Here is a 284,322-nt window from a genome sequence, read left to right as displayed (position 1 = left end):
CATTTTTCTAAAACATTGAATTTTATTATAGTAAACAAGTGCTTTTCTGCAAACTAAGGAGATTATTCAGTGTTGGTCGCAGATTTTGCGATTTTAGTAACATCTGCGACCACCAAAATCGCACGCTGGGGGCCGCCCAGAACAGGGCAAGGCCAAACAGAGGTTGACCCCTGCCTATGCAACATAGCTGCATAAGCAGGGGCACCGCCGCCATGTTTCCAATCGCAGAAAACGCAGACAGCATCATTGGCCGGCCCCGAAAACGGCTATGACATGCCTGCGTTTCCCGTGACACCACCCTGCCTCATCCCCAATGCCGCAACGCTGCCCCTGACACCCATCGCCTGTCAATTATGATGCAAATTTATCCTTCCGGGATGTGATTGCTTCATGATAGCATGCGCAGATGGCTGAAAACCAGTTGTTTGCGATTATTTTCACCCGTCTGTGTCAGGGTCTGAATAAGACCCGTGTAATGTAAATATGCAGTTCTGCACCAACTACTCATATGTACACAAAATGAAGATAATCAGAAAACCAATATAAATACTGCTGTTAGCTCAGTCTACAGCAGTTGCTTATTGGTGGTGCTCCCCATTAGTTTTAGTAGGTCAAGCTACAATGAAAATTAGAAAAAAGACAAAAAAAAAAAGTTTTTTGGAAGCACTCTTCAAAAATAATTTACAACAAAATTAATGAATCAAAATAAAGATGTGCTGGTGAATAACCTAAACCTTAGCGTTTATTTTGTTTACAGAGTTAAAATAATGACCAGTGGTCTGTGTGTAAAAATCTTGATTCACCCGGTAATTAATAAGGGTCAAGATAGTGAATGGTGAAAATTTGATTCAGGATACTTTATCCAGATTGAGTTTTGTATTTTTATAGTTAGTCTCTATATCGATTTCAAAAACAAATAGTCAATATTTAGTTGTTTTTACATGATGTTGTAAACATACATCACAAATATGAATGCAAAAAGGGATTTTAAGAAGTCAAATACATAGGGGAACTACATTTCCCAGAAGACAGACGGTATCCAACTGTTAATATGGTAACCAACCAACTTGCACATAGAGAAATTCCATGTACTTAATTTATGCAAATGCATAACAATAAGGTCTCACTCTAGTTTGAATCGTATCTATCCATCAGAGATGAGTTCTCAAATATTCCACGTCAAATGTGTGCTGTAATAACAAGTTAGGCACACAATATACCCTATGTATTGTAATTCGGGATGCTTAGTCAAAATTGAGCTCTAAATATTGGTATAGAGTGTACAATAACTGAAGTTATCATCCAGTAGTGAATAACTGCCCACGGTGCCAAATATTCCAGGGTGGTTTCCTATCCAAATATTCAACAGGCCTATCCTGTTTAATGTCAGATATTAATAAGGATTGGGCATGTAAAAAATTGTAGTATGACCGCGGGCAGTCGCACTCGGATGAAAGAAGAAAGAAGAGTACCCACTTCTGCTGTCTGTACTAAGCCTGGATCCAGAGCATAAATACGCTGGTTCCAGAACCGTTCCAGATGTGAGAGTGTTGGAAATACAGGGGTAAATTACCCACAGAGGTTCAAAGATATCAATTAGAGCTCTGGTGGTTCAATCTTATCCCCCAGGCCTGAAGAAAGAAAAGACACTTCTGCTGTCTGTTGTGACTGCAAATTGTACACTGAAAAGAGCAAAGCTCAGGTCAGTACTGCTGCCAGCCAGATGTGAGAGTGAGACAAATACTGGGTTGATTTAGATACAAATAATAGATGTCCAACTGTTCTTATAGGATATTAAATATGCATCACAAAATTGAGCTCAGAAGATGAAGAAATGTCTTTTTATATAAATATATATATATATATATATATATATATATATATATATATATATATAAAAGCAAGGATGATGTCCGGCACTCCGATATACTAGAAATCAGCTCGTCTGGGTGCCCTTCCTGAGATCATGTAGAACGGGGAGAGATGGATGGCACTCCAGCATGTAAATAAATAATCAGAAAACCAAATAGGTAGCCTATTTGGTTTTCTGATTATTTATTTACATGCTGGAGTGCCATCCATCTCTCCCCGGTCTACATATATGTATATATATATATATATATATATATATATATATATATATAGCCCAAATGTTGGGAAAGCAAAATTTTTCAAGAGGTATATGTGTCCAATATACAGAATCAGACCATTACTATGATTATAGACAAAAGCAGTAAAGTACTGTATCTCACAGTTTGTTCGCAGCGCAACGATCAGGCTAAAAAATGGCAGTTTTGCATATGCGGCACAATGCGCACGCGCGAGGCACAACGAATGATGTCGTTTTGCACAGGGTCTAGCGATGCATTTCAGTCGCACTGGTTGCCGCAGAGTGATAGAAATGAAGTGGGCGTTTCTGGGTGGCAACTGACCGTTTTCGGGGAGTGTAGGGAAAAACGCAGGCGTGCCAGGGAAAACGCAGGCGTGGCTGGGCAAAAGCTGGGCGGGTGTGTGACATCAAATCTGGAACTGAATAGTCTGAAGTGATCGCAAGCGCTGAGTAGGTTTTGAGCTACTCTGAAACTACACAAAAAAAAATTGCATGCGCCCTGCGATACAACCGTTTGCACTTCTGCTAAGCTAAAATACACTCCAAGTGGGCGGCGGCATGGCGTTTGCACGGCTGTTAAAAACTGCTAGCGAGCAATCAACTCGGAATGACCCCCATAGAGAATTAGATTACAAATGTGTGTACTTTAAAGATTTTTTTATGTGCAAGTGCATTAGATCACATATAATGTAATATCTCATAGGTTCACAAGAATATGTGCTGCAAGTAAATGTATAAAAATACAGAGAAGATATCACATGTTCTATAACACAATACCACATGTATTGGTTGTTAATCCACTCAATCCAATCAGGTCCACACTTATATCGAAATTATACTGTAGGGAATACATATTCCAATCATATACAAGTGTCCACCAGAGTGGTTGGAGTAGCAGTTGGATTATCTGTTGAAAACAAACAAAAATTACACAATAATATCTAAAATATCATATTGTCTCTGTATAGCTAGATCACTTAATTAGAGTATCTATGCATCCTGATATAAATGTATCAGCTGAGTTCAAGAGAGACATTGGTGGTCATTTCGAGTTGTTCGCTCCCTGCCGATTTTTGCAGTGCAGCGATCAAGTGAAAAAAATGGCAAAAATGCGCATGCGCATGGTTTGCAGCGTGCATGCGCTAAGTACTTTCACACAAAACTTTGTAGATTTACACAAGCTCGAGCGACGTTTTTTCATCGCTCGAGTGATCGTAGTGTGATTGACAGGAAGTGGGTGTTTCTGGGCGGAAACTGGCCGTTTTCATGGAGTGTGCTAAAAAACGCAGGCGTTCCAGGTAAAAACGCAGGAGTGGCTGGAGAAATGGGGGGAGTGGCTGGCCGAACGCAGGGCGTGTTTGTGACGTCAAACCAGGAACTAAACGGACTGAGGTGATCGCAATCTGTGAGTGGGTCTGGAGCAACTCAGAAACTGCAAGGAATTATTTAGTAGCAGTTCTGCTAATCTTTCGTTCGCTATTCTGCTAAGATACACTCCCAGAGGGCGGCGGCCTAGCGTTTGCAATGCTGCTAAAAGCAGCTAGCGAGTGAACAACTCGGAATGAGGGCCATTGTCTCAGAGTCATAACAAAGTTGCAAGTTCATGCATCTTAAAGATTTAGGGGGTCATTCCGAATTGATCGCACGTAGCAACTTTTTGCTGCTCGTGCGATCAACCTGACGCCGCCTATGTGGGAGTGTATTTTGGCATAGCAGGGCTGCGAACACTTGTGCAGCCCTGCTATGCTAAAAAAGTTTCAAGTAAAACAAGACCAGGGCTGCAGTTACTCACCCAGTGCAACGGATCCAGCGATGAAGGTCCTGACGTCAGACATCCGCCCTCCAAACGCCTCGTCATGCCTGCGTTGGACTCACCACGCCTGGAAACCGGTGAGTATCCGCCCCGGAACACCTCCCGCCTGTCCGTCTTATTGCAATCGCCGCTGCGATCACATTTCTCGCTGGCGGCATTGTTGCCCAACGACGATCGCCGCTAGGAAACGTCGCATGTGCGCAATGCATCTGCCGTGCATGCACATTTCCGGCCTGTTCGCACCGCAGCAAAGAACCGCTGCGTGCAAACGGGTCGGAATGACCCCCAAAGTGTATAAACATGGACAGAAGAACTGCAACTTAATCCTCTATTGCTACACCTCGGTTCCCAGCTGAGGCATATAGGAAGAGGAAGGAGAGAAAACTGTTAATAGGAGAGGGGATAAGTAGGTAGAAAGCGCTCATCGCCTGGGTGCAGCCGCACAAGACACAGGGGGTAGATTTATTAAGCCTGGTGAAGTGATAAAGTGGAAGGTGATAAAGCACCAGCCAATCACCTCCTGTCATTTTTCAAACCCAGCCTGTAACATGGAAGTTAGGAGCTCATTGGTTGGTACTTTATCACCTTCCACTTTATCACTTCTCCAGGCTTAATAAATCTGCCCCTGGCTGCTCTAACCGTGCCCATTATGTCTACCACAGACTGGATGGGATGTAGTTAACCCGGCTGTTCAGGATCCTGATGCCGAAATCCTGACAGACAGGAATGCCAACAGCGCTCGTCACAGGTTTTCCCACTCGTGGGTGTCCACAACACCCATAGAGTGGGAATAAAACCTGTGGTGAGCCACTGTGCCTACAGCGTGGTGAGCGCTGCATGCAGACTTTTTGCGCTCGCCCCGCTGCCGGTATTCTGGCGGCTGGGATGCAGCTGTTGGTATATTGACAGCCGGCATCCTGTCCGCCGGGATATCATTACCATCCCGACTGGAGAACCAGATACCAGAAGAAAAAGTTAAAGAAATTAAAAGCTAACTGAAAGCTATCACTTGACTTCAAGTTCCAGAACTTGTTTTCAGTCCATCCAGCAGCACCTGAGATTACACTGAGTAGTTGCCAGATATAGCACTAATAATTATATGTATTTTAATTAGAAAAACTAAAAACTTAAGTTGGGCTTTTTGAGGGACTTTTTAGGAATGGTTTGGGCTTGTTTTGGGCTTATTTTTTAGTCATCAGTTGCTTGTTTTTTATTTCATAGTTGGCAACACTGGTTACTGCGTTCACTTATTATAGCTACATGTGTTGTTTTATTATATGTAGACATTTACACATAACTAATAATATTTTGTAATTATGATAGTATCAGAATGGGTTGCTCCCTCTGGAACTCCTCTAGAGGGTGCATAAAAAAAGTCGGCAGATACGATTTAGAAATCGTGTGTATGATGTGCATAATATAGATCAATATATAATTCATATTAAGTAGTAGGCATTAATATATCTTTCTAATACAGCAAAAACAACTATCTATCCTGTGCACGAAAATTGCTAAAACATGCCCATGAAAGCATAATATATGCCCAAGAAATCAGTAGTTCATTCACAATTAGCTACAGTAATTAGCTAATGCTGGGGGCTGCCATCATCACCATGATCAGTACATGTGCATCTTCCACTGACACAATAATAGGCTTAAGGTGTGTACACACGGTGAGATATTTTCTTTCGATTTTGACTATATACTAAAAATTTCAAGAAAAGTTAGTGCAGATCGCAAGGTGAAAGTCACCTTGCGATCCCGATTCGTTCCCGATGCGCGGTCCCACCAGGTCGGCATCGCAAGAAAAGATAGACTGTGCAGGCAAGTCAATCCTTGCTAGATCGGTGTACTATCTAGTTCATCTCACATGTCAATTACATCGCACATAAGCCAAAATCTCACATAAGCCAAAATCTTAAGCACACATAGACCCTCATTCCGAGTTGTTCGCTCGCTAGCTGCTTTTAGCAGCCTTACAAACGCTAGGCCGCCGCCCTCTGGGAGTGTATCTTAGCTTAGCAGAATAGCGAACGAAAGATTAGCAGTTCTGCTACTAAATAATTCCTTGCAGTTTCTGAGTAGCTCCAGACCTACTCCTAGATTGCGATCACCTCGGTCTGTTTAGTTCCTGGTTTGACGTCACAAACACGCCCTACGTTCGGCCAGCCACTCCCCTGTTTCTCCAGCCACTCCTGCGTTTTTAACTGGCACGCCTGCGTTTTTTAGCACACTCCCTGAAAACGCCAAGTTGCCACCCAGAAACACCCACTTCCTGTCAATCACACTACGATCACTCGAGCGTTGAAGAAACGTCGCTCGAGCTTGTGTAAATCTCCAAAGTTTTGTGTTAAATTACTAAGCGCATGCACGCTGCGTACCATGCGCATGCGCATTTTCCACCTAATCGCTGCGTTGTGAAAAACGGCAACGAGCGAACAACTCGGAATGACCACCATAATCCATATTTCAAGAAAAGTTAGTCAAAATCGGTGGTGCTGGGCTCCGGGGAGTTCAAGGGAAATAGCATAGTCAAAATCGGCCATAGCAAGGATCTCACCGTGTGTACACACCTTTACTCAGATGTGTATGTGCTGCTTTGCATACCTCCCAATCGTCCATATTGGGAGAAGCAAAGCAACAGGTGAACTAGTGATGTCCAGAACCATCCCCAGGAACAGTAGATGCGTTGTAGGAACCAGCTGCGACTGAATCAGTGGTCTCTGTTTGAGAAAAACTGTTTGAGAAAAATGGAACCTTCTTAAGAGTTACTAATGTTTTTTAAACAAATGCTATACTTGAATGGTTGCTGGGGCTCTCTCAGTGTTGCCCCCTGCCAAAAAAGTGTTCGGCGCCCCTTCCTATTGCCATATGAAAAGTAAAGAATTAGCACGCAGTGTAGGCGCGCTTGCTCCAAAGAGGGTGTGTGATCTCACTGCAAGGGGCGTGGCATTGCAGGAAAAGACTACCTTACACCCCAGTTTTGCAACCGGCACGCCCAGACATGAAAAAAAATCCTGATTCATGCCCCTTACATTATTTATAATTTCTCTGACGTCCTAGTGGATGCTGGGAACTCCGTAAGGACCATGGGGAATAGCGGCTCCGCAGGAGACTGGGCACAACTAAAGAAAGCTTTAGGACTACCTGGTGTGCACTGGCTCCTCCCTCTATGACCCTACTCCAGACCTCAGTTAGAATTTTGTGCCCGGCTGAGCTGGATGCACACTAGGGGCTCTCCTGAGCTCTTAGAAAAAGAAAGTTTATTTTAGGTTTTTTATTTTCAGTGAGATCTGCTGGCAACAGACTCACTGCTACGAGGGACTAAAGGGAGAGAAGCGAACCTACCTGCTTGCAGCTAGCTTGGGCTTCTAGGCTACTGGACACCAGTAGCTCCAGAGGGATCGAACACAGGCCCAGCCTCGGTCGTCCGGTCCCGGAGCCGCGCCGCCGTCCCCCTTACAGAGCCAGAAGCAAGAAGAGGGTCCTGGAAATCGGCGGCAGAAGACTTCGGTCTTCATCAAGGTAGCGCACAGCACTGCAGCTGTGCGCCATTGCTTCCCATGCACACCTCACACTCCGGTCACTGATGGGTGCAGGGCGCTGGGGGGGGGGGCGCCCTGGGCTGCAATATTGAGTACCTTGGCTGGCAAATAACACATAATATAGTCATAGAGACTATATATGTGTAAAATACCCCTGCCAGATATACATAGAAAAAAGCGGGAGAAGTCCGCCGAAAAAGGGGCGGGGCTATCTCCCTCAGCACACTGGCGCCATTTTCCCTCACAGCTCCGCTGGAAGGATCGCTCCCAGGCTCTCCCCTGCAGTTTCCAGACTACATAGGGTAAAAAAGAGAGGGGGGGCACTAAATTTAGGCGCAATATTGTGTATACAAGCAGCTATTGGGAAAAATCACTCAGTTATAGTGTTAATCCCTGTGTTATATAGCGCTGTTGGTGTGTGCTGGCATACTCTCTCTCTGTCTCCCCAAAGGGCTTTGTGGGGTCCTGTCCTCAGTCAGAGCATTCCCTGTGTGTGTGCGGTGTGTCGGTACGGCTGTGTCGACATGTTTGATGAGGAGGCTTATGTGGAGGCGGAGCAGGTGCCGATAAATGTGATGTCACCCCCTGCGGGGTCGACACCTGAGTGGATGGTTATGTGGAAGGAATTACGCGACAGTGTCGACTCCTTACATAAAAGGTTTGACGACATAGCAGATGTGGGACAGCCGGCTTCTCAGCCTGTGCCTGCCCAGATGTCTCTAAAGCCATCGGGGGCTCTAAAACGCCCGCTACCTCAGATGGCAGACACAGATGTCGACACGGATACTGACTCCAGTGTCAACGATGATGAGACTAGTGTACATTCCAATAGAGCCACCTGTTACATGATTACGGCAATGAAAAATGTGTTGCATATTTCTGATATTACCCCAGGTACCACAAAAAAGGGTATTATGTTTGGGGAGAAAAAACTACCAGTGGTTTTTCCCCCATCTGATGAATTAAATGAAGTGTGTGAAGAAGCGTGGGCTTCCCCCGATAAGAAACTGGTAATTTCTAAAAGGTTACTAATGGCGTACCCTTTCCCGCCAGAGGACAGGTCACGTTGGGAGACATCCCCTAGGGTGGATAAAGCGCTCACACGTCTGTCAAAAAAGGTGGCACTACCGTCTCCGGACACGGCCGCCCTAAAGGAGCCTGCAGATAGAAAGCAGGAGGCTATCCTGAAGTCTGTAAATACACACTCAGGTATTATACTGAGACCGGCTATTGCTTCAGCATGGATGTGCAGTGCTGCAGCTGCGTGGTCAGATTCCCTGTCGGAAAACATTGATACCCTAGACAGGGACACTATATTGCTAACCGAAGAGCATATTAAAGACGCTGTCTTGTACATGAGAGATGCACAGAGGGATATTTGCCGGCTGGCATCTAAAATAAACGCAATGTCCATTTCTGCCAGGAGAGGATTGTGGACTCGGCAGTGGACAGGAGATGCAGATTCTAAAAGGCACATGGAAGTATTGCCTTACAAGGGTGAGGAGTTGTTTGGGGATGGTCTCTCGGACCTCGTTTCCACAGCGACAGCTGGGAAGTCAGCATTTTTACCCCATGTTCCCTCACAGCCAAAGAAAGCACCGTATTATCAGGTACAGTCCTTTCTGCCCAGAGGCAGAGGTAGAGGGAAAAAGCTGCAACATACAGCCAGTTCCCAGGAACAAAAGTCCTCCCCCGCTTCCTTTAAGTCCACCGCATGACGCTGGGGCTCCACAGGCGGAGCCAGGTACGGTGGGGGCCCGTCTCAAGAACTTCAGCGACCAGTGGGCTCGCTCACGGGTGGATCCCTGGATTCTACAAGTAGTATCTCAGGGGTACAAGCTGGAATTCGAGACGTCTCCCCCTCGCCGTTTTCCTCAAATCTGCCTTGCCGACAGCTCCCCCGGACAGGCAGGCAGTGCTGGAGGCGATTCACAAGCTGTATTCTCAGCAGGTGATAATCAAGGTACCCCTCCTTCAACAAGGACGGGGTTACTATTCCACACGGTTTGTGGTACCGAAACCGGACGGTTCGGTGAGACCCATTTTAAATTTAAAATCCTTGAACACTTATATAAGAAGGTTCAAGTTCAAGATGGAATCGCTCAGGGCGGTGATTGCAAGCCTGGATGAGGGGGATTCCATGGTATCACTGGACAACAAGGATGCTTACCTGTATGTCCCCATTTACCCTCCTCACCAGGAGTACCTCAGATTTGTGGTACAGGACTGTCATTACCAATTCCAGACGTTGCCGTTTGGTCTGTCCACGGCACCGAGGGTATTTACCATGGTAATGGCCGAAATGATGATACTCCTTCGGAGAAAGGGAGTTTTAATTATCCCGTACTTGGACGATCTCCTTATAAAGGCGAGGTCCAGGGAACAGTTGTTGATCGGTGTAGCACTAGCTCGGGAAGTGCTACAACAGCATGGCTGGATCCTGAATATTCCAAAGTCGCAGCTGGTTCCTACAATGCGTCTACTGTTCCTGGGGATGGTTCTGGACACAGAACAGAAAAAAGTATTTCTCCCGGAGGAGAAGGCCAAGGAGTTGTCATCTCTAGTCAGAGACCTCCTAAAACCAAAACAGGTGTCGGTGCACCACTGCACGCGAGTCCTGGGAAAGATGGTGGCTTCTTACGAAGCAATTCCATTCGTAAGGTTCCATGCAAGGATCTTTCAGTGGGATCTGTTGGACAAGTGGTCCGGATCGCATCTTCAGATGCATCGGCTGATAACCCTGTCTCCAAGGACCAGGGTGTCGCTGTTGTGGTGGCTGCAGAGTGCTCATCTTCTAGAGGGACGCAGATTCGGCATACAGGACTGGGTCCTGGTGACCACGGATGCCAGCCTTCGAGGTTGGGGGGCAGTCACACAGGGAAGAAACTTCCAGGGACTATGGACAAGTCAGGAGACTTCCCTACACATAAATATTCTGGAACTAAGGGCCATTTACAATGCCCTAAGTCAGGCAAGACCCCTGCTTCAACACCAGCCGGTGCTGATCCAGTCAGACAACATCACGGCGGTCGCCCATGTAAACCGACAGGGCGGCACAAGAAGCAGGATGGCAATGGCAGAAGCCACAAGGATTCTCCGATGGGCGGAAAATCATGTGTTAGCACTGTCAGCAGTGTTCATTCCCGGGGTGGACAACTGGGAAGCAGACTTTCTCAGCAGACACGACCTCCACCCGGGAGAGTGGGGACTTCATCCAGAAGTCTTCCAAATGATTGTACACCGGTGGGAAAGGCCACAGGTGGACATGATGGCGTCCCGCCTCAACAAAAAGCTAAAAAGATATTGCGCCAGGTCAAGGGACCCTCAGGCGATAGCTGTGGACGCTCTGGTAACACAGTGGGTGTACCGGTCGGTGTATGTGTTCCCTCCTCTGCCTCTCATACCCAAGGTACTGAGACTAAGAAGGAGAGGAGTAAGAACTATACTCATTGTTCCGGATTGGCCAAGAAGAGCTTGGTACCCAGAACTTCAAGAAATGATCTCAGAGGACCCATGGCCTCTGCCGCTCAGACAGGACCTGCTGCAGCAGGGGGCCTGTCTGTTCCAAGACTTACCGCGGCTGCGTTTGACGGCATGGCGGTTGAACGCCGGATCCTGAAGGAATAGGGCATTCCGGAGGAAGTTATCCCTACGCTTATTAAAGCTAGGAAATAAGTGACCGCAAACCATTATAACCGCATATGGCGGAAATATGTTGCGTGGTGTGAGGCCAGGAAGGCACCAACGGAGGAATTTCAGCTAGGTCGATTTCTGCACTTCCTACAATCAGGGGTGACTATGGGCCTAAAATTGGGTTCCATTAAGGTCCAGATTTCGGCTCTATCGATTTTCTTCCAAAAAGAACTGGCTTCACTACCTGAAGTTCAGACATTTGTTAAGGGAGTGCTGCATATTCAGCCCCCTTTTGTGCCCCCAGTGGCACCTTGGGATCTCAACGTGGTGTTGGATTTCCTAAACCACTTAAAACCGTAGAACTAAAATATCTCACGTGGAAAGTGGTCATGCTGTTGGCCTTGGCTTCGGCCAGGCGTGTGTCAGAATTGGCGGCTTTGTCTTGTAAAAGCCCTTATCTGATTTTCCATATGGATAGGGCGGAATTGAGGACTCGTCCCCAATTTCTCCCAAAGGTGGTTTCAGCGTTTCATTTGAACCAGCCTATTGTGGTGCCTGCGGCTACTCGTGACTTGGAGGACTCCAAGTTGCTGGACGTAGTCCGGGCCATAAAAATCTATGTTTCCAGGACAGCTGGAGTCAGAAAGACTGACTCGCTATTTATCCTGCATGCGCCCAACAAGTTGGGTGCGCCTGCTTCAAAGCAGACTATTGCTCGCTGGATCTGTAGCACGATTCAACTTGCACATTCTGCGGCTGGACTGCCGCATCCTAAATCTGTAAAAGCCCATTCCACGAGGAAGGTGGGCTCTTCTTGGGCGGCTGCCCGAGGGGTCTCGGCTTTACAACTTTGCCGAGCAGCTACTTGGTCGGGGTAAAGAACACATTTGCTAAATTCTACAAGTTTGATACCCTGGCTGAGGAGGACCTAGAGTTTGCTCATTCGGTGCTGCAGAGTCATCCGCACTCTCCCGCCCGTTTGGGAGCTTTAGTATAATCCCCATGGTCCTTACGGAGTTCCCAGCATCCACTAGGACGTCAGAGAAAATAAGATTTTACTCACCGGTAAATCTATTTCTCGTAGTCCGTAGTGGATGCTGGGCGCCCGTCCCAAGTGCGGATTGTCTGCAATACTTGTATATAGTTATTGTTTAACTAAAGGGTTATTGTTGAGCCATCTGTTGAGAGGCTCAGTTATATTTCATACTGTTAACTGGGTATAGTATCACGAGTTATACGGTGTGATTGGTGTGGCTGGTATGAGTCTTACCCGGGATTCAAAATCCTTTCCTTATTGTGTCAGCTCTTCCGGGCACAGTATCCTAACTGAGGTCTGGAGGAGGGTCATAGAGGGAGGAGCCAGTGCACACCAGGTAGTCCTAAAGCTTTCTTTAGTTGTGCCCAGTCTCCTGCGGAGCTGCTATTCCCCATGGTCCTTACGGAGTTCCCAGCATCCACTACGGACTACGAGAAATAGATTTACCGGTGAGTAAAATCTTATTTTTTCCTCCTCATAGCAATGCCCCTCACACGTTATGCCACACACTGCAATGCCCCTCACAATATGCTACACAACGTAATGCCTGTTAGACATTATGCCACACACTGCAATGCCCCTAACACATTATGCCACACACTGTTATGCCCATGACACATTATTCCATACATCGTAATGCTTGTGACATATTATGCCACCTACTGTACTGCAATAGCCGTGATACATTATGCCACCTACTGCAATGCCAGTTATACATTATGCCACACACCGCAATGCCCGTGATTCATTATGCCACTCAACGTAATGCCTGTGCTACATTATGCCACACACTGTAATTGCACTTTATGCCCCACTTCTAATTACTTTTAAATTACCTGCTCATTGTCTGGGGTGTCATGCTCATTGTCAGGGGTTTCATGCTCGTTTCCAGGTGTTCCACGGTCATTGCCAGTTGTTTAATGCCCTGGATTCCATGCTTATTGCCAGGGATTTCATGCTCTGGGTGTCGTGCTTGTTGCCAGGGGTGTAATTCTTGTTTCCAGGGGTGTAACTTTCGTTGCCAGGGGTTTCATGCTGTGGGTGTCATGTTCATTGCCAGGGGTGTAAAGCTCTGGATGTTATGTTCATTGCCAAGAGTGTAATGCTCTGGGTGTCATGCTCATTGCCAGGGGTGTAATACTTGTTGCCAGGGGTGTAATGCTCTCAGTGTCATTGAAGAAGATGCAGCTTTGTAGAAAGCTGCATCCTCTCTGGTTGGCGCCAGTGCTGAGCAACAATCCCGGCTCTTCCGAGTAGCTATAGCTCTGTGCTGCCTGTCAGATGCTAGAGGTGAAGTATGACCTCTAGTCTCTGTCTTCTTCGGGGCAGAGGAGGACCTGCGGGGGGGGGGGAGTCAGTTGCAGACTTTCCCCCCGAAGTTGGGCAGTGGCCCGCATTGCACCTGCGAGCTACCATTCACTCACGAGCGATGGGTTGGTGGCCGCTGACCTAAATAGTGCAGGGAGTAGGCCTGTGGCAGCCCAGTTGCTTGGGGAGTGTTGGGCACACTCCTATAGTGGGACCATCCCTATGGATGAAGAATTAGGGAGATTTATGTTCTTACCTGTTAAATCCATTTCTTCTAAAACCATAGTAAACACAGGGATAACACTGTTGTGAGCTGGAGTCTGGGCACCAAATGGTTAAGTTTTCTTTTCCAGTGGCTCAGACTTCCTCTCTCCTATACCATGCACCCAGCCACAGGCATCCAGATAAGTCAACAAGCCCAACAAGAGTAGGAAGATCGGCATGCAAGCAGATTAAAACACACAGTGGAAGTGAAAAGGGGAACTGGTAACAGTGTAATACCCCTGCAAGACAGGTGTATCAGGATGGGTGCCCTGTGTTCTCTGTGGATTAGAAGAAAAGGATTTAACAGGTAAGAACATAAACCTCCTTTTATTCTTCAATTATAAGGAACACAAAGATAACATTGTGATGTCCCAAAGCTGTGCCCCCCCAGAGGCGCCACATCTAGCTGCCCAAGAAGTTCCCACTGACTTGGTGGAATAAGCCATCACCACGACAGGAGTTGTATGGTCCACAGCAGAAAAGCTTGGCAGATAGTCAGATGGAGCCATCTGGCCAAGTCCGCTTAGTATAACAATTGAGACAAAAGAAAACTCTCTTTTATGGGGCACTCTTATACACTATTGATTAAAAAAATGATTAGTATCCAGCCAGCCCCGCTTGAGAAAGTCATACATGACAAAAAGAGAATACTTGTCCTGTCTACATAAATCCAGGCAGGCTTCCAATGAAGAATCTTGGAAGGATGTGACCACAATCTTGTGGTTAATGCGAAATCTGGAAACTACCTCAGGGAGATAGCCCAGTTGTGTCTGAAGAACAGTCTGGTACGAACAAAAAATAAGAAAAGGTAAACAAATATTAGATCTAATTCTTACAAATGGTAATAGGATATCTGATATATATGTGGGTGAGCACCTGGGATCCAGTGATCATCAAGCAGTATGGTTTAGTATAAAGACAGGATCCAACTCCTGTCACACAAAAACAAAGGTGTTGGATTTTAGAAATGCTGACTTTGCAAAAATGGGGAGATGTTTAAGTGATTCATTGGCAGACTGGAGGAACTTGGAAGGAGTGCAGGAGAGGTGGAAAAAACTGAAAAGTGCAATACTAAGTGCAACAGACCTTTGTATCAAAATGGTTAGGAAAAGCACCAGGAAAATGAAGCCAGTGTGGTTCACAAAAGAAGTATCAACTAGTGTGAAAGCAAAAAAGATGGCTTTTAGGAAATACAAACAGACTCAAAATAATAACGACAAAGAGGTGTATCTGGACAGACGGAAGGATGCTAAGAAAGTGATCAGACGTGCAAAGGCAGAAGCTGAGGAGAAAATGGCCCAGTCAGTAGATAAAGGGGGCAAAACTTTTTTTAAGTATATAAGTGAAAGAAGAAAATCAAATGGAGGAATAATAAGACAGAGAGTGAGCATTTGGTGGAGCATTTGGTGGAGGGAGACAAGGCAATAGCAGATCACCTAAATAATTATTTTTGCTCAGTATTTACTACAGAAGAAGGGATGGGGCCACAGCTAAGTTGCAAGGACATTCATAAAAATAAGGTAGATGAAAATACATTTACAGAGGAGAAGGTCCTAACAGAACTTTCAAAACTAAAAGTGGATAAATCAATGGGACCAGATGGGATACACCCAAGGATACTCAAAGAGCTAAAAGATGTGCTGGTTACACCTTTGACAGAATTATTTAACCAGTCGCTAAATACAGGTGCTATTCCAGAGGACTGGAAAAGAGCAAATGTAGTTCCACTGCACAAAAGTGGAAGCAAGGAAGAAGCAAGTAACTACAAACCAGTAAGCCTTACATCAGTAGTAGGGAAAGTAATGGAAAAACTATTAAAAGAAAGAGTAGTGGAATATCTTAAATCAAACAACTTACAGGATCCAAAACAGCATGGATTTACTGGTGGGAGATCATGCCAAACAAATCTTATTGACTTTTTTGACTCTGTGATGAAAATAATAGATCAAGGGGGAGCTGTAGATGTAGCATATCTAGACTTTAGTAAGGCATTTGACACTGTCCCACATCGCAGACTGCTAAATAAACTTGAAAGCCTGGGGATGGATTATAAATCAGTTAAATGGATAAGAACCTGGTTGCAGGATAGGAAACAGACAGTCGTAGTTAATGGAGTGCAATCTATGGAGGGAAATGTTACCAGTGGAGTACCCCAGGGATCTGTACTTGGTCCAGTTCTCTTTAATATCTTTGTTGGTGACATTGCAGATGGTATTGAAGGGAAGATATGCCTTTTTGCAGATGATACAAAGATATGCAAGAGGGTAGACACACCGGGAGGGGTAAAACAAATGATTAATGACCTAGGTAGGCTTGAGAAATGGTCAAGAACGTGGCAACTACAGTTTAATGCTAAAAAATGCAAAATCATGCACTTGGGTCTCAAAAACCCAAAGGCTAAATATAGTATCAAGGGTACTATAATGGAAACTACTGAGGAGGAAAGAGATTTAGGAGTCACTATTTCAAGTGACTTGAAGGCAGGAAAGCAATGCAACAAAGCAATGAGAAAGGCAAGTCAGATGCTTGGTTGCATAGGGAGAGGAATCAGTAGCAGGAAAAAAGAAGTGATAATGCCACTGTATAGGTCATTGGTACGGCCCCATCTGGAATACTGTGTCCAGTTCTGGAGACCCTATCTCCAGAAGGATATAAATACATTAGAGAGTGTACAAAGAAGGGCAACTAAAATGGTGCATGGCCTACATCACAAAACTTACCCGGAAAGGCTAAAAGATCTTAACATGTATAGTTTGGAGGAGAGAAGGGAAAGGGGGGACATGATAGAAACTTTCAAATATATCAAGGGTCTTAACAAAGTTCAGGAGGGAAACATTCTTCAAAGGAAAAGAAGTATTAGAACTCGAGGGCATACATTGAGACTGGAGGGGGGGAGGTTCAGGGGAAATTTAAGGAAAAATTACTTCACAGAAAGGGTAGTGGATAAGTGGAATAGCCTCCCATCAGAGGTGGTAGAGGCTAAGACTGTAGGGCAATTTAAACATGCTTGGGACAGGCATATGAATATGCTTACAAAGAATTAAGGTTAAAAAAGGGTTGAGATTGCCTAAAGGATAAAATAAAAAAGGGGCAGACTAGATGGGCCAAGTGGTTCTTATCTGACGTCAAATTCTATGTTTCTATGTAACAAGTCAGACACTCTGTGGACTGATTCAATGAGTAGGAATAATATTATTTTCCACCAGATGTCTACTACGTCCAAAACTCAAAAAAGAATTACCAAAGAGCCTTAAGAACCAAAGATAAGTTCCACAGAGCCACCGGGGAACAAACGGTGGATATTCATGGAGGACACCCTGCAAAAAAGTGTGTATATCAGGCAATTTTGCAATCTATCATGGAATAGGACAGAAATGGGCTGAAACCTGTACTTGTAATGAGGAAAGGCGGAGGCCCAAATCCAGACTGACTTGCAAGAAAGGCAGTACTTGTGAGAGCCGGAACAATAAGAGGTTGAATGCTTCGAGCAAAACACCAGCTAAAGTAGGTCCTCCAAATCCAGCAATAAATCCTGGCTGAAGATGACTTCCTGTCATTAAGCATGGTACAAATAATCGATCATGAGAACCCTTTAGTTCTCAGGATGGATGTCTCGAGCCATCCCATCAAAGTGAGATGGGCCATATCCGGAAGGAAGCACGGGACCTGAGATAGAAGATCAGGTAGTAGAGGAAGATGCAGTGGAACATCGATGAAGAGGCCAAGAAGATCTGCGTACCAAGCCCATCGCGGCCAATCTGGAGCCACTAGGATCACTGTGCCACCCTCAAACTTCAACTTGTGGATGACCCTTGGAATCAGTGAGAGTGGAGGGAAGATGTACATAAGAGGGAAAGTCTACCAAATGGTTAGAGCATCCACCAGGAGTACTTTGGGATCCCTAGTACAAGAGCAGCACCATGGCAGCATGTGGTTGTGCCATGACACCATCATGTTGATGCCCGGCAAACCGCAACAGAGGAGCAAAAAGACGTCCAGGTATAGGGCCTACATGCCCAAGTGAACATACTGCAACTTATACAGAGTGGCTATCCTAGTAGCGGGATCCAGGTATGTTTGGACAGTTCCACATGCTGAGAACCCGCCACAGCATACCAGATTTATATGACCAGTTAACATCAAAGCCATCTTTATTCAAATGACGATATTGGCTGCCAGGAGATATGGCGACTGTGAGTATGATATTGTGACACATATTGAGGAACAATAAGTATGGACATAGACTCTACCACACAGTTCCCAGTCACTCCCTGGAACATGTGTATGTCGGTGTGTGACAATAACAGCCCCCCACAGCATATTATTACATATGACATTAGAAGCCACCTCACAGGGAACCTCAGGAGATCCCTACAGTGCACAGCACATGATACACACACATACACAGACAAACATAATACATACACAGTACATGAATCATATACATCACACACAGAACATGATACATACAACATACATGACACATACATTACATTCATGAGGCACACACATGTGACGGACCTGGCTGGTGATGTGGCCACTGGCCTCCAGGAAGTGCCTCAGGGGCCATCTGCAGAAGTCGGAAGCAACTACCCCCAGCTTGGCTAGCCTGAACCAGGCCTCCTAGAAGGGGTATTCCCCAGCAGCAGGGCCACTGTGTACCCGGGGCTGAAGCTGGCTGGGAAGAGCACTGCTGCAGCCTGGGAACTCATCACGTCCAGCAGGTGGCAGCCTGAAAGTCTAGGAGGCTGCGGAGCTGCAGCTGTAAGTGAGCTGGGAGGGAGAACGCACCCTGCCCCATTCAGTACTGGCACTGCACACTCCATTCAGTGGGGACTCGAGATACCCACACCCTGCACATCAATCAGCAGCAACCGCAGGGGTGCCTGTGACCTTAGCAGGAACAGAGTGATGGCCCCACAGCATCATCTCTGTGCCTGGGCAACTATGTCAGTCCAGCTGAAGTATGACGCAGTGACTGTTTGGGGGCGGGATCCTCCAGTGGCGGGTATAAAATGAAAAACGCTTCAGTGTAATTTGCTGTCTTAAGGGTGCCCCCATTCTGCCCGGGTCTGCTATGGTGCCCAGGGCACGTGCCCTGCACGCACCCCCTAGTTACGCCACTGGTGGATATATTGATTTCATTGTCAATTCCTATTTTATTAGCTTCCATTACCACTACCTGCTCCTTTCCCTAACAAAATAACTCACTAGACTTTCCTGTGCCACAATTTATCATCTACAGTAGATCCAAAATGTGTAACCCTTTCTGTCAGCAATCTTCTGGCTACCAGTATACCAATATTTCTTCCCCCCCTGCATCTATCCCCCCCCCCCCTTCCTCCCCCGCATCATCTTCTTACACCACTGATTTAAGTTGGCTACACCATGGTTGAAACTATGATTTTTGTCACCCTGGGCAAGGTAGTAATTTGGAGGTAGGGGCATGCATGCTCCACATTACATTCCCTCGCTGATCGGGTTAATGCTCCCAATCGGCAGAGCAGTGTGTCCCCAGCTTGACCTGCTGCTGACACCCATACAAACCTACAATATAGACGTGAATTGTATATGTGTGTATAGGATTCAATGGGATCAGGGGGTCGTTCACTCTCCCAATTTCAGGAGAATGGGCCGACGATTGTATTGGTGTGCACCCGATTTCAGGAGAATGGGCAGACGATTGGATTGGTGTACACCTACTTGCCTGGCATGATCGCATCAGATATGAATACATTGGCAAGTGCCTTATCTGATCTTGTTGCACAGGATGCACATATATATATATTTACTAGCTGAATACCCATGCTTCGCTACAGGATGAGGATGGTAAATTAGAATTATAGTTCGTTAATTTACGTTGGTTGGAGATCTAGTATATAGGCATATCTTGCTTCCCTGACCCACTTTGTGTAGTGGCCAACCCCCTTTTTGCTCTACCCAAGGGACCCTGCTCTTCCCACTATGCAACTCTCAGTCTGTGGCTTTCTGCTGCCTCCATTCCCCTCCTCACATCATGTCAGTGGCCCTGTGAAATTATCAATTTATTTACAGTTTCTGATGTAGCGCAGCACATTATGCATCTCCTGATATACTCTGTGCTGCTGGTGGACACTGCTACTTCCACTATATAACTCTCAGTGTGTGGGTTCATGCTACAGTGAGGCAAAAAAGTATTTGGACAGCCACCGATTGTGCAAGTTGGCCCACTTAAAAAGATGAGAGAGGTCTGTAATTTCCATCATAGGTACACTTCAACTGTGAGAGACAGAATCTGAAAAAAAAACAACAACCAGGAAATCACATTGTATGATTTTTAAACAATTTACTTGTATATTCTTGTGGAAAATAAATATTTGGACACCTACCAAGCAGCAAGATTTCTGGCTCTCACAGACCTGTTACTTCTTCTTTAAGCAGCTCTTCTATCCTCCACTCGTTACCTGTATTAATGGCACCTGTATGAACTGGTTATCTGTATAAAAGACACCTGTCCACACCCTCAAACAGACAGACTGCTACCTCTCCACCATGGCCAAGACCAGAGAGCTGTCTAAGGACACCAGGGACAAAATTGTAGAGCTGCACAAGGCTGGGATGAGCTACTCGACAATAGGCAAGCAGCTTGGTGAGAAGAGATCAACTGTTGGCACAATTATTAAAAAATGGAAGAAATACAAGATCACTGACAATCTCCCTCAACCTGGGGCTCCATGCAAGATCTCACCTCTTAGGGTATCATTGATCTTGAGAACGGTGAGGAATCAGCCCAGAACTACACGGGGGGACCTGGTCAATGACCTCAAGAGAGCTGGGACCACAGTCACAAAGGTTACCATTAGTAACACACTACGTCGTCATGGATTGAAATCCTGCAGCACCCGAAAAGTCCCCCTGCTTTAGCCAGCACATATCCAGGCCCGTCTAAAGTTTGCCAGTGACCATCTGGATGATCCAGAGGAGGATTGGGAGACTGTAATGTGGTCAGATGAGCGCAAAATCGAACTTTTTGGTATAAACTCCACTCGCCGTGTTTGGAGGGAGAAGAATGATGAATGGCATCCCAAGAACACCATACCCACTGTGAAGCATGGGGGAGGAAACATCATGCTTTGGGGCTGTTTTTCTGCAAAGGGGACAGGACGACTGATCCGTATTAAGGAGAGGATGAATGGGGCCATGTATCGTGAGATTTGGGGCAAAAACCTCCTTCCCTCAGTAAGAGCATGGAACGTGACAGCATGACAATGACCCCAAACACACCGCCCGGGCAACTAAGGAGTGGCTCCGTAAGAAGCATTTCAAGGTCCTAGCCAGTCTCCAGACCTCAACCCAATAGAAAATCTGTGGAGGGAGTTGAAAGTTCGTGTTGCCCGGCGACAGCCCCAAAACATGACAGATCTAGAGAAGATCTGCATGGAAGAGTGGGCCAAAATACCTGCTACAGTGTGTGCAAAACTACAAACCTGGTCAAGAGCTACAGGAAACGTTTGACCTCTGTAATTGCCAACCGAGGTTATATTACAAAGTATTGAGTTAAACTTTTTGAATGTCCAAATATTTATTTTCCGCAAGAATATACAAATAAATTGTTTAAAAATCATACAATGTGATTTCCTGTTTTTTTTTTTCAGATTCTGTCTCTCACAGTTGAGGTGTACCTATGATGGAAATTACAGACCTCTCTCATCTTTTTAAGTGGGTCAACTTGGTGGCTGTCCAAATACTTTTTTGCCCCACTGTACCTCCATTCCCCTCCTCACATCATGTCACTGCCCCTGTCACATACAGCCTCGTCCTGCCTGACATATTATGCATCTCCTAATGTACTGTGTGCTGCTGGGGACCCTGCTCCTCCCACTATATAACTCTCAGTGGGGTATATGCAATTAGCGGCGAATTGCGGCAATTTTTCGGCCGTTTTTTAATTCGACACAATTTGACCATCGAATTCCGGCAAGTGGGTGCCGAAATTCAACATATTCAATAAAAAACGGATTCGACAGTCCCGCTGTCGAAAAACGGCCGATTTGATGGATTTTGATCCGATTTTTAAAAAACGGGAAAAAACGGGAAAAAAACCCGGGAAAAAAATGGCGTGGGGTCCCCCCTCCAAAGCATAACCAGCCTCGGGCTCTTCGAGACGGTCCTGGTTCTAAAAACCCGGGGAAAAAACTGACAGGGGATCCCCCGTATTTTTAAAACCAGCACCGGGCTCTGCGCCTGGTGCTGGTGCAAAAAATACGGGGGACAAAAAGAGTAGGGGTCCCCCGTATTTTTTACACCAGCATCGGGCTCCACTAGCCGGACAGATAATGCCACAGCCGGGGGTCACTTTTATACAGCGCCCTGCGGCCGTGGCATTAAATATCCAACTAGTCACCCCTGGCCGGGGTACCCTGGGGGAGTGGGGACCCCTTCAATCAAGGGCCCCCCCCCAGCCACCCAAGGGCCAGGGGTGAAGCCCAAGGCTGTCCCCCCCCCATCCAAGGGCTGCGGATGGGGGGCTGATAGCCTTGAGAAAAGTGTAAGAATATTGTTTTTTTTCCGTAGTACTACAAGTCCCAGCATGCCTCCCCCGCAAGCTGGTACTTGGAGAACCACAAGTACCAGCATGCGGGAGATAAACGGGCCCGCTGGTACCTGTACCCAAATACCCAAATAAAAACAGGACACGCACACCGTGATAGTAAAACTTTATTACACACGTCGACACACACATACTTACCTATGTTTACACGCCGACCTCTGTCCACTTGTCCAAGTAGAATCCACGTGTACCTGTGAATAAAATTATACTCACCTCAATCCAGTGTCCAGATTATAATCCACGTACTTGGCAAAAAAAAAAAAATGAACACCCGAACCACACGGACTGAAAGGGGTCCCATGTTTACACATGGGACCCCTTTCCACGAATGCCGGGACCCCACGTGACTGCTGTCAAATTTATTTTTGGGGCGAAAAAGTCCTGTTTTTCGACAATTTTGGGAATTCGACCGCAATTGCATATACCCCAGTGTGTGACTTCCTACTACCTTCATTCCCCTCCTCACATCATGTCACTACCACTGTCACATGCAGTCATTAGTGACATATCATGCATGTCCTGATACAGTCTGTGCTACTGGTCCACCCCTAGGGTAGCTAGAGGTATGTTACCCCAACAGTGTTTGTTCCCAGATTGTAAATCATATGTGTAGCAAGTTTGCTGTAAATTGGTCCAGGCATTCCGGAGTTATGCTGTGTCCTGATATACTCTGTGCTGCTGTCCCACCCCTAGGGGTGAAAGGGGGAAACCTTAGCAAGCACCTGGGACCTAAGGAGAAGCTACCTGCCAAGTTTCAAGATTGTAGGCCTTGTGGTTTAAGAGATTTTGTGATGAGTCAATCAGTGAGTCAATCTCCTCTTTTGCCTTTTATATACAGTACATATATATAGATTATCCTGGCACTCAGCAAAAATGATAAATTGGCCTCAGTGTTCTATATAATTCCTAAAATGCCAGCTAGCATGCATACAGTACATAGGAAGAAAGAATGGTCATCCCTCAAGGTTGAAAGTGAAAGTATATTGTGAACAAAGGGGCTAATTTAGGGCCTAGTTCAGATCTGATCGCAGCAGCAAATTTGTTAGCTAATGGGCCAAACCATGGGGGTAATTCAGACCTGATCGCTGGGCAGTGATTTTTGGAGCCCTGCGATCAGATAGTCGCCGCCTACAGGGTGAGTGTATTTTACCTGTGCAAGTGTGCATGTGTAGCAGAGCTGCACAAACTGATTTTTCTGCAGTCTCTGCGCAGCCCAGGACTTACTCAGCCGCTGCGATCACATCAGACTGTTCAGGACCGGATTTGCCGTCAGACACGCTCCCTGCAAACGCTTGGACACGACCAAGTTTTTCCAAACACTCCTTGAAAACAGTCAGTTGCCACCCACAAACGCCCTCTTCCTGTCAATGCCCGTGCAAATGGATCCTTCGCACAGTCCCGTCGCTGACCGGCGATCCCCGTTGCTGCAGTCCGTCACGTCTGCACATTGCGGCTCAGACGCATGCGCAGTTCAGATCTGATTACATGCTGTGTGAAAATGCACAGCAGCGATCAGGTCTGAATTACCCCCCATATGCACTGCAGGTGGGGCAGATATAAAATGTGCAGAGAGTTAGATTTGGGTGGGTTATTTTGTTTCTGTGCAGGGTAAATACTGGCTGCTTTATTTTTACACTGCAATTTAGATTTCAGTTTGATCACACCCCACCCAAATCTAACTCTCTCTGCACATGTTATATTTGCCCCCGCCCCCCGCAGTGCACATGGTTTTACCCCAGTGGTTTCCAAACTTTTTTGAATCATGGCGCCCTAGAATATCAGAATTTTTTTCATGGCACCTCTAGGCCAAAAATTTCTTATTGAGACATTTAGAAAGAAAAATGACATTAAGTAGATCGCGTTTATATGTCATCCTTAGGGTCAGTTGTGTGGTGAGGGACAAGATTTGCTTCTGTTTGGCCACATATTTTATGACTGGCAACCACCAGCACTGGTTTTGCCTATTATATTGTCCATGAATAGTTTGAATTGGTCCTGGACCACCAACCCAGGGCACCCCTGCAAGTGTCCCGAGGCACCCCAGGGAGCCACGGCACACAGTTTGGGAACCTCTGTTTTACCCATTAGCTAACAAATTTGCTGCTGCGATCAGATCTGAATCAGGCCCTTACTGCATTACCCTGATGTTTGAGTCCTGTGTACGCATACAGGATTTGTTCTGCGCATGTGCAGAACAGGTCCTGTGAACGCCTCTGCCTTATTGACAGGCACCTTAGTAAATTAGGCCCAAAGTCACAAGATTTTTTTTACTTTAAATTAGTGATGAGCGGGTTCGGTTCCTCGGAAACCGAACCCCCCCGAACTTCACCCATTTTACACGGGTCCGAGGCATACTCGGATTCTCCCGTATGGCTCGGTTAACCCGAGCGTGCCCGAACGTCATCATCCCGCTGTCGGATTCTCGCGAGATTCGGATTCTATATAAGCAGCCGCGCGTCGCCGCCATTTTCACTCGTGCATTGGAAATGTTAGGGAGAGGACGTGGCTGGCGTTCTCTCCGTTTATTAATCTTGAATTCTTGATGCAAAAATATTTGTGCTTATTGCTTAATTGTGGGGACTGGGGAGCAGCTGTATTATATAGGAGGAGTACAGTGCAGAGTTTTGCTGACAGTGACCACCAGTATACGTTGTCTGCCTGAAAAACACTCCATATCTGTGCTCAGTGTGCTGCATCTATCTGTGCTCACACTGCTTAATTGTGGGGACTGGGGAGCAGCTGTATTATATAGGAGGAGTACAGTGCAGAGTTTTGCTGACAGTGACCACCAGTGTACGTTGTCTGCCTGAAAAACACTCCATATCTGTGCTCAGTGTGCTGCATCTATCTGTGCTCACACTGCTTAATTGTGGGGACTGGGGAGCAGCTGTATTATATAGGAGGAGTACAGTGCAGAGTTTTGCTGACAGTGACCACCAGTGTACGTTGTCTGCCTGAAAAACACTCCATATCTGTGCTCAGTGTGCTGCATATATCTGTGCTCACACTGCTTTATTGTGGGGACTGGGGACCACCAGTATATTATATAGGAGGAGTACAGTGCAGAGTTTTGCTGACAGTGACCACCAGTATACGTTGACTGCCTGAAAAACACTCCATATCTGTGCTCAGTGTGCTGCATATATCTGTGCTCACACTGCTTTATTGTGGGGACTGGGGACCAGCAGTATTATATAGGAGGAGTACAGTGCAGAGTTTTGCTGACAGGGACCACCAGTATATATAGCAGTACGGTACGGAAGGCCACTGCTCTACCTACCTCTGTGTCGTCAAGTATACTATCCATCTAGATTCTATACCTGTGGTGCATTTTAGTTTTGCAGTTTGCTGACAGTGACCACCAGTATATATAGCAGTACGGTACGGAAGGCCACTGCTCTACCTACCTCTGTGTCGTCAAGTATACTATCCATCTAGATTCTATACCTGTGGTGCATTTTAGTTTTGCAGTTTGCTGACAGTGACCACCAGTATATATAGCAGTACGGTACGGAAGGCCACTGCTCTACCTACCTCTGTGTCGTCAAGTATACTATCCATCCATACCTGTGGTGCATTTCAGTTGTGCGCAGTATATATAGTAGTAGGCCATTGCTGTTGATACTGGCATATAATTCCACACATTAAAAAATGGAGAACAAAAATGTAAAGGTTAAAATAGGGAAAGATCAAGATCCACTTCCACCTCGTGCTGAAGCTGCTGCCACTAGTCATGGCCGAGACGATGAAATGCCATCAACGTTGTATGCCAAGGCCGATGCCCAATGTCATAGTAGAGAGCATGTAAAATCCAAAAAACAAAAGTTCAGTAAAATGACCCAAAAATCAAAATTGAAAGCGTCTGAGGAGAAGCGTAAACTTGCCAATATGCCATTTACGACACGGAGTGGCAAGGAACGGCTGAGGCCCTGGCTTATGTTCATGGCTACTGGTTCAGATTCACATGAGGATGGAAGCACTCATCCTCTCGCTAGAAAAATGAAAAGACTTAAGCTGGCAAAAGCACAGCAAAGAACTGTGCGTTCTTCTAAATCACAAATCCCCAAGGAGAGTCCAATTGTGTCAGTTGCGATGCCTGACCTTCCCAACACTGGATGGGAAGAGCTTGCGCCTTCCACCATTTGCACGCCCCCTGCAAGTGCTGGAAGGAGCACCCGCAGTCCAGTTCCTGATAGTCAAATTGAAGATGTCACTGTTGAAGTACACCAGGATGAGGATATGGGTGTTGCTGACACTGGGGAGGAAATTGACAAGGAGGATTCTGATGGTGAGGTGGTTTGTTTAAGTCAGGCACCCGGGGAGACACCTGTTGTCCGTGGGACGAATATGGCCATTGACATGCCTGGTCAAAATACAAAAAAAATCACCTCTTCGGTGTGGAATTATTTTAACACAAATGCGGACAACAGGTGTCAAGCCGTGTGTTGCCTTTGTCAAGCTGTAATAAGTAGGGGTAAGGACGTTAACCACTTAGGAACATCCTCCCTTATATGTCACCTGGTCCGCATTCATCAGAAGTGAGTGAGAAGTTCAAAAACTTTGGATGACAGCGGAAGCAGTCCACTGACCACTAAATCCCTTCCTCTTGTAACCAAGCTCCTGCAAACCACACCACCAACTCCCTCAGTGTCAATTTCCACCTTACACAGGAAAGCCAATAGTCCTGCAGGCCATGTCACTGGCAAGTCTGACGAGTCCTCTCCTGCCTGGGATTCCTCCGATGCATCCTTGAGTGTAACGCCTACTGCTGCTGGCGCTGCTGTTGTTGCTGCTGGGAGTCGATCGGCATCCCAGAGGGGAAGTCGGAAGACCACTTGTACTACTTCCAGTAAGCAATTGACTGTCCAACAGTCCTTTGCGAGGAAGATGAAATATCACAGCAGTCATCCTGCTGCAAAGCGGATTACTCAGGTCTTGTCAGCCTGGGTGGTGAGAAACGTGGTTTGGGTATCCACCGTTAATTCACAGGCAACTAGAGACTTTTTTCAGGTACTGTGTCCCCGGTACCAAATACCATCTAGGTTCCATTTCTCTAGGCAGGCGATACCGAAAATGTACACAGACATCAGAAAAAGAGTCACCAGTGTCCTAAAAAATGCAGTTGTACCCAATGTCCACTTAACCACGGACATGTGGACAAGTGGAGCAGGGCAGACTCAGGACTATATGACTGTGACAGCCCACTGGGTAGATGTATTGCCTCCCGCAGCAAGAACAGCAGCGGCGGCACCAGTAGCAGCATCTCGCAAACGCCAACTCGTTCCTAGGCAGGCTGCGCTTTGTATCACCGCTTTCCATAAGAGGCACACAGCTGACAACCTCTTACGGAAACTGAGGAACATCATCGCAGAATGGCTTACCCCAATTGGACTCTCCTGGGGATTTGTGACATCGGACAACGCCACCAATATTGTGCGTGCATTACATCTGGGCAAATTCCAGCACGTCCCATGTTTTGCACATACATTGAATTTGGTGGTGCAGAATTATTTAAAAAACTACAGGGGCGTGCAAGAGATGCTGTCGGTGGCCCGAAGAATTGCGGGCCACTTTCGGCAATCAGCCACCGCGTGCCGAAGACTGGAGCACCAGCAAACAGTCCTGAACCTGCCCTGCCATCATCTGAAGCAAGAGGTGGTAACGAGGTGGAATTCAACCCTCTATATGCTTCAGAGGATGGAGGAGCAGCAAAAGGCCATTCAAGCCTATACATCTGCCCACGATATAGGCAAAGGAGGGGGAATGCACCTGACTCAAGCGCAGTGGAGAATGATTTCAACGTTGTGCAAGGTTCTGCAACCCTTTGAACTTGCCACACGTGAAGTCAGTTCAGACACTGCCAGCCTGAGTCAGGTCATTCCCCTCATCAGGCTTTTGCAGAAGAAGCTGGAGACATTGAAGGAGGAGCAAAAACAGAGCGATTCCGCTAGGCATGTGGGACTTGTGGATGGAGCCCTTAATTCGCTTAACCAGGATTCACGGGTGGTCTATCTGTTGAAATCAGAGCACTACATTTTGGCCACCGTGCTCGATCCTAGATTTAAAACCTACGTTGTATCTCTCTTTCCGACAGACACAAGTCTGCAGAGGTTCAAAGACCTGCTGGTGAGAAAATTGTCAAGTCAAGCGGAACGTGACCCGTCAACAGCTCCTCCTTCACATTCTCCCGCAACTTGGGGTGCGAGGAAAAGGCTAAGAATTCCGAGCCCACCCGCTGGCGGTGATGCAGGGCAGTCTGGAGCGAGTGCTGACATCTGGTCCGGACTGAAGGACCTGCCAACGATTACTGACATGTTGTCTACTGTCACTGCATATGATTCTGTCACCATTGAAAGAATGGTGGAGGATTATATGAGTGACCGCATCCAAGTAGGCACGTCAGACAGTCCGTACGTATACTGGCAGGAAAAAGAGGCAATTTGGAGGCCCTTGCACAAACTGGCTTTATTCTACCTAAGTTGCCCTCCCTCCAGCGTGTACTCCGAAAGAGTGTTTAGTGCAGCCGCTCACCTTGTCAGCAATCGGCATACGAGGTTACTTCCAGAAAATGTGGAGAAGATGATGTTCATCAAAATGAATTATAATCAATTCCTCCATGGAGACATTCACCAGCAATTGCCTCCAGAAAGTACACAGGGACCTGAGATGGTGGATTCCAGTGGGGACGAATTAATAATCTGTGAGGAGGGGGATGTACACAGTGAAAGGGGTGAGGAATCGGAGGATGATGATGAGGTGGACATCTTGCCTCTGTAGAGCCAGTTTGTGCAAGGAGAGATTGATTGCTTCTTTTTTGGTGGGGGCCCAAACCAACCAGTCATTTCAGTCACAGTCGTGTGGCAGACCCTGTCGCTGAAATGATGGGTTTGTTAAAGTGTGCATGTCCTGTTTATACAACATAAGGGTGGGTGGGAGGGCCCAAGGACAATTCCATCTTGCACCTCTTTTTTCTTTCATTTTTCTTTGCATCATGTGCTGTTTGGGGACAATTTTTTTGAAGTGCCATCCTGCCTGACACTGCAGTGCCACTCCTAGATGGGCCAGGTGTTTGTGTCAGCCACTTGTGTCGCTTAGCTTAGTCACACAGCGACCTTGGTGCGCCTCTTTTTTTCTTTGCATCATGTACTGTTTGGGGACTATTTTTTTGAAGTGCCATCCTGTCTGACACTGCAGTGCCACTCCTAGATGGGCCAGGTGTTTGTGTCGGCCACTTGTGTCGCTTAGCTTAGTCACACAGCGACCTTGGTGCGCCTCTTTTTTTCTTTGCATCATGTGCTGTTTGGGGACAATTTTTTTGAAGTGCCATCCTGCCTGACACTGCAGTGCCACTCCTAGATGGGCCAGGTGTTGGTGTCGGCCGCTTGTGTCGCTTAGCTTAGCCATCCAGCGACCTCGGTGCAAATTTTAGGACTAAAAATAATATTGTGAGGTGTTCAGAATAGACTGAAAATGAGTGGAAATTATGGTTATTGAGGTTAATAATACTATGGGATCAAAATTACCCCCAAATTCTATGATTTAAGCTGTTTTTGAGGTTTTTTTGTAAAAAACACCCGAATCCAAAACACACCCGAATCCGACAAAAATTTTTCAGGGAGGTTTTGCCAAAACGCGTCCGAATCCAAAACACGGCTGCGGAACCGAATCCAAAACCCAAACACAAAACCCGAAAAATGTCCGGTGCACATCACTACTTTAAATGCCCTTGAGTGTTGTCCCTTTTCTCTGTATACATAAGTACAATGATGCAATTCTCCCCAGCCCACCTTGTGGCCATCTGCATCTCCTCTTCAAGCGGTTGTGGTGGTGGAGTTTGCAGGTTAGGGAGCGCTAGGCTGAAACTTTGCCTAGGGTTCAGAGAGACCTTGCACCAGCCCTGAACTTGTGTGAAGTGTATAGATGTTTGTACATATCTTTCTAAGCTAAATACAGATTTTATTATAAAAAAGGGAGAGAAGAATAACTTGCGCCTTAGTTGCAGCCCTGGACTAAACTCACAAGAGCACCACTCCTTGATAACCATACATATACACAAAAAATTTAGAGTAGTCCACAGGCGCCACTAAATATAGGACAATCCAGATGTGCAATCTTCCCAAGTACAGACTCTGGTTGGAAATTTATCAGCCAATCAAGATTCCTCCTTTATAGGTGGATTCGCACCTCAAAACTGACCTCCACACCGTACGGGATGTACATCAAAAGGTTTCTTTATGTCACCCTTGGCCTCACTTCTTATAATTTCAATTGGTAATCGTCCTAGCCCATATAGGAGACACTCACCTCCAGTCTGGGCCCTATGTTCCTTGAAAGGTTTCTTTTATTCTGCGTCGCCGCTTCAAGCTCTGTTGTGATTCCTTATGTCATCCACCATCGACACTAGGCAGGATGGGCGCAGACAGGCCAACACCAAATGTATAGTATAAAAGGAATTATACGTATGTCCAAAAAAAGGAATTTATTCCAAACAACAATATAAAACAGATAAAAACAGAAAATACAATAAAAAAGAGTGAATTGATCCTCTGGTCTAAAGTTTGTTCCGACACATGCCCCCCAAAAAATAGCAAAGGAGTAACTTCATAAATCTCCAAATGGGGATGAATACAGCAAAAGGAACAACTTACAGACCTGGGTCTATTTCACAAAAGCAGGTACCAACGCGTTTCGGATCTATCATCCTTCCTCAGGGTATATCCCAGAACATAACCTGTCCAGCCTTTTATACCCACTGTCCATTTCTTAGGACAGTAGCAGCCAATCAGGTTCTTTAGGTATCTAATCCACCTCTATATTATGTTTATAACTTTTCCTCTTTACTCACATTATTCTTGATGTTAATATATCATTAAAATAGCCATTATCCATCCATAAAAACATTTTAAACTTTACAAAACACATAAATAAAACATAATTAGTAAACACAAATTCCAGTACTGGATTCCTGGAATCTGATAATGTCCATAGAGTGATATTGTATGGTGATAATCCCAATCCGGATCATTTTGCCGCTTATTATGGAGTTTCACTGTAGTATCAAAGTCCCTCCTTTCCATTTCCCCCGGAAGTGACATCCTTTGGTGTGTCTGGCCAACATGTCCTCTCAGGTATATTTCCCTGATTCTTTAGTTCCTGATGTGAAGAAAGCCGCGTCGTTGATCCGTCCGCTCGCCCGCGACCGGAAGTGCTTGAACCGAACTTCCGGTTGGTGGAACGCAGGTCTCGGAGGGTGTTGAAACGCACGGCCATCTTCAGCATACAGATTCGCATTCCGGGGAGATAGACAATAAATACAGAAGATTATTCTCTACATCATATCCAATAGACGTGGCCTTATCCACATTCTTCTATTTTTTATGTTATAATCATAAAACATATAAATGTTTAAATATAAAAATACATGTTCCTAAATAAAAAAAGGGAAAAAACTGTTTCTTCAATAATTCCATTAATTACCATCTATTGGCACCACGTATTGACCAGATCGGTTTCATGCCATAAAAGAGTTTACCCTTTATCCCAGGTGATTGTATTCAAATTATAAAATTATAAAAACCACTTCATTTCAAAATCGACATTAAGTCCCTTGGGATCGAGGGTACGAAGTTCATAGATTGTTCTCATTTCTAGCTTGGCAAGCCTTATCTCCTCATCACTATTTCTCCAATTGGGTTAAATGTTTTTATTCCACAAAAGCTTACCAAGTGGTCTATATTACATTTATGTGTTTTACTGAAATGAAGAGACACATTGTGGGTCTCCAAACCCTTTTTTATATTACGGGTGTGTTCAGCCATACGGGTCTTCAACATGCGAGTTGTCCGTCCTACGTATTGAAAACCGCAGGCACATTCAAGCAAATACACACAATTTTTAGTGTTGCATGTAATAAAGTCCCTTATTTTATAAATTTTATTTGTTTGTGTGGACCTATATTGGGTAATCTTGTTTTCTTTACTTCTACATGCCCGGCACATAATGCAAGACCCACACCTATAGAAGCCTCTGGATTTATTTCTAGTAAGCATTCTTGGTGCCGTGGTTACACTCTTCACTATGCTTTCTTTTAGGTTCTTAGCTCTTCTATACACAAATCTTGGAGCCTCTGATATATATTCCCTTAGTTTGGGATCCCGTGTCAGTATGGACCAGTGGCGCCTGATGATACGTTCCACCTGTCTATATTGACTATTAAAACCCATAATAATGGGGATGTCTGCTGGATTATTATTCTTAGATCTATCTATTTTCATAAGCATACTTTTCTGATCAACATTGCCTATTTTTTCTTTGGCTGCTTGTACTACAAGTGGATCGTATCCCTTTTCCTGAAATTGTTCCTGCAGAACTTGTGCCTGTTCCCAATATACCTCTGTGTCAGTACAGTTACGTCTGACCCTTTGGAATTGGCAAATCGGAATGCTTTTTAACCAATTGTAGTGGTGGTTGCTTTTATAATCTATAAATGAATTGCAATCCGTCTGTTTAGTGAAATTACAAGTTTTGATATTACCATCCTCTATATATATCCGTAAGTCTAGAAAATTGACCTCTGTGTCACTAATATTAAAGGATAGATGTATGTTGTTTTGATTATTATTTAGATGTTCACAAAACATGTTCAGGGAGGCACGTCCTCCTCTCCATATGAACAATATATCGTCAATATAACGATTCCATGACACCAGACTGGCACCCCACTCATGGCCATTCCATACTTGTTGTTCTTCCCAGAGCGCCATGAAAAGGTTAGCGTAACTTGGTGCCAGTCTGGTGCCCATGGCTGTTCCCGTCAATTGGAGATAAAAGGAATTATCAAACCAAAAGAAATTATTATGTAGAATAAGGGATGTTCCTTCCAACACAAAGGCACTTTTTTCCCTAGAAATTTTATTCTTCTCCATAAAGAATGACATAGCATCTAGACCTTGTTGGTGATTAATCACCGTGTATAAGGATGTAACATCCGCAGTAACTAATAAAAAATCAGGTTCCCATTCTACTTGCATAAGTTTATTAATGGTTTCTATGGTGTCCTTCAGGTACGATCTGGTATTTTTACCCATTGGTTGCAATATATGATCTATAAAGTAGGATAAATTGGATAAACTGGAATTAGTCCCTGCCACAATAGGGCGACCTGGGGGTAACTCTTTATGTTTATGAATCTTAGGAAGAATATATAGGACAGGTATAGATTGTCACAACTGAGGGCCTGAGCTGACGGGAGGCAGCCTCAGTTGTAGGGGCTGAGATGTACCGGAACCTGGGAGGTTGTATCAGACCCCTGGACATGTAAGTAACATGAAGAAGAACCGCCCGAAGGCGTGACCACGACAACTTGAATAAAAGTCAATGATGTTTATTTATGACAAACTCCATGCATCACAGTAGCAGTAAAAGAAACATAAAATCAGCAGAGAAATAATACAGTTCCTGGGTACTACAGGGGCAGGGGCCACAGAGCTCTGGTAGTGTGAGATAGTTCTTATTATCTGCGAGTTGGAAAGTCCTTACCAGGCCTGACTGTAGCAATGAAGAAAGCCCAGGATCGTATCAGCTGGTGTTCCAGGGAAAGCTGGACTGCTGTAAATAAAATAGCTGCTGTGGGTTCTGGTTGGAACCAGACAGATGTTGGCACGGAGTGGATACTGGCTGGAACCAGTTAAATAATAAATGAAGCTTGAGAGCGATGCAATATGAATGAAATGTAGAGTTTGAGAGCGGAGAAATAATAATACCGGTGGAGAGTGGTAAACTGTAGAAAGGACACCGGCCCTTTAAGAGAAGCTGTACTCTGCTGGAAGCAGGTAATGTTGTAGCTGGAAACAGATGAATCCACAATGGATCGGAGAGTCAGGCTACACCGCAGGTGGAATGCTGGTGCGGGTCTCTATGGTGGAAGTCTTGAGACAGGAGCTGGAACCTGGAAGACAATCACAGGAGAGAGACAAACAGGAACTAGGTTTGACAACCAAAGCACTGACGCCTTCCTTGCTCAGGCACAGTGTATTTATACCTGCAGCAAGGAAGGGATTGGCTAGGCAATTATGCAGATTATCAATACTGAGAACAGATTGGTGGAAATGATCAGCTGACAGAATCCAAGATGGCTGCGCCCATGCAGACACTTGGAGGGAAGTTTGGTTTGTAATCCATGTGGTAATGAAAACAGTAATGGCGGCGCCGGCCACCGGAGACAGGAGGCGCCAAGCTGACAGGTGCACATCCAACCACGCGGACACAGCGGAGGCCGCGGCTGACGTAATCGCCACTCAGACACTCTGCATGCAGAAGCTCAGGGACGGCGGCGGAGGCCGCGGGAGACGCCATGCCAGGTGTAATATGGCGTTTACTGTGACAGCATCTCAGAGTGACAGGAGAGGATACAGGAATGTAAACATCAGGATAACAGATGGGATCCGGTCCTGGAGCGCTGAGCCAGCCTTAGGAGGCATCTGATGGGTAAGAAATGGCGTCCAGATACCCGGATCGTGACAGCACCCCCCCCTTTAGGAGTGGCCCCAGGACACTTCTTTGGCTTTTGAGGAAACTTGGAATGGAATCTCCGGACCAAGGCAGGAGCATGGACATCAGAAGCATTGGTCCATGAACGTTCCTCAGGGCCATAACCCTTCCAGTCAATAAGATATTGTAGTTGACCGTAACGGTGGCGTGAGTCCAGGATCTTGGCTACTTCATACTCAACGCCTCGTTGAGTTTGGACTTTCGGAGTTGGAGGAAGTGAGGAATGAAACCGATTCAAGATCAGCGGTTTCAACAGGGAAACATGGAATGTCCTGGGTATTTTTAAGAAGGGAGGCAACTGAAGTCTGTAAGCAACAGGATTGATGACTTGTTCAATCTTGAAAGGACCGATATAGCGAGGTGCAAACTTCATACTGGGAACTCTTAACCTCAAATTCTTCGTGGATAACCATACCCGATCACCCACCTTGAGAGCAGGAACTGCTCGACGCTTCTTATCCGCAAACTTCTTGTACCTGAACGATGCCTTGAGCAGAGCTGATCGTACGCTCTTCCAGATATTGGCAAACTGATGCAAGGTGATATCCACTGCGGGAACAGAAGTTGCTGGAAGCGGTTGGAACTCAGGGACTTTAGGGTGGAATCCAAAGTTAGTGAAGAATGGTGTTGAAGCAGATGAAGAATGATACTGGTTGTTATGACAGAACTCGGCCCAGGGAAGTAATTGAACCCAGTCATCTTGAGAGGAGGACACATAGATGCGGAGGAAGGCCTCCAAGTCCTGATTCACCCTCTCGGTTTGACCATTGGTCTGAGGATGGTAAGCCGTAGAAAACTTTAGCTTGACTTGGAGGACTTGACATAAACTTCGCCAGAATTTGGCTGTGAATTGAACTCCTCGATCTGAGATAATTTCTTCAGGAAGACCGTGGAGTCGGAAGATCTCTTGTATGAATACTTGAGCCAACTTGGAAGCTGACGGAAGACCGGTGAGAGGAATGAAGTGTGCCATCTTGGTGAACCGGTCAACTACCACCCAGATGGTATTGAACTTGTTGCACATGGGTAAATCTGTAATAAAATCCATCGACAAATGGGTCCAAGGTCGATGGGGAACAGATAGTGGAACCAGTTGCCCCGCAGGCGACTGGCGGGATACCTTATGTTGAGCACACTTTGGGCAAGATGCAATAAACTCCAAGACGTCCTTTTTCAGAGTTGGCCACCAATAGGACCTAGAGATAAACTCCAGGGTTTTTTGGATACCTGTATGTCCGGCAAAACGGGAAGCATGGGCCCAATGCATGAGCTTCTTCCTTAGCATCGGTTTCACAAAACTTTTCCCTGATGGGGGCGTAGAGTCCATCCCTACCGTGGAGAATGCCAACGGATTTATAATAGGATGCTTGTCTGAAGACTCTGACTCATTTTCTTGCTCCCATGAGCGGGAAAGGGCATAGGCCTTGCGATTCTGAGAGCCCGGACAGAACTGGAGTTTAAAGTCGAACCTGGAAAAGAAAAGTGCCCATCTGGCCTGACGAGGGTTGAGACATTGTGCGCCTTTCAGATATAAAAGGTTCTTGTGGTCTGTAAGTATGGTGATTGAATGAGAAGCTCCCTCCAACAGATACCTCCACTCTTCTAGAGCGAGCTTGATGGCTAGCAACTCCTGGTCGCCAATGGCATAGTTGCGCTCAGCTGGGGAGAACTTCCGGGAGAAGAAACTGCAAGGGTGTAAATGGCCATCTTTAGCCCTCTGAGATAACACCGCTCCTACTCCAACGGAGGAGGCATCCACCTCTAAGATGAAAGGAGAGTCGATGTCAGGCTGTTTCAGAACAGGCGCAGAGATGAACCTTTGTTTTAAAAGATGAAATGCTTGCATGGCTTCTTCAGACCACTTGGACGGGTTAGCACCCTTCTTAGTGAAAGCAGTAATAGGCGCCACAATGGTGGAAAAGTCTCGTATAAACTTTCGGTAATAGTTGGCGAACCCCAAGAACCTCTGGACCCCTTTGAGGGTTAAGGGTATCGGCCAATTTTGGATTGCTTGTAGTTTCTCAGGATCCATCTCTAGTCCGGAACCGGACACAATGTACCCTAGAAACGGAATGGACTTGACTTCAAAGACGCATTTCTCTAATTTGCAATAGAGATGATTGACACGGAGACGGGACAGAACCTCTTTAACCCAAAAACGATGTTCCTCTAAATCGTTGGCAAAAATGAGGATATCATCTAGATAGACCACGACATGACGGTATAGAATGTCTCTGAAGATCTCATTGACAAAATGCTGGAAGACAGCTGGAGCATTGCTCAATCCGAAGGGCATGACGAGGTACTCATAATGTCCATCACGGGTGTTAAAGGCGGTCTTCCACTCGTCACCCTCACGGATCCGGATGAGATTGTATGCACCTCTCAAGTCCAGCTTTGTAAAGATGGTAGCTCCGCTAACTCTGTCAAAGAGCTCAGTAATCAGGGGTAAAGGATAACGGTTCTTGATGGTAATGTCGTTCAAACCTCTGTAGTCGATGCACGGCCGCAGACCACCATCTTTCTTTTTTACAAAAAAGAAGCCTGCGCCGGCTGGGGAAGAAGAAGGTCGAATGCACCCCTTTGCTAGGTTCTCTTTAATGTATTCCTCCATAGAATGCGTCTCAGGCAGAGACAACGGATAAGTTCGGCCTCGAGGTGGAACCTTCCCTGGAACGAGATCAATCGGGCAGTCCCATTCTCTATGAGGAGGAAGGATATCAGCAGAAGCTTTACTGAACACATCCGTGAAATCTTGATATGGAGGAGGTGGAACATCAGACGACCTGGGGGAGGAAGAACAGACAGGCAATACTTTAAACAAACATGTCTCAGCACAGGAGGAACCCCATGCCAGGATTTGCGTAGTCGTCCAATCAATTGTAGGATTGTGAAGACGGAGCCATGGAAGGCCCAGGACCACAGGATGTGTGGCTCTTGGAATCACTAAAAAAGAAATAAGTTCGGAACGAAGAACTCCCACTCTCAGACGAACTGGTAGAGTCCTTAAAGAAATAACTGCATCAAAAATTTTGCTGCCATCCACGGCAGTTAAAGAAATGGACGAAGGAAGTCTCTCGGTGGGTAGGGACCACCGTTTAACATAGGCTTCGGTAATAAAGTTCCCAGCTGCTCCGGAATCAAGGAGGGCAATGACGTTCCGATAACGTTGAGCAACTTGAAGCGAGACTGGGAGATTACAATCTTGAGGAGATGGAGAGGAGATCATTACTCCTAGCCGGCCCTCTCCTTGGCGAGCTAGGATTTGGAGTTTCCCGGACGTTTGGGACAGGCATTAATGGTGTGAGACGGAGCTGCACAATAAAGACAGAGAGACTCGGAGAGACGTCTTCGGCGCTCAGCAGGAGTTAAACGGGAACGGCCAATTTGCATGGGCTCATCTTTAGTTGGTGATAGTTGGCGAGGAGGAGGAGCAGAAGATTTTGGAGCAGATGATCTTCCACGCTCAGTTGCTCTCTCTCTGAAACGTAAATCAACTTTCGTGCAGAGTGAGATTAGCTCATCTAACTTAGAGGGTAAGTCTCTGGTAGCTAACTCATCTTTAATACGCTCAGATAAGCCATGCCAGAATGCAGCATACAGGGCCTCGTCGTTCCATGCCAGTTCGGATGCCAGGATCTGGAACTGTATCAGATATTGTCCTACAGTACGTGACCCCTGGCGTAAACGGAGAATCTCGGATGAAGCTGAGGTTACCCGGCCTGGCTCGTCGAAGATGCGCCTGAATGTTGACACGAAGGCAGTGTAGGAAGATAGCAGGGTGTCGGACCTCTCCCATAACGGTGATGCCCAATCAAGGGCTGAGCCACTGAGAAGAGAAATAATGTAGGCAATTTTTGTACGGTCACTGGGAAAATTGCCAGGTTGTAGCTCAAACTGAATCTCACACTGGTTGAGAAATCCCCTGCAGAATCTTGGAGATCCGTCAAATTTTGCTGGCGTTGGAAGATGAAGACGTGGAGCAGAAATGGGTAAGGTGGGTGGGGTTATAGCTGGAGTCACTGTGGTTGACGCACCAGACGCGCCTGATCCACGGAGAGTTGTCTGAATCCCATCCAGCCGAGTAGAGAAATCCTGGAGACAGCGGATGATGTGGCCCTGTGCAGCCTCCTGATGTTCTAGTCGGGCTGCCAGTTCTTGCATCGGCCTGGCCGCTTGATCCTGGTCTCTGGCTGGATTCATTAGGTCAGTGCTTACTGTCACAACTGAGGGCCTGAGCTGACGGGAGGCAGCCTCAGTTGTAGGGGCTGAGATGTACCGGAACCTGGGAGGTTGTATCAGACCCCTGGACATGTAAGTAACATGAAGAAGAACCGCCCGAAGGCATGACCACGACAACTTGAATAAAAGTCAATGATGTTTATTTATGACAAACTCCATGCATCACAGTAGCAGTAAAAGAAACATAAAATCAGCAGAGAAATAATACAGTTCCTGGGTACTACAGGGGCAGGGGCCACAGAGCTCTGGTAGTGTGAGATAGTTCTTATTATCTGCGAGTTGGAAAGTCCTTACCAGGCCTGACTGTAGCTATGAAGAAAGCCCAGGATCGTATCAGCTGGTGTTCCAGGGAAAGCTGGACTGCTGTAAATAAAATAGCTGCTGTGGGTTCTGGTTGGAACCAGACAGATGTTGGCACGGAGTGGATACTGGCTGGAACCAGTTAAATAATAAATGAAGCTTGAGAGCGATGCAATATGAATGAAATGTAGAGTTTGAGAGCGGAGAAATAATAATACCGGTGGAGAGTGGTAAACTGTAGAAAGGACACCGGCCCTTTAAGAGAAGCTGTACTCTGCTGGAAGCTGGGCTGGAAGCAGGTAATGTTGTAGCTGGAAACAGATGAATCCACAATGGATCGGAGAGTCAGGCTACACCGCAGGTGGAATGCTGGTGCGGGTCTCTATGGTGGAAGTCTTGAGACAGGAGCTGGAACCTGGAAGACAATCACAGGAGAGAGACAAACAGGAACTAGGTTTGACAACCAAAGCACTGACGCCTTCCTTGCTCAGGCACAGTGTATTTATACCTGCAGCAAGGAAGGGATTGGCTAGGCAATTATGCAGATTATCAATACTGAGAACAGATTGGTGGAAATGATCAGCTGACAGAATCCGAGATGGCTGCGCCCATGCAGACACTTGGAGGGAAGTTTGGTTTGTAATCCATGTGGTAATGAAAACAGTAATGGCGGCGCCGGCCACCGGAGACAGGAGGCGCCAAGCTGACAGGTGCACATCCAACCACGCGGACACAGCGGAGGCCGCGGCTGACGTAATCGCCACTCAGACACTCTGCATGCAGAAGCTCAGGGACGGCGGCGGAGGCCGCGGGAGACGCCATGCCAGGTGTAATATGGAGTTTACTGTGACAGCATCTCAGAGTGACAGGAGAGGATACAGGAATGTAAACATCAGGATAACAGATGGGATCCGGTCCTGGAGCGCTGAGCCAGCCTTAGGAGGCATCTGATGGGTAAGAAATGGCGTCCAGATACCCGGATCGTGACATAGATGGATTGTCTATCACCAGAAATCTATATTCTTCCTCCGTAATAACCCCTTTGGTAAGATACATGGCTGTTCCCGTCAATTGGAGATAAAAGGAATTATCAAACCAAAAGAAATTATTATGTAGAATAAGGGATGTTCCTTCCAACACAAAGGCACTTTTTTCCCTAGAAATTTTATTCTTCTCCATAAAGAATGACATAGCATCTAGACCTTGTTGGTGATTAATCACCGTCTATAAGGATGTAACATCCGCAGTAACTAATAAAAAATCAGGTTCCCATTCTACTTGCATAAGTTTATTAATTGTTTCTATGGTGTCCTTCAGGTACGATCTGGTATTTTTACCCATTGGTTGCAATATATGATCTATAAAGTAGGATAAATTGGATAAACTGGAATTATTCCCTGCCACAATAGGGCGACCTGGGGGTAACTCTTTATGTTTATGAATCTTAGGAAGAATATATAGGACAGGTATAGATGGATTGTCTATCACCAGAAATCTATATTCTTCCTCCGTAATAACCCCTTTGGTAAGATACATAGCCAGAAAAACCTCAAATTTCTTACTGACATTATCACTGGGGTTTCCTCTTAGTTTTTGATATGTGGATGTATCCATTAGTTGGCGCATCACTTCCTTGTTGTAATCCTCTACATTCATAATAATGATGCTTCCCCCCTTATCGGCAGGTTTGATTACCACTTCCTTATTTTCACGTAAGGTTTTAATTGCCTTCCGTTCTTCTTTAGATAGGTTTACCTTTCTATTGAGTTTAAACTCAATACTCTCTAAATCGGCTTTCACTACTCTCTCAAAGGACTCGATGAAACTACCTTTTTTGTGTTTGGGGTAAAACTTGGATTTCTTTTTAAATTTAGGTCCAACATTAATCTCTTCCTCTTTATTACCCTCAGGTGTTTCATCAAAGAACCTTTTTAATGTAAGCCTCCTGATGAATTTCTCCACATCGACATACGTATCAAACTTGTCACACCTATTTGCCGGGGCAAATTTTAAACCTTTTTCCAGGACGGATTTTTCATATGTATTTAATTCATATTTGCTTAAATTGTAAATTTTAGTGACTTCTTTCTCATTTTCTACGGCTGTTTCTCTATTAATGGTATTATCATTAACTGCATTTCCCTCAATGTTTAAGCTCAGCTGAGTCTTCCTTTTTCTTCTATTTTTATTTAGGGTTTTTTTCTTTCCCCCTCTTTTCCCTCTCTTTCTTTTTTTATATGTATTCCTTATCTCCATCTCGATGGTTTGCGAGTGCCTCTCTCTAAAAAATGCTCTCGTCTTTTTGTGGAGTCTGCATGATCCCAATTATTGGTATCGTGTCCTCTTTCCCCATATGTGTTACAGGATCTATCCTCCTCTCCTGTTCTTACATTTCTCCATGAGTTAATTCTTTCTCTCTGATTGAACCTCATCTCATACTCCCCTCTTTCCTCCCCTACATTCCTTCTTTCCTTATCATATTTTATCACCTCCCTAAAGTTGTTTCTTGATGGCAATTCTTTATGTCTGTTAGTATAGTTTTTCCGGTAATTAAAACTCTTTTCTCTTACATCATTCCTCCTTTCTTCATACTGAGCCCCCCTGTCTCGCCTATTTTCCCTTCTCCTATAGGGTGTGCGTGGGGGTCTTTGTGGAAGTCCCTCCTGATAAATGTTTTTATCTTCATGGGTTGAGGGGGTAGTGGCTAGCTCGTGCTTATCTTTTTTGTCTCTATTATACTTTTTTTGTTTTTTGTTTCTAACCTCTCTTTCATTTTTCATAACTCTATTTGTAATAACCTCCTCCATTTTTTTATATTCAGTTGAGCTAGCATATGGTTCTACTAGTGATTTAAAGAAATCACTGTGATTTAAAGAAAAAAAGAAAGAGAGGGAAAAGAGGGGGAAAGAAAAAAAACCTAAATAAAAATAGAAGAAAAAGGAAGACTCAGCTGAGCTTAAACATTGAGGGAAATGCAGTTAATGATAATACCATTAATAGAGAAACAGCCATAGAGAATGAGAAAGAAGTCACTAAAATTTACAATTTAAGCAAATATGAATTAAATACATATGAAAAATCGGTCCTGGAAAAAGGTTTAAAATTTGCCCCGGCAAATAGGTGTGACAAGTTTGATACGTATGTTGATGTGGAGAAATTCATCAGGAGGCTTACATTAAAAAGGTTCTTTGATGAAACACCTAAGGGTAATAAAGAGGAAGAGATTAATGTTGGACCTAAATTTAAAAAGAAATCCAAGTTTTACCCCAAACTCAAAAAAGGTAGTTTCATCGAGTCCTTTGAGAGAGTAGTGAAAGCCGATTTAGAGAGTATTGAGTTTAAACCCAATAGAAAGGTAAACCTATCTAAAGAAGAACGGAAGGCAATTAAAACCTTACGTGAAAATAAGGAAGTGGTAATCAAACCTGCCGATAAGGGGGGAAGCATCATTATTATGAATGTAGAGGATTACAACAAGGAAGTGATGCGCCAACTAATGGATACATCCACATATCAAAAACTAAGAGGAAACCCCAGTGATAATGTCAGTAAGAAATTTGAGGTTTTTCTGGCTATGTATCTTACCAAAGGGGTTATTACGGAGGAAGAATATAGATTTCTGGTGATAGACAATCCATCTATACCTGTCCTATATATTCTTCCTAAGATTCATAAACATAAAGAGTTACCCCCAGGTCGCCCTATTGTGGCAGGGAATAATTCCAGTTTATCCAATTTATCCTACTTTATAGATCATATATTGCAACCAATGGGTAAAAATACCAGATCGTACCTGAAGGACACCATAGAAACAATTAATAAACTTATGCAAGTAGAATGGGAACCTGATTTTTTATTAGTTACTGCGGATGTTACATCCTTATAGACGGTGATTAATCACCAACAAGGTCTAGATGCTATGTCATTCTTTATGGAGAAGAATAAAATTTCTAGGGAAAAAAGTGCCTTTGTGTTGGAAGGAACATCCCTTATTCTACATAATAATTTCTTTTGGTTTGATAATTCCTTTTATCTCCAATTGACGGGAACAGCCATGGGCACCAGACTGGCACCAAGTTACGCTAACCTTTTCATGGCGCTCTGGGATGAACAACAAGTATGGAATGGCCATGAGTGGGGTGCCAGTCTGGTGTCATGGAATCGTTATATTGACGATATATTGTTCATATGGAGAGGAGGACGTGCCTCCCTGAACATGTTTTGTGAACATCTAAATAATAATCAAAACAACATACATCTATCCTTTAATATTAGTGACACAGAGGTCAATTTTCTAGACTTACGGATATATATAGAGGATGGTAATATCAAAACTTGTAATTTCACTAAACAGACGGATTGCAATTCATTTATAGATTATAAAAGCAACCACCACTATAATTGGTTAAAAAGCATTCTGATTAGCCAATTCCAAAGGGTCAGACGTAACTGTACTGACACAGAGGTATATTGGGAACAGGCACAAGTTCTGCAGGAACAATTTCAGGAAAAGGGATACGATCCACTTGTACTACAAGCAGCCAAAGAAAAAATAGGCAATGTTGATCAGAAAAGTATGCTTATGAAAATAGATAGATCTAAGAATAATAATCCAGCAGACATCCCCATTATTATGGGTTTTAATAGTCAATATAGACAGGTGGAACGTATCATCAGGCGCCACTGGTCCATACTGACACGGGATCCCAAACTAAGGGAATATATATCAGAGGCTCCAAGATTTGTGTATAGAAGAGCTAAGAACCTAAAAGAAAACATAGTGAAGAGTGTAACCACGGCACCAAGAATGCTTACTAGAAATAAATCCAGAGGCTTCTATAGGTGTGGGTCTTGCATTATGTGCCGGGCATGTAGAAGTAAAGAAAACAAGATTACCCAATATAGGTCCACACAAACAAATAAAATGTATAAAATAAGGGACTTTATTACATGCAACACTAAAAATTGTGTGTATTTGCTTGAATGTGCCTGCGGTTTTCAATACGTAGGACGGACAACTCGCATGTTGAAGACCCGTATGGCTGAACACACCCGTAATATAAAAAAGGGTTTGGAGACCCACAATGTGTCTCTTCATTTCAGTAAAACACATAAATGTAATATAGACCACTTGGTAAGCTTTTGTGGAATAAAAACAATTACCCCCAATTGGAGAAATAGTGATGAGGAGATAAGGCTTGCCAAGCTAGAAATGAGAACAATCTATGAACTTCGTACCCTCGATCCCAAGGGACTTAATGTCGATTTTGAAATGAAGTGGTTTTTATAATTTTATAATTTGAATACAATCACCTGGGATAAAGGGTAAACTCTTTTATGGCATGAAACCGATCTGGTCAATACGTGGTGCCAATAGATGGTAATTAATGGAATTATTGAAGAAACATTTTTTTCCCTTTTTTTATTTAGGAACATGTATTTTTATATTTAAACATTTATATGTTTTATGATTATAACATAAAAAATAGAAGAATGTGGATAAGGCCAAGTCTATTGGATATGATGTAGAGAATAATCTTCTGTATTTATTGTCTATCTCCCCGGAATGCGAATCTGTATGCTGAAGATGGCCGTGCGTTTCAACACCCTCCGAGACCTGCGTTCCACCAACCGGAAGTTCGGTTCAAGCACTTCCGGTCGCGGGCGAGCGAACGGATCAACGACGCGGCTTTCTTCACATCAGGAACTAAAGAATCAGGGAAATATACCTGAGAGGACATGTTGGCCAGACACACCAAAGGATGTCACTTCCGGGGGAAATGGAAAGGAGGTACTTTGATACTACAGTGAAACTCCATAATAAGCGGCAAAATGATCCGGATTGGGATTATCACCATACAATATCACTCTATGGACATTATCAGATTCCAGGAATCCAGTACTGGAATTTGTGTTTACTAATTATGTTTTATTTATGTGTTTTGTAAAGTTTAAAATGTTTTTATGGATGGATAATGGCTATTTTAATGATATATTAACATCAAGAATAATGTCAGTAAAGAGGAAAAGTTATAAACATAATATAGAGGTGGATTAGATACCTAAAGAACCTGATTGGCTGCTACTGTCCTAAGAAATGGACAGTGGGTATAAAAGGCTGGACAGGTTATGTTCTGGGATATACCCTGAGGAAGGATGATAGATCCGAAACGCGTTGGTACCTGCTTTTGTGAAATAGACCCAGGTCTGTAAGTTGTTCCTTTTGCTGTATTCATCCCCATTTGGAGATTTATGAAGTTACTTCTTTGCTATTTTTTGGGGGGCATGTGTCGGAACAAACTTTAGACCAGAGGATCAATTCACTCTTTTTTATTGTATTTTCTGTTTTTATCTGTTTTATATTGTTGTTTGGAATAAATTCCTTTTTTTGGACATACGTATAATTCCTTTTATACTATACATTTGGTGTTGGCCTGTCTGCGCCCATCCTGCCTAGTGTCGATGGTGGATGACATAAGGAATCACAACAGAGCTTGAAGCGGCGACGCAGAATAAAAGAAACCTTTCAAGGAACATAGGGCCCAGACTGGAGGTGAGTGTCTCCTATATGGGCTAGGACGATTACCAATTGAAATTATAAGAAGTGAGGCCAAGGGTGACATAAAGAAACCTTTTTATGTACATCCCATACGGTGTGGAGGTCAGTTTTGAGGTGCGAATCCACCTATAAAGGAGGAATCTTGATTGGCTGAGAAATTTCCAACCAGAGTCTGTACTTGGGAAGATTGCACATCTGGATTGTCCTATATTTAGTGGCGCCTGTGGACTACTCTAAATTTTTTGTGTATAAATACAGATTTTGATTAATATTTATTTTTAATAATATTTTCATCCAAATTAGATAGTCCACATTAATCCCTCCTCCCTCCAAATAGCAGAATCTCAAGGTATACAAAACCCATGTCATTGGGGTATAGTCAAAGCCTCCATAACTTGAGCACCTCTGTAAGGACTTTACTCCTGCTGTTCCTGACAGGAGAATTCCAAGGCTAAGTGACCCATCTGTACTTATCTGGGTATCTGGAGCGGTATCCGTTCACATGGTCGACCATGTTATGGTCGACAGTCATTAGGTCGACCACTATTGGTCGACATTGACATGGTCGACATGGACACATGGTCGACACATGAAAATGGTCGACACGTGAAAGGTCGACATATGAAAAGGTCGACATGAGTTTTTTACTTTTTTTTCTTTTGGGGAACTTTTCCATACTTTACGATCCACATGGACTACGATTGGAACGGTAAAGTGTGCCGAGCGAAGCGGTAGTGGAGCGAAGGCACCATGCCCGAAGCATGGCGAGCGAAGCGAGCCATGCGAGTGGACGCGGTGCACTAATTGGGGTTCCCAGTCACTTTCCGCAAAAAACGACACCAAAAAAAGTAAAAAACTCATGTCGACATTTTCATATGTCGACCTTTCATGTCGACCATTTTCATGTGTCGACCATGTGTCCATGTCGACATGTCAATGTCGACCAATAGTGGTCGACCTAATGACTGTCGACCATAACATGGTCGACCATTCATACCGGAACCATCTGGAGCTCTGACTGGGAAGCAGCAGCATCCATCCAAACAGTGCTTTCAAATAATAACAAAACCTAAGGTGTCCGAAGTATTGAAGTAACAAATTCTACTGTCTGCAAAAAAACGGTGGATGAGTTGCAACAGGGGTGCCAGGAGTTTGGAAGAGAAGTTGCCCATAGCAAACAATCAGTTTTGAGGTAGCATTTATCAAGTGCATTCTATAAAATGGTAGGTAGAAGTTTTTTGGTTGGTATGAGCAACTTCTCCACTGGCTCTATGCTATACTATTTTCACTGCTTGATACATTAACCCCATTATCACAAGAGGCATGATTACCAGACACGGCAGCCCTGCTAGGCTATGTTGGAGAGTGGGTGATCATTAAATATAATATACAAAACAGGTTTTATTTAAACTATAGGTTATGTTGTTAACAATCTTTAATATTTAATAAATTGTAAATTTAGCATTACTTAGACTGAGTAGAAGCACAGTCATCAACCAATGTCAGCATCATATGAATGATATATAGTCCTGCTTTTAGATATCCATGTACATACTAAATTATACTGCACAGCTTACATCTTTCCTCCCTTAAAACATTAGGTTTATAGAACTGCATTTTTGACCTCTTTAACATTTGAGGCGTTAATTCATAAAAAAGAAATATATTACTCTTTACATGTTTCACCCATACTTTGTAGCAAAGTGACAAAATGTTCTTGGCAAGTAGGCAGATGTGAATACTGGAACTATGAGAGGCACATACTTGGCTTGTGTCTCTCCCCTCCCCCGCCCCTCTTTCCCACATTTGGGCATTAAGAACAATATTGGGTTAAAGCTCACATATCATAACTTTAATACATGTCCCCTCATGTGAATGTGTTTTACATTCAGTACTGTCTCCCTCTGTACATTGTGATACATATTTTTGGAACTAGCATACTGAAATGTAAACGGTTTTAGACACACCATTTAAGATAAGCCTCTTGGTTTTATAGGGATCTGGAAATGTTGTCCAGATCTATTTATACTGGCTATATGTGTCAGAAAACAAAGCCATTGTAAATCACACCAGACCCAAGATTCATACAAGTGACTGACAGTTGGCAGGTTTGCATCCATCATTGATTTTAAAATAAGATAACGATGAGTGTTAGTGAGATCAATGCTAGGCTTTATTAATTACTATGGTAACATTGATGCTTGACAGATAGCATGAAAATGACAGGATCTTGGCAGGTGTTTTGATACCTTTTCAATGTACTTTCTTGAACTTTAATAATATATAGAATACCATGTTCTAAACTAGGAATCAATATCCAGATGAATGTGCAGTCGTCTGTAGGGTGGACCAAATACAGTAAAAAGAAGTATGTGTCCTCATTCATACCTAAATAATAATTAGAGATGATTGGGTTTGGTTCTCAGAGAACCGAACCATACTGAACTTCACGCTCTGAACCCAGTTCCGAGCCCAGCTCGGGTTTTCCACCTGACTCGAAACCCGAACGAGGCAAAACGTCATCATCTCGCTGTCGGATTCTCGTGGGATTTGGATTCCATATAAGGAACCGCGCGTCCCCGCCATTTTCAATCCGGCATTGGAGAGTGTACAGAGAGGACGTGTCAACGTTCTCTCAGTGTCCTCAGTGTCCGTGGCTTGTGCTGAATCTGTCCAGTCACAGTGCTTGTGTCCTCTGCTGCCATATGTCCAGTGCTGCTGTATAGGGTGCTCTCTTGTGCTGCATCAGTTCAGGGTGGTATATTGTGCTGCATCAGTCCAGTCACAGTGGTTGTGTCCTCTGCTGCCATATGTCCAGTGCTGCAGTATAGGGTGCTCTCTTGTGCTGCATCAGTTCAGGGTGGTATATTGTGCTGCATCAGTCCAGTCACAGTACTTGTGTCCTCTGCTGCCATATGTCCAGTGCTGCCGTATAGGGTGCTCTGTTGTGCTGCATCAGTTCAGGGTGGTGTATTGTGCTGCATCAGTCCAGTCACAGTGGTGGTGTCCTCTGCTTCCATATGTCCAGTGCTGCTGTTTAATAAGTCCCTTACAGTGTTGTTGTGTTGTCCTGCAACAGACCAGTGGTAGTGTCCTGGGCATCAGTCAGTCCAATGACCATTCATCAGTGGTGGTGTCATCTGCTGCCATATGCCCAGTGCCGCTGTATAATTGTCTGTGTTGTCCTGCATCAGACCAGTGCTAGTGTCCTGTGCATCAGTCAGTCCAGTGACCATTCACAGTGGTGGTGTCCTCTGCTGCCATATGTCCACTGCTGCTGTATAATAAGTCCCTCACAGTGTTGCTGTGTTGTCCTGCATCAGACCAGTGGTAGTGTCCTGGCCATCAGTCATTCCAGTGACCAGGCAGTCACAGTGGTATACGCCATACCTTCCAACATGACCCTCTCCAGGAGGGACAGAATGCTCTGCTCCTGGACTTTCCTCTTAATTTTATGATTGCCATCACCTGTGCTGAAACACCTTTCTTATCCATTACCCTGTTCAACACAGGTGCCGGCAATCATAAATTATGAGAAAAGTCCAGAAGCAGAGCATTTTGTCCCTCCTGGAGAGGGTCATGTTGGGAGGTATGGTATACGCTGCTGCTATATGTCCACTGCTACAGTATTATTATAATAATAATAATAACAACCACAGGTCCCTCACAGTGTTGCTGTGTTGTGCTGCATCATACCAGTGGTAGTGTCCTGGCCATCAGTCATTCTAGTGACCAGGCAGTCACAGTGGTATACGCTGCTGCTATATGTCCACTGCTGATGTATAATAATAATAACAACAACAACAAGTCCCTCAAGGTGTTGGTGTGTTGTGCTGCATCAGACCAGGTAGTGTCCTGGCCATCAGCCATCTGTCATTCCTGTGCCGCATATTGTGTTATTTAACTCCAGAAACATAATGGAGAACAAAACTTTGGAGGATAAAATACGGAAAGATCAAGAACCACTTCCTCCTAGTGCTGAAGCTGCTGCACTAGCCATGACATAGACAATTATTATTATTATCCTTTATTTATATGGCGCCACAAGGGTTCCGCAGCGCCCAATTACAGAGTACATAAACAAATAATCAAGCAGGAAAACAGCAACTTACAGTTGACAATATAGGACAAGTACAGGGTAAATAAACATAGCTACATCAGCAGATGACACTGGAATAAGTATCAGGTGGCAGAAGACTGCTGGATTTGGTGCAGTTGAAGATTATTAAAGTAAGAAAAGGATAAGCACATGAGGGAAGAGAGCCCTGCTCGTGAGAGCTTACATTCTGAAGGGGAGGGTAGACAGACAGGGGTGACACAGATGGGGTACATAGAGAGCGTGGAACAGAGGTTTAGGATGAGATTTGGCTGGGTTTGGTAAAGAAGTGGGTCTTGAGAGCCCGTTTGAAGTTTTGTAGAGAATGAAATACCATGAACGTCGTCTGCCAAGGCCGATGCCCAATGTGATAGTAGAGGGCATGTAAAATCCAAAAAAAGCCAAAGTTCAGTAAAAAGACCCAAAAAAAGAAATTTAAATGGTCTAAGGAGAAACGTAAACTTGCCAATATGCCATTTACGACACGGAGTGGCAAGGAACGGCTGACGCCCTCGCCTATGTTCATGACTAGTGGTTCAGCTTCACATGACGATGGAAGCCCTCATACCTGAGGCCTTTGACACTTATGTTGGTTTTAGACATGCATCCGGTATCCGCCATTAGTGCAGTGGAATTTAGACAATTGATGGAGGTATTGTGTCCCCTGTACCAAATCCCATCTAGATTCCACTTCACTAGGCAGGCGATAGCGAGATTTTCCATTTAATTCCAGTGATTTGGACGTATAATTATTAATTACAGTGATCTTGCCAATTAATTCCAGTGATTTGAATGTATAATTCCAGTGATTTGGACGTATAATTATTAATTACAGTGATCTTGCCAATTAATTCCAGTGACTTGGACATGTAATTACAGTGCTCTTTCCAATTAATTCCAGTGATTTGGACACATAATTCCAGTGATTTGGACGTATAATTATTAATTACAGTGATCTTCCCAATTAATTCCAGTGATTTGGATGTAAATTACAGTGATTTTGACAATTAATTCCAGTGATTTGGACGTATAATTATTAATTACAGTGATCTTGACAATTAATTCCAGTGATTTGGAGGTATAGTTCCAGTGATTTGGACGTATAATTCCAGTGGGAATTGTTTGTGTCGCTTGGCTTAGTCATACAGCTATCTCATTGCACCTCTTCGACATCTTTGCATGAGGTGCTGTTTGGGGCCTAGTTTTTGAAAAGTGCCATCCTGTGTGACACTGCCGTATGAGTCCAGGGGTACTGCTGTATTAGTCCTGAGGTACTGCCGTATAAATCCACCAATTGCAGATTTTTTTCAAAGTGACTGGAGCGTGCTGGAGAGATGCTGTCAGTGCGGCCCACTCTCGATATTCAGCCACTGCGTGACACTACTAGATAGTAGAGATGAGCGCCTGAAATTTTTCGGGTTTTGTGTTTTGGTTTTGGGTTCGGTTCCGCGGCCGTGTTTTGGGTTCGACCGCGTTTTGGCAAAACCTCACCGAATTTTTTTTGTCGGATTCGGGTGTGTTTTGGATTCGGGTGTTTTTTTCAAAAAACCCTAAAAAACAGCTTAAATCATAGAATTTGGGGGTCATTTTGATCCCATATTATTATTAACCTCAAAAACCATAATTTCCACTCATTTTCAGTCTATTCTGAATACCTCACACCTCACAATATTATTTTTAGTCCTAAAATTTGCACCGAGGTCGCTGGATGACTAAGCTAAGCGACCCTAGTGGCCGACACAAACACCTGGCCCATTTAGGAGTGGCACTGCAGTGTCACGCAGGATGTCCCTTCCAAAAAACCCTCCCCAAACAGCACATGACGCAAAGAAAAAAAGAGGCGCAATGAGGTAGCTGACTGTGTGAGTAAGATAAGCGACCCTAGTGGCCGACACAAACACCGGGCCCATTTAGGAGTGGCACTGCAGTGTCACGCAGGATGTCCCTTCCAAAAAACCCTCCCCAAACAGCACATGACGCAAAGAAAAATAAAAGAAAAAAGAGGTGCAAGATGGAATTGTCCTTGGGCCCTCCCACCCACCCTTATGTTGTATAAACAAAACAGGACATGCACACTTTAACCAACCCATCATTTCAGTGACAGGGTCTGCCACACGACTGTGACTGATATGACGGGTTGGTTTGGACCCCCCCCAAAAAAGAAGCAATTAATCTCTCCTTGCACAAACTGGCTCTACAGAGGCAAGATGTCCACCTCATCATCATCCTCCGATATATCACCGTGTACATCCCCCTCCTCACAGATTATCAATTCGTCCCCACTGGAATCCACCATCTCAGCTCCCTGTGTACTTTGTGGAGGCAATTGCTGCTGGTCAATGTCTCCGCGGAGGAATTGATTATAATTCATTTTAATGAACATCATCTTCTCCACATTTTCTGGATGTAACCTCGTACGCCGATTGCTGACAAGGTGAGCGGCGGCACTAAACACTCTTTCGGAGTACACACTTGTGGGAGGGCAACTTAGGTAGAATAAAGCCAGTTTGTGCAAGGGCCTCCAAATTGCCTCTTTTTCCTGCCAGTATAAGTACGGACTGTGTGACGTGCCTACTTGGATGCGGTCACTCATATAATCCTCCACCATTCTTTCAATGTTGAGAAAATCATATGCAGTGACACAGTGGCGGAACAAGCAAGCGGTGGGCCCAGGTGCGACAAAATGCTTTGGGCCCCCCCCCCCCCATCCAAGTCCACCCCAGGGGCAGTGCGCGCCGTAGGCGCGCGCAAAAATACATAGTGGCGTGGCTTCGTGGGGAAGGGGTGTGGCCACAAAATAATACCAACACAGTAGTCTCCATTATTCAAATTACGCCGCACAGTAGCACCACTACACCAGGTAGAGACCCTTTTACACCTTACAGCGAACAGATTCCTCTTTTTACACATTACAGCAGACAGCGTGCCCTTTTTACACATAACGGCAGACCGCGTGCCCTTGTTACACATTACGGCAGACAGCGTGCCCTTTTTACACATTACAGCAGACAGCGTGCCCTTGTTACACATAGCGGCAGACAGCGTGCCCTTTTTACACATTACGGCAGACAGCGTGCCCTTGTTACACATTACGGCAGACCGCGTGCCCTTGTTACACATTACGGCAGACAGCGTGCCCTTGTTACACATTACGGCAGACAGCGTCCCCATTTTTACACATTACGGCAGGCAGATTCCCCATTTTTACACATAGCAGCAGGCAGATTCCCCATTTTTACACATAGCGTCAGGCAGTCCCCCTGTTTTACACATAGCGTCAGGCAGTCCCCCTTTTTTACACATTACGGCAGGCAGATTCCCCTTTTTACACATTGCGTCGGGCAGATTACCCCTTTTTACACATAGCGGCAGGCAGTCCCCCATTTTTACACATTGCAGCAGGCTGATTCCCCCTTTTTACACATTGCGGCAGGCAGTCCCCCCTTTTTACACATTGCGGCAGGCAGTCCCCCCTTTTTACACATTGCGGCAGGCAATCCCCCCTTTTTACACATTGCTGCAGGCAGTCCCCCCTTTTTACACATTGCTGCAGGCAGTCTCCCCTTTTTACACATTGCGGCAGGTATGCCCCCCTTTTTACACATTGCGGCAGGTAGTCCCCCCTTTTTACACAGTGCAGCAGGTAGTCCCCCATTTTTACACAGTGCGGCAGGTAGTCCCCCATTTTTACACATTGCGGCAGGTAGTCCCCCCTTTTTACACAGTGCAGCAGGTAGTCCCCCATTTTTACACAGTGCGGCAGGTAGTCCCCCATTTTTACACATTGCGGCAGGCAGGCACAAGAAAGAAGGAAAGAAGGAAAGAAAGAAGGAAAGAAGGAAAGAAAGAAAGAAAGAAAGAAAGAAAGAAAGAAAGAAAGAAAGAAAGAAAGAAAGAAAGAAAGAAAGAAAGAAAGAAAGAAAGAAAGAAGAATTATACTTACCCTCTCCGCTGGCTCAGGCTCCTCGGTGCAGCGTCAGAGACGATTCCCGGGCTGGAGAGAAGGAGGAGGAGGGAGGCTGAGAAGGGAGCCGCAGCAGCGCTGTGTTACTGGTGGAGGCGCTGCTGCTGCTGCCCCTCTGCTTCCCTATAGGCTGTTCTCGGAAGACAGCCTATAGGGAAGCAGAGGGGCAGCAGCGCCTCCACCAGTAACAAAGCGCTGCTGCGGCTCCCTTCTCAGCCTCCCTCCTCCTCCTTCCCCCGTCTGTAGTACCGCTGCTCCTCTCCTCTCCTCTCTTCGCCGGGCGGCTGTGCGCTGCGGGCAGCGGTTGCCCGCAGCGCACAGCGGCATGTAATGAGTCAGTTTGACTCATTACATGCTTGGGCCCCTGGACAGAGGCGGGCCCCAGTGCAGTGCACTGCCTGCACTGCCGGTAGTTCCGCCTCTGCAGTGACAGTAGACGACATGTCCGTAATCGTTGTCAGGTCCTTCAGTCCGGACCAGATGTCAGCATCAGCAGTCGCTCCAGACTGCCCTGCATCACCGCCAGCGGGTGGGCTCGGAATTCTGAGCCTTTTCCTCGCACCCCCAGTTGCGGGAGAATGTGAAGGAGGAGATGTTGACAGGTCGCGTTCCGCTTGACTTGACAATTTTCTCACCAGCAGGTCTTTCAACCCCAGCAGACTTGTGTCTGCCGGAAAGAGAGATCCAAGGTAGGTTTTAAATCTAGGATCGAGCACGGTGGCCAAAATGTAGTGCTCTGATTTCAACAGATTGACCACCCGTGAATCCTTGTTAAGCGAATTAAGGGCTCCATCCACAAGTCCCACATGCCTAGCGGAATCGCTCCGTGTTAGCTCCTCCTTCAATGTCTCCAGCTTCTTCTGCAAAAGCCTGATGAGGGGAATGACCTGACTCAGGCTGGCAGTGTCTGAACTGACTTCACGTGTGGCAAGTTCAAAGGGCATCAGAACCTTGCACAACGTTGAAATCATTCTCCACTGCACTTGAGACAGGTGCATTCCACCTCCTATATCGTGCTCAATTGTATAGGCTTGAATGGCCTTTTGCTGCTCCTCCAACCTCTGAAGCATATAGAGGGTTGAATTCCACCTCGTTACCACTTCTTGCTTCAGATGATGGCAGGGCAGGTTCAGTAGTTTTTGGTGGTGCTCCAGTCTTCTGTACGTGGTGCCTGTACGCCGAAAGTGTCCCGCAATTCTTCTGGCCACCGACAGCATCTCTTGCACGCCCCTGTCGTTTTTTAAAAAATTCTGCACCACCAAATTCAAGGTATGTGCAAAACATGGGACGTGCTGGAATTTGCCCATATTTAATGCACACACAATATTGCTGGCGTTGTCCGATGCCACAAATCCACAGGAGAGTCCAATTGGGGTAAGCCATTCTGCGATGATCTTCCTCAGTTGCCGTAAGAGGTTTTCAGCTGTGTGCGTATTCTGGAAAGCGGTGATACAAAGCGTAGCCTGCCTAGGAAAGAGTTGGCGTTTGCGAGATGCTGCTACTGGTGCCGCCGCTGCTGTTCTTGCGGCGGGAGTCCATACATCTACCCAGTGGGCTGTCACAGTCATATAGTCCTGACCCTGCCCTGCTCCACTTGTCCACATGTCCGTGGTTAAGTGGACATTGGGTACAACTGCATTTTTTAGGACACTGGTGAGTCTTTTTCTGACGTCCGTGTACATTCTCGGTATCGCCTGCCTACAGAAGTGGAACCTAGATGGTATTTGGTAACGGGGGCACACTGCCTCAATAAATTGTCTAGTTCCCTGTGAACTAACGGCGGATACCGGACGCACGTCTAACACCAACATAGTTGTCAAGGACTCAGTTATCCGCTTTGCAACAGGATGACTGCTGTGATATTTCATCTTCCTCGCAAAGGACTGTTGGACAGTCAATTGCTTACTGGAAGTAGTACAAGTGGGCTTACGACTTCCCCTCTGGGATGACCATCGACTCCCAGCAGCAACAACAGCAGCGCCAGCAGCAGTAGGCGTTACACGCAAGGATGCATCGGAGGAATCCCAGGCAGGAGAGGACTCGTCAGAATTGCCAGTGACATGGCCTGCAGGACTATTGGCATTCCTGGGGAAGGAGGAAATTGACACTGAGGGAGTTGGTGGGGTGGTTTGCGTGAGCTTGGTTACAAGAGGAAGGGATTTACTGGTCAGTGGACTGCTTCCGCTGTCGGCCCAAGTTTTTGAACTTGTCACTGACTTATTATGAATGCGCTGCAGGTGACGTATAAGGGAGGATGTTCCGAGGTGGTTAACGTCCTTACCCCTACTTATTACAGCTTGACAAAGGGAACACACGGCTTGACACCTGTTGTCCGCATTTCTGGTGAAATACTTCCACACCGAAGAGCTGATTTTTTTGGTATTTTCACCAGGCATGTCAACGGCCCTATTCCTCCCACGGACAACAGGTGTCTCCCCGGGTGCCTGACTTAAACAAACCACCTCACCATCAGAATCCTCCTGGTCAATTTCCTCCCCAGCGCCAGCAACACCCATATCCTCCTCATCCTGGTGTACTTCAACACTGACATCTTCAATCTGACTATCAGGAACTGGACTGCGGGTGCTCCTTCCAGCACTTGCAGGGGGCGTGCAAATGGTGGAAGGCGCATGCTCTTCACGTCCAGTGTTGGGAAGGTCAGGCATCGCAACCGACACAATTGGACTCTCCTTGTGGATTTGGGATTTCGAAGAACGCACAGTTCTTTGCGGTGCTACTGCTTTTGCCAGCTTGAGTCTTTTCATTTTTCTAGCGAGAGGCTGAGTGCCTCCATCCTCATGTGAAGCTGAACCACTAGCCATGAACATAGGCCAGGGCCTCAGCCGTTCCTTGCCACTCCGTGTGGTAAATGGCATATTGGCAAGTTTACGCTTCTCCTCCGACAATTTTATTTTAGGTTTTGGAGTCCTTTTTTTACTGATATTTGGTGTTTTGGATTTGACATGCTCTGTACTATGACATTGGGCATCGGCCTTGGCAGACGACGTTGCTGGCATTTCATCGTCTCGGCCATGACTAGTGGCAGCAGCTTCAGCACGAGGTGGAAGTGGATCTTGATCTTTCCCTAATTTTGGAACCTCAACATTTTTGTTCTCCATATTTTAATAGGCACAACTAAAAGGCACCTCAGGTAAACAATGGAGATGGATGGATACTAGTATACAATTATGGATGGACTGCTGAGTGCCGACACAGAGGTAGCTACAGCCGTGGACTACCGTACTGTACTGTGTCTGCTGCTAATATAGACTGGTTGATAAAGAGATGTAGTAGTAGTAGTATGTATGTATAAAGAAGAAAGAAAAAAAAACCACGGGTAGGTGGTATACAATTATGGACGGACTGCCCAGTGCCGACACAGAGGTAGCTACAGCCGTGGACTACCGTACTGTACTGTGTCTGCTGCTAATATAGACTGGTTGATAAAGAGATGTAGTAGTAGTATGTATGTATAAAGAAGAAAGAAAAAAAAACCACGGGTAGGTGGTATACAATTATGGACGGACTGCCCAGTGCCGACACAGAGGTAGCTACAGCCGTGGACTACCGTACTGTACTGTGTCTGCTGCTAATATAGACTGGTTGATAAAGAGATGTAGTAGTAGTAGTATGTATGTATAAAGAAGAAAGAAAAAAAAACCACGGGTAGGTGGTATACAATTATGGACGGACTGCCCAGTGCCGACACAGAGGTAGCTACAGCCGTGGACTACCGTACTGTACTGTGTCTGCTGCTAATATAGACTGGTTGATAAAGAGATGTAGTAGTAGTAGTATGTATGTATAAAGAAGAAAGAAAAAAAAACCACGGGTAGGTGGTATACAATTATGGACGGACTGCCCAGTGCCGACACAGAGGTAGCTACAGCCGTGGACTACCGTACTGTACTGTGTCTGCTGCTAATATAGACTGGTTGATAAAGAGATGTAGTAGTAGTAGTATGTATGTATAAAGAAGAAAGAAAAAAAAACCACGGGTAGGTGGTATACAATTATGGACGGACTGCCGAGTGCCGACACAGAGGTAGCTACAGCCGTGGACTACCGTACTGTACTGTGTCTGCTGCTAATATAGACTGGTTGATAAAGAGATGTAGTAGTAGTATGTATGTATAAAGAAGAAAGAAAAAAAAACCACGGGTAGGTGGTATACAATTATGGACGGACTGCCGAGTGCCGACACAGAGGTAGCTACAGCCGTGAACTACCGTACTGTGTCTGCTGCGACTGGATGATAAATAATGATATAAAAAATATATATATATCACTACTGCAGCCGGACAGGTATATATTATATAATGACGGACCTGCTGGACACTGTCTGTCAGCAGAATGAGTTTTTTATAGAATAAAAAAAAAAAACACCACACAAGTGAAGTCACACGACGAGTGTTTAACTTTTTCAGGCAATCACAATATAGTATACTATACTACTAACTATACTGGTGGTTAGTGTGGTCAGGTCACTGGTCAGTCACACTGGCAGTGGCACTCCTGCAGCAAAAGTGTGCACTGTTTAATTTTAATAATAATATGTACTCCTGGCTCCTGCTATAACCTATAACTGGCACTGCAGTGCTCCCCAGTCTCCCCCACAATTATAAGATGTGTGAGCTGAGCACAGTCAGATACGAGTGTTTAACTTTTTCAGGCAATCACAATATAGTATACTATACTACTAACTATACTGGTGGTCAGTGTGGTCAGGTCACTGGTCAGTCACACTGGCAGTGGCACTCCTGCAGCAAAAGTGTGCACTGTTTAATTTTAATAATAATATGTACTCCTGGCTCCTGCTATAACCTATAACTGGCACTGCAGTGCTCCCCAGTCTCCCCCACAATTATAAGATGTGTGAGCTGAGCACAGTCAGATATATACATAGATGATGCAGCACACTGGGCTGAGCAGTGCACACAGATATGGTATGTGACTGAGTCACTGTGTATCGTTTTTTTCAGGCAGAGAACGGATATATTAAATAAAACTGCACTGTCTGGTGGTCACTGTGGTCAGTCACTAGTAAACTCTGCACTCTCTACAGTTCTACAGTACTCCTAATCTCCAGTAAATCAGGTCAATCTCTCTCTCTCTCTCTTCTAATCTAAATGGAGAGGACGCCAGCCACGTCCTCTCCCTATCAATCTCAATGCACGTGTGAAAATGGCGGCGACGCGCGGCTCCTTATATAGAATCCGAGTCTCGCGAGAATCCGACAGCGTCATGATGACGTTCGGGCGCGCTCGGGTTAACCGAGCAAGGCGGGAAGATCCGAGTCGCTCGGACCCGTGAAAAAAAACATGAAGTTCGTGCGGGTTCGGATTCAGAGAAACCGAACCCGCTCATCTCTACTAGATAGGTCAATTGTTTGTGTCGCTTGGCTTAGTCATACAACTACCTCATTGCAATTCTTTTTCTTCTTTGCATGATGTGCTGTTTGGGGCCTTTTTTTATATCTGCCCTCCTGTCTGCCACTGCAGTGCCACGCCTAGATGGGCCAATTGTTTGTGTAGCTTGGCTTAGTCATACAACTACCTCATGGCAATTGTTTTTCTTCTTTGCATGATGTGATGTTTGGGGCCTTTTTTTAATATCTGCCCTCCTGTCTGACACTGCAGTGCCACTCCTAGGGGTAAATTTACTAAGATGGGAGTTCTATTTAAGATGGGAAGTTGCCCATAGCAACCAATCAGATTCCAGATATTATCTTCTAGAAGGGTCTAGATAAATGAGACGTAGAATCTGATTGGTTGCTATGGGCAACATCCCATCTTAAATAGAACTCCCATCTTAGTAAATGTACCCCCTAGATGGGCCAGGTGTTTGTGTTGTCCACTTGTGTCGCTTAGCTGAGTCATCCAGCAACCTCGGTGCAACCTTTTGGCTTAAAAACAATATTGTGAGGTGTGAGGTGTTCAGAATAGACTGGAAATGAGTGGAAATGATTGTTATTGAGGTTAATAATACCATAGGAGCAAATTTACCGCCAAATTCTGTGATTTTAGCTGTTTTTATGTTTTTTTCAAAAATCATCCAGATCCAAAACCAAAATACGGAAAGGGTGGTTTTGGCAAAACCAAGCCAAAACCAAAACACGAAAGTGGAATTAGAACCAAAACCAAAACACGAAAAGTGCCAGCCGCACATCTCTAATAATAATGCTTGATCATATTTCCATTTCTGAAGTGAGAGTGTTGTGCACTCTAATGTCTACCTCCTGCTCCTACAGTATGTTGAAGTCAGGAAGCCACCTTTACCAAGATGGCCACCAGGAACCCGTACTGCACAAGTGTGACCCCGCTACATCTAAGTCTGTATGTGTGCGGTATACTGCATGGAAGTGCAGCACATGTTCCTCAGGGAAGTGGGTGCCACAGATAGCTTCTGCTTGCTCTGGTGACATTACCACTTACGCCGTATTACTCTGTAACCGATGACTAGCGTTATTATCCTAAATAAACCTCCAAACTTTCTTATGGATAAATTGTCTCACCTAAACTACATTTCACGTTCTGCTGGTGCCTATTGTTCTACACTAAAAGGGCATAGCAAAATGAGATAATAGCAACAACGCCCATAGGTTTCTATGGAGCTGCAAAGCTGTCAGATTTACTAAACTCTGGAATGGAGAGCCGGCAGCTTTGGCTTTGTGCCACTGTAACCTATGTGCCTATGGGCTACAGATTGCAGCAAACACCACTGCACATGCCAGGTCAGTAGATCGCAGATGGTCTGAACAGCCCACTTTTTTACACATTGCAGAGATGGGCTCCTTTCTGAGTCCCTTTTCCTGCATGTGATTTTTAGTACATTTGTGGGATAGTTTATTTCTTATTGCCGAGAATAGCGGTGATAAGAAATTATAATTAGACACACTCTGTGTGTTTGCCAATATGGGTGTGTGTGTGTGTGTGTGTGTGTGTGTGTGTGTGTGTGTGTGTGTGTGTGTGTGTGTGTGTGTGTGTGTGTGTGTGTGTGTGTGTGTGTGTGTGTGTGAGAGAGAGCATATGTGGCATATGTTTTCCTGTGTGGTCACACTCTTTGCAGTGAGGCCGTGTCCCTTTTTTGCACAAGCACCTTAGGCACGTGCAAATGTTTCTCGGTATGCTACATTTTTTTAAATATCCAGGGGTAGGGGCGCATTTTTACTGTTCACACTGGGAGCCATAATGTTTAGAAATGGCCTTTTATACAAATGAGCAAAATAAACGTAGCAATGAGAGTCAGACAGCAGCATGGTAAATTCCATAACAAATGTCTGATTAGTGAGAAAGCTAAGGGACACATTTGAATTACACAGGTTCTGCGGCTGATTAACACCAGATGTTAGGAGCTGCTGCAATGGCTTACAGGTCCGACGGGCATTGGTTGCTGCTAGGTGACCAGATCACTGCATCACACCAGGCAGGCAACCGGAACTCTCTGTGTCCGCACTGCCTATTGGTCCTGGCTGTTACTAGCAACCGGGAGGCATTCTCTGTATGTGCAGCTACTCAGCCGCAGTCTAATGAATGGCAAAGGGCCTGTCTCTGTTCTGTGGTTCTTACTAGCTCCCTGAACAGTTAAAGCACAGTCAGGGCTTTGGTGCATTGGCGGTTACAGCTTCTGCATGCCAGTGGATACCTGCGCTGCCCTCTCTTTGTTCAGTGTCTTTTGCTGTGGATATTCTGCTGGATTCTTGCTAGCCATTTGTCCAGCACCTTGTTCACTTGATCATTTCTGCCTGGGCCAAGCCCTTGCCCAAACCTGTGCCTGTTTAGTTCCTGGTGTTTCTTATTTAGTTCCTGGTGTTTCTTGTTTGTTTGTCTCCTGTCTTTGTTTTCTCTGCACCCACCTCAGCCCATTCTTGGTGCTCACTAGTCTCCACACTCTCCTTGTCACTGCATTATGTCCTGCTGGCATCACCCAGGAAAGGCATCTGTTATAGGTGAAATCCATCATAGCCTCTCAGGAGCAGTGTGGGAACTACGTGTACATAATGACAATACCTACACCAAGATCCCGCACACTCAATAGCCTGCCAGTTGGCATGCCGACCAACAGGGACTATTCCCACTAATGGGTGTCACGATACCCATAGAGTGGGAATAGAACCTGTGACGAGCACAGCGAGTCCCCAAGGGGCTTTGTTGCGCTCGTCTACCCCCTACCGTCAGCCATCTCAAAGCCAGGATCCTGGCATCGGTAAGGTGACCGGCGGTCTCCTGACCACGGGTCAAACAAACCCAACCCGTGCATAACACCAGGTGAACTGGAGACTTGAAGTAGGGCAGCCACCTAATGAATCTTATTCATGTGTCCCTTACAGGAATGATCTGGCAACCCTACGTCTCATACACAATTTGTACAGATGACAAAAGGATCAGACAGAAGCATGGTCAATTATCCTAGCAGGATCTGGTATACAGGACACAGGAATCAGAGCAAGAAGAAGTCCAGGAAGTCAAACAGATATCCAGGAGATCAGGGACAACTAGAGTACAGTGCAAGTGCAATAATCAGGCACTGGTCATATCGTTTTCCAGAGCAAGCAAATCCAGTATACAGTAGTACATGATATTTAAGGCTACTCAGAACAGGTGCCTAGCAAACAGTACTGTTGTGGCTTTCTTTGCAGAAGCACTGCTTTCAAATCTACAATAACTAAGATCAAATCCCAAGAAGTCCAAGGGGCATATTCATTATCCTTTAAGTGTCACAATTTCTATACTCCCTAGGGTTTGAACATGAAACTGTTCGCCAGAGATGGCGAACAGCCCTCGAATCTCAACACAGGGGTAGGGGGGAGGAGGAAGGCCGCGGCTGCAGAGCAACCTGTCAGCCCCAGCAATAAAGAGTCGGCGCGGGAGAGGGGGAGACGCAGCTGAGCATTCCCCTTGCAGTGCAGAACGGCAGACACAATCCCGGCAGGGGGGTGAGAGCACCGCTTCAGCCATCCTCTGCTGCCAGTAGGGGGGGACTGCCACAGCCTGAAGACACATGCGCGACAGGGGGGTGGGGCAGATGTGGGCAGGAGACACAAATAATGTGTCGGCAGGGGGGGTGTCAGAGCAGCCGAGAGACACAAATAAGGTGCCAACGAGGGGGGGGGAGACGCGGTTTGTTGACATAGAACGAACAAGGTGCAGAGGGGGCAGAGTTGGTACTGCAGCTGGATGGCACGGGAGGGGGGATGGTGTATTGCGGGGAAAGTTTTCAGTTTCCATAAAAAAGGCCAGTTTTTCGGAAGTGATATTATTCTGCTGGGGGCATAATGAATGGTCTAAAGTCCTGCTTTGGACATCGAAACTACTGTTTGGATGCCCAAAGTGCTGAATTTGCACACATTTTTTTTTCCACATCTCAGGAAGCTGCAAGAAAACATGTGTTCTCCATAACTGCTAGACTCCTGAAAGGCAGAACAACTGATTTGCAGCCTTTGGGCGCCATCTAGTGGTGGCTGGGGAAAAAAATAAATGAATTCTCCCCAATAAATCCAGATGCCCAATAGCCATCTATGGGCCTAATTCAGACCTGATAGATCGCTAGGGTTTTTTTGTACTGCTGCGAACAGATAGTCGCCGCCCATAGGGGAGTGTATTTTCACTTTGCAAGTGTGCGAATGCATGTGTAGCTGAGCTGTACGAACAGATCTTGTGCAGTCTCTGCACAGCCCAGGACTTACTCAGCCGCTGCGAACACTTCAGCCTGTCCGGAACTTGACGTCAGGAACCCTCCCTGCAAACACATGGACATGCCTGCATTTTTCTAAACACTCCCAGAAAATGGTCAGTTACCACCCACAAACGGCTTCTTACTGTTAATCTCGTTGCGATCGCCAGTGCGAATGGATTCTTCGCACAAACCCATCGCTGAGCGGCAATCCACTTTGTACCTGTGCGTCACACCTGCGCATTGCAGTGCATACGCATGCGCAGTTCTGACCTGATCGCAACGCTGCAAAAAACGCTAGCGCGCGATTAGGTCTGATTTACCCCCTATGTCTGCATGCTCCCTCTTTGCAGTTGGTTCTCAAAAACAATAGGCTTACATGTACTACTCACCTCACTAGTAAATACCACAAATTCTTACATACACAGTGTTTATTGTATCTTTCCACTCAGGTTCAACAATAGGGATCTGAGACAAAGCATTACAACCCTGTGTAAATGGAATGAATCCCTCCTGAGAGGAAACATCTTCTACAGCATATGATACAGATTCCCTAGACATGGCTATGTGAGATATTAAACACCCACACACACACACATACACAGGGAAATGTCAGACAGAGGGGTAAATTTACTAAGATTCGTATTTTCCCGTTTCAGGTCAAAGTTCAATCACGAATGACATCGAAAGTGTAAAACTGCAACTTTTTGAATTGATTACGACTAATTTACTAAGCTGTCGTATTCGGGTTTTTCTTTTGTTCCGATGTCGATGTCATTCGTGGTTTTTTTTCTATTTTTACGGCAGTGATTAGCAAAACACTGCCGACTTTTTTTACAATCAATCTCGGCCGGATCTGTGTGATCCGTGCTGGGGTTTTTTTTTTTTTTAATTAAACACTGTAAAATAATATAAAAAAATGCGTGGGGTCCCCCCTCCTAAGCATAACCAGCCTCGGGCTCTTTGAGCCGATCCTGGTTGCAAAAATATGGGGGGAAAAATGACAGGGGTTCCCCCATATTTAAGCAACCAGCATCGGGCTCTGCGCCTGGTCCTGGTCCCAAAAATACGGGGGACAAAAAGAGTAGGGGTCTACCGTATTTTTAAAACCAGCACCGGGCTCCACTAGCTGGACAGATAATGCCACAGCCGGGGGTCACTTTTATATAGTGCCCTGCGGCCGTGGCATCAAAAATCCAACTAGTCACTCCTGGCCGGGGTACCCTGGGGGAGTGGGGACCCCTTCAATCAAGGGGTCCCCCCCCCAGCCACCCAAGGGCCAGGGGTGAAGCCCGAGGCTGTCCCCCCCCATCCAATGGGCTGCGGATGGGGAGGCTGATAGCCTTTGTTGTAAAAGAAAAGATATTGTTTTTAGTAGCAGTACTACAAGGCCCAGCAAGCCTCCCCCGCATGCTGGTACTTGGAGAACCACAAGTACCAGCATGCGGCGGAAAAACTGGCCCGCTGGTACCTGTAGTACTACTACTAAAAAAATACCCAAAAAAAGACAAGACACACACACCGTGAAAGTATAATTTTATTACATACATACACACATACATACATACTTACCTTAAGTTCCCACGCAGGTCGGTCCTCTTCTCCAGTAGAATCCAAGGGGTACCTGTTGAAGAAATTATACTCACGAGATCCAGGGGTCCAGGCTCCTCGGGAAATCCAGGGGTAATCCACGTACTTGAAAAAGTAACCAATGATGGGAACTTTCTGCTCAGCGGTGACGTCACTTTAGGTCAACCGCAGGGCAGAAAGTTCCCATCATTGGTTACAATGTAGCGCATAGGCGCTACATTGTAACACTGCCGTGTGCTGCCTGTCAGTGAGGACAGGACCACACAGCTGATCAGGAGAGTGCTACAACGTGGCGCTCCCTGATTGGCTGAAGAAACCCACTTAGACAGAAGTCAAAGTGGGTTTCTGGCATTCGTGGAAAGGTGACCCATGTGCAAACATGGGTCCCCTTTCAGTTCGTGGTCGGGACACCGTTTTTTGTTTTTTTCAAGTACGTGGATTACCCCTGGATTTCCCGAGGAGCCTGGACCCCTGGATCTCGTGAGTATAATTTCTTCAACAGGTACCCCTTGGATTCTACTGGAGAAGAGGACCGACCTGCGTGGGAACTTAAGGTAAGTATGTATGTATGTGTGTATGTATGTAATAAAATTATACTTTCACGGTGTGTGTGTCTTGTCTTTTTTTGGGTATTTTTTTAGTAGTAGTACTACAGGTACCAGCGGGCCAGTTTTTCCGCCGCATGCTGGTACTTGTGGTTCTCCAAGTACCAGCATGCGGGGGAGGCTTGCTGGGCCTTGTAGTACTGCTACTAAAAACAATATCTTTTCTTTTACAACAAAGGCTTTCAGCCTCCCCATCCGCAGCCCATTGGATGGGGGGGGACAGCCTCGGGCTTCACCCCTGGCCCTTGGGTGGCTGGGGGGGGGGACCCCTTGATTGAAGGGGTCCCCACTCCCCCAGGGTACCCCGGCCAGGGGTGACTAGTTGGATTTTTGATGCCACAGCCGCAGGGCACTATATCAAAGTGACCCCCGGCTGTGGCATTATCTGTCCAGCTAGTGGAGCCCGGTGCTGGTTTTAAAAATACGGGGGACCCCTACTCTTTTTGTCCCCCGTATTTTTGGAACCAGGACCAGGCGCAGAGCCCGATGCTGGTTGCTTAAATATGGGGGAACCCCTGTCAATTTTTTCCCCATATTTCTGCAACCAGGATCGGCTCAAAGAGCCCGAGGCTGGTTATGCTTAGGAGGGGGGACCCCACGCAATTTTTTTTAATAAAATAACAACTTTCCCACCCCTTCCCACTGATATACATGCACGGATCTCATGGATCCCTGCATGCCTATCCAATCACGGAAAAAAAAAGTAGGTCTGTTTTTTTTTAGCACTTTTTTACGAGTTGTAATTTTTCACGGCAGTGTTTGTTTGTTTTTTGCTTTGCACTTCTTAGTAAATGACCGAGATTCATACTTAAACAGCCGCGTTTTGACCGATGGTGTATTCATTCGTAATTTTTTACTTGGACTTGCAAAAAATTACGAATGCCCTCATCTCTGCCGTGATTAGTTTTTAGTAAATTACCGAGATGACACTTTGATGAAAAAACGGCATCTCGGTCAAAATCGGGAGCTTAGTAAATTTACCCCACAGTTTCCCCCCAAGTATGCCACAGAAAGACACAGAGATTGGAGCCAACCCACACCCAGTGCTTTTTGAGGTAGAACTAATGAAACTACAAGCACTGTCTGTGTACCTTAATAGACTACACAGACTTTACACAGCCTCCCCCCCCCCCCCCACCCCCACCCCTTTCTACAACCGCCTGGTACTGCACAGGATAGCTGGAGTTGCTTGGAGAGACAGCTCTCCCTGTCAGTGTCTGTTGTACAGGAACTGCAGGCAGGAAAATGGCGCTGAACGCTGCTGGGTCCGTTCTGAGGAAAAGCTCCGTCCCCCAAACATGGCGCTGCTTCCCGCTCTTCATTATATTATACTGGCCTGAGGATTTCTGCTGGCAGCGATCCGGAGACCCTGACAGACTTGCTGACCAGTGTAGGGTATAGACACTGGCTCAGGGCGCCCGTCACAGCGCGGCACTATGTACCGCTGAGCCCCGGAGCGCACTTAGTACAGCGCTCCCTACCCTGTTGCCGCCATCTTCACACCGGCTCCCCACTTGCCAGGGGGGCCGGTGACTCACTCGCCACCGAAGTCTTCTGGCTCTGTAAGGGGGTGGCAGTGTGCTGCGGGAGTGAGCGGTCGCCTGGAGCGGCTAACGATCAGCACCCTCAGGAGCACAGTGTCCTGTCAGCGGAGATAGTGGCTCAGACCCCGCAGGGCGGACACTATTTCCCCCCTTAGTCTCATAAAGCAGGGAGGCTGTTGCCAGCAGCCTGCCTGTAAAATAATAAACTCTAAAAAAAACTTTTACTAGATAAACTCTGGAGAGCACCCCTAGCTGTGACCGGCTCCTCTGGGCACAGTTTCTAGACTGAGTCTGCTAGGAGGGGCATGGAGGGAGGAGCCAGCCCACACTCTCAAACTCTTAAAGTGCAAGTGGCTCCTAGTGGACCCGTCTATACTCCATGGTACTAATGTGGACCCCAGCATCCTCTATGGACTACGAGAAAATGATTTACCGGTAGGTAATTAAAATCCCAGGGCAGGATAAAGACTGTCGTCCCCCCCCCCAAAAAAAAACAACATAAAATCAAGAAGGGGCATGGCTTCTGAAAATGGGCCATGCCAACATGACTGTCACCTACCCTCTGTCGCCTGTCAGCACACTATCACCTTTCCCTTGTGTCGTCTCTCGGCACACCGTCATTCAATTTTTGCACATTATGCAATAGAGTTCCCTATTTACACAGTACGCAGGTAGAGTCCCATTTTTATACAGTATGCAGGAAAAGTCCCCTTTTTACACAGTACACACAGTGCCAGATACACATTGCCCCACAGTGCCAGATACATATTACCCCACAGTGCCAGATACATATTACCCCACAGTGCCAGATACACATTGCCCCACAGTGCCAGATACACATTGACCCCACAGTGCCAGATACACAATGCCCCACAGTGCCAGATACACATTGCTCCACAGTGCCAGGTACATATTATCCCACAGTGTCAGATACATGTTATCATGATTGGACACCATTCTGATGCCAGAATGTGCATAACTGCAAATAATATTGTATTGATCAATCTCTGCAAATCCCTTTGTGTGGTTATGTATAAATCCTGTGTGAAAAGGTAATTCTAACAGCCCCTTCACAGCAGGAACTCTGCTATGTGTCAAGGTTGCAAGCCCGGGGATAAGTCAGACAGAGAAGGCTTCAGGTAAGCATATGGTATCTCCTTCCTCTCTGCATCCATAAAAACTATATTAAGTAGTACTGTTTTTGATCTATTGTATTGTGTTGTAAATGTCTTCTCAGGACAAATAGAAGAATAGTACTGGCCTGACGTGCCACTTCTCCCATGCTGATCTTAAAGGGGGAGGTGTCATGATCCAGACTATTTCAAGTAGAAATAGGCCTGTTAAAATCAATGTATGTTACATCAATATTCTGATCTCTGTACCAATGTACCACTGTGTGATAACTGTCTTTGCATGTCAAATGGTTGAAGCTTGATTGATCTGCTGGCATTTCATTATAGCCACAGAACTCGGAGACACACTGGCTACGCAGGTGTGAAATTCCTTCTGACAAGAGCTAGTTTAATTACCCCAGAATCAGAACTGAGGTTTTAAAGTAAACGCAGGTCAGGCCTGAAATGTGTTTTCTCAACTGACTTGTGTATCTCCCAACAGGTTGTTTCCTGACCCCAGGGGGGTCACCAGAGAGTCCAGAAAGACATGCTGGCTAGGGAAGGTGATAAAAACTTTATTTAGCTAGCTATAAAAGTGTCTTAGTATGTTTGATAAATCTGATTGCCCAGCTTCAAAAGGAATGGGAAAAGTAATTAGCTAGCCCCTGTGTATATGACCAAGAGACCCCATGTCACAGTTGTGTTTACATAAGAACCATGACCAGAGCATCAAAGGCTATTAGAAGATAAGGCCATTCGCCCCTGAGTGAGTGGCTGGGAAGCCCAGTATGAGCTGACACTCAATACCTTCTCTGACTTTGGAAGGCAGTGGCGTCACAAGGCGGGTGCGGGGGGTGCGGCCCGCACCCGGGTGTGACACCTGGAGGGGGTGACACCAAATGTCAGCTCCTCCGCAGTGACAGGAGCCAGGTGCTGCAGTGTGAAATTCCGCTACAGCACCCGGCTCCTGTCATAGCAGAGGAGCCGACAGCACACTGAGACCGTCTCTGGGGGAAGCCCAGCATCTCCGGAGATGCTGGGCACGCCCCCAGAGTGACTATACCAGTATCCCCGCGAAGCCACGCCCCCTAGCGGTAAGGCCACGCCCCCTTTTTGTCGCGATCGCGGCAGTACATCAGGGGTGCGCACCGGGTGTCACCACACCTGGTGACGCCTCTGTTGGAAGGGTTAAAAACAAACTCTCCAGAGGGAGGGGGGCTGAACGGGCTGCCTGAGTTTTAAATAGGAGAAACACAGACTGCAATGTGTGCATTATCAAAGAAGCGAGTCAGGAGAAGCATCCTGGCTCTGTAATGTCCCGAATATCTGAAGAGGCTTCACCTCATCCCATCGTTCCACTCTGCAAGTGCTAGGATTGGTGGGTTTTATCTCCCTATTTTTATTTTTCTTGAAATGGTTTTTGCTCATGTGACTTTGACTTTTTAACATTATATCTTGTAACTTTCTTTTCTGTAACATAAGCTTTGAAGTGTTTCACTTAAATTAAATAATCAATTTTAGCTCTGGTTTCTGTTGTGTATCCAACCCAACTATCTGAAAGAGGCGTTACCAAAATATTAATAATTCTGGGTGCAGGCAAAATCCATAAGTTTGCCTTGGGTCATACCCTAAATGTTTGTACTTTGGCTGGTGTCAGTGACCGTGTTGAAATTAATGCACGCACTCAGGTATCCAGTAATGGTGTCACGAGGCAGGGATTTGCAGATTGACATATCTGGGATATCGCTGTGCCTAGGATCATGACACATATTACCCCACAGTGCCAGATACACATTGCCCCATAGTGTTAGATACATATTGCCCAACACAGTGACAGATACACATTGCCCCACACAGTTACAGATACAAATTGACCCACACAGTGACAGATACACATTGCCCAACACAGTGACAATCAGATACACATTGCCCCACACAGTGAGATACACATTACCCCACACAGAGACAGATACACATAACCCCAATATATACATTACCACCACCACCACCCCTGCCCTGACTCACCGTTGCCTCTGCTATGTGAGGGGAGGAGAGCGCAGCACCTCTCCTGCCCCTCAATGCTGCTCCATGAAGTCCAATCTAGAGCAGAGGGGTATCTTGGCGCTGGTTCGTTAGCCAATCAGAGCTCGTGGACCGGCAGCCAATCAGGAGCTGGTCCGCGAGCACTGATTGGCTAACAAACCAAATGGAGAGCAGATGCAGCACATTGAGGGGCAGGAGAGGCACTGCGCTCTTCTTCCCTCACATAGCAGCAGGATGGGGGACAGCTCTGGGGGAATGCAGAGCATTAGCGGAGGCGAGTGGGCATGATGCCCTGGCCACCAGCGGCATCCCCCTCTGCTGGGCGTGCCAAGGTGCCCAGGGATATGCCCTGCTTAACCCCCCTTAGCTATGCCTCTGCTAGCGAGAGGGACTGGGGACAGCCCAGCAGCTCTGGAAGTGTGTGCATGCCCCCAGCATCACAAAAAATGGGTGCATAACATGGCAATGCCCTGTACCCTGAGACCAGCGACGGAAAGGGGGCACACATGTACTAGCAATGGGGTGTGCCGTGAGTCAAGGGGGGCATGGACTTGTTGCACGCCTCCATTCCCATGGAGACGGGCAGGGGGCCGGGGAACTTCTACAACAGAGAGCCGGATGTGCGAGCGGCCATCCATCTCTCTGACAGGACTGGCCCACCTGCCGCCCTTCTGGCATTTGCCAGATGGGCAGTCTGGCCCTCCCAGAGACCATGCCTCATACCACTAGTTCATGCTCCTTTTTTGTATTCCGCTCTTCTCCTCAATGTTGGGAGGCATGGATGCAAATTCATTGGATTAACAGCAATAAGTTATAGCAATAATGATTATAGCGATTACAATCCAAGGTTATGCTGCAGATGGCTGTTTTCCCCTGCCCTTGTCTACCCCACCGGTGACCAATACAGCAGGGAAGTCCTCCTAAGTTGGAGCGCTCCCGCGATGCTTACTCCATGTTCGAGCCCATCGGCGGGTGGATCATGGGACCTTGCAGCCCTTGCTGCCCTGTGTGGCAGGGATGCAGACATTGTGGACTCCAAAGTGGACAACCGAGCAGCCGCGGCCCCCCGCAGCCTGGGCGGCGACTGGAGGGCAGCTCGGCGGGGCCAGAAAGAGAATGACAGAGGCCCTCATGTCGGCCCTAGTAGAAGGACCTGGGCTCAGAGGGGAGGCTGTCGCGCTTGCGCCCTAGTTAGGGCACCGGTCTGCACTTCCCGTGATCCTGCTCTCGAACGTGCGCTCATTGGCAAAGTGAGTGGAATTTGCTCAATTGTCCTTGTGGAAATGTACATCGACCCCCTCGCCTGCGCGAAAAAAGCCCAGGATCTCTGCTTATAGTGCTGGGCAACTTCAACAGAACTATCCTGAGCAAGGAGCTACCTAAGTACAAACAACAAGTCACGTGTCCCACTAGGGAAGGGCGCACCTTTGACCACTGCTACACTACCCTCAAGTCTGCCTTTCGGCCTATCCCGCGTGCTGCACTCGGCCTATCTGACCACTGCCTCGTCCACCTACTCCCTACCTATAAACAGAAGCTGAGAGCGGTTTAGCCTGTTGCCAAGACTGTTAAGAAATGGACCAACGAGGTTAAGATGAAGCACCAGACCTGCTTGGACTGAACAGAATGGGGGCTCTTTGATGCCTTGGCAACCGACCTGAACGACCTGACAGACACTGTCACATCCTACATCAGCTACTGTGAGGACATGTATGTACCTACAAAGACTTACCACATTTACAACAACAAGCCCTGGTTCATAGCCCAGCTCAGGCAACTTCGTCGGGCCAAAGAGGAGGCCTATAGCAGTGGTAACAGAGCACTATACAACCAAACTAGGAGCTCCTCTGACTAAAGAAATCATGCTATCAAAAAAGCGGTTCTCGGACAAGCTGAAAAACAATCTCTCCACCAATGTGTCACACTCGCGGCGCTGCGGCTGCCGCGCTTACCGCTCTGGGTGCGCTGGGTCTCCCGGTGGTCGTCGCCCCCAGTGGGCTCCGGGTCGTCGCGTCTTGCTGGCGCTGCCTTGGGTGGGTTCCCGGGGTGTGGGTGCCGCCATTGTGCCCGGCATCCACGAGAGCGTGGTGAGCAGGTGATGTCATCGGCCCCTTCCGCCAATCAGGAGAGGGCGGGAAGTTCAAAGGCAGACGCCGTACAGAGCCCCTGCGCCTGAGTATCGTCTTTTCCAATGATCACCAGTGCTAGCAGCGTTCAGCGTGTTCTCAAGCTGAACATCTCCTGTGTTCCAGCGTTGCAGAGTATCTCTCAGTGGGACATTCCCTGTGCTACCAGCGTTACAGTGTATCACTCAGTGGAACCTTCTCCGTGCTACCAGCGTTACAGTGTATCACTCAGTGGAACCTTCCCTGTGCTACCAGCGTTACAGTGTATCACTCAGTGGGACATTCTCTGCGTTACCAGCGTTACAGTGTATCTCTCAGAGGGACACCTCCTGTGCTTCCAGTATTACAGGGTATCCCTAAGTGGAACGCCTCCCAAACTTCCAGAGTTACACTGAATCTCAAATCCTCATTTATTTCTTCAGCATCACTCACAAGTTCTTCATTCTTCTGTGTGCTTCAACATCGTTCTCAAATCCTCATTCATTTCTTCAACATCGCTCACAAGTTCTTCATTCTTCTGTGTGCTTTAACATAATTCTCAAATCTTCATTCATCTCTTCAGCATCGCTCACAAGTTCTTCATTCTTCTGTGTGCTTCAACTTCGTTCTCAAATCTTCATTCATCTCTTCAGCATCGCTCACAAGTTCTGCATTCTTCTGTGTACTTCAGCATCGCCCCCAAGCCTTGGCCACAACTATTCTTTAGCATTACACGTCGGTTACAACGGCTAAGTTCTGCATGAGGAAAACCTACATCCGGCCATCCCTGCTCCGGCCCAGCTGTGGTTCCTCTACCCTATCATCAGAAGAACCCCCGAGTTCTCAACACTCCCAACCCAGGTCAGTGACACAATGACCCCGTATCTGTATGGAAAGCAATGCAATTCATAACCAACTACAAGAAAACATTGAAGTCCACCACCATGCACCAAGACCTAGGAGACGAGCTGAACCACTTTTATTTTAGGTTCTCAAAAGAAGTCCCCTGCGACTCAGACAATCCACTCTATGATGTCCCCAACACCGACGGCCAACTCCAGGCACTGCAAGTTGCCCAAGAAGAGGTGAAGGCACTGTTCAAAAGGGCCAAACCCACGAAAGCTCCGGGTCCTGACTGAGTGTCACCATGTGCCCTGAGAGGATGAGCGGGTTAGCATGCCCCTATATTCACCAAGATCTTCAACAAATCGCTCGAGCTACAGAGAGTCCCTTCCTCAAAAGATCCACTATCGTCTTGGTCCCCAGGAAACCCTCTATCACGAACCTGAACGACTACAGACCGATAGCACTGACGTCTGTGGTCATGAAAACTTTCAAGCGTCTGGTTTGAATCACCTTAAAACTGTGAATGGCCCCCAACTGGACCCCCTACAGTTCGCCTATCGATCGAATCGGTGTGTCGAGGATGCAGTCAACCTGAGCCTGCACTACATTCTACAGTACCTAGACATTCCCAGTACCTACGTGAGGGTCCTGTTTGTCGATTTCAGCTCAGCCTTAGATACAATCGTCCCCAGCATCATTCACCTGTTTCAGGATAACATGCGGGAAAACATAAAAACTGGGGGAAAACATAAAAACTGAACTTTAACGTCCCGTATGCTATCACTTTAGGAATACTATTTTACTTGATTAGAATCTTAACATTATTGCTCAGTATTTGCTTAATATTGCTGTGCAACCTACTCATAGTATATACTCTGTGCACCAGCACATTTCTTCCCCAATTTCCAAAACTAGAAAGGAACTCATAACATGTCCATATAACATAGGGGTTAATTCAGCATCATACACTGAAGTGCTAAAATCACTATTTGCTGATTTTAGCACTTCAGAGCATGCGCACACGCCGGTTCTCTTCAGAACGCAGTTTAGGTCCTGGCGAGGACGGTGACGCGGTGGTGCATTTTGTTGGCGTCGACGCACCTTTTTGCCCAATCGAGGTGTGTCCGGACTATATGTGGGGTGTGCCACGGTGGCTGCCTGACGTCACACGCAGTCGCTGCAACCCAAAAGATGGCTGCCCGCTGACAGCCTTTGCAGCTAGGCTGTGTAGGCAGGGGGCAACCCTAATCATGCAAGCGCTTCGCTTGTTAGTGTAAAAGGTTCGCATGTTAGTGTAAAGGGTTCGCACAACTACAACCCTTGCTGAATTAGGCCCATATTCTGGTAATATATCTATAAGGGATATTTCCTTTGTAGTTATCTTTTCTTCTTTGTACTTTTTCAGTGTTCAGATTTTGTTTTTTCAAAGCATACCAACAAAGTGATAACAAGTGCCTGCAGACTGCAACTCGGCTTCATTGACTCCATAACACTGATTTGTTTGTAGGGGTCACTAAGGATGTAAAAGGAGATTTGTAATGCTTTGGACAAAGGTAAAAGAGATCATAATAAATTCCTATTGAGTCGTGGGAACACACTGAGAAGGGTGTGTAAAATGAAGTGTGTTATTCATCAATGCTTTATAGACCGAACAGCTTGGAAAGTTTTTGATACATGACGTGTAACAATAATAGATTTATTGGTCATAATCCCATAATTCGGGATATATAATACAGTTCTATGCATTTACTTAAACAAGGAATGTGCTGCGTAATACAACACTGAGGGCCTCAATCTGAGTGGACGCAGCTGCGTTCTTTTGCCAGTCGCACTTCTGTGATTCTATGCCAGAGCTGCTACAGAATCCTTCTATGGTGTACATCCATGTGTGTCCGAATGTGCAAGGACTGAGATGCCTACTGTCAGTATCTGTATACGCTGAAATACTGCTTTGGGTGTCTTTAGACGTGCTATCGATTGAACAATTGAAACTTGTACCTGCTTTATGGCATGTGCGGATTCTCTATTGTATATAGCCTCCTATGTGAATGATTCTGTGCTTGTGTACGCAACCACTATCAGCAGCACACCCACAACATGCCCAGAAAAGGGACCATCTCTGTGCGCTAAGCCATCTCCCTGTCACCAACCCAGGAATGCCCAGTACATTTTCAAAACATTTCTGAGACTGCAAGTTCCATGTGTCTCAATTTGGAAATCATGCTTGCCTACTCTCCCGGAATGGCCGGGAGGCTCCCGAAAATCGGGTGGCGCTCCCGGCCCCCCCAGAGGAGTGCGCAAGTCTCCCGGCCGATCGCCCATCGCCCGCAACCCGCCTCAATCCCCTGACAAACTCCCGACGGCACATTCAAAGTGGGCGGTCTGGGGTTCAGATGACGCGATTCACGTCATCCCGGCCCCGCCCCCTGCCTTGCAGTGCCAATATTATCGGCGTTGCTGGGCAGAGGGCGGGGCCAAGATGACTCAAACGTGCGGTTACGCCCCCAATCCCACCTAAACGTCGTCATCCATCATAGCCATGACCCCGCTGCTCCGACCTGGCTGCCTCCTCCCGGAGGGGGCAGGCAGATTGTCGGTAAGTATGGGAAATAAAGCAAAAAAGAGTAAGTACCTGTGCACCTGGGCAAAACCATGCTGCACTGCAAGTGGGGCAGTTGTAACATGTGCAGAGATTGAAATTTGGGTGGCTTGTGTTCAAACTGAAATCTAAAGTTCACTATCTGGATGAATATGCAGAAGGAATGAAAAATCACTCAACTGTGTCTGGTATTGCATCATTGTGTCCGACTCAGGACCTGAATGTCAAATACATTTCAGAAATGCAAAATCATTATACCACTAATATGACACATTTTGCACCTGAAACTACTTTCAATTATTTGTGTCAACAACAATATTAGTTTAAAAAATGCAGAAATCTGTATTTGTTTCCTACTTACTCATTACACTTTGCCACAGCTGAGTTTTATCTGCAAGAACTGGTCAAAAAATGTAAACATGTTTGCAGTAATCATAGTCAGAGTTAAGGTCCATACACACTGGACGATTTTGAGCTGAAAGCATGTCACTTTTGGTGTGTTGAGCTGCTTTCAGCTCAAAGCCGCACAGTGTGTATGGACAAGCGATGAGCGCTGATGCACGCTCCCACTTCATCGCTGGCAGACGCCGTTCATCTACTGGTATTACCAGTAGATGAACGGCAGGGTGAGCGGCTTTCCATAGCGTCCTGCTATGGAAAGCCGCTCACCCCCGCTGACATCGCTGGGCAGGGGGGGAAAGTGCTCAGTGTGTATGGACCTTAAAAGTTATAATTAATGTTTTACATTTGTTAGCTCGGAACACAGTGAAACAGACGAGCAACTGCAGATCGATTGACTACAAATCTCTGTAGCATGAAACGACCCTACATATAGGGGCTTATTATTCATGTGCACTAATGGGCCTATTACAATGCCGAAACTCTAGTTTCCAGATGTTTCTAGCAATGTGTCCATTCATTATTAGGGGTTTAATGTGGCTACCCAGTATTCAGCAAACTCTGAAAACTACACCTGCAATGGGTTCCTGGTTGAGAGGGATCTTACTGGATCCACTGTCTCTCTCTAGCCCTGTGTCTACTCCGGAAATGTGCATGCATGAATTCAGGTCACACATGTGCACTCACACTGCCAGGTGGGTTCCAGTAGTGTAAAAATCCTTTAGCACTTCTTACCAATCATCTGTGGTCAGAAAAGCGGGGACAGATGGTTTTTTCGAAAGAGCCGTTCCAGCACCAGAGGAATATTTATTGCTCCAGTACTTTAGTATCCACCGATGCAAGTCGCAGTGAGCTATCTACTTAATTATTGGCGGCCAAAAGTGACTTCATATTGGTGTTTCATATTGGTACCCCCAGCAGTGCCAGATACACGGATGCCCCCAGCAGTGCCAGATACACGGATTCCCCCAGCAGTGCCAGATACACAGATGCCCCTAGTGCCAGATACATAGATAATGCCCCCACAGTGCTGCTTACCGCCGCCGATCCTGTGTCTGAGGCCTCTGACTCTGCCTTACACAGTCACCGCTGCTGCCCGGGCTCTGCTGCTGCTCCCGCTGATACTGCTTCCTGCTGCTTCATCTGAGCGCCGGGGAGAAAAGCGCAGCGCGCGCATCTCCTCCCCTAAGTCCGATCCTGTGTCACGGCCGCCACCCGGGATCACCTGCTCCTGTGGCTGCGGAGGAGAGCTCAGTGCACAGCGCACCTCTCCTCCCCTCCGTCCGACCCTGTGTCACCGCACCCAGCAGTGGCAGATACACAGATGCCCCCAGCAGTGCCAGATACACAGATGCCCCCAGTAGTGCAGTGCCAGATTCATGAATACCCCCAGCAGTGCCAGATTCATGGATGCCCCCAGCAGTGCCAGATACACAGATGCCCCCAGCAGTGCCAGATACACAGATGCCCCCAGCAGTGCCAGATACACAGATGTCCCAGTAGTGCAGTGCCAAATACACAAATGCCCCCAGCAGTGCCAGATACATGGATGCCCCCAGCAGTGCCAGATACACAGATGCCCTCAGTGCTAGATACACAGATAATGCCCCCACAGTGCTGCTTACCGCAGCCGCTCCTGTGTCTGAGGCCTCTGACTCACCGCCGCAGGGTAAATACTGGATGCTTAATTTCTACACTGCAATTTAGATTTAAGTTTCAACACACCCCACCCAAACCTAAATCTCTCTGCACATGTTACACCTACCCCACCTGCAGTGCAACATAGTTTTGCCCAATTGCTAACTTTTTTGGTTTGCTTTTTTTGTGCAGTGTGATTCTGTGTAAAAATAGGATTTTAATTACCTACCAGTATATCCTTTTCTTGTAGTTCGTAGAGGATGCTGGGGTCCATATTAGTACCATGGGGTATAGACGGGTGCACCAGGAGCCATGGGCACTTTAAGACATTAATAGTGTGGGCTGGCTCCTCCCTCTATGCCCCTCCTACCAGACTCAGTCTAGAAACTGTGCCAGAGGAGACAAACAACTTCGAGAGAAGGACTATACACAGATAGTGGCGAGAGTCACACCAGCTCACACACACAAGGCAAACCAAGCTAACCAGTTTGAAAACTCAGCAACGGCTGAACAAGAATACTTAACCAAGTAACAAAACAGTACTTAACCAAGAACAAAGCAGTACTGAACCAAGTAACCACTGCAGGAACACGAAGCGCTGGGCGGGCGCCCAGCATCCTCTACGGACTACGAGAAAAGGATTTACCAGTAGGTAATTAAAATCCTATTTTCTCTTACGTCCTAGAGGATGCTGGGGACCATATTAGTACCATGGTGATGTACCAAAGCTCCCAGAATGCGGGGGAGAGCGTGGAGGCTCCTGCAGAACCGATTGACCAAACCTTGGGTCCTTAGTGGCTAAAGTATCGAACTTGTAGAACTTAGCAAACGTGTTCGACCCAGACCAAGTAGCCGCTCAGCGAAGCTGTAAAGCCAAGACACCCCAGCCAGCCGCCCGGGAAGAACCCACCTTACGAGTAGAGTGGGCCTTAACAGATTTGGGACACGGCAATCCTGCCATAGAATATGCATGCTGGATAGTGACCCTGATCCAGCCAGAGATAGTCTGCTTAGATGTAGGACACCCAATTTTTTGGAATCATACAGGACAAACAGAGAGTCCAATTTTCTGTGACGAGCAGTCTTCTTCAGATAGATTTTCAGAGCCCTTAAAACGACCAAGGACTTTGACGAAATTGAGGAGTCAGTAGCAATTGGCACCACAATAGGTTTGTTAATATGAAAAGCCGACACAACCTTTGGAAGGAACTGCTGACGTGTCCGGAGCTCAGCACTATCTTCATGGAAGATTAAGTAGGGGCTTTTACAAGACAAAGCCCCCAACTCCGACACACGTCTAGCAGAAGCTAAGGCCAACAAAGTGACAGCCTTCCTCGTGAGAAACTTAACCTCAACCTCCTGTAGAGGCTCGAACCAATCCGATTGGAGGAACTGTAACACCACATTAAGATCCCAGGGTGCCGTTGGCGGCACAGAGGGAGGTTGGATGTGCAGAACCCCTTTCAAGAAAGTCTGAACCTCAGGGAGGGAAGCCAGTTGTCTCTGGAAGAAAATGGATAAGGCCGAAATCTGGACCTTTATGGATCCCAACCTCAGGCTCATATCCACACCTGCTTGCAGGAAGAGGAGAAACCGTCCCAGTTGAAACTCCACCGTAGGAAACTTATTGGATTCACACCAAGATACATACTTTTTCCAAATGTGATGGTAATGTTTAGACGTTACTCCTTTCCTAGCCTGTATCAGGGTAGGAATAACCTTGTTCGGAATGCCCTTCCGAGCTAATATCTGGTGTTCAACCTCCATGCCGTCAAACGTAGCCGTGGTAAGTCTTGATAAGCGAACGGCCCCTGTTGCAGAAGGTCCTCCCGAAGAGGAAGAGGCCTCGGATCTATCAGCAGTAGATCCAGAAGATCCGCGTACCAAGCCCTTCTTGGCCAGTCCGGAGCAATGAGGATTGCCTGAACTCTTGTTCTCTTTACGAGTTTTAGAATCCTTGGAATGAGTGGGAGTGGAGGAAACACATACACTAACTGGAACACCCACGGAGTTACCAAGGCATCCACCGCCACTGCTTGTGGGTCTTTTGACCTGGAACAGTACCTCCAAAGCTTCTTGTTGAGACGGGAGGCCATCATATCTATTTGAGGTACACCCCAAAGATTTGTCACCTCCGTGAACACCTCCAGATGGAGGCCCCACTCTCCTGGATAGGGAGCATGTCTGCTGGGGAAGTCCGCATCCCAGTTGTCCACTCCCGGAATGAAGATTGCAACAACGCGTGCCTTTCTGCCCAGAGGAGGATTCTTTTTACCTCTGACATTGCATCCCTGCTCTTTGTTCCACCCTGTCAGTTTATATAGGCCACCGTCGTTACATTGTTCGACTGGAGCTGAATGGCCTGAACTTGTAGAAGGTGTGCCACTTGTAAAAGACCGTTGTATACAGCCTTTAGTTCCAGAATGTTGATTGGAAGAATGGATTCCAGACTTGACCACTGTCGAAGTCAAAAAATATTACATAAAGAGAACATACAAACTACACACATAATGAGTCGCTATACTTGCAAACACGCGCAGCGAGCACAGCCATATATGGTAACACACGCATTTACACGGACATGCCACAGAGATGGATTTGACACTTATTTCATACAGTACATAATTATAATAATATCAAGCGCCATGATGATTTAAAATTATATATATATTGAAGTAATGTCATGTACGTGTATTATTTGAACGAAACCAGATAGACCGGTCATGTTTACTATTGAAGCAACCAGATTGATGTGTAGGTTCATTTGATGCTTGTTGTGAAGTTGTGGGACATTGCAGCGGATAATTATGATTGAATGTATAAAAGCTAACATCACTTTTATTAGAACAATAGATATTCCAAACAGGTGGTGGACAGGAAACTCAGGCCAGCCCCTTTGGACGTCCCCAAGGCTGAACCTGTTCAGCATATACAAAGAAACTAGTGACTCATCATGAAGGAGAGAGAGTCCCCTCCCCCAAACTAGATAACACCTTGCTGATCACACAGGAAGGCAGTTCCTGTTTGGTCTCAGAGTAAGATGGAGTCCCAGCATTACTTTACAGAGAGAGAGAGAGTGATATGGAAAGACGAATTTATATAACTTAAGGATAATGGTATTGTATGCTGGCATGTAACTGTATGTAACTTTATGTATTAACTGCTTACTGTGTGAGTTGTAATCATGTAACTATAGGTATACTGTACTTTGTAATATATATTGAATCCATATCCTTTTAATAACAAATATATACATCAATGAGCTTTGGAAATCAGATAATGTGTGGGTGTATTGTTTTCTCTTATGGGATACAATGTTTTGCGATGTATAGCGCACATTCATGGGATATGGTAATAAGAGATGCAGGCATTTACAATATATATTAGAGCGGGCATTTTAAATATTTGTGAGAAATCAATTTGGCATTTCTTAGATGGGGGCTCTTACGGGATATCAGGGTCTTAATGATGCACTGTATATTACAAACGCGGCTGTAATTGACCGGCTCCGATGGATGCATTGCGAAGCTGATGAAAATAACATCCACGCTAATGTATTGTTGTGTTATCAGTAAGCCAATGATATGAAATTTCAAGGGACAATGCGTTTCTCATAATATTTAAGATGCTAAAATGTATTTTTATTGTTGCAAAACAAGGTTCAAATAAGTCATATTGTGTTTGATTCAGATTGGATTGTTTATCTGTTTAAGTAGGTTTAAAAGTATATTTAAAAGTTGCTGCATAGCCTTGATATAGTTTTTTTTTTTTAACTGAGGCCTAAAATAACTTCTGGAGCTTGTATGATGTGTGATTTCTTTGTGACAAAGGAAGCCGCATGGTCTGTCCTCCATTTTGGACTAACCACATGGCCTGTCCACCATTTTGTGTAACCCTCATGGATGTGGAAGGGGGAGGAGCAGCGGCCATTTTGGGAAGGTCATTTTTCTAAATGGCTGATTTTCACTGCTCAGAATAATCAGCTTTCCTTGGTCACATCAAACACCATTTATGAGTTACCAATGCATTTATTTAACCCATGCCATAGTCAATTACAAATAGTTTCAGCTGGGCCTAGAGAGAGTTAATAGATGAATACTTAGTGTAAGAATTACACACAGATATAAACAAAGGTTTTTTCTCTCTTTTTCCTTCCAAGACTTGTAGAATCTGCTTGCTATAAGATAGCCATTGAAATGCAAATTAACCTGTGTAACTGCTTTTTCTTAGCAGTAAAAAAAACAAAACCACTTTTACAGGCAGGCAAAAGCACATAGCTTTGATATGCAAATTAGAAGCACTGAATGGGTAAATGAGTCTCATAGGAGACCAGTGAATGGTACAAATATATAATATTATTATAATTATGTGTATATTTATACCAGTGTATGTTCTGCAAGATAGTTATCCAATCTGAATCATATCATTTAAATTATTGATTATTGCTAGATTCATTTAGATCTGTGTGAAATAGGATACATTTGTTGCTATATAGTAAAAACTAAAATAACTGTGTTTAAGGAAGTAAGTATAAAGACACAAACGCAGGTCTGCATAAAAGTTTATACAGAACAAGTTGTGTCTAGTGGGCAATAGTAGTTAGTATTGCTCACATTTAAAGAAGTTGTGTGAGTTGTTTTATTGCGTACGCACATTGGTACACGTGATACGGAACATGAGGACAGCGTACAAAAACGTGCACGTGGCGCAAGGCCGCACACGTGGCATAGAGGTATGCACGGTTGCGTAATTACGCAAGCTTGCGTAGGGTTCTGTGCGCATAATAAAACCACATGATAGTTCATTTAGTTTAAAGGTGGGACAGTAGCCATGCTACAATAGCACATTACTATCAGATTTCAAAAGCAGGTTACTCTAAATTTAGTTTAAAAACTGTATTGCCTCTGGGGGTAAAGCTGCTTATCTGAATGAATCAAAATTTTCTGTACAGAAAAGACAAAGTGTACTTGAGAGAGCGAACGTAGGAGTGAGTGGAACTGAACCCCGGAAGTCGGGTCCCGTGGTACATCAAGTAAGAGGAGGCTTGGTGGCGTGAAGTGGCTGACTCACGTTAATATAGATTGAAATACGCAAATCGTGAGGTGATTTGCAGAGGAGCGTGATAGTGCATAGTATTGCGATTGAAGTAAAAAGGTTTTTGTATTACGCTCCGTACTGAGGGTCGCAGTTTCTACATCGACCCGTGGTTGTACGGCAGATAGGTAACAAGTACCTATATGGTGTGCGATTGGACCGCGCATTTGTGGGTGCGATATATATATAGCGCAACTGGATACCCCTTTACGAACTTTTGCGTAAAATCACGGTATCATTAGCGCTGTATAGAGCATACGCAAGTGTGATTTGTATAAAAGTGTATAGGGAGTTTTCGCTGGTCTCTCTCAGGAAAATCTCCAGCGGTGTATATTCACTGGAATAGGTAAGTCACTCCTAAACACTTCCAGCAAATAGATACCAGATAGGGGCCTCACTGGGTTTGCGGTGGTCACTATTGGAGTGAGTCGTGGTACTCGGAGAAGGAGTGGGTGAAAGCACTCTAAGAACTTTCACCGTCTATCTGCGGTGTGCATTGGGGATTGCATAAAAAGGAAAAAGTCCGCGATGGGATCCAATTGCACAAGCAGTGGGCGTTTGGTAACTAGGGTTCAGGTTGAGGTGCCGCGGCCCAGGGGGTCAGCGAGGTTTATTATGTGTGGTAAATATGGATCACACACGGAAGACTATTTGTCTGAATGGGTATGTATGACTGACAAAGATAGGGTACCATTCCCTAAAGTGGGCAGCTTTGAACCAGAGGTATTGCAGAACTTAAGGATAAGAATATGTCTGATAAAATCCCGTAAACAAAGGGTCAGACATACAAATTGTTTAAACCTGTGACAGCAAGAGGGGTTGGTGAGTTTGATCCTAAGGTATTGCAGGTGGTATGTTTAACCAAAGTCATATAAGACAAGAATGGAAATATAAGAACTGTTTGAACTTGTAGCAACAATAAATAAACAGGAAGAAAAAAAAGAGAATGCAAGTATGCCTTATGTAGATGTGGAAGCAGTTACGGCCAGCATACAAACTATAGAAAATAATAAAAATATGAAAAATATGACTGTAACCTATATATGTACTAATAAATGTTGAAGTTTTATTTAGGAGGAGAAGGTGACCTAATCATTTTCAGCCATTTCTCATGCACCCAGAGGAGTATCCAACCGGTAAAAGAAGAGCAGTAGCCTGTGGGGGAAGTGGCTGAGACCAGTGGAACAGGTAAGTACGGTATCATTCATGTACATATATAGTAAACCCCCCCCCCAAAAAAAAAAAATCAAGAAAGTAACGTCAGAAATGGAGAAAAATCTGTCCCCACATTAGTATTTGCCAGTAGGAAAGCGGACAGAGACAAGGTAACCCCTGGGTATTTCTTTCAGTTACCATATAAGAGGTATTCATTCCTAGTAATGCCCCTAGTAAAGATGAGCTTGGAAATGTTTGTTGGACCATGTACAGACCCTTAATACTGGATGAGAAGGATTGAATGAAATACTTCGCATGACCTAGAAGCTTGTTAAACTTTTTTTTGTTTTTGTCTCTTGCAGTAATAGAAAACTCTCCATCTGGATAAGACCACTGGTAAACACTAATTCGGCAAATGGGAGATGGCTGTCTCTGTTCAAATGGACGGGCTCAATAAGGCATTGAGTGTCAGGGTGCAGACTTCTTTGCAAAATTGGAAAGGGGTCACAGTAGCTAATCTTAGATAGTGTGCTATTGAACATCACAAGAATAGTGTTAGGCGCAGAGAACAACAGGTGGAGAGGTTGAGGATGGTAAGTATACTGGCACATACAGGAAAGACCCATCAGTCCAAATCCCAGACCCCTGCTGTTTGGAAAAGACCTAGAATATGTTACACTTGTAGGAAGGAGGGCATTTTGCAAGAGATTGTAGGAGTAGTAGGACACATAGTCAATATAGATCCCCTAGACAGAAAACACAAGCCACATTATTAAACACATAGATGGGACCAAGGGACATATAGTAAGGAATCATATGCCATATAGAAAACACAGATTTGGCTAATGGGAAGAACAAAATAAATGCAACATTACCCTTTGACAAAACTTGAAGACTAATGTTGCATTCTACTGTTCTAGATGCATGTCCATCACAGGTAGAGGAAATTAACTCACAGATACCGGGTTCCCTATGAACTTAGGATGGACAGGACACTGAATTGATGGCTGGGATAGTCCCAGTAGAGATAAGACACACAGAATTTTTTTTTAAGGAGTAGACCAAGTAGAGAATCACTTCCCCGTAGTGCCCAATCCAGTTGTCAAAATTTTCATAAAATCTTCACCTCTACAAACTCATCTGTCACCAACCTCTATTCTGTTTCTCTACAGTTTTCCTCTTCATCTTTTGCGTTCACACAGGGTAGTACAATACTTGGACCCAAGTACAGTTCAAACTCCACATGCCTAGGTCCTTCAGAGTTCTGCCCGAACCCAGTATATCTCAACAGCACGATGACACCAGTATTACTGCAGTGTGCCTTGTCATGCACAAAGGGTAGAGAATGGGAATACTGGTGAAGGGAAATTTTGTATAGACACTGATATGTCTGTTGGTGAATGGCAAACCTGACATTTTCTTTTTAATTTTCTTCTTCTTTCTCTCCTCTAGAGATGTTTCTTTTTTCTTTTTTTTTGAGTTATGCTCATGGTACTCTACATTGCAAACACACGATAGTTAAATTAAGATACAAAAAAATTTGTGTTCCCTGCAGGAAGAGGCAGTCTGGAGGACAAAGGGGTATGGCCAGGAGTCCTCAGGACTGTGGGCAGGTGGACACGGTAAGCCAGTAGCCCCCAGAGCATACCTTCCAAGTCTAGCTGAGGTGGCACACGGTCTGACTCATCTAGGCAAAGAGGGTAGGTGCAGGCTGATGAGAGCCTACTGGTGTGCGCCAGGATTCTATTCTCATGCAGGTAAGAGAGCAATGACCTGTTTTACTTGCTTGAGGAAGAATATTGGTAAAGCAATACCAACAGAGCCATCCCATATCCCTCCTGCAGACGGATCTTTTCAGGAAATACAAATCGACTTCGTACAGTTAACACCCTTTAGGAATTATTGTTATGTATTGGTGTGCACTGATGTTTTCTCAAACTGGGTAGAGGCATTTCCTGCCACCACGGATGCTGCTGTGTTTACCGCAAAGGAAAATTGCGCAGAAATTTGTGTGTAGATCAGAGCCGGAATAAGGGGGGGTCCCAGGGGGTAAGTAACCCGGGCCCCCCTCCCTGACAGGGCCCCCCGTCAACCACCACAGATCAGACCTTAAGTGCTGATCCGATCTGTAGCGCTATAGCCGCCAGCCGCTGACACTGACTCTCTGACAGCCGTCATACAGACAGCGCCACAGAGTAGTGCCAGAATGCCGGCGGCTGTCCAATTGGATGCGTATTTGCAGCCTGCGGCTGTGCTGGATCTCACTGTCCTTCTTCTGGTGCGCGGGACACAGTGGGAGGAAGGGGGCGGGACACAGCGGGAGGAAGGGGGTGGGACACAGCGGGAGGAAGAGGGCAGGCAGATGGAATCCGCTCTTGCTTACTTTATCAGTGTCCGTGATTCCAGGGCTGTGTACAGCTACAAGACACAGTATTTCTCCCAGCACTGCCTTTCAGCACTCCAGTTCATCATCCGGGTGCCAGCTTACGTGTTGTCCTGCATCAAGCCACTGCTCCCCGTGTCTCAGGCAAGGACACACCCACCTTCCATAAATACTAATATATATGTACAGTATATATTTATGTGTGTGTATATATATATATATATATATATATATATACTGTAGTTTTGTATATACATATTTATATATATATGTATATATATATATATATAGTACGGTATATCTCCACACTTCCGTGGAGAAAAATAGCACTCTCCAGACTTGGGTTTTTCAGCAAAGAAAGTCATTTAATTGCAAACTTGGTTCCATAATTCAGGTACAAGCAAAATGCACATAAACCAAAACAAGGGGCTCACCAACGTTTCGGTCCTATTGTTAGGACCTTTCTCAAGGTGTCTGCCAAACAGTCAATCCATCCAATGGAGGTAACAATAGTAGACAAATCAGGGAGGAACCAGGATCTGCTTACCTGCCTCCCAGGTCCCCAATTTATACCCATGTGCTAATGGACGCTAGGAACATTGCGCTGGGGGTGCCGTTACGTCACTTCCGGTGAAACCGGAAGTGCAATTCCGCCGGTATCGTGGTAATGTTGAATAATATGGTTAATTATATTCAAGAGTCTATAGCAGTGTGCTATAGAATTATTTGGTGCACAGAGGTGTTTCTTATGTTCGAGAGGCACGCCATGTAGTGTAGCTGGCGCTGCCTCGGTTGTCATGGAGACGCGCTATTCCGATGCGTCATTTCCGGTCAATACCGGAAGTGATGCGTTCCAACTGATTCTCGTCGTGCGTGTCATGCCTTCGTATACACACGGCTGACCGCTGTTAATAGCATAGGTTAACTGTGGGTATAGTGGAGACCTGGGCGGGCTGCACATATATGTTCAGAGTATGAAGTGATCTAAATACAACAATTGTATTGCTGATGATAATAAAGAAAAAAGCACTAGCAGAATTAGAGCTAATTTGTAACACCAGCCACTATGATCAAAAAGAAATTATTAGGAACAGTAAATACCAATAATATTATATAAGGGACAATTATACAGATATGGACATTTATAGTAAACAACAGAATATCCGCAGAGTGCCAGCTACTGTGGTCAAGGAACGTTAATGACCATAATCACCGGTTTATTTGTGTAAATGGTTTGAATAGGACAGAATGTGCCATCATATGACCACCATCTAGGGACTAGATTAGGGGGCATATATGGCACAGCCATCACACAATGTCCAATGCTGGAGTCCCTAAGGACGTGTGGGGAATGTATATACTATCGGAGAAATATGGAAAGCGGATTGTTCTCGTTCATTCCTTTGGGAGCAATAGTGTCAAGTCTATGAATCCAATATGCTTCCTTTCTTTTCAAAGTCAGTACTCGGTCACCGCCACGGTCTAGTGGGGGTATCCAGTCGATGAGTTTGCACCTGAGGTTGGATACCTGATGATGAAGTGTCAGAAAGTGTCTGGGAACTGGCTGTTCTGCTTTTCCAGATTCAATAGCTTGATGAATGGTGGTCCTATGGTTGGCCATTCTGTCCCTAAAACGCCTTGATGTCATGCCGACATAATATAGCCCACAAGGACATGTGAGAATGTAAATAACATGGTCCATAAGACAATGTAGTTTATATTTGATCTTGATGGGCCGTCCAGAGTGCGGATGGGGAAAAGATGGGCCAGTCAGCATACTACGACAGGTGGTACAGCCCGTACACTTGTAGCACCCTGGTTTTTGTACTTGTAGCCAAGTCGTCCTAACTGGTGCCGTAGGGCTCATTGTGGGTCTTAGCAGTAGCTGTTTCAAATTTGGTGACCTCCGGTACGCCATCATTGGAGGTCGCATATTTTTTGCTTTTAATGAGCTATCCGTGGTGATGATAGGCCACCTGTTGCGGAGGGCTTTGGTGATGTTACTAGACTGGCTATCAAACGTAGTGGTGAAGATCATCCTCTCCATCTTGGGGTTGGTGCTTGTGGTGGCTCCACTGCTGTTGCTGTTAGTAGATACATACTTCAAGCGGGCTTTATGCAGACAGCGTTGGATGCAGCTGTCAGAATATCCACGTTCATGGAACCTAGTAGACATATCCATCAGTTGTTGTTCCATAATGACTGGATTGGTGTTGTTTCTCATAACTCGTAGAAATTGTGAGATTGGCAAATTTTCTTTAAGTGCCGGAGGGTGTTGGCTGGTAGAAAGCAAAAGGGTGTTTCTATCGGTGGGCTTCCTAAAAAGCGTTGTATTGATTATGTCATCTTCAATTGATACTGTAATGTCCAGGAAGTTGATGCGGTGATTGTCGATCTGGTGTGTAAATTTTACCGGATTTTCTAGGGAATTTAGTTTCTCAACCATTGTGTTGAACATTTCAGTTGTTCCAGTCCAAAGGATAAATATGTCATCAATGAAACGTTTGTACATGAGAATGTGAGCCCCATAGAATGGAATTATGTGCGTCTTTTCATATGCCGTCATAAACAGATTTGCATATGCCGGTGCCAAGTTAGAACCCATTGCGGTGCCGGATCTCTGTACATAATACTTATCCAGATAGGAAAAATGGTTTAGTTTCAGTATTGCTTCGGCGAGTTGAATGATAAAGTCAATTGGTGGTGTCTCAGGGGGATTGCTGCATAGTGCCTGTCTCAGTGTCTGTAATCCATCCTCATGTGGAATGATCGTGTATAATGAGCATACATCCATGGTTGCCAATTTGATGTTTCCGCAGGGTTGTGGTAATTCAGAGAGTTTGGAAAGGAAATCCATGGTATCTCTGATATAGCTATCAGACCGCTGTACCAATGGTTGTAAGATACTGTCGACAAAAACTGCAAGTGGTTGAAGCAGTGAATGTCTGGCAGAAATAATAGGCCTACCTGGTGGGTGAGAGAGTGTTTTATGGACCTTCGGCAAAGTATAGATGATAGGACATACTGGATGTGGGACTGTGAGGTAATCAAAAGTCTGTTTGTCTATCCACTTGGATTGGAGACCATGTTGTAACAGTCGGTCAACCTGTTCTTTGAACTTAGGTATGGGATTCGTGGCGCAGCATGAATATGTCGTTGTGTCGGACAACTGTCGACAGATCTCGCTATTATAGTCATCCCACTCTTGTATAACAATGGCTCCCCCCTTGTCTGCCGGTCTGATGACTAAGGTGGTGTCATCACGCAGGGCTTTTAATGCATGCCTTTCTGGTTTGGAGAGGTTGTCAAAAGTTTTTTTGGGAGGGCCTATGTTAATATCTTGTTCCACCAACCGAATGTATGTCTTAATGCTGGGGTTTATAGATGGTGGATCATAGGTAGATGGAAGGCGAAAAGGGGACCGACTTTCAATATTGCTTTCACCAAAGTGCTCTCGTAATCTCAATTTACGCCCAAACTTGTACATGTCAACGGTCGTATCAAAGGTTTTGTGGGGACATGTGGGTACGAATGACAGGCCACGGGAGAGGAGACTTAGTGTGGCCTTGTCAAAAGGTCTACTGGTCAGATTAAAGACTAGGTTTTGTTTTTCTCTCTGCAGCTTCTCCACACGTCGCCCCTTCCTTGGATGGGGTCTGCGCGTCCCCCGCTGGGCGGTAGGCCTGTGTCTGTGCTCTGGCCTAAAAAAGCTGTATTGTGTGGTCGGCGGCTATCAGTATGGTCTGTGTCTGATGCAGAAGCAGATGAACCAGTATCAGAGGTGACGTAATGTCGTCGACCCTGTCGTCGTGGTCGGAAACCTCTTTGTTGTCTACTGGGTCGTGAATCTCCTAATAACCACCTATAAACTGTATGGTTCTGGTAGTCTGAAACTACTGTGGTCAATTTATTCCGCTTAAATGCAGTGATCTCCTTCTTGTAATTGTCAACTTGAGTTTTTAACTTCTCAAGGAAGTTACCTGTTTTATCATTCCTAATAGTGGAAAGATGTGAATGATTGAATGTGTCAATCTGGGTCCTCACTTTCTTCAGTTCAGTGCCTACTTCCTCGATGACTAGTAGCATTAAATCTAATGAACATTTGTTCAGCACACCGCACCAGCGGCTACAGAAAGAGGGGTTATTTCTCCCTATGGTTGGGATATTGTTGACACGAAACCCTCTAGGGATTTGCTTTTTGCGGTGATATTCTGATAGGAATTGACCGTGGAGGTTGAGGTCAATTTCTCTTTTACTAAGTTTTAGTACCTGGTGGTACAAATCAGTGGTAGTTTCTGCGGGGAGTGCGTCAAATTCAATCTGGTCGAAAAGTACTTTATCAGCATCGTCATCTGTCAGTGATATAATACCATGCTCAGCCTGTGACAACAAATTGTCATCAAGAAAGCCTACACCTCCCTGTGCCATCGTCTAGTACCCCAACGGAGTACGTCTCCAGTGATATTGGTCTACAGTACCCAATCTTCCCGGAGGTCTCCCTTACCGGTACTGTCTGGGCCCGCACTGCTTGGCTTCCAAGTTCAGATGGAATTGGGCATTGCCACTGCGGTATGACTGTAGTAGACAAGCACAAAGAGTAGACTGGTGGTCACTGAGATCTGAGTCTCCTCAGTGCAAGGCTGTGTTAGGCGCCGAGGGTCCGCTCGTCAGTGCGGCCGGCGCCTAGCAACGGGGACGCCACTGTCGGATCGTGTTCCCCGTTGCTGGGTCTAAGTTTATATCATCACTGGTTTCCTGGCTGTGTAGCATGCAGCTGCACGGCATGTTGTAATTATCACTCATCTGTTTCCCTGGCCATGCAGCTTGTCAGCTGCATGGCATTTAATCCAATCAGCCTCCAAACAGCTGATTGGAAGACTCTCTGTTAAAAGCACTCCCAGGACTCCTCACAGACGCCGGTGATAGCTTCCTGTTTGCCTGATTCTGCTGCAGAGAGAGTTCCCAGTCCCGGTCTGTTCGTTTGTTCCTGTTCTCAGTGATCCTGTACTCGGAAGTTACCATCTGTTCCTGGAGTCTGATCGAGCACCTTTAACATCTGGTGGCGTTCGTGAGTCGCGGCGCAGCCGTGTGTTGCGGCTTGTCCGCTACTATTTATTATTGTGTTTATTTTGAGTTCTGGAGCTTTGCGGAGGATTCCGCTTCCACAAGATCCACTCTGGTGTCCAGCGGTGCCGGATAGGAGTGTCGGATCCGTGGATCTTTGGTTGTCCTTTTCCCTGGCGGCTAGTCCGCACATACCTTTTGATTTAGTTTAGTTAGCTTGTAACCCCTGGCTTGGTTGCTTAGTCAGAGGGCCCCTTGTTATCACCCTGTCTCGGACTTCCCCTTGTCTCCCATTAAGACCTGCGGGGGCATCGGGGTTGGGCAGACATAATCCGCCCTTCGAACGCGGCTGCCATGGGCTCAAGCAACCATAGTCTCGCAGGGGATTTCTGATAACACGGGCGAGACAACGGAGTTAGGGCGCCAGGGGTTACTAGGCTCTCCAGCTCCCACAACCTGTATTTCATTCCTGTACTCAGATCTCTGCCATAAGATCTTCTCCAGTCTGGAGTACAGGAATCGTAACATTATCACCGGCCAGACAAAAAAAAAAAATTTTCAACAGGAGTTAATTTTTTCACTTATCCAGTTGGGAGAATTTTGTCGGCCTCATGAATCCCACCGGTGTTGGGCCAAATCCTGGCCAGTTTTTGGTTAGTCAGATTCAGGAACTTACCCAGATGGTTCAGGATCTGTCCCTCCGGGTAAGCTCACAGGAAGATCTGTTACGGACTTCCCCGAGGGTCATCCCTGAACCAAAAATGCATCTGCCTGACCGTTTTTCTGGGGATAGAAAACAGTTTTTTAATTTTAAAGAGTCTTGTAAACTGTATTTTCGTTTAAGACCAGTTTCCTCAGGTACGGAGGCTCAGCGGGTTGGAATTATAATTTATCTGCTTCAGGGGGATCCTCAGACCTGGGCTTTTGGTTTAAAGACAGACGATCCGGCCTTATCGTCTGTAGACGCCTTTTTGAAATCTTTAGGGCTATTGTATGACGACCCTGATAGAGAGGCATCCGCAGAAAGTCAGTTGCGTGCTCTAAGACAGGGTAGGAATCCTGCAGAGAATTATTGTACAGAGTTTCGCCGTTGGTCGAACGACTGTGGCTGGAATGATCCTGCCCTGCGCAGTCAGTTTCGCCTCGGCTTATCTGAATCTATAAAAGACAGCCTCCTTCAGTATCCCGCTCCTGAGAACCTTGATAAACTCATGGAGCTCTCTATTAAAATAGATCGTAGGCTCAGAGAGCGGAGGACTGAGAAAGGGGCATCTGTAGTTTCTTTTCCCTGTGTTTCTTCCGTTCCGGTAGACATGGAGGAGCCTATGCAGATTGGTCTCTCCAAATTGTCTCCGGAAGAAAGAACCAGGAGGCAAAATTCTGGTCTGTGTTTGTACTGCGGAGGTAAGGGACATTTTGCCCGTAGTTGCCCAAACAAGTCGGGAAACTTCCTGACCAAGTGAATAGTGAGGGGGTTCACTTTGGTCTACAGCTCATCTCCTCAAATAATTCACTATTGGTTCCTGCTAAAGTTTCTTATGACAGCCTCTGTTCCTCGGTCTCTGCTTTTGTGGACAGTGGAGCTGCAGGAAACTTTATGGACTTAACATGGGCCAAGGCCTTAGGTATTCCTCAGTTAACCTTAAGTAGGTGTATCACCATGCATGGTTTAGATGGGAGTCCCTTATCCAATGGGGTTATTTCTCTATGTACACCTCCTGTTTTGCTCTCGGTGGGAGCTCTACATTCTGAAAAGATTGAGTTTTTTCTTACCCATTGTCCAGCAGTTCCTGTGGTTCTGGGTCACCCTTGGCTGGCCTTTCATAATCCCATCATAGATTGGCAGTCTGGGGAGATCCTACAATGGAGTACCATCTGTGATAAAGAATGTATTACACTTCCTATCCGAGTAGCTGCTGCCAGGTCCGCACATATTCCTGGAGAATACCAAGATTTTTTGGATGTGTTTTCCAAGGGCAATGCGGATATTTTGCCTCCCCATAGGCCTTATGATTGTACCATTGAGTTAATTCCTGGTGCCACGTTGCCTAAAGGAAGGTTATATGCATTGTCTGGTCCTGAAACTGTGGCCATGAATGAGTATGTGAAAGAAAGTCTTGAGAAAGGGTTTATCAGGCCATCTAAATCCCCTTTAAGTGCAGGTTTTTTCTTCGTAGAGAAGAAGGATGGTTCCCTCAGACCCTGCATTGACTTTCGAGCCCTGAATAAGATCTCAGTAAAGAATACTTACCCTCTGCCTCTGATCTCTGTCCTCTTTGATCAGCTACGTTCGGCTGTTATTTTTTCTAAGATTGACCTGAGAGGAGCATATAATCTCATTAGAATCAGATCAGGGGATGAGTGGAAAACGGCATTCAGTACTCAATCAGGTCACTATGAGTATCTGGTCATGCCATTCGGCTTATCTAACGCTCCGGCAGTCTTTCAGGATCTCATTAATGATGTGCTCCGTGAGTTTCTGGGAAGATTCGTTGTGGTCTATTTAGACGACATTTTGATTTATTCTGACTCTATAGAACAACATGTTACCCAGGTGCGTCAGGTACTTAAGAAATTACGTGAAAATCACTTGTATGCCAAACCGGAGAAGTGTGAATTTCACGTCACGGAGGTATCCTTTTTAGGGTACATTATTTCCCCTCGGGGATTCCGAATGGAACCTAAGAAGCTCCAAGCCATCCTGAGTTGGGCGCAACCCACCAACTTAAAAGCAATTCAGCGCTTTTTAGGGTTTGCAAACTACTATAGAAGGTTTATTCACTCTTTCTCTGACATAGTTGCTCCCATTGTGGCACTCACTAAGAAGGGAGCAGATCCTACCAATTGGTCATGTGAAGCTAAAGTATCTTTTCAGGCCTTGAAACAAGCCTTTGTCTCAGCCCCTGTCCTTAGACATCCCAACCCAGAATTGCCTTTCATCGTTGAGGTAGATGCCTCGGAGGTTGGTGTAGGGGCTATCCTTTCTCAGAAGGATCCAGATTCCCTTGAGTTACATCCTTGTGCCTTTATGTCCAGGAAATTCTCATCTGCTGAATCCAACTACGATGTTGGTAATCGGGAGTTGCTGGCTATTAAATGGGCTTTTGAGGAGTGGAGACATTGGCTTGAAGGAGCGACCCATACCATTTCTGTTTTGACGGATCACAAAAATCTTCAATACATTGAATCAGCTAAGTGACTGAATGCCCGACAGGCTCGTTGGGCTTTATTTTTCACTCGTTTCAAATTCATTATCACCTTCAGACCTGGTTCCAAGAATACCAAGGCAGATGCCCTCTCACGCAGTTTTCTTCCCGTTCAAGACAACAGTCCGGTTACTCTCATACTTCCGCCTTCAGTCATTCAGGCAGGTCTCACACAGGATGTTTTTTCTCAATTGAAGCTGCTTCAACATCAAGCTCCGGGAAATACTCCTGCTGGCCGTCTTTTTGTTCCTGAGTTTTTGAGAGCAACTGTTTTGGAGGAATTTCATGATAGCAAAGTTGCAGGGCATCTGGGAGTCGCTAAAACTTTTGAATTGGTATCCCGCTCAGTGTGGTGGCCTGGTCTTTCTAAAGACATTAAAGAGTTTGTTGTTTCGTGTCAGGTCTGTGCACAGCATAAAGTTCCCCGTTCTTTGCCTATTGGTCAACTTATGCCATTGAATGTTCCCCTTAGACCATGGTCGCATATCTCCATGGATTTTGTGGTGGATCTCCCTCTGTCAGCTGGATGCACAGTCATATGGGTGGTAGTGGACCGTTTTAGTAAGATGGCTCATTTTATTGGTCTTCCCCGATTGCCATCTGCCCAGGGATTGGCAGTCTTGTTCCTCCGTCATGTTTTCAGACTCCATGGGTTACCCACTGATATTGTTTCTGACAGGGGTCCACAATTCATTGCACAGTTTTGGAAGTCTTTTTGTGCTTCGTTAAAAATGAAATTATCATTAACCTCCGGTTATCATCCACAATCAAATGGACAGACTGAGCGAGTGAACCAATCCTTAAAACAATATTTGCGTTTGTACTCGGCCAAACTCCAAAATGACTGGTCTGAGTTTCTTCCATTGGCAGAGTTTGCTTATAATAATGCCTGTCATTCCTCCACCAATGTGTCTCCATTTTTTGCAGTTTTTGGTTTCCACCCCAGAGCTAATTCATTTTTCCAACATTCCTCTGTCTCCTCTCTGGCCCTGACCTCTCATCTTAAACTTATTTGGAAAAAAGTGCACATAGCTCTCAGAAAAGCAGCTTTCAGGGAAAAAGATTTTTCGGACAGGTTCCGGCGGCCGTGCACTTTTAGAGTAGGAGACAGGGTGTGGCTGTCGACTCGCAATATCAAACTTCGACAAACCTCAGCCAGATTGGGTCCTAGATTTATTGGACCATTTCTCATTATCAAAAAAGTCAATCCAGTTGCCTTCCGGTTACAGCTACCAAAAACGTTACGGATCGGAAATACCTTCCATTGCTCTTTGCTCAAACCATATGTTTCATCTAGCAGATTTCCTCGTAAAAAACCTCAGGGGAGATCACCAGTTAATGTACAGGGTCAGCAGGAGTTCGTGGTTGAGAAGGTTCTCGATTCCAAGTTGTCCCGGGGTCGGCTTTATTTTTTGGTGCATTGGAGAGGTTATGGTCCTGAGGAAAGGTCGTGGGTCCTAGATGAGGACCTTCATGCCCCAAGGCTCAAAAGGGCATTTTTTCAAGAATTTCCTCAGAAACCCGGATTTAGGGGTTCCTTGACCCCTCCTCAAGGGGGGGGTACTGTTAGGCGCCGAGGGTCCGCTCGTCAGTGCGGCCGGCGCCTAGCAACGGGGACGCCACTGTCGGATCGTGTTCCCCGTTGCTGGGTCTAAGTTTATATCATCACTGGTTTCCTGGCTGTGTAGCATGCAGCTGCACGGCATGTTGTAATTATCACTCATCTGTTTCCCTGGCCATGCAGCTTGTCAGCTGCATGGCATTTAATCCAATCAGCCTCCAAACAGCTGATTGGAAGACTCTCTGTTAAAAGCACTCCCAGGACTCCTCACAGACGCCGGTGATAGCTTCCTGTTTGCCTGATTCTGCTGCAGAGAGAGTTCCCAGTCCCGGTCTGTTCGTTTGTTCCTGTTCTCAGTGATCCTGTACTCGGAAGTTACCATCTGTTCCTGGAGTCTGATCGAGCACCTTTAACATCTGGTGGCGTTCGTGAGTCGCGGCGCAGCCGTGTGTTGCGGCTTGTCCGCTACTATTTATTATTGTGTTTATTTTGAGTTCTGGAGCTTTGCGGAGGATTCCGCTTCCACAAGATCCACTCTGGTGTCCAGCGGTGCCGGATAGGAGTGTCGGATCCGTGGATCTTTGGTTGTCCTTTTCCCTGGCGGCTAGTCCGCACATACCTTTTGATTTAGTTTAGTTAGCTTGTAACCCCTGGCTTGGTTGCTTAGTCAGAGGGCCCCTTGTTATCACCCTGTCTCGGACTTCCCCTTGTCTCCCATTAAGACCTGCGGGGGCATCGGGGTTGGGCAGACATAATCCGCCCTTCGAACGCGGCTGCCATGGGCTCAAGCAACCATAGTCTCGCAGGGGATTTCTGATAACACGGGCGAGACAACGGAGTTAGGGCGCCAGGGGTTACTAGGCTCTCCAGCTCCCACAACCTGTATTTCATTCCTGTACTCAGATCTCTGCCATAAGATCTTCTCCAGTCTGGAGTACAGGAATCGTAACAGGCTGGGCACAGAAATCCTGACTCGGATGTGTATAAGAACACCATATGTGCTCAAGCAGTTACCTAGTTCGAATCCTACAAAACTAGTGGGTGCAGGAAAAGATACACTAGGTAAACCTAGTGTATCTAAATAATACAAACAGAGGGTCCCACACTCTCACTCAGCACAGGCGGCGGCTGGGGTGCCAAATCAAAGTCTAATCCAATCATAGGATCAGACTCATTGGTACAGTACGGTATATCTCCACACTTCCGTGGAGAAAGATAGCACTCTCCAGACTTGGGTTTTTCAGCAAAGAAAGTCATTTAATTGCAAACTTGGTTCCATAATTCAGGTACAAGCAAAATGCACATAAACCAAAACAAGGGGCTCACCAACGTTTCGGTCCTATTGTTAGGACCTTTCTCAAGGTGTCTGCCAAACAGTCAATCCATCCAATGGAGGTAACAATAGTAGACAAATCAGGGAGGAACCAGGATCTGCTTACCTGCCTCCCAGGTCCCCAATTTATACCCATGTGCTAATGGACGCTAGGAACATTGCGCTGGGGGTGCCGTTACGTCACTTCCGGTGAAACCGGAAGTGCAATTCCGCCGGTATCGTGGTAATGTTGAATAATATGGTTAATTATATTCAAGAGTCTATAGCAGTGTGCTATAGAATTATTTGGTGCACAGAGGTGTTTCTTATGTTCGAGAGGCACGCCATGTAGTGTAGCTGGCGCTGCCTCGGTTGTCATGGAGACGCGCTATTCCGATGCGTCATTTCCGGTCAATACCGGAAGTGATGCGTTCCAACTGATTCTCGTCGTGCGTGTCATGCCTTCGTATACACACGGCTGACCGCTGTTAATAGCATAGGTTAACTGTGGGTATAGTGGAGACCTGGGCGGGCTGCACATATATGTTCAGAGTATGAAGTGATCTAAATACAACAATTGTATTGCTGATGATAATAAAGAAAAAAGCACTAGCAGAATTAGAGCTAATTTGTAACACCAGCCACTATGATCAAAAAGAAATTATTAGGAACAGTAAATACCAATAATATTATATAAGGGACAATTATACAGATATGGACATTTATAGTAAACAACAGAATATCCGCAGAGTGCCAGCTACTGTGGTCAAGGAACGTTAATGACCATAATCACCGGTTTATTTGTGTAAATGGTTTGAATAGGACAGAATGTGCCATCATATGACCACCATCTAGGGACTAGATTAGGGGGCATATATGGCACAGCCATCACACAATGTCCAATGCTGGAGTCCCTAAGGACGTGTGGGGAATGTATATACTATCGGAGAAATATGGAAAGCGGATTGTTCTCGTTCATTCCTTTGGGAGCAATAGTGTCAAGTCTATGAATCCAATATGCTTCCTTTCTTTTCAAAGTCAGTACTCGGTCACCGCCACGGTCTAGTGGGGGTATCCAGTCGATGAGTTTGCACCTGAGGTTGGATACCTGATGATGAAGTGTCAGAAAGTGTCTGGGAACTGGCTGTTCTGCTTTTCCAGATTCAATAGCTTGATGAATGGTGGTCCTATGGTTGGCCATTCTGTCCCTAAAACGCCTTGATGTCATGCCGACATAATATAGCCCACAAGGACATGTGAGAATGTAAATAACATGGTCCATAAGACAATGTAGTTTATATTTGATCTTGATGGGCCGTCCAGAGTGCGGATGGGGAAAAGATGGGCCAGTCAGCATACTACGACAGGTGGTACAGCCCGTACACTTGTAGCACCCTGGTTTTTGTACTTGTAGCCAAGTCGTCCTAACTGGTGCCGTAGGGCTCATTGTGGGTCTTAGCAGTAGCTGTTTCAAATTTGGTGACCTCCGGTACGCCATCATTGGAGGTCGCATATTTTTTGCTTTTAATGAGCTATCCGTGGTGATGATAGGCCACCTGTTGCGGAGGGCTTTGGTGATGTTACTAGACTGGCTATCAAACGTAGTGGTGAAGATCATCCTCTATTATTTCTGCCAGACATTCACTGCTTCAACCACTTGCAGTTTTTGTCGACAGTATCTTACAACCATTGGTACAGCGGTCTGATAGCTATATCAGAGATACCATGGATTTCCTTTCCAAACTCTCTGAATTACCACAACCTTGCGGAAACATCAAATTGGCAACCATGGATGTATGCTCATTATACACGATCATTCCACATGAGGATGGATTACAGACACTGAGACAGGCACTATGCAGCAATCCCCCTGAGACACCACCAATTGACTTTATCATTCAACTCGCCGAAGCAATACTGAAACTAAACCATTTTTCCTATCTGGATAAGTATTATGTACAGAGATCCGGCACCGCAATGGGTTCTAACTTGGCATCGGCATATGCAAATCTGTTTATGACGGCATATGAAAAGACGCACATAATTCCATTCTATGGGGCTCACATTCTCATGTACAAACGTTTCATTGATGACATATTTATCCTTTGGACTGGAACAACTGAAATGTTCAACACAATGGTTGAGAAACTAAATTCCCTAGAAAATCCGGTAAAATTTACACACCAGATCGACAATCACCGCATCAACTTCCTGGACATTACAGTATCAATTGAAGATGACATAATCAATACAACGCTTTTTAGGAAGCCCACCGATAGAAACACCCTTTTGCTTTCTACCAGCCAACACCCTCCGGCACTTAAAGAAAATTTGCCAATCTCACAATTTCTACGAGTTATGAGAAACAACACCAATCCAGTCATTATGGAACAACAACTGATGGATATGTCTACTAGGTTCCATGAACGTGGATATTCTGACAGCTGCATCCAACGCTGTCTGCATAAAGCCCGCTTGAAGTATGTATCTACTAACAGCAACAGCAGTGGAGCCACCACAAGCACCAACCCCAAGATGGAGAGGATGATCTTCACCACTATGTTTGATAGCCAGTCTAGTAACATCACCAAAGCCCTCCGCAACAGGTGGCCTATCATCACCATGGATAGCTCATTAAAAGCAAAAAATATGCGACCTCCAATGATGGCGTACCGGAGGTCACCAAATTTGAAACAGCTACTGCTAAGACCCACAATGAGCCCTACGGCACCAGTTAGGACGACTTGGCTACAAGTACAAAAACCAGGGTGCTACAAATCAGGGAGGAACCAGGATCTGTTTGTATATATATATATATATATATATATATATAGTCGAGACATACATTTTCACACATATACAAACATATAGATATATGCACACATATATATCTAGATATATATACTGTGTTTGTGTATATATATATATATATACACATAACAAAGAAACAGCGGCACTCCGGGGCTTTCATCCAGAAAAAAACTTTATTAAATAGGTCACAAAAACATATACCAACGTTTCAGGGCCCGTATAGCCCCTTTGTCAAAGTGTGACAGTATATATATATATATATATATATATATATATACTGGAACTGAGCTGAACACTGCTGATCTGCTGGAGGGTCACACATCTATATGAACCCTTGTTAGACCTGTGTATTTGAACTTGTCAGTCAAGCATTTGAAATAAAAGGCCCAATCTATTTTTCATCTATATATCCCACTGATGTGTGGGTAGTATTCAAGTATCCTGAACGCCTATTTGTTAATTCATTTGACAGTCTATCAATTTTTATCAAGCATTCGAGATATACCCCTGATGAAGTCTTTGAGCAAGACAAAACGCGTTGGGTTTTTCTATTAGTCACACCAATCTCCAAACTTGCTATAAGGAGAAGGAGGAGTCTGTAAAAGTTATTCTACTTGTCCTCTGTATAATTGTTCGGTGTCATTTGTTAAGGATGGATACTTAATTTATTGTACCATTGCTTGTGTTTTTATGTTTTAATACATTTTATATGGAACATGTTAATGTGATTTTTATGCTCTAAAATATTGAGCAAACATATATTAATATACGTCTAGAGATTCCTGCTGAATCCTATTTATTACTGGGAGGAAGTACATCCCAAAGGCGCCTATTCCTCTATTGCTACATATATATATATATATATATATATATATCTTTCTCACTCTCTCTCTCGCTATATATATATATATATATATATATCAGTGTGTGTGTCTCTCTCTATGGGCGGGATGTACTGGAGTGCGAGATCGGCGGAGGTGCAGGATGCCGGCCGATCTTGAACGTTTGTTAAAGGGGCTATCACTTACAAAACATGGTTTTGCCTTTAAGTGACTGACCCTTTAAAAAAATGTCTGAGAGCGGCCGGCATCCTGCACCTCCGCCGATCTCGCACTCCAGTACATCCCGCCATGTGTATGTATATAAGTGGGTGTGTTTGTGTCTCTCCTGCTATATATATATATATATATGTGTGTGTGTGTGTGTGTGTGTGTGTGTGTGTGTGTGTGTTTGTATGCCTCTGTCTCTCTATATGTGTGCGTTTGTGTATCTCTCTCTCTCTCTCTTTGTAACGTAAACACATACTCAGACCAACTCCACCTTATATATTATGTACTTGCCTAGGTGCCCTCCCAGGTATCCAACTACATATATGTATGTAGCTCAAGTACAATGAATGTGTTGTGAGTGCCACCTGCAAAAACATCTATTTCTCTGACGTCCTTGTGGATGCTGGGAACTCCGTAAGGACCATGGGGATAGCGGCTCCGCAGGAGACTGGGCACATCTAAAGAAAGCTTTAGGACTATCTGGTGTGCACTGGCTCCTCCCCCTATGACCCTCCTCCAAGCCTCAGTTAGATTTTTGTGCCCGACCGAGCAGGGTGCAATCTAGGGGGCTCTCCTGAGCTTCTTAGATAAAAGTTAGTTTTAGGTTTTTTATTTTCAGTGAGACCTGCTGGCAACAGGCTCACTGCATCGAGGGACTAAGGGGAGTAGAAGCGAACCTGCCTGCTTGCAGCCAGCTTGGGCTTCTTAGGCTACTGGACACCATTAGCTCCAGAGGGATCGAACACAGGCCCAGCCTCGGAGTCCGGTCCCAGAGCCGCGCCGCCGGCCCCCTTACAGAGCCAGAAGCAAGAAGAGGTCCGGAAAATCGGCGGCAGAAGACATCAGTCTTCATCAAGGTAGCGCACAGCACTGCAGCTGTGCGCCATTGCTCCTCATGCACACCTCACACTGCGGTCACTGATGGGTGCAGGGCGCTGGGTGGGGGCGCCCTGAGCAGCAATATTAACACCTTGGCTGGCAAAAATACATCACATATAACCCCCAGGGCTATATGGATGTACATTAACCCCTGCCAGAATCCATAAAAATGCGGGAGAAAAGTCAGCGAAAAAGGGGCGGAGCTATCTCCTTCAGCACACTGGCGCCATTTTTCCCTCACAGCTCCGTTGGAGGGAAGCTCCCTGGCTCTCCCCTGCAGTTAATACACTACAGAAAGGGTTAAAAAGAGAGGGGGGGGGCACAATTTAGGCGCAGTATACAATATATATGCAGCTATAAGGGAAAACACTTTTTTATAGGTGCTATCCCTGTGATATATAGCGCCCTGGTGTGTGCTGGCATACTCTCCCTCTGTCTCCCCAAAGGGCTTTGTGGGGTCCTGTCCTCTATCAGAGCATTCCCTGTGTGTGTGCTGTGTGTCGGTACGGCTGTGTCGACAGGTATGTGGAGGAAATTAGGTGGAGGCGGAGCGAATGCCTGTAAATATGTTGTCACCCCCTGCGGGGTCGACACCGGTGTGGTTGAACTTATGGAAGGATTACGTGAAAGTGTCAACTCCTTACACAAAAGGTCGACGACACGGAACAGCCGGCTACTCAGCTTGTGCCTGTTCCAGCGTCTCAAATGTCATGGGGGGCTCTAAAATCGCCCGCTACCTCAGATAACAGACACAGATGTCGACACGGATACTGACTCCAGTGTCGACATCGATGAGACTGGTGTACCCTCCAAATAGGTCCACCCGTTACAGGATTGAGGCAATGAAAAATGTATTACACATTTATGATTATACCCCAGGTACCACATAAAAGGGTATTGTGTTTGGTGAGAGAAAACTATTAGTAGTTTTTCCTGCATCTGAGAAATTAAATGAGGTGTGTGAGGAAGAGTGGTCTTCCCCCGGTAAGAAATTGATAATTTCTACAACGGTTATTAGCAGCGTACCCTTTCCCGCCAGAGGATAGGTCACGCGGGGAAACACCCCATAGGGTAGATACAGCGCTTACACGCTTATCAGAAAAGGTGGCACTACCGTCTCCGGGTACGGCCGCCCTGAAGGAACCTGCTGATAGAAAGCAGGAGGTTACCCTATAAGATATGGTCACACACTAGGGCATTATATTGCGACCAGCCGTTGCTTCGGCATGGATGTGCAGTGCTCCCGCTGCGTGGTCAGATTCCCTGTCGGAAAATAACTAAGGATAGGGACAATATTTTGCTGAAAATAGAGCATATAAAAGACGTGGTCTTATACATGCGTGATGCACAGAGGGATATTTGCCGGCTGGCATCAAAAATAAGCGCTAGGTCCATTGCCGCCAGACGGGGGTTATGGACTTGGCAATGGTCAGGCGATGCCGACTCGAATCGGCACATGGAAGTTGCCCTATAAGGGGGTAAAACTGTTTGGGGATAGTTTTTTCAGACCTCGTTTCCACAGCTACTGCTGGGAAATTGATTTTTTTGCCACAGGCTACCCCACAACAAAAGAAAGCACCGTATCATCAAGTACAGTCCTTTCGGCCCCAGAAAAGCAAGAGGGCTAGAGGCTCATCCTTTCTGCCGAGAGGCAAAGGTAGAGGAAAAAGCTGCAACACACAGCTAGTTCCCAAGAGCAGAAGTCCTCCCTGCGTCCGGTAGGTCCACAGCATGGTGCTGGGGCTGCTCAGGCGGACCCGGGTACGGTGGGGGCCCGTCTCAGATATTTCAGCGGACAGTGGGCTCTCTCACATGGATCCCTGGGTCCTTCAAGTAGTATCTCAGGGGTACAGGCTGGAGTTCGAGACGTTCTTCCCCCCGCCGTTTCCTAAAATCTGCCTAACCGGCACCTCCCTCTGCCAGGGAGACGGTGTTGGTGGATATTCAACACTATAATCACAACAAGTGATTGTCAAGGTGCCCCTCCTTCAGCAAGGAAGGGGTTACTATTCCACAGTGGTTGTGGTACCGCAACGGTTCGGTGAGACCCATCTTGAAATTAAAATACTTGAACTTTTATATCAGAAGATTCAAGTTCAAGATGGAATCGCTCAGGGCGGTTATTACGAGCCTGGACGAGGGGGATTACAGGGTCTCCCTGGACATCAAGGATGCGTACCTGCATGTCCCCATTTACCCCCCTCACCAGGAGTACCTCAGATATGTGGTACAGGACTGTCACTATCAGTTCCAGACGCGGCCGTTGGAGTTGTCCACGGCACCGATGGTCTTTACCTAGGTAATGGCCGAAGTGATGATACTCCTTCGCAAGAAGGAAGTTTTTATTATCCCGTACTTGGACGATCTCCTGATAAAGGCGAGGTCCAAAGAACAGTTGGTAGTGGGGGTAGCACTCTCTCGGGAAGTGCTACAACAGCACGACTGGATTCTCAATATTCCAAAGTCACAGCTGGTCCCGACGACACGTCTTCTGTTCCTGGGAATGTTTCTGAACGCAGACCAGAAAAGAGTGTTTCTTCCAGTGGAAAAAGCCGAGGAGTTGTCATCTCTAGTCAGAGACATCCTAAAACCAGGACAGGTGTCGGTACATCAATGCACACGAGTCCTGGGAAAAATGGTAGCTTCGTACGAAGCATAATTCCATTCGGAAGACTCCACGCAAGGACGTTCCAGTGGGACCTGTGGGACTAATGGTCCGGGTCCCATCTACAGATACAACAGCGGATAACCCTGTCAGCAAGAAACAGGGTGTCGCTGCTGTGGTGGCTGCAGAGGGCTCATCTACTAGAGGGCCGCAGATTCGGAATACAGGACTGGGTCCTGGTGACCACGGTTGCCAGCCTTCGGGGCTGGGGTGCAGTCACACAGGGAAGAAAATTCCAAGGACATTTCGCTTCACATAAATATTCTGCAGCTAAGGGCCATTTACAATGCCCTAAGCCAGTGTTTTTCAACCACTGTGCCGTGGCACACTAGTGTGCCCTGAGCAGTCTCCAGGTGTGCCGCCATAGAGGCAGAGCCAGGCCCGTCAGTGTTTTACTGCTAGTGAGGCCCTGGAACGATCAATACTGGTGGGTTTAGTGGTTGCAGAGCCAGTTCTAATTTTGGGCCCGGACAGTGTTGGGCTCTTCTGGCTTTCTCAGATGTGGCCCAGGCATTACCTATGGAGAAGCTGCGACATGACATCCTAGGATATGCAACTGCACCATGCATCACCATTATATTTGAGTGTGCCTTGGCTATATTCAAATATTGTTCAGTGTGCCGCGAGTTGTAAAAGGTTGAAAATCTCTGCCCTAAGCCAAGCAAGGCCCCTGCTTCAGAACCAGCCGGTACTGATCCAATCAGACGACATCACGGCGGTCGCCCATGTAAACAGACAGGGTGGCACAAGAAGCAGGATGGCGATGGCAGAAGCAACAAGGATTCTCCGATGGGCGACCTACACCCAGGAGAATGGGGACTTCATCCAGAAGTTTTCCAAATGCGGGTAAACCGTTGGGAATGACCACGGGTGGGCATGATGGCGTCCCGCCTCAACAAGAAGTTGAAAAGATATTGCGCCAGGTCAAGGGACCCTCAGGCGATCGCTGGGGACGCTCTAGTGACTCCGTGGGTGTACCAGTCGGTTTATGTGTCTCCTCCTCTACCTCTCATACCCAAGGTACTGAGAATAATAAGAAGGCGAGGAGTGAAAACCATACTCGGGGTTCCGGATTGGCCATGAAGAGCTTGGTACCCGGAACTTCAAGAGATGCTGGCAGAGGACCCTTGGCCTCTGCCGCTCAGACAAGACCTGCTGCAGCAGGGACCCTGTCTGTTCCAAGAGTTACCGCGGCTGCGTTTGACGGCATGGCGGTAGAACACCGGATCCTAAAGGAAAAGGGTATTCCGAAGGAAGTCATCCCTACCCTGATCATAGCCAGGAAGGATGTCACCGCAAGACATTATCGCCGCATTTGGCGAAAATTTGTTGCTTGGTGGGAGGCCATGAAGGCCCCGACGGAGGAATTTCAACTATGTCGATTCCTGCACTTCCTGCAAGCAGGGGTGACGTTTGGGCCTCAAATTGGGGTCCATCAAGGTCCAGATTTCGGCTCTGTCGATTTTCTTCCAGAAAGAACTGGCTTCACTGCCTAAAGTTCAGACTTTGGTTAAAGGAGTACTACATATTCAGCCTCCTTTTGTGCCTCCTGTGGCACTTTTTGGATCTCAACGTGGTGTTGGATTTCCTAAAGTCGCATTGGTTGAGCCACTTAAAACCATGGAGCTAAAGTATCTCGCGTGGAAAGTGGTCATGCTGTTGGCCTTGGCCTTGGCCAGGCGTGTGTCAGAATTGGCGGCTTTGTCATGTAAAAGGCCTTATCTGATTTTCTATATGGATAGGGCAGAGTTGAGGACTCGTCCTCTGTTTCTCCCGAAGGTGGTCTCAGGTTTTCACTTGAACCAACCTATTGTGGTGCCTGCGGCTACTGGGGACTTGGAGGATTCCAAGTTGCTGGACGTAGTCAGGGCCCTGAAAATTTTATTTTTCCAGGACGGCTGGAGTCAGGAAAACTGACTCGCTGTTTATCCTGATGGCACCCAACAAGCTGGGTGCTCCTGCTTCTAAGCAGTCTATTGCGCGCTGGATTTGTAGCACTATTCAGCTGGCGCATTCTGCGGTAGGATTACCGCAGCCTAAATCAATAAAAGCCCATTCCACAAGGACGGTGGGCTCATCTTGGGCGGCTGCCCGAGGGGTCTCGGCTTTACAACTTTGCAGAGCAGCTACTTGGTCAGGGGCAAACACGTTTGCAAAATTCTATGAATTTGATACCCTGGCTGAGGAGGACCTGGAGTTCTCTCATTCGGTGCTGCAGAGTCATCCGCACTCTCCCGCCCGTTTGGGAGCTTTGGTGTAATCCCCATGGTCCTTACGGAGTTCCCAGCATCCACTAGGACGTCAGAGAAAATAAGAATTTACTTACCGATAATTCTATTTCTCGTAGTCCGTAGTGGATGCTGGGCGCCCATCCCAAGTGCGGATTGTCTGCAATACTTGTACATAGTTATTGTTAACTAATCGGGTTCTTGTTGTGAGCCATCTATTCAGAGGCTCCTCTGTTATCATGCTGTTACCTGGGTTTCATATCACAAGTTGTACGGTGTGATTGGTGTGGCTGGTATGAGTCTTACCCGGGATTCAAAATCCTTCCTTATTGTGTACGCTCGTCCGGGCACAGTATCCTAACTGAGGCTTGGAGGAGGGTCATAGGGGGAGGAGCCAGTGCACACCAGATAGTCCTAAAGCTTTCTTTAGATGTGCCCAGTCTCCTGCGGAGCCGCTATCCCCATGGTCCTTACGGAGTTCCCAGCATCCACTACGGACTACGAGAAATAGAATTATCGGTAAGTAAATTCTTATTTTTTTTTTTATATATATATATATATGTGTGTGTGGGGGGAGGCATTTGATATGCCGGCTGTCGGGATCCCAACAGCCGGCATACCAACAACTATTTTCCCTCCTGGGGTGTCCACAACACCCCTGGAAGGAGAATAAATAGCACAGCGCACCACCATGCCCGCAGCGCGGCGAACGCAGCGAACCCGCAAGGGGCTCTTTTGCGCTCACCCTGCTGCCGGCATGCTGGCGATCGGGATCCCGAGCACAGGCATACCGTAGTAGACCCATGTGTGTGTCATAGTTATTGCAGAAGAAGAGACCGGCACTTCAAACTTGTAGCAATAATCAGCAACGTTTCAAACACTCAGGCACTTTCTTAAGCCAAGGGTCCAAAACTTTGTATATTGCCAATAAACCGCTGTGTGTAAGTAAATGATAGTTTAGAGTGCCGGTTTCTTCTTTTGCATTAACTATCAATATTTAATAAAGAATCTTCAACATTTACAATGCTATGATTTAACTTTTTACTTTAGGGCCCCCCTGTCTTAAGTGCTCCGCCCCCCCCCCCCCCCCACCCCAGCCTTAATCCAGCTCTGGTGTAGATAATGGAGCCCCTAAAAGTAGGAGCAAAGCTTGAAATTGTACTATTGTGATCATAGATACTGCCACTAGTATTATGTAGCTTAGGAACCACTCCCAGATCTTCACTCGACGAATAACCCTCTTCGAAATTTGTTGTTGTTTTGGTTTTGGTATTTGTGTTTTTTTTGGGTTGTTTTTGGAAGACAACCTCATGTCATGATTTATCCGCACAATGATCAGAAATACACCAATGAGGTGACAGTACAGTACCTTATTGAGATGAGCCAGCATTTGAGAACTTGACAAAAGAACTTGAAACTGTTGATTGCTGGTATGCCAAATGCTAACTGTCTTGATTGTGAACCAAGAGACTGTGTGATTGTTCTTACGCTCAGGATGCCTAATAGACAGGTGGGAAGGACCATACCAAGATTTGTTGACAGCACTAAAGGTCGCCGAAAGAGAGACTTGGGTCCACTCGTCCCACTGCAAGAAGGTCGCTGACCCGGAGAGAATCCATGACAAAGTAGTTTATTGCTCACATTCATCGAGTTTGTGTGTTCAAAGAGCAAAGTGGAGAGCAAAGTGAACTGTGTGTTCCACGTGAACTGTGTTCAAAGAGCAAGGTGGAGAGCAAAGTGAACTGTGTGTTCAAAGTGAACTGTGTGTCCAAAGAGCAAGGCAAAGAGAACCTCGTATCACCAGAGACTCTGTTCTGTGAAGACTGAGATGCGGCACTGTTGAACATTACCTGAGCGTACTAAAGGATTGCAGAAAGACCAGTCATTGTAATTGATTTGTTATGAACAAGAGTTGTTTTGTTCTATCTCTCTTTTCTCTCTTTCCCGCTGACAAACATTTTCTTTCAGGATATTCTATTTTTGCGAGGTTTTTTTATGAGGAGTCGAGTGTGGGACTGGAACTGGTTCTGTAGGAAGGAGTGATTTCCTTATAGGATCCCAGGATTAGCCGATCAGTTTGTTAAAATCAGAGAAAAATCAAAGGTCTAGTAGTTATGGAGTTCAGAGGTAATCAGGAACAGTCAGACAATGGCTATTCACACATTGCAGATAAAGAGCTCACTAATATATGTGGAAGAAAGGTTTATGAGTGGCTCTCCCCGAACTCCGAAGGTTTATGTTATTTAGGAAGGACACTACTTATAATCCTTGTTCAAAGATTAAACAGACCTAGCATACATTCCAGAAATGGAAACAATGTTCAGAAAATGATAGGAATATATAGATCATGAAAATTTTATATGTCACTGTCACGATTTGTTTGTTTCTTTTTCATCTACCCAGCAGAACCTCAATTGAATCCAAACATCAGTGTACAAAGACGTAGGTACATGTATGTGTGAAATGTTCGTCGCAAATCAGACATTATAGGCCAAAGCACTGTCCCAGTATACTCTATAGGTTGAATGTTGTCTCACACCCAACCAGTGGTCCCATGACCGCTGAGTGCATATAGAGGATGTCTCGTCCTCCTCCCTGTCTTCCCCAAATATAGTCAAGTGTCTGATTTGTAAAATGCATACATACTTGTGTCTCGGTCATCAATTATTGTTATGAAATATTTTTTCTTATGTTAATAATTGATGGCAGTTATTGTTTACTGCCAAAGGGTGGAATGTCGAAGTCAAAACATATTACATAAAGAGAACATACAAACTACACACATTATGAGTCGCTATACTTGCAAATACACGCAGCGAGCACAGCCATATATGATAAGGCACGTATTTACACGGACATGTCACAGAGATGGATTCAACACTTATTTCATACAGTACATAATTATAATAATATCAAGCGCCAGACATCATGATGATTTAAAATTATATATATATATATTGAAGTAATGTCGTGTATGTGTATTATTTGAACGAAACCAGATAGACCGGTCATGTTTACTATTGAAGCAACCAGATTGATGTGTAGGTTCATTTGATGCTTGTTGTGAAGTTGTGGGACATTGCAGCGGAAAATTATGATTGAATGTATAAAAGCTAAAATCACTTTTATTAGAACAATAGATATTCCAAACAGGTGTGGTGGACAGGAAACTCAGGCCAGCCCCTTTGGACGTCTCCAAGGCTGAACCTGTTCAGCATATACAAAGAAACTAGTGACTCATCATGAAGGAGAGAGAGTCCCCTCCCCCAAACTAGATAACACCTTGCTGATCACACAGGAAGGCAGTTCCTGTTTTGGTCTCAGAGGAAGATGGAGTCCCAGCATTACTTTACAGAGAGAGAGAGAGTGATATGGAAAGACGAATTTATATAACTTAAGGATAATGGTATTGTATACTGGCATGTAACTGTATGTAACTTTATGTATTAACTGCTTACTGTGTGAGTTGTAATCATGTAACTATAGGTATACTGTACTTTGTAATATATATTGAATCCATATTCTTTTAATAACAAATAAATACATCAATGAGCTTTGGAACTCAGATAATGTGTGGGTGTATTGTTTTCTCTTATGGGATGCAATGTTTTGCGATGTATAGCGCACATTCATGGGATATGGTAATAAGAGATGCAGGCATTTACAATATATATTAGAGCGGGCATTTTAAATATTTGTGAGAAATCAATTTGGCATTCTTACCACCATCGTTGGAAGGTTTCCCCTTGGGTGACTGCGCCCCAACCTCTGAGACTTGCATCCATGGTTAGAAGGATCCAGTTCTGAATCCAGAACCTGCGGTCCTCTAGAAGGTGAGGCAATTGTAGCCACCACAGGAGTGAAATCCTGGCTTTTGGTGACAGACGTATCCTCTGGTGCATGTGCAGATGAGACCCCAACCACTTTTCCAGGAGATCCAGTTGGAAGGACCGTGCATGAAATCTTCCGTACTGAAGAGCCTCGTAGGAGGCAACCATCTTCCACAGAAGGCGAATGCACTGATGAACCGATACCTAGGATGGCTTCAAGACATCCCGGACCATAGTTTGGATCACCAACGCTTTCTCCACCATTAGAAATACCCTCTGCACTTCCGTGTCGAGGATCATCCACAGGAAAGACAATCTCCTTGTCGGCTCCAAATGTGACTTGGGAAGATTCAGGATTCATCCATGTTCCCTGAGCAGTCGAGTCGTGAGAGCAATGGACTGCAACAACCTCTCGCTGGAAGATGCCTTTATCAGCAGATCGTCCAGATAAGGAATTATATTCACTCCCTGCCTGCGGAGGAGAATCATCATCTCTGCCATTACCTTGGTGAATACCCTCGGTGCTGTGGAGAGGCCGAACGGCAGTGCCTGGAACTGATAGTGACAGTCCAACAGCGCAAATCTGAGATAATCCTGGTGTGGCGGACAAATCAGAATGTGGAGGTACGCATCCTTGATGTCTAAGGACACCAGAAACTCTTCCTCCTCCAGCCCTGAGATCACTGCTCTCAGAGACTCGATTTTGAACTTGAATTCCCTCAGATAAGGGTTCAGCGACTTCAGGTTCAAAATTGGCCTGACCAAACCATCCGGTTTCGGTACCACAAATAGGTTTGAATAGTAACCCTGGTTTACCAGATGAGGTGGAACTGGAACAATTGCATCTGACCTTTCCAATTTTTGAATGGCTTCCTGAAGGATAGTCCTTTCTGTCAGCAAAGCTGGCAAGCCTGATATGAAGAACCTGTGGGGTGGGAGCTCTTGAAACTCCAGTTTGTACCCTTGGGACACAATATCATGTACCCAGGGATCCAGACCGGATGACACCCAGACGTGACTGAAACGTCTGAGCCTCGCCTCAAACCCCCCCCCCCCCCCGCATATCCGCATCATCCTCTGCCGTGTCAGAGTCGGTGTCCGTTTCGCCTTGCATAATCTGAGCAAGCGCACGTTTCTTGGATACACCAGGGGATTTTGAAGTAGTGGGGACAGAACAAGACAAAACCTCCACAGATTGTTTTAAAATCTGCGATTCCATCTCATAATGCGCAATCCTAGTAGAAATCAAGGGATATCATTCCCTTAATAGAAGCTACCAACTGGGGCTCGGATTCGGAAGTTGAGACAAAATATTACATTCCTGTGTACACAGAATGGATTCTTCTGGAGAAGATACATATTCTGCCGCACAAGACACAGAGTCCCTGGACATGGTTATGTGAGAAAGTTGCATACACACACACACACACACACACACACACACACACACACACACACACACACACAGGAAAATGTCAGACACAGTTTCCCCCAAGTACCTTCAGAGAAACACAGAGCTTGGAGCCAGCACACCCAGCGCCAGGTATAGAATAATTGCCTGGCGCTGACTGTGTACCCTTAATAGAACTACACAGTTAATAGACAGTCTCCCCCACCTTCTACAACCCCCTTGGTACTGCACAGGATGGCTGGAGTCGTGGAGGGTCAGCACTCCCTGTCAGCGTCTCAGAGTGTGGATCTGCAGGTAGAAAATGGCGCTGGTGAGCTGCTGGGTCCGCTCTGAGGAGAAGCTCCGCCCCAAAACATGGCGCGTCTTCCCGCACTTTGAATATTTATACTGGCCTCAGTTAATGGCGCTAGCAGCGTTACCGAAGCCCCTGATAGCGTGAGTGACCAGTTGTAAGGGTATTGCGCTGGCCCAGGGCGCCCCTCACAGCGCCGCACCTGTACTGCTGAGCCTTCGGGAATGCAGTGTTAGTACTGCGTTCCAAACCTGTAGCTGCCATACACACAGGCTCCCCACTTGTTGGGTCACCGGTGACACACTCACCACCTCGATCTTCTGCCTCTCTTAGAGGGTGGCGGCAAGCTTGCGGGAGTGAGCGGTCACCTCGCGGGCTAACGATCATCACCCTCAGGAGTTCAGTGTCCTATCAACGGAGATAGTGGCCATTAACCTTAGAGGGTTGGACACTACTCCCCCCCTAAGTCCCATGAAGCAGGGAGGCTGTTGCCAGCAGCATCCCTGTGCCTAATTATCTTTAAAAAAACAACACATTTTCTAAACTTAGTCTGGTAGGAGGGGCATAGAGGGAGGAGCCAGCCCACACTATTAAAGTCTTAAAGTGCCCAAGGCTCCTGGAGGGACCCGTCTATACCCCATGGTACTAATATGGACCCCAGCATCCTCTAGGACGTAAGAGAAACTGTGAACAAACATGACATTGTGCTGAGTGTTAGGCTAGGAACTCTTTGTGCTTAGTATGAGATGGCACGTTTATATACGAATTTACGTCAGTAATTCGCTTTGACTTTAGGAAACTGGAAGTGGCCTTAGAAAATATGCCCAACATAAATAATCCCCATATTTTCAGCAGCAAGCATCATGACTGCCTGATATCTGATTTCCTTGGTACCAGCTGTTGTGAGCTGTAGCCATGTGACCCTGTCAGTAGTTCAGACCCACTTCCAAACAGTGACAAAGTCTGTGGTACAGCTATGACGGTACTGGAGGAAAAACCTTTTGCTCTGCAACTGTCCAATGTCTACTTCACTATCCTGGCACTTTTCTGCTTTAAATTGTTTGTGAAAATCAGCCTTGTAATCCTTAGCCATTTTTACATAGTGAAAGGGAATCGGAAGGAGGCAGCACGAATACAAGCAGAATTCTATACCGTGACCCAAGGACAAGGTACTGTACTTATAGATTCTATAGCTGAATTATAATGTCACTATGATCTCTGTATTATTGTTACTTTCCTTAATATGCCTGTAGCATGTGAAACTACTTGTATTGTATTCTCGGACATACAGTATAATAACCATGACATTTCTTAGAGCCTCAACAAATCCGTTTCATTCTGGATGACTGCACAGTAGCTTCTACAGTATGCTCACTAGATAAAGACTATTGTCAAATTTAAACATCATTTTGAATTGTAAAGCATTTTACTTGTGTTAACCACACATATATATGATACTGAGGCCCAGATTTATCAAGCTTTGGAGAGTGATACATTGCACAGTGATAAAGTACCAGCCAATCAGCTTCTAACTGCCATGTTACAGTGTGTTGACAAGAGCTGATTGGTCGATACCACCGTGCAATTTATCACTCTATCTGGCCCGCAGAATTTCCACTTTAGCAGGACATAAATTATAATAATATTTATCAAAAATGTTCTCCAATGTAAAAGTACCTTTGTATTTTCATTACCTTTGCGTGGTGGTGGCAATGTTGCTATTATAGGGGGTCATTCTGACCTGATTGCTCGCTGCCATTTATCGCAGCGCAGCGATCAGGTCAGAAGAGCGCATGCGCCGGCGCCGCAGGGCTGTTGTTGCCTAGCGATCGCCTCTGCCTGATTGACAGGCAGAGGCGGTCACTGGGTGGGAGGGGACGGCACGGCGATGTTTGGCTGCCATTTTGTGGGCATGGTCCAGCCAACACAGGCGTGGCTGGACCGTGTGGAGGGCGGGCCGCAACAACTGCATGATGTCACACGCAGCCGCTGCGACCTGGGCAGCAGTAGCGGATCTTGCCACGGGCAAGCAGGACTTTTGCCCGGGGCGCCGCCTTCCGGAGGGCGCCGCACCAGGGCAAGATCCGCTGCTGCTGTGTGCCCCCCGCTGCCGCTGGACGCTGCCCCACCCCCCCCCCCCGCTGCCGCTGGCCGCTGTGAAGGGAAACTAGACGCGTCTGGTTTCCCTTCGTGGAGAGGTCCTTTACTGTGCGGTGCGCGATGATGTCATCGCGCACCGCACATCATTTCAGTCTGTACAGGGGGCGTAACTGACCATGCCCCCTGTACGAAGCCACGTCCCCTATTGCCACCCGGGGCGCACAGAGCCCCAGATCCGGCCCTGCTGGGCAGCGACAAGTAGCTCCTGGCCAGCACGCAAAAGCTACACTGGCCGGGAGCTACTCCTGAAGTGCAAAAGCATCGCCACTGTGCGATGCTTTTGCACTTCTGCGGGAGGGGTGGGCCTGACATGCTAGCCCTGTGCTGGGCGTCCCCCCGCATGTCAGTGTGCCTGATCGTAGCCCTGCAAAATTTTGCAGCGCTACGATCAGGTATGAATTAGGCCCATAGTCTGTAAAGTGTTAATTTTGTTTTGATTTTTAGTATTTTTACAACTTTATTTATTCACGGTAACTGTCGCTACAGAGCATTTCTATACACAGAATTTGCAAATTACAATATGAGGAAAATTAAAGGTTAATGCCCTTAATAAATTATTTGTGTTTTATTGTGTGTTTTTATATGTTGCTTTATATTTCTGGCTTTCACCAAGGGCTTTCTGTTTTCTATGCACTGTTTGATGTTGTTGTCCCTGGATACAGAATTATGATCTATGGACACAATTGTGTCCACAGAACTGTTTTGTATCTTTTCTAAGGGCAATAAAAAATAAGAATTTACTTACCGATAATTCTATTTCTCGTAGTCCGTAGTGGATGCTGGGAACTCCGTAAGGACCATGGGGAATAGCGGCTCCGCAGGAGACTGGGCACAAAAGTAAAGCTTTAGGACTACCTGGTGTGCACTGGCTCCTCCCCCTATGACCCTCCTCCAAGCCTCAGTTAGGATACTGGCCCTCATTCCGAGTCGTTCGCTCGGTAATTTTCTTCGCATCGCAGCGTTTTTCTGCTTAGTACGCATGCGCAATGTTCGCACTGCGACTGCGCCAAGTAATTTTGCTATGAAGATAGTTTTTTTACTCACTGCTTTTTCTTCGCTCCGGCGAACGTAATGTGATTGACAGGAAATGGGTGTTACTGGGCGGAAACACGGCGTTTTATGGGCGTGTGGATGAAAACGCTACCGTTTCCGGAAAAAACGCAGGAGTGGCTGGAGAAACGGAGGAGTGTATGGGCGAACGCTGGGTGTGTTTGTGACGTCAAACCAGGAACGACAAGCACTGAACTGATCGCAGATGCCGAGTAAGTCTGAAGCTACTCTGAAACTGCTAAGTAGTTTGTAATCGCAATATTGCGAATACATCATTCGCAATTTTAAGAAGCTAAGATTCACTCCCAGTAGGCGGCGGCTTAGTGTGTGTAACTCTGCTAAAATCGCCTTGCGAGCGAACAACTCGGAATGAGGGCCACTGTGCCCGGACGAGCGTACACAATAAGGAAGGATTTATGAATCCCGGGTAAGACTCATACCAGCCACACCAATCACACCGTACAACTTGTGATCTGAACCCAGTTAACAGCATGATAACAGAGGAGCCTCTGGAAAGATGGCTCACAACAACAATAACCCGATTTAGTTAACAATAACTATGTACAAGTATTGCAGACAATCCGCACTTGGGATGGGGCGCCCAGCATCCACTACGGACTACGAGAAATAGAATTATCGGTAAGTAAATTCTTATTTTCTCTGACGTCCTAGAGGATGCTGGGAACTCCGTAAGGACCATGGGGATTATACCAAAGCTCCCAAACGGGCGGGAGAGTGCGGATGACTCTGCAGCACCGAATGAGAGAACTCCAGGTCCTCCTCAGCCAGGGTATCAAATTTGTAGAATTTAGCAAACGTGTTTGCCCCTGACCAAGTAGCTGCTCGGCAAAGTTGTAAAGCCGAGACCCCTCGGGCAGCCGCTTAAGATGAGCCCACCTTCCTTGTGGAATGGGCTTTTACAGATTTTGGCTGTGGCAGGCCTGCCACAGAATGTGCAAGCTGAATTGTACTACAAATCCAACGAGCAATAGTCTGAATAGAAGCAGGAGCACCCAGCTTGTTGGGTGCATACAGGATAAACAGGGAGTCAGATTTTCTGACTCCAGCCGTCCTGGAAACATATATTTTCAGGGCCCTGACAACGTCCAGAAACTTGGAGTCCTCCAAGTCCCTAGTAGCCGCAGGTACCACAATAGGCTGGTTCAGGTGAAACGCTGAAACCACCTTAGGGAGAAATTGTGGACGAGTCCTCAATTCTGCCCTGTCCGTATGAAAAATCAGGTAAGGGCTTTTATAAGATAAAGCCGCCAATTCTGACACGCGCCTGGCCGAAGCCAGGCCAACAGCATGACCACTTTCCATGTGAGATATTTCAAATCCACAGATTTAAGCGGTTCAAACCAATGTGATTTTAGGAACCCCAAACTACATTGAGATCCCAAGGTGCCACTGGAGGCACAAAAGGAGGCTGTATATGCAGCACCCCCTTGACAAACGTCTGAACTTCAGGAACTGAAGCCAGTTCTTTCTGGAAGAAAATCAACAGGGCCGAATCTGAACCTTAATGGATCCTAATTTTAGGCCCATAGACACTCCTGTTTGCAGGAAATGCAGGAATCGACCCAGTTGAAATTCCTCCGTTGGGGCCTTCCTGGCCTCGCACCACGCAACATATTTCCGCCAAATGCGGTGATAATGCTTTGCGGTCGCATCCTTCCTGGCTTTGATCAGGGTAGGAATGACTTCTTCCGGAATGCCTTTTTCCTACAGTATCCGGCGTTCAACCGCCATGCCGTCAAACGCAGCCGCGGTAAGTCTTGGAACAGACAGGGTCCTTGCTGGAGCAGGTCCCTTCTTAGAGGTAGAGGCCACGGGTCCTCTGTGAGCATCTCTTGAAGTTCCGGGTACCAAGTCCTTCTTGGCCAATCCGGAGCCACGAGTATAGTTCTTACTCCTCTCCGTCTTATAATTCTCAGTACCTTGGGTATGAGAGGCAGAGGAGGGAAACACATACACTGACTGGTACACCCATGGTGTTACCAGAGCGTCCACAGCTATTGCCTGAGGGTCCCTTGACCTGGCGCAATACCTGTCCAATTTTTTGTTGAGGCGGGACGCCATCATGTCCACCTTTGGGTTTTTCCAACGGTTTACAATCATGTGGAAGACTTCTGGGTGAAGTCCCCACTCTCCCGGGTGGAGGTCGTGCCTGCTGAGGAAGTCTGCTTCCCAGTTGTCCACTCCCGGAATGAACACTGCTGACAGTGCTATCACATGATTTTCCACCCAGCGAAGAATCCTTGCAGCTTCTGCCATTGCCCTCCTGCTTCTTGTGCCGCCCTGTCTGTTCACGTGGGCGACTGCCGTGATGTTGTCCGACTGGATCAGCACCGGCTGACCTTGCAGCAGAGGTCTTGCTTGGCTTAGGGCATTGTAAATGGCCCTCAGCTCCAGGATATTTATGTGAAGTGATGTCTCCAGGCTTGACCACAAGCCCTGGAAAATTCTTCCCTGTGTGACTGCTCCCCAGCATCGCAGGCTGGCATCCGTGGTCACCAGGACCCAGTCCTGAATGCCGAATCTGCGGCCCTCTAGAAGATGAGCACTCTGCAACCACCACAGGAGAGACACTCTTGTCTTTGGTGACAGGGTTATCCGCTGATGCATCTGAAGATGCGATCCGGACCATTTGTCCAGCAGGTCCCACTGGAAAGTTCTTGCGTGGAATCTGCCGAAAGGGATTGCTTCGTAGGAAGCCACCATTTTTCCCAGGACCCTTGTGCATTGATGCACTGACACTTGGCCTGGTTTTAGGGGGTTTCTGACTAGTTCGGATAACTCCCTGGCTTTCTCCTCCGGGAGAAACACCTTTTTCTGGACTGTGTCCAGGATCATCCCTAGGAATAGAAGACGTGTCGTCGGGATCAGCTGCGATTTTGGAATATTGAGAATCCAACCGTGCTGCCGCAACACTACTTGAGATAGTGCTACCCCGACTACCAATTGTTCCCTGGATCTTGCCCTTATCAGGAGATCGTCCAAGTACGGGATAACTAAAACTCCCTTCCTTCGAAGGAGTATCATCATTTCGGCCATTACCTTGGTAAAGACCCGGGGTGCCGTGGACAAACCAAACGGCAGCGTCTGAAACTGATAGTGACAGTTCTGTACCACAAACCTGAGGTATCCTTGGTGAGAAGGGTAAATTGGGACATGGAGGTAAGCCTCCTTGATGTCCAAAGACACCATATAATCCCCTTCTTCCAAGTTCGCAATCACCGCTCTGAGTGACTCCATCTTGAATTTGAACCTGTGTATGTAAGTGTTCAAGGATTTCAGATTTAAAATAGGTCTCACCGAGCCGTCCGGCTTCGGTACCACAAACAGCGTGGAATAATACCCCTGTCCCTGTTGCAGGAGGGGTATCTTGATTATCACCTGCTGGGAATACAGCTTGTGAATGGCTTCCAATACCGCCTCCCTGTCGGAGGGAGACGTCGGCAAAGCAGACTTTAGGGGAGTGCCTGAGTCCGCTTGTAAAGCCCCAGCGTCATGCTGAGGACTTGGCAGAAAACGGTAGAGGGCTTCTGTTCCTGGGAACTGGCTGTTTGCTGCAGCCTTTTTCCTCTCCCTCTGCCACGGGGCAGAAATGAGGAGCCTTTTGCCCGCTTGCCCTTATGGGGCCGAAAGGACTGCGCCTGATAATACGGCGTCTTCTTATGTTGAGAGGCTACCTGGGGTAAAAATGTGGATTTCCCAGCAGTTGCCGTGGCCACCAGGTCTGATAGACCTACCCCAAATAACGCCTCCCCTTTGTAAGGCAATACTTCCATATGCCTTTTGGAATCAGCATCACCTGACCACTGCCTCGTCCATAACCCTCTTCTGGCAGAAATGGACAGCGCACTTACTCTTGATGCCAGTCGGCAAATATCCCTCTGTGCATCACGCATATATAGAAATGCATCTTTTAAATGCTCTATAGTCAGTAATATACTGTCCCTATCTAGGGTATCAATATTGTCAGTCAGGGAATCCGACCAAGCCACCCCAGCACTGCACATCCAGGCTGAGGTGATTGCTGGTCGCAGTATAACACCCGTGTGAGTGTATATACATTTTAGGATATTCTCCTGCTTTCTGTCAGCAGGTTCCTTAAGGGCGGCCGTATCAGGAGACGGTAGTGCCACCTGTTTTGACAAACGTGTGAGCGCTTTATCCACCTTAGGGGGTGTTTCCCAACGTGCCCTATCCTCTGGCGGGAAGGGGTATGATGCTAATAACCTTTTAGGAATTATCAGTTTTTTATCGGGGGAAACCCACGCTTCATCACACACTTCATTTAATTCCTCAGATGCAGGAAAAACTACAGGCAGTTTTTTCTCACCAACATAATACCCTTTTTAGTGGTACTTGTATTATCAGAAATATGTAAAACATTTTTCATAGCATCAATCATGTAACGTGTGGCCCTACTGGAAGTCACATTCGTCTCTTCATCGTCGACACTGGAGTCAGTATCCGTGTCGGCGTCTGTATCTGCCATCTGAGGTAACAGGCGTTTTAGAGCCCCTGATGGCTTTTGAGACGCCTAGACAGGCACGAGCTGAGTAGCCGGCTGTCTCATGTCATCAACCGTCTTTTGTAAAGAGCTGACACTGTCACGTAATTCGTTCCATAAGCTCAGCCACTCAGGTGTCGACTCCCTAGGGGGTGACATCTCCATTACAGGCAATTTCTCCGCCTCCACACCATTTTCCTCCTCATACATGTCGACACAATCGTACCGACACACAGCACACACACAGGGAATGCTCTGTTAGAGGACAGGACCCCACTAGCCCTTTGGGGAGACAGAGGGAGAGTATGCCAGCACACACCAGAGCGCTATATATATACAGGGATAACCTTATAGAAGTGTTTTTCCCCTTATAGCTGCTGTTTTATTTATACTGCGCCTAATTAGTGCCCCCCTCTCTTGTTTTACCCTTTTCTGTAGTGCAGGACTGCAGGGGAGAGTCAGGGAGACGTCCTTCCAGCTAAGCTGTGAGGGAAAATGGCGCCCGTGTGCTGAGGAGATAGGCTCCGCCCCCTTCTCGGCTGACTTTTCTCCCGCTTTTTGCTGTATTCTGGCAGGGGTTAAAATACATCCATATAGCCCTGGGGGTTATATGTGATGTATTTTCGCCAGCCAAGGTGTTTCTATTGCTGCTCAGGGCGCCCCCCCCCCAGCGCCCTGCACCCTCAGTGACCGGAGTGTGAAGTGTGCCTGAGGAGCAATGGCGCACAGCTGCAGTGCTGTGCGCTACCTTGGTGAAGACTGATGTCTTCTGCCGCCGATTTTCCGGACCTCTTCTTGCTTCTGGCTCTGTAAGGGGGCCGGCGGCGCGGCTCTGGGACCGGACTCCGAGGCTGGGCCTGTGTTCGGTCCCTCTGGAGCTAATGGTGTCCAGTAGCCAAGAAGCCCAAGCTGGCTGCAAGCAGGCAGGTTCGCTTCTTCTCCCCTTAGTCCCTCGATGCAGTGAGCCTGTTGCCAGCAGGTCTCACTGAAAATAAAAAACCTAAAACTAAACTTTTACAAAGAAACTCAGGAGAGCCTCCTAGAATGCACCCTTCTCGGCCGGGCACAAAAATCTAACTGAGGCTTGGAGGAGGGTCATAGGGGGAGGAGCCAGTGCACACCAGGTAGTCCTAAAGCTTTACTTTTTGTGCCCAGTCTCCTGCGGAGCCGCTATTCCCCATGGTCCTTACGGAGTTCCCAGCATCCACTAGGACGTCAGAGAAATAAACAGTAAACTAGAATTGACTGAAGATGGAATAATCCTTTAAATAAGTTGAAAAATCTATAACGTTCTAATAGTGATCCCTCATGATTTGGCTTAATACTATATCTATACAGTATAAATCGTTTTAAGGGAATAGGTATGGGGTACGAACAGTGAGGATGCCAGCAGTCAGAATACAGACATCCTGACTCTCAGAATTCCAACACATTCTGGAAGTAGGGTAACCGTACCTCTTACCCTCCCCCTATCCCTCCCTACTCGCAGCCTAACCGTAACCCAGTTGTAAAGCGCAACAGAATTTGCTGTGCTATTTAAGAAACTGTTAATAAATAAATAACCCTCCCCTCCCACTGCCTAATGCGGCTTTCAGATCGCAAATGCCGGATCCTACCCGGTAAGAGAAACGTGTCCTTACCGGGTGGGATTCGGCATTTGCTCTCCTCTGCTGGCTTTCCGACCCGGCAATATACCGGGTCGGTTGCCATAGCAGCGGGGGGCGCAGCAGGGGCGAGGGTGGAGGCGGCACTGGGAGATAAGCTCATCTCCTGCGCCGCCTCTCCCTATGCTGTGAATGGGAGCCGTGTCGCATCGAAACGGCTCCCATTAACACTGCACCTGACCCGGTATTCAACCCGGTAATAACCCTTCTTTTTAACCGGGTTGAATTACCGGGTCAGGCGAACCGCTAATTCGGCAAAGGTGCTTTCACATCGCACACTGACCCGTTTCGACACGGCAATATGCCGTGTCGATACCGGGTTATTTGTGCGATGTGAAAGGGGTATAACTCTAACCCTTCCCTCTCACAGCCTAACCTTAACCGTCCCCTTCCAATGCCTAACTCTAGCCCTCCCCTCCCACTGCCTAACTCTAACCCTTCCCTCTCGCAGCCTAACCTTAACCGTCCCCTTCCAATGCCTAACTCTAACCCTCCCCTCCCACTGCCTAACTCTAACCCTTCCCTCTCGCAGCCTAACCGTAACCGTCTCTTTCCACTGCCTAACTCTAACCTCCCCTCTCACAGCCTAACCTTAACTGTCCCCTTCCAATGCCTAACTCTAACCCTCCCCTCCCACTGCCTATATATAAGGCACATCTGCCCAGAAAATCGACTCAAACTTTAAAAGGATAAAAAGTAAAGAAAAATAAGTTCAGGCCCAATACACAGGTAACAAACACACTGGCACAATTAATATGCATATATAAACAAGCATAGCATACGTACTCACTCAATATTTATATGCTGTAGTAATACAGTTTGAGTATCCCTTATCCAAAATGCTTGGGACCAGAAGTATTATGGATATTGGATTTTTCCGTATTTTGGAATAATTGCATACCATAATGAGATATCATGGCGATGGGACCCAAGACTAAGCACAGAATACCAGAGGCAGAACTATCGCCAGTGCAACCAGTGCGTTGCACTGCGGCCCGCCTCTGTCCAGGGGCCCAAAGCATGTAATGAGTCAAACTGACTCATTACATGCCGCTGTGCGCTGCAGGCAACCGCTGCCCGCAGCGCACAGCCGCCCAGAGAGGAGAGGAGCGCAGCGGCATGGACGGGGGAAGGAGGAGGAGGGAGGTGGAGGAGGGAGCCGCAGCAGCGCTTTGTTACTGTGGAGGCGCTGCTGCTGCTGGCCCTCTGCTTCACTATAGGCTGTCTTCCGAGAACAGCCTATAGTGAAGCAGAGGGGCAGCAGCAGCAGCGCCTCCACCAATACCACAGCGCTGCTGCGGCTCCCTCCTCCACCTCCCTCCTCCTCCTTCTCTACTGCCCGGGAATCGTCAAGCTGCACCGAGGAGCCTGAGCCAGCAGAGAGGGTAAGTATAATTCTTCTTTCTGTCTCTTTCTTTCTTTCTTTCCTTCTTTCTGTCTTTCTTTCTGTCTTTGTTGGGACTGCCTGCCACTATGTGTAAAAATGGGGAATCTGCCTGCCGCAATGTGTAAAAATGGGGAATCTGCCTGCCGCAATGTGTAAAAATGGGGAATCTGCCTGCCGCAATGTGTAAAAATGGGGAATCTGCCTGCCGCAATGTGTAAAAAGGGGGAATCTGCCTGCCGCAATGTGTAAAAAGGGGGAATCTGCCTGCCGTAATGTGTAAAAAGGGGGACGCTGTCTGCCGTAATGTGTAACAAGGGCACGCTGTCTGCCGTAATGTGTAAAAAGGGGACGCTGTCTGCCGTAATGTGTAAAAAGGGGACGATGTCTTCCGTAATATGTAAAAAGGGGGACGCTGTCTGCCATTATGTGTAAAAAGTGTACACTGTCTGCCGTAATGTGTAAAAAGAGGACGCTGTCTGCCGTAATGTGTAAAAAGGGGGACGCTGTCTGCCGTTATGTGTAAAAAGTGTACGCTGTCTGCCGCTATGTTTCACAAGGGCACGCTGTCTTCCGTTATGTGTAAAAAGTGTACACTGTCTGCCGCTATGTGTAACAAGGGCACGCTGTCTGCCGATATGTTTAAAAAGGGGACGCTGTCTGACGTTATGTGTAAAAAGTGCATGCTGTCTGCCGTAATGTGTAAAAAGGGGGACGCTGTCTGCCGTAATGTGTAAAAAGGGGACGCTGTCTGCCGTAATGTGTAAAAAGAGGAATCTGTCTACCGTAAGGTGTAAAAGGGTCTCTACCTGGTGTAGTGGTGCTACTGTGCGGCGTAATTTGAATAATGGAGACTACTGTGCACCGTTTTATGAATTGGTATTATTTTGTGGCCACACCCCTTCCCCACGAAGCTACGCCACTATGTATTTTTGTGCGCGCCTTCTGCGCGCACTGCCCCTGTTTTGCATGCAGGGGTGGGGCTCCGATGGGGTGAGGGGGTGGACTTGGATGGGATGGGGGGGGGGCAAAGCATTTTGTCGCACCTGGGCCCACCCCTCGCTAGTTCCGCCACTGCAGAATACGTTTATGTTTAATAAACACCTTATACACACAGCCTGAAGGTCATTTTAACCAATATTTTTAATAACTTTGTGCATTAAACAAAGTGTGTACATTCACACAATTCAGCCTGAAGTAGAGATGAGCGCCTGAAATTTTTCGGGTTTTGTGTTTTGGTTTTGGGTTCGGTTCCGCGGCCGTGTTTTGGGTTCGAACGCGTTTTGGCAAAACCTCACCGAATTTTTTTTGTCGGATTCGGGTGTGTTTTGGATTCGGGTGTTTTTTTCAAAAAACACTAAAAAACAGCTTAAATCATAGAATTTGGGGGTCATTTTGATCCCAAAGTATTATTAACCTCAAAAACCATAATTTACACTCATTTTCAGTCTATTCTGAATACCTCACACCTCACAATATTATTTTTAGTCCTAAAATTTGCACCGAGGTCGCTGTGTGAGTAAGATAAGCGACCCTAGTGGCCGACACAAACACCGGGCCCATCTAGGAGTGGCACTGCAGTGTCACGCAGGATGTCCCTTCCAAAAAACCCTCCCCAAACAGCACATGACGCAAAGAAAAAAAGAGGCGCAATGAGGTAGCTGTGTGAGTAAGATTAGCGACCCTAGTGGCCGACACAAACACCGGGCCCATCTAGGAGTGGCACTGCAGTGTCACGCAGGATGGCCCTTCCAAAAAACCCTCCCCAAACAGCACATGACGCAAAGAAAAAAAGAGGCGCAATGAGGTAGCTGTGTGAGTAAGATTAGCGACCCTAGTGGCCGACACAAACACCGGGCCCATCTAGGAGTGGCACTGCAGTGTCACGCAGGATGTCCCTTCCAAAAAACCCTCCCCAAACAGCACATGACGCAAAGAAAAAAAGAGGCGCAATGAGGTAGCTGTGTGAGTAAGATTAGCGACCCTAGTGGCCGACACAAACACCGGGCCCATCTAGGAGTGGCACTGCAGTGTCACGCAGGATGTCCCTTCCAAAAAACCCTCCCCAAACAGCACATGACGCAAAGAAAAAAGAGGCGCAATGAGGTAGCTGACTGTGTGAGTAAGATTAGCGACCCTAGTGGCCGACACAAACACCGGGCCCATTTAGGAGTGGCACTGCAGTGTCACGCAGGATGTCCCTTCCAAAAAACCCTCCCCAATCGGCACATGATGCAAAGAAAAAGAAAAGAAAAAAGAGGTGCAAGATGGAATTGTCCTTGGGCCCTCCCACCCACCCTTATGTTGTATAAACAAAACAGGACATGCACACTTTAACCAACCCATCATTTCAGTGACAGGGTCTGCCACACGACTGTGACTGATATGACGGGTTGGTTTGGACCCCCCCAAAAAAGAAGCAATTAATCTCTCCTTGCACAAACTGGCTCTACAGAGGCAAGATGTCCACCTCATCATCACCCTCCGATATATCACCGTGTACATCCCCCTCCTCACAGATTATCAATTCGTCCCCACTGGAATCCACCATCTCAGCTCCCTGTGTACTTTGTGGAGGCAATTGCTGCTGGTCAATGTCTCCGCGGAGGAATTGATTATAATTCATTTTAATGAACATCATCTTCTCCACATTTTCTGGATGTAACCTCGTACGCCGATTGCTGACAAGGTGAGCGGCGGCACTAAACACTCTTTCGGAGTACACACTTGTGGGAGGGCAACTTAGGTAGAATAAAGCCAGTTTGTGCAAGGGCCTCCAAATTGCCTCTTTTTCCTGCCAGTATAAGTACGGACTGTGTGACGTGCCTACTTGGATGCGGTCACTCATATAATCCTCCACCATTCTATCAATGTTGAGAGAATCATATGCAGTGACAGTAGACGACATGTCCGTAATCGTTGTCAGGTCCTTCAGTCCGGACCAGATGTCAGCATCAGCAGTCGCTCCAGACTGCCCTGCATCACCGCCAGCGGGTGGGCTCGGAATTCTGAGCCTTTTCCTCGCACCCCCAGTTGCGGGAGAATGTGAAGGAGGAGATGTTGACAGGTCGCGTTCCGCTTGACTTGACAATTTTGTCACCAGCAGGTCTTTCAACCCCAGCAGACTTGTGTCTGCCGGAAAGAGAGATCCAAGGTAGGCTTTAAATCTAGGATCGAGCACGGTGGCCAAAATGTAGTGCTCTGATTTCAACAGATTGACCACCCGTGAATCCTTGTTAAGCGAATTAAGGGCTCCATCCACAAGTCCCACATGCCTAGCGGAATCGCTCCGTGTTAGCTCCTCCTTCAATGTCTCCAGCTTCTTCTGCAAAAGCCTGATGAGGGGAATGACCTGACTCAGGCTGGCAGTGTCTGAACTGACTTCACGTGTGGCAAGTTCAAAGGGCATCAGAACCTTGCACAACGTTGAAATCATTCTCCACTGCGCTTGAGACAGGTGCATTCCACCTACTATATCGTGCTCAATTGTATAGGCTTGAATGGCCTTTTGCTGCTCCTCCAACCTCTGAAGCATATAGAGGGTTGAATTCCACCTCGTTACCACTTCTTGCTTCAGATGATGGCAGGGCAGGTTCAGTAGTTTTTGGTGGTGCTCCAGTCTTCTGTACGTGGTGCCTGTACGCCGAAAGTGTCCCGCAATTCTTCTGGCCACCGACAGCATCTCTTGCACGCCCCTGTCGTTTTTTTAAAAATTCTGCACCACCAAATTCAAGGTATGTGCAAAACATGGGACGTGCTGGAATTTGCCCATATTTAATGCACACACAATATTGCTGGCGTTGTCCGATGCCACAAATCCACAGGAGAGTCCAATTGGGGTAAGCCATTCCGCGATGATCTTCCTCAGTTGCCGTAAGAGGTTTTCAGCTGTGTGCGTATTCTGGAAAGCGGTGATACAAAGCGTAGCCTGCCTAGGAAAGAGTTGGCGTTTGCGAGATGCTGCTACTGGTGCCGCCGCTGCTGTTCTTGCGGCGGGAGTCCATACATCTACCCAGTGGGCTGTCACAGTCATATAGTCCTGACCCTGCCCTGCTCCACTTGTCCACATGTCCGTGGTTAAGTGGACATTGGGTACAACTGCATTTTTTAGGACACTGGTGAGTCTTTTTCTGACGTCCGTGTACATTCTCGGTATCGCCTGCCTAGAGAAGTGGAACCTAGATGGTATTTGGTAACGGGGGCACACTGCCTCAATAAATTGTCTAGTTCCCTGTGAACTAACGGCGGATACCGGACGCACGTCTAACACCAACATAGTTGTCAAGGCCTCAGTTATCCGCTTTGCAGTAGGATGACTGCTGTGATATTTCATCTTCGTCGCAAAGGACTGTTGAACAGTCAATTGCTTACTGGAAGTAGTACAAGTGGGCTTACGACTTCCCCTCTGGGATGACCATCGACTCCCAGCGGCAACAACAGCAGCGCCAGCAGCAGTAGGCGTTACACGCAAGGATGCATCGGAGGAATCCCAGGCAGGAGAGGACTCGTCAGAATTGCCAGTGACATGGCCTGCAGGACTATTGGCATTCCTGGGGAAGGAGGAAATTGACACTGAGGGAGTTGGTGGGGTGGTTTGCGTGAGCTTGGTTACAAGAGGAAGGGATTTACTGGTCAGTGGACTGCTTCCGCTGTCACCCAAAGTTTTTGAACTTGTCACTGACTTATTATGAATGCGCTGCAGGTGACGTATAAGGGAGGATGTTCCAAGGTGGTTAACGTCCTTACCCCTACTTATTACAGCTTGACAAAGGGAACACACGGCTTGACACCTGTTGTCCGCATTTCTGGTGAAATACCTCCACACCGAAGAGCTGATTTTTTTGGTATTTTCACCTGGCATGTCAACGGCCATATTCCTCCCACGGACAACAGGTGTCTCCCCGGGTGCCTGACTTAAACAAACCACCTCACCATCAGAATCCTCCTGGTCAATTTCCTCCCCAGCGCCAGCAACACCCATATCCTCCTCATCCTGGTGTACTTCAACACTGACATCTTCAATCTGACTATCAGGAACTGGACTGCGGGTGCTCCTTCCAGCACTTGCAGGGGGCGTGCAAATGGTGGAAGGCGCATGCTCTTCACGTCCAGTGTTGGGAAGGTCAGGCATCGCAACCGACACAATTGGACTCTCCTTGTGGATTTGGGATTTCGAAGAATGCACAGTTCTTTGCTGTGCTGCTTTTGCCAGCTTGAGTCTTTTCATTTTTCTAGCGAGAGGCTGAGTGCTTCCATCCTCATGTGAAGCTGAACCACTAGCCATGAACATAGGCCAGGGCCTCAGCCGTTCCTTGCCACTCCGTGTGGTAAATGGCATATTGGCAAGTTTACGCTTCTCCTCCGACAATTTTATTTTAGGTTTTGGAGTCCTTTTTTTTCTGATATTTGGTGTTTTGGATTTGACATGCTCTGTACTATGACATTGGGCATCGGCCTTGGCAGACGACGTTGCTGGCATTTCATCGTCTCGGCCATGACTAGTGGCAGCAGCTTCAGCACGAGGTGGAAGTGGATCTTGATCTTTCCCTAATTTTGGAACCTCAACATTTTTGTTCTCCATATTTTAATAGGCACAACTAAAAGGCACCTCAGGTAAACAATGGAGATGGATACTAGTATACAATTATGGACTGCCTGCCGACTGCAGACACAGAGGTAGCCACAGCCGTGAACTACCGTACTGTACTGTGTCTGCAGCTAATATAGACTGGTTGATAAAGAGAAGATGTCTATGTAACTATGTATGTATAAAGAAGACTGAAAAAAATCCACGGTTAGGTGGTATACAATTATGGACGGACTGCCTGCCGAGTGCAGACACAGAGGTAGCCACAGCCGTGAACTACCGTACTGTACTGTGTCTGCAGCTAATATAGACTGGTTGATAAAGAGAAGATGTCTATGTAACTATGTATGTATAAAGAAGAATGAAAAAAATCCACGGTTAGGTGGTATACAATTATGGACGGACTGCCTGCCGAGTGCAGACACAGAGGTAGCCACAGCCGTGAACTACCGTACTGTACTGTGTCTGCAGCTAATATAGACTGGTTGATAAAGAGAAGATGTCTATGTAACTATGTATGTATAAAGAAGAATGAAAAAAAACCACGGTTAGGTGGTATACAATTATGGACGGACTGCCTGCCGAGTGCAGACACAGAGGTAGCCACAGCCGTGAACTACCGTACTGTACTGTGTCTGCAGCTAATATAGACTGGTTGATAAAGAGAAGATGTCTATGTAACTATGTATGTATAAAGAAGAATGAAAAAAATCCACGGTTAGGTGGTATTACAATTATGGACGGACTGCCTGCCGAGTGCAGAGACACAGAGGTAGCCACAGCCGTGAACTACCGTACTGTGTCTGCTGCGACTGGATGATAAATGATATAAAAAATATATATATATCACTACTGCAGCCGGACAGGTATATATTATATATTATATAATGACGGACCTGCTGGACACTGTCTGTCAGCAGAATGAGTTTTATTTTTATAGAATAAAAAAAAAAAAAACACACAAGTGAAGTCACACGACGAGTGTTTAACTTTTTCAGGCAATCACAATATAAGTATACTACTAACTATACTGGTGGTCAGTGTGGTCAGGTCACTGGTCAGTCACACTGGCAGTGGCACTCCTGCAGCAAAAGTGTGCACTGTTTAATTTTAATATAATATGTACTCCTGGCTCCTGCTATAACCTATAACTGGCACTGCAGTAGTGCTCCCCAGTCTCCCCCACAATTATAAGCTGTGTGAGCTGAGCAGTCAGACAGATATATAATATATATAGATGATGCAGCACACTGGCCTGAGCCTGAGCAGTGCACTGCACAGTGCACACAGATATGGTATGTGACTGACTGAGTCACTGTGTGTATCGCTTTTTTCAGGCAGAGAACGGATATATTAAATAAACTGCACTGTGTGTCTGGTGGTCACTCACTATATAATATATTATGTACTCCTGGCTCCTGCTATAACCTATAACTGGCACTGCAGTAGTGCTCCCCAGTCTCCCCCACAATTATAAGCTGTGTGAGCTGAGCAGTCAGACAGATATATATAATATTATATATAGATAATAGATGATGCAGCACACTGGCCTGAGCCTGAGCAGTGCACACAGATATGGTATGTGACTGACTGAGTCACTGTGTGTATCGCTTTTTTCAGGCAGAGAACGGATATATTAAATAAACTGCACTGTGTGTCTGGTGGTCACTCACTATATAATATATTATGTACTCCTGGCTCCTGCTATAACCTATAACTGGCACTGCAGTAGTGCTCCCCAGTCTCCCCCACAATTATAAGCTGTGTGAGCTGAGCAGTCAGACAGATATATATAATATTATATATAGATAATAGATGATGCAGCACACTGGCCTGAGCCTGAGCAGTGCACACAGATATGGTATGTGACTGACTGAGTCACTGTGTGTATCGCTTTTTTCAGGCAGAGAACGGATATATTAAATAAACTGCACTGTGTGTCTGGTGGTCACTCACTATATAATATATTATGTACTCCTGGCTCCTGCTATAACCTATAACTGGCACTGCAGTAGTGCTCCCCAGTCTCCCCCACAATTATAAGCTGTGTGAGCTGAGCAGTCAGACAGATATATATAATATTATATATAGATAATAGATGATGCAGCACACTGGCCTGAGCCTGAGCAGTGCACACAGATATGGTATGTGACTGAGTCACTGTGTGCTGTGTATCGCTTTTTTCAGGCAGAGAACGGATTATAAAGTAAACTGCACTGTCCTCACTAGTAAACTCTCTCCACTCAGTCTCTACACTTCTACAGTAACAGTACTCCTCCTAGTCAGCTCCAGTAAATCTCTCTCAGTCTCTTATAATCTAAATGGAGAGGACGCCAGCCACGTCCTCTCCCTATCAATCTCAATGCACGTGTGAAAATGGCGGCGACGCGCGGCTCCTTATATAGAATCCGAGTCTCGCGAGAATCCGACAGCGTCATGATGACGTTCGGGCGCGCTCGGGTTAACCGAGCAAGGCGGGAAGATCCGAGTCTGCTCGGACCCGTGAAAAAAACCATGAAGTTCTGGCGGGTTCGGATTCAGAGAAACCGAACCCGCTCATCTCTAGCCTGAAGGTCATTTAATACAATATTTTTAATAACTTTGTGTATTAAACAAAGTTTGTGTACATTGAGCCATCAGAAAACAAAGGTTTCACTATCTCAAAAAATTCCGTATTTCTGAATATTCCGTATTTCGGAATATTTGGATATGGGATATTCAACCTGTATAGCATTTGATGACACAAAAGAACCTACAGGTCCATTTAGTCATCTCTTTTTTGTCTGTATTTACTTTATGTTTGTGTTACTCTTTTAGCTTAATATTTTGAGATTTAAAATGGCAAAATTATATATTTCTATTTAATATATTTAAGAAAAAAAATGGGATCCAAGACCCAGAAGTGAATCTAGGATTTCTGTCACACAGGGCAAAGACTTATCTTGGTCCCCCTCTCCATCCCAGTAGTCAACCTCAACCTACTGTATATAACTGCCATATAATACAGGCAGCATCAGTGACCACCATATAATACATGCAGCATTAGTGAGTGCCAAATAATACAGACAGCATTACTGCCTTATAATACAAAGATCATCACCATGACACTCATATAATACAGACAACTCTCCTTCAAAATCATTAACTACTGTACTTTAGCTCCATAGTAATTTAATATATTCAACCCCTTAATAATAATTACTTTTATAGTCCTCATTATTAATTATACCAGAGGTTCCCAAACGCTGTCCTCAAGGCACCCCAACAGTCCAGGTTTTAAAAGTATCCATGCTTGGCCACAGGTGACTTAATTAGCACCTAAGTCAATTTGATATAACCATCTTTGCTGAGCCATGGATATACCTAAATCCTAGACTGTTGGGGTGCCTTGAGGACCGCGTTTGGGAACCTCTGAATTATACCCATTATAACAAAATAATTACATTAAACTCATAATTACATCCCAGTTTCCAAAAAAAATCGTTTAATCCTGATTAACCCCCTAAATCATTTACCCCCCCCCCCCCCCTTATTTTTAGTATTACCTACCATTAACTATATAAACTATACTGAACCACCCCTTCCACCCACCATACCCTAACTTACCCTATGAGATCTGTTTTGTTGAATCTTTTCCTCTCCTGTTGCAGCCACACAACTGCACTCAGGAAGCACCTGCCTGTCAGGCAAGTCCCACCGAGGCTGCTGTCAGTGAGGAGGAGGAGGGGTCATGCACCGACAGAGAGAGGCCATGCACCCTGTTGCTGCAGAGCACAGTCCCTGGGAGAGAATAATAAATAAAGAATGTGTGCTGACCTGCCTATCCTCCCTGCTTACAGACTTTGCAGCTGAGGCAGCTGCAACTATAGATTCCCTGCTGGCAGTGGTGTCACAATGGGCATGTGGGTCACTTTTGGGGTGTCACCCGCCGAGGAACATCAAAATGCTGGCTCCTCTTCAGTGACAGGGGCTGGGTGCTGCACTGTAACATTGCGTGCAGCACTCAGCTCCTGTCATAGTGTAAGGGCTGGCACTGACAGTCTCTGGGGGCAGAACTGCATCTCCGGTACTCCCGGATATAATGAAAATTCCCTCAAAGCCACACCCCTTCTGCAAAGTCACAAGCTCTTTTTAGCTGCATCGAGTGTTACCAGGGCTAATGACGCCCCAGCCACTCCATCTGTCACCTGGGGCGCATGCCTTCTCCCTAGCTGCGCCCCTGCCAGGACCTATCTATAAACCTTGGTTACTCACTAAAGCTGGTTACTCACTAAAACTCATTAAAGCTGACAGCATTGACACTGATGAAGTGACAGTACTTGTTTGCATAAAACAGTTGTTGTACGTTATACTCTCACTGATTGGAATTGTCACATTGGTTTTCACTATCCCATCTTCTGCATCACCACGGTCACTTTGCTTGCTTTGCTCTCCCCTCTCTTCAGGGTATCTCCTTCCTTTATCTACTGTGCCCTGACTTACTCGGACAACAACCTAAACCCAGATGCTCATGAAACAATGCTTCTTGGATCAGAAATCTAAAGGTGGCCATCCACTACTCAGACTTGTCTGAACTCTCCCGGGAGCGTCCCGGGAATTGGATCAGACCCTGGCTTTAATTTTAATTACGGCCCTCATTCCGAGTTGTTCGCTCGCAAGGCGATTATAGCAGAGTTACACACGCTAAGCCGCCGCCTACTGGGAGTGAATCTAAACTTCTTAAATGTGCGACCGATGTATTCGCAATATTGCGATCAAAACCGAGTTAGCAGTTTCTGAGTAACTCCAGACTTACTCTGCCTGTGCGATCAATTCAGTGCTTTTCGGTCCCGGCTGACGTCATAAACACACCCAGCGTTCGCCCAAGCACTCCCACCGTTTCTCCAGACACGCCTGCGTTTTTTCCGGAAACGGTAGCGTTTTCAGCCACACGCCCCTAAAACGCCGTACATCCGCCCAGTAACACCCATTTCCTGTCAATCACAATGCGTTCTCCGGTGCGACGAAAAAGCCGTGAGTAAAATTACTTTCTTCTTAGTAAAGTTACTTGACGCATGCGCAGTGCGAACATTACGCATGCGCACTAAGAGAATTCTCACTGCGATGCGATGAAAAATACCGAGCGAACAACTCAGAATGAGGGCCTACATTCACTTCAGATATATCTGATGCGATATATCATGTGCCAGATCGCATCAGATATATCTGATGCACACATGCTACATGCGATTGATCTGATGCTGCTGCTGCCGCTGTTCCCCCTCTTAGTGGGTGGGAGTGGCTAGGGAGATGCCAGTCAAGTGACGCTTCAGATGAATCTGATCAGATACATCTGAAGTAAAAAAAAAAATCCGATGTGCACCTGTTTTCTTCAGATTCAGATAAATAGTTGGGGCAGCCTCAGAGATCTGTAGTTCAGATATATCTGACACGGGAGTGCGCATCGGATCGGAAGAGCCATCCGATGTGACACGATTCTTCAGATATGACGGTCAGATGTGTCGAAATCTGAAGAAAACTGCCCAAATCGGACTAGTGGATGGGGGCCTTAAGTTCTTAACGCTGCTGCCTGACAAGTAAGGATAGCAGCACTTAGCTTACTTGCATCTCAGAGCTCTCACTACAGCTCACAGTGATATACTGTATCTGACTCCTATCTGCCTCTGATAGGGTTCTGGGTCTCCCTTATGGAATTCTGGCTATCTGTCTCTGGCACTCAGGTACATTTCTCATCATAAGTCCAGGATTCTTCCTCTTGGAACTCACACTGGCTGACAATTGACAATCAGCAGCTGGAACTATCTTGTTCCCTGCTGTCTTTCGGAAAGCCATGGGACAGAAAGGACTCTAAGGGCTAAATTTACTAACCAGTGCTTTGTCAAAACCACTGATGATCAGCAGCTATGACTGTGATGGATTTAAAGTAGCGATGTGCACCGGAAATTTTTCGGGTTTTGTGTTTTGGTTTTGGATTCGGTTCCGCGGCCGTGTTTTGGATTCGGACGCGTTTTGGCAAAACCTCCTTGAAAATTTTTTGTCGGATTCGGGTGTGTTTCGGATTCGGGTGTTTTTTTTACAAAAAACCCTCAAAAACAGCTTAAATCATAGAATTTGGGGGTCATTTTGATCCCATAGTATTATTAACCTCAATAACCATAATTTCCACTCATTTTCAGTCTATTCTGAACACCTCACACATCACAATATTATTTTTAGTCCTAAAATTTGCACCGAGGTTGCTGGATGGCTAAGCTAAGCGACACAAGTGGCCGACACAAACACCTGGCCCATCTAGGAGTGGCACTGCAGTGTCAAGGCAGGATGGCACTTCAAAAAAATAGTCCCCAAACAGCACATGATGCAAAGAAAAAAAGAGACGCAATAAGGTAGCTGTGTGACTAAGCTAAGCGACCCAAGTGGCCGACACAAACACCTGGCCCATCTAGGAGTGGCACTGCAGTGTCAGACAGGATGGCACTTCAAAAAAATAGTCCCCAAACAGCACATGATGCAAAGAAAAAAAGAGGCGCACCAAGGTCGCTGTGTGACTAAGCTAAGCGACACAAGTGGCCGACACAAACACCTGGCCCATCTAGGAGTGGCACTGCAGTGTCAGACAGGATGGCACTTCAAAAAAATAGTCCCCAAACAGCACATGATGCAAAGAAAAAAAGAGGCGCAATGAGGTAGCTGTGTGACTAAGCTAAGCGACCCAAGTGGCCGACACAAACACATGGTCCATCTAGGAGTGGCACTGCAGTGTCAGACAGGATGGCACTTCAAAAAAAAAGTCCCCAAACAGCACATGATGCAAAGAAAAAAAAGAGGCGCACCAAGGTCGCTGTGTGACTAAGCTAAGCGACACAAGTGGCCGACACAAACACCTGGCCCATCTAGGAGTGGCACTGCAGTGTCAGGCAGGATGGCACTTCAAAAAAATTGTCCCCAAACAGCACATGATGCAAAGAAAAATGAAAGAAAAAAGAGGTGCAAGATGGAATTGTCCTTGGGCCCTCCCACCCACCCTTATGTTGTATAAACAGGACATGCACACTTTAACGAACCCATCATTTCAGCGACAGGGTCTGCCACACGACTGTGACTGAAATGACTGGTTGGTTTGGGCCCCCACCAAAAAAGAAGCAATCAATCTCTCCTTGCACAAACTGGCTCTACAGAGACAAGATGTCCACCTTATCATCATCCTCCGATTCCTCACCCCTTTCACTGTGTACATCCCCCTCCTCACAGATTATTAATTCGTCCCCACTGGAATCCACCATCTCAGATCCCTGTGTACTTTCTGGAGGCAATTGCTGGTGAATGTCTCCACGGAGGAATTGATTATAATTAATTTTGATGAACATCATCTTCTTCACATTTTCTGGAAGTAACCTCGTACGCCGATTGCTGACAAGGTGAGCGGCTGCACTAAACAGTCTTTCGGAGTACACACTGGAGGGAGGGCAACTTAGGTAGAATAAAGCCAGTTTGTGCAAGGGCCTCCAAATTGCCTCTTTTTCCTGCCAGTATACGTACGGACTGTCTGACGTGCCTACTTGGATGCGGTCACTCATATAATCCTCCACCATTCTTTCAATGGTGACAGAATCATATGCAGTGACAGTAGACGACATGTCAGTAATTGTTGCCAGGTCCTTCAGTCCGGACCAGATGTCAGCACTCGCTCCAGACTGCCCTGCATCACCGCCAGCGGGTGGGCTCGGAATTCTTAGCCTTTTCCTCGCACCCCCAGTTGCGGGAGAATGTGAAGGAGGAGCTGTTGACGGGTCACTTTCCGCTTGACTTGACAATTTTCTCACCAGCAGGTCTTTGAACCTCTGCAGACTTGTGTCTGCCGGAAAGAGAGATACAACGTAGGTTTTAAATCTAGGATCGAGCACGGTGGCCAAAATGTAGTGCTCTGATTTCAACAGATTGACCACCCGTGAATCCTGGTTAAGCGAATTAAGGGCTCCATCCACAAGTCCCACATGCCTAGCGGAATCGCTCTGTTTTAGCTCCTCCTTCAATGTCTCCAGCTTCTTCTGCAAAAGCCTGATGAGGGGAATGACCTGACTCAGGCTGGCAGTGTCTGAACTGACTTCACGTGTGGCAAGTTCAAATGGTTGCAGAACCTTGCACAACGTTGAAATCATTCTCCACTGTGCTTGAGACAGGTGCATTCCCCCTCCTTTGCCTATATCGTGGGCAGATGTATAGGCTTGAATGGCCTTTTGCGGCTCCTCCATCCTCTGTAGCATATAGAGGGTTGAATTCCACCTCGTTACCACCTCTTGCTTCAGATGATGGCAGGGCAGGTTCAGGACTGTTTGCTGGTGCTCCAGTCTTCGGCACTCGGTGGCTGAATGCCGAAAGTAACATAGTAACATAGTAACATAGTATCTGAGGTTGAAAAAAGACAATTGTCCATCGAGTTCAACCTATTTGTGGTCTCCTATGCATGATGATTTGACTAAAATTTCTGACTGATGCTGCTGTCAGCCGTTGCATTTTATCCCTATTTATAGTAACTATAATGCATGACTATGCACCATACCCCTGGATATCCTTATCCATTAGGAATTTATCTTTCCCATTCTTAAAGGTGTTGACAGATTCCGCCATTACAACTCCCTCGGACAGGGAATTCCAAACACGTATTGTCCTTACCGTGAAAAAGCCTTTACGCCGTATTGTGTGGAATCTCCTATCCTCTAACCTGAGCGAGTGTCCACGAGTACTCTGTGTTGATCTAACCAAAAACAGGTCCCGCGCAAGCTCTGTGTATTGTCCCCTTATATATTTGTAGATGTTGATCATATCCCCTCTTAGTCTCCGCTTTTCCAATGTAAACATGCCTAGTCTTTCAAGCCTTTCCTTGTATTCCATCGTCTCCATGCCCTTAATTATTTTTGTCACCCTCCTCTGTACCTTTTCAAGCTCCAGGATATCCTTTTTGTAGTACGGTGCCCAGAATTGTACACAGTATTCAAGGTGTGGCCTCACTAGTGATTTATATAACGGGAGTATAATACTGCAGTCCTACTTTAGGTACTACTGCTTAGCTTGCTATCTATGAGGACACCCAAGTCCTTTTCCAGTACAGAATCCCCTAATTTTACCCCATTTAGTAGGTAGGTGTAATTTTTGTTCTTGTTACCACAGTGCATTACCTTACACTTGTCTGTGTTGAAGCGCATTCTCCATTTGGCTGCCCATGCTTCTAATTTAACTAAGTCGTTCTGAAGAGACTCGGCATCCTCCTCTGTATTTATAGCCTTACACAATTTGGTATCATCTGCAAAAATTGACACCATGCTCTCTAGACCTTCTGTTAGGTCGTTAATGAAAATATTGAACAATAGCGGTCCTAATACTGAGCCTTGCGGCACACCACTTAGCACTTCAGTCCAAGTTGAAAAAGATCCATTAACCACAACGCGCTGCTCCCTATTATCTAACCAGTTTTTGACCCAAGTGCATATTGTGCTTCCTAGCCCTGATTCTTGTAGCTTGTAGATAAGTCTCATGTGTGGTACAGTATCGAACGCTTTGGCAAAGTCTAAAAAGATTACATCCACGTCTTTACCCTGATCTAGGTTTGCGCTTACTGTTTCATAAAAGCCAAGTAAGTTGGTTTGACAGGATCTGTCCTTCATAAACCCATGTTGATTCCTTTTAATGACCTTATTGGTTTCAAGGAACTTCTGAATACTATCTCTTAGAATACCTTCCAATACTTTCCCCACTATAGATGTAAGACTAACTGGTCTATAATTACCTTGTTCAGTTTTACTTCCCTTTTTGAATATAGGCACTACTTCCGCTATACGCCAGTCTTTGGGAACCATACCTGATATAACTGAATCCTTAAAGATCAAAGATAGCGGTTTTGCCAGTTCATAGTGAAGCTCCATTAGAACCCTTGGATGAATGCCATCGGGCCCTGGTGATTCTTCGGGCCACCGACAGCATCTCTTGCACGCCCCTGTCGTTTTTTAAATAATTCTGCACCACCAAATTCAATGTATGTGAAAAACATGGGATGTGCTGGAATTTGCCCAGATGTAATGCACGCACAATATTGGTGGCGTTGTCCGATGTCACAAATCCCCAGGAGAGTCCAATTGGGGTAAGCCATTCTGCGATGATGTTCCTCAGTTTCCGTAAGAAGTTGTCAGCTGTGTGCCTCTTATGGAAAGCGGTGATACAAAGCGTAGCCTGCCTAGGAACGAGTTGGCGTTTGCGAGATGCTGCTACTGGTGCCGCCGCTGCTGTTCTTGCTGCGGGAGGCAATACATCTACCCAGTGGGCTGTCACAGTCATATAGTCCTGAGTCTGCCCTGCTCCACTTGTCCACATGTCCGTGGTTAAGTGGACATTGGGTACAGCCTCATTTTTTAGGACACTGGTGACTCTTTTTCTGAGGTCTGTGTACATTTTCGGTATCGCCTGCCTAGAGAAATGGAACCTAGGTGGTATTTGGTACCGGGGACACAGTACCTCAAACAAGTCTCTAGTTGCCTGTGAATTAACGGTGGATACCGGAACCACGTTTCTCACTACCCAGGCTGACAAGACCTGAGTTATCCGCTTTGCAGCAGGATGACTGCTGTGATATTTCATCTTCCTCGCAAAGGACTGTTGGACAGTCAATTGCTTACTGGAAGTAGTACAAGTGGTCTTCCGACTTCCCCTCTGGGATGACGATCGACTCCCAGCAGCAACAACAGCGGCGCCAGCAGCAGTAGGCGTTACACTCAAGGATGCATCGGAGGAATCCCAGGCAGGAGAGGACTCGTCAGACTTGCCAGTGACATGGCCTGCAGGACTATTGGCTTTCCTGTGTAAGGTGGAAATTGACACTGAGGGAGTTGGTGGTGTGGTTTGCAGGAGCTTGGTTACAAGAGGAAGGGATTTAGTGGTCAGTTGACTGCTTCCGCTGTCATCCAAAGTTTTTGAACTTCTCACTGACTTCTGATGAATGCGGACCAGGTGACGTATAAGGGAGGATGTTCCTAGGTGGTTAACGTCCTTACCCCTACTTATTACAGCTTGACAAAGGCAACACATGGCTTGACACCTGTTGTACGCATTTGTGTTGAAATAATTCCACACCGAAGAGGTGATTTTTTTTGTATTTTGACCAGGCATGTCAATGGCCATATTCGTCCCACGGACAACAGGTGTCTCCCCGGGTGCCTGACTTAAACAAACCACCTCACCATCAGAATCCTCCTTGTCAATTTCCTCCCCAGTGCCAGCAACACCCATATCCTCATCCTGGTGTACTTCAACAGTGACATCTTCAATTTGACTATCAGGAACTGGACTGCGGGTGCTCCTTCCAGCACTTGCAGGGGGCGTGCAAATGGTGGAAGGCGCAAGCTCTTCCCGTCCAGTGTTGGGAAGGTCAGGCATCGCAACTGACACAATTGGACTCTCCTTGGGGATTTGTGATTTAGAAGAACGCACAGTTCTTTGATGTGCTTTTGCCAGCTTAAGTCTTTTCATTTTTCTAGCGAGAGGATGAGTGCTTCCATCCTCATGTGAATCTGAACCACTAGCCATGAACATAGGCCAGGGCCTCAGCCGTTCCTTTCCATTCCGTGTCGTAAATGGCATATTGGCAAGTTTACGCTTCTCATCAGACGCTTTCAATTTTGATTTTTGGGTAATTTTACTGAACTTTTGTTTTTTGGATTTTACATGCTCTCTACTATGACATTGGGCATCGGCCTTGGCAGACGACGTTGATGGCATTTCATCGTCTCGGCCATGACTAGTGGCAGCAGCTTCAGCACGAGGTGGAAGTGGATCTTGATCTTTCCCTATTTTAACCTCCACATTTTTTTTCTCCTTTTTTTAATGTGTGGAATTATATGCCAGTATCAATAGCAATGGCCTACTACTATATATACTGCGCACAACTGAAATGCACCACAGGTATGGATGGATAGTATACTTGACGACACAGAGGTAGGTAGAGCAGTGGCCTTCCGTACCGTACTGCTATATATACTGGTGGTCACTGTCAGCAAACTGCAAAACTAAAATGCACCACAGGTATAGAATCTAGATGGATAGTATACTTGACGACACAGAGGTAGGTAGAGCAGTGGCCTTCCGTACCGTACTGCTATATATACTGGTGGTCACTGTCAGCAAACTGCAAAACTAAAATGCACCACAGGTATAGAATCTAGATGGATAGTATACTTGACGACACAGAGGTAGGTAGAGCAGTGGCCTTCCGTACCGTACTGCTATATATACTGGTGGTCACTGTCAGCAAAACTCTGCACTGTACTCCTCCTCTATAATACTGCTGGTCCCCAGTCCCCACAATAAAGCAGCGTGAGCACAGATATATGCAGCACACTGAGCACAGATATGGAGTGTTTTTCAGGCAGACAACGTATACTGGTGGTCACTGGTCAGCAAAACTCTGCACTGTACTCCTCCTATATAATATACTGGTGGTCCCCAGTCCCCACAATAAAGCAGTGTGAGCACAGATATATGCAGCACACTGAGCATAGATATGGAGTGTTTTTCAGGCAGACAACCTATATAATCATAGTTGCCGACTTCTGGCCTGCTCTCTCCGGGAGAGAGCAGCCCGTCGGCTCAGCAGGGGGGGCGGGCAGTGAGGTGACGTGACAGGGCGGCGGGCCAGAGGCGGACCAGAGGCGGAACGGGGCGTGGCTTCTGGACGGTGTCATTTAAGCCATGCCCCCCACTGTGTAATGCCGCGATTACCGGCATTATACAGCAGGGGGCATGGTTACGATGACGCGATTCAACAAGAATCGCGTCATCGCCTGCCCGGACCGCCCACTTTACTCGTTAAGTGGGCGGCGGGCAGGGGGTGACCCGCGGATATCGGGAGACTTGCCTGCTCTTCTGGGGGGCCGGGAGGGTCACCCGTTTTTCGGGAGCCTCCCGGCCATTCCGGGAGTGTAGGCAAGTATGTATATAATACTGCTGGTCCCCAGTCCCCACAATAAAGCAGTGTGAGCACAGATATATGCAGCACACTGAGCACAGATATGGAGTGTTTTTCAGGCAGACAACGTATACTGGTGGTCACTGGTCAGCAAAACTCTGCACTGTACTCCTCCTATATAATATACTGGTGGTCCCCAGTCCCCACAATAAAGCAGTGTGAGCACAGATATATGCAGCACACTGAGCACAGATATGGAGTGTTTTTCAGGCAGACAACGTATACTAGTGGTCACTGTCAGCGAAACTCTGCACTGTACTCCTCCTATATAATACTGCTGGTCCCCACAATAAAGCAGTGTGAGCACAGATATATGCAGCACACTGAGCACAGATATGGAGTGTTTTTCAGGCAGACAACGTATACTGGTGGTCACTGGTCACTGTCAGCAAAACTCTGCACTGTACTCCTCCTATATAATACAGCTGCTCCCCAGTCCCCACAATAAAGCAGTGTGAGCACAGATATATGCAGCACACTGAGCACAGATATGGAGTGTTTTCCAGGCAGACAACGTATACTGGTGGTCACTGTCAGCAAAACTCTGCACTGTACTCCTCCTATATAATACAGCTGCTCCCCAGTCCCCACAATTAAGCAATAAGCACAAATATTTGCATCAACATTAATAAACGGAGAGGACGCCAGCCACGTCCTCTCCCTAACATTTCCAATGCACGAGTGAAAATGGCGGCGACGCGAGGCTGCTTATATAGAATCCGAATCTCGCGAGAATCCGACAGCGGGATGATGACGTTCGGGCGAGCTCGAGTTAACCGAGCCATACGGGAGAATCCGAGTATGCCTCGGACCCGTGTAAAATGGGTGAAGTTCGGGGGGGTTCGGTTTCCGAGGAACCAAACACGCTCATCACTAATTTAAAGTGGCAACATAAATGACTGCTAAATCCTGTTGTTTAGCATTTGTTTTGGTTGCTGCTCGAGAAACCACTCAGTAATAAATCTAGCTCTAAGAGTTCAAGGCTGCAGTAAGATATTTGCAAATTGCACTCAGTCTACAGTACATGGAGTCGAAGTTGATCTACAAATTGGAATTTTAGATCTTTTGACTTTAAGGAGTTAGGAGTCTCTGTTTGGGTGCTGAAGTGCATTTTTAAACTGGCCTTGAATTAATTCCATTCATCCAGCTTATTAGTGTCCTGATTATGATCAATTTCTTAGCCTTGAGGGTTTTTTCTTTGACTGTGGAAATCTACATGTTTGGTCCATTTCCCTGTGCTTGAACAGTAATGTGTGCCTAGCCGCTGCTGACTGAGGATGAGACTTGAGAGAGGCAGCTTTGAAAAGGACAGGCTATGAGAAAAGCTGTGAGAGACACATGGGCTCAGAGGTAAGAGAGAAAGTGGAAGGCTGAGAGAAAGATATACAGTACTGGCGGGAGAGATGTGTGCTGAGCGATCTTAACACAGACTGCTCAGCACACATCTCTCCCCCCACTCAGCACAGCGTGTTGTGTGCTGAGCAAGGGGGGGACGGGGGATGGGGGGGCGCTTACTTCACACAGCGCTGAACTGAGCGACCTGCTAGATTAGCCTGCATGCAGGCTCTATCTAGCTCCGGCGCTAGGGGGGGCATACACACAACAGATCCGTGCTTAAAATTAAGCAATCAAGTCAGATTACTTCAATTTTAAACACGGATCAATCCGTGTGTACCCTCCTTAAGGGGATATTTATTAAAGCTTGGAGACTGATAAAGTGGAGAGAGATAAAGTACAAACCAATCAGCTTCTAATTGTCATTTTACAAGCTGTGTTTGAAAGTAACAGGAGCTGATTGGTTGGTATTTTATCTCTCTCCACTTTATTTATCTCCAAGCTTTGATAAATCTCTTTCATAGCATACTTGACAACTTTTGAAAACTAGTTTCAGGGAGATCATAGTTGGTAGTAGATGCATTGCACAGCACGCTGTTAAGGGGGCGTGTCATGCTCTGCCCAGTAGGGAACTGCATAACCCAAACTGACATATAGCTAGGCCTATTATTGCTGCAATACTGCTGGTACCCCCTCCTCCTCCCCATCCGTTACTACCCTTAGTTATCTCACTGCCCACAGCTCTCACCACATAGTGCGCACCCCGAGTACTACTTACATTTTTTTGGGCAGGTGAGAGAAGAAGCCACCGCTGACAAAGGCAAGAATAACATGTATTTATACAGCCACTCACTTGTTATAGGCTGTGCTGGACAAGGTGGCGAATACTACCCACAGACACACAGTGCGTGGCTGGCAGTGGTGGTTGTTAGTGCAGGCTAGCAGGGCAGGTGTACGGGGTGCTGCGGCCTGAGGGCGCAGCCACAGTCATCTTCCAGAACCGTGAATTCCGTGTGTCCGCCTGCTGTCCACACTATGGCCCTCATTCCGAGTTGATCGCTCGCTTGCTGCTTTTAGCAGCAGTGCAAACGCTAAGCCGCCGCCCTCTGGGAGTGTATCTAAGGTTAGCAGAAGTGCGAATTAAAGGTTAGCAGAACAGTACTGAACTTTTTTCAAGCAGTTTAAGAGTAGCTGCAGACCTACTCCTTCCTTGCAATCACTTCAGTCTGTTTAGTTCCTGCTTTGACGTCACAAACACGCCCTGCGTTCGGCCAGCCACTCCCCCGTTTCCCCAGGCACGCCTGCGTTTTTACCTGACACGCCTGCGTTTTTTAGCACACTCCCAGAAAATGTTCAGTTACCACCCAGAAACACCCCATTCCTGTCAATCACTCACCGATCAACAGAGCAACGGAAAAGAGTCGCTTGACCTTGTGTAAAACCGCATAGTTTTTTGTGAGAGTACGTCGCGCGTGCACACTGTGGCCCATACGCGTGCGCAGAAATGCTGATTTTTAGCCTGATCGCTGCGCTGCGAGCAACGCCAGCTAGCGATCAACTCGGAATGACCCCCAATGTTGGCTGCCTCTTGCTGTCCCCCTCAACCTCCAGCTAGCCGCCCACTGCTGGCTGCATCCCACTGCCTGCACCCCGCTGGCAGCAACCCCCCACATGTGAAGCTGGCCAGAAGAAGTGAGACAGAAGAGCCGGGAGGCCAATTGCCAGTACTGCCGCAGCCAGATGGTGAATAAGGGGGACACAGGACGAGCCCAAAAATACACACACGCATACATATACATACATACACACACACACACACACACACACACACAAACACACACTTTTCTCTCTATAGAGGGACCCTCCCTGGTCCAATGTGTATAAGGGGCTACCTGGTGCAGTCTGTATAAGAGGCTACCTGGCACAATGTGTATAAGGGGCTACCTGGTGAAATGTGTATAAGGGGCTACCTGGTGCAATGTGTGTAAGGGGCTATCTAGCGCAATGTGTATAAGGGGCTACTTGGCGCAATTTGTATAAGGAGCTACCTGGTGCAATGTGTATAAGGGGTTACCTGGTGCAATGTGTATAAGGGGCTACCTGGTGCCATTTGTATAACGTGCTAACTTGAATAATGTGTGTAATGGGCTACCTGGCACAATGTATATAAAGCACTACCTGGTGTAATGTGTATAAGGGGCTGCCTAGCATAATCTGTATAAGAGGCTCTACCTGGCACAGTGTGTATAAGACACTTCCTGGTGCAATGTGTATAAGGGGCTACCTGGCGCAATCTGCTCAATGCACTACCTGGCACAGTGTGTATAAGTAGAACTACCTGGTTTAACATGTGTAAGGGGCTCTATCTGGCATAATGTGTGAAAGGGGCTCTACCTGGCAAAATGTGCATAAAAGGGTCTCTACCTGGTGTAATGTGTATAAAAGGGGCCCTACCTAGAATAACTCTCTCTACCTGGCGCAATGTGTAGAAAAGGGGCTCTACCTAGAGTTACGTGCATAAAAGGGTCTCTACCTGGTGTTACGTGCATAAAAGGAGCTCTACATGATGTAATGTGTATAAGGGGCTCTACCGGGCATTATGTGCATAAGGGGCTCTGTTCTACTGTGGTGTAATGTCTGTAAGGGGCTCTAACATGGCATAATGTGTATAAGGGGTACTACTGTGTGGTGTAATGTGACTGAAAGACACTATTGTGCGGTGTAATGTGACTAGGTACTATTCTGTGGCCACTCCCCTTCCCCATGAAGCTACACCCATACATTTTTGGTGCACGCCTTCAGTCCCTGTTTTGAATGGGGGAGCGCCAAAAAAAACATTTGCCCTGGGCACCACAAGGTCTAGAGCTGGCCCTGGTGGCTGGCTTATTGGGGGTCATTCCGAGTTGTTCGCTCGCTAGCAGATTTTAGCAGCATTGCACACGCTAGGCCGCCGCCCTCTGGGAGTGTATCTTAGCTTAGCAGAATTGCGAACGAAAGATTAGCAGAATTGCAAATAGAAAATTCTTAGCAGTTTCTGAGTAGCTCGAGACCTACTCCTACACTGCGATCAGTTCAGCCCGTTTCGTTCCTGGTTTGACGTCACAAACACGCCCTGCGTTCAGCCAGCCACTCCCCTGTTTCTCCAGACACTCCCGCGTTTTATCCTGGCACGCCTGCGTTTTTCCGCACACTCCCAGAAAACGGTTAGTTTCCGCCCAGAAACACCCACTTCCTGTCAATCACACTCCTATCACTTCAACGATGAAAATTCTTTGTTCGGACGTGAGTAAATGTACTAAGTTTTGTGCTAAAATACTTAGCGCATGCACACTGCGTACCATGCGCATGCGCATTTTTGCCTTAATCGCTCCATTGCGAAAATCGGCAACGAGCTAACAACTCGGAATGACCCCCATTGTTCATAGTGACATCAGACATCCAGTCCTGCCCCCATCACATCCACACTCTCACATCTGTTGTCCAGATTTTTGAGTGGGCAGTGGGGAATACAAGGGATTTAATAAACTTTGTAAGGCAGCGGGAGGCTCTTCACTAAAATGGGAGGATTGAGCCAGTCTCAATCCTGGGATTGAATTGTACGAATAAACTATTACTACACAAAACACACATATTGGCCCGCACATAAAAAATACGCCCACATTAATCCCCACAGTAAACAACATACATACACACACACACACACGCATACATTGTACCCCACAGAAAAGAAAAACACACATTGGCTCCCACAGGAAAAATACACACACATTGGCCTTCACAGGATAAAACTAGAACACACGTTCATTACCTTCATAGGGAAAAACAAAAACATTTATTCCCCAAGCAGTGTGTGGGAACCCTGGACCCATTATAGACAGGGCCGCCATTAGGGGGGACTGCGGGGACTGGGGTCCCGGGCCCTTACAGAGATTCGGGGCCCTCCCATTTCAACCTATTGCCAATACCTGGAGAGCTGAACCAGGCCATGCAACAACAGCGGGCTGATGCACAGCGAGGACTTCTCAAAACAAGCCTTACCTGTGCATCAGCTCTCTGTGAATTGTTCCTGCAGGTCCACAATGCTCCACTCCACTTATATGTAACATTACAATCACATAGGGTTTGAGCGGTGCTGCAGAATATTTTGTTTTTGGGAGGGGGGACCTCTTTATTTTGTGTGTCCCGGGCCCCACAATTTTTGATGGCAGCCCTGATTATAGATATGCCAATGTAGGGACTATAAATTGTAAACTCCTCTGGGGCAGGGACAGATGTGAATGGCCAAATATTCTCTGTAAAGCACTGTGGAATATGTGTGCTCTATAGTTTATTGTAAAGCACTGTGGAATGTGCATACGCTATATAAATAACTGTTAATACAGTAAATAAATAAATATGCAAACATCCAATTGTCCCCCGATTCAACAATACTGTGTGAGTGGATCACATATCCTTAATAAAGTGTCCAATTATCATTAATTGCATTTGCAATGCGATCTAGGCGCAACATTAGCTCCCAGAATTGCATTGTAGAATGCGATTACATTGGTGGGATGTATTATAGAGCAAACGCAGTGACAGGGACTCCAAAAGAAGCCTGTGCTTGTGATGTGCTCCAAGTGCTGCTGTGGCTGCTGTGCATGCACGGTCCCGCTGACATGCACAGTGGCCATTTCCGGGGTAAATCTGGCAGCATCGCAACCCCTATAGAAACCTATAGGGGCTGCGGCTGCCAGCAGGAATGGAGGGAACACAGGAGATATTGGAGATTTATACATTCACGGGATGCTTAATATTTGGTGTTTTCAGGGATTAAGCCACAAATATACAATGATAAATGGGCCCCAAAACACTTTGTTTCCAATATGCAGTAAGTGGCACTTAAATTCATGCATCTGACTCTTATTTACTGTACCTATACATTTTAAGCTTCAGAAAAGGGCCATATTACCTCGCTGTCAGTTAATGCCCATTCTTTTTCAGTTACTGTTTTTGGGCCTAATTCAGATCTGATCGCTGCTGTGCGTTTTCGCACAGCGGGCGATCAGATCCGAACTGCGCATGCATATGAGCCACAATGCGCAGGTACGTCGGACGGCTATAACAGGCATCGGCGGTTAGCGACGAGATGGTGCAAAGGATCCATTCGCACAGGCATTTGCAAGGTGATTGACAAGAAGAGGCCGTTTGTGGGTGGCAACTGACCGTTTTCAGGGACTGTCCGGAAAAACGCAGGCATGACCAAGTGTTTTCAGGGAGGGTGTCTGACGTCAGCTCCGGCCCCGATCAGCCTGTTCTTATTGCACTGGAAGAGTAAGTCCTGGGTTGCGCACAGACTGCACAAAGTGAATTTTTGCAGCTCAGCTACACATGCAATAACACACTTGCACAGCGAATTTACACTCCCCCTGTAGGCGGCTACAATCTGATCGCAGGACAGCAAAAAACGGAGCCCAGCAATCAGATCTGAATTAGGCCCTTTGTTCCCAATTGTTCTGCAAAATATGATAAATGAAAGTTAATAAATAGATAAATAATATTCACATATCATCATATGACCTCATGTATTTTGTTCATTTGAATTACTCAGGGAGCTGGCAGATGACATTAGCGTGAAATACAGGTTGAGTCTCCCATATCCAAAATTCAGAATACGGATTTATTTTAGCAGGAGTGAGATAGTGACTCCTTTGCTTTCTGATGGTTCAATTTACACAAACTTTGTTTAATGCACTAAATAACTAAAAAATATTGTAAAAAATGACCTTCAGGCTATGTGTATGAGGCAGTGATTCTCAAACTGTATCCGCTGGGTTGGTGGTCCAGGACCAATTAGAATTATTTATTGTCAATGTAATAAACAAAACCAGTGCTGGTGACTGCCAATCATAAAATATGTGGACAAACAGAAGTGAATCTCATCCCTCGCTATATAACTGACCTTAAGGATGACATATAAACACAACTTAATTGAATATTTTTTTCAGAATTTCTCAATAAGAAACTTCTGGCCTAGGGGTGCCGTGAAAAAAGTTCTGATGCTCTAGGGCACTGTGATTCAAAAAAGTTTGGGAACCACTGGCATAAGGAATAATTATGATAATATCATCGATTTTTATGTGTGTGTGTGTGTGTGTGTGTGTGTGTGTGTGTGTGTGTGTGTGTGTGTGTGTGTGTAAACTTTGTTTTATGCACACAATTCATATACAGTATGGTGTACAGTATATGAAATATAAATGCATTCTATACTTAGACAGGTCCCATCCCCAAGATAACCCGGTATGGTATGCAGATATTCCAAAGTATGGAAAAATCCAAAGCCAAAATACTTACAGTATTAAGCATCTTGGATATGGGAGACTCAACCTGTAGTATGATCAGGTACAGTAATATGCAGATCCCCCACCTGGTATACGTATATAAGGGTTCAGTATGGTATGCCGGCGGTCGGGCTCCCGGCGCCGGGAGCCCAACCGCCGGCTTACCGACAGTGTGGTGAGTGCAAATGAGCCCCTTGCGGGCTCGCTGCGCTCGCCATGCTGCGGGCACAGTGGCGCGCTACGCTATCTTATTCTCCCTCCAGGGGGGTCGTGGACCCCCACGAGGGAGAATAAGTGTCGTATGCCGGCTGTCGGGATTCCGGCACTGGTATACTGTGCGCCGGGATCCCGTCAGTCGGCATACTGAAGACCATCCATATATAAATGTACAGAACAATGGAGAAATAAAATAAAAATCAGCCTTCCTTAAAAAGAGTTTTAGAGTAATTTACCTTAAACATGAAAATGGAGAGGAGACATAAGATAGCAGGGAAACGTAAGGGCATACTAGAGACTAATACAAAAAGTATGTTTTTCAAATCTAATAAATGATTTAAAGTGCTGTCATGTAGATCTATCATTCAATGCACAGGATCAGGGCGGAGCTGTAGATGTTGTCAATTAAACTGCAATCTACAATGATATCATATGGGTTCAATGTGGACATTGTAATAATCACTGAACCATATGATAAGAATAGAATGGTAATGGTTTACATTTGGGGTCTTGGTTGCCATAAAAGCATTACTGGGTTATTCAAAGTGCTAACAAATGGTGCTTGGGTTTAACATAATCAGTACTATAATAAAGTTACATATTTTGTACCTGATATTTCTTCCATTTATGGTCACCTTTGTATACTGTACCTCTTTCCACTCTTGTAATAAAGCAAGTATTCTAAGCATATGATAAGGAGGAGACACACTGAAATTCTAACAGCTTGTGCACCTCAAACTCACAATCAGATCTCTGTATACTATAGCTCATAACCCCAAATAAGCTTTCCCTCTGAAAACGCAAACAGGAAGTCCAAGACCAACCTTAGCCCACCCAGCTGATAACGATTGCTGGGGAAAGCTGCAATGTGCACAATCTCTCGCCAAACTGAGGGGAAGATGTGCACTTATCATGCCTTATTGAGGCAAAACAGGAAGCAATAACACTGACATGTATTAACATCACTCCGGAAACAAAGAACTTCCCAACGCCTGAGATCCCTGCCAGGTGTCTCAACTTCTGGCTAGCCCCACTGTGGCGCATGTACGAGATCTCGCAAACAATGCTAGAGCTCTGGCGGGCTGAGCTTGGAGGGGAGGGGGGTGCATTTGCCCCCAAAGCTGGTGTCTCCAGACCTTTTTGGTCTGGCTCTGATGTGAATTACACACAATCATAGTAGCCAGGCAGCACTCTTTGCTTGCCTCCCAATCTGCAGCCAAACAGTGAATGTATGTCAGCATGCTGATTGATGGATGGCTGGAGCTATCCACCAATCAAAGCAGAGCATTTTCCACCTGCATCCCAGCCCGCAGACACACAGTGAATGTCTGTCAACATTCTGATTGGTGATTATCTGGAGCTATCCACCAGAGTGCTCACAGCCATTCACTGTATGGAAATATGTAGAGAGACAGGAACCGCAAGAGGGGTACGTTTATTTCTGTGAATGAGTGTGTATGGGCCCCAGTGCTTGCTTTGCCCAAGGCCTACAACGCTGTTAAGATGTCCCTGGTCATGCACAACCCCCTTCAGAAGCCATTTATCTTTTCTCTTCCCATCAACATATAATAGTATGGCAAAGGCAAAATCTTTAGTTGTTCGCAGACCAATGCAGTAACCCCCCCACACACACACACACCACCACCACCACCACCACCAACACACACACACACACACACACACACACACAACCACAGCTCCCACCGCTGCCAAGCCACTGACATGTAAGTGAGTGCCACTGGTTGTGTAGATGGAATTGTGGGCTGTTCAGAGTTGAGTGTACACAGAGGTCCGTCTGGTCTCACATCTGTTGTGCCAGGCATCAGGCTGGTGTAATGCGCCATAATGAGCAGATGGAAAGGGTGCAACCAACCCAGAACAGCCTGCAACTCTGTGGCCCACACTTTGACAGAAGGAGGCTGGCAGAGGGGTGGAACATACAGTACGTACAGCTAACTGAAGTCATGGTGACATTTTACACAAGGTCAGTTTTATGGCAGAAGAGCACATTGCCCAGAGGTGCAAAATTCGGGTTATCAATCTCTGGTTTCTGTCTTTGAATCACTACTCCACACTGTATTTGTACATTGACATTTTGCAGGCTGTAAAGGCTATGAATATAACTAGGGCAGCAGTCACTTCTGTGTGATATGCTTGGGAAGGGCTCTAAAAACTTAAGGACAAATCCTGCCAGAAAAACGTGTAAATTTGCAGCCAAACGTGAAATGAGGTGAATATTTTGCAGAACGGTTCAGAAAATTCCACTTATCTCTAGCGGACAAGAATCACTGCACATGGCTTTTCTTCTGTTTGTTTAAGTAATAAGAATCAGAGGTGCTGTGAAACAGGGGAATAGGCTACAGCCATGTGTTTCTCTCTGTAAAAACTAATAACTTGCTTTAACTAGCTAATAAGATAACATACATTTCATATACAATAATGTGGGAACAGTTACACACATTTTGTAGTCCTGAAGTGTTTTTTTTATTTTCCTATTAAATCAGCATGTTTTAGTGACCATGGCATTTCATGTCTGGAATGCATAGGTTTGCTGTATGTGAACAGTTATATAGTAGGTACATTAGTTATAATGTCAATGTACGTAATATAAAGCCACATGGAAAAGTGTTAATAATATCATTGGATATTATCATTCTTACAACAAAATAATATTATAAAATATTGGTTTGTTCAGCATTCCTGCTACTATTTTGCAGTGAGTAATTATAGGTTATATAGGACATCTAGGGGCAGATGTACTAAGCCTTGGAGAGTGCTAAAGTGGAGAGAGAGAGAAACTACCAACCACTCAGCTCCTGTCATTTTCAAACTCTACAGCCTGTAACATGTCAGTTAGGAGTTGATGGCTGGTACCTTATCTCCAGCCACTTATCTCTCTCTAAGGGGGTATATGCAGGTTTATAGAAGTGGAGATGTTGCCTATAGCAACCAATCAGATTCTACAATAATTTATCTATCACCTTCTATAAAGGTAATAGCTAGAATCTGATTGGTTGCTGAAGGCAACATCTCCACTTCTATAAACTCACACTTTAGTAAATATACCCCTAAGGCTTAGTACATCTCCCCCTATAGGGTGACACTATGGGCGGGATTTACTAAGCGGAAAATGCGGTAAACCCCCTGTTTACCGCATTTTCCTGATGCACCATCCCCCGGCCGGCAGGTCAGCGCCGCGGCGGGGTTCGCCAGCTTTAGCTGGCGATAGTCCATAGAAACCTATGGGCTTCTCTCCGCGGCGCTGTGTGAGGGATCCGGTCGGATCCCTCCCAGCATGCCTTGCGGCCACCCCGTCACCCTGCGCATGCGCAGACTGACTCCTGGGGCCGAATCCTGGAAGTCAGGCTGCCGCTGTGCATCGCGGAGGACAGCTCTTATCGGAAGAGCTGTCCTCCGCAATGCTGATCGCATATGTAAGTACATATGCGATCAGCATCGTGGCGCAGGGCGGCGATCGGCGGCGATGTACATTAGTACATCCCACCCTCTATATGGGACGTCTAGGGCTGAATGCAGTTTGCAGGCCACCTGCTGTAAGGGCAGCCAGGAAGCTCCCAAATATCAGGTGGCTCCCTGGCCCCCACTGCCTGCATTCCCCCGCCCTTGCCTGCACCCCCTGGTAATATCGGCATTGTACAGTGGGAGCCATGGCTAAGATGACGTAAACATGCAGCCACGCCCACTAAATGACTTTTCTGCCATGTCACTCACGCCCCTCCCTCCCCCCTATGAAAAGTCACACACCGGCATCGCCCACCACTGTACCAACCTGGCTGCCCCCTCCCAGAGGTGGCAGCCATAAAGTCGGCAGCTTTGTGTAAAGGCCACATAATGGTGCAATCATAGAGACATTTGCCAGAAGAAGCGCTTTGTCTTGAGCCTATGTAGGTAATGTAACTGTATGCACTTTTAAAGTAATTGTAGGAAAAATTATAATGGAGAAAGGCTGCTGCTGCATGTGTGTGCATGACTGCATGTGTGTGCGTGTGTGTGCACGTGTGTGTGTGAATGTGTGTGTATATGTGTGCGTGTGCACTTTTGTGTTTGTGTGTATGTACATGATGTTTCTGCCTAGCATTACCAGCCTCACGGAATGCCATTCTCTCTTGCAAAACAATGGAAAAATTGACTGAGCTCAGAGCGACTGACCAGACAAGTGATGTTTTCCTTGTCTCCAGTCTCAACAATTGAAAATGTCATTCAGCAACAGTTGTTGAGGAAAATAAAATGTGCAGATCAAGTTCTCTGCATTCATTCCGGACAGATCACTGCTCTATAAATAAGAAATAAATGCACGGTATGTTTGCATGAGAAAATGCAGCATACTGTACTGTACTGTAGGTCAATGAGCAACATTCACCAAATAACATTAGTGTAAAGTTCTAGTGAAAACCTCTGTCTGAATGATGATAACCTGTCTGCTATATTGTTTTTCATATCCCTTGCCGCTAAAACGTCAGAGTAATACAGTGCCAGCACCCTGATGAGGCGCACATCAGGGGTTATTTATATGTGGATGGAGGTGTTTTTTATGTCGCAAAGTACCGATTATCGGTACTTCGCGCATGCGTAGGACCTGTTCTGCGCGTGCACGAACGGGTCCTGCAACAAAGCAAGCAACCTGGCATCAGACTGTGAGTGATTGACAAATAGGGCCTGTTGCGTGGAGAGTGGACTCGCTGCCTTGCTGACGGGATTCCGGAAGATGGGATGCCGCTGTTGGTATAGTGACAGCCGGCATCCCATCTGCCGGGATATCATATGTATGCAAATTGCAAATACAGATCTATGTTAGACAATAAATAAGATTTACACCTGTTTTTGATTCTTTACATTTCCAATTTAAGAGATTAAGGGGGACATTTACTAAGCAGTGATAAGAGCGGAGAAGTGAGCCAGTGGAGAAGTAGCCCATGGCAACCAATCAGCACTGAAGTAACATCTATAATTTACATACTATAAAATTATATAGAGCTGCTGATTGGTTGATGGGGCAACTTCTCCACTGGCTCACTTCTCCACTTTTATCACTGCTTAGTAAATGTCCCCCTAAAGCCTATACAGCTTTACTAAACAGTACATGTAAAACATGTACATTATATGCACAGAAAGAAGAGGAATACATCTGGATCACAGGTTTTCCTTCCATATTCCACAAGTATGTTGCTTAGGTTAATTGGTTATTATGACCAAAATGTAGCCTTCTGTGCAGGGCCGGATTAAAGGCCTCGGGGAAGGGGGGGGGGGGGGGGCAGGGCACCCAATACAGGGGGCCCCTCCCCCACCCACCAGCAACCCCCCCCCCAGCGGCACCCGCTACTCGCTACCGTCCCACCCTCTCTACCCCATTGAGGCCAGCCACCGGCAACAGGAGCTGTCAGGGGGAGGGTCCCTACGTTGCAGCAGGGAGGAGAAAAAACTCCTGGCTGCCAGGGAGGGAGGATTCCACACTGCTGGCAGGTGTGTGATGTCCCGCATGCGGCTGTGCGTTCAGCTCCCTCCCCCCTCCTTTCGTGCAGCCTGGGTTGGGGACTGATCCAGGCAGAGTGGAGACAGCAGCACCAGACAGCAGACCCCAGAGTGGGTCAGAGCAGCTCCCGCCAGGGGGCCCCTTGACAGGGGGCACCGGGGTACTGATCCCCTGGGCCCCGCCTTAATCTGGCTCTGCTTGTGTGTGTTTGTGTTTTAGGGAATTTAGACTGTGGGTTCCATTGGAGTAGGGACTGATATGAATGACAAGTGGTGGGGGTTGAACCAATTAACGTTATTTGCCTACCCTTGCCCCACTGTGGCCAACTCCAGTGGGGTCTATAGTTAGTACATTTCGGCTGTCTGGTGTTACTGCTACTTACAGTAGTACAGTGAATTATATATACTGAGTGTAAACTGTATGCACATGATGATGAGGGTGGGTATAGAGGGGAATAGGGCTGACTTCTAAATGGTGGATTTACAAGCCTGTTATTTATTATTGAGTAAACGTACATTTGTCTTTGGAAACCTGGAGACGTAGGTCCTGCGAGACTTCGGCAGTTGTTGCACGGCTTTTTTAGAGTGCAAGCATACTATGTCCCTTTGTTTTCCCCATGCTGTTTAATCACACAAAGGTGAAGCGACACATATCTGGAAGTTACTGTATTGAAGAACTGTAAAAGTAATATCTGTCCATAATGTTCCTCTCCCCATCTAGTGGATCTGCAGGTCTACAATGTCCAGAATTCCCAAAGGTTTAAGAGATATTTATCCTGGTAAAGGTATGGGTTGTATTTTTCATTTATTTTAATTTATACAGCGTTGCATTGTACGTTCTATTTGTAAAACTGTTTATGGTGGGAAACCAAATTGGTCTATTTTTAATTACAGGTTGAGTATCCCATATCCAAATATTCCGAAATACAGAATATTCAGAAATACGGACTTTTTTTGAGTGAGAGTGAGATAGTGAAACCTTTGTTTTCTGATGGCTCAATGTACACAAAGTTATTATAAATATTGTATTAAATGACCCTCAGGCTGTGTGTATAAGGTGTATATGAAACATAAATGAATTGTGTGAATGTACACACACTTTGTTTAATGCACAAAGTTATAAAAAATATTAGCTAAAATTACCTTCAGGCTGTGTATATAAGGAGTATATGTAACATAAATGCATTCTGTGCTTAGACTTGGGTCCCATCACCATGATATCTCATTATGTTAGGCAATTATTCCAAAATACGGAAAAATCCCATATCCAAAATACCTCTGGTCCCAAGCATTTTGGATAAGGGATACTCAACCTATATTTGTTTACCCTGTGCAGCTTAAACTTTTCCTAATGATAAAATATAGATGGTTGCTTGCCATCTAGTGGACATTAATGGGCACAATTTTAATTTGTGCACACAAATGGATATTGTATGGTGGCAAACCTAGTAATGTTCTAAATGCAATTTAATGAGAAAAGTTTGTTTCTAAATTAAATATTTTATTGCAAACAGTTTACAGTATGTATGTATGTATGTATATATATATATATATATATATATATATATATATTAGTGATGAGCGGGTTCGGTTCCTCGGAATCCGAACCCGCCCGAACTTCACCTTTTTTTACACGGGTCCAAGCGACTCGGATCCTCCCGCCTTGCTCGGTTAACCCGAGCGCGCCCGTACGTCATCATCCCGCTGTCGGATTCTCGCGAGGCTCGGATTCTATCGCGAGACTCGGATTCTATATAAGGAGCCGCGCGTCGCCGCCATTTTCACACGTGCATTGAGATTGATAGGGAGAGGACGTGGCTGGCGTCCTCTCCGTTTAGAATAGATAGAGAGTGAGACACTTGATTTACTGGAGCATTAGGAGGAGTACTCAGAGAGTGCAGAGTTTTGCTGATAGTTATACTAGTGACTGACCACCAGTGCAGTTTTATTTATTTTTATTATTTAATATAATCCGTTCTCTGCCTGAAAAAAAACGATACACAGTCACATACCATATCTGTGCTCAGCCTCAGTGTGCTGCATCATCTATGTATATCTGACTGTGCTGAGTGCTCACTGCTCACACAGCTTAATTGTGGGGGAGACTGGGGAGCAGTTATAGCAGGAGTACATATTTAACAGTGCACACTTTTGCTGCCAGAGTGCCACTGCCAGTGTGACTGACCAGTGACCACTGACCACCAGTATATTGTGATTGTCTGCCTGAAAAAGTTAAACACTCGTCGTGTGGTGTTTTTATTCTATAAACGCATTCTGCTGACAGTGTCCAGCAGGTCCGTCATTATATAATATATACCTGTCCTGCAGTAGTGATATATATATATTTTTTATATCATTATCATCCAGTCTATACTAGCAGCAGACGCAGTACGGTAGTCCACGGCTGTAGCTACCTCTGTGTCGGCAGTCGCTCGTCTATCCATAATTGTATACCTACCTGTGGTGTTTTTTTTTTTTCTATCTTCTTCATACTAGTAGTTTACTTTAGGAGTCTGCAGTGCTGACAGTGTCCAGCAGGTCCGTCATTATATAATATATACCTGTCCTGCAGTAGTGATATATATATATTTTTTATATCATTATCATCCAGTCTATACTAGCAGCAGACGCAGTACGGTAGTCCACGGCTGTAGCTACCTCTGTGTCGGCAGTCGCTCGTCCATCCATAATTGTATACCTACCTGTGGTGTTTTTTTTTTTTTTTCTATCTTCTTCATACTAGTAGTTTACTTTAGGAGTCTGCAGTGCTGACAGTGTCCAGCAGGTCCGTCATTATATAATATATACCTGTCCTGCAGTAGTGATATATATATATTTTTTATATCATTATCATCCAGTCTATACTAGCAGCAGACGCAGTACGGTAGTCCACGGCTGTAGCTACCTCTGTGTCGGCAGTCGCTCGTCCATCCATAATTGTATACCTACCTGTGGTGTTTTTTTTTTTCTATCTTCTTCATACTAGTAGTTTACTTTAGGAGTCTGCAGTGCTGACAGTGTCCAGCAGGTCCGTCATTATATAATATATACCTGTCCTGCAGTAGTGATATATATATATTTTTTATATCATTATCATCCAGTCTATACTAGCAGCAGACGCAGTACGGTAGTCCACGGCTGTAGCTACCTCTGTGTCGGCAGTCGCTCGTCATCCATAAGTATACTAGTATCCATCCATCTCCATTGTTTACCTGAGGTGCCTTTTAGTTGTGCCTATTAAAATATGGAGAACAAAAATGTTGAGGTTCCAAAAATAGGGAAAGATCAAGATCGACTTCCACCTCGTGCTGAAGCTGCTGCCACTAGTCATGGCCGAGACGATGAAATGCCATCAACGTCGTCTGCCATGGCCGATGCCCAATGTCATAGTACAGAGCATGTAAAATCCAAAACACCAAATATCAGTAAAAAAAAGGACTCAAAAATCTAAAATAAAATTGTCGGAGGAGAAGCGTAAACTTGCCAATATGCCATTTACCACACGGAGTGGCAAGGAACGGCTGAGGCCCTGGCCTATGTTCATGGCTAGTGGTTCAGCTTCACATGAGGATGGAAGCACTCAGCCTCTCGCTAGAAAAATGAAAAGACTCAAGCTGGCAAAAGCACAGCAAAGAACTGTGCGTTCTTCGAAATCACAAATCCACAAGGAGAGTCCAATTGTGTCGTTTGCGATGCCTGACCTTCCCAACACTGGACGTGAAGAGCATGCGCCTTCCACCATTTGCACGCCCCCTGCAAGTGCTGGAAGGAGCACCCGCAGTCCAGTTCCTGATAGTCAGATTGAAAATGTCAGTGTTGAAGTACACCAGGATGAGGAGGATATGGGTGTTGCTGGCGCTGGGGAGGAAATTGACCAGGAGGATTCTGATGGTGAGGTGGTTTGTTTAAGTCAGGCACCCGGGGAGACACCTGTTGTCCGTGGGAGGAATATGGCCATTGACATACCTGGTGAAAATACCAAAAAAATCAGCTCTTCGGTGTGGAAGTATTTCAACAGAAATGCGGACAACATTTGTCAAGCCGTGTGTTGCCTTTGTCAAGCTGTAATAAGTAGGGGTAAGGACGTTAACCACCTCGGAACATCCTCCCTTATACGTCACCTGCAGCGCATTCATCATAAGTCAGTGACAAGTTCAAAAACTTTGGGCGACAGCGGAAGCAGTCCACTGACCAGTAAATCCCTTCCTCTTGTAACCAAGCTCACGCAAACCACCCCACCAACTCCCTCAGTGTCAATTTCCTCCTTCCCCAGGAATGCCAATAGTCCTGCAGGCCATGTCACTGGCAATTCTGACGAGTCCTCTCCTGCCTGGGATTCCTCCGATGCATCCTTGCGTGTAACGCCTACTGCTGCTGGCGTTGCTGTTGTTGCTGCTGGGAGTCGATGGTCATCCCAGAGGGGAAGTCGTAAGACCACTTTTACTACTTCCACCAAGCAATTGACTGTCCAACAGTCCTTTGCGAGGAAGATGAAATATCACAGCAGTCATCCTGCTGCAAAGCGGATAACTGAGGCCTTGGCATCCTGGGCGGTGAGAAACATGGTTCCGGTATCCATCATTACTGCAGAGCCAACTAGAGACTTGTTGGAGGTACTGTGTCCCCGGTACCAAATACCATCTAGGTTCCATTTCTCTAGGCAGGCGATACCGAAAATGTACACAGACCTCAGAAAAAGACTCACCAGTGTCCTAAAAAATGCAGTTGTACCCAATGTCCACTTAACCACGGACATGTGGACAAGTGGAGCAGGGCAGGCTCAGGACTATATGACTGTGACAGCCCACTGGGTAGATGTATGGACTCCCGCCGCAAGAACATCAGCGGCGGCACCAGTAGCAGCATCTCGCAAACGCCAACTCTTTCCTAGGCAGGCTACGCTTTGTATCACCGCTTTCCAGAATACGCACACAGCTGAAAACCTCTTACGGCAACTGAGGAAGATCATCGCGGAATGGCTTACCCCAATTGGCCTCTCCTGTGGATTTGTGGCATCGGACAACGCCAGCAATATTGTGTGTGCATTAAATCTGGGCAAATTCCAGCACGTCCCATGTTTTGCACATACCTTGAATTTGGTGGTGCAGAATTATTTTTAAAAACTGACAGGGGCATGCAAGAGATGCTGTCGGTGGCCAGAAGAATTGCGGGACACTTTCGGCGTACAGGCACCACGTACAGAAGACTGGAGCACCACCAAAAACGCCTGAACCTGCCCTGCCATCATCTGAAGCAAGAAGTGGTAACGAGGTGGAATTCAACCCTCTATATGCTTCAGAGGTTGGAGGAGCAGCAAAAGGCCATTCAAGCCTATACAACTGAGCACGATATAGGAGGTGGAATGCACCTGTCTCAAGCGCAGTGGAGAATGATTTCAACGTTGTGCAAGGTTCTGCAACCTTTTGAACTTGCCACACGTGAAGTCAGTTCAGACACTGCCAGCCTGAGTCAGGTCATTCCCCTCATCAGGCTTTTGCAGAAGAAGCTGGAGACATTGAAGGAGGAGCTAACACAGAGCGATTCCGCTAGGCATGTGGGACTTGTGGATGGAGCCCTTAATTCGCTTAACAAGGATTCACGGGTGGTCAATCTGTTGAAATCAGAGCACTACATTTTGGCCACCGTGCTCGATCCTAGATTTAAAGCCTACCTTGGATCTCTCTTTCCGGCAGACACAAGTCTGCTGGGGTTGAAAGACCTGCTGGTGAGAAAATTGTCAAGTCAAGCGGAACGCGACCTGTCAACATCTCCTCCTTCACATTCTCCCGCAACTGGGGGTGCGAGGAAAAGGCTCAGAATTCCGAGCCCACCCGCTGGCGGTGATGCAGGGCAGTCTGGAGCGACTGCTGATGCTGACATCTGGTCCGGACTGAAGGACCTGACAACGATTACGGACATGTCGTCTACTGTCACTGCATATGATTCTCTCCCCATTGAAAGAATGGTGGAGGATTATATGAGTGACCGCATCCAAGTAGGCACGTCAGACAGTCCGTACTTATACTGGCAGGAAAAAGAGGCAATTTGGAGGCCCTTGCACAAACTGGCTTTATTCTACCTAAGTTGCCCTCCCACAAGTGTGTACTCCGAAAGAGTGTTTAGTGCCGCCGCTCACCTTGTCAGCAATCGGCGTACGAGGTTACATCCAGAAAATGTGGAGAAGATGATGTTCATTAAAATTAATTATAATCAATTCCTCCGTGGAGACATTCACCAGCAGCAATTGCCTCCACAAAGTACACAGGGAGCTGAGATGGTGGATTCCAGTGGGGACGAATTGATAATCTGTGAGGAGGGGGATGTACACGGTGATATATCGGAGGATGATGATGAGGTGGACATCTTGCCTCTGTAGAGCCAGTTTGTGCAAGGAGAGATTAATTGCTTCTTTTTTGGGGGGGTCCAAACCAACCCGTCATTTCAGTCACAGTCGTGTGGCAGACCCTGTCACTGAAATGATGGGTTGGTTAAAGTGTGCATGTCCTGTTTATACAACATAAGGGTGGGTGGGAGGGCCCAAGGACAATTCCATCTTGCACCTCTTTTTTCTTTCATTTTTCTTTGCGTCATGTGCTGTTTGGGGAGTAGTTTTTGGAAGGGCCATCCTGCGTGACACTGCAGTGCCACTCCTAGATGGGCCAGGTGTTTGTGTCGGCCACTTGGGTCGCTTATCTTAGTTACACAGCTACCTCATTGCGCCTCTTTTTTTCTTTGCGTCATGTGCTGTTTGGGGGGTGTTTTTTGGAAGGGCCATCCTGCGTGACACTGCAGTGCCACTCCTAGATGGGCCAGGTGTTTGTGTCGGCCACTTGGGTTGCTTATCTTAGTCACACAGCTACCTCATTGCGCCTCTTTTTTTCTTTGCGTCATGTGCTGTTTGGGGGGTGTTTTTTGGAAGGGCCATCCTGCGTGACACTGCAGTGCCACTCCTAGATGGGCCAGGTGTTTGTGTCGGCCACTTGGGTCGCTTATCTTAGTCACACAGCTACCTCATTGCGCCTCTTTTTTTCTTTGCGTCATGTGCTGTTTGGGGGGTGTTTTTTGGAAGGGCCATCCTGCGTGACACTGCAGTGCCACTCCTAGATGGGCCAGGTGTTTGTGTCGGCCACTAGGGTCGCTTATCTTAGTCACACAGCTACCTCATTGCGCATCTTTTTTTTCTTCTTTGCGTCATGTGCTGTATGGGGAGTAGTTTTTTGAAGGGCCATCCTGCGTGACACTGCAGTGCCACTCCTAGATGGGCCAGGTGTTTGTGTCGGCCACTAGGGTCGCTTAGCTTAGTCACACAGCTACCTCATTGCGCCTCTTTTTTTCTTTGCGTCATGTGCTGTTTGGGGGGTGTTTTTTGGAAGGGCCATCCTGCGTGACACTGCAGTGCCACTCCTAGATAGGCCAGGTGTTTGTGTCGGCCACTAGGGTCGCTTAGCTTACTCACACAGCTACCTCATTGCGCCTCTTTTTTTTCTTCTTTGCGTCATGTGCTGTTTGGGGAGTAGTTTTTTGAAGGGCCATCCTGCGTGACACTGCTGTGCCACTCCTAGATGGGCCAGGTGTTTGTGTCGGCCACTTGGGTCGCTGAGCTTAGTCATCCAGCGCCCTCGGTGCAAATTTTAGGACTAAAAATAATATTGTGAGGTGTGAGGTGTTCAGAATAGACTGAAAATGAGTGGAAATTATGGTTATTGAGGTTAATAATACTTTGGGATCAAAATGACCCCCAAATTCTATGATTTAAGCTGTTTTTTAGGGTTTTTTGAAAAAAACACCCGAATCCAAAACACACCCGAATCCGACAAAAAAAATTCGGTGAGGTTTTGCCAAAACGCGTTCGAACCCAAAACACGGCCGCGGAACCGAACCCAAAACCAAAACACAAAACCCGAAAAATTTCCGGTGCTCATCACTAATATATATATATATATATACACACACACTATAGCTGGGTAGCATACGAAGGAGCACAAACACATGCACTTTTTTCAGAAATTGCATAGAGAAATAATATATATGTAATATCAGTGTTGTCTGTTGTGAATAAATGCAAAAGAAAATAGATAATTTAAAATTAATTATTCAAATCTCAACATGTATATGAATACCAATGCACTGAACTACAGCCAGTAGACAGATTACATTAACATACATGAAACATATTTTAAATTGAGCTCAATATTAATTGTAACTTCAGGAAGGAGATAAAACAAAAATTCAAAAGCAAAGAAGAAAACAAGAAAGAATAGGAGGCACTAAACACAGGCAAAATCAAGAAATAACAGTGAGGGATATGCAATATCAGGGGCCGATTGAGAACCTGACACTGATGTGCAAAAATCGATATGAAGCGATTTCTGCACATCTGTGCATGCCGGTACATGCATGTGCAAGGTCCTAAACTGTGTTCTGGAGTTTAAGACCTGGAGACGCAGTTTAAGACCTGGAGCAGGGCGGGAACATTTTGTAAGTGTCGATGCTCCATTTTAGGGAGTGGTCCAGACAACACAGGCATGTCCGGAGCATTTACGGGGGCCCTTAACATGGCGGGTAGCTGTCTGCCTTCACAGATAGGCTGAGGGCTACTCTAAACGTGCAAAGTGGGTGGACTGGATCTGGCTTGCGGGGCGGACTTGCCCTGTGCTGGGCGTCCCCCCGCATGTCAAAGAAATTGATCGTAGATGTGCTTTTTCATGCACATCTACAATCAAGTCTGAATTAGGCCCTGAATTCATTAGAACTCTCTAATGCCAAGAAAAACAACCATTAACAAAGGCCTGAAATTTGCCCCTACTTCCACCATAAATAACTTCACATACATTTCTATCCATAAATATATCAGGAAGCTAACCTTGAATAAATTCTTCGGGCAAGACAAAGTAAGCCTGACAGACAGTAACCCCACCACCTATAAACACTCTTTTCCTGTTTATCCACACCACCTGAAAGACTGTACATGGAAACTTTCCAGAGAATGGTAGACAAAGTCATCTTATATATAAAATTCATTGGTCTGTTTGTCAGTCCAGCAGTTGTGTAATTCCGGAAGGCAAAGAGATATTGTCCGCCGGGCGTTAGCCATCGGGGGGCACAGAGGAGCAATCAACGGGCCACCCATTAGCAAGATTTAAATATAAGTAATGTTATCACCAGCCGCCGTGGCACAGTCTGCCTGGTAAGGGCAGGGAGCACAGGCGGGCTGAGCTGGGGGCAAAGTTCTCTCGGCCGAAGCTAGGAAGCAGGCCTGGCAGAGCATTGTCCCTGGCCACAATTGGAGCAGGCAAGCGGCATTCACTCAGGCTCCCAGCTGCAACGCCAGTCTTGTCAGGACTCCAGTGTGACATACGCGTCATACAGCGCAGTGCCAGCGGTGCAGCCTGTGCAGCCTCACACACTTCACTGATTGCAGTGCAGGCTGCTAGCATTATCGATTTGTGGATGGTGCTGACCATCCACCAATCACATTTTTTGGAAGTATCTAAATGCTGATTGGTGGATGGCCAGAGCTGCCCACCAATCAGCAGAGACTATCACTGCAGTGAAAGTGGCAGATTAAAGTCAGACTGAAGGGATAGAGTCGGAGACAGACGTGAGGGACCGCAGCAGGAGCCAAAGGAGGGTGATTAGGAATACATACCTTTTACCAGTGGCCGGATCCCGACTGTCATGATCCCAATAGCGGGATCCCGGCTACCAGTATGCTGGCAGCGGGGCGAGCACTAGAAAGCCCCTTGGACACCCACAGAGGGAGAAAAGCCTGTGGCGCTGGTATTCCGGCATCGGAATTTCACCGCCTGTTTTGATTCCGGCGTTGGCATTGTGACCGCCGGAATCCCAACAGGCAGTCTCGTGATTGCCTCCCAGTGAGTACATGTGGTGGGCCGCCCTTATAGATCTGAGGTCTCATATGATTATTTTTTTTTATTGGGTGGAGGGCAGTTACAATTGGTGGCGTTATTATGTCTGGGGGGAGGTGCTGTCGACATTCTGACGGGTGGAATGCTTCTGTCGGGACACTGACAGCTGGCATCCCGTCCGTTGGTAATACATATGTATTCCGGTCTGGGGGCCAGTACTGGGACATTATATTAAAAAGGGGGAGGTGGGTTGTTAAGACTGGGGGCAGTACTGGTACATTTTATTAATAAGGTAGAGGGGGGGGGGGTTATTATATCTGGGAAGCAGTACTGGGACATTATATTAATGAGGGAGAGGGGGGGTTATTATATCTGGGAAGCAGTACTGGGACATTATATTAATGAGGGAGAGGGGGAGTTATTAGGAGTAGGGGCAGTACTAGTACATCACATTAATGAGTGAGAGGGGGGTTGTTATGTCTGGGAAGCAGTACTGGGACATTATATTAATGAGGGAGAGGGGGTGTTATTAGGACTAGAGGCAGTACAAGTACATTATATTAATGAGTGAGAAAGGGATTATTAGGTCTGGGGGGCAGTACTCGGACATTATATTAATGATGGAGGGGGGGTTGTTATGTCTGGGAAGCAGTACTGGGACATTATATTAATGAGGGAGAGGGGGGGTTATTAGGACTAGAGGCAGTACTAGTACATTATATTAATGAGTGAGAGGGGGTTGTTAGGACTGGGGGCAGTACTAGTACATTATATTAATGAGTGAGAAAGAGATTATTAGGTCTGGGGGGCAGTACTCGGACATTATATTAATGATGGAGGGGGGGTTGTTATGTCTGGGAAGCAGTACTGGGACATTATATTAATGAGGGAGAGGGGGGTTATTAGGACTAGAGGCAGTACTAGTACATTATATTAATGAGGGAGGGAGGAGGTTGTTAGGACTGGGGGCAATACTAGTACATTATATTAATGAGGGAGAAGGGGGGTTGTTAGGTCTGGGGGAAGTACTGGGACATTATATTAATGATGGAGAAGGGGGTTGTTAGGTCTGGGGGGCAGTATTGGGACATTACATTATTGATGGAAAAGGGGGGTTGTTAGGTCGGGTGGGGCAGTCCTGGGGTATGTTTTAATTGAGGGAGTTGTCAGGTTTGAGACTGTCTATTACACAGTAAATGAGGAAGGAGGGGGAGATGGTCAGATCTGGAGCATACAATTGAGGGAGGGGGGTTGTCAGATTTGGGACATACTTACCTACTCTCCCGGAATGACTGGAAGGCTCACAAAAATCGTGTGGGCCACCTGGAGTAGTAGGCAAGTCTCCTGATCCGGCCGCCATCCTGCCCACTTACATGGCACAACCCCCCGAGGAAGTTTAGGGTTAGGCTGTGAGAGGACAGGTTAGGCTTAGACTGCGGGGAGGGGGGATTAGGATTTGGCACCAATGAGGAGGGTTAGGGTTGGTTAGGCTGAAAGAGGTTCAGGCTGTGGGGATGGGGGGGGGGGGGGGGTTGGGTTGGTTTAAGTACCACCGCAGGGAGGTTAGGGTTAGGCACTATAGGCGGAGGTTAGGGTTAGGCTGCAGGAAGGGAGAGTTAGGGGGTATGGGAGAGGTGAGAACAGCCCCAACTCACCCCTGTCAACATTGCAACCTTCGGGATACTGGCATCGGTCTTCTGACCGCTGGGATCGCAAGTGCCAGCATATCGTAATTAGAGATGAGCGCCTGAAATTTTTCGGGTTTTGTGTTTTGGTTTTGGGTTCGGTTCCGCGGCCGTGTTTTGGGTTCGACCGCGTTTTGGCAAAACCTCACCGAATTTTTTTTGTCGGATTCGGGTGTGTTTTGGATTCGGGTGTTTTTTTCAAAAACCCCTAAAAAACAGCTTAAATCATAGAATTTGGGGGTCATTTTGATCCCATATTATTATTAACCTCAAAAACCATAATTTCCACTCATTTTCAGTCTATTCTGAATACCTCACACCTCACAATATTATTTTTAGTCCTAAAATTTGCACCGAGGTCGCTGGATGACTAAGCTAAGCGACCCTAGTGGCCGACACAAACACCTGGCCCATCTAGGAGTGGCACTGCAGTGTCACGCAGGATGTCCCTTCCAAAAAACCCTCCCCAAACAGCACATGACGCAAAGAAAAAAAGAGGCGCAATGAGGTAGCTGACTGTGTGAGTAAGATAAGCGACCCTAGTGGCCGACACAAACACCGGGCCCATCTAGGAGTGGCACTGCAGTGTCACGCAGGATGGCCCTTCCAAAAAACCCTCCCCAAACAGCACATGACGCAAAGAAAAAAAGAGGCGCAATGAGGTAGCTGTGTGAGTAAGATTAGCGACCCTAGTGGCCGACACAAACACCGGGCCCATTTAGGAGTGTCACTGCAGTGTCACGCAGGATGTCCCTTCCAAAAAACCCTCCCCAAACAGCACATGACGCAAAGAAAATAAGAGGCGCAATGAGGTAGCTGTGTGAGTAAGATTAGCGACCCTAGTGGCCGACACAAACACCGGGCCCATTTAGGAGTGTCACTGCAGTGTCACGCAGGATGTCCCTTCCAAAAAACCCTCCCCAAACAGCACATGACGCAAAGAAAAAAAGAGGCGCAATGAGGTAGCTGACTGTGTGAGTAAGATAAGCGACCCTAGTGGCCGACACAAACACCGGGCCCATCTAGGAGTGGCACTGCAGTGTCACGCAGGATGGCCCTTCCAAAAAACCCTCCCCAAACAGCACATGACGCAAAGAAAAAAAGAGGCGCAATGAGGTAGCTGACTGTGTGAGTAAGATAAGCGACCCTAGTGGCCGACACAAACATTGGGCCCATCTAGGAGTGGCACTGCAGTGTCACGCAGGATGGCCCTTCCAAAAAACCCTCCCCAAACAGCACATGACGCAAAGAAAAAAAGAGGTGCAATGAGGTAGCTGACTGTGTGAGTAAGATAAGCGACCCTAGTGGCCGACACAAACACCGGGCCCATTTAGGAGTGTCACTGCAGTGTCACGCAGGATGTCCCTTCCAAAAACCCCTCCCCAAACAGCACATGACGCAAAGAAAATAAGAGGCGCAATGAGGTAGCTGTGTGAGTAAGATTAGCGACCCTAGTGGCCGACACAAACACCGGGCCCATCTAGGAGTGGCACTGCAGTGTCACGCAGGATGTCCCTTCCAAAAAACCCTCCCCAAACAGCACATGACGCAAAGAAAAAAAGAGGCGCAATGAGGTAGCTGTGTGAGTAAGATTAGCGACCCTAGTGGCCGACACAAACACCGGGCCCATTTAGGAGTGTCACTGCAGTGTCACGCAGGATGTCCCTTCCAAAAAACCCTCCCCAAACAGCACATGACGCAAAGAAAATAAGAGGCGCAATGAGGTAGCTGTGTGAGTAAGATTAGCGACCCTAGTGGCCGACACAAACACCGGGCCCATTTAGGAGTGTCACTGCAGTGTCACGCAGGATGTCCCTTCCAAAAAACCCTCCCCAAACAGCACATGACGCAAAGAAAATAAGAGGCGCAATGAGGTAGCTGTGTGAGTAAGATTAGCGACCCTAGTGGCCAACACAAACACCGGGCCCATCTAGGAGTGGCACTGCAGTGTCACGCAGGATGGCCCTTCCAAAAAACACTCCCCAAACAGCACATGACGCAAAGAAAAAAAGAGGCGCAATGAGGTAGCTGTGTGAGTAAGATTAGCGACCCTAGTGGCCGACACAAACACCAGGCCCATCTAGGAGTGGCACTGCAGTGTCACGCAGGATGGCCCTTCCAAAAAACACTCCCCAAACAGCACATGACGCAAAGAAAAAAAGAGGCGCAATGAGGTAGCTGACTGTGTGAGTAAGATAAGCGACCCTAGTGGCCGACACAAACACCGGGCCCATCTAGGAGTGGCACTGCAGTGTCACGCAGGATGGCCCTTCCAAAAAACCCTCCCCAAACAGCACATGACGCAAAGAAAAATAAAAGAAAAAAGAGGTGCAAGATGGAATTGTCCTTGGGCCCTCCCACCCACCCTTATGTTGTATAAACAAAACAGGACTTTAACCAACCCATCATTTCAGTGACAGGGTCTGCCACACGACTGTGACTGATATGACGGGTTGGTTTGGACCCCCCCCAAAAAAGAAGCAATTAATCTCTCCTTGCACAAACTGGCTCTACAGAGGCAAGATGTCCACCTCATCATCATCCTCCGATATATCACCGTGTACATCCCCCTCCTCACAGATTATCAATTCGTCCCCACTGGAATCCACCATCTCAGCTCCCTGTGTACTTTGTGGAGGCAATTGCTGCTGGTCAATGTCTCCGCGGAGGAATTGATTATAATTCATTTTAATGAACATCATCTTCTCCACATTTTCTGGATGTAACCTCGTACGCCGATTGCTGACAAGGTGAGCGGCGGCACTAAACACTCTTTCGGAGTACACACTTGTGGGAGGGCAACTTAGGTAGAATAAAGCCAGTTTGTGCAATGGCCTCCAAATTGCCTCTTTTTCCTGCCAGTATAAGTATGGACTGTGTGACGTGCCTACTTGGATGCGGTCACTCATATAATCCTCCACCATTCTTTCAATGGTGAGAGAATCATATGCAGTGACAGTAGACGACATGTCCGTAATCGTTGTCAGGTCCTTCAGTCCGGACCAGATGTCAGCATCAGCAGTCGCTCCAGACTGCCCTGCATCACCGCCAGCGGGTGGGCTCGGAATTCTGAGCCTTTTCCTCGCACCCCCAGTTGCGGGAGAATGTGAAGGAGGAGATGTTGACAGGTCGCGTTCCGCTTGACTTGACAATTTTCTCACCAGCAGGTCTTTCAACCCCAGCAGACTTGTGTCTGCCGGAAAGAGAGATCCAAGGTAGGCTTTAAATCTAGGATCGAGCACGGTGGCCAAAATGTAGTGCTCTGATTTCAACAGATTGACCACCCGTGAATCCTTGTTAAGCGAATTAAGGGCTCCATCCACAAGTCCCACATGCCTAGCGGAATCGCTCTGTGTTAGCTCCTCCTTCAATGTCTCCAGCTTCTTCTGCAAAAGCCTGATGAGGGGAATGACCTGACTCAGGCTGGCAGTGTCTGAACTGACTTCACGTGTGGCAAGTTCAAAGGGCAGCAGAACCTTGCACAACGTTGAAATCATTCTCCACTGCGCTTGAGACAGGTGCATTCCACCTCCTATATCGTGCTCAATTGTATAGGCTTGAATGGCCTTTTGCTGCTCCTCCAACCTCTGAAGCATATAGAGGGTTGAATTCCACCTCGTTACCACTTCTTGCTTCAGATGATGGCAGGGCAGGTTCAGTAGTTTTTGGTGGTGCTCCAGTCTTCTGTACGTGGTGCCTGTACGCCGAAAGTGTCCCGCAATTCTTCTGGCCACCGACAGCATCTCTTGCACGCCCCTGTCGTTTTTTAAATAATTCTGCACCACCAAATTCAAGGTATGTGCAAAACATGGGACGTGCTGGAATTTGCCCATATTTAATGCACACACAATATTGCTGGCGTTGTCCGATGCCACAAATCCACAGGAGAGTCCAATTGGGGTAAGCCATTCCGCGATTATCTTCCTCAGTTGCCGTAAGAGGTTTTCAGCTGTGTGCGTATTCTGGAAACCGGTGATACAAAGCGTAGCCTGCCTAGGAAAGAGTTGGCGTTTCCGAGATGCTGCTACTGGTGCCGCCGCTGCTGTTCTTGCGGCGGGAGTCCATACATCTACCCAGTGGGCTGTCACAGTCATATAGTCCTGACCCTGCCCTGCTCCACTTGTCCACATGTCCGTGGTTAAGTGGACATTGGGTACAGCTGCATTTTTTAGGACACTGGTGACTCTTTTTCTGAGGTCTGTGTAAATTTTCGGTATCGCCTGCCTAGAGAAATGGAACCTAGATGGTATTTGGTACCGGGGACACAGTACCTCCAACAAGTCTCTAGTTGGCTCTGCAGTAATGATGGATACCGGAACCACGGTTCTCACCACCCAGGATGCCAAGGCCTCAGTTATCCGCTTTGCAGTAGGATGACTGCTGTGATATTTCATCTTCCTCGCAAAGGACTGTTGGACAGTCAATTGCTTGGTGGAAGTAGTAAAAGTGGTCTTACGACTTCCCCTCTGGGATGACCATCGACTCCCAGCAGCAACAACAGCAGCGCCAGCAGCAGTAGGCGTTACACGCAAGGATGCATCGGAGGAATCCCAGGCAGGAGAGGAATCGTCAGAATTGCCAGTGACATGGCCTGCAGGACTATTGGCATTCCTGGGGAAGGAGGAAATTGACACTGAGGGAGTTGGTGGGGTGGTTTGCGTGAGCTTGGTTACAAGAGGAAGGGATTTACTGGTCAGTGGACTGCTTCCGCTGTCACCCAAAGTTTTTGAACTTGTCACTGACTTATTATGAATGCGCTGCAGGTGACGTATAAGGGAGGATGTTCCGAGGTGGTTAACGTCCTTACCCCTACTTATTACAGCTTGACAAAGGGAACACACGGCTTGACACCTGTTGTCCGCATTTCTGTTGAAATACCTCCACACCGAAGAGCTGATTTTTTTGATATTTTCACCAGGCATGTCAACGGCCATATTCCTCCCACGGACAACAGGTGTCTCCCCGGGTGCCTGACTTAAACAAACCACCTCACCATCAGAATCCTCCTGGTCAATTTCCTCCCCAGCGCCAGCAACACCCATATCCTCCTCATCCTGGTGTACTTCAACACTGACATCTTCAATCTGACTATCAGGAACTGGACTGCGGGTGCTCCTTCCAGCACTTGCAGGGGGCGTGCAAATGGTGGAAGGCGCATGCTCTTCACGTCCAGTGTTGGGAAGGTCAGGCATCGCAACCGACACAATTGGACTCTCCTTGTGGATTTGGGATTTCGAAGAACGCACAGTTCTTTGCGGTGCTACTGCTTTTGCCAGCTTGAGTCTTTTCATTTTTCTAGCGAGAGGCTGAGTGCCTCCATCCTCATGTGAAGCTGAACCACTAGCCATGAACATAGGCCAGGGCCTCAGCCGTTCCTTGCCACTCCGTGTGGTAAATGGCATATTGGCAAGTTTACGCTTCTCCTCCGACAATTTTATTTTAGGTTTTGGAGTCCTTTTTTTACTGATATTTGGTGTTTTGGATTTGACATGCTCTGTACTATGACATTGGGCATCGGCCTTGGCAGACGACGTTGCTGGCATTTCATCGTCTCGGCCATGACTAGTGGCAGCAGCTTCAGCACGAGGTGGAAGTGGATCTTGATCTTTCCCTAATTTTGGAACCTCAACATTTTTGTTCTCCATATTTTAATAGGCACAACTAAAAGGCACCTCAGGTAAACAATGGAGATGGATGGATACTAGTATACAATTATGGACGGACTGCCGAGTCCCGACACAGAGGTAGCTACAGCCGTGAACTACCGTACTGTGTCTGCTGCTAATATAGACTGGTTGATAAAGAGATGTAGTAGTATGTATGTATAAAGAAGAAAGAAAAAAAAACCACGGGTAGGTGGTATACAATTATGGACGGACTGCCGAGTGCCGGCACAGAGGTAGCTACAGCCGTGAACTACCGTACTGTACTGTGTCTGCTGCTAATATAGACTGGTTGATAAAGAGATGTAGTAGTATGTATGTATAAAGAAGAAAGAAAAAAAAACCACGGGTAGGTGGTATACAATTATGGACGGACTGCCGAGTGCCGACACAGAGGTAGCTACAGCCGTGAACTACTGTACTGTGTCTGCTGCTAATATAGACTGGTTGATAAAGAGATGTAGTAGTATGTATGTATAAAGAAGAAAGAAAAAAAAACCACGGGTAGGTGGTAAACAATAACGGACGGACTGCCGAGTGCCGACACAGAGGTAGCTACAGCCGTGAACTACCGTACTGTACTGTGTCTGCTGCTAATATAGACTGGTTGATAAAGAGATGTAGTAGTATGTATGTATAAAGAAGAAAGAAAAAAAAACCACGGGTAGGTGGTATACAATTATGGACGGACTGCCGAGTGCCGACACAGAGGTAGCTACAGCCGTGGACTACCGTACTGTACTGTGTCTGCTGCTAATATAGACTGGTTGATAAAGAGATGTAGTAGTATGTATGTATAAAGAAGAAAGAAAAAAAAACCACGGGTAGGTGGTATACAATTATGGACGGAATGCCGAGTGCCGACACAGAGGTAGCTACAGCCGTGAACTACCGTACTGTGTCTGCTGCTAATATAGACTGGTTGATAAAGAGATGTAGTAGTATGTATGTATAAAGAAGAAAGAAAAAAAAACCACGGGTAGGTGGTATACAATTATGGACGGACTGCCGAGTGCCGACACAGAGGTAGCTACAGCCGTGAACTACCGTACTGTGTCTGCTGCTAATATAGACTGGTTGATAAAGAGATGTAGTAGTATGTATGTATAAAGAAGAAAGAAAAAAAACCTCGGGTAGGTGGTATACAATTATGGACGGACTGCCGAGTGCCGACACAGAGGTAGCTACAGCCGTGAACTACCGTACTGTACTGTGTCTGCTGCTAATATAGACTGGTTGATAAAGAGATGTAGTAGTATGTATGTATAAAGAAGAAAGAAAAAAAAACCACGGGTAGGTGGTATACAATTATGGACGGACTGCCGAGTGCCGACACAGAGGTAGCTACAGCCGTGAACTACCGTACTGTACTGTGTCTGCTGCTAATATAGACTGGTTGATAAAGAGATGTAGTAGTATGTATGTATAAAGAAGAAAGAAAAAAAAACCACGGGTAGGTGGTATACAATTATGGACGGACTGCCGAGTGCCGACACAGAGGTAGCTACAGCCGTGAACTACCGTACTGTACTGTGTCTGCTGCTAATATAGACTGGTTGATAAAGAGATGTAGTAGTATGTATGTATAAAGAAGAAAGAAAAAAAAACCACGGGTAGGTGGTATACAATTATGGACGGACTGCCGAGTGCCGACACAGAGGTAGCTACAGCCGTGAACTACCGTACTGTACTGTGTCTGCTGCTAATATAGACTGGTTGATAAAGAGATGTAGTAGTATGTATGTATAAAGAAGAAAGAAAAAAAAACCACGGGTAGGTGGTATACAATTATGGACGGACTGCCGAGTGCCGACACAGAGGTAGCTACAGCCGTGAACTACCGTACTGTACTGTGTCTGCTGCTAATATAGACTGGTTGATAAAGAGATGTAGTAGTATGTATGTATAAAGAAGAAAGAAAAAAAAACCACGGGTAGGTGGTATACAATTATGGACGGACTGCCGAGTGCCGACACAGAGGTAGCTACAGCCGTGAACTACCGTACTGTGTCTGCTGCTAATATAGACTGGTTGATAAAGAGATGTAGTAGTATGTATGTATAAAGAAGAAAGAAAAAAAAACCTCGGGTAGGTGGTATACAATTATGGACGGACTGCCGAGTGCCGACACAGAGGTAGCTACAGCCGTGAACTACCGTACTGTGTCTGCTGCGACTGGATGATAAATAATGATATAAAAAATATATATATATCACTACTGCAGCCGGACAGGTATATATTATATAATGACGGACCTGCTGGACACTGTCTGTCAGCAGAATGAGTTTTTTATAGAATAAAAAAAAAAACACCACACAAGTGAAGTCACACGACGAGTGTTTAACTTTTTCAGGCAATCACACAATATAGTATACTACTAACTATACTGGTGGTCAGTGTGGTCAGGTCACTGGTCAGTCACACTGGCAGTGGCACTCCTGCAGCAAAAGTGTGCACTGTTTAATTTTAATATAATATGTACTCCTGGCTCCTGCTATAACCTATAACTATTAACTGGCACTGCAGTGCTCCCCAGTCTCCCCCACAATTATAAGCTGTGTGAGCTGAGCACAGTCAGATATATATACATAGATGATGCAGCACACTGGGCTGAGCAGTGCACACAGATATGGTATGTGACTGAGTCACTGTGTGTATCGTTTTTTTCAGGCAGAGAACGGATATATTAAATAAAACTGCACTGTCTGGTGGTCACTGTGGTCAGTCACTAGTAAACTCTGCACTCTCTACACTTCTACAGTACTCCTAAGCTCCAGTAAATCAGGTCAATCTCTCTCTCTCTCTCTCTCTTCTAATCTAAATGGAGAGGACGCCAGCCACGTCCTCTCCCTATCAATCTCAATGCACGTGTGAAAATGGCGGCGACGCGCGGCTCCTTATATAGAATCCGAGTCTCGCGAGAATCCGACAGCGTCATGATGACGTTCGGGCGCGCTCGGGTTAACCGAGCAAGGCGGGAAGATCCGAGTCGCTCGGACCCGTGAAAAAAAACATGAAGTTCGTGCGGGTTCGGATTCAGAGAAACCGAACCCGCTCATCTCTAATCGTAATGAATCCTTCCATTTACCCAAGCATTAACTAAAAACCATGCCTTAAATCAGACTAGAGAATGCAGATGTCATTAATGCCAATTTATCCAAAATACTATTCAAGAAAGCACTTCTGCTTCAATAACATGTGCCTGGCACAGTAGTATTTTACCTGTACCTGAAAAGATCAGTCACATCACCTTCTCTCAATGCCAGCTGTAGATAGAGCCAGTAATAACTTCTGTATTGTATAGATTCTATAAAATTGGAGGTAGCAACTGATTGGTTGCTATGGGCAACTTCTCCACTGGTCTTCTTCACGCTTTTCACTGCTTGATACAGCAACCCCTCTGTCACATAAAATGAAACAAAACAAATGACATATATTCACAATATTAACAATTAACATGAAACAAACCTATGTTGTTTATACAATTCACTTCTTTAAGATAGTTCTGGTGAGTTGGCCATCTAAATATACTCTAACTATGCCTTAACTAGCCAAGCCACATATTAGTTAAGATTAATAAAATATTATTTGACCATAAATCTGATTATTTATCATGACTGTGCATTGGAATCTTTAACTGCACAGATACAGAAATATTTTTTGTTTTTTAGTTTGGCAATTTTACCAAATTGTCAAAACATGGGCCCTCATTCCGAGTTGATCGCTCGCAAGGCGATTTTAGCAGAGTTACACACGCTAAGCCGCCGCCTACTGGGAGTGAATCTTAGCTTCTTAAAATTGCGACCGATGTATTCGCAATATTGCGATTACAAACTACTTAGCAGTTTCAGAGTAGCTTCAGACTTACTCGGCATCTGCGATCAGTTCAGTGCTTGTCGTTCCTGGTTTGACGTCATAAACACACCCAGCGTTCGCCCAGACACTCCTCCGTTTCTCCGGCCACTCCTGCGTTTTTTCCGGAAACGGTAGCGTTTTTAACCACACGCCCCTGAAACGCCGTGTTTCCGCCCAGTAACACCCATTTCCTGTCAATCACATTACGATCGCCGGAGCGAAGAAAAAGCCGTGAGTAAAAATACTATCTTCATTGTTAAATTACTTGGCGCAATCGCAGTGCGAATATTGCGCATGCGTACTAAGCGGAATTTCACTGCGATGCGATGAAATATACCGAGCGAACGACTCGGAATGAGGGCCATGGTACATTGTGCTGGAACATCATACTACATTGTTTTGGATTCCAACTAATTGTTGTGGTTAAACAAGAGGTGGAACAATGACCCCCTGTGGAAGATATCATTTGGCATGGCAGTTAAGAGGATTACTTGCTCTAAATCTGTCTGTTCAGCAAGGTTCTTCAAGAACAGATACAGTACTACATGTCCCCATGATCATGTGTGCCCATAATCTGTCTGTGCTACAGTTTTGATAAACAATGCGCAGTATATTTTATGCTTTTCAAAATTATGCCAAAGCGCAGTTTACATAGTACAATAATATATAGCTCATTCACTGTGTACCTCTGCATATCCAGTCCACATATTGTCCTTCCTTTGTATCTAACTATTGTCCCTCTGTTTCTTGCTCTTCTTCCCTTTTTCTCTAATTTTAGTTTAAAATCAATACCTTCTCCTCCTTGCACCAATTTTCAGTTCTTCCAGTTGTCGACACTCCAACTATGGGGGTCATTCCGAGTTGTTCGCTCGCAAGCTGCTTTTAGCAGTTTTGCACACGCTAAGCCGCCGCCTACTGGGAGTGAATCTTAGCTTATCAAAATTGCGAACGAAAGATTAGCAGAATTGCGAATAGACAGTTCTTAGCAGTTTCTGAGTAGCTCCACACTTACTCGGCATCTGCGATCAGTTCAGTCAGTTTCGTTCCTGGTTTGACGTCATAAACACTCCCAGCATTCGCCCAGACACTCCTCCGTTTCTCCAGCCACTCCCGCGTTTTTCCCAGAAACGGTAGCGTTTTTTCACACACACCCATAAAACGGCCAGTTTCCGCCCAGAAACACCCACTTCCTGTCAATCACATTACGATCACCAGAACGAAGAAAAAACCTCGTAATGCCGTGAGTAAAATACCTAACTGCATAGCAAATTTACTTGGCGCAGTCGCATTGCGGACAATGTGCATGCGCATTAGCGACTAATCGCTCCGTTGCGAGAAAAAAATAACGAGCGAACAACTCGGAATGACCCCCCTATATACCAGATATGGCACACTCTGCACACATAACCATATTGCCCCTAGTTGATCTAGGGGGTAATTCCAAGTTGATCGCAGCAGGAATTTTGATAGCAGTTGGACAAAACCATGTGCACTGCAGGGGAGGCAGATTTAACATGTGCAGAGAGAGTTAGATTTGGGTGTGGTGTGTTCAATCTGCAATCTAAATTGCAGTGTAAAACTAAAGCAGCCAGTATTTACCTTGCACAGAAACAATATAACCCACCCAAATCTAACTCTTTCTGCACATGTTATATCTGCCTCCCCTGCAGTGCACATGGTTTTGCCCAACTGCTAAAAAAGTTCCTGCTGCGATCAACTCAGAATTACCCCCCTAATGCGCATCTTGATTTTGTTTTTAGGCTGTATGGAGGGTTTGTATAATTATGTATTATTTGTTTAGGAGAAGCATGGGCATGGGCCATCGTATGTGAAATTGACCTGCCTGCATACACATCAACATGATTGCATCATTTTTTATCAGCACTTGATTTTATTATATAGATTATCATTAGCAGTTTCTTTTCTTTTATCTTTACTATTGTACTTCTTTGGACAGTCTTGCTTTTTGTCCATGTGTGTTTTTTTCCTTCTACTGTATATCAGTCATAGGCAACCTGTGGCACTCAAGTCCTGTGGAACTATACATCCCAGCATACTTTGCCACAGTTTTAGCATGCCTTATTGGCAAAAATGAAGCAGGGAATGATGGGAGATGTAGTTACATATTACCTAGAGTGCCACAAGTGGTCTACCCCTGTTCTATGCTGATAAACATTTTTGCTTGTGGATAATGATGTGATGTTGTCACTGGTTGATTTCAGGAGTGTCTTTGTTTTCATCATGAGGAAGTAGTTGATGATGATGAAAAGTAAGGGAAATAACAGAAGTGTTTGCTTATGGTAAAGATAACGTAAAGTACAATCCAGTGCAAGGTCTCTCTGCATCCTAAGCAAAGCTGCAGCCAAGCGCTCCCTAACCTGCAAACCCCACCACCACCACCACCACCTCTCAAAGGGGAGATGCAGTTGGCTACTAGGTGGGCTGGGGTGAATTGCAGAGAAAAGGGACAACACTCAAGGACTTTTGCAAAATTCTGAGACTTTGTTCACAGTATACTTTCACTTTCAAATCCTTAAGTGACGACAATTCTTTCTGCCTATGTATACACACTAGCTGGCATGTTAGGAATTGTATGGGACACTGAGACCAATTTCAAATTTTTGCTGAGTGCCGGGATTATACACTGGTCCTACCCATAGACTCCACTAATTGGCTGGAAATAAATGGACACATCCCATAAGCTGTGTTGACAGTAGAGATGAGCGGGTTCGGTTCCTCGGAATCCGAACCCGCCCGAACTTCATTTTTTTTTACACGGGGCCGAGCGACTCGGATCTTCCCGCCTTGCTCGGTTAACCCGAGCGCGCCCGAACGTCATCATCCCGCTGTCGGATTCTCGCGAGGCTCGGATACTATCGCGAGACTCGGATTCTATATAAGGAGCCGCGCGTCGCCGCCATTTTCACACGTGCATTGAGATTCATAGGGAGAGGACGTGGCTGGCGTCCTCTCCGTTTATAGAGAAGAGAGTGAGACTAGAGTAGAGAGAGACACAGTAGTAATTTTGGGGAGCATTAGGAGGAGTACTACTACTTGCTGAAGTGATAGATAGATAGTGTGACTGTATAATGTATATCTGACTTGTGGGGGAGACACTGACAGTGGGGAGCAGTTAGAGTCTGAGAGCAGGACTCAGGAGTACATATAACGTACAGTGCACACTTTTGCTGCCAGAGTGCCACACTGCCATTGTGACCACACTGACCACCAGTATAATATATATTGTGATTGTCTGCTTAGGAGTACTACTTGCAAGTTGCTGATAGTGTGACCAGTGACCTGACCACCAGTTTAATAATCACCACCAGTTTAATATATATATATATATATATATATATATAAATACAAAAAAATGTCTTCCACCCCGCGCTCAACCCACCAGCAGCAATATGGAGAAAGTCCCTGTTAGTGAACTTTCAAAGAATAACATAAACAAAAACAATAACCAATTGCGCTTGGTATAACTTTAAAACACTCAGATTTTAGTATTTCCAGTAGCTGTTCTTCCACGGTGTGGATTCTTATAACTGGTATCACCTGCAAGTATACCCTCACACCAGAGAACACACCCGTACAAAAAGACGGCCAGAATGGCCTAAATTAGATATGATACCAATTTGTTTTTATTAAAAAACATATAGAATTCCATAAATTCATATGAACATTTTTTTTACAGATAAAAGGTTCCATACATTCATATAAACATTCTTAAAAGAAAAACATCCAGATACAGTCAATAGGTTTTCTGTTCAAGCCTTTAAAGAAAACCCTCACCCTTATAGGTGTATATTCTGTAGGGTGTATTAATGAACTAGATAAGAGACCGTAACGGATTCGACCCAACGCGTTTCGTCAGAAAGACTTCATCAGGGGTTTCTGTATGGTATCACAAAAAAAGGAAGGAACAAAGGCCTTCATGGATATAAAACATCCATAGCCCATATATATAGGACCAACTTCTAATAGAGATGGATAATTCACCCAGAATGGTTGTAGGATGGTAAAACCAAGCATAAACGCATACGCCTTCCATCCATAATTGTATACCACCTACCCGTGGTTTTTTTTTTTCTTTCTTCTTTATACATACTAAAAAGCATTTTGGATGTGGCTGTTACTTGTGTCTCTTTCCTGGTGGCTGCAGGTTCAAATTTAACAGACCCTGCATAAAAACTGAAAAGAGTCTGCAACCAGGTTCATTAACTAGCTGAATACCCTTAAAGGCGTATGCGTTTATGCTTGGTTTTACCATCCTACAACCATTCTGGGTGAATTATCCATCTCTATTAAAAGTTGGTCCTATATATATGGGCTATGGATGTTTTATATCCATGAAGGCCTTTGTTCCTTCCTTTTTTTGTGATACCATACAGAAACCCCTGATGAAGTCGTTCTGACGAAACGCGTTGGGTCGAATCCGTTACGGTCTCTTATCTAGTTCATTAATACACCCTACAGAATATACACCTATAAGGGTGAGGGTGTTCTTTAAAGGCTTGAACAGAAAACCTATTGACTGTATCTGGATGTTTTTCTTTTAAGAATGTTTATATGAATGTATGGAACCTTTTATCTGTAAAAAAAAATGTTCATATGAATTTATGGAATTCTATATGTTTTTTAATAAAAACAAATTGGTATCATATCTAATTTAGGACATTCTGGCCGTCTTTTTGTACGGGTGTGTTCTCTGGTGTGAGGGTATACTTGCAGGTGATACCAGTTATAAGAATCCACACCATGGAAGAACAGCTACTGGAAATACTAAAATCTGAGTGTTTTAAAGTTATACCAAGCGCAATTGGTTATTGTTTTTGTTTATATATATATATATATATATATAATTGTATATAATATATATATAATATTGTATACCACCTACCCGTGGTTTTTTTTTTTTCTTTCTTCTTTATACAAACTACTATAGTAGCTTACTGTAGCAGTCTGCGGTGCTGCTGAGCTGACAGTGTCCAGCAGGTCCGTCATCAGTCATTACATAATAAATATATATACCTGTCCGGCTGCAGTACTAGTGATATTATATATATATATATTGATTTCATCTCATTATCATCCAGTCTATATTAGCAGCAGACACAGTACGGTAGTCCACGGCTGTAGCTACCTCTGTGTCGGCAGTCGCTCCTCCATCCATAATTGTATACCACCTACCCGTGGTTTTTTTTTTCTTTCTTCTTTATACATACTACTATAGTAGCTTACTGTAGCAGTCTGCGGTGCTGCTGAGCTGACAGTGTCCAGCAGGTCCGTCATCAGTCATTACATAATAAATATATCTACCTGTCCGGCTGCCGTACTAGTGTGATATTATATATATATATATATTGATTTCATCTCATTATCATCCAGTCTATATTAGCAGCAGACACAGTACGGTAGTCCACGGCTGTAGCTACCTCTGTGTCGGCAGTCGCTCGTCCATCCATAATTGTATACCACCTACCCGTGGTTTTTTTTTTTCTTTCTTCTTTATACATACTACTATAGTAGCTTACTGTAGCAGTCTGCGGTGCTGCTGAGCTGACAGTGTCCAGCAGGTCCGTCATCAGTCATTACATAATAAATATATCTACCTGTCCGGCTGCAGTACTAGTGTGATATTATATATATATATATTGATTTCATCTCATTATCATCCAGTCTATATTAGCAGCAGACACAGTACGGTAGTCCACGGCTGTAGCTACCTCTGTGTCGGCAGTCGCTCGTCCATCCATAAGTATACTAGTATCCATCCATCTCCATTGTTTACCTGAGGTGCCTTTTAGTTGTGCCTATTAAAATATGGAGAACAAAAATGTTGAGGTTCCAAAATTAGGGAAAGATCAAGATCCACTTCCACCTCGTGCTGAAGCTGCTGCCACTAGTCATGGCCGAGACGATGAAATGCCAGCAACGTCGTCTGCCAAGGCCGATGCCCAATGTCATAGTACAGAGCATGTAAAATCCAAAACACCAAATATCAGTAAAAAAAAGGACTCCAAAATCTAAAATAAAATTGTCGGAGGAGAAGCGTAAACTTGCCAATATGCCATTTACCACACGGAGTGGCAAGGAACGGCTGAGGCCCTGGCCTATGTTCATGGCTAGTGGTTCAGCTTCACATGAGGATGGAAGCACTCAGCCTCTCGCTAGAAAAATGAAAAGACTCAAGCTGGCAAAAGCACCGCAAAGAACTGTGCATTCTTCGAAATCCCAAATCCACAAGGAGAGTCCAATTGTGTCGGTTGCGATGCCTGACCTTCCCAACACTGGACGTGAAGAGCATGCGCCTTCCACCATTTGCACGCCCCCTGCAAGTGCTGGAAGGAGCACCCGCAGTCCAGTTCCTGATAGTCAGATTGAAGATGTCAGTGTTGAAGTACACCAGGATGAGGAGGATATGGGTGTTGCTGGCGCTGGGGAGGAAATTGACAAGGAGGATTCTGATGGTGAGGTGGTTTGTTTAAGTCAGGCACCCGGGGAGACACCTGTTGTCCGTGGGAGGAATATGGCCGTTGACATGCCTGGTGAAAATACCAAAAAAATCAGCTCTTCGGTGTGGAAGTATTTCAACAGAAATGCGGACAACATTTGTCAAGCCGTGTGTTGCCTTTGTCAAGCTGTAATAAGTAGGGGTAAGGACGTTAACCACCTCGGAACATCCTCCCTTATACGTCACCTGCAGCGCATTCATAATAAGTCAGTGACAAGTTCAAAAACTTTGGGCGACAGCGGAAGCAGTCCACTGACCAGTAAATCCCTTCCTCTTGTAACCAAGCTCACGCAAACCACCCCACCAACTCCCTCAGTGTCAATTTCCTCCTTCCCCAGGAATGCCAATTGTCCTGCAGGCCATGTCACTGGCAATTCTGACGATTCCTCTCCTGCCTGGGATTCCTCCGATGCATCCTTGCGTGTAACGCCTACTGCTGCTGGCGCTGCTGTTGTTGCTGCTGGGAGTCGATGGTCATCCCAGAGGGGAAATCGTAAGACCACTTTTACTACTTCCACCAAGCAATTGACTGTCCAACAGTCCTTTGCGAGGAAGATGAAATATCACAGCAGTCATCCTGCTGCAAAGCGGATAACTGAGGCCTTGGCATCCTGGGTGGTGAGAAACGTGGTTCCGGTATCCATCATTACTGCAGAGCCAACTAGAGACTTGTTGGAGGTACTGTGTCCCCGGTACCAAATACCATCTAGGTTCCATTTCTCTAGGCAGGCGATACCGAAAATGTACACAGACCTCAGAAAAAGAGTCACCAGTGTCCTAAAAAATGCAGCTGTACCCAATGTCCACTTAACCACGGACATGTGGACAAGTGGAGCAGGGCAGGGTCAGGACTATATGACTGTGACAGCCCACTGGGTAGATGTATGGACTCCCGCCGCAAGAACAGCAGCGGCAGCACCAGTAGCAGCATCTCGCAAAAGCCAACTCTTTCCTAGGCAGGCTACGCTTTGTATCACCGGTTTCCAGAATACGCACACAGCTGAAAACCTCTTACGGCAACTGAGGAAGATCATCGCGGAATGGCTTACCCCAATTGGACTCTCCTGTAAATTTGTGGCATCGGACAACGCCAGCAATATTGTGTGTGCATTAAATATGGGCAAATTCCAGCACGTCCCATGTTTTGCACATACCTTGAATTTGGTGGTGCAGAATTTTTAAAAAAACGACAGGGGCGTGCAAGAGATGCTGTCGGTGGCCAGAAGAATTGCGGGACACTTTCGGCGTACAGGCACCACGTACAGAAGACTGGAGCAACACCAAAAACGCCTGAACCTGCCCTGCCATCATCTGAAGCAAGAAGTGGTAACGAGGTGGAATTCAACCCTATATATGCTTTAGAGGTTGGAGGAGCAGCAAAAGGCCATTCAAGCCTATACAATTCAGCACGATATAGGAGGTGGAATGCACCTGTCTCAAGCGCAGTGGAGAATGATTTCAACGTTGTGCAAGGTTCTGCTGCCCTTTGAACTTGCCACACGTGAAGTCAGTTAAGACACTGCCAGCCTGAGTCAGGTCATTCCCCTCATCAGGCTTTTGCAGAAGAAGCTGGAGACATTGAAGGAGGAGCTAACACGGAGCGATTCCGCTAGGCATGTGGGACTTGTGGATGGAGCCCTTAATTCGCTTAACAAGGATTCACGGGTGGTCAATCTGTTGAAATCAGAGCACTACATTTTGGCCACCGTGCTCGATCCTAGATTTAAAACCTACCTTGGATCTCTCTTTCCGGCAGACACAAGTCTGCTGGGGTTGAAAGACCTGCTGGTGAGAAAATTGTCAAGTCAAGCGGAACGCGACCTGTCAACATCTCCTCCTTCACATTCTCCCGCAACTGGGGGTGCGAGGAAAAGGCTCAGAATTCCGAGCCCACCCGCTGGCGGTGATGCAGGGCAGTCTGGAGCGACTGCTGATGCTGACATCTGGTCCGGACTGAAGGACCTGTCAACGATTACGGACATGTCGTCTACTGTCACTGCATATGATTCTCTCCCCATTGAAAGAATGGTGGAGGATTATATGAGTGACCGCATCCAAGTAGGCACGTCACACAGTCCGTACTTATACTGGCAGGAAAAAGAGGCAATTTGGAGGCCCTTGCACAAACTGGCTTTATTCTACCTAAGTTGCCCTCCCACAAGTGTGTACTCCGAAAGAGTGTTTAGTGCCGCCGTTCACCTTGTCAGCAATCGGCGTACGAGGTTACTTCCAGAAAATATGGAGAAGATGATGTTCATTAAAATGAATTATAATCAATTCCTCCGTGGAGACATTGACCAGCAGCAATTGCCTCCACAAAGTACACAGGGAGCTGAGATGGTGGATTCCAGTGGGGACGAATTGATAATCTGTGAGGAGGGGGATGTACACGGTGATATATCGGAGGATGATGATGAGGTGGACATCTTGCCTCTGTAGAGCCAGTTTGTGCAAGGAGAGATTAATTGCTTCTTTTTTGGTGGGGGTCCAAACCAACCCGTCATTTCAGTCACAGTCGTGTGGCAGACCCTGTCACTGAAATGATGGGTTGGTTAAAGTGTGCATGTCCTGTTTATACAACATAAGGGTGGGTGGGAGGGCCCAAGGACAATTCCATCTTGCACCTCTTTTTTCTTTAATTTTTCTTTGCGTCATGTGCTGTTTGGGGAGTGTTTTTTGGAAGGGCCATCCTGCGTGACACTGCAGTGCCACTCCTAGATGGGCCCGGTGTTTGTGTCGGCCACTAGGGTCGCTTATCTTACTCACACAGCTACCTCATTGCGCCTCTTTTTTTCTTTGCGTCATGTGCTGTTTGGGGAGTGTTTTTTGGAAGGGCCATCCTGCGTGACACTGCAGTGCCACTCCTAGATGAGCCCGGTGTTTGTGTCGGCCACTAGGGTCGCTTATCTTACTCACACAGCTACCTCATTGCGCCTCTTTTTTTCTTTGCGTCATGTGCTGTTTGGGGAGTGTTTTTTGGAAGGGCCATCCTGCGTGACACTGCAGTGCCACTCCTAGATGAGCCCGGTATTTGTGTCGGCCACTAGGGTCGCTTATCTTACTCACACAGCTACCTCATTGCGCCTCTTTTTTTCTTTGCGTCATGTGCTGTTTGGGGAGTGTTTTTTGGAAGGGCCATCCTGCGTGACACTGCAGTGCCACTCCTAGATGGGCCCGGTGTTTGTGTCGGCCACTAGGGTCGCTTAGCTTAGTCATCCAGCGACCTCGGTGCAAATTTTAGGACTAAAAATAATATTGTGAGGTGTGATGTATTCAGAATAGACTGAAAATGAGTGGAAATTATGGTTTTTGAGGTTAATAATACTTTGGGATCAAAATGACCCCCAAATTCTATGATTTAAGCTGTTTTTTAGGGTTTTTTGAAAAAAACACCCGAATCCAAAACACACCCGAATCCGACAAAAAAAATTCGGTGAGGTTTTGCCAAAACGCGGTCGAACCCAAAACACGGCCGCGGAACCGAACCCAAAACCAAAACACAAAACCCGAAAAATTTCAAGTGCACATCTCTAGTTGACAGTATAGGCGCTGTCATGCACAAAGCCATAGTGTTCTCTTTAAAAGATTTATCTATAGCAATTCGGCATGTTTCATGTTGTGCAATTCCTGATGTGTTATTAGTAAAATGTTGGGTAAATTGTATTGGATTGTTTTTATTATTATTATTATTATTATTATTATTATATTGCCAGTAGTGGTTTTAGTTTGCAGTCACCCTGCAAGTACCATCAGCGCCCGCCCACTGCCCGCACCGTGATTGGCGGCTGCCCCCGCACCCCAAACCCGGCTGCCTCCCGCTTCCCACACCACACCTCCCCTCCCCTCCGCTACTCACTTCCGCCCTGCTTCATGCAGGGAGGAAGTAAGGCAGAGCCAGCCCTATCCAATATGATACCCCAGGCAAGATTTTGGCTGGTGCCCCCTAGCACCGCCACTAGTTCCGCCTCTGATCCTGCACCCCTTTTCCAGCACCATCACCCCTCACCCACAGCAGTCTTAATTTTGGTGCTCCTACCCACTGTATTTTAAATAGAAACAGTGTGCACATTCGGTGCACAGCCCAAAAAGGGACGTGTTCTTGCTGGGAAGGGGCATGGCCACACAACAGTACCCCCAATTTAAATGACACCACACAGTAGTGCAACTTTATTCACATTATGAGGCCTATTTATCACAATCAGCATCCAAGGATGCGGATGACAGGTGATAAAACTCGCACTGCGATAACTGATTACATCGCATGGATGTATCAATTATCGCATGCAGGCACAGAGCTCTAACCCTGCGATACATCTCCGCAGGATCTTCAGGATATTTTTCGTAAAAAATACCCCGATGTCCTGCTGCACATGCGCCGCCCCCACCAACATTGCCGCTACCGCCGCCACCCGATCACCACCCCTGTCTTGACTACCCCGTGCCCTTGCAGGATAATATACTTACCAGTCCAGGGAGCCGGTCCACGCTGCTCCTTCTGGACTGACGGGTGCCGGATCTTGTGTGCTGCAGTGACCCCCTGTGCTGTAAAGTGTGCTGCCGCTTTGCAGCATCACTTTACTGCACCGGGGTCACAGTGCAGCATATGGGAGACTGGCAGCGCTCACCAGAGCAGCGGGCACTGGCTCCCTGGACTGGTATGGTTTTTACACTTTGATCACACAGAGCTGATCACAGGAGCCCGGTCCCGCTCAGCTTTCTCCGCCAGGGGCAGAGAAAGCTGGGCATATGCCTGGCTATCGCAGTGCTGCCCTGTGATCTCGCCAGCATGAACTGGCAAATTTATCACAGGGCACACTGCAGTGTTTTTAAAAAAAAAAATGTTTAGTAAATTCAGCCACATCGCATTTCCCATTATAAGTGGGTTATTAAAAAAAAAAAGGGAATTAAAGGGGTTGGAACAGTTTTTCACATTATTTTAGTAAAAATAATGTTAATAAATGGGCCCCTATATCATGCGATAGCGTCCCTTATTCAGGTTACATCACACAGTAGTGCCTCTTATGTTATTCTTCACAGTAGTGCACCTTATTCACATTACATGATACTGAATTGCTCCTTATTCACATTACATAACACTGAATTGCTCCTAGTCCTTATACACATTATATGACACTGAATTGCTCCTTATTTACATTACACCAGACCATATTGCTCTTTACTCACATTAGACCACACAGTAGTGCCGTTTCTATACAAATGTAGCCACACTAGTCATGGCTCCGTCTGTGACTAGGTGCGTCCTGGACACTGTGAGCATCTCCGTCTGGACGGGCGTGCACACCCGGACGGAGATGCTCTCCATTCACTTGAAAGGAGAGCGCCTCCGTCCAGGTGGGCGTGCGTGCCCAGACAGAGACACTTACAATGGGGAAGCGGCTCTGTGCACTGCCGGCATGACAAGGAGGACGGATTGCCTAGTCACGCCGAGAGTGCACACCTGCAATTAGGCAGGCAACAATAAGGGAGGCTCCATCTCTATGTTATGCCACACAGTAGAGAACCTTATACACATAATGCCACCCATTAGTAATGCCTTTATACACATAATATCACACAGTAATACCCCTTACACATATGACACACATTATTAATGTCCTAATAAACATAATGCGCCTTACACATTATGCCAACCTTTATTAATGCACTTATACACATAATGACACACATAATGCCCATTACACATATGCCGAACACTATTGCACAACCAACCCACCTGTACACAGCACTCACATGGCCGCTAACACTATAACCTCTGCCTCTGCTTGGATACAGATGTGATCTCTTACGTCTTGCCTCAATACTCCATGCAACAGGAGATACGCGAGTCAGCTTACAACTCTAGGCCAACTCTGCTAATGTCGGTCATCTTTTTGGCCGAAAGGGCATCTTATTTGCATAGAGAAACCAAACAAAACTGCTAAGTAAATGCGCCTTAACATCAAATTACATATAAAAATATAAAAATATATAACCAAATATGATATACTTGTAAGAGTCACGATTCCTGAAATGCTGCGCTCGCCGGAATACTATGTGTGGTATTGGGACAGAAACAAAAAAAGAACAGACGGCTGCGCTGAATGTCAGGAAAGGTATGTATAAATGTGAAGAGAGCCAACGTATAATAAATTGCAATGTTTATTAATAATAATAAAAATTGGTTAAAGACATATATACCGGTATGTAAATAATAATTAAAAAAGAGTCACACTACAGTTTACTCATGATGTCTGAAAATAGCTCGTGGTTAATACTGAAATGGCGGACGTATCATTGATAGTGAAAGTCCGTATTCCACTTAATATGGTTGATTTCTGTTAAACAGACAGGTGATGAAAAAGGTGCACGGATATTTTCCCAATTGGGTATGTGTCCCTCAGTTGAAACAAATCTCAGTACCTCTCCGGTGGGCTGGTCAAAGCCAAGCGTCCTCGGCGTATGTGTCCTGCAATACCCACATAAGCTGTGCAGCGGAGGGGAGATAGCCGTCTACTCACAAGCTGACTGTAGCGGCGTGCGTGTTAATGCCGCTGGCGACGGGAGATGCAGACGGAGGGTCCGATGTAGATAAAGGTCGATGTGCACCTTGTAGTTGCACCTAAGCAAGGTGTGTGTGAGGGCAGGTCCTGATGCGTTTCGTCACGCTCCACGTGACTTTTTCAAAGGTGATTAACTGCTGATTAAAATGATATGCAGCATGCCTATATTCTGTGTGCGGCAGTGGCTGAATCTGCATACAAAATTATACATCCAGGAATACACTGTAATGTAACATTTCATATGCAGATACAGCCGCTGTCACACACAGAATATAGGCGTGCTGCTTATAATTTTAATCAGTATAAGCTGCTTGTGCCCCATGGCATTACAAATGCCCTGGGCAGTTGCCTAGTTGGCCTATGCCTAGGATCAGCTCTGAAGTAAGGTAAGAGCATGTAGCTGGGGATCTACTGGACAGGAGGAGCCAGCGCTGGATGGTGAGTGACAGGGACATGAGCAGCAGGGCGGATCACACACACACATTCACTTCTCTCGGCTTTACCTGGCGCAATGTGTATAATGTGCCACCTGGTGCAGTGTGTGTATAAGGGGCTACCTGGTGCAATGTGTATAGGGGGCTACCTGGTGCAATGTGTATAAGGGGCTAACTGGTGCAATGCGTATAAGGACTACCTGGCGCAATGTGTATAAGGGGCTACCTGGCGCAGTGTGTTTAAGAGTCTACCTGGCACAGTGTGTTTAAGAGGCTACCTGGTGCAATGTGTCTGATGGGCTACCTGGCGCAATGTGTATAAGGGGCTACCTGGCACAGTGTATAAGTGGCTCTGCTTGGTGCAGTGTTTATAAGGTGCTACCTGACGCAATGTGTATAACAGGCTCTGGCTGGCACAATGTGTATAAGAGGCTCTAGCTGGTGCAATGTGTATAAGTGGCTCTACCTGGCATAACATGTGTAAGGGGCTCTGCCTGGCGCAACGTGTGTAAGGGGCTCTACTTGGCATAACATGTCTAATGGGCTATATGGCGCAATGTGTATTAGGGGCTACCTGGCGCAATGTGTATAAGACTCTACCTGGTGCAATGTGTATAAAGGGCTACCTGGCGCAATGTGTATAACAGGCTGTATCTGGTGCAATGTGTATAACAGGCTCTATCTGGTGCAATGTGTATAAGAGGCTCTACCTGGCACAGTGTGTATAAGGGTTCTACCTAGCGCAATGTATATAAGGGGCATAACATGTATAAGAGGCTCTGCCTGGCAGAATGTGTGTAAGGGGCTCTGCCTGGCGCAATGTGTATAAAAGGGGCTCTACCTGGCCTATCATGTATAAAAGGGACTCTACCTGGTGTAACATGTATAAAAGGGGCTCTACCTGGTGTTACATGCATAAAAAGGGCTCTACCTGGCGCAAAGTGTATAAGGGTTACCTGGCACAACGTGTACAACATGCTCTATTTGGTGCAATGTGTATAAGGGGCTTTACCTGGTGCAATGTGTATAAGGACTCTACCTGGTATAGTGTGTATAAGAGGCTCTGTCTGGTGTAATGTTTGTAAGGGGCTCTGCCTGGCGTGATGTGTGTAAGGAGCTCTGCCTGGTGCAACGTGTATAAAAGGGGCTGTACCTGGCATAATGTGTATAAGGGGCTTTACCTGGTGCAATATATATAAGGGGCTCTTCCTGGCATGTACTACTGTATATTGTAATGTGACTGACTGACACTACTGTGCAGCGTAATGTGAATTGTTACTATTATGTGGCCACGACCCTTCCCATGAAGCCATGCCCCAATATTTTTGGCATGCGTCTTTGGCATACACTGTCCCTGTTTTGGGGAAGGGGGGCGCCTAAGGAAACGTTTACCCTGGACGCCACAAGGTCTAGAACCGGCCCTGTATATTGCATAGTTACATTGTATCCATTATATTTGGACTACAGATGGAGCCATGCGCTTCATCACAGGCGGGGGCGCCTGCCGTGCCTGGGCGTGCCAGCGGCCAGACATGCCAGGGAGCGCACAGAGACGCTCCCATTCACCTTGAATGGGGCGCATGCGCATCTACAATGCACGCGTGTCCCATTCGTGCCCGGCGGTCCACCTCGCCGGGCGCACTCAGTCGCAGATAGAGCCACGATTAGCATGGCTCCATCTGTATGTAGCTTATTTGGTGATATTGTACTCAATGTGTTTGTAATTGTTAATAGAAGTTAAGTACCCGCACACTCCAGGAGCGATATTGTTTCCCTTCCCGGCCCGTCTACAGTTGCATACACACTGCGATAGCAGTAGCAATATTGAACAGTGACATCATGCTGCGGCCGGGGCCGAACATACAGGGGCTCTGCCTGGCAAAAAGACAACAGAGAGGGCCAAACATGCAGGGGCTCTGCCTGCATGTAAAGACGAAAGAGGCGGTCGTTAATGACCGGCGAGAGCGCGCATTGGCCATCGTCAGCAGCATACACACTGGGCAATATTGTAAACAATATCGCTCAGGAGCGTACAAATGAGCAACATCGCTTACAAAATCACCTAGTGTGTGGGTCTTCATTCTAGGCCAGAGGATTCTTTAATATAGTTAACGAAGCCTACTGTAATCTAAGTCCCCTGTCTGTATAAACAGATCTCATACTATTGAGCATGTAAGGATAACTAGTAGTAAACAGGTTATATCTGGAGCTGCAGGTAATCTGATCATATACTAGAGATGAGCGGGTTCGGTTCCTCGGAATCCGAACCCGCCCGAACTTCAGGGTTTTTTACACGGGGCCGAGCAGGCTCGGATCCTCCCGCCTTGCTCGGTTAACCCGAGCGCGCCCGAACGTCATCATCAAGCTGTCGGATTCTCGCGAGGCTCGGATTCTATATAAGGAGCCGCGCGTCGCCGCCATTTTTCACACGTGCATTGAGATTCATAGGGAGAGGACGTGGCTGGCGTCCTCTCCGTTTATAGAGATTCGAGAAGAGAGTGAGACAGTCTCACTAGAGAGAGACACAGTAGTAATTTTGGGGAGCATTAGGAGGAGTACTACTACTACTAGTACTTGCTGAAGTGAAGTGATAGATAGTGTGACTGTATTGTATTATCTGACTTGTGGGGGAGACACTGACAGTGGGGAGCAGTTAGAGTCTGAGAGCAGGACTCAGGACTCAGGAGTACATATACTACATATAACGTACAGTGCACACTTTTGCTGCCAGAGTGCCACACCAGTATAATATATATTGTGATTGTATGCTTAGGAGTACTACTTGCAAGTTGCTGATAGTGTGACCAGTGACCTGACCACCAGTTTAATAATCACCACCAGTTTAATTAATATATATATATATATATATATAAAATTGTATATAATTAATATATATATAATATTATAATTGTATACCACCTACCCGTGTTTTTTTTTTTCTTTCTTCTTTATACATACTACTATAGTAGCTTACTGTAGCAGTCTGCGGTGCTGCTGAGCTGACAGTGTCCAGCAGGTCCGTCATCAGTCATTACATAATAAATATATATACCTGTCCGGCTGCAGTACTAGTGATATTATATATACATATATATATTGATTTCATATCATTATCATCCAGTCTATATTAGCAGCAGACACAGTACGTTAGTCCACGGCTGTAGCTACCTCTGTGTCGGCACTCGGCAGTCCATCCATAATTGTATACCACCTACCCGTGGTTTTTTTTTTTTCTTTCTTCTTGATACATACTACTATAGTAGCTTACTGTAGCAGTCTGCGGTGCTGCTGAGCTGACAGTGTCCAGCAGGTCCGTCATCAGTCATCATTACCTAATAAATATATATCTACCTGTCCGGCTGCAGTACTAGTGATATTATATATACATATATATATATTGATTTCATATCATTATCATCCAGTCTATATTAGCAGCAGACACAGTACGGTAGTCCACGGCTGTAGCTACCTCTGTGTCGGCACTCGGCAGTCCATCCATAATTGTATACCACCTACCCGTGTTTTATTTTTTTCTTTCTTCTTGATACATACTACTATAGTAGCTTACTGTAGCAGTCTGCGGTGCTGCTGAGCTGACAGTGTCCAGCAGGTCCGTCATCAGTCATCATTACCTAATAAATATATATCTACCTGTCCGGCTGCAGTACTAGTGATATTATATATACATATATATATTGATTTCATATCATTATCATCCAGTCTATATTAGCAGCAGACACAGTACGGTAGTCCACGGCTGTAGCTACCTCTGTGTCGGCACTCGGCAGTCCATCCATAATTGTATACCACCTACCCGTGGTTTTTTTTTTCTTTCTTCTTGATACATACTACTATAGTAGCTTACTGTAGCAGTCTGCGGTGCTGCTGAGCTGACAGTGTCCAGCAGGTCCGTCATCAGTCATCATTACCTAATAAATATATATCTACCTGTCCGGCTGCAGTACTAGTGATATTATATATACATATATATATTGATTTCATATCATTATCATCCAGTCTATATTAGCAGCAGACACAGTACGGTAGTCCACGGCTGTAGCTACCTCTGTGTCGGCACTCGGCAGTCCATCCATAATTGTATACCACCTACCCGTGGTTTTTTTTTTTTCTTTCTTCTTGATACATACTACTATAGTAGCTTACTGTAGCAGTCTGCGGTGCTGCTGAGCTGACAGTGTCCAGCAGGTCCGTCATCAGTCATCATTACCTAATAAATATATATCTACCTGTCCGGCTGCAGTACTAGTGATATTATATATACATATATATATTGATTTCATATCATTATCATCCAGTCTATATTAGCAGCAGACACAGTACGGTAGTCCACGGCTGTAGCTACCTCTGTGTCGGCACTTGGCAGTCCATCCATAATTGTATACCACCTACCCGTGGTTTTTTTTTTCTTTCTTCTTGATACATACTACTATAGTAGCTTACTGTAGCAGTCTGCGGTGCTGCTGAGCTGACAGTGTCCAGCAGGTCCGTCATCAGTCATCATTACCTAATAAATATATATCTACCTGTCCGGCTGCAGTACTAGTGATATTATATATACATATATATATTGATTTCATATCATTATCATCCAGTCTATATTAGCAGCAGACACAGTACGTTAGTCCACGGCTGTAGCTACCTCTGTGTCGGCACTCGGCAGTCCATCCATAATTGTATACCACCTACCCGTGTTTTTTTTTTTTTTTCTTTCTTCTTGATACATACTACTATAGTAGCTTACTGTAGCAGTCTGCGGTGCTGCTGAGCTGACAGTGTCCAGCAGGTCCGTCATCAGTCATCATTACCTAATAAATATATATCTACCTGTCCGGCTGCAGTACTAGTGATATTATATATACATATATATATTGATTTCATATCATTATCATCCAGTCTATATTAGCAGCAGACACAGTACGGTAGTCCACGGCTGTAGCTACCTCTGTGTCGGCACTCGGCAGTCCATCCATAAGTATACTAGTATCCATCCATCTCCATTGTTTACCTGAGGTGCCTTTTAGTTGTGCCTATTAAAATATGGAGAACAAAAATGTTGAGGTTCCAAAATTAGGGAAAGATCAAGATCCACTTCCACCTCGTGCTGAAGCTGCTGCCACTAGTCATGGCCGAGACGATGAAATGCCAGCAACGTCGTCTGCCAAGGCCGATGCCCAATGTCATAGTACAGAGCATGTCAAATCCAAAACACCAAATATCAGTAAAAAAAGGACTCCAAAACCTAAAATAAAATTGTCGGAGGAGAAGCGTAAACTTGCCAATATGCCATTTACCACACGGAGTGGCAAGGAACGGCTGAGGCCCTGGCCTATGTTCATGGCTAGTGGTTCAGCTTCACATGAGGATGGAAGCACTCAGCCTCTCGCTAGAAAAATGAAAAGACTCAAGCTGGCAAAAGCAGTAGCACCGCAAAGAACTGTGCGTTCTTCGAAATCCCAAATCCACAAGGAGAGTCCGACTCCAATTGTGTCGGTTGCGATGCCTGACCTTCCCAACACTGGACGTGAAGAGCATGCGCCTTCCACCATTTGCACGCCCCCTGCAAGTGCTGGAAGGAGCACCCGCAGTCCAGTTCCTGATAGTCAGATTGAAGATGTCAGTGTTGAAGTACACCAGGATGAGGAGGATATGGGTGTTGCTGGCGCTGGGGAGAAAATTGACCAGGAGGATTCTGATGGTGAGGTGGTTTGTTTAAGTCAGGCACCCGGGGAGACACCTGTTGTCCGTGGGAGGAATATGGCCACTGACATGCCTGGTGAAAATACCAAAAAAATCAGCTCTTCGGTGTGGAAGTATTTCAACAGAAATGCGGACAACAGGTGTCAAGCCGTGTGTTGCCTTTGTCAAGCTGTAATAAGTAGGGGTAAGGACGTTAACCACCTCGGAACATCCTCCCTTATACGTCACCTGCAGCGCATTCATAATAAGTCAGTGACAAGTTCAAAAACTTTGGGTGACAGCGGAAGCAGTCCACTGACCAGTAAATACCTTCCTCTTGTAACCAAGCTCACGCAAACCACCCCACCAACTCCCTCAGTGTCAATTTCCTCCTTCCCCAGGAATGCCAATAGTCCTGCAGGCCATGTCACTGGCAATTCTGACGATTCCTCTCCTGCCTGGGATTCCTCCGATGCATCCTTGCGTGTAACGCCTACTGCTGCTGGCGCTGCTGTTGTTGCTGCTGGGAGTCGATGGTCATCCCAGAGGGGAAGTCGTAAGACCACTTTTACTACTTCCACCAAGCAATTGACTGTCCAACAGTCCTTTGCGAGGAAGATGAAATATCACAGCAGTCATCCTACTGCAAAGCGGATAACTGAGGCCTTGGCATCCTGGGTGGTGAGAAACGTTTTCCGGTATCCATCATTACTGCAGAGCCAACTAGAGACTTGTTGGAGGTACTGTGTCCCCGGTACCAAATACCATCTAGGTTCCATTTCTCTAGGCAGGCGATACCGAAAATGTACACAGACCTCAGAAAAAGAGTCACCAGTGTCCTAAAAAATGCAGCTGTACCCAATGTCCACTTAACCACGGACATGTGGACAAGTGGAGCAGGGCAGGGTCAGGACTATATGACTGTGACAGCCCACTGGGTAGATGTATGGACTCCCGCCGCAAAAACAGCAGCGGCGGCACCAGTAGCAGCATCTCGCAAACGCCAACTCTTTCCTAGGCAGGCTACGCTTTGTATCACCGGTTTCCAGAATACGCACACAGCTGAAAACCTCTTACGGCAACTGAGGAAGATCATCGCGGAATGGCTTACCCCAATTGGACTCTCCTGTGGATTTGTGGCATCGGACAACGCCAGCAATATTGTGTGTGCATTAAATATGGGCAAATTCCAGCACGTCCCATGTTTTGCACATACCTTGAATTTGGTGGTGCAGAATTTTTTAAAAAACGACAGGGGCGTGCAAGAGATGCTGTCGGTGGCCAGAAGAATTGCGGGACACTTTCGGCGTACAGGCACCACGTACAGAAGACTGGAGCACCACCAAAAACAACTGAACCTGCCCTGCCATCATCTGAAGCAAGAAGTGGTAACGAGGTGGAATTCAACCCTCTATATCAGTGGTTCCCAAACTGTGTGCCGTGGCTCCCTGGGGACACTTGCAGGGGTGCCCTGGGTTGGTGGTCCAGGACCAATTCAAATCATTTATGGTCAATATAAAAGGCAAAACTAGTGCTGGTGGCTGTCAGTCATAAAATATGGGGACAAACAGAAGCAAATCTTGTCCTTCACCACACAACTGACCCTAAGGATGACCTATAAACACAGTCTACTTAATTTAATATTTCTTTCTATATTTCTCAATAAGAAATTATTGGCCTAGGGGTGCCGTGAAAAAAATTCTGATACTCTAGGGCGCCGTGATTCAAAAAAGTTTGGGAACCACTGCTCTATATGCTTCAGAGGTTGGAGGAGCAGCAAAAGGCCATTCAAGCCTATACAATTGAGCACGATATAGGAGGTGGAATGCACCTGTCTCAAGCGCAGTGGAGAATGATTTCAACGTTGTGCAAGGTTCTGCTGCCCTTTGAACTTGCCACACGTGAAGTCAGTTCAGACACTGCCAGCCTGAGTCAGGTCATTCCCCTCATCAGGCTTTTGCAGAAGAAGCTGGAGACATTGAAGGAGGAGCTAACACGGAGCGATTCCGCTAGGCATGTGGGACTTGTGGATGGAGCCCTTAATTCGCTTAACAAGGATTCACGGGTGGTCAATCTGTTGAAATCAGAGCACTACATTTTGGCCACCGTGCTCGATCCTAGATTTAAAGCCTACCTTGGATCTCTCTTTCCGGCAGACACAAGTCTGCTGGGGTTGAAAGACCTGCTGGTGAGAAAATTGTCAAGTCAAGCGTAACGCGACCTGTCAACATCTCCTCCTTCACATTCTCCCGCAACTGGGGGTGCAAGGAAAAGGCTCAGAATTCCGAGCCCACCCGCTGGCGGTGATGCAGGGCAGTCTGGAGCGACTGCTGATGCTGACATCTGGTCCGGACTGAAGGACCTGACAACGATTACGGACATGTCGTCTACTGTCACTACATATGATTCTCTCCCCATTGAAAGAATGGTGGAGGATTATATGAGTGACCGCATCCAAGTAGGCACGTCACACAGTCCGTACTTATACTGGCAGGAAAAAGAGGCAATTTGGAGGCCCTTGCACAAACTGGCTTTATTCTACCTAAGTTGCCCTCCCACAAGTGTGTACTCCGAAAGAGTGTTTAGTGCCGCCGCTCACCTTGTCAGCAATCGGCGTACGAGGTTACATCCAGAAAATGTGGAGAAGATGATGTTCATTAAAATGAATTATAATCAATTCCTCCGTGGAGACATTGACCAGCAGCAATTGCCTCCACAAAGTACACAGGGAGCTGAGATGGTGGATTCCAGTGGGGACGAATTGATAATCTGTGAGGAGGGGGATGTACACGGTGATATATCGGAGGATGATGATGAGGTGGACATCTTGCCTCTGTAGAGCCAGTTTGTGCAAGGAGAGATTAATTGCTTCTTTTTTGGTGGGGGTCCAAACCATCCCGTCATTTCAGTCACAGTCGTGTGGCAGACCCTGTCACTGAAATGATGGGTTGGTTAAAGTGTGCATGTCCTGTTTATACAACATAAGGGTGGGTGGGAGGGCCCAAGGACAATTCCATCTTGCACCTCTTTTTTCTTTCATTTTTCTTTGCGTCATGTGCTGTTTGTGGAGTGTTTTTTGGAAGGGCCATCCTGCGTGACACTGCAGTGCCACTCCTAGATGGGCCCGGTGTTTGTGTCGGCCACTAGGGTCGCTTATCTTACTCACACAGCTACCTCATTGCGCCTCTTTTTTTCTTTGCGTCATGTGCTGTTTGGGGAGTGTTTTTTGGAAGGGCCATCCTGCGTGACACTGCAGTGCCACTCCTAGATGGGCCGGTGTTTGTGTCGGCCACTAGGGTCGCTTATCTTACTCACACAGCTACCTCATTGCGCCTCTTTTTTTCTTTGCGTCATGTGCTGTTTGTGGAGTGTTTTTTGGAAGGGCCATCCTGCGTGACACTGCAGTGACACTCCTAGATGGGCCCGGTGTTTGTGTCGGCCACTAGGGTCGCTTATCTTACTCACACAGCTACCTCATTGCGCCTCTTTTTTTCTTTGCGTCATGTGCTGTTTGGGGAGTGTTTTTTGGAAGGGCCATCCTGCGTGACACTGCAGTGCCACTCCTAGATGGGCCCGGTGTTTGTGTCGGCCACTAGGGTCGCTTATCTTACTCACACAGCTACCTCATTGCGCCTCTTTTTTTCTTTGCGTCATGTGCTGTTTGGGGAGTGTTTTTTGGAAGGGCCATCCTGCGTGACACTGCAGTGCCACTCCTAGATGGGCCAGGTGTTTGTGTCGGCCACTAGGGTCGCTTAGCTTAGTCATCCAGCGACCTCGGTGCAAATTTTAGGACTAAAAATAATATTGTGAGGTGTGAGGTATTCAGAATAGACTGAAAATGAGTGGAAATTATGGTTTTTGAAGTTAATAATACTTTGGGATCAAAATGACCCCCAAATTCTATGATTTAAGCTGTTTTTTAGGTTTTTTGGAAAAAAACACCCGAATCCAAAACACACCCGAATCCGACAAAAAAAATTCGGTGAGGTTTTGCCAAAACGCGGTCGAACCCAAAACACGGCCGCGGAACCGAACCCAAAACCAAAACACAAAACCCGAAAAATTTCCGGCGCTCATCTCTATCATATACACCACATTGTGTGCAGGAACCCAGACGGCTTGTCTCCACACCTCATCAGACGCTGACTGACATGCTTGAGTTGATAATAGACAGGATAGTGTATAAAAACGACATTGAGCTTTACTGTGGGGGAATATCTGCAGAGAAGTCTAGAGACAGTTAAACTGGGTATACACCTATTCGTTTTACAGCAGATTGGGTTAAACAGCCCCGATCAGCGGAAGAGTGTGTATCCAGCTGTGACCTCCTGTAAGGCAAAGGCAGCAGCAGCGGGGTTAGTGGCACCTCTGTGGGAATTGGAGGTCGGTTGTGCAACACATAAGATGCAACCTCTCGGTCCTGACCATTGCAGGTGCGTTATAAGTAGTTTTCTGCTAACGCTCCTGCAATGGCACTGCATACACACCATTCACCAGGTATCGGGAGAATGGGCTGACGATTGTATAGGTGTGAGTAGGGTGGCCAATCCTGGGATTGGCGGGAGCCCGGGATTTAGGCCAAAAAAAGAATCAAAGGGCCGAATGATCCCTCAATCCCGAGGATTGAGGGATCATTCGGCCCTTTGTTTTTTTAAAGCCGGGCAGGGGTGAGTTAAGTGTGCGGGGTGGGAGAGGCAGGGCGAGAGGGGCGGGCACATAGGGAAAAGCTAATTCCCGGTATCCCCGTTACCCGGGATTGAAAAAATGGCCTGGGATTGGCCACCCTAGGTGTGAGCCCAGCTTTAGTTGGACTTTTGGAGTGCAGGCACTGACTAGGCACTATGGTGCCGGTAGTGGGGAGAATTTGTGGTGTAGGGTGCAGTGTGAGCTGATGTCTCAGGCCAGGGGACACAGGAGCACTGCCTCCATATAACAGCAGGAGAATGTAGTCATCTGTTATCATACAGTATTGTAGGCAGGGGCGTATTGGCCATGGGGCTCACAGGGAAGATTCACGGTTTTGTTTGAGGACATGTGGTCCTTTTTATAGACATAATGAATAAGAGGCAAAATAATTTGCATATATGAAAATGACTTTGCCACTTAGCCTGTGATTGCAGAAGATCTAGTGTATGCTCTGTCTGCCTGCTTGGCTGACATATAAGATTGAGTGAATAGTGATTGGGATACGGTTGGTGTAATAAGCAAGAAAATATATCTTTCTAAAGAATGATATAGTTTCCTAAATTCTGAAGGAGTATCATATAATGTGCTCATAATATTTAATTTTATTTCTTTTTAACATCCCCCTTCACGCTAGACATCCCCACTATCTGGAAAGTCTTGGGGGGAGGGTGCTGCTGCCATGGCCCATGGCTAGACCTTACACCTCTGGTGCTGCCCAAGTGGGGCCACTAGTACAAATTTTTCCAGGGCCGCTTTTTGTTCCCAATCCGCCCCTGATTGTAAGAGCCTAGTAAGTGAGATAGCATCCTGGCTTGTAATTGTTAAAGTAATAGTGTATTGTTTGTGTGTACATTTACAATAAAGGGCATTTGCCATTTTGCTGAACTGTTTACCTGAGTGATGTTTTTGTAAGAAGGGGTTAAAACCAAGTTGCGGTTTTCAGCCATTGGTCTAGATTGTTGTAAGTCATAGTGTGTGCATTATGGATTTCCAGCCAAGAAGTTAATCATGCCCATTAAACAGACAATTTATCTTTCAAGGGAAGCAAAGTGAAGTCTCCACACAAACAGGAGAACATATTCTGGCTTACATCCAGATTGAAAATAGACTCCGGTACGGTCACTGCATTTTAAGTGAGTAGCTCTGATGCAACTTTTATTAAGCTAGATTCAGTATGTGTAATGCCTATTGCAGGAACAACAACCTTTATTTCCACTTACTAGTACTGCACAAAGCATTTTTATGGTGCTGGGAGATAGTGCTTGGAAAATTAACAATGATTTATATGGCTTTTCCTAGTATTTATGATAAACAAACACACATACTGTATGTAGCCCTTCTTTCCTAAACTATGGCTCCTGCTGCAGCTGTTTTAAAAATAGAAAGCACTAGGTGCAGTCCTCACCCCTTCCCCCACTGAGTACCTCCAGCCCAGCCTTTTAAGTGTTACTGAAAAGACTTCAGTGTGTTGCTGACATTCTGCATACAGTACAAATATTCTCTAGGAGGAGAGGCACATTCAGATTCAGCCTTGGGAGTGTTGCTAATCCAGAGAGGAGGGAGACTTGTGCAAGGAATAGAATGTCTGTAGAGGCTGCCATACAGCGTAGTCGCAAGAGAAAAAAGACATTAGACTGTGTGGAAAAGTGTCCTGCAAAGCGAAGCGCAAGCTGGGGCATCCTCACTAACCAAGGTCAGTAAAACAGCACGCAGTTTTGAAGGCCTTTAGTCGAATGACACTTCTTTTCATGGAAGATCTTGTCTTTAAATATGCAATTACACTAAACATGATACAAATGCTAGTACTAGAGACAATCTGAGAACTAATTAGAAACAAAATAAAACTCAGGATAAACGACAGCGCGGATTTTCAAATTTTCTATTATTTTTATTACATTTTTGTAAAAATTTTTGCATTAAAGTTTTTAATCAATGGGCCAGATGTAATGACGCTCGAGATACCCGGAGGTGCGGGATGCCAGCCAATCTTGGACTTTTTTTTAAAGGTAAAATCACTTACAAGGCAAACCATGCCTTGTAAGTGATTGCCTCTTAAAAAAACGTTCAAGATTGGCTGGCATCCCGCACCTCCGGTGATCTCAGGCGTCATTACATCTGGACCTAAAGCTCCATTGTGCATACATTTTGCTTGAGATCTACTAAGAAAATGTATTGTATCTACATTTTATTTTAGTGATTTGATTAACACATTTTCAAAAACGTTTACAATTTTAGGTGAAATTGCATATCATAAATCTTCTGCAGTTGCCTTCTGTCCACCTGGTGTCGCCTACTTCCCAAGTATGGTGGGCGGTCCAAACACTAAATCACGTCATCATAGCCACACCTGACGGCATTGCATTGTGTGGGATGCAGTTGTGCCATCATGTCCACCACACCACCCATATATGTTACTCCATGCCCCCCACTGTGGGGGTAGCCAGAAAGTCTATAAATAGGACAGCATTTGGGAATAGAGAGCGTCAGTTTGTGAAATTAATTATTATTATTTATTAACAGTTTCTTATATAGCGTAGCAAACTCCGTTGCGCTTTACAATTGGAAATAACAATGATATAAAAAAACTGGGTAATAACAAACAGTCATAGAGGTAGGAGGGCCCATCATTTCATACTGCAGTGGTTCTCAAACTGTGTGCTGTGGCACCCTGGTGTGCCTCGGGACACTTACAGGGGTGCCTTGGATTTGTGGTCCAGGACCAATCCAAATTATTTATGGTCAATGTAATAGGCAAAACCAGTGCTGGTGGCTGTCAGTCATACAATATGGGGGCAAACAGAAGCAAATCTTGTCCCTCACCACATAACGGAACCTACGGATGACATATAAACACAATTTACTTAATTTAATATTTCTTTAAAATTTCTCAGTAAGAAACTTTTGACCTAGGGGTGCCGTGAAAAAAATTCTGACTCTCTAGGGCGCCGTGATTCAGAAAAGTTTGAGAACCACAGGCATACTGTATTTAATTGTTAAGGCGTTCACACCCTTAAATGCATGTATGCAAATGTAACTATAGACGTTGGATCGTTGAACCCTTTGCTGTAAATTTTTGTTACTGTACAGTAGTTCTGAATACCCATAACTTCAATAAGAACATTAATAAAACATATTTTGTTTATTAGAGGAATTATATATTAAAATCACAATCTAGCTAGGACTTTACTGCTTACCATACACTGTCAACTGAACATTACACCCATATGCGCTTGATGAACATCTCATTCCAACAGCATGCAAATTAATAGGTGGTATGTCCCCCAGTGCCTTAGCAGGAAACCTGTGCGCTGTGGTCTGTCACACATTGTCCTTGGCGCACGTGACTTTATTACATCACGCTGCAAGTACCAAGAGCAGGAGGAAAGCACCCTTTTGCTTTCCTTTCAGCAGGGTGGCTCTCCAGGCACTTTACAAGGTAAAAAGGATGGTGGGGTGCTGCAAAGGTAGTGACCATCATGCCCCCACAGGCTTGTGCCCTAGGTTGTTGCACCACTTGCTTACCCCAGTTAAGGCCTTGATGTTCCCCCAATTTGCTGCTATAAGTTTCTGGGAAGACTTTCCATTAGATTAGTGGGGCAGTTGTTTGGGGCCTGGATTAGGTGAAATGTCACCAGCTAATAGCCGTAGGAGAGAGAAGTAGCTATAGTTGTATGAGGTTTGTGAATGTTTTTTATGGTGTCCAGTTGTGGAAAGTACAAAGATGAGTAAAAAGCTAATGAGTGTTAATAAGAGGTGTGTGGATGGGTGTGGATCATCAAATCGACAGTGTCTAGGTCGACAATGTTTAGGTCGACCACTATAGGTCGACAGTCACTAGGTCGACAGGGTCTGAAGGTCGACATGTGCTAGGTCAAAAGGTCGACATGAGTTTTTCATGTTTTTTTTGGTGTTGTTTTTTCCATACAGTGACCGGAAAGCCCAATTAGTGCACCGTGTACCCTCGCATGGCTTGCTTCGCTTGCCATACTTTGGGCAAGGTGCTTTGCTCAGCACAGATTACCGTTCCAGTCGTAGTCCTCGTGGATCGTTAAGTCAGAAAAAGTAAAAAAAAAGAAAAATGTAAAAAACTCATGTCAACCTTCAGTCTCTGTTGACCTAGTGACTGTCGACCTATAGTGGTCGACCTAAACATTGTCGACCTAGACAGTGTCGATCTTCAGACCGGTCCCGTGTGGATAATTGAGGCGGCAATGTGTACAGAGGGGTGGGTTGTAGGGAAAGTAGACAATGTATTTATTTTGGAGAGAATACCAGGGAGTGCAATGAAGTACAACAATTTGAGGTGCATGTTGTGTTTGCGAAAGAAAGTATTGATGCTAGAGCATCACTTCTTATACTCTGACATCTCCACCATTATCATGGGAGATTTCAATATTGCTATTGATAGTCCAAAATCTGCTGCTCATGCCTCCAATGTACTTTCTCTAACCTCCTCTCTCGGCCTCTCACAATGGACTGACTTCTCTACTCATCAGGAGGGCCACTGCCTTGATCTAGTATTCCCACTCTCAGATCACAACTTTTTCACCTACATACTTAAAAATCAGTGCCACTGATTTAAATCAAGGGGTCCCCCCCTCCAGGCACCCAAAGGCCAGGGGTGAAGCCCGAGGCTGTCACCCCATCCCTGGGCGGTGGATGGGGGGCTGATAGCCTTTAACAGTGTAAAAAATAATATTGTCTTTTGTTTTAGAACTACAAGTCCCAGCAAGCCTCCCCACATGCTGATACTTGGAGAACTACAAGTACCAGCATGCTGGTAAATAACGGGCCCGCTGGTACCTGTAGTTCTACAACAAAAGAAATACCCAAATAAAGACTTCCGGTTCCGGCATTGCATGGAGTGACACGCAGCTCGTGTAGCTCCGGTGCCTGCTGCCACTAACAACCCCATACCGCCCGTTCTGGGTGTCCACTGAGCGGCCTGCCATACCCGCTCACCCCCTGCAGCTCCGGCCACCCTGTATGGACCGTTTTCTGGCCCCCGTGATGCAGGGAAAGAACTCCCGCGCCAGGTCTGAGGACCACGGCTCAACTTCTAAAATGGCCACCGCGGCCTCCATAGACACCGGAGCCCGCTCAGCGGCTGCACCCGCTGCTCTTGCAGCCCTTCCCCCCTCCAGCTCTCCTGCCCTGGTGGGCTCCACGGCTGCGGGGACCCCATCGCCCTTAGATGTACCTGGGCACCCGTTATCCTATGCTGACATTGTCAGGGCGGTAAAAGAAACTGTCCAGCCTTTATTCCAGGAACAAACACAGTTGCATGCTGCTGCATTACAGCAGGCTGTCCTGGATATCAAAAGCCAATACAAACAGCTGTCTAAACGTGTTTTACAAGTGGAACATACTGCTGGTGAGAATTTCCAACAAATCGCCGAACTTTCTGATATCTCTGCTAAACTGCAGAAATCTGAAAACCTGGTATGGTCAAAGATCGACGACCTGGAAAATAGGTCGTATCGCAATAACCTTCGGCTTATCGGGCTTCCAGAGTCGGTTAAGGGACAGGCTCTTTATCATTTCCTCCGACATACTCTTCCTGATCTTCTTGGAATACCAGATGTCTGCTCGGACCTAGTGGTGGAACGTGCACATAGAACGGGCCCCACCCGCCCCTCCTCCACTTCACCACGACCGCGTGCTGTGCTGTTCCGGTGTCTCAACTTTCTCCATAAAGAGGCTCTCTGGTCGGCTTCCCGTCGTGTACAGGATCTTGTTTGGGAAGATGCTAAATTGTTACTCTTCCAGGATTTTTCTCCGGAGCTCACCAGACTCCGCAAGGCATTCTCACCTGTATGCTCAATTGGTCCAGGAGGGCTGAAAATTCGCACTGCTCTACCCTGCGAGCCTGAGGATCTTTGACGGCATATCCTTTAAGGACTTTCATACCCCGGAGGATGCTGCTGCTTATCTTTCGGAAGCCGCCACCTCTGACCCATCGTTGAAATAGCTGTGCTCTCCTGAATCTGATCTTGAACTCTCCTCTCCCCTTGTTGCTCTGTTGCCGCATATTTTTCATTCCCTAAACTTGTGGACTATGTGATCCTCTGTTGGTCTATTTGGACTTGTTCACCACATCCACGCTGGTCCTATAGGTGATGTATATGTACCTCTAGAGTAACATAAGTGCATTCTCTGTTATGCGTTCCCATGTATACATGGTTGTTCTTGTGAAGTTATATGTCCACGCTACCTGTTTTGTGTTCAACCTCCAACTGTTTGATATTATCTTGGCCCTCACCTCCATGCCCCCACCCCCACCCCCTTCTCCTCCCATCCCCTCCCCCCCCCCCCCACCTTCCCCTATGCTGCTCGATATGGTGGTATTGGCTAGGAGCAATGTCCTCCTCGCTGTATACGGTTACTGCCTCAGTTGACTTACCGTGAAGTCACATTCTCATTGTTATTGAGGGACCCCCCGGTGGGTCTTGTTTCTTTTTCTCGTTTCTATGTCTATATTGCCTTTTTGTTTACCCCTTCCCTCCCTCCCTCTTGTGTCTCTCTATCCTCTCCATTACCTGTGGGATTGTAGGATGTTTTCATTTGTGATTGCCCCCAGTCATATGTCTTATGTCTGGCATTAAAGTAGGTATGTGGAACGTGGGGGGTATTCACTCTCCCATCAAACGGAAGAAAATACTGCTTTATTGAAATAAAATGCATATGGATCTAATGTTTTTGCAGGAAACGCACCTTCTTTCCCCGGAGGCCCAAAAGCTGGGTGTCCTCGGTTGGCAGGTGCTTTCTGATGCTCCTTACTCCTCTAAGGCGAGGGGTGTACTTATCCTTGCTAAACGCAACCTGCATATAGAGATTCTCACCTCTTTGTGTGATCCTGCTGGTAGATTCCTTATTCTTGAGATCTTACTTCATAACACCAAATATGTTTTATGTACTGTTTATGCCCCAAATTCTTATTCGAAGGTATTTTTCAAGAGTCTTATTACTAAATTGTGCCCATTTATGTCTCTCCCAATGATTGTGGGCGGAGACTTCAATGTTGTGGTCTCCGCTTATATGGACTCGAATTCCTCCGCTCGTGCACGCCCTCCCCCTGCCCTAGGTGTCGCCTTCTTTGCTCAGCAATTGCATCTGACTGGTGCTTGGAGATTCCTTCACCCTACTGATAGGGAGTACTCGTGTCTCTCGGCTGCCCATGGCACCTTGTCCAGAATTTATTTTTTATTGCTGTCGGATTCTCTGATCCCTCAAAGTAGTGAGGCTCAGATGGAAACGATATCCCTTTCTAATCATGCCTTGGTCTGGGTTTGCTTAACTACTTCACTAGATCGCGGCTCTTTTAAGTGTTGGCGTTTCCCGACTTCCTTCACCTCCTCATTGCAGTTTTGGAATAGGTTGGAGGCATTTTGGGAGGAGTTCAGACTGGATAATGCAAGCACTTTTGAGACTGATCCTTTACTGTTTTGGCAGACCTCCAAGGCAGTTCTCCGGGGTAGGCTTGTGGAATATGTTTCCTCGAGAAAGAAGCAGTTTCTTTCTGAATTTAAAACATCTCAACAATGCTTAACGGATGCTTACCAACAATTTAAACAGTCTCCCTCTCCTGACTCAAAGAAAACATACTTAGAATGTAAATCCCAATTTAACACTGTATTAGCACTAGTGGGAGGTCGACATACCTTTCACAAAAACCACAGTTTTTACAGATTTGGCAATAAAACAGGCCGTCTCCTTTCTAATCTTCTGCGGGGATCTGTGCCTTCCTCGGTGATCCAGTCGCTTAAACGCGGTGATGGCTTGTTGGCTACTAAGCCTGTAGACATGGCGCAACTCCTCTCAGAATTTTACACGGACATTTATGCCCATTTCCCTGTTGATGTCCCCACTAAAACTTCTTTCTGGCATTCTGTCTCCCTACCCCAAATCCCGCCTTCGGTTGCTGAGGGCTTCTGCTCCCCGATTACTGCTCGGGAGGTGGAGGCTGCTATCAAACATTTAAAACCCTTAAAAGCCCCTTGACCTGATGGGTTCTCTGGCGAATTCTATAAAATGCTCCAGCCTAAACTGCTGGATATTTTGGTTCTGGTGTTTAATGCAATTCTAACCTCTCACTCCCTCCCTTTATACTTTAATGATGCTCTGGTCCGTCTTCTTCCCAAGCCCGGGAGGGATCCCCATCTCCCCGGCTCCTACCGCCCCATTTCTCTCCTCAATGTTGACTATAAACTTTTTACAAAAATTATTGCTGACAGATTAAAGGGAGTCCTTCCCTCAATTATTCATCCGGATCAAACCGGTTTCATCTCGGGTAGGCATTCCACTAACAATATCCGTAAAGTTCTTGCAGCGGCTAGCTGGTTGCACTCCAGCGGAGACCCAGACCCCCAATACGTCCTTTCATTGGACGCGGAGAAGGCGTTTGACCTTGTTACTTGGGATCACCTGCATACCACGCTGGAGAGGTTTGGGTTTCCGCTGGAGCTGATCAACATGCTCCGAAATGTATATTCCCCCTCCTCTTCCCGTATTATGTGTAATGGCTACTTATCTGCACCCATTCCCCTTCACAGGGGCACCAGACAGGGCTGCCCCCTCTCCCCACTCTTATTTGCCATCGCTATAGAGCCCTTGGCTATTAAGTTGCGTCACCTTCCCGGATACTCTGGAGTTCTGATCCGTGACCATGAGCTTCATGTGAGTTTATTCGCGGATGATATGCTCCTTTTTATTTCAAATCCTGAGACCTCTATCCCACCAATTATGCAGGTCATTACTGAGTTTGGCACCTTTGCAGGGTATCGTGTTAATGCTTCCAAGTCTGAACTCTTCCCACTCACTCCGGCTGCTTGTACGCTCACCTCCTCACCTGTCCTTACTCAATTCCAGATGAATACTACGAAACTTAAATATTTGGGTATATATTTTCCAGCAAATATCTCAGATTTATATTCGGCCAACAGAGGTTTTTAACAGGGTGTCACAGTTGCTGTCCACCTGGTCCTCTCTACCTGTCTCTCTATTAGGGAGAGTAGCCATCCTGAAGAGCATTGTGTTTCCTAAAATCTCTTATCTCTTCCAGATAATCCCTATCCAGCCCCCTAGCAGAGATTTATTGTTATATGATAAACTGTTTTCTAAATTCCTTTGGAACCATAAGAGATCTCGGATCTCCCTTCCTAAGCTTAAGCTTCCTCGCGCTAAGGGTGGGCTGGCTGTCCCTGACCTCTTGGCATTCTTCCGGGCTGTGAATTTTAGATATATCTCGGATTGGCTATTAGGCACCTCCTCATATGTTAATTATGATGTAGAGCAAGATCTTGTGTATCCCTATGATCTCAGAGCGCTGCTACACACCCCAAAACCCCTCCTCCCATCTCTGGCGCGTTCTAATATTCTTTTTTGGGATACTTACCGCTCTTGGGGAGCCATAAACAAAGCCCTACACCGAAACCCAGAATATTCCCCTTTATTCCTTTTTGCGGAAACCCCTGTTTCACTCCACCTTTTGACAACACCAAATTCCTTGCGTGGAAGTCTAGGGGCATTGCCCTTATTCGTGACGTATTTGACCCGGGTGGACTTGTGCTGTCATTTGCGGAATTAGCCGAGAGACACGGTGTGCCCTCATCTGATTTCTTTATGTTTCTCCAAGTTCGTCATTTTGTACAATCTCTCCCCATCCCTCCTGTGCACGAGCGGAGGATGGACCCTCTGTCCCACTTATTGGTCACGTTACCGACTCTTTCATACAAAGTCAGCTGGTTGTACCAGGATCTGTTACCTAGCAAGCCTGATGTTCTCTGGCCCCCTATGTTATCTAAATGGTCGAGTGAGTGGTCCTGGGATCCGGAGGTGAACTGCTTCCTTTACCCCCTCCCCTCTATCCTGAAAGCCCTGCATTCTGCTCAGCTTCAGGAAATCCACTTTAAATTCTTACATCGGGCTTATATTGCCCCAGGACAGCATAAATATATGGTCTCTACAGACTCTGGACACTGTCTCAAGTGTAAAGCACCGAATGCCCTTTTTATGCACAATTTCTGGCACTGTCCAAAGATTAAAAGGTTCTGGAATAAGATACTGTGGTATGTAAGATCTACTTTCCAGATTGTGCTCCCCCTGGACCCAGCAGCGCTCCTTGGCCTTAACACTACAGCCTGGTGTTTACCCCCCTCTCAAGCTCATTATGTCCCGTTTCTGTATGTTTTGCTGACTTTGGGAAAGAAATTAATTTTAAATCATTGGATATATAGAACTTCTCCCTCTCTTGCTAACCTCAAGTCCCTTCTTACTACTACGTTATATTTTGAGCGTCAATCTACTCTCCCAGACCTTGACCGTAATGCTCTGCGTTTCTACAAGAAGTGGGGACCGTATATTGACTCTCTGCCATCTCCCCAACAACTCCACGTTCTAAAAAAATTTGACTCCATTAGTTGGGATTCTTATCGCAAATTATGTATTTCTATTGGTGATAATCCCCTTCTGGCCCCTAGGTGACACTCGTTCCCTTCCCATTGGCACGGAGCGGGATGGTCCCTTCGCTACTTATGTGTGTGCCGTGCTTCACAGGTTTTGGCATCTGCAACCCCCCCCCCCCCTCCTCCTCCCTATTAATTCATATCCATGTCTCTGTTGTTCTGCTCTTTTTCTTTCTCTGTTGCTGTATTATTAATTTCGTTAGTATGTATTAGTGTGCAGATTTTATACTGTATATTGCACTTTGGGTCTGGACTTTTGACAATATGTACTACTGTTGGTGTGAAGCTGCACTGACACGGTTTCCCACGCTGTTTAAATTTACCCACGGCGTCAGTGGTGGTTTTCAATGCTTAGTCTTACCCTCTGTTGCCTACCTGTACCAGGCATATATTTCATCTGCACTTTGTATTGTACTGTACTGCATTGTTTTTCTATGTCTTTTGTGGAAAAAACCCAATAAATACATTTAAAAAAAAATAAAAATAAAAATACCCAAATAAAAACAAGACACACACACCGTGAAAGTAAAAATGTATTTAAACACACTTACACACTCATACATACTTACCTACATCCCACGCTGCCCAATCACATCCCCTTCTCCATTAGAATCCAATAGGGGTACCTGTGAAAAACAAAACAAAATACTCACCTATTATCCGGTGAAGTTCGGTCCTCTTCATTCCAGTAGGCAATCCAGGGTTAATAAAATAACAAACCGAAAACCCGCTCTAAACGAACTAAAGGGGATCCATGTTTACACATGGAACCCCTTTCTCGAATGCAGTGACCCCCCGTGACTCCTGTCACTAGAAGTCCCAGCAGCCAATCAGGGAGCGACACGTCATAGCGCTCTCCTGATTGGCTGTGTTTCTTATATTATTGATCCATTGGACTTCCTAGATTAAATAAATTCTGTCTCAAATGACGATGAATGGTCTACTTTTTCTAGTGACAAATGTCTTTCTTCCGAAGGTGAAAGCTGTTAAGACTTTTGAGGACCTCTGCTTTTGTGTATTCCAAGTTCTTCTACAAGGATCCTCAAGTTCCAATGTGGGTGTTCGGTGCCCACCCATAAAAGGGGGGATACTGTCAGGAATCTGCATTTTGCAACATGTCACTTACAGGTACTCTGATGTGCTGGCCTCCGGAGGTCAAATCCTCAGCCTGGCAACATGTTCCATGATTGCCTGCAATGTGCAGAGACTCTCTCCAATGTGTACCCCGCTCGCCATACAGCGTGTACCCTGATGTATTCCCACCATCTTTGGAGTATGGGTGCCGTCATGACACCTGCAGTCAGCTGACTTGGTGTCTATCCACTCCTGAGCACTGGAGCGCTCACATGACTTGATTCTCGAATCCCTGCTAACCAGGGGGTATATAGCCAGAGTTCCTGCTCAGTATCATGGCCTTGAACAACGCGTCACATCCTGTGAACAAGCGTCTCCTGGCTCCAGTCTCCTGGCTCCAGAGATTCCCGTGTCAGCGCTCCGTGGAACTACAGGCACCAGCCATCCAGTTCAGTTGCAGCTCCATCAGCATTCTGCTCCAGCATTAGTAGCAGTTTTCTGAGGCTCTCCTGTGTCAGTGCTCCGTGGAACTACAGGCACCAGCCATCCAGTTCAGTTGCAGCCCCATCTGCATTCTGCTCCAGCATTCATTTGCAGTCTCCCGTGTCAGTGCTCCGTGGAACTACAGGTACCAGCCTTCCAGTTTGTCTTCAGCTTCAGTTACACTCTGCTCCTACAATCACTTTCAGTAGAGACTCTCTCCAGGTGCTGCATATCATACTCACCTGTTTGTTATTACTCTGCATCAGTACTGTGCTATTCAACCTGCACTAAAGCATCCAGCTTAAAGTTCAGCTGTCTCCTGCAATTACCTAACCTGGTTCTGTTGTTGTATGCAAGCATTGCCTGTTGACTGTGTACCTCTGTTTCAAGTTCCTATCGGTTTCCAGACTGATCATCTGTGTTACCAATTGACTGTACAAATCATGTTTCAAGTTACCATTGGTTTCCAGACTGATCATCTGTGTTACCAATTGACTGTACAAATCCTGTTTCAATTTACCATCGGTTTCCAGGCTGATTATCAATATTGGCAAGTATTTGTGTAAAGCTGTTTCAAGTCCTCATCGGCTTCCAGGCCGAACATCGTTTATTCCAAGTTATCACCATTGGTTCCCAGGGTGATAGTCATCTGTACCTGTTCATCATCGGTTCCCAGGCCGATACTCATCTACTCCAAGTCTCCATTGGTTCCCAGACCGATCATCGGTTGCTCCTAGTTACCATCGGTTCCCAGACCGAAATATCTCTAAGTGACTGTTTATTCCAGAGACTCAATCAGCTTCCATGCTGAATCAAATGTTTACATTTACAGTGTTCCAATTACTTATATTTCTTGTGTGTACTCAATAAATACCATTTGCGCACATGCGCAGGAAGTTACTTCAGCCTCCTCGTTTCCTCCATCGCACCACCACTGGCCCACTAGTGCCCCCTCTGGGAGCAGACACAAACCCAGACCTGACAATCTGTATGCAGATGATACTCAAATCTACCTATCCTCCCCTGATTTGTCTCTATCTGTACTGGGCTGTGTCACTGATTGCCTTTCTGCCATTTCATCTTGGATGTCATCTCGCCACCTCAAACTTAATATTTCCAAAACAGAGGTAATTATATTTCCACCGGCCAATAGTAGGTACCAACCTGATATTTCTATCACTGTTGAGAACTCTACAATTGGCCCTACACGACAAGCTCGCTGACTAGGTGTCATACTTGACTCAGAACTGTCCTTTGCTCCCCACATTCAATCTGTCTCAAAATCATGTTACATGCATCTAAGAAATATATCCAAACTATGACCATTTCTTATACAAGACACTGCTAAAACCCTAATCCATGCTCTCATTATCTCCCGCATTGTTTATTGCAAATAGTCTTCTTACTGGTCTTACTAAGAAGAGACTCTCACCATTACAATCCATTCTGAATGCAGCTGCGAGGCTAATATTCCTCGCTAGACATTCATTGTCTGCAGACCCACTTTGTCAGTCCCTCCATTAGCTACCGGTATTCTACCGTATTCAATATAAATTACTGTTACTCACACACAAGGCCATACTACACCAACATACAGCTCTTCACTTATCTCAAAATATCTCCCAACCCGACCCCTCCGCTCTTCACAAGATCTACATCTCTCATCCACACTCATTACTTGCTCCCATGCATGATTACAGGACTATCTTCTGGCTGCATCCACTCTGTGGAATGCCCTACCACGTACAACAAGACTCTCCTCTAGTCTTCAAACCTTCAAGCTTTCCCTGAAAACTCACCTCTACAGGCAAGTTTATCAAATTCCCGAACCGCTGACATTACCATCATAGCTTTCCTATCCAATTATATCCCCACAGTACAGTCCACACTTATCCTCACTTCTTCACTCTCCTTTCCTCCTGACCCTGGTTCATCATTGCTGTGTTGTGATATCATGCAGCCCAAGAACCTTTGCAATCTGGTGGACAACTATGCAATAGACAGAAACTATCCACGTGTATCAATGCCTATTTCCCCCAAGATTGTAAGCTTGCGAGCACGGCCATCCTACCTCTACGACTGTTTGTTTTTACCCAGTTTTGTCTTCTAATTGTGTCCAGTTGTAAAGCGCAATGGAATTTGCTGCACTATGGGAGTCATTCCGAGTTGTTCGCTCGTTATTTGTTTTTCGCAACGGAGCGATTAGTCGCGAATGCGCATGCGCAATGTCCACAGTGCGACTGCGCCAAGTAAATTTGCTATGCAGTTAGGAATTTTACTCACGTTTTTTTCTTCGTTCTGGTGATCGTAATGTGATTGACAGGAAGTGGGTGTTTCTGGGCGGAAACAGGCCGTTTTATGGGTGTGTGCGAAAAAACGCTACCGTTTCTGGGAAAAACGCGGGAGTGGCTGAAGAAACGGAGGAGTGTCTAGGCGAACGCTGGGTGTGTTTGTGACGTCAAACCAGGAACGACAAGCACAGAACTGATCGCAGATGCCGAGTAAGTTTGAAGCTACTCAGAAACTGCTAAGAGGTGTGTAATCGCAATTTTGAGAATCTTTTGTTCGCAATTTTACTATGCTAAGATTCACTCCCAGTAGGCGGCGGCTTAGCGTGTGCAAAGCTGCTAAAAGCAGCTTGCGAGCGAACAACTCGGAATGACCACCTATCTAAGAAACTGTTAATAAGTAATAATAATAGATTTTGGGAGATGGTTGCAGGGATTCACCTGCATTCGACCACAAGTGTATTAGTGACATTTTGCACTGATGTTGTTCAGTTAGACATGGCTTGGCTTTTTGGTGGTGTTGAGGTCAGAACTGTGTGCACACAAGCCACTGTCTCCACACCAAACTAGTTAAATCATTTTTTGATGGATCTCACTTTGTGCACTTGACATTGTTATGTTGAAACTGGAAAGGATCTTTCCCAAACTGTTACCACAAAGTTGGAAGCACACAATTCTCTAGAATGTAACTGGATTTTGTATCAATAAGATTTCCTTTCACTGGAACAAACCAAACCATGAAAAACAGCCACAGAACATTATTCCACCAACTTTACAGCTGGCAGTGTGCAATTGGGCAGAAACATTCTTCAGGCATCTACCAAACCCAGGTTCATCCATCAGACCACCAGAGGGTAATGTACAATTCAACACCCCAGAGAACACCTTTTTAGTGTTCCAAAGTCCAATTACTGGGTACTTTACACCACTTCAGCTGACATTGGCAGTGTGCATGGTGATCTTAGGCTTGTGCTCATGAGTTCATAACAGACAGTGTTTGTGCTGATGTTGCGTCCAGAGGTCAGTTTTGCCACTAAGGACAGATGATTTTTATGCATTATGCTCTTCAGCATGTTGCAATCCCATTCTGTAACATAACTTACAATGGATCGGGACTGTTATTTTATTGCCATCTTTTCATATAGGCAGATGTTTGACATACTGCCTTTTTGAAAAGTTGGCATCCTCTGACAGTGCCACATTGAAAGTCACTAAGCTATTCAATATGACCTATTCTTTGCTAATATATGACTAAAGATATTGCATGGTTACATGATTGATCTTATGTACCAATTAGCAATGGGTGTGCCTAAAATGGCCAAACACACTAATTAGAAGGGGTGTCCACTTACTTTTGGTCTTGTAGTTACATAGTTACATAGTCAGTGAGGTTGAAAAGAGGCAAAATGCCCATCGGGTTCAACCTGTATTCTGCGTTAATCTGTTCATATTATAATGTGCATGCTGAAGTAATGGTTTAGTACCGATTTACAGCAATGATTCCAACCACTCCCAGATAATATTAATGTCATTATGCTAAATGCTAAAGCCCTTGATGCATTTTCCTGTTAGAAATTTGTCCAATCCATTTTTCTCTTACGTCCTAGAGGATGCTGGGGACTCTGTAAGGACCATGGGGTATAGATGGGCTCCACAGGAGACATGGGCACTTTAAAGAACTTTAGAATGGGTGTGCACTGGCTCCTCCCTCTATGCCCCTCCCCCAGACCTCAGTTAGTTCCTGTGCCCAGAGGAGATAGGGTGCATAACAGGGGAGCTCTCCTGAGTTTCTCTGATTAAAGAATTTTGTTAGGTTTTTTATGTTCAGGGAGCACTGCTGGCAACAGGCTCCCTGCATCGTGGGACTGAGGAGAGAGAAGCAGACCTACTTAACTGATAGGCTCTGCTTCTTAGGCTACTGGACACCATTAGCTCCAGAGGGAGGCGGAACGCAGGTCTCAACCTGCCGTTCGTCCCGGAGCCGCGCCGCCGTCCTCCTCGCAGAGCCGGAAGATAGAAGCCGGGTGAGTATAAAAAGAAAAGAAGACTTCAAGGCGGCAGAAAAATTCAGATCTTCACTGAGCCGCTGCGTGCCATTGCTCCCACACATTACACACACAGAACAGGCACTGATGGGTGCAGGGCGCAGGGGGGGGGGGGGGGGGGGCGCCCTGGGCAACAATAAACCTCTGGACTGGCATTTATGGGCATATTAGGCTGTGGAGGCAGTAAATACAGAGATACCCCGCCATTTTTTGAATATTGAAGCGAAACCGAAGCCCGCCGCTGGTGGGGGAGGAGCTTGATCCCTCAGCACTAACAGTGCCATTTTCTCCACAGAAGCTGCAGAGAAGCTGGCTCCCCGGACTCTCCCCAGCTGAACTCGGTGACAGAGGGCTGGAAAAGAGGGGGGGGGGGGCACAATTATTGGCGCAGTGAGTGTATAACATTGAGATATATATATAAAAGCGCTATCTGGTTTTATTCCAGTGTCAGTTGGTGCTGGGTGTGTGCTGGCATACTCTCTCTCTGTCTCTCCAAAGGGCCTTGTTGGGGAATTGTCCCCTTATAGTTATATCCCTGTGTGTGTGGGGGTGTCGGTACGTGTGTGTCGGCATGTCTGAAGCGGAAGGCTCTTCCAAGGAGGAGGTGGAGCAGATGAGTGGTGTGTCTCCGTCGGCAATGCCGACTCATGAGTGGATGGACATGTGGCATATGTTAAATGCAAGTGTGGCCTCATTACATAAGAGACTGGACAAAGCAGAGTCCAGGGAGAAAACAGGGAGTCAATCCACGGATTGGACCGAGTCACAGGGCCCTTCTGGGTCTCAAAAACGTCCCTTATCCCAAATAGTAGATACGGGTACCGACACAGAGTCTGACTCCAGTGTCGACTACGATGATGCAAGATTACACCCAAGGGTGGCAAAAAGTATTCAGTGTATGATTAATGCAATAAAAGATATTTTGCATATCACTGATGACCCCTCTGTCCCCGACACGAGGGTACACATGTTTAAGGAAAAGAAACCTGAGGTAACCTTTCCCCCATCTCATGAGCTTAACGAGTTATTTGAAAAAGCTTGGGAAACTCCAGATAAGAAACTGCAGATTCCCAAAAGGGTTCTTATGGCGTATCCTTTCCCTACACAGGACAGGGTACTTTGGGAATCCTCTCCCAGGGTGGACATGGCTTTAACATGCCTGTCCAAGAAGGTGGCGCTACCGTCTCCGGACACGGCAGCCCTCAAGGATCCTGCTGACCGCAGGCAGGAGACTACAAAGTCTATTTATGCACATACAGGTGCTTTGCTCAGACCGGCAATAGCGTCGGCATGGGTATGTAGCGCAGTGGCAGCATGGACAGATACCTTGTCAGCTGACCTTGATACCCTAGACAGGGATACCATTTTATTAACTTTAGCCCATATTAAGGACGCAGTCTTATATATTAGGGACGCTCAAAGAGACGTTGGACTGCTGGGTTCCAGAGCCAATGCCACGGCTATTTCTGCGAGACGAGCTCTAGGGACCCGCCAATGGACGGGTGATGCGGACTCAAAAAAGCATATGGAGGTTTTACCTTACAAGGGTGAAGTGTTGTTTGGAGAGGGGCTCGCGGACCTGGTTTCCACAGCTACCGCGGGTAAATCTATCTTTTTACCTTTTGTTCCCCAACAGCAAAAGAAAACTCCATAGTCCTTTCGGTCGCATAAGTCCAGAAGAGGTCGGGGTTCCTCCTTCCTTGCCAGAGGTAAGGGTAGAGGAAAAAGAACACCTGCTTCGGCTAGTTCCCAGGAGCAGAAGTCCTCCCCGGCTTCTACAAAATCCACCGCATGACGCTGGGGCTCCCCTAAGGGAGTCCGCACCAGTGGGGGCACACTTTCGACTTTTCAGCCAGATCTGGGGGTTTTCAGACGTGGATCCTTGGGCGATGGAAATTGTTTCCCAAGGGTACAAGCTGGAATTCGAAGAGGTGCCCCCTCACCGATTTTTCAAGTCGGCCCTACCAGCTTCACCCCCAGAGAGGGAAGTAGTGTTAGCTGCAATTCAAAAGCTGTGTCAACAGCAAGTGGTTGTCAAGGTTCCCCTGGTCCAACAGGGAAAAGGGTATTATTCAACCCTGTTTGTGGTCCCGAAGCCGGATGGTTCGGTCAGACCCATTTTAAATCTAAAATCCCTAAACCTGTACTTGTAAAAGTTCAAATTCAAGATGGAATCGCTCCGAGCTGTAATATCCAGCCTGGAAGGGGGGGATTTTATGGTGTCACTAGACATAAAGGATGCTTACCTTCATGTCCCCATATATCCCTCTCATCAGGAGTACCTGAGATTCGCTGACAGGACTGTCATTACCAGTTTCAGACGTTGCTGTTTGGGCTTTCCGCGGCCCCGAGGATTTTCACCAAGGTGATGGCGTAAATGATGGTGCCCCTGCGCAAACAAGGAGTCACAATTATCCCATACTTGGACGATCTCCTGATAAAGGCGAGATCGAGAGATCAATTGCTGAAGAGCGTGTCGCTCTCCCTGAGAGTGCTCCAACACCACGGTTGGATTCTCAATCTGCCAAAGTCACAATTGGTTCCAACGACTCGACTATCATTCCTAGGCATGATTCTGGACACGGAACAAAAGAAGGTTTTTCTCCCATCGGAAAAAGACCAGGACCTCTAGAACATGGTCAGAGACCTGCTAAAACCAAAAAGAGTGTCAGTTCATCAATGCACTCGAGTTCTGGGAAAAATGGTGGCAGCCTACGAGGCCATCCCCTTTGGCAGGTTTCATGCGAGGACTTTTCAGTGGGACCTTCTGGACAAGTGGTCCGGGTCCCATCTACAAATACATCAGAAAATAACACTGTCCCCCAGGGCCAGGGTGTCTCTCCTATGGTGGCTGCAGAGTGCTCACCTTCTAGAGGGTCGCAGGTTCGGCATTCAGGACTGGGTTCTGGTGACCACGGACGCGAGCCTCCGAGGATGGGGAGCAGTCACACAAGGAAGACATTTTCAGGGACTATGGTCAAGCCAGGAGGTTTGTCTACACATCAACATACTGGAATTGAGGGCCATATGCAACGGCCTACGACAAGCGGAGAATCTTCTTCGCGACCTACCGGTTCTGATTCAATCAGACAACGTCACAGCCGTGGCTCATGTAAACCGCCAAGGCGGGACAAGGAGCAGAGTCGCGATGGCGGAAGCCACCAGGATTCTTCGCTGGGCGGAAAATCACGTAAGCGCTCTGTCAGCTGTCTTCATTCCGGGAGTGGACAACTGGCAAGCAGACTTCCTCAGCAGACACGATCTCCATCCAGGAAAGTGGGGACTTCATCAAGAAGTTTTTGCAGAGATAACAAGTCTCTGGGGAATTCCTCAAATAGACATGATGACGTCACGCCTCAACAAGAAGCTTCGGTGGGCTCTTCTTGGGCGGCTGCCCGAGGCGTCTCGGCATTACAGCTTTGCAGAGCAGCTACTTGGTCGGGTTCAAACACTTTTGCAAAATTCTACAAGTTTGATACCCTGGCTGATGAGGACCTCGCATTTGCTCAGTCGGTGCTGCAGAGTCATCCGCACTCTCCCGCCCGATTGGGAGCTTTGGTATAAACCCCATGGTCCTTACGGAGTCCCCAGCATCCTCTAGGATGTAAGAGAAAATAAGATTTTAAACCTACCGGTAAATCTTTTTCTCCTAGTCCGTAGAGGATGCTGGGCGCCCGTCCCAGTGCGGTCTAAATCTGCAAGACTTGTATATAGTTGTTGCTTACATAAGGGTTATGTTACAGTTGGAATCGGTCTTTGACTGATACTGTTTGTTGTTCATATTGTTAACTGGTTGCGTATATTCCAGGTTATATGGTATGATTGGTGTGGGCTGGTATGAATCTTGCCCTTAGATTAACAAAATCCTTTCCTCGTATTGTCCATCTCCTCTGGGCACAGTTCTCTAACTGAGGTCTGGAGGAGGGGCATAGAGGGAGGAGCCAGTGCACACCCATACTAAAAGTTCTTTATAGTGCCCATGTCTCCTGCGGAGCCCGTCTATACCCCATGGTCCTTACGGAGTCCCCAGCATCCTCTACGGACTAGGAGAAAAAGATTTACCGGTAGGTTTAAAATCTTATTTTAAATGCAATTACAGAGTCTACCATTACTACCTTCTCCGGCAGTGAGTTCCAAATCTTTATTCCCCTTACGGAGAAGAACCCTTTGCCACCAGTTTGTTCCACCGCGACATCACTTATTTCTACATAGAAAGTACTGTATCTGCATTGCACAAAACCCGTAGCTAGTAACGTCACCATGCTGGCCTAGCAGAAGTGGAACGTGCCAGAGGGGGGAAGGAAGGGGGGAACGCGTGGTACCACAAGTTGCATCACTGCGGGCCATCCACTTCACTGGGACAGTGAGCTGGATCCGTGATACAGATCTGCTCTCCCAGACATTCCAGGAAAGTAAGAAAGTATGTGACTTACCGAAAGCGAGTCCCATTGCACATATGCCATTGGCTGCCATATTGCACAAATCCCACTGTCAAGCACACAGCACATGCCTGATTGAGGGTTACAGAGCACTGTAAAGAACATGGGATAGGAAGTGAAAGGCAATGTGAATGTGGGGAATATCAGAGTACATAGGGAAAATGCAGAAACAATACGGAAAAGCAGAGGATTTTAGATGCCAACCTGCTTTTGTACTTTAGGAGTAGCTCCCCACCAGTGCAGATCCTGCTCGCTGGAAGTAGCTACTCGTCGCTGTGAGAGTCGCTGCATGTGACGTCACACAGCCACTGCAGCCCGCCTCACCAACGGTCCGGGCACACCTGCGTTGCCCGAACCACGCCCCCTAAACGGCGGCCGAACGCCACCGGCCCGCCCTCTCCCGCCCAGCGACCACCTCTGCCTGTCAAGCAGGCAGAGGCGATCGCAGGGCTGAGACAGCCGTTGGCTGTCTGGCATGCGCCGGTGCACTACGGCGCTGGTGCACTGCGCAGTTCAGATCTGATCGGCTGCTGTGCAAAAACGCACAGCACCGATCAGGTCAGAATTAGGCCCTCAGAGTAAGTAATAGGACTAGATGGGAGTAGTGGTCTGGGCATGGAATGTGTTGTGTTTGGTATCAGATGGTTATATTAAATGGGACATGTCAATAATATGCTAATGTTAGAAAGCACAGAACCCCCTGTCCCCATACCAGAAACAAATTAAATTCTAATGTCATTCACTTTATAAAGTGAATCATAAAGCCAATTTTCCTTGTTCCAAGCTTGACCAACTTAATAATAGAACACTGTTTCTCCTTGTACAGATACACAGGCATGTGTCAAGGGTTAACTGGTAAGAGAGCTGAGTTACCACCCCTCAAACAGAACTGCATACTAAGCACATAAACATTAGGCATGTGTTTAAAAGCAGTTTAATATAGTTCAGCCATGAGTGCTTTTTTGATACACGGTGAATGGTTGGAGGTGCCTTGGGGTGACGGAGATCTAGGTAATGAACATTTGTTTCATCTTGCATATGATCTAGCTTGTTATAAGTGCTGTATTTACCATCATACTTGTAAATCTCACATGACTTGGCTCATGTTGTCAATCTAAAAATAGTTCACTGCCAAACAGATCTCTCACACTACAACCTGAGCAACCTGCAGAAATTATTCCTCTTTATCACACTATACTGCAGGCCCCGTTGGTTCGTAGGGGCTTTCATTTCATTGGCTTTCTGAACATTTATGATCCCTCTACGCATTCACACATTTATTTTCTCCATTAGTTCCATGAATAATGCTGTATGTAAGTATAGACGATTGTTGTTACTATTTGATTAAGGTACTGTAGTTTTATACCCAGCTTGTCCATATTTCTACATGAAATGCTGTTTAATGAAAGGTTATTTTATTATTATTATTATTATTATTATTATTAAATTCACACTAATAAATATATTCACAATATGACATCCATTCATGTAGAAATATGGACAATGAAAGGTTATTTTATTATTATTATTATTATTATTATTATTAAATTCACACTATATATATATAGATCAGTGGCGTAACTACTGCCCCCGCAGCCCTCGCGGTGGCTTGGGGGCGAGGGGCTGCGGGGGTGCTACTGATTTAGCGCAGATTGACATGCGGACGAGCGTCCTCATGTCAATCTGCGGTCTCCTTCCCTCCGCTGCTGTAAGGAGGGACACGGAGAGCACAGCGCGCGCCTCTCCTGTGTCCCTCCTGGGTCTCCGGCGGGTCTAATAAAGGAAGTGCCGTTCGAGAGCTCTGATTGGCTCACGAACCGGCACTTCCTTTAACAGACCCGCCGGAGACCCAGGAGGGACACAGGAGAGGCGCGCGCTGTGCCCTCCGTCTCCCTCCATCACAAAGAAGCGGGGGAGCATGGCACTGGGGGAGCATATTTGTCAGTCACTGAGGGGGCATATGTGGCACTGTGGGGGTATATTTGGCACTGGGGGCATATGTGGCAGGCACTGAGGGGGCATATGTGGCACTGGGGGCACGTGAGTACCTGGCACTGTGGGGGAATATCTGGCACTGTGGGCATATGTGGCACTGGGGGGGTATATTTGGCACTGGGGGCATATGTGGCAGGCACTGAGGGGGCATATGTGGCACTGGGGGCACGTGAGTACCTGGCACTGTGGGGGAATACCTGGCACTGGGGGCATATGTGGCACTGGGAGCCCGGCCCTAGCAACAAGCACTACCCCCTAGCAACGAGCATGACACCCAGTGCATGAAACCCCTGGCAACGAGCATGACACCCTGAGCATGAAAATCCCTGGCACCGTGCATGGAACCAAGAGCATGAAACCGCTGGCAACGAGCAGGTAATTAAAAAGTAATTAGAAGCCTTACTGTAGAACTTAATGTGTAATGGGCATTACGGTTTGTGACATAATGTTTCACGGACATTGCAGTGGGTGTCATAATGTGTCACAGGCATTACGGTGTGTGGCATACTATATCATGGGCATTGTGGTATGTGGTATAATGTCTCAGGGGCATTGCAGTGTGGCATAATGTATAACGGGCATTGCGGTGTGTGGCATAGGGTATAACGGGCATTGCAGTATGTGTCACAGGCATTACGGTGTATGGTATACTATATCACGGGCATTGTGATATGTGGTATAATGTCTCAGGGTCATTACAGTGTGTGGCATAATGTATCACGGACATTGCGGTGTGTGTCATAATGTGTCAGGCATTACGGTGTGTTGTATACTATATCACGGGCATTGTGGTATGTGGTATAATGTCTCAGGATCATTGCGGTGTGTGTCATAATGTGTCACAGACATTGTATGTGCTATAATGTATCGGGGCATTGCAGTGTGTAGCATAATGTATAACGGGCATTGCTATTCCTGTCATAATGTGTCACAGGCATTACGGTGTGTGGCATAATGTGTCGGGGGCATTACGGTGTGTGCATATTGTGTCATGTGCATTATTGTGTGTGGCATAATGTCTAAGGGCCATTGCAGTATGTGGCATAATGTATACTGGGCATTACTATAAGGAGGAAAAATGACAAATAATGTAAGGGGCATGAATCAGGATTATTTTTCTTTCCTGTGGTGGCTAATGTCTGGGCGTGCAGGTTGCAAAACTGCAGTATAAGGTAGTCTTTCCCTGCAATACCACGCCCCTTTATGCAAAGCCACGCCCACTTCAACAAAGCCACGCCCACTTTTGGCGGCGCGCGCGACTTTGCCAATTATGGGGGATATGAGGGGGGGGCGCCGAAGAATTTTTTGGCTTGGGGGAGAAAAATTTATAGCTACGCCACTGATATATATATATATATATATATATATATATTCACAATATGACATCCATATGCACAAAAATACAGTACAGTATATGAAAATAAAATTAAGCATTTCACTTACAGTTATTGCAGCACATAGAGAATCCCTTAAAATTCACAAGTTTAAGATGATTTTATTGGCAGAAAATTCACAAAACCGTAGTAATGTCTTGGTATAAGCCGTACTCTGTCCTTGTCTTGGTTGAAGTTAACATTTAAATAATAAGAGCTACAGATACACTCTCTCTCTTCCTCCCCCTTTATACTGTGACTCTCTCATAGCATAGTGTTTCATTTCAGTAATTCTGTTTAGATATTGGAATATACAGTATGTTAAATATAAGCTAGTACTTTGAGAACCTCTTTCCATGGGCACATTTCTCAGGAATCGGTAATCTATCTTCTTGAAGAAGAACACGAGAATGTTTGGAATGCAGCAGGTGTTATCTTGGATATTGACTCAGGTTTGTCACATTTCCATAAATGTACATTAATATATTTGGTTAACTGTGTTATGTTACATTGACTCCAGGTTAAAGTGAGCTATAGTATGTGGCACTGCCGTACATATATTCAAATGGTTGCACAAAAAAAAGGTAATATTGTCCAGAACAGTCAGTTTCTGCCTTTTATCTACAGCATCTAACTAGAAGCTTGCATATGGTGTGCGGTGTGGTATTCCATACCAGTGTTCAGAGTGTCAGTACCAGAATACTGACATGGTCTGAATGTCTACATTCAGGGTGTCGGCATGGTCACAGTGTCAAAACTGACATAATGCCATCATGTTCACAATGCCAATATTATGCATGTTGACAATGTGAATGTTACAGTATTGAGTTGTGAGCTGATGGCCATGAACCTGTCCCTCTCTCCGGGTGAATAGACACTGTGCATATGCATGTGCAAAAAAAAATAAATTACCAAGGTAATTAGTCCGGCGCTGTTAAGAGGATATGCTTATCCTTTTCAGCTGCTGTTTTAAAGGGATAGTTAGTCCCTGGGTAAATAGTATTGAGTATAAGTGTATACAGCGCTAACAAAAAACTGGATATGGGAAATTAATAATCACAATTTATTATAAAACATTGTTGCAACAATTAAATTCATATATAAAAAAAAGGAGGGGGACAATACTTTGTCAATAAAAAGTAAAAATATATAAAAATATATATATATAGGGCAGGCACAGCAATTTTTGTTTGATAAATTACCACACGAGGAAGCCGAATGGGTACACTGGTGCAAGTCCTTGGAATAGTAGCCACAGTCCTAGGGAGCAGTTTGCAGTGCTAGCAGATAAAGTCCAAATGAAAAAGGCCGATCTTTATGATGTTTGATCCGGACTGAGGTGCGTCCTGTCAGATTGTTGGATCTTTCTGTGCCTTGTGGACATCCGCTATTTTTCCCAATTTGCTGGTGGACTTCTAGGCTGGTTTCCAGGTTCCAAAAGTGATTCCAGTGGTATACGGCTCCTCAGAACCAACGCGTTTCGCTGTATTCACAGCTTTTTCAAGGTAAAAAGCTGTGAATACAGCGAAACGCGTTGGTTCTGAGGAGCCGTATACCACTGGAATCACTTTTGGAACCTGGAAACCAGCCTAGAAGTCCACCAGCAAATTGGGAAAAATAGCGGATGTCCACAAGGCACAGAAAGATCCAACAATCTGACAGGACGCACCTCAGTCCGGATCAAACATCATAAAGATCGGCCTTTTTCATTTGGACTTTATCTGCTAGCACTGCAAACTGCTCCCTAGGACTGTGGCTACTATTCCAAGGACTTGCACCAGTGTACCCATTCGGCTTCCTCGTGTGGTAATTTATCAAACAAAAATTGCTGTGCCTGCCCTATATATATATATTTTTATATATTTTTACTTTTTATTGACAAAGTATTGTCCCCCTCCTTTTTTTTATATATGAATTTAATTGTTGCAACAATGTTTTATAATAAATTGTGATTATTAATTTCCCATATCCAGTTTTTTGTTAGCGCTGTATACACTTATACTCAATACTGTGCATATGCATGCAGCGGTTATTCACCGCTGCTCTGCTAAGCTGAGCAGCGGGTGAGAGAGGGTCTCCTATCTGCCCCCCCCTCCTGTGAGCAGTGGGTGGGACAGCTGGACAGTCCCAGAAAATCGGACTGTCCCACCAAAATCTGGACAGTTGGGATGTATGGTGTAGCTACAATAGGTTTAGAAAATGCAGCTGCTATGGGTCCCAGAGCTGAGAGGTGCCCACCTTCCCTTGCATAGTTACATGCGTTATATACAAGGGTGTAGCTACCATAGGTGCAGGAAGTGCAGCTGCTATGGGGCCCTGAGCTGAAAGCAGACCACCTTCCCTGACATAGTTACATGCGTTATATACAAGGGTGTAGCTACCATAGGTGCAGAGAGTGCAGCTACTATGGGGCCCAGAGCTGATAGAGGGCCACCTTCTCTGTCATAGTTACCAGGGCCGGTTCAAGGGCGCTCTGCGCCCCGGGCAGTAAATGGGGCGTGGCCTAAAACAGGGGGCGTGGTCAATTACGCCCCCTGTGCATTAAAAGCGCCGCTTGAATGCTGAGCGGTGCGCGATGACGTCATCGCGCACCGCACAGCAAAAGGTCCTCTCCACGAAGGGAAACTAGACGCTATGCGTCTAGTTCCCTTCGTAGAGAGGACCTTTGCTGTGCGGTGCGCGATGACGTCATCGCGCACCGCTCAGCAAAGTTACTCTCCAGGAAGGGAAACTAGACGCATAGCGTCTAGTTCCCTTCAGGAGGCGGACGGGGACGGCAGCGGGCAGCGGAGGCGGACGGGGACACAGCGGGCAGCAGTGGCGGATCTTGCCACGGTGCGGCGCCCTCTGGATGGCGCCAGCGCCCTCCGGAAGGCGGCGCCCCGGGCAAAAGTACTGCTTGCCCGTGGCAAGATCCGCCACTGATAGTTACATGTGTTATTTTCAAGGGTGTAGCCACCATAGACACAGGGAGGGAAGCTGCTATGGGGCCCAGAGCTGAGAGGTGACCGCATCCCTGTCACAGTTGCATGTGTTATATACAAGTGTGTAGCTACCAAAGGTGCAGGAAGTGCAGGTGCTATGGGGCCCAGAGCTAAGAGGCGCCCATCTTCACTGTCACAGATACACATGTTGTATACATTTACATACTTAACCACTCACATTGGAGGCCATACTCTGACAGAGATTCTGCACATAGCATGGGGCTCATGCAGGTTTTAATGGTGTGACCAGTAGTTACGTCTAATGTCTAAAAACAAGCGAAGCAGTATTTCAGTAGCTACAGAAAAGAGGCTTATAGTCCATGCACACACAGACACATAGATTTACACTAAGGAAGAGCTTATAGCGGAATTAGAATAAAGTCACACAAACGACACCAGGAAAAGATGCACACACAGATGTGGGTGCGTCTGGCTTAGAATCAGCCCCTAAGTATTATATACTAACATTCACCTGCAGGGACAGGACCTCCTATATGAGCGCCTCCCTGCAATGTGTAAGAAATAAATGATTAGCCAATTTACTTCTGGGTTCAGACTCTAGACATGCGTTTGTATATGCAAGGTCTGCTGACTGCGCATGTGCTAGTGGACATTACCGGGGAATGATACTACGGGTCCTTCTCCTGGAATATTTTGCAAAATGTAGCCTATAGGTTATAATCACCTACGCCAGTGGTTGCCAAACTTTTTTGAAGCACGGCACCCTAGAGTATCCAAATTTTTTCACTGCACCCCTAGGCCAAAGGTTTCTTATTAAGAAATTTAGAAAGAATTATTAAATTAAGTAAATTGTGTTTATGTCATCCTTAGTTTCAACTGTGTGGTAAGGGACAGGATTTGCTTCTGTTTGTCAACATATTTTATGATTGGCAGCCACTAGCACTCATTTTGCCTAGCATATTGATTATAAATAAGATTAATTGGTCCTTGACCATAAGTCCAAGGCACCCCTGCAAGTGTCCCAAGGCACCCCAGGGTGCCACGGCACACAGTTTGAGAACCAGTGCCCTATTTATGGCATAAACTATAGGGGCCATGCTCCAGAACTTTGCTTCCCAGAGCATGGTAAATTCCACATGTTAGTAGTCCTGTATTTGCAAACCAAAAAATATGTGGCTAAACAACTTAAGTCAGTCTAGTGCATTTCAAAGTGCAGACCTTCAGAAAAGTGTTAGGGGCACCCGTGTAAGAAGGTCTGTAATGCTTTTTCCTAGAAAGACACAGCATTGGAAAAAGCAATGTGATACATCAAAGTCCAGCCTACTGCTACTTTAGGCTCACCACCTTCCGTCATCTCTTCTTTTAGATTTGTCTCTAATTACAGATGGCACTTTTGTTGTGATTACATTGGCAGATGCACACCGACAAATGGCCTTAGAAGTATAAATGGAAGTTCTAATGCTTGTTCTATTCAATGTATATGGATGAGAATCAATCTTCGGCCCTCTTAAAGGGAGTACACAGGTAGCAATTTTTACTTAATTTCTAAGCAATCTGACTAGATGCGCAGTCCCGCGCGTCACTATCGCCGACTTTAGTTTTGGCATGCATGCATGCCAAATTTAGTTAGATTGCTCACTTCACGGCTGTGTGCTGAGTAGCGGGAGAAATGTGTGCTGAGCATTCTGTGCTAAATCACTCAGCACACATCTCCCCGTGTGTCCCCCCCTTTACAGTTTGTGAGAGAATACAGAGAGAAAAGGAAAAGCAGGGAATACTTATGTAAATATACCTTCAGTTCTCCCCCTCTGTATGTCATTTAACTATAATTTACCTAATCATTTCACACAAAATAAAATTTAATTTGTACGAAAATAAGGACCCACCCTTGATCCACTCCTCTGCTAAATATGCCACTATTTGGACCTGAATATTTATGTGGGCTTTCCCTGAAATACTAGTCACGTGACCTCAGAAAAGAGCATGTGCACTGAGGTATTCCACCTTTGCTATTTGTGGATTACCTTTTAAGTGTGCAGTAATAGCTGGGACAAGTTATTAGAACTTGTTTTTTGTTACACTGAAAAAAATCTGTTGAGTGTGTGTGTGTGTGTGTGTGTGTGTTTGTGTGTGTGTGTGTGTGTGTGTATATATATATATATATATATACACACACACACACACACACACAAGCACAAAAATTTTAATAATTAGTTGCACAACTTAACCACTTACTAGCTACAATAGGTACAGTAGGCATACCATTTCAACTATCTGCATACGAGTACTGACAAGAACACATTTTATTCTCACTAATTTAAGCTCATGTGAAAAAGCTCTGGTCACGTATCCAAGTAATAATTGCAAGTCACTTCCTGTCATCTTCTGGACTGCCAGGTTTAGGAGGCTGAGGCTATAGAAATAACTTATTCATACATATGTAGTTTTACCAGTTTCTAACTTATCTCACTGAAAATAAAATAACATTGCCTTAGCAGCTAAAGCTCTTTTTACATTCTATTGGCTATACCTGTTTTAGAGATGACTTTTCATGTGGATCTACGTATTTTTACTACGACAAGGAACCATCTGGATGTAAATATATTGTTGGTACTTAGATTGGGTGAGAGTGAGACATGTCAGTTTGTTTAAAACCTTTTATAACTGTCTCTCTTTAAAAAAAAAAAACATGTCTAATCAAGTCCAATGCTACAACCTTTTATACACTATTGGCCATTGAGCTTGTGCTCCTTTCACAGCATCTCATTCTCAATAGTGTTTTGGTGGCTTGTAATGTTTCATCTGCCTCTGGTTAAACTGGAATATTTCCCTAAGCCAGGTTTTGAAAGCCATAGAAAAGTTGTTTATAAAGTTAATACTGTAATGTTTTTCACTTTCAGTAACATGTTTTATCACGGGTGAAACTTACTAAGGTTCACACTGGAATCGGATGGAAAGAAGAATTTGATTTCGAAGTCAAAAGTGTTGCCAGATATTACTCACCTGGATTTATTATCTACTGTGCAGTTAATTAGTATTTTATCAAATACAATATGGTGGTTTTATTTCTACAAATGGATCAAACATTAATGTTACTGCTGCTATAGAGCCTGAGCATAATATCTAATTTATTTTTATTTTTTTATTTTACTCTTTGGAAAACTTTTTATAAACACGTTTTAATGATACTTATAAATACTTAAAGTGTATATAATATTTTGCTCACCTAGTATATTGTATTTAAGAAATTATTTTAAGCTGGAAGAGAGGACAGGACTGCGGATATAGCACGCTAACATAATTTTGTTATTTGATTGTAGGATCATGGGCAGACAGATCACCACTGCATGAAGCCGCAAGTCAGGGACGGCTACTTGCACTGAAAACATTGCTTTCTCAAGTAGGTAAACACTGTTATACTTTATATACCATTGTTATGTTACATAAAACTATATTTATTTGGGTAACAGCGTTCATCAAGCAAAAAGCTTTCAAATTAGACCAAACTGCAACTTTCAAGATTTTTTGGGGAAAAATAATAAAATACATAATAAAATAATAATAATAATAATAATAAAATACAATTTCCAATCTTTTTAATTATACTAAACTATTTTGTGTGCGTGAGAATTAATACGTATATAGGGGGTAATTCCAAGTTGATCGCAGCAGGATATTTTTTAGCAGTTGGGCAAAACCATGTGCACTGCAGGGGGGACAGATATAACATTTGCAGAGAGAGTTAGATTTGGGTGGGTTATTTTATTTCTGTGCAGGGTAAATACTGGCTGCTTTATTTTTACACTGCAATTTAGATTTCAGATTGAACACACCACACCCAAATCTAACTCTCTCTGCACATGTTATATCTGCCTCCCCTGCAGTGCACATGGGCCCTCATTCCGAGTCGTTCGCTCGGAAATAATCTTCGCATCGCAGCGTTTTTCTGCTTAGTACGCATGCGCAATGTTCGCACTGCGACTGCGCCAAGTAATTTTGCTATGAAGATAGTATTTTTACTCACGGCTTTTTCTACGCTCCGGCGATCGTAGTGTGATTGACAGGAAATGGGTGTTACTGGGCGGAAACACGGCGTTTTATAGGCGTGTGGATAAAAACGCTACCGTTTCCGGAAAAAACGCGGGAGTGGCTGGAGAAACAGGGGAGTGTCTGTGCGAACGCTGGGTGTGTTTGTGACGTCAAACCAGGAACGACAAGCACTGAACTGATCGCAAATGCCGAGTAAGTCTGAAGCTACTCTGAAACTGCTAAGTAGTTTGTAATCGCAATATTGCGAATACATCGTTCGCAATTTTAAGAAGCTAAGATTCACTCCCAGTAGGCGGCGGCTTAGCGTGTGTAACTCTGCTAAAATCGCCTTGCGAGCGAACAACTCGGAATGAGGGCCATGGTTTTGCCCAACTGCTAAAAAATTTCCTGCTGCGATCAACTTGGAATTACCCCCATAATGTACAAAATCAGTCTCCATGTTACCTTTATATGAGATATTTGGGTGCAAACAACAATGTACTAATATAATGAAAATGTACAAATTTACTTATTTATATATGATATGATATGATATGATATATTAAATATTTATTACTTAATTTAAATATTTGACCACATATCCTGCAATGTATTTGACTGAAATTGGCAATATGTTACAATTAGGGTTACAATGTGAACACTCTAACGATCGATCATGTGACTCCACTACATGAAGCATGCCTGGGAGATCATGTTGGATGTGCAAGAACTCTTTTGGAAGCCGGAGCAAATGTAAGCTTTGCCATGCTACACCAAAGTCTTCAGGACACACACATTGCTTTATGTGACAGTGACAACATTCCACTGTACAGTTACAGAACCAGAATCATGATGCAATGCATGTTAGAATGCTCTTACATACGCAGTAGATGCAAATGCTTTGGACTTGCAATTAAAGCAATGTCCAGTTATGTGATTAAAATATTGATAGAAAATATATGTATGTTTGTACGGTCAGAAGCACAGAAATGATGCACCAATTTCAGGTAAGATTACTTCAAAAAGATGGCGGGTGTTGGGATTAGCGGACCAGGGATTAGCCTTACTGAGTGTAGGCTGGTTGCAGTAATGTGCATCACAATAGGCCCAGAGAGGTAAAAACGAGTTTTATGGTAAGAACTTACCCTTGTTAAAACTCTTTCTGCGAGGTACACTGGGCTCCACAAGGAATGGACAATGGGGTGTAGAGTAGGATCTTGATCCGAGGCACCAACAGGCTCAAAGCTTTGACTGCTCCCATAATGCATAGCGCTGCCTCCTATATCACCCCGCCTCCCTGCACAGGATCTCAGTTTTTAGTTAACCAGTCCAATGCAGTAGCAGGAAAAGAGACGACAACGGTTAGTAGCCACAACATCGCATTCTCACGACAGGAGACGTGTCAGCAGCTAATGCCATACCAACCCAAAGAAGCTAAGTGCGTCAGGGTGGGCGCCTTGTGGAGCCCAGTGTACCTCGCAGAAAGAGTTTTAACAAGGGTAAGTTCTTTCTGCTGCGGGGTACACTGGGCTCCACAAGGAATGAACAATGTGGATGTCCTAAAGCAGTTCCTAATGGGAGGGGATGCACTGTAGCAGGCACAAGAACCCGGCGTCCAAAGGAAGCATCCTGGGAAGCGGCAGTATCGAAGGCATAGAACCTTATGAATGTGTTCACAGAGGACCACGTAGCCGCCTTGCACAATTGTTCAAGGGTCGCACCACGTTCAGCCATCCAAGAAGGTCCAACAGACCGAGTAGAATGGGCCTTAATGTGATCAGGAGCAGAGAGACCAGCCTTCACATAAGCATGTGCAATCACCATGCTAATCCATCTGGCCAGAGTTTGCTTGTGAGCAGGCCAGCCACGTTTGTGAAACCCAAACACAACAAAAAGAGAATCAGATTTCCTAATAGGAGCAGTTCTCTTCACATAGATACGGAGAGCCCGTACCACATCCAAAGACAGATCAGGAGAAACAAGTGCCGGAACTACAATCTCCTGATTAAGGTGGAACAAAGAAACCACCTTAGGTAGATAGCCGGGACGAGTCTTAAGAACCGCCCGGTCACGGTGAAATATCAGATATGGGGAACTACAGGACAAGGCACCCAAATCCGACACTCTTCTATCTGAAGCAATAGCCAGCAGAAACACCACCTTAAGGGAAAGCCACTTAAGGTCAGCTGAACCAGGAGGTTCAAACGGAGACTCTTGTAACGCCTCCAAAACCACCGACAAGTCCCAAGGAGCCACAGGCGGGACATAGGGAGGTTGGATACGCAACACACCCTGAGTAAAGGTTGCACATCAGGTAAGGGCGGAATTTTTATCTGAAACCACACCGACAAGGCAGATATTTGAACCTTGAGGGAGGCCAGACGCAGGCCTAAGTCCAGGCCCTACTGAAGAAAAGCCAACAACTTGGCTATACTAAACTTGGAAGTGTCATAATCGTTAGATGCGCACCAAACAAAGTAAGAATGCCAGACCCTATAGTAAATCCGAGCCTAAGCCGGTTTCCGGGCCCGCAACATAGTTTGAATGACCGCCTCAGAAAACCCTTTAGCCCTTAAGACGGAAGCTTCAAGAGCTACGCCGTCAAAGACAGCCGGGCTACACAGGGGCCTTGAACGAGGAGGTCTGGGCGTTGTGGAAGTAGAATTGGACGCTCTGATGATAGGCCTTGCAGGTCTGAGAACCAGTGCCGTCTGGGCCACGCTGGAGCTATGAGAAGCAGAATTCCTTTTTCTTGCTTGAACTTCCGAATTACCCTGGGCAGGAGTGACACCGGAGGGAACACGTACGGCAGCCGAAACCTCCACGGTACCGCCAGCGCATCCACGAATGCTGCTTGAGGATCCCTTGTCCTTGCTCCGAAGACTGGAACCTTGTGATTGTGTAGAGACGCCATCAGATCTACGTCTGGAAGGCCCCACCTTTCCACTAGGAGTTGAAACACTTCTGGATGGAGGCCCACTCGCCGGCATGCACGTCCTGACGACTGAGAAAGTCCGCTTCCCAATTCAGGACTCCCAGAATGAATATTGCCGATATGGCCGGTAGATGGCGTTCTGCCCACTGTAGAATCCGTGAGACTTCCTTCATTGCTAGGCGGCTTCGAGTGCAGCCCTGATGATTTATGTAAGCCACTGTGGTGGCATTGTCCGACTGTACTTGAACAGGACGGTTCTGAATTAAATGCTGGGCTAGGTTCAAGGCATTGAAGACCGCCTGCAACTCCAGATTATTGATCGAGAGGAGGGACTCCTCCTTGGTCCACCGCCCCTGAAGGGAGTGTTGCTCCAGCACCGCGCCCCAACCTCTTAGACTGGCATCTGTCGTCAACAGGACCCAGTCGGATATCCAGAACGGACGCCCCCTGCACAGTTGTTGGTCCCGGAGCCACCAGAGCAGCGACAGACGGACCTCCGGAGTCAATGAGATCATTTGAGACCTGATCCGGTGAGGCAGGCCATCCCATTTGGCTAGCATCAGCCTCTGGAGAGGGCGAGAGTGAAATTGAGCGTACTCCACCATGTCGAATGCTGACACCATGAGGCCCAGCACCTGCATCGCCGAATGTATCGACACTTGCGGACGAGATAGGAAGCAACGAATCCTGTCCTGAAGTTTCAGGACTTTCTCCTGAGACAGGAACAACCGCTGGTTGTGGGTGTCCAATAGTGCTCCCAGATGCACCATGCTCTGAGCAGGGATCAGGGATGACTTCTTCCAGTTGATGAGCCACCCGTGGGCTTGCAGAAACCGGACCGTCACATCTAGATGAAGCAGGAGAAGTACTGGGGTATTCGCCAGGATTAACAAGTCATCCAAATACGGCAGTATCCTGACCCCTTGACGGCGGAGTACCACCGTCATCACCACCATGACTTTTGTAAAGACTCGCGGAGCCGTTGTTAAACCAAAAGGTAATGCCCGAAACTGGTAATGGCAGTTTCCAATTGCAAATCTCAGGTATCGCTGAGACACTGCTATAGGAATATGCAGGTAAGCATCCTGTATATCCAGGGAGACCATGAAGTCCCCAGGTTCCAAGGCCAGAACTATAGAGCGAAGGGTTTCCATCCGAAACTTGGAAACCTTCACAAACCTGTTCAATGCCTTGAGGTTGAGAATGGGCCGGGAGGACCCATTCGGTTTCGGGACTAGAAACAGCGGAGAATAGTACCCCCGACCCCTCTGCGCAAGAGGCACCTGTACTACGAATCCTGTATCCAGGAGGGTCTGTACCACCGAATGTAGAGTATTTGCCTTTGTCTTGTCCAACGGGACATCTGTCTGGCAAAATCGATGAGGGGGTCGGTTTTTGAAGGCTATGGGGTAACCTCGAGTGACGATTTCCCGTACCCAGGCACCTGAAGTGGTCTTCAACCATTCCTGGGTATACCCTAGAAGCCGGCCCCCACCCTGCGATCCCCCAGAGGGAGGCCCGCCCCGTCATGCGGCAGGCTTATCTGTCTTGGAAGCTGGTTGACGGGCCGCCCAGGCTCTTTTGGGCTTAGGCTTACCAGGTTTGGAAGTGCGGTCCTGTTTGTTGTATGCCTGACCTTTTGCTTTACCTGAAGGACGAAAGGGGCGAAAGGAAGTACCTTTAGCCTTCGACACAGAAGGAGCAGTACTTGGCAGACAGGCAGTTTTGGCAGTAGCCAAGTCAGCCACAATCTTATTTAAATCCTCCCCAAATAGAATATCTCCCTTAAAAGGGTGTACCTCCAGGGTTTTTCTAGAGTCCAGACCCACAGACCGGGATCTCAGCCACAATATCCGGCAAGCCAGGACTGACGTAGTAGAGGCCTTGGCTGCCAGGATACCGCCATCAGAAGCCGCCTCTTTTTAATATAACGAGAAGCTGTGACAATATAAGACAAGCATTGTCTAGCATGGTCAGAGGAGATTTCAGCATCTAAGTCCAAGGCCCATGCTTCAATGGCCTCTGCAGCCCAAGTAGCTGCAATAGTGGGCCTTTGTGCAGCACCAGTGAGGGTGTAAATCGCTTTCAGACAACCCTCCACACGTTTATCCGTAGGCTCTTTTAGAGACGTGACGGTGGTGACTGGTAGAGCTGAGGAAACCACCATCCTAGCCACATGTGAGTCCACTGGAGGAGGCGTTTCCCAATTCTTAGACAGCTCCGGCGCGAGGGGATAGCGAGCCAGCATCTTCTTTTGAGGCACAAACTTCGTACCCGGGTTTTCCCAGGGTTCCTGACGTATATCAATTAGGTGGTCAGAGTGAAGTAAAACTTGTTTAATCACATTCTGACGCTTGAACCTATCTGGTTTCTTAGGAGGAACGGATTGCTAGGGATCATCCGTAATCTGTAAAATTAACTTAGTAGCCTCCAAAAGATCAGGAACATCCACATGTGAACCACCCTCCCCATCAGCCGTATCGGAGTCAGAACCTGTGGGGTCAGTGTAAGTGCCGTCTTCATCCGACGAGGTGTCAGTGACAGCAGTGGATTGTGAGGAGACAAGCGCTCGCTTAGAGGACCCCTTGGACGTAGGCGAGCGACGGTCAGACTTTTTAGTAGTCAGGGACTGGTTCAACTTCTTTATTTGAGCAGATAAATCGTCTGCCCACGGCGGGTTAGCTGCAGGGACCACAAACGGTTGTACCGGCATTGGGGGTCCCATAGGGGGTGTTAGTTTATGAACTAGCATATGCAGAAGCGTGGAAAAAGCGGCCCACGGTAGGTCATTATCTGCCCCCGTTGCCACCGTCCCTCTGGGGGGCAAGGAGCCCCAGAACCAGAGCCCAAAGCTGCTATATTCTCCTCATAGGTATCTGCGGCTTCAGCAACACCGGCAGTGTGTTCAGCCCCAGAACCATTACCCTCAGAAGCAGACATGATATAACTTGCAGTATCAGGTAACACAGTACAATTGTCAGCAGCACAATACCTCTAGCCCAAACCCCTGCGCAGTGTAGTCAGCACCAGCCTCCCACTGACCACACCGGATCGCGATAAAGACCGGGTCCTGCAAGCGGGACCCACTTACCACCTCCCAAAGCACGGCCACGCGATCCCGGAGAGCCCCCGTCGTGTGTGCCTGACAAGAAGAAAACCGGAGCCTCCTGCTGTAGTTACCCGGCAACCAGGGCTCGGGAGTGTACAGCGCCGCTGGGGAGAGCCGGAGCTGCAGCCGTGAATGTCCACTGACATGTAACACTGCTGCTGCCCTTGAAGTCTTCACTTTTTTTTCCTCAGAAAAAAAAGCTCTTCTTAGGGCTGCCTGGAGCAGCCCCTCTGTTAAGTGCCTGCTACTGCAGCACCAACTACAAAACTGAGATCCTGTGCAGGGAGGTGGGGTGATATAGGAGGCGGCGCTATGCATTCTGGGAGCCGTCAAAGCTTTGAGCCTGTTGGTGCCTCGGATCAAGATCCTACTCTACACCCCATTGTCCATTCCTTGTGGAGCCCAGTGTACCCCGCAGCAGAAATTAGATTTGTTTTGTGTGTTGAGATATTGAAATGAACTACAAGGGGTTGAATGTGAGCATTTAAGTTGGTGTTCTCAGATTCTCAGCCCTTTCATCTATTTCACACCGATTTCGGACCCTATTTAGGGAAAGTGGTTAAAATGCCACCAGTCGGAATCCCGGCGGTCACAATACCGACGCCAGAATCCTGACAGGGGGTGAAGTGCCACCGCCGGAATTCCGGTGACACAGGCTATTAATATGCAAAGGCTGGTTTCAGCCGTCTTCTTGTTTACTGTGGTGCGTCGGAATGGGCAAGCCCTGAGATGCCGACTTATAGCAACCGTGCACGCAGTAACACAGCCGTTTGTTGTACACAGTTCACCATCGGCATACCATCGCATGCACCATAGGCACTTGCACCTGCCTATGGCAGACTCAGTGTCGCCGTTTGAACCTGGCCTCTATGGATGCGGCTGTCTGCCTGAGAACGCACCCACTGTCACTGATAAACCCGCGGGACTCCCATAACATGTCCATAAGACATTGATGCCTTTACATCAGGCCACTTCCCACACACCACCCAGGAATACCCATCGCTTTGCCGCTCCACTTCTGATACCATTGGTCCCATATGCACTATCACCTAGGGTAACATATGCGCTATAGCAAGTCATTGTTCAACTATATGAGTATGGAAATAATGTGTGGTTTGCATACGCCTCTCTGAATCAGGCCCATATTGTGAAAAAGTGGGAAGTGAAGGGTAGAAACATGACTTATTAGGAGACTGGGGCATTGTATATGTAGGATGATAACATTATATATTTGCCTATTGTGGAAAATCAAATAAGGCTCACTGGAAACACTTTACTTCATGTCTATGCCAAGACACCTTGTGATATGTTCTAGGTGAATGCTACAACTATTGATGGAGTGACTCCTTTATTTAATGCATGTTCAAGAGGCAGTGCTAGTTGTGCGGAACTGCTACTGGAGTATGGCGCCGCAACGCAGCTGGAGACATGTCTTCCTTCCCCTACTCATGAGGCATCAAGTAAAGGTAAACTGATTGTAGCAGCACACGGAATGCTTATGTCTTTCATTTGATTGTTATGGTTACATATTAACATACATTTATTGATGATAGTAAATTTGATAATATTATATCTTTAAAAACAAAAAAAAAGTCAGAAAGCATTTTTCATTTTCCCCAGTTAACTCCAGTTGCTGTTCAGTTCCTCCCAGCAACCTCTAGCAGCTAGCCCAACACATGGCCTTTCTCTACACCGTACTTAAGTTGGACCTGTACTAGGCCATTGTCAGATGCACCCATGTATGCAGTGCATGCTCGCACACATACACACACAAAAGGAAAGTTGATTTAAAAAATAAAACATAACAGGTAATTTTTGCATTGTTGGTATTTAATAATAGGACCATACATTGAATAGCATTGTTACCCATGCTTTGCTCTAAACAACAGACTATGGGCGTGAGTCAGAGGTGAACGCAGTTCCATGCGCAGCTGTGATTTCATTTGCATTGGATTTGCAAAAATATGCTAATGACTCAGCCGCTGTCTTGTGCACAAAGACACCCACTGCCTGCATATCACATCTGCCGTTCACACACATGAGCGGGAACTGCGGAAGTACATTGGACCCCTAATCAATCCTATACTGTCTCAGACAGAGCTGCTCTCCTAAGACGGCCTCTCCACTGCGAATGAATTTGTAGTGGCTGACTAGGCAATGCCCAGAAAATAGTCCCAACACGCCTGCGTTTTTTTAGCCACCCATTACCTCCACCTAATAATGACCACCTGTCACTCACTTTGGGAATAAATCGTCGGTGTGTCCATAATCGGTAATTGCTTGCTGTGCGTGTGTAGTGTGGCAGTGGCAAAAAATTGCTTTGCTGCGTCCAACATCAAAATTGCATGCACCTCTGTATAAGGCCCTGTGTGCTGCTCTGCTTGGTTTGTGTTTCCCCTAGACACACACACACACTAGCTTTGCCCACTATCAGACATGTTCTGGTTTCCGTCTGTGATTATGTGACAGTCTGTGTTTTATGTTTGCTCTGCATCTCTGTATGTCTGCCCTATGACTGCTGTTTATCCTTTATACTATACTGTCTGACTTAGCTGTGATTTTACTTAAGTCTGCTTACCTATCTCTGTTGTTAGATCCCTTGCTTGATCTAGTGGAGTTACACATTTGCATTTATTAAGACATGATGACAACAATTCTACCCCTAAAGAAGCATGTTATAGGCAATAGAATATATTGCTGAATATTAAATAAAACAAATAAAATGAAATAAAGGAAATTAAGCCGTAACACATGTTTAGGATTATTATTTCTGTGTCCTATAGTCAGGGCCGGAGCTTCCACTAGGCAGCCTTAGGCAGTTGCCTAGGGGAACCGGGACCTGAGGGTGCGGCCTGCTACAGCTACCTGAAAAAGGTACCGTGGTCCTACCTCTTACAGCTGCCGCAATCCCCCAGCACTCATCTGACAGTAGCCGCGACTGCCACGCTCCGCCTTCACCCGCCACAGGCAGTAACTTTGACATCTCCTGGAGACCTGGCGAGGGGTGACATACGGTACTACTCTTCATTTCAGGCTCTTTCACAGACAACTCTGCAATGCAGCCTGCAGGTAAAGGTGGCTGCACAGTGCACTGTCTGCATTTGATGAGGAAAGAGGGGGAGAGCAGCAGTCTGGGTGTGTGTGCGGGGGGAGATGAGCAGCAGGCATGCACACAGTCTTAGGGGATAATCAGCAGCATGCACACAGATGGTGGGGGATAGAACAGGAGACATTTAACGGGGGGGGGGGGGGGGGGGTGAGAGCAGCAGGCACCCGCAGAGACTGGGGAGAAGGGAGCAGCCATGCAACAGACTGGGGGTGGGGGAGAGCAGCAGTATGCCTTTCACCAGAAGGGTGGGTATGGGGAAGAGGCAGTAGGCAGAAGTTTTGCCTAGGGTGCCAAGAAACCTTGCACCGGCCCTGCCTATAGTCTATACAGCTGTATTGTGTTTTCTGCTACTTCTGCTTATTAGTATGCTAGTACGGATGGTGTACAGGTTAGCATTACTGCCTCACAGAACTGAGGTCTTTGGGTTCGATTCCCACCCAGTAGCGGATCTTGCTACGGGCAAGCAGGATTTTTGCCTGGGGCGCCGCCGTCCAGAGGGCGCCGCCGCCGTCCGGAGGGCACCGCCACCGTGGCAAGATCCGCTACTGGTGCCGCCCGGTGCTGTGTAGATGCCCGGTGCTGTGCGGTTCGCGAAGTCATCGCGCACCGCACTGCATTGTGGGAGCGGCACATAGACACTAGAGGTCATAATTGACCTCTAGTGTCTATGCGGTGCTATGGGAGAGACGTCATGATGTCTCTCACATAGATCCGTGGAGCGGTGCCGGCGGCCGGAGACAGAGGGCAGCAGCGGTCAGAAAGCAGGAGCGGGGATTGTGAGTATTAATTTATTTTTATTTGATTTTTAATTTTTTTTCTAAGCGGCACAACTAGAGGGCACAACTCTACAGGGGTCACAGTACTGGGGGCAATACTACTGGGGGCACAACTCTAAAGGGGGTACAACTCTACAGGGGGCACAGTACTGAGGGCAATACTACTGGTGGCACAACTGTACAGGGGGCACAGTAGAGGTCTTTCTAAATGAATCAGATTTCAAAATTAAAAATATTAAAAAAAGGAGTGTTATGGTAGACTTACCATGGTTAACACTCTTTCTGCGAGGTACATTAATTCCACAGGAAAACATCGGGGTGTAGAGTGGATCTTGATCCAGAGGCACCAACAGGCTAAAGCTTTAGGCTGACCCAGGATGCATTGGGGCCTCCTCTATAAACCCCGCCTCCAGGCACTGGAGCTTAGTTTCGTTAACCAGTCAAATGTAGGAGCAGGCAAGAGAGAAGTCAGATGTCAGTCACATAGAACCACATTCTCATGAAAGGAGAAGGAACCAGCGGCTAATGCCATACAAACTCATGGAAGCTAGGTGCTCCAGGGTGGGCGCCCTGTGGAACCAATGTACCTCGCAAAAAGAGTGTTAACCATGGTATGTCTACCATAAAAAATCCTTTTCTGCAGCAGGATACATTGGTTTCCACAGGAAAACATCGGAGATGTCCTAAAGCAGTTCCTCAAGGGAGGGGAAGCGCCTTAGCGGGTATGAGAACCTAGGGTCCAAAGGAAGCATCCTGGGAGGCGAAAGTATCAAAGACATAGAACCTAATAAACATGTTCACTGAGGACCACGTAGCCGCCTTTCAAAATTCTTCTGCCGACGTGCCACAGCGGGCCACCCAAGAAGGTCCCACATACAGAGTAGAATGGGCTTTAATAGCAGCAGGAGCTGGGAGACCAGCCTGCGCATAAGCTTGTGCAATTACCATTCTAATTCATCTGGCCAAGGATTGCTTATTCGCAGGCCAGCCACGTTTGTGGAAACCAAACAAGACAAAAAGTGTATCTGCCTCCTGATAGAGGCAGTCCTCTCCACATATACACGGAGAGCCCTTACCACTTCCAAAGAGCGCTCTTTGGAGGACAAATCTGAAGAGATAAAAGTCAGTACCACAATCCTTGGTTAAGGTGAAAAGATGACACCAGCTTAGGTAAATAAACCAGTCGAGTTTTTAGAATTGCTCGGTCACGGGGAAAAATCTGAAAGGGTGGACAACAGGACAAAGCTCCTAGATCTGAGACCCTTCTTGCAGAGGAAATAGCCAGCAAGAACAGGACCTTGGCTGTAAGCCATTTCAGGTTCACTGATTCAAGAGGTTCAAATGGAGACTATTGCAGGGCATTCAGTACAACAGCCAGATCCCATGGAGCCACTGGCGCGATATAGGGAGGCTGAATCCAAAGGACACCCTGAGTGAAAGTATGAACGTCAGGTATAGATGCAATTTTCCTCTGAAACCATACTGACAAGGCAGATATATTAACCTTGAGGGTGGCCATATGAAGACCTACAGTAGGTCAAGGCCTTGTTGCAGAAAAGCCAGGATTATGGATGTTCTGAATCGATATGCATCATAATTCTTATCAGCACACCAGGTGAAGTAAGAATTCCAGACGCTGTAATAAATCTGGGCAGGTGACAGTTTGCTGGCTTTCAACATAGTCTGGATAACCTCCTCAGAAAATCCTTTGGCCCTCAGTAGTAATACTTCAAGAGTCACGCCATCAAAGCCAGTCTGGCCAGGTCTGGGTAAAGACAAGGGCCCTGTAGTAGGTCCAGGCGCTGAGGAAGTAGAAGGGGTCTCTCTGTCGATAGACCCTGCAGGTCTGAGAACCAATGTCTTCGAGGCCACACTGGAGTGACTAGAAGTAGTACTCCTCCTTCTTGTTTGAATTTCCATAGTACCCTGGGCAGGAGTGACACTGGAGGGAGTGCGTAGGGCAGCCGAAATTTCCATGGAACCGCCAATGCATCCACGAATGCTGCTTGAGGATCCCTGGTCCTTGATTGGAAGACTGGTACTTTGTGATTGTGTCAAAACGCCATGAGGTCTACGTCCGGTAGTCCCCATCTGTCCACTAGGAGTTGAAAGACTTCCGGATGAAGACTCCACTCTCTGGCATGCACGTCCTGGCGACTGAGAAAGTTCGCTTCCCAGTTTAGGACACCTGGAATGAACACTGCCGATATGGCTGGCAGATGGCGTTCCACCCAACGAATAATTTTTGACACTTCCATCATTGCCATGCGGCTTCGAATGCCACCTTGATGGTTTATGTATGCCCCTGTGGTGGCGTTGTCTGACTGTACTTGAACAGACCTGGTCTGTACCAGAGACAGGTCAAGAGATAATGCTCTGAACACCGCCCTCAACTCCAGAATGTTTATTGGGAGGAGTGATTCCTTCTTGGTACAGTGACCCTGAAACAAGTGTTGCTCCAACCCCCCCCCCCCCCCCCCATCCCCTCAGACTGGCGTCTGTTGTCAGCAGTACCCAGTCGGAGATCCAGAAGGGATGGCCCCTGTTTAATCGCTGGTCCTGTAGCCACCAGGTCAGCGACAGACGAACCTCCGGAGTTAAAGTGATCCTCTGAGATCTGATCCGATGAGGTTGGCCGTCCCATTTGGAAAGTATTAACTTCTGTAGAGGGCAGGAATGAAATTAAGCATACTTTACTATGTCAAATGCCGACACTATCAGGCAAAGTGCTTGCATTGCCAAGTATATCGACACTCTGTGGCGACAAAGAAAGCATCTTATCCTGTCCTGAAGCTTCAGGACCTTTTCTGGAGACAGAAACAGCCGTTGACTGTGTGCATACAGAAGTGCCCCTAGGCGCACCATGCTCTGATCTTAGACCAGTGAGGAATTTTTCCAATTGATAAGCCACCCGTGCAGGGGCGGATCCAGAAGAAAATGATAGGGGGGGCACCATGGAAGGGGCAAGTACATTTGCGTGCGGCTTCGGTGCATGTGAAATGGCGTTTCTTATACAATGCCCACAGTTGTAGCGCTCATTATGCAATGTCCACTGTACTGGTAGTGCCCCTTATATAGACCCCATAGTAGTGGTGCCCCTTATGCAATGCCCGTATTGCTCCCAGTAGTAATGTTGTCTGTAGTAATGCCCCCAGTCATTTAGCGCCCTAGTAGTTATGCCCCCAGTGGTAATGCCCCTGCAGTTATGACCCCAGTAGTTTACCCCCGCCCCCTTTAGTTTAGCCTCCCAGTGGTAATGCCCCCAGTAGTTTGCCTGCTTGTAGTTTAGCCACCAGTAGTAATGCCCCCCTGTAGTTTGCCCCATTGTAGTTTAGCCCCTGTAGTTATGCCCCCTTGTAGTTTAGCCCCCAGTAGTAATGCCCCCAGTAGTTTGGCCCCTGTAGTTATCCCCCAGTAGTTTGGCCACTGTAGTTATGCCCCCAGTAGTTTGCCCCCCCCCTGTAGTTTAGCCCCCAAGTAGTAATGCCCCTGTAGTTAAACCGCCAGTAGTAATGCCCCTGTAGTTACGCCACCACTAGTAATGTCCTCCTGTAGTATGCCCCCAGTAGTTAGCCCCTTTGTAGTTGGCCCCCAATAATAATGTTCCCCAGTAGTTTGCCCCCAGTATATGCCCCCCAGTAATAATGCCTCCCAGTAGTTTGCCCCCAGTAGTAATGCGCCCTAGGAGTTTGCCCCCAATATATGACCCCCCAGTAGTAATGCCCCCAGTAGATGGCCCCCAGTAAAAATGTCCCCCAGTAGCTGCCCCCAGTAGTAATGCCTCCAATAGATGACCCCCAATAGTAATGCCCCCAGTAGATGCCCCCCAGTAATAATGCTCCCAGTAGTTTGCCCCCAGTAGTAATGCCCCCCCCAGTAGTAATGCCCCTTGTTGATGCCCCCCCAGTAGTAATGTCCCCCCGTAGTTTGCCCCCAGTAGATGCCCCCGCTGCACTAAGGAAGAAAAAACCATCATACTTATCGAGCCCTGTTCCCGCTTCCAGACCGCTGCAGTCCTCCTCTTGGCGTCCGCTCCTCAGCACTATGAGAGAGACGTCGTGACTGACATCTCTCCCATAGCGCATGCCGCACAGTGACAGCACCGGAAGCCGGAGCTCAGTACTGAGCTCCTGCCTCCGGCTGCCGCTGGGCAAGGATACGGGCGCCCGCTGGTAACACAATCTCAGCGGGCGCCCGTCATCTCCCCGTGCGGTGCCGGCGCCGGGAGGGGACGGGGAACGGAGGCCACAAATGACAGGGGGGGCACGGGCCCAAGTGCCCCCCCCCCTGGATCCACCATTGCACCCGTGGGCTTGCAGGAAGGATACTGTCATGTGCAGATGACCGAGGAGGACATTGTGGGAATTTGCCAGAATCAGAAGGTCGTCCAGATACAGCAGGATTCTAATCCCCTGGCTACGGAGATGGGCCGTCATAATGGCCATGACCTTGGTGAAGATCCGAGGAGCCATGGCCAGTCCAAATGGTAGAGCCTGGAATTGATAATGTAGGTTGCCAATAGCAAACCGCAGAAACTGTTGGTGATACATGGCAATAGGTATATGCAGGTATGCATCTGGTATATCCAGGGATACCATATAGTCTCTGGGTTCCATAGCCAGTACAATTGAGCGCAGTGTTTCCATACAAAACCTGGACACTCTCACAAACTTGTTCAGTGATTTGAGGTTGAGTATAGGCCGGAATGACCCATTTGGTTTCGGGACTAGAAACAGGGTCGAGTAATAACCTCTGCTTCCCTGGAACTGAGGTAACGGCACAATCACTCCTTTCCTCAGGAGAGAACTGACAATTGTTTGCAAAGCTTGCGCCTTTAATGGATCCGAAGGTAGAACCGTGGTGCAAAACTGGCAAGGGGGACGTCTCTTGAAAGAGACAGCGTACCCGTGAGAGACAACTTCCAACACCCATGCGTCTGAAGTGGTCTTTTACCAGACCTGGGTGAACTGTAGAAGTCGGCCTCCCACCCTGTGGTCCCCCAGGGGGAAGCCCACCCTGTCATGCAGCAGGCTTGTCTTGTTTAGAAGCAGGCTGACGGGCTGAGTAGTATTGTTTGGCCTTGGGCTTTGTGGTTTTGGGAGCATGAGTCTCTGGTATGCCTGACCTTTTGCTTTCCCTTGAAGCCGAAAGGAACGAAAAGTGGTACCTCAGGAACGAAAAGTGGTACCTTTTGCCTTCTGTACAGAAGGATTAGTATTTGGGAGAGAAGCAGTCTTAGCAGCTGCTAATTCAGACACAATTTTATTCAGGTCTTCTCCAAACAAAATGTCCCCAGTAAAGGGGAGTATCTCCAAGGTCTTTTTGGAGTCTAGGTCCACTTTCCATGATGTCAACCAAAGAATACGGCGAGCCAGGACAGACCTAGTCGACACCTTGGCCGCCAACACACCCGCCTCAGAGGACACCTCCTGAATGTAATAGGTGGCGATGGTAATGAGACAGGTGTTGTCTGGCATTGTCAGAAATATCCTTGGGCAGCTCTTCCCCTAATGCCTGAACCCACGCTTCAATACCTTTTGCAGCTCAGGTGGCAGCATTAGTGGGTCTATGCATGCACAGCTCCTGTAAGGGAGTAAATAGACTTCACGCATCCTTCCACACGCTTTTCTGTCGGTTCCTTCAGTGAGGTGACAGACAAAGTGGACAACTCGACAAGGCGGGTGACGTGAGCATCCACCAGCTGTGAATTTTCCCACTTGCTACATAACTCTGCAGGGAGAGGACCAGGGTTCCAGTCTGATGTCCACTAAATGGTCAGTATGGGGTACAGTGTTTTAACCACCTTCTGCCGTTTAAACTAGAGATGAGCGCCGGAAATTTTTAGGGTTTTGTGTTTTGGTTTTGGGTTCGGTTCCGCGGCCGTGTTTTGGGTTCGACCGCGTTTTGGCAAAACCTCACCGAATTTTTTTTGTCGGATTCGGGTGTGTTTTGGATTCGGGTGTTTTTTTCAAAAAACCCTAAAAAACAGCTTAAATCATAGAATTTGGGGGTCATTTTGATCCCAAAGTATTATTAACCTCAAAAACCATAATTTCCACTCATTTTCAGTCTATTCTGAATACCTCACACCTCACAATATTATTTTTAGTCCTAAAATTTGCACCGAGGTCGCTGTGTGAGTAAGATAAGCGACCCTAGTGGCCGACACAAACACCGGGCCCATCTAGGAGTGGCACTGCAGTGTCACGCAGGATGGCCCTTCCAAAAAACCCTCCCCAAACAGCACATGACGCAAAGAAAAAAAGAGGCGCAATGAGGTAGCTGTGTGAGTAAGATAAGCGACCCTAGTGGCCGACACAAACACCGGGCCCATCTAGGAGTGGCACTGCAGTGTCACGCAGGATGTCCCTTCCAAAAAACCCTCCCCAAACAGCACATGACGCAAAGAAAAAAAGAGGCGCAATGAGGTAGCTGACTGTGTGAGTAAGATAAGCGACCCTAGTGGCCGACACAAACACCGGGCCCATCTAGGAGTGGCACTGCAGTGTCACGCAGGATGTCCCTTCCAAAAAAAACTCCCCAAACAGCACATGACGCAAAGAAAAAAAGAGGCGCAATGAGGTAGCTGTGTGAGTAAGATAAGCGACCCTAGTGGCCGACACAAACACCGGGCCCATCTAGGAGTGGCACTGCAGTGTCACGCAGGATGTCCCTTCCAAAAAACCCTCCCCAAACAGCACATGACGCAAAGAAAAAAAGAGGCGCAATGAGGTAGCTGTGTGAGTAAGATAAGCGACCCTAGTAGCCGACACAAACACCGGGCCCATCTAGGAGTGGCACTGCAGTGTCACGCAGGATGTCCCTTCCAAAAAACCCTCCCCAAACAGCACATGACGCAAAGAAAAAAAGAGGCGCAATGAGGTAGCTGACTGTGTGAGTAAGATAAGCGACCCTAGTGGCCGACACAAACACCGGGCCCATCTAGGAGTGGCACTGCAGTGTCACGCAGGATGTACCTTCCAAAAAACCCTCCCCAAACAGCACATGACGCAAAGAAAAAAAGAGGCGCAATGAGGTAGCTGACTGTGTGAGTAAGATAAGCGACCCTAGTGGCCGACACAAACACCGGGCCCATCTAGGAGTGGCACTGCAGTGTCACGCAGGATGTCCCTTCCAAAAAACCCTCCCCAAACAGCACACGACGCAAAGAAAAAAAGAGGCGCAATGAGGTAGCTGACTGTGTGAGTAAGATAAGCGACCCTAGTGGCCGACACAAACACCGGGCCCATCTAGGAGTGGCACTGCAGTGTCACGCAGGATGTCCCTTCCAAAAAACCCTCCCCAAACAGCACATGACGCAAAGAAAAATAAAAGAAAAAAGAGGTGCAAGATGGAATTGTCCTTGGGCCCTCCCACCCACCCTTATGTTGTATAAACAAAACAGGACATGCACACTTTAACCAACCCATCATTTCAGTGACAGGGTCTGCCACACGACTGTGACTGATATGACGGGTTGGTTTGGACCCCCCCCAAAAAAGAAGCAATTAATCTCTCCTTGCACAAACTGGCTCTACAGAGGCAAGATGTCCACCTCATCATCATCCTCCGATATATCACCGTGTACATCCCCCTCCTCACAGATTATCAATTCGTCCCCACTGGAATCCACCATCTCAGCTCCCTGTGTACTTTGTGGAGGCAATTGCTGCTGGTCAATGTCTCCGCGGAGGAATTGATTATAATTCATTTTAATGAACATCATCTTCTCCACATTTTCTGGATGTAACCTCGTACGCCGATTGCTGACAAGGTGAGCGGCGGCACTAAACACTCTTTCGGAGTACACACTTGTGGGAGGGCAACTTAGGTAGAATAAAGCCAGTTTGTGCAAGGGCCTCCAAATTGCCTCTTTTTCCTGCCAGTATAAGTACGGACTGTGTGACGTGCCTACTTGGATGCGGTCACTCATATAATCCTCCACCATTCTTTCAATGTTGAGAGAATCATATGCAGTGACAGTAGACGACATGTCCGTAATCGTTGTCAGGTCCTTCAGTCCGGACCAGATGTCAGCATCAGCAGTCGCTCCAGACTGCCCTGCATCACCGCCAGCGGGTGGGCTCGGAATTCTGAGCCTTTTCCTCGCACCCCCAGTTGCGGGAGAATGTGAAGGAGGAGATGTTGACAGGTCGCGTTCCGCTTGACTTGACAATTTTCTCACCAGCAGGTCTTTCAACCCCAGCAGACTTGTGTCTGCCGGAAAGAGAGATCCAAGGTAGGTTTTAAATCTAGGATCGAGCACGGTGGCCAAAATGTAGTGCTCTGATTTCAACAGATTGACCACCCGTGAATCCTTGTTAAGCGAATTAAGGGCTCCATCCACAAGTCCCACATGCCTAGCGGAATCGCTCCGTGTTAGCTCCTCCTTCAATGTCTCCAGCTTCTTCTGCAAAAGCCTGATGAGGGGAATGACCTGACTCAGGCTGGCAGTGTCTGAACTGACTTCACGTGTGGCAAGTTCAAAGGGCATCAGAACCTTGCACAACGTTGAAATCATTCTCCACTGCACTTGAGACAGGTGCATTCCACCTCCTATATCGTGCTCAATTGTATTGGCTTGAATGGCCTTTTGCTGCTCCTCCAACCTCTGAAGCATATAGAGGGTTGAATTCCACCTCGTTACCACTTCTTGCTTCAGATGATGGCAGGGCAGGTTCAGTAGTTTTTGGTGGTGCTCCAGTCTTCTGTACGTGGTGCCTGTACGCCGAAAGTGTCCCGCAATTCTTCTGGCCACCGACAGCATCTCTTGCACGCCCCTGTCGTTTTTTAAAAAATTCTGCACCACCAAATTCAAGGTATGTGCAAAACATGGGACGTGCTGGAATTTGCCAATATTTAATGCACACACAATATTGCTGGCGTTGTCCGATGCCACAAATCCACAGGAGAGTCCAATTGGGGTAAGCCATTCCGCGATGATCTTCCTGAGTTGCCGTAAGAGGTTTTCAGCTGTGTGCGTATTCTGGAAAGCGGTGATACAAAGCGTAGCCTGCCTAGGAAAGAGTTGGCGTTTGCGAGATGCTGCTACTGGTGCCGCCGCTGCTGTTCTTGCGGCGGGAGTCCATACATCTACCCAGTGGGCTGTCACAGTCATATAGTCCTGACCCTGCCCTGCTCCACTTGTCCACATGTCCGTGGTTAAGTGGACATTGGGTACAACTGCATTTTTTAGGACACTGGTGAGTCTTTTTCTGACGTCCGTGTACATTCTCGGTATCGCCTGCCTAGAGAAGTGGAACCTAGATGGTATTTGGTAACGGGGGCACACTGCCTCAATAAATTGTCTAGTTCCCTGTGAACTAACGGCGGATACCGGACGCACGTCTAACACCAACATAGTTGTCAAGGCCTCAGTTATCCGCTTTGCAGCAGGATGACTGCTGTGATATTTCATCTTCCTCGCAAAGGACTGTTGGACAGTCAATTGCTTACTGGAAGTAGTACAAGTGGGCTTACGACTTCCCCTCTGGGATGACCATCGACTCCCAGCAGCAACAACAGCAGCGCCAGCAGCAGTAGGCGTTACACGCAAGGATGCATCGGAGGAATCCCAGGCAGGAGAGGACTCGTCAGAATTGCCAGTGACATGGCCTGCAGGACTATTGGCATTCCTGGGGAAGGAGGAAATTGACACTGAGGGAGTTGGTGGGGTGGTTTGCGTGAGCTTGGTTACAAGAGGAAGGGATTTACTGGTCAGTGGACTGCTTCCGCTGTCGGCCAAAGTTTTTGAACTTGTCACTGACTTATTATGAATGCGCTGCAGGTGACGTATAAGGGAGGATGTTCCGAGGTGGTTAACGTCCTTACCCCTACTTATTACAGCTTGACAAAGGGAACACACGGCTTGACAAATGTTGTCCGCATTTCTGGTGAAATACTTCCACACCGAAGAGCTGATTTTTTGGGTATTTTCACCAGGCATGTCAACGGCCATATTCCTCCCACGGACAACAGGTGTCTCCCCGGGTGCCTGACTTAAACAAACCACCTCACCATCAGAATCCTCCTTGTCAATTTCCTCCCCAGCGCCAGCAACACCCATATCCTCCTCATCCTGGTGTACTTCAACACTGACATCTTCAATCTGACTATCAGGAACTGGACTGCGGGTGCTCCTTCCAGCACTTGCAGGGGGCGTGCAAATGGTGGAAGGCGCATGCTCTTCACGTCCAGTGTTGGGAAGGTCAGGCATCGCAACCGACACAATTGGACTCTCCTTGTGGATTTGGGATTTCGAAGAACGCACAGTTCTTTGCGGTGCTTTTGCCAGCTTGAGTCTTTTCAGTTTTCTAGCGAGAGGCTGAGTGCTTCCATCCTCATGTGAAGCTGAACCACTAGCCATGAACATAGGCCAGGGCCTCAGCCGTTCCTTGCCACTCCGTGTGGTAAATGGCATATTGGCAAGTTTACGCTTCTCCTCCGACAATTTTATTTTAGGTTTTGGAGTCCTTTTTTTACTGATATTTGGTGTTTTGGATTTGACATGCTCTGTACTATGACATTGGGCATCGGCCTTGGCAGACGACGTTGCTGGCATTTCATCGTCTCGGCCATGACTAGTGGCAGCAGCTTCAGCACGAGGTGGAAGTGGATCTTGATCTTTCCCTAATTTTGGAACCTCAACATTTTTGTTCTCCATATTTTAATAGGCACAACTAAAAGGCACCTCAGGTAAACAATGGAGATGGATGGATACTAGTATACAATTATGGATGGACTGCCGAGTGCCGACACAGAGGTAGCTACAGCCGTGGACTACCGTACTGTACTGTGTCTGCTGCTAATATAGACTGGTTGATAATGAGATGTAGTATGTATAAAGAAGAAAGAAAAAAAAACACGGGTAGGTGGTATACAATTATGGATGGACTGCCGAGTGCCGACACAGAGGTAGCTACAGCCGTGGACTACCGTACTGTACTGTGTCTGCTGCTAATATAGACTGGATGATAATGAGATGTAGTATGTATAAAGAAGAAAGAAAAAAAAACCACGGGTAGGTGGTATACAATTATGGACGGACTGCCGAGTGCCGACACAGAGGTAGCTACAGCCGTGGACTACCGTACTGTACTGTGTCTGCTGCTAATATAGACTGGTTGATAATGAGATGTAGTATGTATAAAGAAGAAAGAAAAAAAAACCACGGGTAGGTGGTATACAATTATGGATGGACTGCCGAGTGCCGACACAGAGGTAGCTACAGCCGTGGACTTCCGTACTGTACTGTGTCTGCTGCTAATATAGACTGGATGATAATGAGATGTAGTATGTATAAAGAAGAAAGAAAAAAAAACCACGGGTAGGTGGTATACAATTATGGATGGACTGGCGAGTGCCGACACAGAGGTAGCTACAGCCGTGGACTACCGTACTGTACTGTGTCTGCTGCTAATATAGACTGGATGATAATGAGATGTAGTATGTATAAAGAAGAAAGAAAAAAAAACCACGGGTAGGTGGTATACAATTATGGATGGACTGCCGAGTGCCGACACAGAGGTAGCTACAGCCGTGGACTACCGTACTGTACTGTGTCTGCTGCTAATATAGACTGGATGATAATGAGATGTAGTATGTATAAAGAAGAAAGAAAAAAAAAAACACGGGTAGGTGGTATACAATTATGGACGGACTGCCGAGTGCCGACACAGAGGTAGCTACAGCCGTGGACTACCGTACTGTACTGTGTCTGCTGCTAATATAGACTGGATGATAATGAGATGTAGTATGTATAAAGAAGAAAGAAAAAAAAACCACGGGTAGGTGGTATACAATTATGGACGGACTGCCGAGTGCCGACACAGAGGTAGCTACAGCCGTGGACTACCGTACTGTACTGTGTCTGCTGCTAATATAGACTGGTTGATAATGAGATGTAGTATGTATAAAGAAGAAAGAAAAAAAAACCACGGGTAGGTGGTATACAATTATGGATGGACTGCCGAGTGCCGACACAGAGGTAGCTACAGCCGTGGACTACCGTACTGTACTGTGTCTGCTGCTAATATAGACTGGATGATAATGAGATGTAGTATGTATAAAGAAGAAAAGAAAAACCACGGGTAGGTGGTATACAATTATGGATGGACTGCCGAGTGCCGACACAGAGGTAGCTACAGCCGTGGACTACCGTACTGTACTGTGTCTGCTGCTAATATAGACAGGATGATAATGAGATGTAGTATGTATAAAGAAGAAAGAAAAAAAAAACCACGGGTAGGTGGTATACAATTATGGATGGACTGCCGAGTGCCGACACAGAGGTAGCTACAGCCGTGAACTACCGTACTGTGTCTGCTGCGACTGGATGATAAATAATGATATAAAAAATATATATATATCACTACTGCAGCCGGACAGGTATATATTATATAATGACGGACCTGCTGGACACTGTCTGTCAGCAGAATGAGTTTTTTATAGAATAAAAAAACACCACACAAGTCACACGACGAGTGTTTAACTTTTTCAGGCAATCACAATATAGTATACTATACTGGTGGTCAGTGTGGTCAGGTCACTGGTCAGTCACACTGGCAGTGGCACTCCTGCAGCAAAAGTGTGCACTGTTTAATTTTAATAATATGTATGTATTCCTGGCTCCTGCTATAACCTATAACTGCTCCCCAGTCTCCCCCACAATTAAGCTGTGTGAGCACAGTCAGATATTATACATAGATGATGCAGCACACTGGGCTGAGCACAGATATGGTATGTGACTGAGTCACTGTGTATCGTTTTTTTCAGGCAGAGAACGGATTATATTAAATAAAACTGCACTGGTGGTCACTGGTCAGTGGTCAGTCACTAGTAAACTCTGCACTCTCTCTCTAGTACTCCTAAGCTCCAGTAAATCAAGTGTCTCTGTCTCAATCTCACTCTCTCTCTTCTAATCTAAATGGAGAGGACGCCAGCCACGTCCTCTCCCTATCAATCTCAATGCACGTGTGAAAATGGCGGCGACGCGCGGCTCCTTATATAGAATCCGAGTCTCGCGATAGAATCCGAGCCTCGCGAGAATCCGACAGCGTCATGATGACGTTCGGGCGCGCTCGGGTTAACCGAGCAAGGCGGGAAGATCTGAGTCGCTCGGATCCGTGTAAAAAAAGCTGAAGTTCGGGCGGGTTCGGATTCCGAGGAACCGAACCCGCTCATCTCTAGTTTAAACATATCAGTTTTCTTTGCCACAGTAGTGGAATCCACCTCATCAGAGATTTGTAGGATTTGTTTAATAGCAACCACTAAGGCAGGGACATCAATCTGCAAGGGAGAATCCTCATCAGTAACACCAGATTCAGTGTCTGACAGGACCGAATGCTCCCCCTCCTCTTCAGATGAAACATCAGAGAGGTATGTGGACTGTGAGGAGGAAGTAGCCCGCATAGATGACCTAGAGGCACGGGAGTGACCTGGGTGGATTTCTGTCTAACCAAGGACTGATTTAATTGTTGCAGCTGGTTAGATAAATTTTCTGCCCAAGGCAGATTAACCATAGTGACAATATGTGGCTGTAGTGGCACAGGTGGTTCGCAGCGATGCTGCGAACTAAGAAAGCAGTCGCAGCGGCGACCACAAGAAGATTGACAGGAGGAAGGCGTTCCGGGGGGTCAACTGACCGTTTCCTGGGAGTGGTTCGGCGAACGCAGGCGTGTCCAGGCGTTTGGAGGGCGGATGTCTGACGTCAATTCCGGGACCTGCATCGCTGGATCGATCGCACAGGGTAAGTAACTATTACCCTGGTCTAGTTCTACACAAAACTTTTTTTGCATAGCAGGGCTGCACAAGCGTTCGCAGCCTTGCTATGCAAAAAAGCCCTCCCCCATAGGTGGCGTCGAGTTGATCCCACGGGCAGCAAAAAGTTGCTACAGTACGTGCGATCAACTCGGAATGATCCCCATAGTACATAGACCATCATACAAAACATCCCCTTCTGGTAAATCCCTGGAGCATGCTCAGCATGATGCAGGATCTTCCACTGATTTACTGCCCTTTCTGTTAGACATTATGAAAAAAATGCAACAAGAGAGTGACTTAGGGGGTAATTCAGAGTTGATCGCAGCAGTAAATTTGTTAGCAGTTGGGCACAACCATGTGCACTGCAGGGGGGGAGGCAGATATAACATGTGCAGAGAGAGTTAGATTTGGGTGGGTTATTTAGATTTCAGTTTGCACACACCCACCCAAATCTAACTCTCTCTGCACATATTACATCTGCCCCCCTGCAGTGCACATGGGGGGTCATTCCGAACCCGTTCGCACACAGCGGTTCTTTGATGCGAACGGATCGGAAATGCGCAGCGAGAAATGTGATCGCAGCGGCGATCGCAAGAAGACGAACAGGCGGGAGGCATTCCAGGGCGTATACTCACTGTTTTCCAGGCGTGGAGAGTCCAACGCAGGCGGATCCAGGCGTTTAGAAGGCGGATGTCTGAGGTCAGGACCGGGACCTTCATCGCTGGATCCGTCACACTGGGTGAGTAACTGCAGCCCTGGTCTTGTTTTACTTAAAACTTATTTAGCATAGCAGGGCTGCACAAGGGTTCACAGCCCTGCTATGCTAAAATACACTCCCCCATATGTGGCGTCAGGTTGATCGCATGAGCAGCAAAAGTTGCTACGTGTGATCAACTCTTACCCCCCCCCCCCCTCCACTTCCCTTCCCGGGCCGTAACCCCAATACTTACCATCAGGATGTCAGCTGACGGTGTTCCGGCACCGGTCTCCTGAGTGGTGTCGGAATTCCGGCATCGGTCAGATGACCGCTAGCATCCCAATCACCAGTATGCTAAATGCATCTCTACTAATGTACAGGAATGAAAGTACATATGGAGCCACGCTAATCGTGGCTCCATATGGAGCCACATCTGGGGCGAGCCAGTCTGAGACGTGCACGCACCCCATTCACTTTAATGGGAGCGTCTCTGTGCACTCCCATAGCGGAGCTAGGCTCCGGATTGCCAAGTCCCACCAGGAGTGCACGCCGGCGATGTAGCCGCACTAGATGAGTGCGACTCCATCTGTACCCTATTAAGGATGAAATAAGGTGTTTTCCCATTCTAAATAAAGACTTAGAAAATACTATCCAATTCTAGTCCATGTATGCTCCATTTAAGGGGGTAATTCAGACCTGATCGCAGCAGGAACTTTGGGGCAGATGTATTAACCTGGAGAAGGCATAAGGAAGTGATAAACCAGTGATATGTGCAAGGTGATAAAGGCAGCAGCCAATCAGATCCTAACTGTCAATTTACATATTGGATTTGATTGGCTGGTGTGTTTATCACCTTGCACACATCACTGGATTATCACTTCCTTATTCCTTCTCCAGGTTAATACATCTGCCCCTTTGTTAGCAGTTGGACAAAACCATGTGCACTGCAGGGAGGCAGGTATAACATGTGCAGAGAGAGTTAGAGTTGGGTGGGGTGTATTCAAACTGAAATCTAAATTGCAGTGTAAAAATAAAGCAGCCAGTATTAACCCTGCACAGAAACAAAATAACCCACCCAAATCTAACTCTCTCTGCAAATGTTATATCTGCCACACCTGCAGTGCACGTGGTTTTGCCCAACTGCTAACAAATTTGCTTGCTTCTACGATCAGGTCTGAATTACCCCCTAAGACAATTTTAAGACATTTGTTTAGGTTCTTCCATTTCTATAGATTGCCCAAATTGACATTATTTTGCAGGAAATCCTCTGAAAGCTGATGTTTTGGAGGATACCTAAAATAGGAAGTATCCCTGGAATACGGTACTTGGAGATTATGGAGATACATATAATTGGAGATATTGGTGGTCATTCCGACCCGATCGCTCACTGCAGTTTATCGCAGCGCAGCGATCGGGTTGGACATGCGCCGGCGCCACAGTGCTCCGGCGCATGCTGGACGGCCGAAGGCCGTTGTACTGTAGCGATCGCCGCTGCCTGATTAACAGGCAGAGGCGGTCGCTCGGCAGGAGGGGGCTGGACGGTGGCGTTAAGCCACCGTTTAGGGGGCTCGGTCTGGCCAATGCAGGCATGGCCGGACCGTTGGGGGGGCGGGCCATGGCGGCTGCGTGACGTCACATGCAGCCGATGCGACCCGGGGCAGCGAAGAGGTTCTCCCGGCCAGCCGCCGGAGCTGCGCTGGCCGGGAGTAACTCCTGAGATGCAAAAGCATCGCCGCTGTGTGATGCTTTTGCATTTCAGCGAAAGAGGCCGGCACTGACATGCGGGTCGGACTAGCCCCGTGCTGGGCGTCCCCCCGCATGTCTGAGTGTTTGATCGTAGCTGTACTAAATTTAGCACAGCTACGATCAACTCGGAATGACCCCCATTCTATCTGCTTCAGTACATCTGTTTTCATTAGCAAAACTAGCAACCATTGATGTCTATAAGGCTGCTAATATATGAAATGTACCAAGCTCCAAAACGCTATGCTTTCTGGAACATAGATAACACCATCTTTAGATGGCATCAGCCACTGTAGGCAATGGGCTACATTTCTGCTAAATTTTGGGGACTGCAAAGATCTGTTGTGTCCATGCAGTGGGTGGTTGCTCACGGATTAGAAATATGTAGGCATTTCAGATCTTAAAATACTTTCACCTGTATTCAAGCAGTGTTATTATTAATGGCACATATTGCAATAATTGTATGTGTACATATAAACCTAATAGTATATATACTAATTATGTTTGTAGTTATTTACATATTATTATTATTATTATTATTATTATTATTATTATATTTACAGGCCACAGTGAATGTTTGGATGTGTTGATCTCCTGGGGTACAGATGTGGACCAAGACATTCCTCACCTAGGCACTCCTCTCTATGTGGCATGCAAAGCACAGCACTTGACTTGTGTGAGAAAACTCCTGTATGCAGGTCAGTGCTTTACACAACAGACTAGTTATACATGTTGTAAAGAAAAATGTGATATATATCATCGTATACTTTTACATGTTGTCTATTACTACATATAAGTGAATATTTCAATTTTTTTTTTTTTTCAAAAACATTTTTTATTTGTTTGATGTGATATGTAGATAGATAGATAGATTGATCCTGTGGTATGGTCACAGTATCTGTTCCGAGATGAGGCGCCCCCTTCCCTGTCGGCACCTGGAAGGTCAAAGTTTCTGGTCCGAGATGAGGCATCTCCTTCCCTGACACCTGGAACAGAGACTGTGACCATACCAGAGGACAAGACGTAGGAGACAGGGAAAGATGGTTTAGGGGACCCAGGTCCTCATTATCAAATCTTGGCACTTCTCTTACTGCTACATCACCAGCGGACCCATCACCAGCACCGCTACCAATGGTCCACACACTGGTACTTCCTGGCTCCCAAAATAATCTCAAAGAGCTATAAACATTCTAATTTGTTTTATGTTATTTCAGCATTGCACACACCAATATTTACACACACATCAGCAGGGCCAGATTAACAATGGGGCGGATGGAGCTCCAGCTCCAGGCCTCCACATAAAAATAGGCCCATCATCATGGCAGCATGATCACTAGCCATCTGCTGGTCACATGGTCAGTCATAAATCATAATAATTAAAATTGCATTTCTATTTTTCTCAAAAAAATTATGCTATTTTTTTATATTTTTACATATTTAGGGAGACATTGGAGCTGATAGTGTAGGGTTGTACACACCCACATGGCTCTGGCCACACCCACATAGCACTAATCACACCTCCCCCATTTCTCACAATAGGCCCTTGAATATTTTCAGCTCCAGGCCCATGTGGCCCTTAATCCGGCCCTGCACATCAGCACTCTATTTTTAACGTTTAGGCACTTTACATAGTGCTTAATCATAGGGACCAGCCCCAGCACTCAAAAAAAAAAAAAAAGTCAATAACTGTATATTAACATTGTAACTCGTACTCAGTGATTGTTGGTATAAGAGGATACAATTGCAACATATCACTCGCTATTTCAAATGCATGGACTATTGCTGAGGAATTATAATCGGCAAAAATGTTACTGTGTTGCATTCTTTATAAGTGAGATGCCATTTTACACTAATAAATCCATATGAATATAGCCACTCATATTTCAAGCAGCTGAGCACATGATTTGGGTTTTAGAGCCGTCAGCATGCAGTGTAGTACATTCCAGAGGCGTCACTCGAATGCACATGGTGCAGCGACTGCCACAACAGGAGAGCGGCTTTCCAGGATGGAGGTGTGGCTTCATGGAGGGGCATGGCTAATCATTCCGGCATCAGTTTTCTTTATTTGGGGGGACTTGGATATGCGGGCAGCCTCCAGAAACTAGCGTGTCTGCAGTGCTGGCTTCTAGAGGGTGACAGGAACCGGTTTGCTGCACGTAATGTTACAGTGCAGCACCCGGCTCATATCACTGAGCAGGAGCCGGCACTTTGGTGTCACCCCTCAGCGGGTGACACCCGGTTGCTGGCCGCACCCCCCGCACCCTCCTTGTGATGCCACTGGTACATGCTACACTCCTTTGTGCTTCACACCCCTGTGTAAGCCACCAGTTATTCTTCCTGTTTACTTCGCCAACTCTGTGTATTAAGGACATACACCCTTTTCCAGTGTGTGCGCAACAGTGCACCCTAGAGTGTAAATTAAATCCCCTTAAATTTTCCATACACCCCACTTAAAAATTCCTACTTCAACCACTGTTTGAGTCTCCCATATCCAAAATTCCAAAATACAGACTTTTTTGAAGTACACAAACATTGTATAATACACAAAAGTAATGAAACTAGTGTGTGAAATTACATTGACTGAGTGTATAAGGTGTATATGACACATAAGTACATTCTGAGTTCAGAGTTGGGTGCCATCCCCGAAATGCCTCATTATGGTATGCAAATATTTCAAATACAGAAAAACCCAATACCCAAAATACAAATTGGGCCTAATTCAGACTTGATCGTAGCTTTTGCACGGCTACGGTCAGTTACTCAGACATGCGGGGGGACGTCCAGCACAGGGCTAGTCCGCCCTGCATGTCTGGCTCTGGCACAGCGGCAATGCTTTTGTACTTAACAAGTAGCTCCCTACCAGTGCAGCTCCTGCGCGCTGGCAGGGAGCTACTCGTCACTGTTTGGGTCGCAGCGGCTGGGTATGACGTCACGCAGCCACCATGTCCCGCCCCCTGCACGGTCCGAGCACGCCTGCGTTGTCCGGCCCGCGCCCCTAAAACGGTGTCCAAATGCCACCGGCCCGCCCCCTCCACCCAGCGACCACCTCTGCCTGTCAATCAGGCAGAGGCGATCGCAGGGCTGAGATGGCCGTTGGCTGTCTGGCATGCGCCGGCGCACTGTGGCACCGGCGCATGCGCAGTTCAGACCTGATCGGCTGCTGTGTGAAAACGCACAGCAGCGATCAGGTCTGAATTAGGCCCATGGTCGCAAGCATTTTGGATATGGGAGACTAGACCTGTTTATACATACTGTACACACATATACTGTATAACATTCGCAGAACTAGAGAAAGTCAGTCTAGTTCTTAGGCTGTAAATGGGTTTTAGTCTATAAGCTTGTCTATTATGTAAACTAATTGTAACTAATCTATGTAATGTACACTGTGGGTGTCTTGTAGGTGCTAATGTACAGCAGGGAAGACATTTGGATACTCCATTACATGTTGCCGCTCAGCAGCCCAGTACAGACATTGTAAGTCTATTGTTAGACTTTGGTGCTGATATAAATGCCAGAAATATAGATTTCAAACGTCCAGTTGATGTTGCTGCTGCAAGAAGCCCGGTGGAGAGACTCCTTCTGTTGTATGAAGGTAAGTCTTTCATATGGGATTTAGTAGTTATTCTTTTATATATAAAAACATAGTTTCTCTGACGTCCTAAGTGGATGCTGGGGACTCCGTAAGGACCATGGAGGGAATAGCGGCTCCGCAGGAGACAGGGCACAAAAGTAAAAGCTTTAGGATCAGGTGGTGTGCACTGGCTCCTCCCCCTATGACCCTCCTCCAAGCCTCAGTTAGGTTTTTGTGCCCGGCCGAGAAGGGTGCAATCTAGGTGGCTCTCCTAAAGAGCTGCTTAGAGTAAAAGTTTTGTTAGGTTTTTTATTTTCAGTGAGTCCTGCTGGCAACAGGCTCACTGCATCGAGGGACTTAGGGGAGAAGAAGTGAACTCACCTGCGTGCAGGATGGATTGGCTTCTTAGGCTACTGGACACTAGCTCCAGAGGGACGATCACAGGTACAGCCTGGATGGGTCACCGGAGCCGCGCCGCCGACCCCCTTGCAGATGCTGAAGAGAGAAGAGGTCCAGAAATCGGCGGCTGAAGACTTCCCAGTCTTCTTAAGGTAGCGCACAGCACTGCAGCTGTGCGCCATTGCTCTCAGCACGCTTCACACCAACGGTCACTGAGGGTGCAGGGCGCTTGGGGGGGCGCCCTGGGCAGCAATGAAAGTACCTATGCTGACTAAAAATACATCACATATAGCCCCTGGGGCTATATGGATGTATTTAACCCCTGCCAGGTTGTCAGAAAAACGGGAGAAGAAGCCCGCCGAAAAGGGGGCGGGGCCTATTCTCCTCAGCACACAGCGCCATTTTCCCTCACAGAACTGCTGGTGGGAAGGCTCCCAGGCTCTCCCCTGCACTGCACTACAGAAACAGGGTTAAAACAGAGAGGGGGGGCATTTTTGTGGCGATATTATTACATATTAAGATGCTATAAGGGAAAACACTTATATAAGGTTGTCCCTGTAAAATTATAGCGTTTTGGTGTGTGCTGGCAAACTCTCCCTCTGTCTCCCCAAAGGGCTAGTGGGGTCCTGTCCTCTATCAGAGCATTCCCTGTGTGTGTGCTGTGTGTCGGTACGTGTGTGTCGACATGTATGAGGACGATGTTGGTGAGGAGGCGGAGCAATTGCCTGTAATGGTGATGTCACTCTCTAGGGAGTCGACACCGGAATGGATGGCTTATTTAGGGAATTACGTGATAATGTCAACAAGCTGCAAGGTCGGTTGACGACATGAGACGGCCGGCAAACCAATTAGTACCTGTCCAGGCGTCTCAAACACCGTCAGGGGCTTTAAAACGCCCATTACCTCAGTCGGTCGACACAGACACAGACACGGACACTGACTCCAGTGTCGACGGTGAAGAAACAAACGTATTTTCCATTAGGGCCACACATGTTAAGGGCAATGAAGGAGGTGTTACATATTTCTGATACTACAAGTACCACAAAAAAGGGTATTATGTGGGGTGTGAAAAAACTGCCTGTAGTTTTTCCTGAATCAGATAAATTAAATGAAGTGTGTGATGATGCGTGGGTTTCCCCCGATAGAAAATTAAAGACGCTCACACGCTTATCAAAACAAGTGGCGTTACCGTCTCCAGATACGGCCGCCCTCAAGGAGCCAGCTAATAGGAGGCTGGAAAATATCCTAAAAAGTATATACACACATACTGGTGTTATACTGCGACCAGCGATCGCCTCAGCCTGGATGTGCAGCGCTGGGGTGGCTTGGTCGGATTCCCTGACTGAAAATATTGATACCCTTGACAGGGACAGTATTTTATTGACTATAGAGCATTTAAAGGATGCATTTCTATATATACGAGATGCACAGAGGGATATTTGCACTCTGGCATCAAGAGTAAGTGCGATGTCCATGTCTGCCAGAAGATGTTTATGGACACGACAGTGGTCAGGTGATGCAGATTCCAAACGGCACATGGAAGTATTGCCGTATTAAGGGGAGGAGTTATTTGGGGTCGGTCCATCGGACCTGGTGGCCACGGCAACAGCTGGAAAATCCACCTTTTTACCCCAAGTCACATCTCAGCAGAAAAAGACACCGTCTTTTCAGCCTCAGTCCTTTCGTCCCCATAAGGGCAAGCGGGCAAAAGGCCAGTCATATCTGCCCAGGGGTAGAGGAACGGAAGAAGACTGCAGCAGGCAGCCCCTTCCCAGGAACAGAAGCCTTCCACCGCTTCTGCCAAGTCCTCAGCATGACGCTGGGGCCGTACAAGCGGACTCAGGTGCGGTGGGGGGGGTCATCTCAAGAGTTTCAGCGCGCAGTGGGCTCACTCGCAAGTGGACCCCTGGATCCTACAAGTAGTATCCCAGGGGTACAGATTGGAAATTCGAGACGTCTCCCCCTCGCAGGTTCCTGAAATCTGCTTTACCAACGTCTCCCTCCGACAGGGAGGCATTATTGGAAACAATTCACAAGCTGTATTCCCAGCAGGTGATAATCAAAGTACCCCTCCTACAACAAGGAAAGGGGTATTATTCCACACTATTTGTGGTACTGAAGCCAGACGGCTCGGTGAGATCTATTCTAAATCTGAAATCTTTGAACACTTACATACAAAGGTTCAAATTCAAGATGGAGTCACTCAGAGCAGTGATAGCGAACCAGGAAGAAGGGGACTATATGGTGTCCCTGGACATCAAGGATGCTTACCTCCATGTCCCAAATTGCCCTTCTCACCAAGGGTACCTCAGGTTCGTGGTACAGAACTGTCACTATCAGTTTCAGACGCTGCCGTTTGGATTGTCCACGGCACCCCGGGTCTTTACCAAGGTAATGGCCGAAATGATGATTCTTCTTCAAAGAAAAGGCGTCTTAATTATCCCTTACTTGGACGATCTCCTGATAAGGGCAAGGTCCAGAGAACAGTTGGAGGTCGGAGTAGCACTATCTCAAGTAGTTCTACGACAGCACGGGTGGATTCTAAATATTCCAAAATCGCAGCTGATTCCGACGACACGTCTGCTGTTACTAGGGATGATTCTGGACACAGTCCAGAAAAAGGTGTTTCTCCCGGAGGAGAAAGCCTGGGAGTTATCCGAGCTAGTTAGGAACCTCCTAGAACCAGGCCAAGTGTCAGTGCATCAATGCACAAGAGTCCTGGGAAAAATGGTGGCTTCTTACGAAGCGATTCCATTCGGCAGATTTCACGAAAGAATTTTTCAGTGGGATCTGCTGGACGAATGGTCCGGATCGCATCTTCAGATGCATCAGCGGATAATCCTGTCTCCAAGGACAAGGGTGTCTCTTCTGTGGTGGCTGCAGAGTGCTCATCTACTAGAGGGCAGCAGATTCGGCATTCAGGACTGGGTCCTGGTGACCACGGATGCCAGCCTGAGAGGCTGGGGAGCAGTCACACAGGGAAGAAATTTCCAAGGAGTGTGGTCAAGTCTGGAGACTTCTCTCCACATAAATATACTGGAGCTAAGGGCAATTTACAATGCTCTGAGCCTAGGAAGACCTCTGCTTCAAAGTCAACCGGTGCTGATCCAGTCGGACAACATCACGGCAGTCGCCCACGTAAACAGACAGGGCGGCACAAGAAGCAGGAGGGCAATGGCAGCAAGGATTCTTCGCTGGGCAAAAAATCATGTGATAACACTGTTAGCGGTGTTCATTCCGGGAGTGGACAACTGGGAAGCAGACTTCCTCAGCAGGCACGACCTCCACCCGGGAGAGTGGAGACTTCATCTGGAAGTCTTCCACATGATTGTGAACCGTTGGGAAAGACCAAAGGTGGACATGATGGCGTCCCGTCTGAACAAAAAACTGGACAGGTATTGCGCCAGGTCAAGAGACCCTCAGGCAATAGCTGGAATGCTCTGGTAACACCGTGGGTGTACCAGTCGGTGTATGTGTTCCCTCCTCTGCCTCTCATACCCAAGGTACTGAGAATTATAAGAAGGAGGGGAGTAAGAACTATACTCGTGGCTCCGGATTGGCCAAGAAGGACTTGGTACCCGGAACTTCAAGAGATACTAAGAAGGGACTTGCTTCAGCAAGGATCATGTCTGTTCCAAGACTTACCGCGGCTGCGTTTGACGGCATGGCGGTTGAACGCCGGATCCTAAGGGAAAAAGGCATTCCGGAAGAGGTCATCCCTACCCTGGTCAGAGCCAGGAAGGAGGTGACCACACAACATTATCACCGCATTTGGCGAAAATATGTTGCATGGTGTGAGGCCAGGAAGGCCCCCACGGAGGAATTTCAACTCGGTCGATTCCTACATTTCCTGCAAACAGGAGTGTCTATGTGCCTCAAATTGGGGTCCATTAAGGTTCAAATTTCGGCCCTGTCGATTTTCTTCCAGAAAGAATTGGCTTCAGTTCCTGAAGTCCAGAAGTTTGTCAAGGGAGTACTGCATATACAACCCCCTTTTGTGCCTCCAGTGGCACTGTGGGATCTCAACGTAGTTCTGGGATTCCTCAAATCACATTGGTTTAAACCGCTCAAATCTGTGGATTTGAAATATCTCACATGGAAAGTGACCATGCTGTTGGCCCTGGCCTCGGCCAGGCGAGTGTCAAAATTGGCGGCTTTATCCTGTAAAAGCCCTTATCTGATTTTCCATTCGGACAGGGCGGAATTGAGGACTCGTCCCCAGTTTCTCCCTAAGGTGGTGTCAGCGTTTCACCTGAACCAGCTTATTGTGGTACCTGCGGATACTAGGGACTTGGAGGACTCCAAGTTGCTAGATGTTGTCAGGGCCCTGAAAATATATGTTTCCAGGACGGCTGGAGTCAGGAAAACTGACTTGCTGTTATCCTGTATGCACCCAACAAACGGGGTGCTCTTGCTTCTAAGCAGACGATTGCTAGTTGGATGTGTAGTACAATTCAGCTTGCACATTCTGTGGTAGGCCTGCCACAGCCAAAATATGTAAATGCCCATTCCACAAGGAAGGTGGGCTCATCTTGGGCGGCTGCCCGAGGGGTCTCGGCTTTACAACTTGGCCGAGCTGCTACTTGGTCAGGGGCAAACACGTTTGCAAAATTCTACAAATTTGATACCCTGGCTGAGGAGGACCTGGAGTTCTCTCATTCGGTGCTGCAGAGTCATCCGCACTCTCCCGCCCGTTTGGGAGCTTTGGTATAATCCCCATGGTCCTTACGGAGTCCCCAGCATCCACTTAGGACGTCAGAGAAAATAAGAATTTACTTACCGATAATTCTATTTCTCGTAGTCCGTAGTGGATGCTGGGCGCCCATCCCAAGTGCGGATTGTCTGCAATACTCGTACATAGTTATTGTTAAACAAAAATCGGGTTATTATATTGTTGTGAGCCATCTTTTCAGAGGCTCCGCTGTTATCATGCTGTTAACTGGGTTCAGATCACAGGTTGTACAGTGTGATTGGTGTGGCTGGTATGAGTCTTACCCGGGATTCAAAATCCTTCCTTATTGTGTACGCTCGTCCGGGCACAGTATCCTAACTGAGGCTTGGAGGAGGGTCATAGGGGGAGGAGCCAGTGCTCACCACCTGATCCTAAAGCTTTTACTTTTGTGCCCTGTCTCCTGCGGAGCCGCTATTCCCTCCATGGTCCTTACGGAGTCCCCAGCATCCACTACGGACTACGAGAAATAGAATTATCGGTAAGTAAATTCTTATTTTTATTTATACACATAATCATGAAGTAGAAAAATAAAGTTTCCTATAATGTACAGTATATTTTATATTAGATGTAGATGCATATGAAAACTCAGTCTGAACCATGATTTTTTTTATTGAAAATATCTTAATTAAAATCCAGTTGTAATAATAGGATTTTGATAACCTACCGGTAAATCCTTTTCTCCTAGTCCGTAGAGGATGCTGGGGACGACATCAAGACCATGGGGTATAGACGGGATCCACAGGAGACATGGGCACTCCAAAGATTTTTAATTGGGTGTGAACTGGCTCCTCCCTCTATGCCCCTCCTCCAGACCTCAGTTGTAGGAACTGTGCCCAGGGAGACTGACATTTCGAGGAAATGAATTACTTAACTAGTGGTGAGATATCTACCAACTCACACCCTTAACCATGCCGCACACATCGCATTCAACATGACACACGCCAAAAGGCATGAACTAATTGCAGCAACATGCTGAAACCAAGATAACACAACTTGTGTAACGGTAATAACTAAACTGCAGGTAAAGTACGCACTGGGACGGGCGCCCAGCATCCTCTATGGACTAGGAGAAAAGGATTTACCGGTAGGTTATCAAAATCCTATTTTCTCATACGTCCTAGAGGATGCTGGAGACGATATCAAGACCATGGGGTCTATACCAAAGCTCCAGTACGGGCGGGAGAGTGCGGATGACCCTGCAGCACCGATTGACCAAACTTTAGGTCCTCATCGGCCAAGGTGTCAAACTTGTAGAACTTAGCAAATGTGTTTGAACCTGACCAAGTAGCTGCTCGGCAAAGTTGTAATGCCGAGACCCCCCGGGCAGCCGCCCAGGATGAGCCCACCTTCCTAGTGGAGTGGGCCTTTACCGACGTCGGTAACGGCAATCCAGCCGTAGTATGAGCTTGCTGAATCGTATTTCTAATCCAACGTGCAATAGTCTGCTTGGAAGCAGGACAGCCAATCTTGTTGTGATCATACAGGACAAACAGAGCCTCTGTTTTCCGTATACGAGCTGTTCTAGCAACATAGATTTTCAAAGCTCTAACCACATCTAGAGACTTTGAACAGTGAATGTGTCAGTAACTACTGGCACCACAATAGGTTGGTTTATGTGAAAAGCAGAAACCACCTTTGGAAGAAAATGTTGGCGAGTTCGCAACTCTGCCCTATCTTCATGTAAAATCAGTTAAGGGCTCTTGTGAGACAAGGCCCCCAATTCCGACACCCGCCTTGCGGATGCCAATGCCAAAAGCATCGCCACTTTCCAAGTGAGAAACTTCAACTCTATCTTTTGTAGAGGCTCAAACCAATGCGATTGAAGGAACTGCAATGCCACGTTAAGGTCCCATGGTGCCACTGGAGGCACGAATGGAGGCTGGATGTGCAGAACCCCTTTCACGAAGGTCTGAACCTCTGGAAGAGAGGCCAATTGTTTTTGGAAGAACACTGACAAGGCCGAAATCTGGACCTTGATTAATCCCAATCGTAGGCCCGTCTCCACACCATCCTGCAAAAAATGGAGAAAACTCTTCCATAGGAGCTTTCTTGGATTCACACCAAGACACATATTTTCTTCAAATATGGTGGTAATGTTTTGACGTTACTCCCTTTCTGGCCTGAATAAGGGTGGGGATGACCTCCTTAGGAATACCCTTCCTGGCTAGGATACGGCGCTCAACAGCCATGCCGTCAAACGTAGCCGCGGTAAGTCTTGATACACACACGGCCCCTGCTGCAGCAGGTCCTCCCGAGGAGGAAGAGGCCGAGGATCTCCTATGAGTTACTGCTGAAGATCTGGGTACCAAGCCCTTCTTGGCCAGTCTGGGGCAATGAAGATTGCTTGAACCCTTGTCTGTCTTATGATCCTGAGTACTTTTGGGATCAGCGGAAGTGGAGGGAAAACATACACTGACGGAAACACCCACTGGGTCACCAGTGCATCCACTGCTACTGCTTGAGGGTCTCTCGACTTGGAACAGTATCTCTGAAGCTTCTTGTTGAGACGAGATGCCATCATGTCTATTTGAGGAACTCCCCAAAGACTTGTCACCTCTGCGAAGACTTCTTGGTGGAGGCCCCACTCTCCTGGATGGAGATCGTGTCTGCTGAGGAAGTCTGCTTCCCGGTTGTCTACTCCCGGAATGAATATTGCCGAATATTGTAGATGTTCTTCTGCCCAGCGGAGGATTTTTGTCGCCTCTGCCATTGCCGCTCTGCTTTTCGTTCCGCCCTGCCTGTTTATGTATGCGACTGCTGTTACATTGTCCGCCTGGATCTGCACGGGACGGTCTTGAAGAAGATGTACCGCTTGTTGAAGGCCGTTGTAAATGGCTCTTAGCTCCAGCACGTTTATGTGAAGGCAGGCTTCCTGTTGTGACCAACGTCCCTGGAAGTTTTCTCCCTGAGAGACTGCTCCCCAGCCTCGAAGACTTGCATCCGTGGTTACTAGGACCCAGTCCTGAATCCCGAACCTGCGTCCCTCTACAGGTGAGAGCTGTGCAACCACCACAGGAGCGAAATCCTGGTTTTTGATGACAGGATTATCTTTCTGTGCATGTGTAGGTGTGACCCCGACCACTTGTCCAACAGGTCCCACTGGAATACTCTGGCATGGAACCTGACAAACTGTATGGCCTCGTAGGCCTCCACCATCTTCCCCAACAACCGAATGCACTGATGGATCAGCACACTTGATGGTTTCAATATCTGTTTTACCATTTTCTTGATTTCCAGAGCCTTTTCCAGCGGAAGAAATACTCTCTGAACTTCTGTGTCCAGAATCATCCCGAGGAAAGACATTCTTGTCGTCGGTTCCAACTGTGACTTTGGGTAATTTATGATCCACCCGTGTTGTTGGAGTATTGACAGGGAGAGGGATATGTTTTGTAATAACTGCTCCCTGGATCTCGCCTTTATCAGGAGGTCATCCAGATAAAGGATTATATTAACTCCTTTCTGACGAAGGAGGACCATCATCTCCGCCATCACCTTGGTGAATACCCTCGGCCCCGTGGAGAGACTGAAAGGTAACGTCTGGAATTGGTAATGGCAATCCTGAATCATGAATCTCAGATAAGCCTGGTGAGGAGGATAAATGGGAACATGCAGGTAAGCATCCTTTATGTCCACCGAACTAAGTTGTCCCCCTCCTCCAGACTGGCAATCACTGGCCGAAGTGATTCCATCTTGAACTTGAACCTTGTCAGGAAGAAATTCAGATCTTTTAGATTTAGGATCGGTCTGACCGAGCCGTCCGGCTTCGGAACAACAAAGAGGCTTGAATAAAAACCCCACCCTTGTTGTGACAACAGTACCAGGACTATAACCTGGTCTTGACATAATTTTTGGATTGCCGCTGTTACTGCTTCTCTCTCTGGCGGAGAAGCTGGTAAGGTCGATTTGAAAAATCGGCATGGGGAACGTCTTGAAATTCTAGTTTGTATCCCTGGGATACTATTTGCAACACCCAGGGATCCAGGCCAGACAGAATCCAATCCTGGCTGAAGAGTTTGAGACGTGCCCCCACCCGAGCGGCCTCCCGCAAGGGAGTTCCAGCGTCATGCTGGGGATTTGGCAGAATTAGGGGTAGACTTCTGCTCTTGGGAACCTGGAGCCGGTGTGGGCTTCTTTACCCTTCCCCTTCCCCTACCTGCAAAGAAGGGGGAACCTCTCGCCTTTTTGTATTTATTGGGCCGAATGGACTGCATTTGCGGGTGATAGGTCTTTTTTGCCGGTGCAGGTGCAGAGGGCAAAAATGTTGATCCAGACCATCGCCAAATAAGGCCTCACCTTTATATGGGAGAGCCTCCATGTTTCTTTTGAAATCTGCATCCGCGTTCCACTGGCGAATCCATAACGCCCGCCTAGCCGATACTGCCATGATAGCGGCTTGTGAACTCAAGAGTCCAATATCCTTCATTGCTTCCAGCATGTAGGCGGCAGCATCCTTGATATTCCCTAACTTAAGGAGTATCTCATCTTTATCAATCGTGTCAATTTCTGATGACACGCTTTCTGACCATTTTTCAATAGCGCGACTCACCCATGCGCAGGCAATAGTGGGCCTGAGCAGTGTACCATTGGTAACATAAATGGATTTCAATGTCGTTTCCATTTTGCGGTCTGCCGGCTCTTGAAGAGAAGTCGTGCCAGGAGCAGGGAGAATTACCTTCTTTGTCAACCTGGAAAGTGCACTGTTTAACACAGGGGGTGACTCACATTTTTTCCTGTCTTCAACCGCGAAAGGATAAGCTATGTGAATTCTTTGGGGAATACAATTTTTTTATCAGGATTCACCCACATCCCTTCAAACAGAGCATTTAGTTTGTGTGAAGGAGGGAACGTGACTTTGGATTTCTTTTCCTTACATAATAAGCTTTCTCCTGAGGTACAGGAGTGCTTTCTGTAACCTCCAACACGTCCCTTATAGCCACAATCATATATTGTATACTTTTTGCCAATTTATGATCTATCTCTCTGGATTCACTATTGTCGACACAAGAATCAGAATCCGTGTCGGTATCAGTGTTTACAACATTTGCAAATGGTCTCTTATGTAACCCAGAGGGGCTGCCCGCATAAGGAATAACAGCATCCTGAAAAATCACATCTTCCACAGATTTTCTCCAGCATGCAGCCTTAGATTCAGACTTATCTAATCTACGGTTAATCAGATGCATACTGTCACGTAGCTCTTTCACCCATGCAGGCTCTTGGTGTGCCAGTAGCGCCACCACATTACAACTCTGTGTCCCTAAAATGGCTTCCTCCGGGGAGGAACTCCCTGCCTCAGACATGCCTCACATGTGTACACCACACTCACAGACACACTGGGACTTATTTTGGGGACAGACCCACAGTAAAATCTGTCAGAGGGACACAGGATAGGAGCAGCCAGTTCACAAACCCAGCGCCAGTATTGCCTGTGAACACAGTATGTCCACAGCCCAAAAACGCTTTTAAATAGTAATACAGGTTGAGTATCCCTTATCCAAAATGCTTGGGACCAGAGGTATTTTGGATGTCGGATTTTTCCGTATTTTGGAATAATTGCATACCATAATGAGATATCATGGTGATGGGACCTAAATCTAAGCACAGAATGAATTTGTGTTTCATATACACCTTATACACACAGCCTGAAGGTCATTTTAGCCAATATTTTTTATAACTTTGTACATTAAACAAAGTGTGTCTACATTCACACAATTCATTTATGTTTCTAATACACCTTATACACACAGCCTGAAGGTCATTTAATACAATATTTTTACTAACTTTGTGTATTAAACAAAGTTTGTGTACATTGAGTCATCAAAAAACAAAGGTTTCACTATCTCACTCTCACTCAAAAAAGTCCGTATTTCGGAATATTCCATATTTCGGAATATTCGGATATGGGATACTCAACCTGTATACACTATCAAATGCACCATAATCGCTTTGTGCCCCCCCCCCCCTTTATAGCACCCTGTACTTGACAGAAGTGAAGGAGAGGACCAGCGTGTTCTCTGCAGCCTGAGGGGAGAGAGAAAATGGTGCTGAGTAGTGTGCTGGCTGCCTGAGGAAGAAGCTCCGCCCCTCAGTATCCATGACAATATTTATACTGGCGGGGGTAGGGCTGTGCAGCAGCATCTTATGCCCCCTTTTAGCCAGTTTGAGGTTAGCCAGTTTGAGGTATTTTTCTTGCTGCCCAGGGCGCCCCAACGCGCGCCCTGCACCCTGCAGTGCCTGTGTGTGGGCAGCAATGGCGCGCTGCTCTCCCGCCAGCCGCGCCGCACCTCAGCCGTCACTTATTTGATTGAAGATCATTCTTCTCATACTCACCTGTCTTCTGACTTCTGGCTCTGTGAGGGGGGTGACGGCGTGCTGTGGAAGTGAGCATCTAGACACGGCTAGCGTTCAGTTCCCTTCAGGAGCTAATGGTGTCCTGTCAGCCAGAAACAGAGCCATGAAACTCTGAGGAAGTTGGTTCTGCTTCTTCCCCCTCAGTCCCATAAAGCAGGGAGTCTGATGCCAGCAGATCTCCCTGAAAATAAAAAACCTAACATAAGTCTTTTCAGAGAAACTCAGTAGAGCTCCTCAGAGTGCATCCAGTCGACCTGGGCACATTTCTGAAACTGGGGTCTGGAGGAGGGGCATAGTGGGAGAAGCCAGTTCACACCCAATGAAAAGTCTTTGGAGTGCCCATGTCTCCTGCGGATCCCGTCTATACCCCATGGTCTTGATGTCGTCCCCAGCATCCTCTAGGACGTATGAGAAAATAGGTTGACCAGCAGTCCTATTATTTTTACATTTTGTATCATGGGCCTAATTCAGACCTTATTGCTGTTGTGCGAAATCGTACAGCGGACGATTAACGAATGACTGCGCATGCGTACGGATTGTATTGTGCACTTGCGAGGCCACAGGCACAAGAATCCTGCGTCTTTTTTGATCGCTAGGCGATTGCAGGCTGATTGACAGGTAATGGACGTTTGTGGGTGGTAACTGACCGTTTTCTGGGAGTGTCAGGAAAAACGAAGGCATGGCCAAGCGTTTTCAGGGGGGACGTCAGCTCCGGCTTGATCAGCCTGTTTCTTTCGCACTGTAGGAGTAAGTCCTGGGCTACACACAGGCAGCACAGACTGGAAAAATCATTCGATGGTGAGTTACGAACGGATTTGCAGCTGGGCGGCATTTGCAAAACTTTTTTGCATGGCGTACGCAGACTTGCACGGGGCGGATTTTTACTCTGTCTGGGCAGCGACTATTCGATCTCAGACCTCTGCAAATTCGCAGAGGTGCAATCAGGTCTGAATTAAGCCCCATGTTTGTAAAATCTGCATAAAATCTGCAATTTCAGCTGTACATTTCTTTGCAGGCCAATGTGAATATAAATTGTGTTATGAAAAGGGAGTGTCTGAGAATTGTATGTGTTTATATTTACAAACAATGTAGGCTTTTGTGTAGCACACATTAACAAATTGCTTCCCCTGTATTCCCTTATGCAAAGGAAGCCATCTTAGGTCGCTGCTCATCTTGAAGGTCTGTCCAGTGTCCTGCTGTTTACAAAGGTAGTGCACCAAACCCAAACATGATAGTGGTAGGACAGACTTTTAAGATAAGCAACTATCCTGCGGCCAAGTGTGTCCACCACAGGCAGTACACCGAAGCCAAATCTGCTTCCATGACATTACGCAGGGGCATAACTAGAACTGTGTGAGCCCCATAGCAAAATCTTGGAAGGGCCCAGCCCAGCCCCCCTCCCCTCCCCCCCCCCCCCCCCCCCCCCCCCTCTTGTCTTGGCACTACAATGAGAGAGAGAGGGAGAGTGAGCAGGAGAGAGGGAGGTGGAGTGAGCAGGAGGGGAAGTGAGCAGGAGAGAGAGATTGAGGGGGAATGAGCAGGAGAAAGAGGGAGGGCGAGATAGCAGAAGAGAGAGGGAGGGGGAGTGAGCAGGAGAGAGAGAGAGAGAGAGAGGAGAGATTGAGGGGGAATGAGCAGGAGAGGGAGGGAGGGGGAGTGAGCGGAAGAGAGAGAGGGGGGTGAGCAGGAGAGAGGGAGGGGGAGAGAGAGAGGGAGTGAGCAGAAGAGAAAGGGAAGCGGAGAGAGCAGGAGAGAGGGGGAGGGAGCAGGAGAGAGAGGGGAGGGGGGTGAGCAGGAGAGGGGGAGAGGGAGTGAGCAGGAGAGGGGGAGAGAGAGACAGTAGGAGTGAGCAGGAGAGAGGGAGGGGGGAGTGAGCAGTAGGGAGAGAGAGGAGAGAGGGGGAGTGAGCAGGAAAGAGAGGGAAAGAATGGGAGTGAGCATACAGTATAATCAACACCACTCAGCAGGGACACTGACTCACCCAACCCGGTTAACTGCAGGATGCACTGTGGGAGGACAGGACACTGTGGCGTAGGACAGGACGCTTCACAAGAAAGCAGGCCACCTCCATGGAGGAGCGGAGCTTAGTGTGGCCAGGGGCAGAGTTTTGTGTGACCAGGGGCCTCTTCCTCTGGTGACACATATTTAGGGATGGCCATCGGTGGGGTGATAAGTAACCATCGATGGTACACAAACCATCTATGGTAAACCATCAATGGTTTGCACCACTCGATGGCCACCACTGAAAGCTGCTGGCTGATCCGCAGACCAATGAAAAACCAGGGGTGGGGATTAGTGGGGGCGGGGCTATGAGCCATGTCCCGCCACCACATTAGAAAAAAAAAGTATTTGGTTATACCTTTCCATCCATTTTGAGTCATCTATGGTCGATGGCCATCCCTACACATATTTGGGTGGTCGATGAGGGGGTGGAGCTAATCACAGCTGGGGTGGAGTTTCATGTGACCAGGGAGCTCCTCCTTTGGTGACACATCTTCAGGTGGCTGGGGGGCTGGGCTTAGCGTGGCCGGTGGGCCGGAACTTCAGTGGACAGTGACAGCACTTAGAGAGGCCCAGCAGGTGGTAAGAGCCAGCGCCAGCAGTCCTCCAAACCTCCGTCACAGGCCTTATAGTTGACTGGGTACAGGGGGAGCAGCGGGTTGTTACCTTACTTATTGAACCACCCTTGTATTTAACAATTGGTGTTCCATCTTATCCAGAGTAAATGACTGGGTTTTGCCATGAATCATCAAATGTATGTGAAAAGTGTATGCTAACTTTGCAAATAATACCTGATACTTCTCTCACCAGCCAGGCTGTGGACATATACAGTATGTGCTGTCCTGTTGGGATGCTAAATCATTCTAATGCAACTTATTAATGCCTATGGTTAACATTCAATATTTTTATTACATTAATTTTCAATAAACAATACTTCTGGTCACTATATTTTACCAATGATGACCTGAAAATGACTCATATTACATAACTAATACTCTCATATTTGTTTTCTTTTAGCTAATCCATGTACGCTATGTCAGCTGTGCCGACTCCATATTCGAAGTTGCATTGGACAATCTAGATTACATCTTATTCCACACCTGCAGTTACCAACTGTGCTGAAAAATTTCTTACAATATCGGGAAAGTATTAGGAACTTTTAATGTTTCTGTAAATGTGTACAGTAGGTCAGTGCTGTAAAATCACTTTACCTTTAGCAAAATATGTCACTGATAGTTAGCTCAATGCCTCACAAAGTAACATTTTGCACTTATACTTGTATAGAATATTTTAACTGTAATGAACTTTATGTGTGTGTGTGGTGTTATGTTATGTGGGTATATACAAGTAATACAATACGTTCAAAAAGTTACAGCTCCTGAATTTTTATTTGGAAACATTCAATAGCTGTAGCATTCCAGATTGCTGCGTCTGAAGCAGTGTTAATGCATTTCCAGAGGACAAGTCCCATCATCTTCCACAGCTAAATGGTTTTAACACTTCAAATGTCCTCAATAAAGATGGGTACACACTTTTACGATGACTCTGCTGATCAGGTTACCCTCCCCATCAGCAGAGCCGTGTGTCCCCAGCTTGACCTGCTATCAGCCTCCTCACAGGCCCGTACATACTGTATTCACTTTGCTAGAAGGAGCTCAGTGTATACGGCCGTCTATGGGATGGGGAGGTTGGCCCGATCCTTGCGTTGCAGGAGTGTCATAAGCCGTTTATCAGCTAATGCTCCTACAACAGACCTGCATACACACCATATTTGCCGATATTTTGGCAGCCAGCTCAGCATGGCAGAAGGTGTGGTGGAGCATACTGGGGGTGTGGCCACGGGGGGTGGTGATGCTGAGTAGTGGCGGTGTGGGAGCATGTCATCTGTGGGGGTTTGCAGGCAGGCGGCAGCTGGCCGGGAGACTTGCCCACTCTTCAGGGGGGCCGGGAGCACCACCTGATTTTCCGGAGCCTCCCAGCCATTCCGGGAGAGTAGGCAAGTCTAATACACACCTATACAATTGTCAGCCCGTTCACCTGATATCGGATGATCAGCTAATGGATTGTATAGATCTGTACCCTGGTTAAGATGGGTTTACCGCTGTATGATCTTTGCACTAGTTGTTACAAATTAAAACTGTAAATAATTTAAAGGGGCTCGCTATACAAATGATCAGATTACCCTGCCATTCTACTGAGTACTCCCCATAATAATAATAATAACTGTGTGTTAATCATAAAAAAGAGTTTGTTGATACTTTTTAAGAAGAATAGAAGAAATTACCGTAAATTACTGTAATTGCTATATGGAGGTATAGCACACATTAAAATTGGGACACAAACATCTGATGGAAATCACCGGTTGGTACGCGCTATCCTTCGTGGTATCATTACAGTATATTTTATGGCATTTCTTATATAGACAGATAACATTTTCGTTAACTAAGGGCCTGATTTAGAGATGTACACAGTGTCGATATACAGTATGGTGTGGAGCAATTATTGCCACTGTGCATGCATCAGAGTCGCACTGCGCATATGTTGCGATGGTCCTAGGTCCGCGGTCACAGGGAGGATTCATTCACAAAGTGCTTGACACTAAGGGACCGTTTGTGGAAGGTAATGGTGGAGTGGTGACTTATGCAGCCATTTCAGCTGCGTCACAGCTTGTGACTGCGATACTGTAAACAGTTACAATGACTCCTGTATGACCCCAGGGTTAGCCAGAAGGTCACTGTTTGACTGCTGTACACCCGATGGTTGCGTCTTTGTATGCAAATGGCGGTTCAGAGACACCACTAGTGGGTGCAGAGGTACATATTCTGGTGGCTGCAACATTTGCATATTTTCGCACAGTCGCTGCGCACAAATTCTCAGCTGCGGTGGCATTAGTGTACATCAACGAATCAGGGCCTGCATTGTAGAGCATATGGGTAAGCTTCATTATTTTATTATAATATCAATTATAACATTATTCAAAAATCAGTCACTACAAAATTGTGGGTGACATATCCACTTGCTCTGCAATATCCATATGCAAATGTACAATAATCTATGCAACCCAAACAGCACTGCCTATTCTATGTCGAATCCTCCATTGTGTTGAATAACCTCAATGCAGAAGCACTTTCTATGTAAATGTACTTGTATTCTGATGATGATGATGATGATGATGATGATGATGATTCTCATTGGATGAAAGTTCAGTGTTCACTTTATCATTTAATAAATACATATATAAATATTTATCTGCCTTTTTTCTGTAGAAAGATAAACACACAAATGTTCATGTTCATATGAGACACATAGGGGGATATTCAGTTGTTTAAAAAGCCACAATTGTTTAAAAAGCCAGTTGGGTGTCTGTTTTTTCTAATAGACAGGAAAAAACAGACACCCAACCGACATTTCAAACACTTGAATTCCCCCCATAGATTTAACATAGTGGGGTAAATGCAATAGGGTGCGGCACGCTGGTGGTGGAGATTGTGTGAGAATGCCCGTATTTTTAAAGCGCCAATCATTTACAAATTGGTTTTGACTTGTAAGTGATTGTGGCTTTAAAAATATTCCTCACCGCAGAACTTTCTAATTTAGAAGATGAGGAGAGCGCGTAATGGGGGTAATTCCAAGTTGATCGCAGCAGCAAATTTGTTAGCAGTTGGGCAAAACCATGTGCACTGCAGGAGGGGCAGATATAACATGTGCAGAGAGAGATAAGATTTGGGTGGGGTGTGTTCAATCTGCTATCTAAATTGCAGTGTAAAAATAAAGCAGACAGTATTTACCCTGCACAGAAACAAAATAACCCACCCAAATCTAACTCTCTCTGCACATGTTATATCTGCCTCCCCTGCAGTGCACATGGTTTTGCCCAACTGCTAACAAAATTCCTGCTGCGATCAACTTGGAATTACCCCCAATGTTTTGTATTCTTCAAACCTAATCTAATGCAATTAAGTTCCCAGACATATAATAATTATAAAATGCAAAGCATTTTATCTGTAACAATGCAAAAACATTAATTATGCTTCTGAAGCACATAACATGGGATTGCAAATGATAACTTATTAAGATAATATAAAACAAAATGAAAACTCAGAGTCACATTGGATCAGCTGCTTAATAACAGAGAGAATGAATGGCTTTATGTGGAAGATTACCGAGGGACCACTAGCAACATCTGAATATAAAGTACTATTAAATTAAAGAGTGATATTTAATTTATCATTTTGAAGGTTATAACTATGGGACCAATTCAGTCCTATCGCTGTTGTGCGATTTCGTAAGGCGGGTGATTATCAATCGACTGTGCATGTGTATGCATCATAATGAGCACGCGCAAGATCAAACCTGCGAAAGAATCCAGCGTCTTTTTTGATTGCTAGTTGATTGACAGGAAGCGGACATTTGTGGGTGGTAACTGGCCATTTTCTGGGAGTGTCAGGAAAAACGCAGGCGTTCCCAAGCGTTTTCAGGGAGGGTGAGCTCCGGCCCCGAACAGCCTGTTGCTATCGCACTGCAGGAGTAAGTCTTGGGCTACGCACAGACCGGAAAAAAAATTAGATGGTGAGTGAGTTGCGAATGGATTTGCAGCTGACTGGCGTACGTAGAGCTATTCGCAATGCGTGCGCAGACTTGCATGGGGCGGGTATTCACTCTGTTAGGTCTAAACTGCACATGCGTATGCACCGCAATGCGCAGGCGCGTCGCACAGGTATAAAGCGGATCATCGTTCAGCGATGGGTTTGTGCGAAGGATCCATTCGCACGGGCATTCGCAAGGAGATTGACAGATAGAAGGCATTTGTGGGTGGCAACTAACCGTTTTCTGGGAGTGTTTGGGAAAACGCAGGCGTGGCCATGTGTTTGCAGGGAGGGTTCCTGACATCAATTCCAGTCCTGGGCAGGCTGATGTGATCACAGCAGCTGATTACATCCTGGACTGCTCAGAGAATGCACAAGATCTGTTTGTACAGCTCTACCACACATGAAAGTAAATGAATATAGTTTGCTGCGCTTGTGAAAAGGAAGCTGCTCAGGTTGTTGTTTGATATTTAGAAATTTGTTTGGACCGAGCGCTTGTGTGTGCAGGTGTATAGTGTTTAGAAGATTTATGTTAAACAGAGAGCAAAAATTATATATATTAAAAAATAAAAATAAAAATAGAAATAATAAATAATAATAATAATAAAAATAAAAAATAAAAATTAAAATAAAAATTAAAATAAGGGAAGGGAGAAGGGGGGGAGAGGGGAAGTGCAATGTTTACAGCTCCTTTGGGAATGATTGTGGAGCTTGTGGACACTTGGGTGAGAGGGAACAGTTATTATTATTATTTCTTATTTCTATTTTTATTTTTATTTTTTAATATATATAATTTTTGCTCTCTGCTTAACATAAATCTTCTAAACACTATACACCTGCACACACAAGCGCTCGGTCCAAACAAATTTCTACCACACATGAGTTCGCACACTTGCACAGCTAAAATACACTCCCCCTGTGGGCGGCGACTATCGATCCAAGCAGTGCAAAAATCACTTGCTAGCGATCAGGTCTGAATTAGGCCCTGTGTGAGAAACAGTTTTGGGTGGAAGCCATGTTAACAGCCGTCTATTTAAAGAATTATTCTTTCCCACTATTGAAATCTATGGGGATGGGTTTGACTGACAGCCGCTCACAGCCAATCACCAGGCAGCTTTTACAGGGGCACTCTCTGATTGACTGGCGGGTCTTTTAATGACAGAGGTTACCCGTGTCAGGCTCATTCAAGTAGTGGAAGTGTATGTGGTCACACATATACTTCCACATGTCCATGTGTTCTGTTTTATTTTTTTAACCTCTTGGATGCCTACTTGGAATGAAGAGGACCTGATCTACACTAGGAATAGGTGAGTTTGGATTTTTTTACAAGTTTTGTGGATGCTACTGGAGAAAGGACCAAATAGCTACAGGAATTTTAGTTCTATATGTGTGAGTATGAGTGTGCAAGGATGTTTATTAAAGTTGTACTTTCAAGGTGTGCTTGTTCTTTTTTTAAATATTTATTTTACAGTAGGACTACAGGTACCAGCGGGTCCTTACTGCCCCGCATGCTGATCTCACTGATCACTGATCCGTGTAGGCTTCATGTATGAGAGTGTTTGGCTGCTGGCAAACACTGCAGCCAAACACGGACACATACACCATTGGAATACATGATTAACTAAAACACTTAAACATAGTAAATAACACCTTTGTTTGATCTTGGGCAAACGGGTCTGGGACTCCAGGTCGACAACAAAAAGGTCGACACACCTTAGGTCGCCGCCAATTGGTCGACACACCTTAGGTCGACATGGACAAAAGGTCGACAGGAACAAGGTCGACATGGAAAAAGGTTGACATGAGTTTTTATTTTTTTTGGGTGTCGTTTTCTTCGTAGAGTGACCGGGAACCCCAATTAGTGCACCGCGTCCCCTCGCATGGCTCGATGCTTCGGGCATGGTGCCTTCGCTCCGCTCCGCTTCGCTCGGCACAGATTACCGTTCCAATCGTAGTCCACGTGGATCGTTAAGTATGAAAAGGTTCCAAAAAAGAAAAAAATTGTGAAAAACTCATGTCGACCTTTCGTCCATGTCGACCTTTTGTCCATGTCGACCTTTTGTCCATGTCGACCTAAGGTGCGTCGACCAATTGGTGTCGACCTAAGGTGTGTCGACCTTTTTGTTGTCGACCTGGAGTCCGGATACCGGGCAAACATTGGTGAAATGCGAATGTTTAGACTTCATGTGCCCTGAGCACATTGGTGACTGATGCTGTTTCAACCTGGATTCTATCCAGCAATTAAGAAAGACTGGAGATATATTGGCTCTGCCCCCGAATGCCAAATCATTCAGGAAAGAACTGTTGGGAGAGTGCTGCAGCCTTCAGGTTGCTGGACAATATGCTATTATGACGTCAAGCCTGTTTAGCAGTAGTGGTCACTGTGCCTGCTGATAATTTAAACTATTTTGCCCCTAAGTTTTCTGCAGGTATTTGTAGTAAGTGAGGATAGAAAGAGGAAAATAGATAATAGCCCTCTACAGAAGGGGCATACAATGAGTAAGGGCCATTATGTTCAGGCTCTTTTCATCCCAGATGCCACTAAAACCATTATCCATGCACTCATCATCTCCTGCCTCGTGTATTGCAACCTCCTCGTATCTGGACTCCCCTTTTTTCAACTTCCACATTTCAATCTATTATGAACAATGCTGTCAGTCTCCATTCTAAAAGCTTCTTATCAGCCTCACCCCACTGCAACTTCTTCACTGGCTCCCGATCCCCTTCTGACCCTCACAAAGCATCTGCAACCTCATACATCTCTGACCTAATTTTTGGCCACGCTCTCTCCCATCCCCTCCACTCTTCCTTTGATTGCAGCTGCAACTCCACCCTGGTTACCTTCTCTTATGTCTATCTTCAAGACTTCTCTAACTCAGTCCCCTCCTCTGGAACTCACTCCCTTTACCAAGTCGGTCTTTTCCTCAAGCTTGACAGCTTAAAATAGTCACTTCTTCATATATACTGTACACCTTCATAACCTCTTCATCAGATCCTACCAACCCCCTCCTCCTAAATCTTCATTACGCTCTCTTCCCTGTCCTATGCTTCTCCCCAATTCACCCTCTGTTTGTTAACCACTACTCTTAGCAAGCTCCTAGTCTCTTGTATCCTAGTCCCTTTCAGTGACTCTGATGCTCTGTACTTGCCCTATACTGGGTAGTTTCATATTGTGAACTGCTTTCCCTCCCCCTGACTCACCTGCACATGCCATCAAGATACAGGGAGTCATCTTTGCACATGCCCAGCACAGGGCAAGGCCACTCAGCATGTGTGAGGCCGCCTCCCGATGCGTCTGCAATTAATCGGAACTAAGGTTGACCTCTGGCAGGCGGTCGGCAGCCATTTGTTTGTTTGGAGTGGCTGCGTGTGACGTCACTCAGCCACCCCAAAAATGGTCCCAGCCCACCCCTGTTTGCCCCACCCAGCAAACGCCCGCCGCTGTCAATCGGATTGTGGTCACATCCACCGGGGATGCGATCGCAGTGTTAAGTCCATGCAGCCGCAATGCGATTGATGCGCATGCGCAGTTTGTCGAAACCGGCAAACTATGCTGCGAGCTGCATTACCGGCAGGGTCTGAATAACCCTCTCCGACCTTTGCCTTCGTCATACCTAGTTCATCAGTAGTAACTCTGTAGTGTACCACAGTTATGTCAACTTACTGAACTGACAGATTCGCTGGCCAATCACTGTGGCCTCACTTACAGAGGCGTGCTTTCATGGGTTGAAAGCACGTCCCTGTAAGAAAGCGGCACTTCTAATGGTGCCGCTTTCCAATGTATTTTCAATGGGCTTTACTGTCCATGGCTTGGCCCTGCCTGCACCCGCACCCCACTCCGGCCCCTTTCCCATTGACAATGGGAGGCACCACGATCGGTTCCTCCAAACCCCATTTACACAGTGATAATGATTGGATTAATATAAAGGAGATACTTATGACACAGAAAATGTGTCATAAGTATCTTCTTTGTATTATTTAATCATTAATAACAGGGCAGGCACTGCCTTCCCTGACTACACGTCCCTGGTACCAAGCTTAATGTCGATGTCAGGAGCAGTTGTCATTTTGTTTTTTCTGTGTATGCATCTAAATCTCACCATACATGAGTCCCGTTTATGTTTGTAGAGATGGGTGTAGTATGTGTTGCCGGCGGTCGGGCTGCCGGCGACCAGCATACCGTCGCCGGAATCCCGACCGTCGGCATACTGACAGCTTGGCGAGCGCAAATGAGCCCCTTGCGGGCTCACTGCGCTCAACACGCTGTGGGCACGGTGGTGCTTTACGCCCACCACGCTATCTATTCTCCCTCCAGGGGGGTCGGGGACCCCCAAGAGGGAGAAAAACTGTCAGTATGCCGGCGGTCGGGATTCCGGCACCGGTATGCTGGTCGCTGGGAGCCCGACCGCCGGCAAAGTGAAGACCACCCGTAGAGATTTATTATGTTTTCCTGGGGGGTGACTGGGTGGTGATAGTGAGGTGAGAGGATACACAGCGATGGACCATCTTATAGGTGTATTATGGGAATGTTGCAGTTGTGTGAAGTGATTGGGTACACAAATGCCTAATTGCTCACATTAAAAAATCTGCACAAACAGCAGGTGCAAGTT

The 284,322-nt window shown here is 46.4% G+C and overlaps 1 protein-coding gene across 4 annotated transcripts; it reads left to right on the top strand.

Moving 5' to 3' along the window:
• Positions 1-114,039: 114,039 nt before the first annotated feature.
• ASB5 (ankyrin repeat and SOCS box containing 5) lies at positions 114,040-278,370 on the top strand. 4 transcript variants are annotated; one of them, XM_063920660.1, is made up of 8 exons: positions 222,745-222,913; positions 225,342-225,420; positions 231,234-231,313; positions 232,588-232,695; positions 239,302-239,452; positions 258,636-258,770; positions 261,473-261,664; positions 276,144-278,370. In XM_063920660.1, the coding sequence occupies exons 1-8, from the start codon at positions 222,905-222,907 to the stop codon at positions 276,287-276,289; spliced, it is 900 nt and encodes a 299-aa protein (XP_063776730.1). In that variant the 5' UTR covers positions 222,745-222,904; the 3' UTR covers positions 276,290-278,370. The 4 variants fall into 4 exon arrangements, with proteins under 4 accessions (XP_063776729.1, XP_063776732.1, XP_063776731.1 ...); XM_063920659.1 differs by lacking the exons at positions 222,745-222,913; positions 225,342-225,420 and adding an exon at positions 114,040-114,271; XM_063920662.1 differs by lacking the exons at positions 222,745-222,913; positions 225,342-225,420 and adding an exon at positions 202,285-202,501.
• The last annotated feature ends 5,952 nt before the right edge of the window (positions 278,371-284,322 follow it).

Source organism: Pseudophryne corroboree, chromosome 1 (genome assembly GCF_028390025.1).
Source record: "Pseudophryne corroboree isolate aPseCor3 chromosome 1, aPseCor3.hap2, whole genome shotgun sequence".
Taxonomy (NCBI): domain Eukaryota; kingdom Metazoa; phylum Chordata; class Amphibia; order Anura; family Myobatrachidae; genus Pseudophryne; species Pseudophryne corroboree.
The sequence above is the reverse complement of the archived record's forward strand: the minus strand, read 5'-3'. Positions and strand labels throughout refer to the sequence as shown.

Bases quoted from the DNA above. Each gene is read 5' to 3' on its own strand.
- ASB5 (XM_063920659.1), top strand. From the start codon at position 114,079: ATGACGGTACTGGAGGAAAAACCTTTTGCTCTGCAACTGTCCAATGTC. The intron at 239,453-258,635 runs GTAAACTGATTG...TTATATTTACAG, and splicing joins TCATGAGGCATCAAGTAAAG to GCCACAGTGAATGTTTGGAT. The intron at 258,771-261,472 runs GTCAGTGCTTTA...GGTGTCTTGTAG, and splicing joins GAGAAAACTCCTGTATGCAG to GTGCTAATGTACAGCAGGGA.